The sequence below is a fragment of the Pezoporus wallicus genome, unplaced genomic scaffold (assembly GCF_028554395.1).
Source record: "Pezoporus wallicus isolate ANWC-B61680 ecotype Strahan unplaced genomic scaffold, APGP_CSIRO_Pwel_v1 contig_5958, whole genome shotgun sequence".
Classification (NCBI taxonomy): Eukaryota; Metazoa; Chordata; class Aves; order Psittaciformes; family Psittacidae; genus Pezoporus; species Pezoporus wallicus.
Window position 1 is genome coordinate 929931 of NW_026638491.1, and position 288358 is coordinate 1218288.

Consider the following 288358-nt stretch of genomic DNA (forward strand, 5'->3'; position numbering starts at 1 on the left):
AAGGTAATTATGCACAAACCATGCCAAATTCCTACGAGCACTCCAATGCATCTTCAAGTCCTCCCAGCACAGTACTGTATCTAAGCTCATTTCTGAATTTAGTGAGTCTGTGTGCATTCAAGGCGATGTCGCTTAAATATACAAATTAGCCTGTTGGTCCTGGCAAAAAAAAATATTTTTGGTATTCTGTGTTACCCACTGCTTTGTTGTGTTGTTGTCATTCCCTTTAGGAGTGATTGCATAGGAAAACAAGCCTCATTTCTCACAGGCTGTAAAATTCTGATCACTATGCACACTCCCTTCTCAAGCCGCTGGGACCACATATATTAGTATAGAGCACTGAGTTATCTAGTTATATCTAATTGCAGTAGAACATAAATTAGATTCTCTGGGCAACATAGTAAATGAGAAAGGATGAATGAATATTTTAATTTCATTTCATCAAATGAGAATATACATTTTTAAGGAATTGTTTTGTTTGAATTACACAGATGGATATCCATTCCAACGCTTTGAAGGAGAAACTATTAGGCTCAACAGAAACATTTCTGCTGTGATTAGCACAGCTTCACTTTCTTGCTTATCTAATAATTTCTTCATTAAGATCTGAATATGCTTAAATGAGAACATAAATGTAAACACATATTCTTATAAACATGCAATCAATTAAGTTTCTCAGTCAGAATTGCAAAGTTCTTTAAAATAGAGTTCTAATCTGAGAGCTGGGCAGATGATAACCACTTAGCTTGAAACGCTGAGGGAAATAGATAGTTTATGATCAGGTTTTGTGTTTTAGGCCAGAAGGATGGGGGGGAAAAAGACAATAAAAGGAGGAACATCATATGCAATGGAGGAGAAAATTCTTTAATTCTAGTTGTGATCTCATTGAAGGTGGAAAAACTGCAGTCATTGCTGCTTTGGGAGCACATGCCTTGCAATCTGCTAAGCATGTGGGGAAAAAAATGTCACCAGCATCAGTAACTCTCTCTGCCGGTGTATTCTACACAAATACAGTGAATATGTATGCTTTGAAGTCATGTGGGGAAAAAAATGTCTAAAAATTTATTCTGAACATGGTGGTAAAGTAGGGATCCAGTCGCATACTCTGCAGTGCATAAATAAATACAGTAAATACAGGAGTCAGGAGTCATAAAGACATACTCTTATGTATATCTTTAAAGAAAAGTGGTAGCATTTAAGAGCATTCTTCATTTTAATTTTTATTTACCAAAAAAATAAAAGGGCAACAGACTAGGCAGAAATTTTCCCTGAACTGACATGTTCATTCACCTCTTTTTTGTTCTCTTTTGGCATAATTCTCATTAGTCAAATGAGTAGAACAGAATAAAAAGAAAATGTTCCTCTGTTTAATGAGTGGATGGACAGGTGAACACATCTTGTACTAAGTGTTGTTATGAAAGATGGTAGAGTTGTGTTTCAGAGATTCGGCAGCAGGTAAACATTTTTCTTTCTCTTTGGGAATGTCTTTTTGTTTTGGGCACTCTTAGTTAAACAAAATGAGCAGTCAGTGACAGTTTCTGAGCAGCAGTTAGGAACAATTGAAGCAGCCTGGAGTATGAAATAGACACTTGATGAGCCAGTGGCATGAGCCACTGATGACTGTACAGTGACAGGGGAACTTACCTTTAAGGGGGAATGTGATAGAACATGTCTCTGTATCCAGTATCTTCAACCATGTGCTGTCAGCCAATACAGATTTTCTGAAATTACCACAAGCTTCTTACTGTGTGAATACAGCAGAGAATATGGATAACCCACTCTCAAACACACCTTCCATTTAATGTTTTAAAGAATCTTTCAAAAAGAACTTATAGGGACTCATTTTTTTACTTAATATCCTTCCAGATAAAATCTGGTTTAACAACAGTTTTGTAAAATTTAATTAAAGACTGAGAAAATATGGAATACCTACTTCTTAAAACTAGGTAAGAGTTTTGGGAAATAATTGTGATTGAAGAGGTGAAATTATAGCAGGGGGAAACAGGGCCTTTTGATGACTGTAGAGAGTTCAAATATTAAAATGCTGAGATGTCAGAAGTTTCTTCAGGGAGTTTTTAAGAGGAGACACTGCACAAAGTTGCAGGTTTTAGATCTTACACAGAAGGAAAAAAACAACCCAACAAACATGTGTTAATATTGTTACTGTGGCATTATAGATTCTAGTGAGACAGATATAAAATCTTGAGATACCTGAATCACTGTCACAAATTCAACTCTCTTACTTCCTGGTAAGTGGGCAGGTAAATCTATCTTTTGAAATGTTCACCTGGAATCACATTTTAAGTTTACATTCCTTATTTACAGTTTCTTTTCCTGTTTCATTTAATTGCCAGTTTATTTTGCTCCCTCCAAGCTCAGCTCCCCATCTCTTTGTTCTTACAGTCTATCTGATATTTCCTAAGCAAAACAGGGTGTACTCCATGCCTCCCACAGTGCTAAACACTTTCTTTCTGACGGCAGGGAAATGCAATAATGTGGTGTTATAGAGGAAAACTTATTTTACTGTATTCGAGGCGTTGGCAGAAATAAAGACTTTGTTGTTTGTTCTGGTTTCAGCTGGGATATAGTTAGTTTTCTTGCTATTAGCTGGTGAAGTGCTGTGTTTTGGCTTCAGTTCTGAGAACAATGCTGATAACACACGAATGTTTTAGTTGTTGCTCAGTAACATTCTAATCAAGGACTTTTCAGTCTCTCACGCTCTGCCAGTGAGGAGGGGCATGAGAAGCTGGGAGGGAGCTGGGACAGGATACCTGTCCCAAACTAGTCAAAGGGGTATTCCATACCACGGCACATCATGGCCAGTATATAAACTGGGGGGAGTTACCCGGAATGGACTGATCATTGCTCGGGTCTGGATATTGGTCAGCAGGTGGTGAGCAACTGTATTGTGCATCCCTTGTTTATTCCTTCCTCTCTCTATTTCTAATAATAATCATCATCATCATCATAACAAAAAAATGACTTTTGTTTCAATTATTAAAAATGTTCTTATCTCAACCCATGGGTTTTTACATGTTTTCCCAGTTTTCCTCCCCATTCCACTGTGGAGTGGGTTGTGGAGAAAGAGCAAGTGGCTGTGTGGTGCTTAGTTGCTCACTGGGATTAAATCACAGCACAGTTATAAATACTTATCTATACTTTTGAGCTATACATATCTGAACTAAGCTGAAAGCATGAACTTTTCATTCCATTTACAAAGTGTGAGTAGTCAAAAAATATTTATCTGCTTTGGTCAAGTCAGTCTGCATTTCAAATCATATTCCTGGTCCCCTAAGAATAATTTAGAATTATATAAATCAATTGCAATACATATTGTAATTTCATTTTTTCATGCCTTAAACATGTAGGATCAATGCCTTTTTGCTTGTTCTTCCTTGCAACAAACATTCATGTTTTTCTTAGAGTTGTTTGGGAAAAGAATTGAAGCTGATCCTGCAAAACATCAAAGAAATCGTCTCTTAATTCATAATTTCCTATCTTACATACCAGTCTTCTGTATATTATTAGTTAAAAGTGTGATTTGCCTGGGCAGAATTTAGATTACAAAGTTCAGGGAAAAAACACAGAAAACTCGTTTTGCCATTGCCTCATATCCTAAGTAGGTTAATTTGTGGGATTTAAAGCAGTGTACAGTAAACAGCAAATACAGTGGCAGCAGTTCAAATTAATTTTGCCCAGTTACAAGTAACAAAACCAGAAGAAACTTGGTGTATGATAATGTCTCTGTGTTAATCAGGGATCGGTTAGTGACATGAGCTCTCATTCATCATAAGTCCCATTGAAACCAGTCAGAATCACTGACATAATTTCCAAGGAATGTACTTTTTTAGATTAAATCCAGTGAAGCATTTGAATACCTAATAATTAGGTGTGTCAGCCCTGTGGCTGCCCAAATAGAAGCCAGAACCTCACCCAGAATTCCCTATAGAGTGGACAAGCCAAGTCAAGTATCTCTAAATGGGATCTATAAAGGGCATTTCCTATAGCTATGGCAGGAAATATTGAGAGGAATAAGACTGTTTCTAAAATCTCACATTCATCTGTTCTCAGTTTTCTAAGGAAATATTTCCATTCACACAGCATCAGAGCTCTGAACAACTGCTTGAATGTAGGTAACTAACATCCAAACTATACAGGTAGCTGCCTATGTAAAGCAGTACCTAAAAGAATAAGTTCCTACTCTCCCACACCAAACTGGGACATTCAGGACAAGAGAGCAAACCGGGTAGTTCTCTTTTAAAATACGCTCAGTAGTAGCAGTAGTGACCTTGCACTGGAATTTCCTTTCTCTCTAAAGAGCTGATCAGTTTTAGTACCTACCTTATTTAAACCTGATCAGGATTAAGAATCTCAAGGAAATCACAAAAAATCAGAACCAAATTATTGTGGAGAGATACTGAGAAGTGGTTCCTTGATTTGAGTTAATGCCAGACTTGAATTCTACTGAAGTCCTTCAGGAACTCCCTTTTCATGTAGTCTTGTTGTTTTGTTAAGTCTATGATGTGTGATTCATAAAGTTTCTTGTGTTACTCACATGCACACATATAATATTATAAGTACATACATATGTATATTCACACACACAAGTGTCTTTGGTTGACTACATGCTACTGTGGAGATTTCAGCCTTCATTTTTATGTCAAAATAAAAAGAGATACAAAGAAGTCTGATATCACAACTGTATTTGTTTCCTTCTTTTTGAAAGCATACTCAAGAGAACCGAATGTGCTGGACATTTACAACTAAATCAGAAATTATATTTCTGCTACAGTTCCTCTCCTTAAAAAAAAGAAAAGAAAGTATTTCCATAAAAGCCAACACCATTATTAGTTGCATGGGAATCCAAACAGCAGGGCAACTGTGCAGAAATACAGAGGAATATTTAAACCAAGCAATCCTTGAAGACCGGTTTGGTATTTTCTATAATCTACTTGCATAGCTGAGACCTTTATTTCCCTTAAGAGGATGTTTAGGATTTCTCTAAGTTTAAAATAAATTGTAACTAAAAAAAAAGCCAACCAAAAAAAACCCAAAACCCCAAACAAAACCAAAACCACCAAACACACACACACATACACACACAAACCCACTGTAACAAACTCTGTAACTGTGTTTCCTTTTAATTAAGTTCTGCAGCTTTTCATCTGATGTGCAATTTCTTGACTATTATAGAGAGGCCATTGCCAAATACTTGACACGGTTATTTATGTCTTCGCTCCTCATGTAGCCACATGCAGAAGGAAGAAATGACTGGGCTAAGGTGGATGTTGAGAAATACGTGTTTGTTCATTTGGAAAGTGGAGTTTATTTATAAACCCCCACAGGTGACTTCTGATTCCATTTCAAAAGCTCTTGAAATTAATTAAACAAATGTGTTTGATGCTGAATTAAAAAAGGAATTTAAGAAGTGAATTTCTGTTTATTCAGACTGTGTGTGAGTGGGTGGTGATTACGTGCAAATGATTACTGATTGAGACAACATGGTCTTAATTGCTGGATGGAAATGAGTTCTCTGTATCATGGCTCATGCATCCTTTCTCAAGCTTGTATCTGGTTTGAGATTACAGCTTAAAGTAGGTTTCTGAATTCTCTCCAGGCTCACTTTTTCTATGCTATTTACACCTCTTTTCACCTCAAGCAATCACCAGAGATGCAAATTCTGGTGTGGTTTTGATTCACTAGAGAAGGCAAGCTGGGGTTTATAAAAATTCTTGAGACTTCGATGTTTTCTTTCCCCTCTAAAATCTATTGGGTTTTAGGGTATGCATGGGGAGAGAAGTCAAAATAGTATTTGGCCTAGTGAGGCATATTGGTTTCCTGGAAATAGTCCTACATCTGTAAGCGTTCAGACTTAGAGACAGGTTTTGATTCCTAACCAAAGCTAAACTTTATAACCAAAGTGGGGAAATCAAAGCTTCTTGTATTTTAATTCTTCAAGCATGGAACAGACCAGATTTCTAAGACTTTCTTTATTATTTTCCCATTCTTGTACTGTTAAGTTTGAGGTCACTGAGATACATACCCAAGTGCTATTTGGGTTGTACATTAATTCTTCTGCAGATGGGCTGAACATCTGAATGCACACTTCTTTCCACACAAACTTGCAGACTGGCTGATAGATAGTATTTAGACCTCAAACTGTCAATTGTGCTTGTGTTGGGAAAAGGTATTTTTACGCTTATATGGAAAAGGAATTTCTACTCAGATCAAGAAATCATTCTACGTCTTAAAAGATAACTCCATCTTAGATTTTCTACATTCAGGACAAGGGGTCAAAAGCTGTGTATCAAATCGTGGCTCATGATTCTTGCAGAGCTTCATTCTGGGACTACTTATCAATGGGGAAGACTCTGCTTCGACCAAAGCTTCTGGTGAATTTGAATTGCTGCTTGTAGGAAGGGATGGCTGAGGTCAGTGTTGCTGGATTGACCTGTGTGTCCATCTCAACTCTTCTCCAGACACGAAAAGGAGCCATCATCTTGTGAACCTCTCCTAGAACTCCTCTCTGCTCTCCCAGCTTTCTATAACTTGTCTTGTGTCTCTCACAATTATAAAGATTTTTTAGTGTTGCTTGTATGGCCAGTGTTGCATGACTGAAACCTTGCACAAGAATTACTCTACTACCATATTTATAGGAAAGAGGGCATTATATATTTCATGTTTCTGAGCTGCAGCATAAAAATGATTAATTGACTGCATTAAAATAATGCCAACCAGAAAAGAAAGTGTACTTGCGAAAAGAAAGTGTAAAAGAGAGTGTACTTGACCTAGAAGAACACTGTATGTCTCTTTAGGGGAGCTCTTTAGGTATCAAACCATATGTTTTCTTTTGTTCAATTAAAGCAATTACTGAACCTATGAGGCAGTAGAAATTATTTTAAGATCTTGATCCTGTGAGGCTCTAATTGCATTGCACAATCCCAAACGTGGTGCCATCTATCCATGACAAAAGAACTGAGTGGAGGAAAGTATAAGTTGGTGTTTCTTTTGGACACAAAGTAAAAGACTATTAAGAATGAATCTCATAAATTCATTCTTGGACTCTTCCCCATTTTTCACATAGTAATTGTCTATCTACTGATAATCTTTAATCTGTCAGGGATGGTAAAATGGTCTCTTGAGGAATGTAAAATCCAGGACATCTGTGAGATGGCCATAACATGAGCAGAGATGAAACAGGTTAAATCACAAAAGTTCTTTCCCTTAAAATAATTAACCTGGTTCAAAGAAACAGAGGAAGTTACAAGCTGAGTTTCAGCCTGAAAGCTGTGTGACTGAAAGTATCCCTGGTCTGCAGTAAAGCCTCTGAAGAGTGGAAAATCCCACCATGATGTGATTACTTCCTAATGCTTGTTTCGTTGAGTGTTCAGACATTTCAAGCATAGTACTTGAAACGTGGAATCCTCTTAAGTGAATCACAGACTTTCAGTTAAAAAAGTCTAGTCATCTTACTCATCATTCAGCAAGGATGAGCACGTTCTCAGAAGCTATTCCACTATGTAGCTGCTATCATAGCAGAACCTTCCTAACATTGAGCTTACTGTTTTTCCTGTCTGAATTTTATTGCTTACTCCAGTTCAGTCTCAGGAGGAATTTTTCCTAGTCTTACTTGGCCAGACTTCCTGCTTGGCAAAGAACTTCTTATTTGGCAAGACTAAAATCTGTTACTGAATAGGCTATTGCTTCAGCCTAAATTCATACCAGCAAAATCTGAAATTCTGCAGAGCCTTGCTGAATAAAGAAGGGAGGTGAGGAAAGGACAGGCTGTCCCAGCCTTCAGTAGGAAGATATCCCTTTTCTTATCTGAAAGGCCACAGTGTTACTGGTGACTTATAACTAAATCCCATGATGTGCTATGTTTTATAGGTAAGCATACCTCAAGGGACTAGGGACATGATGTCAGCATACAGAAGGTAGGAGTGGACGAAGAGATGTATCCAGCTGGTTATTTCCACATGATGTAATGCCAAGCTATGAACAGGCATAGAACCACAGAACAGAAGAGACCTTAAAGGTCAGGCAGTTCCAACCCTCTGCCACAGGCAGGGACACCTTCCAGTAGACCAGACTGTTCAAAGCCCCATCCAACCTGGCCTTGAACACTGACAGGGATGGGGCAGCCACAGCTTCTCTGGGCAACCTGTGCCAGGGCCTCACCACCCTCACAGGGAAGAACTTCCTCCTAATGTCTCATTTCAATCTCCCCTCTGTCAGGTTAAAGCCATTCCCCCTTGTCCTGTCACTACAGGCCCTTGTCAAAAGCCTCTCTCCAGATTTCTTGTAGGCCCCCTTAAAATATTGAAAGGTAAAGTACTAGGGCATGAGTTCCTGACAGCCCTAGATCACTATCAGAATGCAGATGGTCCTAGCTGGTTAGGTTTATCTGCAATGCTAATTAGCTCAATGAATGCAATGCCACCCAACTGTGGCTGCAGTGTTTTCAGCTCTGAAGCCAGCTCAGCTGACAGCAGGCTAGATTTCTTTTTTTTTAGCTATGCAGGTGTGCAAATACATGCTAAACTGCCTCCTCCCTGAGGAAATAAAAGGACCTTGATTCACCCAAAGGACTGTCAAGCAAAGCTATTGAGGCATAGGTTCAGCTTCTCTCTTGGGCCTAGTATTTCAATAGCTGACTAAGCACAATGAAGCAACTTCAACAGGAATGCTTGAGATGCACCCGTATCAAGAGGACCAAAATGTCTAGTAGCTAGTGCACGCTCTTGGGAGAGCAGCTGTGTTTGAAATGGTTATATCAGGTAAAGGACTGAAATCTGTCTTCCACATCTCAAGCAAAGAGCCAGTGCAATCAAATACTCTGGTGTTACTCTCTCATAGATGTGTGTTTAGTGTTACAGCCTTGGCTGCATTCTAATTTAAATAATCTTAATATCAATCATCAAGGCTGTAAATTATATTTGCAGTTAGAGAAAAAAATTATTTCTATTCTCTGCATTATATTTATGTGATCATATAGATGAAGTTATCACACTTAACAACACTGTGCAAAAGATCTGCTGTACCTTGTACAAAATGAACCTACTTTTTGGACAAAAATGAGTAATCCCTTGAGAGATGCAATCTGAACCAACTCAGACGTTCAGTAAGAGTTTCTGGCTACATGTGTCTAGCAGCATATGGTGTATTTTTACCTTTTTATTTCTTAGTTTTCTATGAGTGCTTCAATTCTCTAATGGGCTAAGCTAGAAAAAGTGCGAAGTATTCTGGAACTGTAAAGTTCATCAAGGACTGGGCCATGTGAACTGGGTTTCAGATATCTGTGGAGTAATTTGTGATTAAGAAGAGAGGAAAAACTAGCTAGGCTGGGATTGAATAACTGAATTTAAATATGGGAGGCAGAAGTTAAAAAGGAATCTTTAAATAGTTGAGATAAGCTTTAGTATCCTTATATCTTTATTTGAACTACACTGTTGAACATTCATAGCCTGTCTATCTCACATCTATGCCCCTTAAGATATGCCTTGTATAATATATCACTTGGGGAGTAATGCATTTATAAGAGTTGACGCTGATGTAGCTCTACCCTTCCTGGGATAGCTAATACCAAACAGTGACTTTTCTCCTGTATAAGAGAAAGAAGGTTTACAGAAGTGCACTCAACACGTTCCATTTTGTCCCAAGGCACTCAAAAACCTGTTTAGTATGATACTCTTTTTATGGTATTGGCTTGCTAGATAGTGTTGTGCAGAGTCTATTAGACTAACAGGACAGCTTTTTCTTCCTTCTTTTATCTCTGTCTCTCCTACCCGTTCCCCTAGGGAAATCTTTCGTTACCTTCTTGTAGCAATTAAAGAAGGTTTGGTTATAGAAAGCAAACTGGGTGGAGTATGAATCCCAGCTAAATCTTTATGTGTATAAACATCTTTATCTTAATGTGTCTTGCAAAAGATAGGAAGGAAGGGCTTTTTACTGACAGGACTTCCAGGCACAATGGACAGCAGATAACTGCAGACTCTCTTGCTAGTTCTGATATCCATTTGTATAACACTGAGTTTGATCTTGTATCATATCTTTGAAATCTCAGATGACTCAGACATAGAACATTTCTTGCAAATTTAGTGCAAGTTGGCTGAAACGTTAACATCTCAAGGAGTCTTAATAGCTTTCCAGATCTGACTTGTTCAAAGTGCTGTTCAGACATGACCTGCTTGATCCTTCCAACATTTCAATAAAATGTTTATTGTACACAAGTAATGTCTTAGAGGTGAAAAAAATAACTCCTAATACTTTATTTACTGCAAGTTGTATATTTCTGCTAACTAAAAGTTTGTGAACAAATTGCAAATATTGTAGACATGCATTATTCAGAAGAATCTGGTAAGTTCCTGAACAAATATTTTCTTCACCAATGAATCACAAATGACTGAAAAAATAGTAGGCCAGCACCAAAAAAAATGATATGGGGTTGATTAGCAGTGATGATCATGGAGTACTGTGTCATTCACAGCACACAAATCACCAGCATACTGCAAATTTAGTAATTTACAATTGCACGAACTGCTGAATTCCTTTTTTTTCTGTGTAGAATTTCTGTCCACATAATATCTCTTGCTGGTAAATCCTGTCACCTCAAGCATCCCTTAGAAGGCAACCTGAAAGGAGTGCAACTGAATGCAAGCATATTTTCAAAATCAGAACTAAAATAACATTTTTGTCCTTAACTTCAATATGTTATTGCCTCTCAATATTTCTAAACAAAAGACAAAGCAAATAAATGACAAGTAATATCAGCTGTGTCTCAAACACAGCTGTGTTATCCTATGTAATTAAAGAAACTTCAATGCACAGTTGAACTCTTACCAACTATGTAATAATATCCCAAATGAGTGTTTATCTTTCATTTCTAAAATATTGGCTTTCATTGTTACTGTTTCAGTTTTACATTGTTACTTCCAAGTTATTGAATAGGCAATGGATGTGTTGTCTGGTGTGACAGTTTCCAGTTCTAAGACAAGCTTGCTGTGTTGCAATAGCTTTCCCATCCTCTTATCTATTTCTCTACCAGAAATTTAGGAACATGGAAATGTGCAAAACCAGAGCCTCTGTCTCACTAATTTTATGAAATCTATTTCTTTGCCTCTCTTCAAGCCTCCTGCACAGTCACCCAGATTTACCTTCTTTTGCTTACTTACATAGAAAAAGCAATTTCCCTCAGAAGTCGTAGTTAATCTTAATGAGGTTGGTGAGGACCTGGCACAGGTTGCCCAGAGAAGCTGTGGTTGCCCTATCCCTGGCAGTGTTTAAGGCCAGGTTGGACAGGACTTGGAGCAACCTGGTCTAGCAGAAGGTGTCCCTGCCCATGGGATGGGGGTTGGAACTGGATGAGTTTAAGATCCAGTTCAACCCAAACTGTTCCTTGATTTTATGATTCCTGACTATGTTTAACCTGCAGAAGTAACAGGGTTTAAAAATATTTGGGGAGGTACTGGTAGTGGGAAATGATATTGGCTGCTAATGTTTGCACACCCAATAAGGCAAAAGGACTGCCCATTTGAAGAAGATGCTACTGCTGTAGCAATGTGTTGCCCAAAGCCATGTAAGAGGGGCGACCTGCTTGGTGTGTAATTTACCCAGTAAGTTTAGCAGTCCAAAACCTAGCCTTTCAGCCTCCTCATCCTCTTTGTTGCATGATGTGCACACATCTGCACCTTCCCTCCAAACTGGAACCAGCTATTATCTTTGTCTCTGAAAACAAGCATGCTTATTATGGTCCAAAATTAGGATACTTTTCCTTCCCTTCCACCTTTCACAGGGTTCATAAACTGACTAACAGGGAGACTGCTGAAATTCTGTAAGTTTCTCTTTATATACAGACCAGGTCTGGTTTTAGTGCTCTTTTAAATGGAAAAAACAGGCTTAACAATTCATTCCCACACAGCTATGTTTAGGGCACAGCCTAAATGTAGTTATGTTATATATGGCTATGGCAAGACTGGCACAAACAGACTTGGAGTGAACAGAAGTTGTTTCATGAACGAATTCAACTAAAATTTGGTTTTCACTTTCTTTAGATAGGAAAATACTTTTTCAGTGGCTATAAATGTGATATAATACCTCTGTCCTCTCAGATTATATACATATATATCTATATGTATATACACATGGGTAAAAATGTAATGCAGTAGGCAGTGTTATCATAACACAGACACTGGGACTAAACCAAATACTGGTCACAGCTGGGTTGACTCAAAATTCCTCAAAATTAATAGAAAACATCCCTTGACTCTGAACAGCTCTGGTCAGGCCCATAATAGGCATAAGAGCCCCTAAGTATTTATCTATAGGTACAGTTAACAGTTTGCTTATGCAAATATCAAGTGTTTCCTGAGTATGAACTTTTGCATTTTATAAAGTTCTCTTCTCTTCTGGGAATTTAAATGTTTAATTATTCCAACCTGCTGCATAATCAGGAAAGTGTATAAGAAAGGAGGGGGACTAAGAAAGAAGAAATGAGTGGAGATGAGAGAAGAAGTTGAGGTAGAAGTCAAGAAGCAAAATCAGACAAGAATGGAAATGGTTCTGTGGTTGAACGGAAAGACTGTGGGAAGGAGACTGAGGGAGACAAGAGAGCCCATCTTGGAGATAGCCTGCTGCAAGCTTGATTTACCTATTTGTTAGCTGCAAATGAAAGAAAGAAAAGTGTGAATACAGAATGCTTCGCATGAAGATGAAGCATTCATTATGCTCTGGTAGATCAGTTCCCAGGTTCTTGTTGTGTGGGCTGTGCTGGGAGGACCAGCAAGGGGCAGGAATGGGCTGAAAACTCCCACAGAACAAATATCTCACTTTCTCTCCTCAGTTCCCCCTGTACTCCCCCCACCCTTCAGCTCTCTCTGCACAGCTGCTTGTGGTGCAATTAGTCACTAATGTGTTCAGTATGTCTGTGCTGCATGCTTGGACATCTGGTGGCAGCTGCCGTGTGCAGGTTTCCTGCCCCATTTCTGACAGCCATGTAATAACTGACTGGGTACAGTGGTGTGAAAGTTGTCAGTGGGGACTGGTACTGATTTCCTGCCTGTGCTCTGGTGGAAGCCCCAGGAGTCAGCTGGGGATTGAGTACTTTGGGAAGGTGTGAGGAATAAGAAAGTTTGATGGGGCCACATGGTCTGCTGCAGGAGAAACTGCGAAGGGTTTCTTGTGGTCTACTTGAGTGATTCTGGCTGTTAAGATTCTTGCCTGTATCGGATTAGTGAGTTGTTTAGGGATCTGGGGCAAACCAGTAAAACAGGCTGATGAATCCACATGGTAGGTGCCAATCTGGGTTGCTGCTTTTTTCAGAAGTAAACAACTAAGAGCCATTGTTCATCTTCCTAACTCTCTGCAGGACGCAGGCTGTAAATTACATCTAGGAACAAAAGGTTGATGGGAGAAGAACCGGGTGCCCAACTTCCCAAGGGAGTGCTTTGCCCTCCGGCCAAAAGAGTAGCTTTTCTGGCTTAAACCAGCACGGGCTCTTCTTATGCCTTCCGACCAGCACTCAGTGCCCAAGAAAAGTGTGTAGCACAGGATTTGCTACGCTGATTTACTATGGCTGTTTCCATGACATAACCTGGTTTCAGGGTTAATCATGGAAACTAAATCTGGTCTGAAATGCAGGAAACAAGATTGCAGTCTAGGGACACAGGAGGAAATCTTATTAAAAATACTATACCTTAGTGAGATTACAGTTAAATGGCTATAAAATCCTCCCTCCTCCCCCAAATCTGACTTCCAGCCAGTCTCACAGACCAGCTGTAGAACATGCAGAATGCATGCTGCCCTGGCCAGCATTACCTGATGAGATTTGTGCTTTTTATATTAACCAAGACTATTTTCTTCAACTCCCCATAACAAGCTTGAAATTTTCACCAAAATATGTTCAGAAAAGGGTTTTTATATATATATATGGCTTTCTGCTGATAATAGGGGGGGCAAACTTTTCAAATTAAGAGCTTGTTTTTTAAAGTTTCTGTGGTTTGCTTTTTGTTTGTTTGTTTATTTGGGTTTGTTTTTTTTCTTACAATGGAAATGACAGCTAATTTGGCAGAAACAAAATTTCATTCTTCCACCCTTTCAGTTGTTCCCAATTGATAGTGAAACCAACCTCAATTGGTGTCATTTTTTTCATCACAAGTTCAGGTATGCTCACCTTCTGGTCTGTCCACATAACAAATCCAAATACATAAACATTATAGGGAGAGGCAGTCGCAGTGAATTTAGTTACATTTTGGCCTTTAACTTCATCTAGGCCAGATTTTCATCCTCTATGAGGATTCCCCCCAAAACATCTCTTTATATTGCTGTAAGCCATGCATGTTCTTTTTCTAGGGCTCCAACATGTGTACTCCCTAATAGGATTTTTATCAAAATTAATTGGTGCTGGTTACAGTTCATATATGTGATAAAATCACAAGTGAATTATTTTGGTGTTCCTGTATTATGTTACACCATCATAGTTTCAGTATCCGCTATATCAAAGGCTTCACAGAAATTTAAGTGCTGGAGGTTTATCATTTTTAGTTGTCTTTTGAAAGTTTAATATATTTGGTACCATTAATTATTTTACAAATTTCTAGTGCCAGTAATGTAACTGCTTGTTGCCAAGGGAGTGAGCAAATTACAAACTCTCGAACATTTAACTGTGTGATTTGTGTTGTTAACAATCATGTCATGGAAACAAATCCATAATGGGAATAAATGGATAGGCACATTTTAAAGTGTTGCTCTGCTGCATTTTCTCAGCTGAAGATTTGCTTTAGGATTTTTCTGTTCCTATAGACTAAGATTATCCCAAATTAAAGGAAAAGTTATGTATTTCTCACAAGGAAACCTCCAAAACAAACAAACAAATCTTTCTTCAGAGCTGCACATTTCCTTTGACTAGTTTCCTGGGTAGAATCAGGTCTTGCACCCAGACTAAATTTTGACTGCTCTCTACCGCAGGCCAGCATCTTTTAGGGGAGAAATTCCATGTTTGGGTGGGAAAGAAGGAAATACTTTTGTCAGCTTTTTTTATTTATTAATGCCAGCTCTTTGAAGTATTCAGTGTGTTGGAATGCAAGTGTGCATCTGTCCTTGTTTCGGCTGGGATATAGTTAATTTTCTCCCTAGTAGCTGCTGCAGTGCTGTGTTTTGGCTTTAGAATAATGCTGATAACACACCCATGCTTTAATTGTTGCTCAGTAGCACTTACCCTAATCAAGGACTTTCCAGTCTCTCATGCTCTGCCAATGAGGAGGGGCATAAGAAGCTGGGAGGGAGCAGAGACAGGACACCTGACCCAAACTAGCCAAAGGGGTATTCCATACCGCAGCACGTCATGCCCAGTATATGAACTGGGGGGAGTTGGCTGGGGGAGCAGATTGCTGCTCGGGGATGAGCTGGGCACGGTCAGTGGGTAGTGAGCAATTGTACTGTGCATCACTGGTTTCTTGAGGTTTATTCCTCTCTCTTCCCCCCTCCCCCCCTCTCTTTCACTCCTGTTGTTATAGTTTATTTCAAATATTAAACTGTTCTTATCTCAACCCATGTGTTTTACCTTTTTCCAGTTCTCCTCCCATCCTACTGCTGATGGCAACCGAGCTGCTGCATAGTATTTGGTTGCTTGCTGGGGTTAAGCCATGACAAAATCCTAGGCTGGTGTGTAAGCAGGCAGGTGGTATGTGAAATGGACAAACTTACATGTTATATGCATACATTTCACTAATTACTTCCATATTTTATCCCAGGAAATGACCTACCGTAATGAACAATTTTTCTTGTATACATCTGTCTTCCTTTTACATTAGGTACTAGCAATTCCATGCACCTAGTCTAAACATACCTAATCTTAACCCATGTTTATAGGGCAACAAGCAAGAGAGTCTTTCCAAAGTGGAATACCACCCACCCCCACCAAGCATATGCAGAACTACTGAGAAGAAGTATATCAAATAATATTCAGTATTGAGAAAACAGCCTGCTCATAAGCTGGTGTCAGAAGGGCTAGAATTAGAAACTTCAGACCATGAAAAGATTAGGACTTTCCACTCCTGGTAAAATCAAACTTTTGCCTCTGTCATACTTGCCCACACCGCAGAAATGGACATTATCCTTCATTTGCCTGTGCCAAAGAAAACGTATTTGCATTCCATATAATTCAGAACGCAGGACATTCATAGAGAGGGATTTTATGTTCATCGAGGAAATAAGACTCAAATTTTAATGAAATATTCCATTCTTTTGTTTCATCCATAGAGGTGAATTTCATAAGTAATTTAGCAATTGAAGAAAAGGTTATGTTTCTTGAACTTAAAATATGCATTAACTGTGCACCAGCACTTCAAATCTCACTAAATTTCATTCATATATTTCAATGGCAAAATATCTATAGCTATAAGCATACAGGTACTGGCAGAACTATTTCATTTCCACTACTACTAATGTCAAGATGTATAGGAGATGTTTTTTTCCTTTCTTTTAAAGCCATATGTTTCAAAAGAAAAACCAGCATATTCACTAAATAAAACATATTTTATCTGTAACTTCAAAGTTGCTAGCTTCTTAATAAAAAGGAAATATTTTCACTTTAACCATGTCCCATCAGATATCGTAGACTGTAGGAAAAGCCTGTTGGAACCTGTTGGTAAAAATTTGGCTGGTTGAGGAAAGGATAGCCAGCCATCTGTAAGTCAAGAGTCAAAGAAAAGGCAAAGTCCTGAAAACCTCTTTGTGTAAAGTTCTTGTGCCGGTGACTGGAAAGACCTGTCTGTATTTTTCCATTGTTTGTGTTAACAGAGATTAAAAATTAATGAGAAAATTCTTTCAAGTGGGAGGATCAACAAAATGGTAATCTGATATAGAACTACTCATTTCAAATTTGCTGAGGGAAACTGAAATCGGGGCATTACTGGCTGCCAGTCATCACCACATGCTGGTTGTTAAAGGTGAGATGTGCTGGCTTTGGTGATCCTTAACCATTTCGGGGCACACAAACCACTGTCACAACTCTGCAGCTCCGTCGAGAGGCCTGAGTGTGGAGACACCGCGAGAAATGGCTAAGGTACGGAACAGACGTGACTTTTGCTTGCCTAAACAGGTTTTGAGGTTTTCACCACGGATTTCATGTGGCATCTAGAGTCACACAAAACCCCGCACCGCAATGAATGTATGTCCCTTGGGAACTGACACGTTGTTTGAATGTCATACTGCTGTACGTTCTCATCCTGTTTCTCTGTTTTGTGAATTGTGAATCGGAGGAGTAATTCCTTCTGCACCTTATACCATCAATACAATAAAATACCAAGCTTAGTCCTCATTGTCCCTGCTGACACTGGCATTTGTTGGAGCACCCTGTGCAGAGAAGCCAAGGGCGGAATGGGCTGTGGGAGACTGAACTGCCTTGATTTACCTTCTGCAGTTTATCCTCCAGGAAAGGAAGATATACATTTTAAAAAGGTTCATTGCAGAGCAAGCATTTTGCTTGCTCTAAATTAAACAGCAAAAAAGAGAAAACAGTGAGATGGGACAAAATAACCAATATTTTGAGGAAACATCCAGTCAGTTTTAGATGCTTTGTTGGGCTTTAGAAAATCTAGTGCTTTATATTCACCTAGTTTGCAACAATGAGGAGATTGTAAGATGCAAGAGGGGAAGCTTATAAGAAGCAGTGCCTTTCTGAGCTAAGTCACAAGAGATTACACAAACTTTCCTGCAAGTGCAGTGAGTATAACCTCTGACTCTACTTGTGTAAGACGAGGAGGCATAGTGCCTCTTTAAAACTCCAGTGTGGCTGCTTAGTCAGTACTGGCTCCCCTCCTACACCCCCTTCTTCCACTGCTGGATTGAAGTCACACCCATTTTTTTTTTTTGCAATATGGGTGTGACTTTTGATGGAGCTCCCCCTCCCAGTTATGTCATTACTTCAGTTCCTTTGAATCAGAATAAAAAGTGCAGCAAACTTCAGACTCATTGACTGCAGGCTCAGTGAGCGTCGAGGCTTTTCCTTTTTGTGCAGCTTCCAAGGATCTCTGGTTTTTGCAAAACAGCTCTGAGAAAACAATGGCCAGTTTCTCCTTATGGGCAATTTTTGGATTGTGTTTGCTGAAGCTTTGTCTGACAGAAACACGTAAGTTTTTTATGAATTAAAACACTTATGGTTGCTAACAAGTTTATGTTTCTGACAGCAAGAGTTCTGCTAGGTAGCTAACAGCTTTCTTGTTCCTGTATAAAGTTTTATTATTTGTAAGAGTTACAAGAGATGTTTGAGAACTGTAAGCTCAGCTGTGCTGGTCTGTAACAACCTTAGACAGTTATGTATTGCTTGTAAAGGGCAATCCCAGATCTATAAAAAATGAATTTTAGATTGTTAAGTTTAAGGTAAGCACAAAAGTACATCAGTTGATTTTGACCAGTGCTGGTAAACCTCTGTTTGACAGCGTAACTGCTGTTACACACTTAGTTTGCTCCCACAGCCCCATCTCAGGCAGTAGAGAAAAGGGGGGGGGGGGGTGGGGGTGGGGGGTGGGGGGGGGATTGTGATGAATGGGGATGGACACACAGCCTCTGCTTCTCCCCCCTGGCATACAAGAAGTTCATTCTTTAGTTTACATGGACTGAACCAACAGTTAATCTGTACTGCATTTGGGCATAACCTTGCTGAACAGAAGCAAAACTGCAGTGATCTGTGATCGAAATCTGGAGAACTTTTATGCCAAGGCTGCTTGCTTCTGACTTCCTACCGTTTTGTTGGGGTTGACTGATGAGATTTTGGAACAAAGAGGGTTAGTAGTGACTGAAAAATTCAGTTGTTTGTCAATTAACTCTCTGTGGCTTGGTTATTTGCTTCAAACACTTGTATTTGAAAATGAAATATTAATGGGGGGGTGGGGGGAGAAGGGGATGTATGTCCAAAATGACAAAATGCTTTTGAAATTTCACATGGTGCAGTCTCAACCATGCTTGAGGGAAATGGCCATGCTTTTAACAGACTCTCCCTGCGACAGCAACTGCCTTGAGGCATTTTGTGGTTAGGGATAACAATTATCCTTCTACATAATTTTTCTACTCATCGGTGCCAGAAGTCTAACAAAATACATTTTTCATGGCCATTGTCACCCAAGGGCTCTGTGTGCATGTGTACAGTAAATATATTTGAACAGCATTTGTTTGAGCAGCAGTGGATACTTCTGGAATGGTTGCGGCACTGACGGGCTGTGAATGGGTGTGTTGAGCAGTTCCCAGCGCATCAGTGGTAGCTGAAGCATTCTCATTGCTTTTCTTTCTAAAATTGTCTGTCTGTTGTACCAAAATACTCTTGCTAAAATCAGGTATATGCATAAAGCCTTAGAGAAAGGGCAGGGGTAGTGTGGGCTAATAAAGTAAGTCTGAGATGTGTTTAAAACCTTGGCTTGGTCCAAGTCTGTATGCTGTATGAGTATTATAATTATTTGGTTACCGCCTGCTCAACTGATTTCTCCTTTCATGAGCTGCCAGGAACGTCCTAAAGAAGCAGGGTCTACCCTGACTCTGGGAGTAGTGCATTTTTACAGTAAGGCGTAGCAGAAAACCCCATCATCTACTCTTCAGCATAGTTACAAAAAGTATGTCAAACTTCACATATGCCCCACAGGGAAGTTTCTTTAGTGGCTTAGCAAGGTATTAGACTATAGCTACAATATGTTTTGGTTGGTATGCGGTACATTCCAGCATGACTTTGTAGTCAGTAATGACTTCAGAAGAGCATTTTATAGTGGTTTTATTTTCTTTCTTAAGCCAGTGACTTTGCTGTGGAGTAGTGGCTATTGCTGTTGGGAGACAGCTGCCTTGAAGACAAAATTCAGATCTAGTCCTGAATTGGAATTTTGATTCTTTTAGTACAGAATGTTGTAAAATTAGAAAGGACCTGGATTTACTGTTAATGTTATTATTAAAGAAAAGATGAGATATAGACAGCAGTAGAAAAACTTGTTCATTGTGAGTTCTGTACTGTTGTGACCATACCGTCACTGACACACGAGTGAGGTCTACTCATGCTGTTGCTGTGACTTTTGTTGTCTAGGGAGTGAAGATCCAGGAGGACATAAGTACTGACATCTTGGTTAATGATGATTCTGAGGGAGATTTTCTCCTGTGACCATTATGAGTTGTAAAAATATTTCTCTCAAAGTTTTACTTGATTGACTAAAAGTGAATCATAGAATTCTGACCCCCAAACTGGAGAAGCTGGAATAGAAATAGTAGTAAAGATGAAATGAAAAGAGGGAGAATGAGTCCACCAGCAGGAGGGAGGAGCTTAGATATTAGCACTGGAAAGGTTGCCAGAGTCTTGGCACGAGGTAAGACTTTTAAGACAGAGCTACTATAGCTATCAGTAAGTCACAAAGGAAGGGACCTGTCTGCCCCTTGGCTTGTATATTCATCATGAAAACTTGTAAATAAAGCAGTTTGAAGGAGTTTTTTGTTAATTTATTTTCACTTAGTCTTTACAGTGTGTATCTTAGCTGTTTTCCCAAAGCTGCAAAGTAACTAGACTTTAATAAAGTTCACCTGAACTTCCATCATTGTTTAATGGAATGGTTATGTGCCTGCCCTAGAAATACCTTGAATACACAAAGAACCAACAAACCATGGTAGAGGGTTATCTTACAATCTTTGGAGAAATGTGTGTTGATTCTTCAGTTACTGGTGCTCACCACAGTGTAGAACCATTACCTTAAAAACTGGAAGTCAGAGAAAGGCTTAGATACCATCATACAATTGAGAAAGAACTTTAAAAATTAAATGCTTTTGAAACCACTGGTAGCTCTAGCCAAGGTTAAATGAAATGTTCCCTCACATTTGGTGTGTCTCTCTTTCCAGAACATGGAAAGAAAGACAAATGACTTTAATAGGCTAGGACTTGAAGTATTAATTTTGCAGTTATTCGCTCAAGACCTAGCCATGCATGAGGTTCTACTGTAGCCAGAATGTTCCTGCAAGATGAAATGTCCTGAGATGCTCGTAGGCAGGTATGAACAGCAAAGAGAATCATGAGCTAAGTACTGCTAAAATAGTTGTAGAAAAAATTGGTTCTCAAGAATTTCATGAAGGGCTAATAAAATGCTTTCAGTGAAGGACAACAGACATTTCAAATTAAAGAACTTACAGAAGAGAACAGGAAAATATAGTGAGGAAAAATACAGATCTCAAAGGGATGTTCGGTGTACGGCAAGGAGCATGGTGAATTGCAAGAAGCAGTTAAAGTGAGTTATATAGACAGCATGAAGTCTTGAAGAATTTAAGTTAGAGAAGAAATCTGAAATGTATCCAAGCAAGAAACTAGTGTAAACCTCTGCAGACATTTCCACTAATATGGATAGCAACTGTCAGGAATGGGGAAAATAAATAAGGAATAAATAAAATTTAAAAAGATAGTAACAATCAAATCGATGTATAACAATAGTGGAGCCTACAAATGTGTGAAAAATTAGAAAACTTAAAAACTGCATTGCTGACATGACAGAGAAAGAAGCTCTGGTGAGCTCTGTGGGATACGGGTTAATTAAAAAGCAAAGGGCAAACAATGCAAGGTGGCAATGTTCTTGCCAGAGAAGAGATGGCATTCAGAGGGAGTGGCTAGACAGCAGCAGTAATTAGGTTTGAAAATAGGTTGCTAACAGACACTGTTTTTTAAGGACAGATTAGATAAGGACAGACTAGATGAACATCTTTAAAGGACAGTTTGGGTATTAGTGATTATGCTACAATCAGGTTGTCAGACAGAGTAGAAGGCCTTTGCTAACTCTACTTTTTCTTTGATAAAAGGATAATTTCAGTTCTGATTCTACTAGTAGAGAAGAAGGAAAAAAATATGTAGAACTTCTCATATAAGAAGAAAAGGATAAGTTAGCCCAAGATTTTTTTTCAGAACTCTAGAGATGCTATAAGAAAGTGTCTCCATTTGTCTGACCATCTCTGGTCGTCTTGCCTTGCATTTCTGTTCCTGCATTAATGGATAAGTGTTTGAAAATACAGACAACATAGATGATAATTCTCACCATCACATGACATGTATTCCATTATTTACAAAACACTGATAATTTTTTTGAAAGAGAACTCTATGTGAGAGCGAGGGAGAATGTTCTGCCAAACTGTGCCCTTAAGTTGCTTTTTGCAGGACTAAGATTAAACGTATGTAGTTACCTGTGAACTGAAACCTCACAGGATAATTGTGAAACAAACATGACCCACCACAGAAATCCTGTCTGCTTTGAAAACAATCCAACACTGTACTGGAACAATTCATAGTGTTCAAAGTACATGATATTTTAGCATCAGCTTGTAACTGAGAGCATGTCTTATCAAATTTCATTTTTTTCACCACTAAATTGAATTCTTAGACTAGAGAAGTTCAGACTTCCAACTGAAGGCCAGTAGAGTGAGAGGAGCAATACAGAGGCTGAGTTTCATAGAATAACAGAATGGTTTGAATTGGAAGGGACCTTAAAGCTCATCCTGTTCCAACTGCTTGCCAAGGGAAGGGATACTTTCCAGTAGACCAGGTTGCTCTAAGCCCCATCCACCCTGGCCTTGAGCACTGCCAGGCATGGGGCAGTCACAGCTTCTGTGGGCAACCTGTTCCAATGTCATGTCTCTGATATGTATGGTTACTACCATGCTAAACCCAGATCCACAGTCTATTTTGTTCTTTGCCTTTACCTGTAAAGGTTTCATTGTGCTATGTCTGGTGGTTTGGACTGTTCTCCAGTGGGTTGTCAAAAACTGTTGGTGTGAAGCCAGTTTGGAGCAGCTGCTAGTCATTCTCCAGACTAGACCAGAAGCTCATCAGCTGTTAACATGCAGTTGTTTCTCACTCCCTGGGAGGTAATAATCATTTTGAAGCCATCAGGCACTGTAATTATCAGTGACCATTATGGATGCTGCTAATAGTGGCGGCAGAGAAGATTGTGTCAGTTCTGAATGTTTATCAGTTTCCTCCCTGCCAAATCACAGGCCTCCCTACAGTTGCATCAGCAGCAATATCAGTAGCAGCTGACTGTGATTTTCCTCTCTTGCTCAGAGCTCATCCAGCCCAAGAGACGACAGAGTAGCTTGTCATATGAATGAGTTTGCAGGCAGCAATGTGAATGGCAGCTGAAAGAGGGGTTTTCCTTGGAGAATCTTTTCTGCCAGCCTGAAAGTTCAGCTAATTGAGATTTAAAGCTCAAACCTCCATGACTGTTTCCTGCCTAACGAAACCTGCAGTCATATTTGGAGTCTGTGCCTCCAATTAAGAACATAATTGAATTCTCTTTTGTACATTCTGGCTTTGGGACTTTCCAGTTCCTCTGCATGACAGCACTGGCTGCATTATATAATGCAGCAATCTTGTTTCAGTACAATAACCTTCAACCCTCATACTGTGAAACATTAAAAAAAGGAAAAAAAAAAACAAACCCAAAACAACAGAAAGGAGTTGAAGAATAATTCACAATTTTTGCAGTTGCTAACATGGAAAATCAAGCAACCATGTCAATTCAAAGTAAAAATCACAGAGGAGACTTGAATTTTACTTACATTTACAGTCTGAAAAATACATGGCTTCACTTTTCTTTTTTGTTCTGTCAATGACTGAGCCGGGTTCAGTAGCTGGAAGCCCCAAGAGACTCTGTTGTGTCTTTGCAAAGAAAAAGAGAAAAAAAAAGAGGGAAAAAATCAGACACGCAGCAGCTGTGTGTAAAACTTCTGTCTCTGTTTCTACTAATGAATTTGTTCCAAAAGCAATGTGAGATTGTTATAAAAGAGGTTGCCAGGGTACAGGCTGACAGCTGCCTAGGAATACAGCATTAGCCAGCAATCATGTACTGCACAGTTAATGTCTGTTTTATTAAATACCTGCTTTTGTAAATAAGAAGGTGCCTTAGACAGAACATATAATAGTAAAAGAAATTCTGTTGTGACATAGCCCTTGTTGATTATATATGTCTCACAGCGGCAGCGTGTCAGCAAAACAGGTTCTCAGAAGCGTATTTCCCTAGGGGGCTTTTTTATTGTTATTTTTGTTAATGGATAGGTGTCTGTAAAGAAGCAGGGTGTGGTATGTGTGGGTAGATGTAAAGAATAGTTTCTAGCAGTGTTCCCATACAAAAGTGAAAGGCTAACTAGAACTCAGCATACGGTCTATGGCCACCCAGGGCAGATGTAAATGAGCTCTGTCCAGGCAGCAAACAAGCTGCTGTCCAAATCTGGGTCTAAAATTCAACCACCAGTCTTAACTGGCAGCGTCTCTGAGGAAAAGTATCTTGCCATCTTATCAGGGAGGCTTATCAGCTAGGGATTGCTATCACACTTTCTAGAGCAGCATGACTGCAGCCCCCATGCCCACTTAAAACAGACTAAGCAAGCTGGCAGCTGCTCTTTCTATCACATGGAAATGCAATAGTCTGGTGATTGTGATGGTAGTGATTAGTTGTTTATCTGCCTACTCTTTGCCATCAGCCAACTCACATCTTATAGATAAGATGGAGTATCCCTATCACAGAATGAGAAGAGTAAAGCACTGACAGATACAGTACAGTGCTGATAGGGAGAGCCAGGTCTTCCTAACTCCATTCACGGTGCTCTGGTGATGCTTCTACATGAGGAATAGTTAACTGAGCAGGTTCAAGGGAAAGTAATATTGCCAATTATAAAGATGCATGATTCATTAATAATGAAGACACTGAGGGTGAGGCCTGAACTCATCTTAATGTTTTGCTTTCACTCACTTCCTTATTCTTCCTCCTACTGCTTGATTAGGTGTCCTCCATTTATTTACATGTCCTTTCCCTTTTCCATCATTCACTCAGGCATGCAAATGTAGAAAAAACCCACTCGGGCTAACGAGCCTTTATGTTCACAAATGTTTTGTTCTCCTTTCCTATGTATTGCTTACCTGTAAGTTAGACATATAGGAACATTTAGAAGATGTAAGTGAAATAATATGTATTCCGTGCAAATCAATTTCTCCAGTAACTGGAGAAATTTATCTGATAAAAATCAGATAAAACTTTTCTCATTTGCTCTGACCATTTTATCCTGTTTCCTTGTGTGTGTGTTATTTATACACACACTGAAGACTGTCATCTACATTCAGTTCAATAGTGCATGGCTCCTGTTAAACAATAGCGAATATGAAGTAAAGCTTTCTTAAAAAGTTCTTATTCAAGACTTAGCTTTTTATGATGTTTGAAGCTGTTTGGCAAATGAGAACTGACTTAAATCTTTTGTTCTACTTTCAGACTTCAAGAACTTAAAAATTAATGTAATTATAAACTGAAGAATAATGTCTTATGTTTAGTCAAGTTTCTCCTCTGTTTGAAGCAGTACTTTCTAGTGATAATTATCAGCTATCTTCTTGAGATCTTGGAGGTATTTGTAGATAAAGGCTTTATACTCTGAGAAAGCAGAGTGCTGAGAGACATATATTGATCAAGCAAGTCAGAGGAGGAGCTATCGTCTCTATCCTAAAGGTGGTCCACCTGGTCATGATGCCAGAAGGCCAATGGCCAGAACATTGCAAGTCCAGACAAGTTTGAGTGTCGAACCAACTATCTGTAACAAGGTGGTACCCAGCAATATCTTTTAAAAACCCATGCCTTCTTTTGAACAACTTTGTTTCTCACACTTACTCATTGTTTTTGTAGAACCACAGAATGGATTGGGCTGGAAGGGGCACTGAATCTCATCCCGGTGCCCCCCCCCGTCACAGGCAGGGACACCTTCCACTAGACCAGGCTGCTCCAAGCCCCATCCAACCTGGCCTTGAGCACTGCCAGGGATGGGGCAACCACAACTTTTCTGGGCAACCTCTGCCAGCGCCTCACCACCCTCACAGGGAATGAGCGTCTGCCTAATATCTCATCTCAATCTCCCCTCTGTCAGGCTAAAGCCATTCCCCCTTGTCCTGTCACTACAGGTCTTTGTCAAAAGCCCCTCTTCAAGTATCTTATCAGCCCCTTCAGGCACTGGAAGCTGCTCCAGGGTCTCCCTGGAGCCTTCTCTTCTCCAGGCTGAACAAGCCCAGCTCTCTCAGCCTGTCTCCAGAGCAGAGCTGTTCCAGCACTCACAGCATCTCCATGGCCTCCACTGGACTTGTTCCAACAGCTCCACGTCCCTCTTGTGTTGGGGGCTCCAGAGCTGGATGCAGCACTGCAGGGAGAGGTCTCTCTGGGACATCTGGCCAAAGCTGTCAAATAAATCTGATAGACTCTTGTCAGCCTTTACCTGATAGAAGGTTATATTTTACCCAGTAAAACTTCTGCTCACCAGCCTAGTCATTCTTAGATTAAATGAAATGTAGAGACCAAGTTCTTCCAAGAGACAGGCCTCAGAAGATTCTAATGACAAGAAAATTCTCATTAATATTTGTAACGATTTGGTTTTGATTTCAGCCTACTGCGTTGGCAGCTGGCTTATTGTCACTGTGTTCAGCATCGGGTGAATAGGGCAGGAGGATCCAGTGATTTCAGAAGATTGGTATTAAAAGAGTACCATTCTTATATTGCACTCACAAGAGTCACTTTGTGTTCTTGGGAGGAGCAAAAACTCTTAGCACAGAAAGTAAAAATACTTTTCTTGAAATCTCATTCTGAGGTTTAAACTTTCAAACTCTTCTTTTCCACAGTGTAATAAAATCATTCCATAGCCTTCCACCAAAGTGGATACTTGGTGGTTTGAGTTCATCACTGAATGGGCGCAGTACATTTTAGACATGCAGCTCTCCAATTAGTAATACTTGTATTAAGAAGTAATAACAAGCAGACATTGTGACCATGTGAAACAGCTTCCTACAGTGACTGCCTAGAGAGAGTCTCTTTCCTCTTTTTACGGCTTGCCTCAGAAAACATTTAAAGATGTTTGAAGATATAAAAATGATTCCAGCTAGTGAGAAAGAAGTGAACTGTCAAATATGCTCATAGCAGGTTTTTTTTGGTAGTCCTTTGGAATTCAGTGTTATTTAGCCCCACTTCACAGGTAGGGAAACGCAGAGAAAGCAAAAAAAGTCACCCAACAACAGACCTGTAAAAAGAACATGTTCTCCTGAGCCCTAGCCTGGTCTAATCAACAGGATTAGCGCCTCTTTCGGTTCAGTTTCAGAAAGCAGCTGTGATATTACACACAGGGCTATTTCAACTGAAATAAGCATTATTATTATTATTTTTCATGAGAAAAAAAGAAATTCTTGTGCCAGGACTGGTGCAGAAGTGAACAAGAGTGTAGAGGACTGGGAAGTGACAGAAAACTCAGGAAACTCTCTTCAGTTGCTAAATGTTTGGTAATCCATCAGAGACCCTGGCTGTGCAGTCTTTCAGCTGCATAATGCATATAAGAAAATCCACGTAAGAAAAGTTTCCTAATTTTTTAAACACCCTTACAAACCATTGTTCGCAGACCTGCACTGTATTTAGTAACAGTGTTGGTCAAATACCTTATCTGACTATTACTCATAGTGCTCAGGTCATTTCCCATTATCAACACCAGTCACAGTCATATTACTGCTGACTCACAGCAATTGTTAGGCAACTTATTAACACCTTTTTTCCACCCTTGACGTGGTACAAATATATATCCATAATGTTAGCCATAGCAACATGTCGGAATCCTAATACAAGTCTTTCTTTTGCTTTTTAACTCTACTGGTTTGGTCAACAGATTGCTATACTAGGAGATATCCCAGTACCTCCCACCCTTCCAAAGCAAACAGTTTTAAGAGTCAGATGAATTATCAGTGTTTTGGGAATTGATATAGTAATGACTGGTAGCAGATCATCTGGAAAAGTGATTCCACTCTGTGTAAGCTACTTCTGCTGTTCCTAAGAGAAATCTCTGATTTCTTTAAAGAACTTCCCACTTTTATTTTTTTGCAAGCATGTTATGAGATCTTACTTCTGATTTCAGAGTCCTTTACTATCTTGCTTTCTTTTTCAGCTCTGATACAAGCTCACTGATCTCAATTGGTGCTGTGTATACATGGTAATAATGGGACACACAAGACCAGTTTTTGCTTTGTTTGGTGTACTTGACAAGACAACTCAATGAGTTTTGCTTCAAAAATGTAAATAATTTCTTTGGGGGGTGTTTGGGGGGGAATCCTGTGGTGCCTTATTAATGATAAATTATCACCTGTTTAGGATTTTCTTTTTGTTAAGATGACTGAGTCCTGATTTGCTATTTGAATTGACCCTCTCAGAGTGAATCTGACATCGTGATTCTTTCCAATGTCATGAAACTCACCTTCATTGAGGTCTGTCACTGTGTGATCTGCCAAACACCAATTTAGTTCTGTATCCTTTTATAAATACAGTTTTATCTCATTAAAATAGAAGATTACTAGAACCAATGATCATCACAGCAAAAACACTGATTTCACAATGATTCCAGCACTTTTGGGAAACAATGATGCTTCCCTAATTGAGGATGATTATATGCAGACAGTAATGCGTTGCTCTTATGTACCTCCAACACCTAAATATATGTAGGATTTAATACAGTATTTAAATTCACAGACTATTAAGGCACGCTGTCAATGCCTCTTACCCATTCTTCCCTCATGCAAATGTATCTTCACTTCCTCTTGGGAGCTGTTCACTTTAAATAAACTTTTTTTTTTTTTTTTTGATAGGAAAAAATATAATAAACCCAAGACATGTAATTAGTCTCACTACAGTTGAGATAGCAACAGTATTGTGTACTTACTAATGTTAACTGCAAACTCTAGCTATTAAGCATGTCTTTATACTAAGCCAAATAGAAAATATTTGAAACTAAGACTGTAAGAATTATTCAAGAAATTTAACTGAGCATCTAGCTTGGGATGCAGCAAATAAAAAAGAAATGTTCATTTCATGAGTTTAATTTTTTTCAGTAGCGTGTAGTATGATTCCCAATTGCTCCTAAGACCACAATGGTTACCAATCCCTCTATTGAAAATATACTTGTGTCTGAGTACCTCTTTAATTTTTTATGGAGAGGAGCACATTGAGATTAACCCATTTTCCATATCTCAAACTGCAGTAGTTTCTACACACAGCTGAATAAGCAACTTTCATCTTTCGTTATTGCCTGTGAATTAGTCCCTTCAGACACCTTCCATGAGCTGTTCTTCAGAGAATTCTTTCTTCCAAGATTTTTTCCTTACTTTCTCTATCATATCCAGCATTTCTGGTCTCTTCAAAACACACTATTTGTAAGGTGTTGTGGATAACAATGACCAGACAGCACTGCTAGCAGAAGTTGCTTAAAATTCGTTACTCAAAAGCAGGATTTCAGTGTAACATCACAGGAAGAGTCAGATGCTTTTTGCTTAACCATTGATTCCAGTAAGTAACTTTCTCCAGTTTTTGTTTTTGGTTTGATTATTCATTGAGCAATTTTTAGGGCTTAGAACTCTTCCATATAACTCTTCATAATGCAGACGATACTATACCTTGTTCTGCTTTTCTGTGAAAAACACAAATATTCAAAAGTAACGTTTTATCCATGTTTAAAGCTGCAAAATTATGTAAAAAGGTTACAGCTATTTTCTTAATCTAAGAAATGTGAATTTAGTTTAAGCCATTGCGACTTGCATTACATTGGAGGTTTCAGCTCGCCAATCTGATTTGTAGCAGGCCAAATTCAATAGATTATTGGATAATATTTTGATCAATATTCAATTAACAATGATGATCCCTAATTTAAGTGTGAATATTGTGCTACATTCTACATTTCTGTAACGTACCTCTGTGTGAATTCGTGCATATAACTTCTACAAGAAGCTTGGGTTTCATCTCAATTTTTGCAAACAATGGAGAGAGGTTGTGAAAGAAACTGGAAATGAGTTCATCCACATTCTGGGGGAAGCTGAGTTTGGAATAAGTACTGATATGTCTCCTGTTTGGGCAGTCTTCTCCTGCCATTATTTGTTACTAGGAAGTCCACAGGGGTCATTTGTCCTTTGACATGTCTTGCATTGTGAGGCTTGTTCTAAGCAGCCTTCTTTTTAGTCTGTCTGCCATACTAATGTTATCTTTGTTTTAACTGGCTGGGGTTTAGCACTCTTAAAAAGATTCTTGGGGTTCCTTTCTCTGTCGTTTTCTTGTGAAGTGGACTCTTTAAAGTCAATAGATGTTCTACTTATTCAGCATCTTTTTTTTTCTCTTTTTCACTTTTGATCCTTGCTTACTTTTCCTTAATGAATTTATTATACAAAATGAGTTTTAAATCAAAATACCTTAAAAAAGGCTTAAAATTTAAAAACCTTATTAGAGATTTTCCTGTATAACTCAGAGGAAAAGAAGCAATACTAAAAGCATATGTTTTAGTCTAGAAATTGTTTAAAAAAAAAAAAATCAATATCATGTGAAAAACACAGTCAAATCAGAGCTGGTATTATTATTGAGTAGCAAATTAAAATTAAAAAGCTGTCATTTAATTGGACTTAATCATAGGTCTGATTTTGTGTTAATTTCTTATCTAAATAGCCATAGCACTTAAATCAGACTTCACATGACTTGTCAAACTCAGGTGGAAGCTGAATATATAATCTGTAAGAACACAATAAAATAACAAAGAAATAGTTCTTTGCTCTTACAGCATTCTTTATCAGTAAATCTAAAATTGCTTTATTAAGGAAGGTAGCTGCAGACTAAGGAGATAGAGAGAGATGACTTGGCTTATCCAGGTTACATCAGTGGGTAACTGACAGAGGAAGGAATACGCATAAGGCCCTTGGAGCTTCAGGCTGGGGTCTGCCTGCTTAGCAGCACTGTGTCTCACCTGATTTTATCCCAAGTGACTAAACGATTCGATTTCAGTGAATGAAAATCAGCTTCCAACTATTATTCACTAGCTTTGTTTCATGTGTGTTTCTTCACCTGGATTGCATGGAACTGATCCCAACTGATTTGCTTCATAGTCCCTGTTACTCAGCCTTTGGGGTTAGACTACTCATTGTACAGTCTGAAGCTTTCCTGGTATCGACAATGATGATATGTTTTCATCATCTTGAGGAGTACATATCTGATAACTGTCTAATTCCACATCTATGATTTCACTGCCTGCAGTTTTTCCGCTGAGATGCTACACAGCTGTACCATGTTCTAGTGCAGCCTGAAAACTGTCAGCTCATTTATGGATGAAACTATTACAAAAAGAATAATATTAATGTCAGCAGCAAGGAAGTTTATCGTATGTGATGACACTGTATGGGCTCCCTCAGGATGTTTACCAGAGCAACAGTTGCCAAGCAGATAAACTAGGTTTGGAAGATGCATTAGCAGACTTTTTTTTTTTCCTTGCTGCAGCAGCTGCTGAGGAATAAAACATGTTTCTTGTACTTACTTGCATTTCAAGTGACTCTGTGAATGCTTGATTCATTAATGGTGCCACACTCTCTCTTCCCCCCCCCCTACTTTTTAAAATTAGCAGCTAGTAAAGCTACCAGATTAAGAGACTGAACATTTTTGCCCATTGTTAGACACAGAGACAATGGCTTCCATGACCAGTAGCCAGATTTGTTAAGAAGAAAAATTTAGAAGGGAGTCAACAGCTTGAGCTTTGTCTTGCATCCCATTTCCAATGTGCACTTACTGAAATAACACAGAAATGTGAGGAATACTTGTTAACATTTGGTGGAGGAAGGACATCCTACTATAGTGTATCCCTCTCTGGCTGCTGTATATCCCCATCCTACTGCTGTGTATCCTGTTTCCTTTTCATTTCAGAGACTCATTTGAGCCCACTTGAATCACAGGGATAGCATGGCTATGTCACAACTTTTTTTGTAATTAAGAGCATACAGGAGGGTGAGGAAGCTACTATCTTACTTGCCTTTTCAGCCCAAATTACTAGGTACACAAATATAACTGGGTAGTCGGAATGGGTTTGGCACAACTTCAAAGGAAGGTCTGATTTTGTACCTTTAGATCTTTGGAAAGACATCAGTTTTCTTGTCACCACACCCAACTCCTGAGAATATGTTGTCTCTGTTTATAGCAGGCACTCCTTGCAGCAAGCAGGTAAATTCCTTTTAAATTGTTTTTGTATATTTTAAAAAGCTAGGTGTGCAGAGATTTCCCCTATTGCCCTCCTCCTACCCTCCCGCTACCCTGAATATCAGTAATCTAATATGGATATAACTATTGGGCTTTTTCTCTCCCAGGAAAATTTTCAAGACTTAGAACATCTTCCTACGCCAAACTGAAATGAAAATATGAAAACAAAAATAATCTACAGTGAAATTCTGGACTGCGTTCTTTTACAGCCCAATTGTATTGCAACCATGTAAACACACTTAACTTTCTGAAACTGATTTATTTTACTTTGTACAAACTAAGTTTCAAAATGAAAGACAGTTACAAATTGACAAAACCCTTATTTTACTTAAGTATCCACAGGGGATACTCTGAAAGCCAAAAATATACACTTTATTCCCACTAAATCTGGAAATGTATTTCCTAACAATAATTTTGGGTTTCACAACTTGGCAATATCCCAAGCTTGATTCTTGGTGCTTTTTTGTTGTGATGGTAGAGGACTGCAGCCTCATAGGCACATGCTTGCTTAACTCATGTGGATCCTGCAAAGTCTAACTTCTAAATTTTGATCAGTGTGCAGTCATCCCTGTTTAAAGTCCAATTTTCCCAACACAATTTTCCTTTCCCCATCAAGCCCTGAGGGATTCAGTACAGGTGTGTTTTAATGATGTTGACGCGTGTCTATTAGTGACTGTGGCCGGGATTAGTGAATCATTTTACATAACCTAGAAAACGGCTACCCAGTGGTTTTTCATCATGGCTGACCTGGGCTTTAGTCCAACAACTGACATAAAGGTGGAAGCCTTTGTATCCTATTACAGTTGTCTAAGCTGTAAATTGCTTTAGTGAATGGTTCTACTAATAGCCTCTAAAGAAACGGTGCTCAGCAAATAGTAATGCCATCCAGTCCCCTGTGTGCTGTAGGTTATCTGCTAATTACTGGATGATATTTTTGTACATTTGAGTTCTCCCACATGTCAAAATAGTGGAAATTGGGCCATCTTACTACATCTGTTGACAAAAAATATCTTGGATCCTGAAATGTTTCATGAATCCATCCCATATGAAATTTTGTATTCAGAAGGCATTTCCTCTAGTCAGCAGTAAAATATGCACTCTTATTTAGCCGTGAAGTTGTTTTCCTGAGAAACATTTAAAAAAACACCTATATCAACTGGATATAGGCCTGAACTGAGAGTTGTGATCTGACCTGTCCAGACTTCCTCAGACCTTAGGGCTCATATGGCCCAAATTCTAGATTTGCCTGGAGAGGAACCATAGTTACTAGGAGTCTCTTTAAATGGGTGATAATCTGTTTCAATATACAGCTTTTCTCTACTCCATTACTAGCATGCTGTAAAGCAGATGCTAATATTAACAATGTAGATATGACTGCTCCGGTAATGGTTACTCCTGTTTAGAATTGTCAGTACAAGATATTTTATCTGTGATTACAAAGAAACATTTACCTATGTGTATTTGCCTAGAGCTTGAGATCTGTTTAATAAATTTAGAACAAAGTTCTTCCAATAAATGTAATAACTATATTCTATTAAAACAAACAGAGAACAAAAAACTTTCTGCACTGTCAAACCCCTAGTTCTGTTCCTGTTTCAGCCCCAGTTTATCACATCCTGGTGGCCTATCAATCATCTTGAACCACAAACCGAAAAGGAAAATCCCCATGTTAACAGCACACCAACATTTCCTGTTGCCATGCTGCGGTTTTACCAAGAAGTCTGTTAGCAGCCTTGTGTCTAAGTATTCTTCTACAGTTTTCTTGTTTAAGGAGGCAGGATTTTGTAAATCTTTCACTTCCTTTGATGTGTCTCTGCAGTTTTTAGACTAACAGGTTGTTTTTTTTAACATAAGACAGCATCCATCTTGAGAATAAAACCACCAGGTATTGTCTCGAAAGCAATGAAAAGTAGGGAACAGTGCATGAAACATCCATATATTGGATCAAATATCTTTCTGGAAAATCGACTCCGATGGGAAGAGTTAGCATGAGTCATTATGCGTAAGGGCTGCAGAACCAGGGTGGAAATAGAGATTGCACCTGGTCTCTCACTGTGACAGCTTCTAACAAGCCTCTAGTATTAATAATCAGGGTGTAACTCACACTTTCATGAAAGGACAATGCTCTATAGTCTGTTTCAGCTGATTCTATTACACCAGTATGCTCTAGTGTGCAAATTGCTGTGGCACTGGAGTTTGTGATTTTGACTGAAAAGTATTAATAGAGCCTGTTTCAGATCCATGAATAGCAATAGCAGGGAAAGGCTTACATGCAGTTGGTTCAGACAGAGCACCAGAAATCCCAGGGCAGAGAGGGAGAAATGTCCAGTGCAAATGTTAACGTTCTCCATGCTTGTAAAACTCAGCGCAGGCTTAGGGGCATTCCACAGCTGTGGGTTGAGTCACCCAAATCCCATGGTCTGGATGAGAATAATGATGACAGCGCAGGCATGTCTGGTGCTTCTTGCCTTCTTTGAGAGCTATTATTAAACAAGTTTGTCTTTCAGCTCCAGTGAACGATGTGGGTGTCCGGGAAAAATCACAGCTTGTCAGCCCCCCTAAAGCCTAACTAAAGCTGTAAGAGGGGGAAGAAGGAAAGGTTTCAGTGCTGTTTGTGAGTTCACTCTGAATCAGCTCCTCTGAAACTTCAGGAGGGTTGAAGGGATCTGTACACATGGTGTGAGTTTTGCATTGCCTTGTCTCTTGAAACAAACTAAAAAATCCATCTTTTGCATAACTATGTTAAAGCCGGCTAAATAACATCAACATCAAATTAATGGATTTGACCTTCCCGTACGAAGGGAAAAGGTGGAATATGTATTTAGATTTGGATTTGGCAATCATGCTTATTCCTTAACTTAAAATTAGTCTAGAAACCTCAGCATAGAAAAAAAAAGAATTTAAGGTGTTAATTTAGACTTCATCTTCTATTTTTATAAGCTTTGTATTGATATGACTGGAAATATCTTAATTCAGTTAAAGGTCCTCATTTTCTGGATGTTAAAATATGAGACCATAAAGTAAAAACTCCTGGTTCTCTGGCAGATCTGTGCAGTAGGCTCTGCATCTGTATTTTGCCATTTTTAAAATGTGTTAATTGGTTGTCTTCACAGAGGCAATGCTGGGTTTATGCAATTTGCTTAGACTGTGAAATATCATGTGAGTTTTACGTACTGCTGTAGTTCTTTTTCACACTCACTGCTTCACGACCAGCATGTCTATACTGCAGCAATGTTACAAGCATTTTTAGTAGTAGAAGATATAATCAAAGTAAAAACAAAGCATGCTGTCTCAGCTTTAATTTAGGGCAAAGGGCCAACTAATTGGATGGCCTCAAACCCAGTGTTAAGAATTGAATTGCCACATTTTTGCCCAGGTTTTCCTGGACACACATGCGCATGAGCAAAGCTTCCTGTGTATGCACACAGTGAAGTTGATCAGCATATGTGCAATAAGCCTGATACGTCCTAATTCACCCCTGTCCTGGTGTACAGTATGTATGCTGTACAGCCAGGCTGAGCATTTCCATAGAAAATATACGTGCGTGTAACTGTAGCCCACAAGTAGTTCCATGAAGTCTATTTGTATAAATAAGCTTATTTATTTTCAACAATTGGAGTGTAAAGAATTAGGTGCCCAACAGGTGGGATTTGGACTATGACTGGATCTCTGGATGGTCATGTAGAAATGTTGTAGCTTTTAAAACCATGAGTAGGCTGAGGCTTGATGACAGCTGCATCAAATTCACTCAAAAAAGTTAACTTCACTTAATACTTCAGTGTATCTGGAATGAGCTGTGAGATTTGGCTGCAACCCAAAACAAGTGGATGTTGCATTTTCTTCAGAAATTAGCCTAAATTTATTGAAAGTTATGTTGATGTGCCAAACAAATCTAGTCCCAAAAGTCACTGAGCTTGTTACTTTTCATTTATCAAATAGATCTTTGTGCTCTGATCCCAAACTTAATATGAAGTCTTGGGCTTCATGGGGTATGTTTAATTACTAACAAATTGAGGTCTGCCTAGTTCTACAGGGAAGAGAGAATCAAGAAGGGAAAACAGAAGAGAAGCCTTTTTCCTGTCTAGGTCATTTATGTTTAATATAGCTACTGACTGGACACCTTCCAAATAATGTCAGGCTTTGAATATGGAACATTTGGAGCCAAAGTAGAAGTCACTCACATGGCAACTTTAAGAGCAGCTCTATCCCACAGCACTAGTTGCGGGCCATATCCTTCTACGCAGAGTAGCTATTTGTTGTGTTGTCTCAAGAAAACATCTATTGGGATCTTCAACCTCAATGTCTGTTGACTGTACTTGTGACACTGTGTACACGTGGCAATGTTTTTTGGGTATGTGGTGTTGTTCAGTGAGGAGTGTGGCTGCAGAAGGTCTCTAGTCCTTCAGCTGGACCCAAGACCAGTGCTGTGCACGTCTGTGCCTGACACTTGCGGAAACAGCATGACTATTACAGAATTGTGTGTGGGAACTTGCTGAGACTGTCAGTTTGTGTTAATCCACCAGCTTCTCCTCAGACTGTGAAACTCAGACCTGTTGCAAGACATTAAGTCTTTCAGGAAAGAAAAATGTATTTGTTAGCGTCCTCTTGCATATGGGGATGCTAACAAATGAGGTTCCTCATTCTTGCCTTCAAAGCCTCTCATGACATTTCAGAGAAATTTTAATAGAATTATTTTTCCCTGGAAGAGAAGAGCTTTTTCAAATAAAGGCATTTTGAGAAAACATGTTAGTCTTGCATAAATTTTATAAAGCTAAAATTTATGTCCTCTTGACATTTTTTCATACCATGATAATAAAAATGCTAAGAACCGTAATCAAGATGGTTAACCAGCTATGAGATGTATATCAATTTTGTCTACATTAAATGTTTTTGTCAGCCTAAATAATTGGGGAGCAGGTGGGAGAAGAAGTATTTTTTTGGCTTCTTTTTGTAGAAAGGCAATCCAAGTAACCATAATGATCAATTCTGTTGCCCATGATAGAAGTATTTAAGATTGGATGCACAGCTTTTGAGCTCCTTTGGATAAGCAGTCATCAATATTATCAGACTTCTTGTTATGCTGCAAATAATGGTTGTCTTCTCACACACCATACAGTCTGGTATTTTCTGTCCTTGATCGTTTCCTGTTACCTGTAGAAAGGCATGTTCCTTGCAGTTTACACTGAGCAGATATGCTGTAGACTGTATAACCTCAGTTTATCGAAGAACAAAGACAACTGAAGGAAGAGTGTACAACTTGATTGCTGTTACGTGCTTTTATATCTATACTGTAGAAGAAAGTAGGCCATCAAGCAAAAATGGCATTAGGAGAGTTGCTTGTTATTTATATAGAATGTGTCAATGCAGATGTGCATGAATTGCATTTCAAATATTTTAGGAAAACAATTATTATATGGTACCTTTTATTTCAAATAGATGATATAGACACCCCTTTTTAATATTTGGAGAAGACTGGTCTATTTTTTTCCTTTTTTTGCACTTGGAACTTCCATGAAAATTAAGATAAAAATGAGTCATGTTCCTCTTCACTGGGTATAACAGGCTACTGCAATTAAGTGTGCTTTGCACTTGTAATTCTAGTCTGGAGCTGCAACCACTTATTTCTCTTGAGGGAAAGGTGGGGCAGGAGCAAAATTAATTCACATTACTTTGAAGAATCCTGATCTTTCCCTGTTTTCTCCACACGATTGCTAATTTTATTATTATTCACTCTTTCTTAGCTGTTCTTGTTAAAAAAAAATATAAACAAATGTTTACATTTTTTTTCTCTCATTTTACTTAGTCACAGGCGTTCCTTGCATTATATTGTTTTCTCACAGTTGCATTCTGCAGGCAGTATCTTTCCAACTTAAAGATTAATGGAGTGTGATCTCTTCAGAGCTTCTAGCCCTTATGCCTTTCAGTCAGTGTCCATAGTGAATCATATGAGGTACTTCCCTCCTGTAGGCATTGCAGGTACTGCTTGTTAAGGGTTCCCAGGCCGAAGGCCAGAAAACAAATTGCACATTGTAACTATGGAACCTAAAACTTTTCTTTATTCAATAATTTTATCCTTATCCTGCTTACTATTGAAAGTTACTTCTATGTGCAAACCTTTAGAGTATTACTAAATTAAAATTCATCTACTTCAGAATATCTTTGCAACTTGCTTAGTTTTTGTCTCAGGTAGATCATACAACATCAAACCAATGCAAGCTGTCTCCTTTTGTCTAGCTAGTAATGTTGCATGAACTGGTTCTGAAACTGGGGATTGACATATGTATTTATTTAAAAGGATTCATTGTGAAGGGATCATAATAAGATAATTAAAGAACCTTATGAACATAAAGGCTCTGATTATACAACATTTAATCTTTAAAAAATTCTGTAATGAATAAAATATTTTGTTTTCAAATACATTTGAATATTCAGTTAGTTTTACAGTAATGTGGCTGCCAAGACTTTCACGTGTCATTGCATCTTCTGCACTTTATTGTTACTGATATGTTAAAAGTGCTAGATACCTAGCAAAAACATGTTGTGTTGCTAGTTTTGGAAAGGCCTGAAGATTTGGCTTGTATCTCAGCCCAAAGAAGGGGAGCATGAGGAAGGTTGAAGGTGCTAGTGCTCTCTCTGAACAAATCAGTAGCTGCTACTTGTTGCTGGTCTGCATTGAAAGCACTATACTTGAAAATAAATAATTTCCAGGTATTTAGTGAAGTATTGAGTCCAACAATTTGTAATTACTTTTTTCCTTTTCTTTTGATAACAGAGTTCAACGTTAGTTGCAGATATGGAGGAGTTTTTCATGTCGAGAAAAACAGTCGTTACAGTCTCACACGATCTGAAGCAGTTGAACTCTGCAGAGCTCTCAACAGTACCTTATCAACACTAGAGCAGTTGAAGAAAGCTCATGAACTTGGATTTGAAACTTGCAGGTAAAGAAATTCTTGAAAAAGTAGTATGTCATCTCAAGTCCCTCCATCCGTGCTATTGTGTTATAGTTACAGTCGTCTTTATATAGATGTTAGTAATGGCTGCACCAGTCCTCAAGTAAATTATATTCTGCGATGAGCAAAACATCTTTGTGCATGTGTATGTTTGCTCTGGGTCCAGTAATAAGTACATCCTTGATTGCATATACATTTTAACAGTTGTTTTTAAAAACTCATTTAGATTTTTTTCTGTAAGAGGTTAATATATTAATATTAATATATTAATATATTAATATATTAATAACAAAAGATTGACAATATAAAACCAGTTAGGAAATGTTCAGATCACGCTGTATTGCTGAATAATTGATAAGATAAGCATAAATAAAGCATTTATGTTTTTAATGATCCAAAGTAAGGTCAAAGACTGAAGGTGGCATATACAGCATAGGGAAATCTGTCAAGGAATAGTAAAAAGCATTAAGTGGCAATGCGAGGGGTAAGCTGTGGACATCACAGTGAAAAAATGGTCACAGTACTAGTGCATTCTTACAATCCGTGAATGGAGAAGTTTCAGAAGACAGCAATAAAAAACCCAAAACCATATTATGAAGTGACTTGCCCTCTGTAATTAATGATGTATAGGCCAAAAAATATGCATAATACAGACTCTTCAGTTTAGCAAAAAATAACTCCAAGAGACTGGAAGCTACAGAAAATGTTGTGTTACAAAAATTGAGTATGAATACAACAAAATATGTAAGGCTAATAATTATTGGCTGAAACCATTTAAAAGGGCTGTAGCAGAATTCTTTGTCACACCAGATTTCATCAAAATGAAATATTTTCCTCAAGGATGCTCTCTGTTCAAGCATTAATCAGGTCAGGACAGTCCTATAGTTTGTAAATATGTCAAAATAGATAATTATGTGGTCTTGCTTTGCAAAATACGTAGCACATTTATCATGCAAGTCATCTTAAGGGTTCATATGCAACAATGAGATTGATCTCAGCTGCAAATTTGAAGTTTTGTTTGTTATTTGTGGTTTGGTCTTCTGTTGTTTGGGGATTTTTTGTTGTTTTTTTAATCAATAATGAAGATTCATGTTGGCAAACCATTAGACTTGAAAGAAATTTCAGTAGATTTGCAACTTTATTACAGTCCAAAATAAACAGCAAATATAGAGAAATGGAATTTATCTTCTGACTGGAGTGGAAAATTTCAGTGGACATTTCTCCAAGACCTCAAGGCTTCCATCCTAATACCATAAGAAATAGGGCTAGCTTAATACAACTTGTAACTATTTCCCATGAATCATTTCATTCCAGTTCTTTCACATGAATTTTCTCTCTCACTGGCTTACAAGCCCTTGAGAATAGAAAAAAGCTCCTTTCAGATTAATAGTATCTATACAAAGTAATTTTAATCATGGAAAAAATGCATGTGCAGTGCCTTGAAATAATTTTAACACATTTAAATATCATACACATAGCACATTCATTTTCACAAGCATTATGCCCTGCACAGTAGTGAAAGAGGCAGACAAAAGTGCCAAGGAAGAATGGACAGAAAATTATCTGAAGAGTCTCCCATGAGAAGTGGGAATGATATTTAAAATAGCACTACATACAAACTAGAGATGATTCTTTACTCTGAGGGAAAACTGCTGCCTAACACAGCAAGCATGTTCTTTCTCTAACATTAACATATGAACATACTGAATTGTTCAGTGTTACAAAACATGTATAGAATCATAGAATGGTTTGGGTTAGAAGGGACCTTAAAGCTCATCCAGTTCCAACCCACTGGCACAAGGCAGGGACACCTTCCACCCAGTTGCAGACCAGGTTACTCAAAGCCCCATCCAGCCTGGCCTTGAACACTGCCAGGGATGGGGCAGCCACAGCTTCTCTGGGCAACCTCTGCCAGTGTCACACCACCCTCACAGGGAAGAACTTCCTCCTAATGTCTTATCTCAATCTCCCCTCTGTCAGGTTAAAGCCATTCCCCCTTGTCCTGTCACTACAGGCACTTGTCAAAAGCCCCTCTCCGGATTTCCTGATGGCCCCTTTAGGCACTGGAAGCTGCTCTAAGGTCTCCCGGGAGCCATCTCTTCTCCAGACTGAAGAAGCCCAGCTCTCTCAGGCTGTCTCCACAGCAGAGCTGCTCCAGCCCTCGTAGCATCTCCATGGCCTCCACTGGACTCGCTTCAGCAGCTCCACATCCCTCTTGTGTTGCTGCCCTGGAGCGGGATACAGGACTGCAGGGAGGGGGTGTTTCACTAGAGCAGAGTGGAGGGAGAAAATCCCCTCCCTTGATCTGCTGGTCATGCTCCTTCCAATGAAGAGACTATGGATCAAATCCTTACTAGCCTAGGGGTAGAGATTTCTAGTGCTAGCAGTTATAAGTACTCTGCAATGTGGAAAGTCTTTTCTGAAGTTAAAATATAAAGACACTTGAAAGAAGGAGTACAGGGAACTGTTTGGTTTTTTTTTTTTCAGTGAGGAACTGCAGTTTTTGTTAATATTGCAATTCTCCCTAATTCACAGTTTAGCAGAGGACAGATTTAGACACGTAAGACATGGAGATAGGATTTCTTCCTCCCTTCCTTCTGGCCAGCCCTCCCACGCTCTTACTTTCATTTGCTGATCCTGTGCTAGAAGTCCTTGTCAGTAAGGCTAGGCTCATATCAAGCTTGAGTAGATGAGAAAAAATATACTGCATGTAATCATCAAAAGACATGTGGAATGGTGAGTGAATAAGATGAATCAACTGACTATAGCACAAATAAGCAATTAATGGATTATGAAGTGCCAACATCATAGTCTTCCTTGGAAATGTAAAGCAGTTTATAATTCCACCCAGAAGAGTTTCAGAGTTGCATGTTTTTAGACATGTCACTGGAACGGGGCTCACAGATAGAAAACCTGCAAAGCTATGAAGTTTGCTCCTCCCTGATAAATTATGACACTCAAGAAGTCAAACTAAACCCAAAGCAAACTCCAGTTCTTGTTACCATTCTATCACACCTCCCAGCTAAATACATTGGAATTAATCAGGTATTACAGGATTGCGAAATAGTAATAACGCATTGTGCATTATGTAGCTGGGTTAACCGCAGTCTTCACTGAAATATATCAGTTCTGTACACAATAGCTGCATTGTTTGACTGAAAGAAACAGTGGCTAAATGAGTGTTGTATCTGAATATTTTACTAAGCTGTCAGCTTTTGCAGAAAGTGATGTGTCTTTCAAACAATTTCTAAATTTGCTCAGGTAGAATAAATCAAGCCCCCAGCATTTCTGTGTGACATGTCACTGAGCAGTATGTTATGCTCAAAACAATGAAAATGCGACTCCCTGAAAAAAGCACAAAGCCAGTCTTTAGTGTCAGGTAATACAGTTTCAAGTTGTGTAAAAAGTGTACTTGCTTTCCAGTCCTCACTTTCAGTGCCTTGCTCTGGAACTGATCATCCTAGCTAATAAAATGCTCACTCAGTTAAAGTGGGTTTAGCTCTAGAAATTGCATGCAAAATGGTGTTGAGTGATTGTAGTTGTACAACTACATGTATAACTACATGTGAGAAAGGAACACCCTTCATATATAAAAAGTATGAATAAATGCATGCACTTCTAAGAAAAATAATGTAAGATAAAATAACGGCTTCTTCTTCATGTTTGAGATATGTAGAGCACTTCTGCCACCTATTATAATATGTAATATGGTGTATATTCCTCTGCTCTTCACAGGTATGGTTTTGTAGTGGGGTATGTTGTTATCCCACGAATCAATCCCTATCATCTTTGTGCAGCAAATCACACTGGCATTTACAAACTTTCAGCAAACACAAGTGATCGGTATGATGCATACTGTTACAATGCAACAGGTGTGTATATGTTTTTTATGACATATTAGCTAAAACATATAATCTCCTACTTAAGGTCCTGGAATGAGATCTTCTGGGTTAAATATCATCTGGTTTTCAGCTGAGAAGAAATACATTTTGTCTGCCTCTAGAAGAGTGTATCTATAATGCCAGCAGTGCATTTGACCAGTTTTGTCATTAGAGTGTTTTGAACTAAACTATTTTCTACCCCTAGGACTTAACTTAGTAGCTTCAGAATGGTTCATCATAATGGCTTAGTGCAGTGAACCTCTGCAACAGAGAGTCTTAAAGACAAAACTGTTGTAGGCAATGGTGCTCAGCTCTTATGTTCATCCACACTTGAGCTTCTATAGCAACCAAGTTATTTGTGGTAAGGGGTGCTAGGAGTGACTGCCACCTGCAGTAGGTTCATTCAATATTTTCTTTCAGGCAAATATACGTTCAGACATTAGGCAGTTAGATAGCGATGTGAGTCAGAAGCAGATCACTTTCATCTAAGGTTTTGAACTTTTAATAGTTGGGAATATTTCACTATACTATTATGAAAATATAGCTAACCTTGTGACAGCTCCTAAACACTTCAAATATGTGCTCATATTTGAAGACAAAATATGGACTAATTTAAAATGTCTTGAATTTTTGTAGATGATTACATTCACAGTGGAAACATCTTACAGAAAGCTGTAAGCAGATTTCGTTGGTGATTTGGATGGCAGTGACATTTTTTTTATTTTGATCTTGGTGGTCGTATAATTAAAAATAAATTTTTCATTGGCATAACATCAGGTGGGCTGCATCCTCTGTCACCCATGGATGACGCTTTCGCTGCAGCAATGTCCATGCCCACCAAAGCTTTATAACTTTGTCTTAGAGACCTTCATAGAAGGCTTTTAGCCCTCTGGCTAAAATGGATTAGATTAGAGCTGCCACTGATGCCAAGACAGTGGAGCTGTCTGTGTAGAAACTGGGTAATAAGGTTATTTTATGTTGATGGCAATAATTTTCTGGAATGGTTATGGAAATGGAAAACCTTGTTAGCTGACAAAACTATCTTAAAGTGCTCCACCTGGGAAGGGACAAAAAGGGAATGTAGGTAGATCAGTGAATAACGTTTGATTTGGAAAATTGTTTTCAATTTTCCATAGCTGAAGATGATGTTTTGTAATTCTGTACAATTAATATGGGTATACACGACTTTTTTCTCAAATTTCTCAAATTAATATTTTCTATTTTCCTTCCTTTACAGAAACAAGGGAGAAAACATGTGAACCAATTGAAGGACTAGATACTTCTGTCCTTGAGAATCAGGGTGAAATAGGTACTGTATCGATTAGAAAGACTTACCGTATGTTTCATTTTTAGGATCTGTTTATCTTTTTCTACATGAACAATTGAAACTATTAAAAATCAAGCCAAACATAAGAAAAAGAGGTCGAGAGATGTTCAAAGCAATTAGTCATTTGTCTTCCCCTAAATCCTATGGAGCTTGGTTTGTCTTTACACGCTACCAAACATTTTTTACATAGGTATTTGACATTAATTGACACCTCAGAGCTGCTAGTATTTCTTTGACATATAAGATTTTGCTTAAGAAGCAACCTTTCTACATCTCATGTGAGCTGCTGGTTAGAAAAGCAGCTGGAAGTGGAAGAAAACTCTCATAACAAATTATTCCTCCCAATTCTAAACTCTGATTGGCATTGCAGAGGACAAGATTTTATGTTTAAAATCAACTCTCAGATCAATACATTTGACGCAGAATAGGCCCTATATGTTGGACAAATATGTATGTTAGCATATATACAGTAGACATAATTTAACAATGTATGATCTAGACAGATAAGATAGGATGGCAAAAATGGATGAACTGATATTAATCCACAACTGTTTCTTTTTATTTTGTTTTGTTATAGGACTTAAACTGTTTAGCATTACTGAAATACAGCTTTGTAACTCCTTGATATTATTAGCTGCTTCATTTCTTCTTTCCAACAGTGATTGACAATGCAGATGGCTCACGTTATAATGCAGATGGCACACGTCTTAGTGGAGAGTCCTCAACCTCAGGTGCAGATGATGAAAATGTAGGTAGTGGATCAACACATGACACAACTCCCATGGATACCTCCATCAAGAGATCCAGCCCCTCATATTATGGAAGTGCTACTTCAGTCTCACATCTGCCAGATCATTCCTCTGGAGGGGGTGAAAAAGAAAGCCCTAAGAAGGATTCTGGTAAGGATAGTATGTTGCCACTCTTATCTTCTTTAGAATAACTGTGTGAAAGATTACGTTGCTAGTTAAGGGATTTACTGAGGGAATGAGAAGCACTGTCCTAATTTGTATCCTGAAGAAGCAAAAAGAGAATGTGCATCTTTGAAAGAAAACAGAAGCATTCTGATTTCCTAGGACTTTTTTTTTATTTTTTTTTTATTTTTTTATTGCATGGGAATACGAAGCAGCCACACATCAACATATTTTCACATAAACTTTCCCAGGATGTTGAGAATAGATGGCCCTAAGAATCTGGTCTTGTTCTTACTAAAAGTATTTGCTTTGTAAAGTCTCAAAACCATTTCTTGAAGTGAACACAGAGGTTTGTGAGGCTGAGGTTAGGGGTATATAGAGCTAAGGATAACATTCTTATCTCTTCTCTGAAAGGAATTGACTTTTCAACCCTAGCTGTTCTATGACAAGAAGGAGTTTGGAGTACAAGTGATTTCTCTTCATACAATATGGGTTGGGGGGTTAGGACATCTTCTAAGTATTACAGAATGCACAGAGAGTTAAAAATGTCAAATTAAAATGTTATTAATATCTTCCTTTTGGTGGTAAAACCAAATTCTATTTTTACGGAGCCCTACCAGATATAAATGCCATAGGGTGTCCTGCAGAGTAACAAATTAATGAATTAGAGTGACTTTCCTTTATCTTGATTTCTTGTGAGAGGAGCATGTATTTTATTTTATTTCATTTCATTTCATTTCATTTCATTTCATTTCATTTCATTTCATTTCATTTCATTTCATCTTTCAGAGGTCTAAAAGATTACCTCTAATTACAGGCTTTTTATTAAATAGCCAGTAATTTACCAGTGAAGGATACCAGTAGTTTGCATCATTATTTTCAATAAATACTGGAATTTAAAACAAACAAAAAAAATGATCAGAAGCATTAGGATTGTAAAACCACTTTTCACTGGTGGGTATGCGCTTGACATGTTATGCTTGTTTTTCCATATAGTTAGTGTAGAATCACAGAATGGTTTGGGTTGGAAAGGACCTTTATGTCCATCTAGTTCCAATTGCTGTCATGGGCAGAGACACCTTCCACTAGACCAGGTTGCATCATTAAAAGTAAATTCTATCATCCTCTTCCTAATGAACCAGAATTAGAGCCGTTCCCTATGGTATATGCCATGTATTTCAATTGCTTGCCATGACAACTGTTGTCAATTTCGCTTGCATGCAGAGCTAAGGGTTTTGAACTAAATCTCAGAATATACCTGAGTAAAGAGTGGAATAGAAATAACTTCACTTCTTGCTCTAGGATCCCTGTCCCTGGTATTCAAGCACTGTCCGAGCTTGTATCACATGAACAGATCATTGTCTGCATATTTGTTATTACTCTAATACACGTTCATCTTGAAATAATCTGTTTTGTTGATATTCTTACTATGGGATTGAATTATATGAAGAACCTAGTTTATATCTTCTCGCTTGGACCAATAAATGAAGGGATGAAGCTTGCAGTAGAGAATAATTGAAGTAGTTGTGAGTTGCAACTTAGCTAAGGAAATAGTAATGATTCATCCGTCACCATACAGATAATGAAGTTTCTTCGGTATCACCTGACATCTCTTTGGTGACAACAGCTGATGATTTCCCTGAAAAAGGTGGTGGACACTATCCTGCAAGTACTAGTAAGATTTATACATTATAATAAAGACATCAAATATAGATTGCATTAAAACTGCTTTCTTTTTCCAGCATGGCATTCTGGTAAGTGGTGAAGTATACATCATCTCCAGTTTTGGAAAGACATTGAAAGACAGTATTTTCCAGACTGGTTAAATCAGAAACAAACTTCACTCTTTGTAACAAGGGGAGCAAAAATATTTACTGTATGTTTACGTCAATGCTTATACATGAGGTCAGAATGATTGTTGTGTGTTTCCTACTTTTTTTTTTTATCATGTGTTTAATCTCTGAGGCACAAATTAGTGTAACTGGTTATTACTTGAAGTCAATTTATTTCTGAGGTAGAAAAAGACATTTTTGTCAATTTGTGATGAAAATGTCTGTATATTATTTTAATATGCTTATGGTTGTGAATGTGGGTAATCCATGTCAAAATCATGGCCTTGCTTGTCAAAGTAGTGCTTTAACTGGCAGTTCCAATTGCCAAACCACTTGTGCGCTGCAAAAACTAGTTTTGTCCTTGTTGGCAATATGCATGAGAAAAAAATAGCTCCAAAGGCTCTGAGGGCTCAAAAGAACAGGAGCCATTTTCTCTGCTTTGTCCCTAAGTAGCTGTGCTCAGTTGGAAAAAGTTTCTTCCTGCTGACATTTTTTTTCCCTAACATTGAAGCCTGTGATAGTGAGGAATTTGCTTAATTGTTTGTTGGTTGCTGATAGATGGTCAAATGGTCTATGTGACTTAAAGGAACTGTGCCCTCATTACTCTATTTAGAAATCCCAGAATGAAGTGAGAATGATTATACGTCTTTCACAGTTAGGAAAAGCTTTATTGAAAGACAGAAATCATTCAGCCAATCATCTTTTCTTAGGGGACGTGAAGACTAACACCTTATAAATATGTGCCCATGGCAGGGGGTTTGGAACTAGATGATCTTAAGGTACTTTCCAACCCTAGTTATTCTGTGATTCTATGTGGATGGAAAAAAAGAAGGATCAGGTTGATTTTCTCCCAGACCTTGAAAGCAAGTAGCGAATTTTCTAGTGCTTGTTCCAGGTGAAAGGCTTTGCTACAAAGCATTGTCTCTAAGGGATGGAATCATAGGATTGAATCCTAGAACAGTTAGGGTTGGAAAGGACTTTAAGATCATCTAGTTCCAACCCACCTGCCATGGGCAGGGACACCTCACACTAAACCATGCCACCCAAGGCTCTGTCCAACCCAGCCTTGAATGCCGCCAGGGATGGAGCATTCACAGCTTCCTTGGACAACCCATTCCAGTGCCTCACCACCCTCACAGTAAAAAATTTCTTCATTATGTCCAATCTAAACTTCTCCAGTTTAAGTTTTAACCCGTTACCGCTTGTCCTATCACTACAGTCTCTAATGAAGAGTCCCTCCCCAGCATCGCTATAGCCCCCCTTCAGATACTGGAAGGCTGCTATGAGATCTAAACGCAACCTTCTCTTCTCCAGGCTGAACCGCCCCAACTTCCTCAGCCTGTCTTCATACAGGAGGTGCTCCAGTCCTCTGATCATCCTCGTGGCCCTCCTCTGGACTTGTTCCAACAGTTCCATGTCCTTATTATGTTGAGGACACCAGAACTGCACACAATACTCCAGGTGAGGTCTCACAAGAGCAGAGTAGAGGGGCAGGATCACCTCCTTTGACCTGTTGGTCACGCTCCTTTTGATGCAGCCCAGGATACATTTGGCTTTCTGGGCTGTGAACGCACACTGAAGCCGGCTCATGTTCATTTTCTCATCAACCAACACCCCTAAGCTGTTCTCTGCAGGGCTGCTCTGAATCTCTTCTCTGCCCAACCTGGAGCTGTGCCTGGGATTGCTCCAACCCAGGTGTAGGACCTTGCACTTGTCATGGTTAAACTTCATAAGGTTGGCATCAGCCCCCCTCACAAGCGTGTCAAGGTCCCTCTGGATGGCATTCCTTCCCTCCAGCGTATCAGCTGAACCACACAGCTTGGGGTCATCGGCAAACTTGCTGAGGGCGCACTCAATCCCACTGTCCATGTCACTGACAAAGATGTTGAACAAGACCAGTCCCACCACTGATCCCTGAGGGACACCACTCGTTACTGGTCTCCAGACAGACATTGAGCCATTGACCACAAGACTTTGCGTGCAGCCATCCAGCCAGGTCTTTATCCACTAAATGGTCCACCTATCAAGTTGATGTCTCTCCAATTTAGAGACAAGGATGTCATGTGGGACAGTGTCGAACGCTTTACACAAGTCCAGGTAGATGACATCAACTGCTCTACCCCTGTCCATCAGTTCTGTAGCCCCATCATAGAAGGCCACCAAATAGGTCAGGCAGGATTTCCCCTTAGTGAAGCCATGCTGGCTGTCACCAAGCACCTTGTTGATTTTCATGTGCCTTAGCATGCCTTCCAGGAGAATCTGCTCCAAGATTTTGCCAGGCACAGAGGTGAGACTGACTGGTCTGTAATCCCCCGGTCATCCATTTTTCCCCTTCTTCAAAATGGGGGTTATATTTCTCTTTTTGCAGTCATCAGGAACTTCATCTGACTGACATAATTTTTCAAATATGATGGACAGTGGCTTAGCAGCTTCACTCACCAGCTCCTTCAGGACCCATGGATGGATTTCATCAGGTCCCATGCGTTCAGGTTCTTACAATGGTCTGGAACCAGTTCCTCTCCTACAGTGGTCCCAAGGTCTTCATTCTCACAGTCCCTGCATCTGCCTTCCAAGACTTGGGTGGTGTGGTCAGAGCCTTTGCCAGTGAAGACTGAGGCAAAGAAGTCATCGAGAACCTCAGCTTTCTCCAAGTCCAGGTAGTCAGTTCTCATGATTGCTTCCAGAGAGGGCCCACATTGTCCCTAGTCTGTTTTTTATTTGCAATGTGCCTATAGAATCCCTTACTGTTATCTTTCACATCCCTAGCCAAGTTTAATTCTAACTGGGCCTTAGCTTTCCTAAGCTGGTCCCTAGCTTCCAAGACAACGTCCCTGTGTTCTTCCCAGGCCACCTGTCCTTGCTTCCACCTTTTATAAGCCTCTTTTTTCCTTCAAATTTTCCTCAGTAGCTCCTTATCCATCCAAGGAGGTCTCCTGGCCCTCCTGCTGCAGTTTCTTCTAGTTGGGATGCAACACTCCTGAGCTTGCAGCAGGTGATCCTTGAATATCAACCAACAGTCTTGGGCCCCCCTGCCCTCTAGGGCTATATCCCATGGAACCTTACTAAGCAGGTTCCTGAAGAGGATAGGGGGGAAATCCCACTCAGTAACAGTGAGAACTTTGGTTGAGTCTGGTAATGATTTTTCCTTCATATTTATTTACTTTTGTATTCATGTGTGACTCAGTGCTTCTATGTACAGATGTTTCTGTTCCCATTGCAAAAAAAAACTGTGAGTTGTTTCTAGGCAGGAAAGCTTTGAGGTTTTATTTTGCTACTTGATTAACAAATGCATTGAAACTCAATTGGTATGTTCCTTCCTATTGTTAACAATTCTTTCTCATGGGCATGACTATTTTGCAGAGGGAAATCTATAGGTATTTAAGATTTTCAAAGATCAAAATAACTATAAAGTTATGTAATAAAAGATGTCAATACTGATAGATGTATATCACAGAAGTGATAGCATTGATGATTGCTTGTTGGCTTAGGGTTCATAAATTGATTCTCTGGAAAAAAGGATTATGAAGGTACTGCACCTGTGCTTTTCTCAAAGCTTTAGTTATTACTCAGCAACATCACTTTAAAGCCAGTCAGACCCACTTCATTTGATTTTACTTCATTAGAAATAAATCAGTAATTTAGCACTCCTATCAGAAGTTAAATATAAGATACAAATCTCCATGAGAAGCAATCAAACATTCACTAGCATAGGAGAAAGTTGCATGGAGAACAAACAAAAAAGAAGGTAAAGCCATGCTCCAGTGTCTGCTATTTACATTGAGCAACAGTGCAAGCTCATGGGAATATCCTGGTCACAATCTAATTTGCCACAAAAAAGTCACAGACAGGAACATAGAAAATTCAGAATTAAGTAAGGAAAACTATTAGATACATTTCTAGATAGGTGGCTAAAAATGTATCTATCTAATTCTATACTGTGTGAAGGTGAGAGACAAAACCAGTGGCTATGCTACACACCATTTGTAAATTTAAATTTGGTGAAAAGTTCTCTAGCTTGGTCAAATTTCTTCTTTGCTATGGGTTTGAAGCGGGCAATTACTACAGCTCCTTGTTCTACAGATGATCCCCTTTCATTATTAGTCTGGCTTTGGATGTTATTGTTGATGTTCTCCACCAAGTTCACGGTCCAGATTACTACATTGCCATCACTTTACCACTGACTTTCTCCCCTGGCTGTAACAAGTTTTTCTTTTTGTTATTAGGAAGTTATGATTCCTCTGTAGATGTGCCATAGATCAAATGTCATAAAATTCTGTTGATGATCAATGAGATACTTTCCTAAGTTATTAAGTAGTTACTCAAACATTAACTGTGACTGTGATGAATTGTGTTCATCCATATGTATATACACATTTTGATATTCCAAAAGGATTTTCCTTTTACTGGGTCCAGAACATTCCCTGAAAAATGTCTCATCAATGAAAAATGTCTTATTTCCATACTTTGGCTGTTCTGACAGGAAAGCATCTGCATTGGTATTTTTAACATGCAAGGAAGTCATGAATGCATGTTGATCACTTAAGAAAACGAGCTCCTAAGGCTTGTTGTGGAAAGCAGAAAGAGGTGATAATTTTGCTGTGATTACAGCAAGTCAGGTGTCAATTATTTACTTATTCAGTTGTTTTCTTATTAATAATTTTTTTAGGCATTATCATTTTGTTCATAGTCCCATCCCAAAGCCCCAAATCTGAGACCACCTGGGTTTTGATATCACTCAGATCAGATTTTGAATGTCCAGATTTCTCATTTTCTGACACCAGTGACAAATAGTACAAGTTGTATTAAGTTTAGGAGCAATTAGTGACTATGAGAAAAGACAGTATTTATTCAGTTAAGGACAGCTTTTCAGAAAGACTAAATCTGTTAGGTTTCGCTGAAAAAAATAGCTATACCTTAAAGTTCAGTTCTGATTTCAATTCCATACACCTTGTACACTTTGCACAATTTGCACACTTTGCACACTTTGCGGTTTACAGATAAGTGGAACATGAGTACTGAAGAACATGAGTTTATCCTCTGATCATTAGAACTTTGGTTCCTAAGTCTTGCATTTTCCAGTGCTTTCATATATTTCATGAAAATTGGTCAAAACTAGTGTCCTTCATGTGAGTCAAGGAATATTTCAAAATTAATTATTTAAAGGCTCTATTTGGAATTAAAAGAGTATATTATATCTTTTCTTCCTCTTCAAGTATAGAGGTATGATAGTCTAAATGCTATTTGAAAATATTGCTTGTGAGGAATTGCATAAAAAAAAAATCCAGAGGAACATTTTTAAGTAAATTATGTTTACAATTGGTGAATATCTGTATGACTTGAAGGCCAGTTCTTCTTCCAAACTCTGCTTCTCAGTCTACTGATGAATAACTTAGCAGAGAGAAAGTTTAAAATATCATCTGGCTTGCCTGAGGGATTTCTAAGGTGTGCATGCTTCTATTAGAATAGAATGCATTTTGTCAAATTACTGGAGTGTATTTCACAGACAGTATATATTTTGAGTGTAACTGAAAAATGCTTTGCAGAATTTATTCACTTTGCTGGACTTTCTAACTTCCCTTATGATAAAACATTGGATATACTTGCTGGTGGATGAATAAATTGATACCACGGGTTCATACATTCACCTTACACACAGTCTCAGTGGGATGAGCATGCTTAAGGTGCTGGTGGACTTGACTTTTCTGGATGAAAAGTGCTTCTCAAGAAGTAATAACAAGATCATGATTGCATGACCCGTGTCCTAACAGCTCCAGAACCTCATCATGACAACCTGGAGAAAGCCACCACCCAAGCTCAGTGGAATCCACTCTCAAACCACTGGTGGTGGTGGTCAAATCCTGGAGAGAAGACACAGGAACCCACACAAGCAACCAAGGGTAAAGAGCATTGTGCTAAGAGAGTGCTTTGAGTAGGGCCTGAATAACCAGAGCACAAGAGCAGCAAGCTCTGGAGGAGTTAAGTGGAGGGGTGTTGAATGTGTGCTCTATGTCATCGCTTTTCATTATCACATGTTTGAAGTGGGAAAGGCCAAGTACTAGGATTTGTATCACTGGTTTTACTTTTGGTGGTGAGCAAGCAGTTGTCCACATTGTTCGGTACTGTGGAGGTACTTCTGCATGTCTGAAAGGGATGAGTGTGTGAGTCATTTTACAAGGGATACAGATGGGTTTTCTCTTTTCCTGATTGGAAGCAATTTAGAAGTTGACTCTTCCAATGAGAAGGACGTGTGGGAGAAAGGAAGGAAATATTTTCAAGCCAATGCATTATGCTGTCTCTGCTAGCAGAAGGCAGGGTTTGGTTAGTGCTGCGACCATGCAAAAAATACTTATGAGCTACTTTGGGGCAGGCTTGGTGGGAGAATTGAGAGGAGATGTGCACCAATGGAAATATGGTGCTGGTCACTCTTCTCTGTGATTGTAAGGACTGCATGTAGGAGGCAGAAGGGAAAGTGCAGCTGTGCTCATCATAAGACCCTGTGGGTTCGGGCTTCATGGCAGATTTAACATATCACAGCAGATGTGACCTCAAGTGGCAATGGTTCAGATGACGAAGACTCTTCAGAGATGATTTACCCAACAGTGTTTCCAGGCTGGGACGGAAGTGTGGCCACCGACGAGTATGCTCCAAGTACTAGTAAGGAAATAGCTTTCACTTGGGATGCCCGCTTTCTTTTTTTCTGTTCTCTACATGATATTTCTCCTCCTTTTCCACACATATATTATGTGGAAATTGGATGCTTTCCCCGTCAGCTCTTGTTTCAACAACCTCTCCCATGTCTCATGAAAAACTTTCTAGATCTTATGGGGTTGGTACCCTTAGAAGTACCTTCTTCCAGTGGTTCTAGAAGTAATGTGCCATATTGATTCATATTGGATCTGTGGGTTTCCCTCGTGGCATTTTTTGTCTAAAGGGATAGTTCCTCTTTGGAGAGTTTCCAGCCGCTATGTGAGTGTCACAATTAATACTGTTTTTGTGCCAGTAATTATTTGGCTTGCCTGGCACTGCATACAGAAAGGCTGTAAATTCCTGTAACTTTTCTATAATGAAAAAAAAATCTCCCTGTCCATCATTATATGGCTCTCACAAACTCATAGGAACTTTACTGTTTGAGATGCAATGTTTCTAGTAGATATTTTGTGTTTGTATTAGGATAGGGGTAAACTTCCATCTCCCTCTGTGTGTACGCTGACACCTAACTGGGAAGTGTTTCTGGTGCAGGCTTTGTTGACAGCATCAAGGCAAAGGGAGCGTGTGTGTCTTTTGCATGGAATGGCCCTAGTTCTGAGCCCCAGGTCCTTGGCAGCATTAACTTCCTGGGGTTGTCACTAATGGGTGTGCTTACCTCTGGGTGTCCTTTTGACCTGTCACGGATACTTCTTTCACCTTTTTTACATCATGGTATGCCATCTTGGTGGATGTTCCTTACTCTGGAATCTATCTCATTCTATCTGCTCTCTGCTGTTGGCAACGCCTGTGAGGAACATATTAACCTTGTACCATATGAAGCACAAGCAAAGACCCACAGGGCTCTCTACTGTTTCTTCTCAAGGAACTAGGTTCTTTCTTGGGACTGCCACTAGTGCTTGCATGTGGCTAGGTGTCTGAGGAATGTAATGATACCACGGGTTCATACATTCTCCTTGCACTCACGTCAGTCTCAGTGGGATGAGCATGCTCAAGGTGCTGGTGGACTTGACTTTTCTGGATGAAAAGTGCTTCTCAAGAAGTAATAACAAGATCATGATTGCATGACCCGTGTCCTAACAGCTCCAGGACCTCATCATGACAACCTGGAGAAAGCCACCACCCAAGCTCAGTGGAATCCACTCTCAAACCACTGGTGGTGGTGGTCAAGTCCTGGAGAGAAGACACAGGAACCCACACAAGCAACCAAGGGTAAAGAGCATTGTGCTAAGAGAGTGCTTTGAGTAGGGCCTGAATAACCAGAGCACAAGGGCAGCAAGCTCTGGAGGAGTTAAGTGGAGGGGTGTTGAACGTGTGCTCTATGTCACCGCTTTTCATTATCACATGTTTGAAGTGGGAAAGGCCAAGTACTAGGATTTGTATCACTGGTTTTACTTTTGGTGGTGAGCAAGCAGTTGTCCACATTGTTCGGTACTGTGGAGGTACTTCTGCATGTCTGAAAGGGATGAGTGTGTGAGTCATTTTACAAGGGATACAGATGGGTTTTCTCTTTTCCTTATTGGAAGCAATTTAGAAGTTGACTCTTCCAATGAGAAGGACGTGTGGGAGAAAGGAAGGAAATATTTTCAAGCCAGTGCACTATGCTCATTCTGCTAGTACAGTGACCTTCGGGTGTGAGCATGCACAGAGCACCAAACACAGCCCACAACTACACTGGGGTAGCTTCAGCAGGGAGATGGCAGAGTGATGATTCATTTCTTCGGGGAAGAACAAGGGCGAGGTATGGACTGTGGGAAACATGGTGCTGGCCACTCTTCTCTGTGATTGTAAGGACTGCATGTAGGGGGCAGATGGAAAAGTGTAGCTGTCGTCATCATAAGACCTTGTGGGTTCGGGCTTCATGGCAGATTTAACATCATCACAGCAGATGTGACCTCAAGTGGCAAAGGTTCAGATGATGAAGACTCTTCAGAGGTGATTTACCCAACAGTGTTTCCAGGCTGGGACGGAAGTGTGGCCACCGACGAGTACGCTCCAATTGCTAGTAAGGAAATAGCTTTCACCTGGGATGCTTGCTTTCTTCTTTTCTATTCCCTACATGATGTTTCTCCTCCTTTTCCACACATATATTTTGTGAAATTTGTTGCCCTCTCCATCAGCTCTTGTTTCAAATACCTCTCCCATGCCTCACAAAAAAAATTTAGATGTTGTGGGGTTGGTATTCTTAGAAGTGCGTTCTTCCAGTGCCTCTGGAATTGGTCTCTTCTATTGTTTAATGTCTGATTTTGAGTTTCCCTCGGCTATTGTGTCTCAATGGACAGGTTCTCATTGGAGAATTTCCAGCGTCTTTGTACATGTCACAATTAATACTTGTTTTCATGCCAATACCTGTTTTGCTCACCTGGCACAGCAGACAAAAAACCTGAAAATTCCTGTAATTTTTCTATAAAGAAAAATGTCTCTCTTTTTCTATCCATGAATTCCTGACACACACCTATAGGAACATTACTGTTTGAAGTGAGATGTTAGTAATATTGTGCATTGGTATTAGGATAGGGGTAAAGCTGCTCCTCGCTCTCTGTGTATGCTGACACCTAACCAGGAAGTGTTTCTGGTGCAGGCTTTGCTGATAGCATAAGGCCAACGGGAGTGTGTGTGTCTTATATCAGGGTGTCCTTTTGACCTGTCACGGATACTTCTTTCACCTTTTTTACATCATGGTATGCCATCTTGGTGGATGTTCCTTACTCTGGAATCTATCTCATTCTATCTGCTCTCTGCTGTTGGCAACGCCTGTGAGGAACATATTAACCTTGTACCATATGAAGCACAAGCAAAGACCCACAGGGCTCTCTACTGTTTCTTCTCAAGGAACTAGGTTCTTTCTTGGGACTGCCACTAGTGCTTGCATGTGGCTAGGTGTCTGAGGAATGTAATGATACCACGGGTTCATACATTCTCCTTGCACTCACGTCAGTCTCAGTGGGATGAGCATGCTCAAGGTGCTGGTGGACTTGACTTTTCTGGATGAAAAGTGCTTCTCAAGAAGTAATAACAAGATCCTGATTGCATGACCCGTGTCCTAACAGCTCCAGGACCTCATCATGACAACCTGGAGAAAGCCACCACCCAAGCTCAGTGGAATCCACTCTCAAACCACTGGTGGTGGTGGTCAAGTCCTGGAGAGAAGACACAGGAACCCACACAAGCAACCAAGGGTAAAGAGCATTGTGCTAAGAGAGTGCTTTGAGTAGGGCCTGAATAACCAGAGCACAAGGGCAGCAAGCTCTGGAGGAGTTAAGTGGAGGGGTGTTGAATGTGTGCTCTATGTCATCGCTTTTCATTATCACATGTTTGAAGTGGGAAAGGCCAAGTACTAGGATTTGTATCACTGGTTTTGCTTTTGGTGGTGAGCAAGCAGTTGTCCACATTGTTCGGTACTGTGGAGGTACTTCTGCATGTCTGAAAGGGATGAGTGTGTGAGTCATTTTACAAGGGATACAGATGGGTTTTCTCTTTTCCTGATTGGAAGCAATTTAGAAGTTGACTCTTCCAATGAGAAGGACGTGTGGGAGAAAGGAAGGAAATATTTTCAAGCCAATGCATTATGCTGTCTCTGCTAGCAGAAGGCAGGGTTTGGTTAGTGCTGTGACCATGCAAAAAATACTTATGAGCTACTTTGGGGCAGGCTTGGTGGGAGAAATGAGAGGAGATGTGCACCAATGGAAATATGGTGCTGGTCACTCTTCTCTGTGATTGTAAGGACTGCATGTAGGAGGCAGATGGGAAAGTGCAGCTGTGCTCATCATAAGACCCTGTGGGTTCGGGCTTCATGGCAGATTTAACATATCACAGCAGATGTGACCTCAAGTGGCAATGGTTCAGATGACGAAGACTCTTCAGAGATGATTTACCCAACAGTGTTTCCAGGCTGGGACGGAAGTGTGGCCACCGGCGAGTACGCTCCAAGTACTAGTAAGGAAATAGCTTTCACTTGGGATGCCCGCTTTCTTTTCTTTTTCTTCTTTTTTCATGGTGTTCCTCCTCTTTTTCCACACATGTATTGTGTCGAATATTGGATGCTCTTCTCATTTCCTTTAGAAATGTCTTTGTAATTGCAAGAGTTTGATTTTCCAACAAAGGAATATTTGTTTCCCCAATTTTTTTTTTTTTGATATAAAGTTTTAAAACAAATCCAGTTCGTTTTATAATCTACGTCTATGCGCTTGTAACTTCCTGTCTGTGGAAGATGATGTTCAGGCATGCTCTCAGGTGGCTGAACCCCAAGTGTCCTTTTCTTTGGGGAATGTCAACAAAATGGCCTCACAGCTGTTACCTTCCATTTTTACCATGCACTGTTCTAACACAGTGTCATGTTTTGTGACCTCAGATGTTTAGGCACAATTCAATAATAGAAGTCCGATATTTTAATACTTAGTCTGATTTTCCTTATATGAATAATTGCACTGTCATCATCCAATAGCTCTTTTTAACCAGAAACCTATCCATATCTTAAATGATTTTATCTTGAAACTTGAAAACCACCATGTATGAGGATCAAATCCAAATGCTGTGTTTCATTGAAGCACACAGTCTGCTACTTGGCCTTATGACCAGGGAATGGCATCCAGCCGTGGGTTGGTTTTATTTTCAGTAAAGGTGCTGCCATTACTGACTATACCCTAACGCTCTTATTTGTAGAAAGATAACAATCTATTCCCTTTTTGTAATGCAGTTTGACATAATTTGAGCATGGTTTTGTGTCTTTTGCCTGTGCACTTATTTACTCAGTAATGTTTATAAATCAGTGTTCATAAGCTTTTTTTTTTTTTTTTTTTAAATTTCCCTGAATATTGTAGAGTATTTCTGGGGCTGTTTTCAGCAGTGGTCTTTGTTTTTAGAAGAAAATAGAAAATGAGCAAGTCATCTCACTTTGGGATTTTTTATTCTTTTCCCTAATTTGGGGGCATTTCTGGTGTTTGTTTATTTTGGGGATTCTGCACTGGTGACTTGCTCCTCATGGCATATTGCAATCCAACTACCTTCTATGACTTTGTGGTTTCTGCATGCTCCATGGGTGAAAACGTATAGAGTCTCTGTTCATAGGCTCTTACGGAAGTTTTATTTTATCTGTTTAAGTGTATTGCAACTTTCTTGACTAAAATTGGCTTCCTGGTGGCTGTGCTTTGGGGTTTTTTGCTGACCATAGCTTTTGAGCTTAGTGGTGAGTATTCTAACGTGAATTTGAGCGCTTCTTGAGTGCTCAGTATCTATTCAGATATCTATCGTATCTGTAGGTGTAGCGTTATTCTTCAAACTTGAGTTTGAAAGTTTGCATTACTTCTGGCATACGTTTTTCTTCTACTGCTTATTTTCCCCATTCTTCTTGAGAAACTTTGCATCTGTCCAATGCAAAGAGAAGAACAACTGGTTTGATGTAAAGGGATTTGATAAAAAAATACTATAGTTAAGCTGTGCATGAATTTCTGTTCTCCATCATCTTTATGGCACACACTAACAGTAGAGTAATAGAGGTAGATGTGGACCATGATTAGTATTGAATACCTCACTGTCCTAACAGCTACAGACTCACAACATGAAACACTTCTGGAAATCTCCACACAAGATCACTGGAACCCTGCTCATACAGATGAAGAAGAGCAATATCCTCGCTCTGCTGGCAGGGGTAAAGCAATTAAGCATTTCAAATAATATTTAGATTTGTGAAATAATTCAGTGAAGTATAACATTGTTGTGATGCAGCTGGTTGCAATTTCCATGCCATTAACCTCAGTTAGTATATTTATACTTCCTAGTTATTTATACTAGAACCCTGAGAGGTAGCATCTATAACATTTATCTGTCATTCCAAGCCTATCTTTGCTCTACCTCTCTATAAAACCAAACATTTTCTGTGGATTTAGACATTCTTTGGATTTCTACAATTTGCCTTCAGCCACTAGATACCTGTCCTTCTGTTTTGAACAGTGAAAGTTTACACAATTGGCATCAGAACAGGTGATACAGTCACTTATCAGCCAGAAATAATTTTTGTGATAACTTTCATTTACTTCTGAAGTATTGTTAATCAGTGGTATTTATATATTAGTTAAAATTAACTTTGCTTTTTTTACAAGAAAATCTGCAAGTAATTGATTTAATTGCAAAAATGATGAGTAATATTTGCATGAGTGCCCTCTTTATGAACATTTCATTGCCTGAATGTGAACAAAGCCTTCAGCTTTGTTCTCTTTGGGAAACAAAAGTTTCTCTAGCTGGTGACATGTCATATGTACTAGGTCCAGCTTATTCTTTGTTCTTTGTATGCTCTGCTTAAAGACCTTTGCTTTGTCGTTAATATATTGCTCATGAAAACATCTGATACCTCAGGAAAATGTAATTCAAACTGAGTTCTAATGCTCATTTTAATGTTATAGGTATCTTTTTTTTTTTCTTTTTACTGCATCTTTTATAAGTCTTTTCATATTTATTAGAAAATCTCTTATGGTGGTGGTACTTCAGGTGATTTCTGACTGCGCCTTCTGCTATGTAAACATTGATAAATCTATCATAAGAGCTTTAGTTATTACTGAGTTCAAAACAAGTATGCTTTTCAATTTTGAATAGATAAACATACTTATTTCACTCATCCAGTCCCAGAAGAAATAACAATTTCACTGGAGCCAGCCTTGTGACTCAAAAGAGAAAGTGCATCATCTTTTTTACTTTTAAAAACACAGAATACACAGACTCAACAGTTAAGTTAGTATTAATAATTACAAACTAGAGGTGCAAGTTCTTCTTTATTTGTATTCTTCCACTGCTTCTCCTATAGCTTTTCTCTGCCACTGGTCATTGGGATAATTTCTAGCACACTTCAGTCTTCTTCTTATCCTGGTGATGCTTTTGTGTGATAGGGTTTATGAAGGACTTCCCTTTCCTTTCATCTTTTATTTCACATTGAATGTAGCACTGGAAGGAAAAAGACAAAATACAAAATCCAAGCGTCCTTCCTGTATAGATGATGAAAGTGACAATAATAGGACTGGTGTTGGCTATTTTGATCATTACTGATTTAATCGTCATCTTATCAACACTAGTTACAAGTGAAAATGAAAATCATCAAGGACCAACCCAACATCCACTATTGCACAGTGCTCGTTCTGGATGGATCAGTCAAGAACAAAATCCTGCAAATATCACTGGGAGTATTAAACAATATGAAATTACTGTTACAGTTGAAAATTATGTTGAAAAGGAATCTTCACATACAGGTAATATTACAGGTCACATTTTAGTAAACTATGAGGGTTTATTAAAGGTTAGGCTTAGGATTTTATTTTTTACTAACAATTTTGCATTCTGAGGCCATATGGAGGTTCTGTGAATAAACCTGAGCAATTCTGATGTTTGGGATTTTTGTTTAATTATTCTACAGACCCTTTCCTGAGGTTTGCTTTCTCTTCTACTTGGATTGTGTGTCAAGACCTATCGTAAATTAATTCTGTAACTGTCTCTTATGTTTTGCATTGTGTTATGCAGGCACAATGTTTTAATAGGCTATCTACCGGGATTGTATCTGTAGGAAACAGTGAATGTTTAAACAGAGAAAGAATAATGTCTGCTCTATTTTCACTTATTTGGGAGATGTGTTAACTCCCTTCTTGCAAGTTATTATTGGACCTGTGGGGGTTTTTGCTCAGTTTTTGTTAATACAGCAATTATATCTATAACTTATCTAAAATGAGATAAGTTATTTAGCTGAGTTATTTCAATTTAATCTTATCTTACCTAAAACATCTACTCACTCTGCTTTTGAGCTATGACAAGATGATACTGGTGATGAAGAGAAAACAAAGCATAGTGTAAAATAAAAGAGAGGCTTCTCTCTTCTACTGATTGAAGCAATTGAAATGTAAAAGATCAAATTATACTATAAAGATAGTAACTTAAAATTGGTGTGTATCAGTTTCTGTTCCTGCGAGCGTACTAAGATTACTAGTTAATGACTGATGTGACTAAGTACTGCCAACAGTGAATTTAACACAGTCAGCATCAGCTCTTGCACATTATCAAACATGGGTCACTGAAAACAAGCATAACATAAATATTATTTGAGATGATGTATAACATGGATTTATTCCTTCAACTGAACGTAACCTTGTTAGCAAAAGTTTTGCGTAGACCACTGCATTAATTGACCCTAAGTCCACATTCCTCTAAGATATCAACCCCAGTTGTTTCATCAACATCCTTTAAAAATCTGGTGATGCAGTACAGTGTAATACTGATATATGAAAATACTATACCGTATTACTATAGCAATATAATTTGACATATATGCAATTAAAATTTTGACATACTGAGGCAATTTTCTTGGGTTTTTGAGTTGGGGGGGTAAGGAAAGTAATGCTCCTTATACAATTTGGATACTCTTTTGCTGTGACTGTCTAATAAAAGCTATAGAGTGGTTGATAAGGATATCATAATATTTTTCAAAATAACTGCAATATCAACTATTCTCTGGTTGAATGCTGTCTTGTTATGTGCAGCATTTGCAAATTTGCAGCATGTGCTAGCTTTACCCTCTGTCAGACTCCTTTGTCTATTTTCCTAGAGATAATGAAGCTAATAAAATATGAAATTCTGAGAGGAAAAAATTGTATATAATCAATACACTCAAATTCTGTGATTAAAATCTTACTGATGGGTCAAATTCTTCCAGTTATTTCTGCCTTTGCTGCTCTTAATTCTGCATCAGTTTATTCTGGTTTGATATTCAACAACACAAAGCCATCAGCATGATTTGGGGAAATACTTTTGAAAAACAATGAGATATCTTCTTTCTGAAAAGCGTATGTTCAAGGAGTCAGTCTTATTGGTGACAGCAAGCAGCTTTTCTAAACATAAACTAGAATGAGAAGCAAATCTGCTTTACTTCTCTTTGCCATTAAATGTAGTAGAAATGTGAGCAAGGCCTGTCATAGAGACAAGAACCGAAGAGGAGAATAATATGAGAAATGGATCTTTATATACTCGGTTCATAATTGCTTCACCATCATCATAACAGCTATGCCCTCAAACCATGGGGCCAAACAGAACAACTCAGTGGAAGACCCAATGGTGTATCCAGGCTGGGACAAGGGAGAGAATTACACCACACAAGCTGCTGTAATGGATAGAATTATTCCTTCCAGAAAGAATAGTAATGAAAAAGACTCACCCTCTACAGGTACTAGTCAATCAGGTATATTTCATAACTTCTGACTTTCAGATGGTCTGTCTTGGAAAGATACTGGACAAACTTGTAGTGAGGAGTAACTTAAGACAGTGTTATAAATTATAGAGTTATTAATTTTCTCTGTGCTCTGCTTGGGTGGTGATGAGATAGAAGCTTTCAATTTTAGCTCTATATACAATGTTTATTATTTTTAGTTACGGAGACCATTTTCAGTACTTCCTGTTCCTTAGCAAAGCCTGACTGTATTGAATTTGGAATTGCGTGTATCTCATTACATACGTTACGTTATTTGGTGTAACGCAACCTTCTTTACTATACATATTTATGCATATTTGTACATCTACAGGTTAATGCTTTTAATTTGTGAATATTAATCCAGGGAAAGAATGTTCTTTTCATGCATTTTGTTGAAACATTTGTCCCTCTGGTGCATAGGATTATGCAAGTAATTTATAAAACTGGCATGACACAATATCATGATGCAGTCTTATATAACGCATGCCATCTAGGACATCAAAATAATGTTCTAAAAACATGATATGAGAAACACGACTTACTCCTGAAATAAGAGGAAAGGTAATTTAATTATTTCAGTAGATGAGAATAGCAAATAAAAATGTCTGATAGATAAACTGGGAGAGAAGCAGTAATGTATGGGAGGACAGAAGGTCTCCCTTGCTTTGTGGTGAGGAAAGGGTAGCTGTGGTTTAAAGTGAACAGGAGACTAGGACTTGATGGGAATGGGAGGGCACAGAAGTACACATATGTAATTCACAGCTGACAAAATTACCCTGATCACAGCTGTTGTCTATCCTGATGGTGCCCACCACGAAGACCAAACTCATTCACCTCAGCCCTCAGATAATGAACCAGAACAGGGCACCGAAGGCATCACACATCCCACAGATGTCCCTGGGGATAAGGTCCTCCACAGGACCACAGCTAGTATGAACAAAGCTGGTGATGACGCTCCTCTGACTGGTACCAGTAAGAATAATGGATCATACTCATTTCTCATGCCTGGTGTGAAATGAGGCATTATTTCTTCTGAAATTGGCTTCTTTCCCTATCTTTCTCATCCTGGGCTTCTACATTCTTGCTGTGGACTTACAGTGCAAAAATCATTTTTATGATTTTGTTGCATGTGAACATCTCAACAAGAATTTCTACTTGCTTAAGGATTTTCTTTATTCCCCTGGGTGTCCTGTTTCTTATGTCCCCCAGCTATTCTCACGTTTATTTTTAGTAGAACATGATACTGAGAAAGCAATTGCTTTGTGGCAATGGCTGGTGCTGTAAGTGATTCATAGACATAAAAACAGTTTTTCATGTCTAATTTTTCCTGATCTTGGTGTTGCCACAGATTCTCTTATTACTTTGAACTCTGGCATAACTTACAGCAGTTTGTGCATGTAGTTCAGCATGGTTCTAACCCTGATTCCCAAGCTTTGCATGTTATCCAATTAAAATTTTCCCAAATCAAAATATTGCTTTTTTATTCTAATACTTTTATTATTTAATAATGAATTTTAATGACATTTTAGTACTTTGGAACTTTTTGCATCTTTCTTGCATTTTCTAAAAAAAAAAAAAGGAATCTAAAGGAAAATTAGTATTTATGCTTTCCCTTTTCTTCTTCAAAATCCAGTTTTATCAGGATTATTTAATTTGCAACATTTAGGGTTTGCTGAAGAGCTATAAAAACCAAAAGCTGTGTGGTTTGAAATATAGCTCTTTACTCCCTACTCCTGTTTTCTAAGTGTGGAAGAGATCCTGCAAAGCTTCGCACTTAATTTTCCTCAGTCCTGCAAGTTTTATGTCACTTGACAGACCAATTGTAAATATGAAAACCCAGCTACAATTTTGCAATTAATTCAAATATTTTCCATCAATTTGAATCTTATTCCTATGTAATGATGGGAATCCTTATACTCATTTTATTCTGAAAATCATATTATTTTTTTCTCTCTCATCTAAATAGTGATTAGTAGGTATTTTCAACTAACACTTTAGGCCACTGTTTGGAAACGCATCTTTTGGTTTGCTTATTAATGTTAACTTTTGGTGGTGTAATTTTAAATAAATATTAACCTTTATTATTCAGTTAATATTTTTGAACACTTGGAAATTCTGACAATGCATTTAATTAAGTTATTCCAACTTCTTAGCCTGCTTTTGTGACATGCTTACTTTTTTGCATTGGTAGCAGTCTTAGCACTGCCAGAATGATGTGTGAAAGATGTCCATTAAATAATTCCAGGTCCTAATTTTCTATTTGAATAAGTTTTCAGTTCTTCTCCTGGGAGACCAGCACATATTTTTATGATCATCTCATGGGAAAAGAGAGATGCTTAACTAAACTTAAAATATCCCATTTTTTAACATGGCAGTATTTTCAAGGTCAAATAGTTGAAGTTGCTGCTATCTCTTTTTGCTTTATATGCTTAATCCACACTGAAACTTAAGAAATGAATAAGCAACTATTATATTAATGTGACCAGTAGGGTATTAATGAAGGAAGAGACACCCAAAAATAATGTGACATATATAGATGATCTCGTTTACTTGTGGCTTTTTTGTTGTTTGCTGTTTGGTTTTGGGGTGGTTTTTGGTTGGTTGGTTTGGAGTATTTTTTATGTATATTTTACATTGGCTAACTAATTAAAAGTAGAGTTTGCTAGATAAAATAGAGAGGGAAAAGTACATAAGGTGAGGTTTTATAAATGTCTTTGAAGTTAACTTAGCCATCATTGCAACAGTCACAGCCTCCATGGGTGTTCTGAAACCGGAAGATATAACCCAAGAAGTCTGGGCACCTCACATTGTGGTAACAGCTACAGCCTCTCCTGATGGTGCCCACCACGAAGACCAAACTCATTCACCTCTGCCCTCAGATAATGAACCAGAACAGGGCACCGAAGGCATCACACATCCCACAGACGTCCCTGGGGATGAGGTCCTCCACAGGACCACAGCTAGTACGAACAAAGCTGGTGATGACGCTCCTCTGACTGGTACCAGTAAGAATAATGGATCATACTCATTTCTCATGCCTGGCATGAAATGAGTCATTATTTCTTCTGAAATTGGTTCCTTTCCCTGTCTTTCTTATCCTGGGGGTCTGCATTCTTGCTGTGGACTTACAGTGCAAAAATCAGTGGTGGGATCTATGCTGTTGATAGAATGATCTTCTTGCTGGTACACTTGGTGGTTTATGTCTTTTGCTGAAGCATGTTTCACTTTGTGCTTTGGTGGTCTGAATCCCCAGTCCCATCTTTCTTTTTTGCACATCAGTGGGTTCAGGCTTGATATGCTTTGGCACCATCTTTGGTGTGGTGGAGGTGCTATGGTGGGTTAAGCAGATGCCTTGCTCCTGTGGCTCAGCAGCAGTACCATCATTGAGGAGTCCCGGTGGTGAGGGCAAGGCAATCACAGAAGAATTATGTCCCATAAATTCTGCCATCAATTCTTTACTCCTCCTCACCAGTAGATTGCCAGGCAAGATGACCACACATCTGGCTACAGTATGGCTGCTCACTCCTGAGTCACAGGGTCAGGTTTTGCTGCTGGTCACTTCTTCTGAAGGTCTTCCCTCTCTGTCTGTCACTGGAATCTGTATGTGTAGTCAACATCTCCCTCCAATGTGGTGAGCATGTATATGGTGTTTGAGGGTCTTTCAGAAGCCAGTGACTGTTGAAGAAGGGGAGGTCTTCATGTCTTCTCTCCTTCGGTGCTTTGAATAAGGAGGATGGACATGCTTTCTGGCTCACTGTGGTACAGGAAAGGGAAATAACATGGGTGGTGGTTTTGTGAGTGCTCACTTTTAAAGCTGATCATGCCATCATCATGGCAGTCACACAGTCCATGGATGATGTTCAACAAGAAAAAACAACCAAGGAGCCACTGGTACCTGGGTCTCCACCTGGAAGTGACAATGAACAAGCAAACACCACACATGGTTCCCATGTCAGTTGGATACCTGGAGTTTTCCCAGACATTGAAGATCATCTTAATGAATTACAGACCCCTCTTCCTACTAGTAAGAACTATAAATTACAAGTATTTTCATTTATCAGTCATTTAGTTGTTATTTTGGACAGTGGCAATTGTCGAAAAAAATGTGTACTAACTATAATTGTGAATTGTTATAATATTATTTCCTTTTTTGGTGCCTTGTTTTTTTTGTTTGTTTTCATTTTTCACTACAGCCATATTGTAAGATGGCTTTAAAGGGAATCTCTTTCTTTACAAAGCAGAGGTTATTTACTAACCCCTTTAAAATAGTGGTTTGCATACAACTTTTTCTTATTCAGTTCTCTGTATGTGTTAACGTAACTATTATAGCGAGAAAGTGTAAATTTTCTCCTCATTCCCATACCTGTGTGATTGCAGTTTGTCTTTCTTTTCTGACGAGCACAAATGGTAACTATGTTAAAATTAAATTAACTGTCTGTCACTTTTTCCCCATTTGTATTCCCTCTGCATTAACTGAACATGTATCCAAAAAAAAAAAAAAAGTAATTATCTGTGAAACCTTTTCTTTTTTTCTTTTTTCTTTTTTTTTCTCCTAGGTGCATTTGCTGTTGGTATCTTGCCAGTGATTATAATTATAGTGGTGTTACTGGGCTGTAACTGACGTTTTATTTGGGAACAACTCCTTTTTCTTTAAAGGGTTATTTTCTTCAGGTAGTTAGTGTTGTCAACAGTAACAGTGTTTACTGATTCTACTACATACAATATTTCTTTCTTTGTGTGTGTTGTCACATGTTAATAAGTACAGAAAATGAAGGGACTTATTCCCAAATGCAGCTTCCATCCAAATAATCATCTTCAGATAGCTTTTTTCAAAATGCTACTTCTCATGCACAATAATCTAAATACTATTCTCATGCACGTTCAAGAAAGTCAGTGGAAGGATCTCAGGGTAGATTTTGGCCAATGGTCTGTGCACATTCTTTGCCCATAAGCAAGGTTAGGTACTTATATTTTTTCAAGATAATTCTTTTATTAATTAATTAACGTTAATTCATAGTCAGAATTTGACTTTTTTTTCAGAATCTTATATAAACCCAGTAAAACCAACCCTATCAAAATTGCCTGAGTTACAGTACTTTGACGTAGGTACAGCAATATAAACGCAAAGCATGTATTTGATAGAATTTTATTGGAAAGATGAATGTAATTTTGGTTTCCCATTACAACAAACTCAGTTCTTGTCTTTTGCATCCCTGTTCACTTAATGAATAAAAGGTACCTCAATTTTATTTGCTGACATTATATGCTATGAAAAAAATATTTCTAGCTTTCTGTTCTGAGCACTTAAAACCTGTAAGAATACTTTGGAAGATAATTTTCTAAGTCCATGTCTGTGTGAAATCTTTACACTATCAGTGTCCTGGCAAAGGCTCATAAGGCCATATTGCTTTTCATTTATCATCTACTGTTGCTTTCAAAAGCACAATACAGGGGAATTACTTGGACACTACCATCCTCAGAAAAGAGTTTATTTACTGAAGGGCTCACTCATTTGTAATGCTGTCCCATATATCTGTAATGGAACGGAAAAGATTCATGAATGTATCAGCAGATGTATTGTTAAAGGCCTTCTCTGAACAAATGAATGGCTTGAAGTGCTATGATACTTTCTTTCACTTGCTTTTTCTCTACAGCAAAGTTTAAGCTGTGGTCTGACATCACACTAATGACTGATATGTTGTCCAAGTGTCCATGGAATAACAAATCAACCCACTGAAGAAAACAAAAAGAATTACTGTTAAAAAGAAAAAAATCTAGTATGTCATCAGAATGAAATGCAGAAAGCCTTTGAGGATCCCTCCCTTCCACTTGCAAGCACCTCCCTGAAGCCAGAACAGCAGGAGACATGACTGAATCCTGCTTCTTTTCAGTGCTCAGGGGAGGGGTGAAGTAGCAGGTTTCTATTAATAAATAGCTGAGTGCTTTTCTAAGGGGCTTTATGATAGAAAAGCTCTGTCCTTTCTCAAAGTTGATATAAAGTACCTTAAAACAAAATCTGCTGAGGTGTGGCATAGACAAGTACGTTCTTCTTGGTCGGCTTTCCTGGGGGCTAGATCCGGACCCTTAGTTGCTGAATTTGTGCTCTGTCCTTTGTGGTGAGATTGCACAAAACAACTCACCAGTCAAGAAGTTTTTTGTTAATAAAAATAATGAGAACATCTGGAAGATTCATGAACTGGCTAAACTTAACAGGGAAAAAAAAATGTACTTTTCAGTTTTGTGTTTGCCAACTGCTATTAGGAAATGAGATCAGAAATGTATTGCAATATGTGTTACAGAAAAAGAACTTTACAGCTGATTAGAATAACTGCATAATTTGCTCTGTTACAGTCTGGAAGAAATCAGAGAGGTGGAGATCTGTAATATCTTTTTTTGTAGCAATAATGAAGTAGTTGTCCCAGATGAAATCCCAATATCTGTAACTGCTCATAGTTTTAGACTTGGGATAGCCATACAGTAACGGCATGGGCCAGAAATGCAATTGCATAGCAAATGCTTGAAACTGGAAATACACATTTTGATTCAAATGTCTTAGAAGCAAATTACACAACTTACTAGAAAGGATAAGGGGATCCACCTCCAACTTTCAAGAGAGCATTTTTTTTTCTATCAGAAAAAATAGTTTAAATTTTTAAGGTCCCACTCTCTATGTATCTATCAAATTTAAACCCATTCAGAAAACTAACCTTCTGTTTTATGAAATTGTTTTATCCTGTGTAGGAATAAAATCCAAAGTTTAAAAATTTCTCAATAGTGGTCATTTTAGGTTTAAATAAAAAAGTAAAGTTCTTTTCCGGTCTCTCTTCGTTCTCATTCTTTTTTTTTTTCCATAGAACAAGCAAGATATTTGACTTATATGACAAAAGCCTCTTCAAAAAGTTGCCAACATTCACATCTTTACATTTTCTTAAGAACATTTCCAGGCAATTCTAATTACATTTTGGCTCACAAAATGGCATAACCAAAACGGATACGTATGAGAGAGACAAAAGGGAAAACCCATGAGTTTTGTTATTCAAAATACTGAAACTAGCCTTATTTCAGATGATTACAATGTATGCAACAGTTTTCGGTATAAATACTTTTTAATTACCTCATCATGAACTTTCTAGAATATCTATTTTTAATTGTGAAAGTCATAGTCTTTGTGCCTCGCTGTTAGATATACACTAAGCATATTTGGCCTAATGGGTGGTCTCATTCTTTAGGTTCTACCCCTAGTATATATGGTAATCAAGGACCACACAAGGGACATTATGAATCCACTACTTTCCCTGCAGAGATCACAACAACAAAAATATCTCCACAGCCAAGGTCGGCCCAGGTACCAGGTGGGTTTTTGAAGTCACATGTTTTAATAGTTTACAGAATTATATTAATATGAACTGAAGTAGGAGATGAATATGTAGGTCAATTACAGTTGTTCAGGCTTTATTCTCAACCAGGTGATATTCAGCATTCTCACTAGTAGTCTAAAAAATGGAGCTTATTGTAATTCGTATAATTTTCCAGCAATACAGGATGAGAGGAATCAAGCATTTGGAGAATGGGATTAATATCCAAATAAACTTTATAAATTGATATAAAATCAGGCAAAATTCAGTAAAGATATAAGCAAAGAAGCCAAAACCATGATACAACTGCAAAAGAATGCAAATATGTTCTGGAACATTAACAATTTTTAAAACAGAGAAAGTAATTATCCCACTCTACTTAGGCCTAAAATATCCAGAGCTGAAGCTCTGTGTTCAGTTCAAGGCATTACATTAATCACATATTAAAAAAAAGAACCCAAAACCTGAAGAAGATCACAAAGAAAATTTTGAAAAGGGAACCCTTGAAGCACCTTTGGAAGAACTCATTATTTTCAGTGAAAGTCGAAGGAAGATTTGAGAATAGTATGCTGCACAAAGAATGGTTATTAGTTTTTCCCTGTGGAGTAATCATACTTAGCTACCTAGAAGTAGTAATTTGCTTCAAATGAAATGTAGGAGACTTGTTAAACAATAGAGATTTATTTCAATCAAACAGAACAGCTCTTAGGAGACGATCTTTATAACCATAGTACAGCAAAAAGAACAGGCTACAGCAGAGGTGGTGAAATCCCCTTTACTAAAAAGGAAATCTACTTTACTTCTTACTGACCCAGTTTCACTGCAGTTAAATGTAGCTGATACGCTCTCTTAGGTTCCCTCCTAATTTTGTATTTAGAAATATTTTTATATATAATAATAATATTTTCTTCTAGAATTTACCTCATAGTTACCCCTTAAAGTAAGATTTTATTTGGGGGGGGGGGGGGAGGGGGGTGGGTGAGGAGGAGGTAAGAGAAATGAACATTTCACTCTACACAAAAGCCATCCTGCTTTTGTGCCTGGGATTGAAGGTGTATCATTGCTAAGCCTTTTCTTTTGCTCTTGGAGTAAATCTGTGATACGGCTTATCTTCACCTATGCTCACTGAAGTACAGTGCTTGTAGGTGTTAATAGTGAAGGGGTATATCATCTGAGTTGGCATCATAGATGAATGATGAAAATATATTGGATTTGCACAGAAGCAGTTTGTCAAATGAACAAATGTTCATGCAAGCTAGGGGAAAAAGGCTGAAGTTTAAAGAACATAACAAAAGCTTGTGTTACAGATCCACAGAATGGTTTGGGTCAGAAGGGACCTTAAAGATTATATATATCAAACCCTGTGCCATGAGCAGTTCTTGCCATGGGTGGTTCTTGCAGTTCTGCAAAATGGCAAAACGGCAAAACTACATGAGATACTAACACGCTCTCCTTCTCTCCCTCAACTCTGCCCACAGAATGGCTGATTGTAGTTGCTTCCCTTGTGGCACTTGCATTGATTCTTGCAGTGTGTATTGCTGTCAACAGTCGGAGAAGGTAAGGTAGCCCCTTTACTTTTTCAGAACACACTGCCTTCCTGTTTTCTTCATTGAGAGGCTTCAAACCTTCACAAAAGAGCCAAGTAGCATAAAGCAGGAAATAGCTTCTTCTGCAAAGCTCTGTGACTTAGGGTGTGAGGGCCCAGGCCACTGTGTATCTCACAGGTCACACATCATCCTTCACACTTAGGTGGAACCACACAAAGTCAGTACCTGTGTAAAACACTTGGTCTTTACCTGTAGATGGAAACTAACTGTATATAGATCACAGAGAATTAATTATTCTCTAGTCATTACTTCTTAATAGGAAAATCCCATCCACTGAGAGTGAAAACTGTGAGACAGACACAGCAGCAACCACAGGATAAGCAGAGTATAATCCTCCACCATTAGCAGTGTTGTCTATGTACAAAGCGAAGGGCTGCATTAGACAATAGCTGTCACAGGATTAAATTGTTCCTTCCAAACAAAAGGCAGTATCACAGCTGGCAGTCACAGAGACATAAAGCAGAGCACTCGATAGCTTTACAGATTTATTTCACTTTACAGGTGAAAAAACTGAGGAATAGAAAGTTACAATGACCTGTGCAAAGTTAGCCATGAAGTTTGAAAATACTCGGAAGGATAAGCTCTAATGTTTGTCACTCACTCTTCTCTGGGGGCTGTTCTGAGGTTACTTCTCAATTATCCTGAACAGGTTTTTTTGCATCTTGAATGTTAAAGTTGAACCCTTTAACAGAGTATCTGTTTTCTATTTGAATGCAGAATTTGAACTAATGAATAGTATGTATATTATGTACTGCATAATATGTGGAGGTATTTGCTCAGGAAGCAGTGAGCAAATTTATTCCTAGTCTGCTCGTTGCAGGAAAGCACATGTTCATGCTTCTGTAACAGTGTCAAGGTCCTCCAAAGCGTGACATGGGAGCTCGAATAAATCACTGCCATTGTGGTGAGGGAGCAACCCAGGCAGTCCCTGCTCATAATGCAGAAGGCTTCTATGAGACAAAATATTGCAAACAAAATGCCAAATTGTCAGACAGAGAAAACTGATTATAGTTTTGCTGAAGCCAGTACTGAGATGCCACCTGCTATGTTTGGCACATGACTGTTATCTATGATATCAGTGCTTCTCTGACAGTATTATTAAAGACCTGTTGAAATGAGAAAGCTGTCAAGCATATAGGGAGACAGAAAACTCTACAACTTTCTTTCAGTGAAGTGATTTTGGAGTTACATGGACTGAACTGCATGGCTTATTGATTTATATGTTACTCTGTTGTGCCTTTAAAAGTGGAGACTGCCATTGTTTTCTGCCTTTTAACCCAGAATCACCATAGGAGCAAACAGGGCCACTATAGCTAATTACAGATTGCATCTGACAAGAAATTAAACAATCTCAGCGCTGTAAATTATGCCCTATGCACTGTTAATGGAAAACATATCTTTTACTTAGAGCTTCCATGCAGCTGACAATGAGTTGCAAAGAGAAAAAGTGGAGTGGATGTGTTCACATGTATGCATATGAATGCATGAATTAGACCCTAGTAATAGGTATTAATCAGTGTGAGGAAATATTTGAAGCTAGAGTGTAATCTGGTATGAAAAAAGGGTTTTGTTTTGTTTGTTTTTTTTTTTTCTTCCCAATTCTAGTAGGATCCAAATGCTAACATGAACAAGTCAAGAATCCTTTCCATATGCTCTCTGGTAATGCATTTCAAATTCATAGACGGGTAGTTACTGCGCCATCAGTGTACTGCACATGAATGCCAGCTAATCCGAAACACATGAGTGCGTGTGTGTGTGTTTATTCAAAGCGACATACCAAGTTTATTGGGCAGCTCTGTAGCAAGTGTAACTTTAAAAGTGCAGTAGTTATTTCTTACCTTAATTTCATAAAGAACTACGCTGTTGATAGCAGTAAGAGTGGTAATCTCTATTTCCTTGCTGTTGACAAGCTTCCAGGCCTGACATGTTAATACAAAGAAGGGAAAAGTTACCTTGTATAGTGAGAGCTTAATCCAAATTTATGGCTATCTCAAGAACTTGAGCATTTTCAAAGGTGTGGTCTGAAGTCTAGATTTAGAATGACCCCGTGGGTCATTCTTATAGTGGGGTATATACGAAGTTCATAAATGTGGATATGTCTAAAGGATAGAAAATCTTTTCTAATTGCCAGTAATGAATGTTATTCCTATCTGTAGTAATGGTAGATACAAATCAAATAAGTTAGCTCCTGCCAAATTTTTTGCATATCATGGTGGATGCTTTCAAAAATGAAATATGCAATATGGAGGAACTTTACACTTAGTATTGTGTTCAGTCCACACTGACAGACACAGGTTTCATTTCCAAACATCTTCTCATAAATACTGACTTTCATTTTTTAACTTATTTCTGTTAATCTCCATTAAGAGTACTTCTTTTTATTTCTTTCTAGATGTGGGCAGAAGAAAAAGCTGGTGATTAACAATGGCAAAGGGGCAGTGGAGGACAGGAAGACAAGTGGATTAAATGGAGATGCCAGCAAATTACAAGAAATGGTGCACTTGGTTCATAAAGAACAGTCAAATGACCAAACAGGAGCATGTGATGAATTCCTGACGGTTAATGAAACACAAAATCACCAGGAGCTTGACATGAACAGTGGTGTGTAATGGTACCAAGTTGCTGAGTAGATCAGAGCTGGGGAAATTACAATTGATCACATGGAACTTGGACATGAATTCAGAGATGCACTGTGCTACTGATTGATGTGTTTTGAACATAATTAAGTTTTATTCATTTTTAATCAGTTTAAAATTGTCTGAGTTAAAAAAATTACATTTGCTTCCTGAAAAAAGCCCCCAAGATTTTTCAGTTCCCAGTTCCTGCACAGAGTTTATGTCATTGTTCCCCAGATGGAGGGTCTTCACTGTGCAGAGGTACACAAGTGTCCAGTCCCTCCATCTTACAGGCATTTAAAGTTACTAAACTTGCCATGGTACAAGAGTAAGTAAAGAACAAATGTTAACAGCAAAAATCAAGTTTTATACCAAAAAGTCCTTCTATACAATGTCTAAACCATAGGAATCCTTCAGAAATGCCTTCCAGCCAGGAAGAGCAGTGGGCGCATTCAGAACATAAACAAAAAGTGACATTTTATGATGATTTATGGCTGGGTCTGCAATGAGGAAAACCCAGAAGGACAGAATCTATTTATCTCTCTTCTAAATGTCTATGGCCATAGAGCAAGTGCTCTCAGGAGGTGGAATACGCAGATGAAAACATGAGAGAATACATAATAAACTTTTGTATTTTATTATCCTAACAATCTGTACAGTTATCCTTGAGTTTTTCAAGGATTCATTGATCTTCTTCCTCCCTTCTTCATTGGTCACAGTTTGTGCATGTTTTCAATGAGTCTGTTAGGACAATGAATAAAACAGAATGACCCCAGCTCTATCACACATGCACAAATCAAGCTATTGAAGATCGTTAGGGAAGATGACAGTATTTATTCCTGAAGAATAGGTCTACATCTTCTTCTGCTGTTTTACTTAGGAGATGCTGAGCCTTGTAAAACTTGTTTCCCCTGTAACTATTATGTTACACTAGTTTGCTGGGATTTTAAAAGTTGCCTTTTTATGATCTTGCTCAGTTTGTCTGAATTCTATTTCATCCATGGTTTTCCCTCTGCTTTTTAAAGATACCAAAAGAAACATTACTTGCTTATTGGTACCAGAAGTTCAAATTCAACAGAAAACATCAAAGAAAATAAAAGGAAACTCTCCTAGCCATGTAATATAGTTAAGTAACTGCAGCTGCATTGTTATATGCTTTTGTTTGTCCTTATGTGTCTGTTATGTAAAGTATTTGTATTAAGCTATGATGCTGTGCATTATATTTGTATGAGTTGTCAGAAAGAAAATTATTTACTGCCAGTAAATAAGAATAAAACAAGTACCATTTTTAAGAAAGTGTATTGGAACAGAGGGAGAATGATAACTTCTAATAGGGCTGCCTCTAGAAAATGCAAGTAAAAACCGTCCACGGTAATTGCAACCAGCGGTCTGTGTCGGTTTTAGCAGGGCTGGTCAGATGTTCCTGTTCCCTGACCACAGTATCTGTCTTCGAAAATGTTCTGCTAAGGCATGTTATTTTATGTTCTCTGTCTAAAGCAATTTAGAAGGCAAGCATTCAGCTGGCTAAATACTAGCGTTAGCTAGCAATTATCTTTACTAGAATATAAAGCACAAGACTGTTGATCATATTCCTCACTCACATCTCTCCAGCATTTTCCCATGCGTTTCATTGAGTTGCTCAGTGCCTTAGTATCTGCAGGCAGATCTCAGGGGCAGTTTATGCCTGAGCAAACATCCCAAGACAACGTGTGACTTTAAAGTACACATAGGATGGTTTTGGACTTTATGTAGGTCAACATATTTCACCTACGTACAGTCACACAGCTCATGGTCCAAGCTAATGGGGTCAATGTGATTTTACATCAGTACTTGTGGTCCACTGTAAAACTTCTCAGTTCTTTCACATGTTTTCATACTGAATTGTGTAGTGGGAAGTTTGTTGACTCTGTGCATTGATTTCTTTTTATTTCCTGAAATGTTTTTAAGCAAGCTTTTCTATTTGTCATTATAAGTCAAAATGATCTTTCGAAGGCTGTGTTTAAACTGGTGTTAGGTACTCATTTCACTAAGTATGGAGATCCAGAATAAGAATTATTCCTTTCTTTAAATCCTAATTGAATATAGGTCTCAATCAAAAGGAGAGATTTCATTGTCTTGAAGGCTATCTTTTTCTTTATAAAAGAGAAAAGAAAGATGTGGCATGTATTTTGTCTCCCTGTTCAGATGTTTAATGGTGAAATCCACAAACTCCTTTCTAATTTATCTAACGTTCATTGGCTATAAATACATGGACAACACTGGTTGGCTTCTTTTTATATTTTTAAATAGGAGATGCTCAAGTTGTCTTTACAGAGGCAATGCCGTTATTCTATATATGCTGATTCTTTTTAGATTATCATCTGATTCATGTGTAAATCTTTCATTATAGTTTCAAAACTAGATGTGTAAAATAGTACCTATTTTTATTAATCTTGGTTTTATTATTTGAGGGGTTGTTTGTTGTGTGTATGTGTTTTTTTTTATAGAGAGCACTTGATATGTTTGCATATTTATTTAATAGATTAATCAGAATGAAAGAAATATCTTCTCTAAATTGTAACTAGAAATAGTATTGCTAAAACCACATTGAACTGTAAAATAAGCTTCCAAAAATAAACTTGATTCCACATTGAGGGTAAAAGGTAAGACTGGAGTTATTAGTGGGAGAGACCAGGCTGCACCCAGAATGGACACTGTGATCAACTTGTGTTACTCCTTTGTCTTGAACAGTTTTGAACAAATATAATCCAGACCACCCTTCACTGAAATACTGTCTAAAGCAGTAAGCAGAATAAAAAGTGGGATTGTATCTATCATGAGAATGTAATATTTTCATCTAACAACACAGGGTGTGTTTTTCACCTGCATTTTGTTGATGATCTTACAAGGAATGTTTGATTAAAGCAAAGAAAGGACATGCAGCTGTCATGTCTACCTGTGTGGTTGTTTTAAACCCTTTCCACAACATCAGTTCCACAACTTATATTTCTGCACAATGTTTTACATGGGATAGGAATGGATAGGAAGGATGACTTTATGTGTCCTTTGGCAACTACAGCAACATCTTCTGTTTTACGTAGTTTGAAGCAAGTTGCCTGGAATATTATTAGGAGTCAATTGCCAAGCGTCTCTTTAGAACACAGAAACAACGCTCGGCAGGTACAGAGGTCAGTAAATCATTCTGGTTAGGGCTGGTCCTAATTACTTTTTCCATGGAATTCAAGAAAAAATTAAATCCTCGGACAACTGTGTTCTGCCTCAGCATACACAGACACCAGAATATTTTGTAAGCAGATAGTTAATCTGTTTATTTTATATACTATATTAGGCCACTAGCCAATAGTTATTTCTTAGCCTTATTAAACAGTCCAAGGTTCTGAGTTCCCTGGTTGCAAGAGATTTCATTAGCCAAATACAAACCCTTTCGATAAACACAGGTGCTGACTAGTTTTCCTCCACAGAGCAGAAAAGGACAAAAAGGTGGGCAGGAAAAGCACAGTGCTGGGCTGTTACTTTGGGTGCAGTTTCAGCTGTGTGGGAGTGGTTACAAAGGGGAGATTTAGATTATATATAGGAAGAAATTGTTCCCCGTGTGGGTGGTGAGGGCCTGGCAGAGGTTGCCCAAAGAAGCTGTGGCTGCCCCATCCCTGGCAGTGTTCAAGGCCAGGTTGGACGGGGCTTGGAGCAACCTGGTCTGGTGGATGGTGTCTTTGCCCATGGAAGAACTGGATGAGCTTAAAGGTGCCTTTCAACTCAAGCTGTTCTGTGATCCTGTGATTCTGTGAAAACTCTTGTTCCTTATGGGGGAGCAAGAATTGTGCAAAGGTGTTTTGGAGGTGGGAGCTCCAGAGGACTGGGGGCAGAGGGAGGACAGAGATGCTGAGAGAACAAGTAAAGGGAAAGTGAAATTTCTGTGCTATTACTGGGAAAGTCCCTTCAACACCCCCAGGACTTTGGTACTTGAAAGTTTCACAGCTCTGAGAAGGAAAAAAGAATTGGCCTTTTCCTGTGAACTCCCCCACCTCCAAGTCTACATTCCCCCGCCTCTACATTGCCCACCTCATTTTGAACCATTTTCCCATGGTAGCTTATTTCTCATTATTACTATGCTGTGCTGCATGTGGCATCCACCAACACCACGCTGAGGGCAAGTAGCTGTGACGATGAGAAATAGGAGGCAAAGAGCAAATCTAGCAAAGATGAGTAACAGTGTCTTTTGTACAGCACACTGTACTTTTTGTCTTCCCCATCTCACCCATTTGGAGTAAGGTTAGCAGCGTCAAGGTTTCAAGAATATTTATCTTCTTGCTCATCTTCCTGTTTTTAAAGGACCAGACTGACATGGATCTTCACATAGGTCAAACATGTGGCTGCACAGTGTTTTTGCAAAGTTTGAATTGAAGAAATGAACCCATCATCAAGGAACCTTTCCTGACCTCAAAGGACCTGATTTTTGTTAGAGTGCAAGTAAAGCAGAGGCAGTGGAAGCTTTATGTATGCCTTACACACATCCTTCTTTCAATTTTGTCTGCATGCTTCCAGCAAGCGTTACAAAGGTTTTGCCAGACTGACAGCTTCAAGAAGCATCAAACATTTTATTAAACCTTCTTACTCGACAGAAAGAGGGATTTGGATGAACAAGTGGATGGATAAAATCCATTTTCATATATTCTCTACCAGACAAATTTGTGCATTGAACGCTGATGAGAATGTCACTAGTTTGGTGTTTTCCTTGAGGAGAAAAAAAGAAAAATAATGATCTTTGGATCAAAACAAGTCCACAAATGAGAAGATGGCCATTTATGTTTTCAGAAATAGGCATAGTTTAAGCTAGTTTTAATATCCCAAACAGGAGATCTAACCATGTAAAACTACTTTTTGGTGGGGGGGGGGAAGATTCACCATGCACAGTTCATGTTATAACCTGCCCTTTATACTAAAATGAAATACTTAAAAAAATTTATTTCCCATTGGCAAAAAATGTCTGTAAATTTACAGTAAAACAGGATTTGTCAAGTCAAATAGAACCTGGCATAAATTTAAGTGCATCTATTGGAAAACCCCCAAGCATTTTTTAGAATATTAGGGAAAAGTCTCAGTTGGCTGCCTTGTAAGTGATGCCAAAGGCACAGCTGAAGTTAAGGCTGTGTAGGCTGGCAGTGGGAAATCAGCATATGGCTCATAGGCAGTGGAGGCTCTGTACATCAAACAGGTTCCAGGTCTGCTAAGTTTGGGCCTGAAGTCCTTCAGACTCTCAGAGCAACCCAGGACAGAGGAGGATGCAACAAGTCATATTCCACCTCTTTCCCAGAGCCTGTAAGTTTTGTAACTGAAAGCCTTGCCTCAGGCAATTGTGTTAGGGTGAGGACAGCTTTAGTGCCCATATGCTAGTTCTGTGTTGCAGCGTATAAATGGTATGGTTACAGCAGAATTTTAGCTTTAAATCTAAATTTACTTGCAGTCAGCGGCTTTTGGCACCATGTACTGAAAAGGCTTTTTTTTTATGTTTGGTGTTTTTTATTTCCCCTGGGTTAATCTGGTGGAAAAAAAGTTTAGATCATTTTCAGTGACCACATTTCATCACACGAATCAGGACCCCACGCTTTCATCTTACCCAGAGCAGACAGTAACAAACTGGGTATGTTCTGCAGTGATTGGGTGTTAAGTGTGAGTTTCTATTCATCACTTTTTATCAACTTACTTTTTTTATAATAAGCATCTGTTTCGGGGCTGCTGCTGCTGCAGATTGCTGGCAGCACCCTCACCAGAGCCAGCTCAGAGAGACTGCTTTCAGCATCTTTCAGCCTGAGCCTGTAAGATCAATTTTCTAGGCTGAGCTGAGCCCTGCATCCAAGGCAGAATGATCTCAGCTGACAACAGCACAGCAAGGGAGAGAAAAGTCTTCAGGTGGGTTCTCTGGACTACAGCTGTCAATGATACAAGCCTCACAGCAAAAAGTATGTTGGGTTCATTTCACTTTTTGGATCTACAAATGATTCACTGTTTTGGCTTTGTTTAGGCACTGTCAATGTATGTCTAAATGCTGCCTGTCTAGCTGTACCCTAGTGTGCCAGTACGTGGGGTTTGTTTTACTGTAAAACTGTCTTATAGTCATCCAGCCAATTAAGGATGTTTTGTTTTGCAGCAGTAGGTCATTAGACTCACCAGTGGATACAAGTTTATAGTTACTGGGTACTTCCCTGAAGCTCCCTTGTGGTTCATTTTCTAGTTAATGTTTCTTTCATTCATCAAAAGAAAGTCTGAAATGAACTCTAAGTAAGGATGCTTGTTTGTTCAGCAAGGGACTTAGAAACCAAACTTAACTTTCGTTCAAAAGGGTGACTCACCTGTGTGCAGAGGGCAGGTCTAAAGCCTACATCCCAGTAAAAAATGGGAGAAGCCAGGTGCAGAGATGGGCCAGAGGGTCAGCCTGCTGCTGATTAACTGCAAAGGTATGGATCCTCCTCAGGGAGCCTTTTTTAAAGCAATCTTCACTCGTATGGAGTACTGCCTTCAAAAAACATTGTTGAAAAGTAAGCTAATAAAGCCTACCTCATCCTCACTTGAATTTAGATAATACTGGTGAGTTGGGTGAAAGTGGGATAACTTTAGAATGAATTTCCTACCCCAGTTCCTCTTCTTTCCCCTTCACAGAGTTGGGAGTCACTTGTCTTTCTCACTTGCATGTCTCCACATCAGTATTTCACAAGACACCTCTTGTGATGGAATCATGATGCACCTTTGGGCACCCCCGTAAAGCGCCACCTAAACAGAGGTAGATCAGTCTGACGAATCAGTATGGCAAACATATTTTTTGTTCAGTCACAAGTGACGGTGAATAGCATTACACTGTGAAAGACAGACCCTAGGTTGCTTTTCTAAATACTAGTCCTTGTATTACAGAGGCACCACAGACAGCGTGTAGGCTCATTCCTCTGGATCCCATCACTGTGAGATGCAGTGGGTTTGTAATTTATCTGTCTACGCAGACACATTCTGCTTATTGCCACAGAACCTGCCTGCCTTTCTAACTGCCACAACCGCAAGAACTGATCTTGCATGCAATCTTGTTTCCTTCCTGGCCTGCTGCAGCAGAACAGCACTTCTGTTGCGTGCTACCCATGTGAGACAGCAGACAGCGTAAGGATTTGCTGCAAATTACTGGGTGTCATTTTTAATGTTTTCCTTCTAAAGCAGTGTAAGTTGGGGCCACCTGTTTCTTTCATGTCCTTGTCCTGTTTACATTTACTATCTAATACAAAGGAGAAGACTGTTTAAGGTTTAGCAGCCCTGAAGTGTCCTCTTAGGTTTTTTTTTTCATGCCTGAGAAGGGCTATAGAAATATCTTTTAAGATGGGTCAGTGATTCATGACTCAGTGTCATTTATAGAACCTTCTAGCAGGTGCTATAAGATTGCCAGGTTGGACGGGGCTTAGAGCAACGTGGTATAGTAAAGGGTGTCCCTGCCTGTGGCAGGGGGTTGGAACTGGGTGAGCCTTAAGGTCCCTTCCAACCCAAACCATTTGTGATTCTATGCTTTCCTGTAGGGAGGGATGCACTCCATATACGAAGACACTCCTGAAATCATCTTTTTTCCTAAGGCTGAGGACATGATAAAACAGGGACATATGAGGGACTTGCAAGAGTTTAGAGAATCAGTCTTTGGTGTGTGTATTTCCAAACGGGACAACGTGATATAATTGCAGAATTGGCTTCTGCATGGATTGGGGGTTTTCTTAGGTCACTGCAGAAATATTGATTAAAAAAAGAAATAAACATAAGTCACAGCGTTGAGCCTTTCATTTCAAAGTTTTTGACATGATGTGTGGCAAAAGAATAGCCACCTTTTAAGGAGGGAATTTGAATGTAAAACACGAGTGATGTGGAATCCTAAGCGCAACCAACTTCATCAGGGAATTTTACGTCAGCAGTGTGCATTTATCAGCAATACTTGTTGATGAGGCCAGATGAGGATGTTTCCGGGGTCTCAGGTTTATCTTTAGCCCAAAGATCTTCCTAGGACTTGGTCTGTTACTGACTCAGAGGGCAGATCGCCAGCTGAAGCGCTGCCAAAGCCACTTCCTGCCGCGCCTGCATTTTCTTTGGAAACTACTGAAGCGGTGCTGGCTTTGGTTAGATTAGTAAGAACTAAGCCCAGGGCTGTGCAGACTGTTAAACCTCACAGCCCGGGTTTCAGTTATGTGTCTTGATCACACAACGGTAGATATGCTATTTCCATCTGAGCATAAATGTCAGAGCTTCCTCTCCATACTTACCAACTGCCAGTGCTGTGGACCATGGTTCACTCCATGAGCATCTCTAAATGCATGTATTAAATAAGAATTGAATTCTCTACAAAGTGCTCCAGGGGTTCAGCTACAGGTTTTATTTTTAATTTTTTTTTTTTTAAAGGCTATGAGATTTATTTTTTTAGCATCCAGGGTAGGGAAGTAAGTTTCTAAAGCAACAGCAGCCATGGCATTGTATCATCCTACTCTTCTAACATCTCTTCCCACTTCTCTAGACTTCATCGCCAAGAACTGTAGTTAGTGCATCCTGGCCTTTGTGGTAAATGATCTCAGTTGCAGCCAGCACCCTGGACTATTTAGAGGATACAGTGGTGAGGGGTGAGATTTCTGACACTTTGGCAGTCAGACACATCCTCCACCCTGCCTGTAGCTTTCAGAACTAGCAGCCTCTCACATTGGACTGCTTTATCTAAACCCAAAGCACGCCCATACTGAGGCCAGGCTGACACTAAAACTCACAGATATAAAAGCCATGAAAATTATGAATCGACATTTATTGATATGTACAGAAGAGGTACAACACTTAGTGAAATATTATATTCATGACTATTTCCAGTATAGCAAGAATGTCTAGTTTGTTTTATACATGTAAGTTACAGAAATCAGTTCACACCATAAGAAAGCATTAAAAGCAAATGACTACCAATTGTTGAACTAAAAAAATCAGACTCAGTCTATGAGGCATTCGAGCTACAATTTACAAGAACAGAGCCCAGAGTTGGGAGAAATTTTATCATCTGTGTTCAAGATTCTGTGATTCAATACAGATTTCATCCTTCGGTGACAAGTTTCAGTTTCTGGTTGTTCAAAGAATGGCAAATACAGAGTTTCTGGAAGAGCAGGAACGAAAATCAAGTGCTATATTTCTGTCGCTATATTAATTATCAGAATGATAGAGTTCCTGCAGAAAAGACTGTTTTTAGAAAATAGTGTACTTCTGTAGTGGTGAGAGGAAAGAAAAGCTGATAAAAACCATGTAACTGCTTTCAAGATCTTCTAGTATTAGTTGCAAATGATTACTGGTAGTGGCTTTATCTCCAATTGTCTTCCACTACTTAAACACTATAATAATACTACTATCAAAATGAAATTCATATGCGTAGGTATGTGGGCATCTTACAGTAAGTTTTCAAAATTTCAGTACTTTTTCCACCTTTTTCTTTGTGAAAATGTCCTTGATAAAAGCTGCTTATAGCAGCTAGTCAAAACTATGGTATCTTACCAAATCAAATAACTTACACTCAAAAGAAGGATGATTTTGTTTTTCCTCTTACACTGACAGAAAATGTAAGGGGTTTCATTGTTGTAAATAGAGAATATCAATGCAAATGAGAACATAACTGGTACTAAAACATCTGAATGATTTGTATGGATGCTAAATACAATCAAGACAATTTTTGTGCTGCGTAATAGCTTAGGAAAAGATATTATGCTGAAATTATCTTTGTTCATTTTTTCTAAATTCAGTGTTTTCTTTGTAATAACAACATCATCTTGTTATTAACAGCTAGCAAAATAGCAATTTTCCCCTACAGTAAAAGAATTGAAACATAGGCTTTAACTATTATCACCTTACTCATACTCCCTGTGCCTTTTATTTCCTGTGATGTAAAGAAGTTGTGCAATGGTTGGACTTGATGATCTTAAGGGTCTTTTCCAACCTAAATAACTCTTATGATAATTTTAAAATAAACTCCACTGTAGATAGTGTACAGCATGCAATTTCAATGGGGAACTTTTTGAGTGTAAGGAAAAGACCAACCTTACTGTTTTTCCTTTTCATTCTTTTGACATGAAACACCAGAAAACATTCCAGCTCATAACTGGTCACTTTTAAGAGGGGACAAGGGATAATGAATAGGCAGTACATAGTATGGCAGTGTATTATTCATACTGAAGCACCGTAATGTGATGGTTCATCAAGCGGGATGCTTCAACAAGCAGGATGCTTCCTGTGCTTTGGGGCCTAATTTTATCTCTTTCCACTCACAGAGGATGATTATGAGATTGAGGCCCAGGATATCTAGGGATGAACCAGCTTCTTCTTGCTGTCCCAAGCTCTTTCAGAACCACCAGAAAAGTCTTGTTTTTTCTCACATATCTGAACTGTAGCCCTGATTTCAGAAATTTTTTGCCACAGACTATATCCTTCATATGTCTGTTTTATGATCAGACATACTTTTTGTGACTAGCAAACAGGCCTGTACAACAATCACAGTAACTTGAGAAGCATTTAACTTTGCATTTCATTTCCAAATAATTATTAATACACTTTTTATCAATGAGAGAAACAGTGCACTTTTTGTCTACAAGTGTATCCATCTTTCACAGAGGGTGCTCCTGCCAAGGGAATGAAGCAGAGGTTCCTACTCTGACCCCTCAGGCACTCTGGAGAGAACAGGCAGCCCCATGCAGCCTTTTCCTGTCCCAGCCAGGTGACTGCACTTGATTTCCTGGCATGTGTAGGCAAGGAGGACCTGGAAGCGACTCAGAGGGATCCTGTGATGCCATGATGTGACTAAGGGCTGAACAGCGCACAGAGTCAAAAGCAGCCAGGGCATCCTGCAGGAATGTAGTTAATTTGATTTCCCCTTATTCACTGTGCCAATTTAAACAGTGACTTACTTAACTTATGGTGATAAAGAGTCCCTACATTTCAAGCAAACAAGAATAAAACAAAACAAAAACTAATCATTCTAGGTAAACACTAATTCTTACTGATGTCATAACAACTACATTCACAAGGCAGTAAATCTATGCTGCGAACACTTTCACTCACTGCCAGGGAACTACACGCATGCAGATACTAACACGTACCACACTGGTTAGATAGCTGAAAACTAAAAATAACATTTTTACCGTAAGTTGGCTGCATACATGATTCTGAATGTTATCAGAACAGGATACTCCATAATAGACAGATAAAGCAGTCACTAAGCAGTGGAAACTAATTAACTGAATGGCCAAAAGGAAACAAACACAGATATAAATGCCAAACAGAAAGTAGAACAGGATTTTAAAAGACAGTCTAATTTTCTACTATGACTCAACACACAGAAACCAATTACATGAAATTAGAGCACTGCTATACATACTGTATACACCATTTCACTGAAATTACATGTCGATAGCTACATTATCTACACTAAGTGCAGAGAGGCACTGGACATCATGCTTCAACAAAATGTCAAAACTGGTATCAATAAAGTTTTACAACTATTAGTAACTCAGAACTATTCTACCTGCAGTTCCTATTAAGATAATACCTGGTACATCTGATTCAAAGTACAAGAAAGAGAGTAAAACACAAGGATATATCAACACACTTCCTACATATATATCTACTATGAATTTAGACTCCAAAACCTCAGCAGAATAACATGGCCCCAGGGATTTCTGAATAGTTGAAGACATACCCAGTATAAGTCACACTGGGGCAGCAGTAATTTCTATTCGATGTTTGCTTTGTTTTAAATGACAGTCAAGGAGCTAGTAGGCCATAAAAGATTTTTAGTGATATAATTGTTATGAATATTTATATTAATTTATTTTATTCATCTAAACCCAGTTCTTTTTTAATTAATTAGAAATTATTATAGACACAGCCTTAATGTCAGCAGGTATTTGCCTAATGGGAACAGGTGACCATAATAGAGAAGCAACTGCCACTTGCCCTGGCCAAAAGATATAGTGGTTGTTCTCTTTAAAATACATGAGAAAGCAGGAGGTATTTGCTCAGATGCTACCCAGTTAAACTGGTCCCAAAGTGGTGATGTTGGTCCTTTTCAAGAAGGCAAAGGTTGGTGGCCAAATCATGAGCTCTTTCCACAGGCTGAACTCATATACAATGTACTGTAGCAAGATAGACTGGGTACCTGATAACATATTTTTTGTTTATGCAGATCTCCAGTTTTCTTTAGCTGTATTCTGAGTCAGCCAATTATATGTGATCACCTCCTAAGAAGGAATTGCAAGATTTGGCAAAGGTAACACCAGGAAAAATGACAAAAATGAGGGATGATTGCCCAAAACAGTTAATCTAGAAGATTGTTCAGATTACTACAACATTGTTCTGTAATGAACTGCAGCATTAAAGGACATCTTAGGCTGACAGCTGGGCTTGCTCAGCCTGGAAAAGAGAAGGCTCTGGGGAGACCTTAGCGCAGCTCCCAGTGCCTAAGAGAATCAGGAAAGCTGGAGGGGCGCTTTTTACAGGGGCCTGTAGTGACAGGACAAGGGGGAATGGCTTTAACCTGACATTTAAAGGAGACATTTAGATGAGATCTTAGGCAGCTGTTCTTCCCTGTGAGGGTGGTGAGGCCCTGGCACAGGTTGCCCAGAGCAGCTGTGGCTGCCCCATCCCTGGCAGTGTTCAAGGCCAGGTTGGACGGGGCTTGGAGCAACCTGGTCTAGTGGAAGGTGTCCCTGCCCGTGGCAGGGGGTTGGAACTGGATGAGCTTTAAAGTCCCTTCCAACCCAAACCAGTCTGTGATTGTATGATTCTATGATCTTGAAATTCCTATTTGCTTTTTGCATTTTGTGCTTTGTTTATAATTCATTACTAAACATAACACAAAAACATTTCACCCATCCTAAATGTTATAAGAAAACTGTTTTTTCTCCTAAAGTACAAATTGCCTATAAAGGATTATCCCTTACCTTATATGGGTATATAGAAAATCTTCTAAGAAAATATTAGTGTGTCTGTAAAGTACAGATACTAAGTAATTTAGTTCAGTCTACACTGTAGTTTCCAGAGAACAAGTACAAACTCCTAAAACCTGTATTAATAACTAGATCAATATTGAGCATATCATATTTAACAATATAAATATATACGCAGCTTTTTCCGATGCATTCTACAAGTGAGAGTTCACACCAGATCCTAGGAATTGTGACATATTTAAGAAAGAAGCAAGATATGTTGGATGGAAGTGTATGCAATTGTCTTTAAGAAGGAAGGTCAACCTGTAGTCCTCATGAACTCACAAGCCCATACAAACATCAAAATGGAAATGCTACAATCTACAGTACTGACTGCAAAATCAATTTGTAAACACAGTTTGCATCCAGTCTTTGAAAAACTGTAGGACAAAAAAAAATATAAAAGAATGATATAAAAATCCCTGTGAAATATCCTATTTATGTACAAAGCAATATACAGGCACCTGACAATCCAGGTTGTGTGATGCTGCCTATAATGGTTTCCCTTCATGTAATGCTGTGTGCCACAGAGCATCATTAATAACAATTTAAGGACTCCCAAATTTTGGTGATTCATACTAGAGGGATTGGACACTCTGGCATTGATTGGCATCAGCTCCACAGCAGATGCAGTTGGATGTGAAAGGGGATCAAATTTGAGTGAAATGAGAAATCTCGCAAGTCTTTTTGCCTCCCCAAATCCTGCACTTACTTAGCCTGTTGGTTATCTCCATCCTGAACTAGTAGAGACTGAACTAGTAGTTCAGTGGCTCAATCACGTGTTCTCGTTTTTTCAGTGTTTGAAGCCTGGGTTTTCCACAAAACTCATAATTGCAAGTGCACAAACACCTTCTCCATTAAGATTTGTGTCAATCCCACATTGAAGTCACTAGATCTCACCCAGGCAGGTGAAAATGTCTCTGGAAAGGTGGGCACATGCAAGGGATGTTTCCTCAGAGCCTTGTGCCAGGGAGCTCGCTCAAACAAGATGTAAAAGAATTATCATCACCTGGGCATCAGCAGTGGTTTGACTCATTCATAGCAGCAGATTTCAATTTAACTTCCAACATGATCAGGAGGAAAAAATGAGGAAGACACCCATTGTACAGACAGTACTCAGTCTGGGGGACCACAGAGAGACAAGCCCTAGTGCCTATGTGGGGAGAAAGGTCATCAATATGATTGGAGGGAAGAAAATAACTCATCTTCCCAAGAGTGCAGGAAAAGGAGTTTCTACATAGTCATATATGGTGAATTATTGCCAAGGCGAATTGTCCCAGTGGACTATACACCTATCATAATAACTACTATGAAAAATACCTTAAACGTGGCCTTTGAAGTAACAGTAAAAAAATCAAGGATAGTCCTCTGGCTCATAACAGGATAATATTACAGTACAGTTTTATAAAGTGCCCTTCCTTATCCTTCTGTAAATTAATTCAAATGCATCAATAAAAATAGATAATGGAACTTCATGAAATGAGAGATAGTTACATCTTTATATTTCCACAAAAGGATTTTTTTGAGCCCAGTACTAAAGATAAAGCCGATTGCAGAAGTGTATGTCAGAGGTGAGGTTTAATACTGCCTATGGTTTGGGGGATTTGTGCGATTGCTGCTTTGTTGCCACAACGGGGCTGCAACAACACAAGCAAAAGCAAGGAAACAAGAAAATCCAGGCAGTTGTCAGAATAAATCTGTTCAAACACTGTCACTGCAGTTTCTCGACAAGCAGTCTGCTCTTCTGAGTATCTATTGCTGGGAGACTTGAGTCTAGGAGTGATGGAAAACAAATCAGAAATCTATACTATATTCTTTAAAGTGGCACAAAGTTTGGAATTCCATGTGCTTTGAGAAAGAAACGGAGATCCACTGTATCTCCCGGAAGAAATGCAAAAACCCTTTATTTTTGTGCTGAGTTTTAAACTCATTGCTGGACTTGTAGCATAGAAACAATTAGACAAAAAAGCAGCATCTTGACAGAAATCTTTTGGATGTGATAATCAACATGATTATAAATAGCAGACAAAGACTATTCCCTGGGATGGGATTGTGAAATGTCTTATAACTTAACGGAGCCAGGAAGTGACTTGACCTTTCCTGGAAGCCCATGACTCCCATAGATTTCAGTGGGGTTTTCATGTAGTAAGAGCATTGAAGACACAGGTTTTACTTCAACAAACACAGTTTTTCAAAGACATACCGAGTTTCTATGCCAATTCAGACGGAAAGAGCACGTCCCATAATATGGTTCAAATGGCTTATCTTTAACTATTTGAAGCGTCTTCATCTTTCTTACAATGCTGGTGCAGCCTTTGTCTTTTAAGGGAAGCAATGGAGAAATAAATTCACGAACAAAGTGCTCCATCACTTTCATAGTTTCAATGTTCAGTGTGCTTTAGTTTCAGCGGACAGATGCCAACTTAGCTCCCGCAGTAAATGCAGACAGCAAATGCATAAGCATGTACTTAATTAAGCATGCAATTAACTGAGTCTTTGCCTAGTCTAGACTTATCCATACGCCAGTGTGCTGTCAGCAAGCCAAAGGGCAAAGGATATTGCAGTTGCACAGACAACAGGGGAGGGGAGGAAAGGGGGCAGAGCAGCAAACGAGACGAATGTGCGAAGAAATGTATATCTGTTTAGGAACTACACAGAAAACAGGTCACTATCCATCCACTGTGCTTTTCCTTTAACTTTGCTAGCACTGTGAACAAATGCAAAAGGTTTTCCAGATCCAAATTAGTGCATCCACACTCCTAGCGAAGGTAAAAAGAGACTGGCCAGTAACCAGCATGGTCTGCTGGAATGTGAGCCTTGTATTAGCTGAGGTGGCCAGCCCCTGTGTTATTTTCTGTTTGTTTAGTTAAGTAGCAACCCGGCCCCTTGTGGAATGAGCAAATCAAGAAATGCAAGCCAAGAGTGAGTTACATTTTCCCAGAGAAATGGATAGCTTTTTGATGGTTAAATACAGTGCTGAACCAGAGTAACACTATATTAATCATTCCATCAGGCTAAAAGCAGAAGAGTATACCAAAACCAACATTTCTTATTCTCCCACATCCACATTTAAATAGAGAAATACCATCACAATTATCTTTTGAAACATCCCTGAGTTCCTGTATCTACAGAGTTACTATTTTAAAATCACAGTCAGCTATTCTAGTCCTATCAAAAGACCCAGATTTATTCTCCCTTATGTGGGTGGGGTCTCTCTAATATCGTGACTTCCTCCCCTAGTCTCCATCCAAAGAAGCGTTCTTCAAAGGACAATCTGTCCCAAGTGGATAAGTGTAAGCATATTCTAAGTCTTTCTTCATATGCAATTTTGTGGAGCTGCCGAGTCACATGTTGCTGGCATTCCTGTTTGTTTCCAACTGCTAAACAGTTTCAAATGACAGCTAAAAGTATATGGGCCAGTTTTCTAAAGCTACTTGCAAGGCAAGAAATCAGAGTCACTGCTCCTAAGAAACTGCTTCAGTGAAGAGGATGGAAACTCATCTCTTAATGGGAAGCCGTGCTGTGAAACCTCTCAAGAATACTGGATATAAACCGGAGTAAACACTGTGTGTTATTCTTGAATATAACTATGACTCAAGCCACAGCAAATTTCACTTGATGTGAGCCAGCACCCTCAGAGTAGGTAACATTTTAGAGCACCTACGCACCATCCCAGGCACATTTCTGGCACATAACACAATAGTAAAAATGTCTTTTAATGCAAATTGTGAGAAGCAGCAGCATCCAGCTCTATAGGTTAACTCTGGATATGCCAATACTAAGGAGTGCAGAAATGAGAAGGCAACCTGCCTACCAGTTCTCTGAATATCCTACAATTTTATCCCTCACAAAAAAAAAAAAAAAGAAAAAGCTTAAGATGCTTCAGGAGGCCCCTGGAAAAGGTCTCCACATCTAATGCGTGTTGAAGACCTAGAGAATTCACAGTGGTTCAATATTTGTGAAATTATATAGGCCATTTTGCTTAGGATTGTACCTCTGCCATGCAGATGAGGACAAAATACAATGGCAAGAAAAATACTTCACAACAACAAGTGCTTAAATGAGGGATACTCTGGAAATGGACTTGATCTTGCACATCATTAATCAATCATACGAGTAGCCTGGGCTGGCTAAGGTCTGTGTGCATTTTTGGGGATACTTATATGAATGCAGATGAGCAAAAAGCATATTATGTTTATATTTTAATAGCTTCTACATAGCCAAATACCGCTCTACAGTTAAAGATATTATTCCTGTTTAAACCCATGACAGGTCTGAGCATAGACACTGAATGGCCTATTTCCGTAAACGTTTCAACTGTGTTTTCTACCATTTTTAAGTTCACGCTCATGTTTTGATTCTTTTTGAGAACCTCTGAGAGCTTTCCCCAAAACTGCACAAAAACTTGTTCTGTGGGTGGAGCCCCCCAAGGCCACATGGCTCAGCTTTGCTATAGAACATAGTGTAATGGCATTCATCAGTGTCTAAAAATTGCTGAGTATTAACAAGCACCTTTAAAAACATTTCACAGGGTGATTATTGTGACTGTAATTTCTTCTGACCAGATGAATCAGCTATACTATGCTGACAAACACCACCTCGTTAATTCAAATGCCGTGTGCTCTAAAAACATTTCTCTGACATTAGAGAGTTACATGAACTGTTACTCTGAAAAAGAGAGAGATGTCTATTCAGTGTACTGGACTAATCCTGAAATTCTGCTTTATTCTTCATTCAGTCCTAACTCTGGCCAAATTCTATTAAACACATATGGAATTTGCCTTAGCAATGAATTCAGGATTTAGCCATTCTCTGAAATACGACATATATTTGAAAGATGGCTTTCAATTCATCCTAGATGTCACTGATGATCACATTCAAAACCTCCCAGTTTCTTAGAGTAATGGATCCAGAATTTGCTTATAGCTCATTATCAAGCACCCAATCATGACATCCACGAGCAGTCTTAGTAGTACCTTACTTGACTAGTCCTGTCCACATGAGGAATCCCTCTGACATCAGTGGAGTAGGCTGAATAGTAAGGTGCTACCTGCTTTGATTAAAAATGGAATAACTGAGCCCATGGTATTCTGGATTTTGTACATCAGGCATAGATTTAGTAAAGGAACTACTACCCCTCCAATAATACTGCCTTGTATTGCATGATGCATTGTGGTCAAAAGGCAGCACAGCCCCATCATAAAATAAAGGCTGCACCTGCCCTGGGACAGCTGATAAAAAAAAACCATCACGTGCACATACAAATCTAAGGTCTTGTCTTGATGCTAAGTATTAGCTATACAGATCTAACAAAATGTCTGTGATACTTTACTGACTTCTATACACTAATCTTGCCCCTGGATCTAGGTTCAGTTTAAAGTACAACTAGACATAAAAATACAGTGCTTGTTGTTATTAAAACAAACAGAAATCTTTATGAAGATTTTCAAAAGATATTTTAGCCATACTGTGCTAAATAGATCAGGTATGCCACAAGAGTCACCAAAACACTTGAAGGCTTATGTGGTGTTATGTTTCTCCTGTATGTGTGACCCTGAGTCCCTATAGTGAACTGTACTGGCACTTTGATCTTCCCATTTTGCAGCATTGACATTCTCCGTGTCTTGAATGAAAGGGGAGGCGGGTGAGAGCACATTGCATTGCATGGAGTGTTCTCCAGCTGCATCATCCAAACAGTAACCCAAGGGAGACAGATGGTTATGGATCATTGCTTGGCAAAGACACTACAATGACCTGATGAGATCTTTCCTAAGTTTCAGTTAAGAAATTAAGTAAGCTGAAACTGTAGATGTTAAATAGAAAAAAAAAAAGAGAAATCTTCTTGGTTCATGGTATCTTTTGTCAGAAGACAGCTTCAGGGCTTATTAAAGATGGAGCTAGAAATCTCTTCCTTCAGTTTTCACGCTTCCAAGGCTCTTCTTCGACAATACTGAAGTCTGCAGATTTGCCATTGGTTGCCAGTGTTACCTGCAAGTAATTATCATCAACAACTGACTTAAAAGCCAAGGCACTTTGACAAGTCATGAGTTTTACATGGAAGATCACGATATTTACAGTAATTACATACACCATGACTTATTAGATATGTAAAATGTATTTATTCAGAATTCACAATACTCCCAAAGAGTGAAACTCCTGTTCATTTATCACACTGACTAGAAAACATTAGTAGTAGGAAAGAAGTTCCACATTTTCTTAGCCTTTGCTGTAAGAATTTGTTTGGTTTTTGGTTTTGGTGTGGTTTTTTTGTTTGTTTTGCTTTTTTTTTTTTCAATAAGTGCTTCAGATTCTACACCTTGCTATCTCCTTTAGTTTTCTCTAGATTATTTCAAAAACAGATCAATTTTTTCCTTTTTTTTTTTTAAGGTAGAAATCCATATTTTTTTCAGTGGAATTTGTTAGCAAAGCAGAATAGCTGATGCAGGGACATGAAAAATACTCAAGGCCAGAATAATCATAGAAACTCACCTATAATTATGTCACCTTTAAAGAAATTCAGGAAAAGATATGTTGTAAAAGCACTGTTCATCATACCATTCTTTCTAACAATGTAATGAAAGATTTTACATGTAGTCAGGCCACAAATTCAGAGTAATGCTATGCTTGTCTCACCCAAAATACAGCAAAACATCACTCTTGCTGTGAAGATATCCGCCATTTTTTTTAGGTTTTAAGTATGGTAGAAAACCTATAGTGATCTACCAACTTACAGTATACACTGGCCAATATGTCCCAGAAATGACTACAAATAAATCCATGCTTCAAGAAAGACAGATCCAGCCAAATGGCTTTAAAAATTCTAATAAGCTAAAACGTCAATTTAGTTTTACAAAAGTGATCTAGATCTTTATAACTGTGAAAGAACCTTTCATTTAATTCCAAATGGATGGCTCACTCTTTCCTAACTTACCTTTGTAAGTTAACATCCTCAGCTTCAAATGAAAACTTAAAGACAGAGCTGAAATTCCCCATGCTGGATAAACTGGATGCATGGAAGCATGGGGACATGGAAACATGACAAAATGCACTGATTTTTGAAGCAAAGTCAAGCTTTTCTTATATAATTGAAAGGGGGGGAGCATGCAAATACAGGAATGAACAGCTTATTCAGAAATGAAAATCACATAGAGTCATGTGAAATATGGTAATAAAAAAATACAAAAATATCGTGCAATAACAACCACTCTACCCCCATATAAACTACTTATTAATAATATACATTGACCATGCAAAATTATAAACTACTAGAGTTATACGTGGAATATATTACAGAAAGTAAATAGAAACGGCATGCTAGTAGATTAGCTTTCCCAAATTCTGACCAGAGTTGCAGTAAGCTTTTCAACCCACCAGTGCATTTGACAGGATGAAGAGATGTCCCTTCAGATTTAACAGCTGGCTGTTTTGAAGCACCAAATCCTACACTCTGTTGCCTTTGCTCCTTTAACCCTTGGGAGCTGTGACCTCTCCAACATGATCCAAATGCTTTGCAAATGCCAGCATATATTCTACTCATAGCTTATAAAGTAGACCATAACATCACATGCTTTTGGCAGTTTGCAGACAGACACACAGACAAGACTAATGATCTCCTGAAAGTCAGTCTTGTGCCCAATCCAGTAAACCCTGGCTCTTTTCATGAGTTTTAAAGTGCAAAAGATACCACACTCAGAGCAAATCTAAAACAATGAAAAAGGACAAATACCTTCAGGTAATAAATCACTGGTCCTAAATTTTAATTAAAGGGTGTGCTTAGGAGGATGACCTACCACACCATTAATTCAAGTTTTTGAGGTAAGCTACTACCTCAACTGATGGAAATGATGGAAATGAGAAACTGAAGGAGGAAAGAAAGTGCAGCAAGTATTGCATCAACAGGCTACTACTTTCTAGCTTACTTTTATCTCTGTGCAAATCTGAGTGGAAGGAGATAAAATTATCTGTATTCAGTTCCATGAACCTGATTCAGGTAGAATAGCTCAATTTGTATTAAACTCACTGAAGTTAGCATAGTCTATTTCACCAAAAAACAGTTTTCCAAAAGTTCCAAAAGACATTATCCAAAAAGTGTGTGTATGCATGCTTATTTTAATGAAAAAAATCTTTAATCAAATGAGATCTTTCTTTTCAGTGAGTTTCTTTTTTCCTTCAAATTTTTCTCTTTTGTGCCCTTTTCTCTTTTGTGGACATTATTTTTTAAGTTTTTGTATCATGTATTCTCTTTCCATTTCAAAATTCTTTTTCTTCGTTTTATTTTTCTCATGGAAAAAGAGTGGGTGACGAGGAAGGGAGAGCCATATCAGATCAAAATGTTTGTTTTAATTTTAAAAACTAATTTTATTAAAAACTCAGAAGATTCAGGGGAAAAAATAAGGATAAGATGAAAGGGATTTATGTCCTGAATTCAGTATTAAATTTCCCCATGAATATTCAGGTTTGGCCTGATATTATCTCAAAGTAAGCATTAGGAAAAAATATTCTGAAAAATATTTCCATCCAGGTTGGAGACAGGTCAAAGTGATAGAACAGGAATTACGTTTCCAATACCTATGGTGATCTTCTAATGGACTTAGTGTAGGCATTTATAGTTAGATACTGGCTCAGTTGTGGCAATTGGAAGACACAAGAGAATCTGTCTGAATAAATGGCTGAGGTAGGTTCACTGGCAAATTCACCACATTGAAGACAGTGTACAGGACCAGATCAAGGTATCAATAAATAATAGGAAAAAAAAAAACCTATGAAGTCAGAATTTCCACTTTTTTCTACTCTCTTTCTCCCCCTTTTCAAAAACTCTCTTGATTTTAAACTGTCCTGTCCTAATGGTGGGTGCTTCGTAAATTTTAAACCACTAACCTCCCCAGTTGTTTTCTCATTCAACTGGTGGGGTTTCTCAAGCTCACTTTCCTCTGATCAAGATGTTATTATTACTACTAGTAATCCATGTTAGTTACAGCAAGGATTAGAGAGAGAATACAACATTTGTGACTTAATGACTCAGGAATGATGATGAAAGCAAAGTGTAAGCATGCTGTAGGAGTGCAGGAGCATTCTGACGCTAAAGTGCATTCAACATGTCCATCTCTGAATAGCATATCATCAAGGCAGTCAGCAAATGCAAACACCTGTATCTGAATTGCAGCTATCCTTCATTTGGGTTGGCAATTAAGTTCTCTGTTGCCATAGAAAATTAAGTAAATGTCCATAGAAGGTGATGCCATATTCTCTGTGTGTTGGCATATTCCATAATACGTTGCATCTTGCCTTTTGATATGTAAACAATGTACATGATTTTTTCCCCTCAAACAACAACTTTTAAGAAGAGTGCAAAAACCATCTTTTAAACTGCTCAAATTCATTCAAAATGTCGAGTTCATGGACCTTGTTGTCACATTGTTATTTGCAGAACAATTTGAAAAATACATGCAGGTTAAAAAAATAAGATAAAGCATGCAGTGCTATATACATGTCTCAATATCCATAAATGTGAAAGGTACCTTGCACTCATCTACTATGACTGAGTTGTGAGCTGCAAAAACACATTGGTTTGAGTTGTTTTCCCTATGATTTTTCATGTCGTCATAGATTGACTGAGTCTTGGTCATTTCAATGTCTTCATGACCTTTATGGTGGGAATCAATGTTGTCAAGTTCTGCCTTGGAAAGGTGGTAGACAATGCCAGCACCAAAAGAATCCCCCACTACATTGACTGACGTTCTCATCCGGTCCCTACAAAAGAAGCAAAAGGCAGAGACTGAATAGCATGAAAGGAAGAAAAAGTAGGGCATGGCAGCCCTGTTCATGTTACAGTTACTGTATTTATTCCAGGAAGTTCAAGGCATCTTTAGAAGAGAAAGATGGGAGTTTTTGAAGCCTGTTTTCTCAGGGGACTTTTTCAGATGGAGGATGTGCAAACTCCCATGTCCCAGCTGCTCATACTCATGGATTTTGGCAAAGAACTTGTGCTAGGGACACAGCCAAACTGCAGAGTTGTGCTTGACAAATTTCTCCAGCTTCTGGAGCTGAAGTTTTCAATGTCAGGCTGCCAGGCTCACATCACTGCCCTCGGTTTAATGAGAACTTATCAGAGCACTGAAATTAATGTAGACAAGGGGAAAGGATTTTGGACCCTGAAGACTTCATCAAAGTGTTCTCATTTCTGGGACAGATTAACAAATGGCCTCTCCCTTTATTCTCAGTGAACCAACTACAGGTTAAAAAATGCCTGAAATATCTCCATGAAGCTCAGGCCATCAAAGCTCCTCTCCCGGCACCATCTTTGCAGATGGTCATCTGGTAGCGTGGCACCATGCCCACTCACACTACCATATGCCAGACCTTGGCATATGAGATGACCAAAGTGGCCTACAAAATGATGAGCCTGTGACAAGTAACTAGTCCCCTTTGTTGTAGGAGGATGACAACAGAGGTTCCCAAGCTTCATTACAAAGAGATATATTTGTTGGCACTTCCTATACAGGATGCCATTGGACAGACATACCATCTTTCTCCTGTCTTCTTTTTAGAGTGCGGCTCAATCTGTCAGCAGTGAACCCATTGCTGTGGATTCTCCCTGATCTCACAATTCTGCCCCAAACCTGCCCCAAATTCTGCAAAAAATGAAGATCCTACGGAGCACTGCAGGACTATGGGCTCCTGCTATCTTTCCTACTGACCATGTATTGCACATATTGAAATCATTTACAATCTAATTTGCCTCTTCATATCTGAACTAAACAAGACTCCTAAAAACCTTCTGACTGAATTTTGAGCTACTGCAACTACTAAAACTACTCCAACAACTATGTCTAGCTTTTTCAAATAGGTCAGGGAAGTGATTACACTGATTAATTCTCACAAGTATATCCACAAAGACTCATTTACACAAATGGCAGGTTGAACAGTGTGGACATTTGCCAGTGTCAGAAAACCCAGAATTTAGGACCTCATTTCCCAAGACAGTGACTAATTAGTAAACACCCTTTCTAATATTTTTGGTATTAGATTTGTGTGACATCTCATTTTCCTGTAGAACACCAAGGGAAAAGACCAAAATATATAACACCCAAACTGAAAAACATTAGTTACACATGCCTGTTTATGGCCATACAAGATTTTGAGCCCTTTTTAACATTCTTTCTCTCAGTATCTGTAAAACTGCTTTTGCCAGCTGTGGAACTGCATTTCCTTTTAAGTTTCTCCTTTCCCTCTCTACATTATCATGCTTATGTGTTTGAAGTTCATGGTATAATATCTTAGTTGAAACAGCTCTTTTATATGTTTTTGTCATCAAAAGAATACCTCGGAGGAAAAAACTCCTCCAATAACTCTCCCCAAAACCAAACAAACCAACAACCCATAGGAGGAAATCATCCTTCTAGTTTGGCTTCACACAGATGAAATGTGTGAACCACTTCTGTTCCATGCCTGTGAAGGATGCTTTAAACCTGGTCAGAGCGGCAGAAGAGGAGAAGATGAATTTTTGAGTGTAATTTTGAGTTAAGACAATCAACACCGGAGCGGGAGAGAGATCAGCGTCCAGGAGCCTCAGCTCTGAGAGACAAGAGCCACCGAGGGAGCCTCAAGTCCTCGACAGGACCTGCCCAGGAGCCGGCAGCTCAGCTGACGAGAGCGAGCAGCTGACTCACACGGGGCGGAGCCTGAAGCAGCGGCACCAGCGCTGACTGGGAGAAAACCTGCCCCAGGGAGCGCGGGCGAGCAGGAGTGCGGTGAGGCAGTTTGTGCGGGCAGGAGGGCGGGGTGGTGAGCACTCGTCGTGTGACCAGGGCCCGGTCCGGGAGCTCTGCTCTGGCTGTCCCGGCGGTGGCAGCGTAGGCACCCAGACAGAGCCGGTGAGAGGGGAGGCTGCAGGGCAGAGCTCGGGGTGCAGAGAGGGCCTGCACTGGTCTGGTGAGTGAAGGGTGCACAATGGGCAGGGCTGCACTCGGTGCTCCCTGGTGGAGGTCCTCCTGCAGCAGGGGCTGAGCTGCGGGATGCTGTTAATAGACTGCGAGATGTCAGGGAAGCTGAGAGGAAGCAGGAATGCTTGCTCCCGGCCCAAACTGTGCAGGGGCCTCGAGCTTCACCTCTACCTCATGAAAGAAGGAGGCCATTAACCTGGGAAGCTGGGAATTAGTGACAAAAAAAAAAAAAACCCACAAGAAAAAAAAGAAGGAAAAGGACAACCAAAAGCGAGGGGCTTCCCCCTAAATCCCCTGTCCCCACGCAGAACCGCTTTGCTGTCCTGCAGGGGGCTAATGAGGAAACGCACTCGAGCCAGAAACAGCCGGCTGATGCACTGCTAAAGATCTCTACTGGTGCTGCTAGGAAAACGCGGCGGGTCGTAGTAGTAGGGGACTCTACACTGAAAGGGACAGAAGCACTCGTCTGCCGGCCAGACCCCGTCTCAAGGGAGGTGTGTTGCCTACCGGGGACACGGATCAGGGATGTGGCAGAGAGGCTGCCTGCTCTAGTAAGTCCCACGGGCTATTACCCACTCCTGGTGATACATGTGGGTGCTAGGGATATAGATAGCAGTAGCCTGGGGAACATAAAGAAGGACTACAGAGCCCTGGGGGAGGTGGTTAGGGGCTCTGGAGCTCAGGTGGTCTTTTCATCAATTCTCCAGGGTACAGGGGAGGACCTAAAAAAAGCTAGGAGGATTGGCCAGGTTAATAACTGGTTAAAAGGGTGGTGTCATAGTCAGGGATTTGGGTGTCCTGAACACAGGACCCAAGCTTGTAGGCCAGGTCTACTGGGGGCTGATGGAGCTGCTCTAAAGAGCAGTTTTGGTAGGAGGCTTGCCAGACTGGTCAAGGAGGCTTTAAACTAGATGTGTTGGGGGAGGGGGGCATCATTCCATTCCAACACACCCAGTCAGTTGCCAGAACCTATAATAAATGCTTGGAGCAATGTAGAGATACCCAGCTGCTCCAGCCAATGAGCCGGCTTCATTTGGAGCTCGGCTCAGATGCCTCTATACAAATGCCTGTAGCATGGGGAACAAACAAGAGGAATTAGAGATGTGGGCACATCTATGGGGGTATGATATAATAGGGATCACAGAAACATGGTGGGATGGCTCCTACAACTGGAGTGTTGGAATGGAAGGTTTCAGGCTCTTTAGAAAAGACAGGCCAGGCAGGCGGGGAGGGGGAGTTGCCCTTTACGTTAGGGATAGGCTGGAGAGTATGGAACTCTGTCTGGGGATAGGTGAGCAGTCCACAGAGAGTTTGTGGGTCAGGGTTAAAGGGAATATAGCTATGGGAGACATTACTGTGGGCATCTGTTACAGACCGCCTGATCAAGGAGAACCTGCGGATGAAGCACTCCATAGACAGATAGGAAAAGCCTCACGCTCGCAGGCCCTTGTCCTCATGGGGGACTTCAACCACTCAGACATCTGTTGGAAGGACAGTACGGCCCGGCACAAGCAATCCAGGAGGTTCCTCGATTGTGTAGAAGACAACTTCCTTCTGCAAATAATAGAGGAGCCGACAAGGAGAGGTGCCATGCTTGACCTCATGCTCACCAACAGGGAAAGGCTCGTTAGAAATGTGACTCTCCAGGGCAGCCTTGGATGCAGCGATCACGAGATGCTCGAATTTGAGATCCTCATGACAGTGAGAAGAGCATGCAGCAAGCTCACTGCCCTGGACTTCAAAAGAGCAGACTTTGGCCTCTTCAGGAACCTGCTTCGGAAGGTTCCATGGGATACAGCCCTAGAGGGCAGAGGGGCCCAAGAATGTTGGTTGATATTCAAGGATCACCTGCTGCAAGCTCAGGAGTGTTGCATCCCAACCAGAAGGAAGTGCAGCAGGAGGGCCAGGAGACCTCCTTGGATGGATAAGGAGCTCCTGAGGAAAATTTGAAGGAAAAAAGAGGCTTATAAAAGGTGGAAGCAAGGACAGGTGGCATGGGAAGAGTACAGGGATATTGTCCGAGAAGCTAGGGACCAGGTTAGGAAAGCTAAGGCTCAGTTAGAATTAAACTTAGCTAGAGGTATTAAAGATAACAGGAAGGGATTCTACGTACGTAGCAAATCAAAAACAGACTAGGGAGAATGTAGGCCCCCTCAGGAAGCTCTCAGGAGAACTGACTACACAGGATTTGGAGAAGGCTGAGGTTCTGAATGACTTCTTTGCCTCAGTCTTCACTGGCAAAGTCTCTGGCTGCACCACCCAAGTCTTGGAAGGCAGACGCAGGGACTGTGAGAATGAAGACCTTGTGCCCACTGTAGGAGAGGAACTGGTTTGAGAACATCTTAAAAATCTGAACGTGCACAAGTCCATGGGTCCTGATGAGATCCACCCGCGGGTCCTGAAGGAGCTGGTGAATGAAGCTGCTAAGCCACTGTCCGTCATATTTGAAAAATCATGGCAGTCAGGTGAAGTTCCCAATGACTGGAAAAAGGGAAATATAACCCCCATTTTCAAGAAGGGGAAAATGGATGACATGGGGAATTACAGACCAGTCAGTCTCACCTCTGTGCCTGGTGAAATCTTGGAGCAGATTCTCCTGGAAGGCATGCTAAGGCACATGAAAATCAACAAGGTGCTTGGTGACAGCCAGCATGGCTTCACTAAGGGGAAATCCTGCCTGACCAATTTGGTGGCCTTCTCTGAGGGGGCTACAGAACTGATGGACAGGGGTAGAGCAGTTGATGTCATCTACCTGGACTTGTGTAAAGCATCTGACACTGTCCCACACGACATCCTTGTCTCTAAATTGGAGCGACATCAATTTGATGGATGGACCACTCGGTGGATAAAGACCTGGCTGGATGGCTGCACACAGAGAGTTGTGGTCAATGGCTCAATGTCCAGCTGGAGACCAGTAACGAGTGGTGTCCCTCAGGGATCGGTGTTGGGACCGGTCTTGTTTAACATCTTCGTCGCTGACATGGACAGTGGGATTGAGTGCGCCCTCAGCAAGTTTGCTGAAGACCCCAAGCTGTGTGGTTCGGTTGATACGCTGGAGGGAAGGAATGCCATCCAGAGGGACCTTGACACCCTTGTGAGGTGGGCTGATGCCAACCTTATGAGGTTTAACCATGACAAGTGCAAGGTCCTACACCTGGGTTGGAGCAATCCCAGGCACAGCTCCAGGTTGGGCAGAGAAGAGATTCAGAGCAGCCCTGTGGAGAAGGACTTGGGGGTGTTGGTTGATGAGAAAATGAACATGGGCTGGCAGTGTGCGCTTGCAGCCCAGAAAGCCAACCGTATCCTGGGCTGCATCAAAAGGAGCGTGACCAGCAGGTCGAAGGAGGCGATCCTGCCCCTCTACTCTGCTCTTGTGAGACCTCACCTGGAGTATTGTGTGCAGTTCTGGTGTCCTCAACATAATAAGGACATGGAACTGTTGGAACAAGTCCAGAGGAGGGCCACGAGGATGATCAGGGGACTGGAGCACCTCCCATACGAAGACAGGCTGAGGAAGTTGGGGCTGTTCAGCCTGGAGAAGAGAAGGCTGCGTGGAGACCTCATAGCAGCCTTCCAGTATCTGAAGGGGGGCTATAGGGATGCTGGAGAGGGACTCTTCATTAGAGACTGTAGTGACAGGACAAGGGGTAATGGGTTCAAACTTAAACAGGGGAAGTCTAGATTGGATATAAGGAGGAAATTCTTTCCTGTTAGGGTGGTGAGGCACTGGAATGGGTTGCCCAGGGAGGTTGTGAATGCTCCATCCCTGGCAGTGTTCAAGACCAGGTTGGACGAGGCCTTGGGTGATATGATTTCGCATAAGGTGTCCGTGCCCATGTCAGGTGGGTTGGAACTAGATGATCTTAAGGTCCTTTCCAACCCTAACTATTCTATGATTCTAAATATACTGAACCTAGCAATACAGTTCCACAAAAAGAAAACTTGCTTAATATTTGGTTTTGTATGCATGGCGTTAAATGTTGAAAGGACTCACAGATGCCACATGATTGAGGGATAGTACAGGATGTCAAAAAAACTAAGGTGAACAGAATATATAACTGAAGCATGATACAAATTCTAAAAGGGTCATTTGAGGAGATGCTCCAGCCCCTATGCATGTACTACTAGCCAAGTGGTTCAGTGCTACAAGCTGCCCACTCTACAGAACATGCCATACTTTGTGAAGGAAAGCACATAAGTTCCTTACAGAACAGAAAGGACAAAGTCCTGGCTGTCAGGCATCAATAGCAAAGTGTCATTGACCTCTTTAGGGGCCAAAGAACACCCTAAGAAGAACAAAGAAGATTGTATGTACTCTTCTGTTAAAAAAGCCCAACCAGCTAATTCCAGTTATGCTGGAACACTGTAAACAAAGTCAATATAGGAAAGTTGTAGTCTAGTAAATGACTTGCTTCAACATAGCTACATCTGCATTGTCCATAGTAGCTTCTGAGAGAAAGAATGGGACTGAAAGTCAAAGTTCTCTCTCAAAAGCCAACTCAGTATCTGGTAAGAATGTGTTTTGGAATAATGTTTAAATCTCGGTAAGATTTAATACCCAATTTCCTTAAACTGGCATAAATCAGAAGAACTGGAAGCTTAACAACGTAGAAGAAAGAGATAAAAATGAGAACTGAATCAAGCTACCTTGTTACTAATGTTATAGTGCCTATACAGCATGCTAGTATGCAAAAAAGTTACTCCTGTTCCTGAAAAGCTTGAAAACCCAGTAAATTAACCTTACTAGATTTTAGCAAAGAGATAAAATCTCAGCTAATTCAAAGACCAGGTGGCATGTTTAACTTGCCTTACTTCTGATTGTAGGAAAGAGCTCCTGTTTTCTATAGTTTAATTCAATTCATACAAGGCCCTGTCTATAACATCCACATGTCAACTGTTTCTGAATATTCTGAATTTAGATCTAAGCTAAGGAACAGTCAGAAGTCAAGCAGTCTATTTCTGAGATACCGAATGAAGGTTTAAACAGTGGATCAGCCATTCAAGCCCATTTTCTCTAATTCCTCTCCTCACTGCAAAATCCCACTGTATCTGAGTTTGTGCTATGATGTTTTCTGAGCTTGTCAGTCTTACAGCTGGAAAGTAGCCAACTTCTGGCTAGAGCAAAAGAAGCTGGTTTTATTCCAGCTTTTGGCATGTCTTTACAGCCCTATCAAAAGTCACTGCTGTGTGATGCTTAGTTTTAAACTGAGAAACTATGAGAATTGTGAAATCTTGGGAAACTTGCCTGGTGAAAGAGCTCACACTGTGCATGTATGCATGGGAAGGGGAAAGGTTGAGCAACTTAACCCCCAGATATTGGAGTGACTTGAGAGAAATTGATACGAAAACTTTTTGGCTCAAATTTGAAGGACAGAATGCCAAGTTTAAGGACAATCAATAGTCAGCTTTGTGTTACACCATGACCAAATCATGCAAAATTGGTTTTGGTAAGACCACAGTTTCAGGTGATGGTAGCACTGTAAAATCACTTGATGTTCTGACGTTTTCTTTCATCAGAAATATTGAAAAAACTCATAGAATAGGACATTTTTTAAAAGCTTTCATTATCTGGAACTCAAATGTTATATAAGATTTCTACGTGGCTGTTTGCATTTGCACACTAGTTCCAGAAAAGTGGCTGAAATTGGTAAGTTTCTCTTCTACATTCTGTTAGAAATACTGCTGTAATGTTATCTGATATCTACAGAACTGAAAGAAGACAATGTTTGTAAGTATAGAAAATATCTTTTTATACCCTTTCACTTCAGATTATTTTAGGTCTGGTTTATGTGCCCAAAAGCTTGCTCAAAAGTTGGCTTGCCTTTTCTTAACATAGGGAAGTCAGTAACATTGTTTTCCGTATCTCATTAGATTATTGTGGCTACCACACAATCATTAGAAGATGGAAAATAAAACTATTAGCTGTTGAACATATGCTAATTGGCACAACACATTCACCAACAAACTCTGTCTTGACTTCGGAGCACTAGTGGCATGACACAGAACCTGTGATCTCCTTTTTCATATCTTTTCCTTTTTCCCTACACCTTTCAGTTATAAATCATGCTGCAATTGCACTGCCAATCATTAGGTCAGAAGGACCAACCATTTGTGCTGAAAGATTCTTCCTATACTTAAGATTCATCACTGCTGCAGCTCCACAGCCTTGTCCTGGGCTGTATCACCAGCAGCGTGATCAGCAGCACGAGGGAGTGGATTCTCCCCCTCTACTCCAATTTGGTGGGACCTGCACTGCAGTCCTGCATCCAGCTGTGGAGCAACAACACAAGAGGGATGTGGAGCTGTTGGAGCAAGTCCAGAGGAGACCATGAAGATGCTCTAAGGGCTGGAGCAGCTCTGCTCTGGAGACAGGCTGAGAGAGCTGGGCTTGTTCATCCTGGAGAAGAGAAGGCTCTTTAAGGGGAGACCTTAGAGCAGCTTCCAGTGCCTAAAGGGGTTGACAAGAAATCTGGAGAGGGGCTTTGACAAGGGCCTGTAGTGACAAGACAAGGGGGAATGGCTTTGAACTTTCAGAGGGGAGACTGAGATGAGATATCCAGAGGAAGCTCTTTACTGTGAGAGTGGTGAGGTGCTGGCACAGGTTGCCCAGAGAAGCTGTGGCTGCCCCATCCCTGGAAGTGGTCAAGACCAGGTTGGACGGGGCTTGGAGCAACCTGGTCTAGCGGAAGGTGCCCCTGCCCGTGGCAGGGGGGTTGCAACTGGATGAGCTTTAAGGTCCCTTCCAACCCAGACCATTCTATAATTCTATGAGGGTTAGATGAGTCAGTGGTAACAATGCTGCTGAAGCTGAGCCTGAAATGCAACACCTACTAGTGGATCAGGACTGCTGGTAAACTTACATCTCTGAGGTTTGCTAGTGTGGGCAGAGCTTCTCAGTCTCCAGAAATATTTTTAAATGACATTTCCCTAAAAAAACCAAACAAGTCACATGCTCCTTTTGCACATCCTCCTACCAGCTGCAGAAACCTACCTATTTATCCTTAACTTTGAGAGCCCGTGAAACATATATTTAAAGTGAGTGTGCACCTCCTACTCCCAGCTGCAGATACCTATGCCACTTTCCCATTTTCAACTATGACCTCATAAATATAGTCACAGAATATCACATTTTTCCCTATGCCAGCTGTACTCTGACTGCTGAACCCTTCCTCATTTCACCATTCTGAGTCATGATATCTTGATATTCAGTTATATATAAAATATGTAAGTCATCTTTTCCCTCTCTCTTCCCAAGCAGTAAACTCCTCTTTCATTTTTCCCTGAAGCAGAATTGGAGCTTTGTGCTATTCTTAACTCTTAGTGACAAATAGGTAATAACAGAGTACAGAAGTAGCTCCAAAAACCAAGTCAGAGAATTGATCAGGATCTTAAATTCTTCTTGCTACATCGAAGAGATGACAGAAAATTAATTTTCTATTTTACCTTCACATTCTCAACTCTGCTATTCCTTCTTGCATAATTTTAGTAGTGTATCTTGGACTGGAAGCTATCACAGGTTGGCAGCTGAGGCTACTGGTGCAGGAGGAAATGCACAAATAGTACATAGTACTTACATCTCCCCTTCCAGGCACCACAGCTGGCACAACAGAAACATCTGTCTTTACTGCATAAAAGAGTATTAGGGCAAGATGGCTGTTGACCAGAATATACTGTGCTGCAGCAGTACAGAACAATATAAAAGCCTCTAGAGGCTGATACAACTTGAAGGACTACTATGTCCTGTCAGCTCTGCACAGATGACAGAAAGACATCCAGGTTGCCAAATGACAACGTGGGAAATCTTGTGGCTTGGCGTATGCTCTACATTTACTGCTTCTGTATTGAACTATGGAAGAACAAAAGCCTTGGGAAACTCTCAGAGGACCTGGAATGACACTGAAGGACTTCAGCCTCACATCTCTGAAAATGAAAGTCAGTCTTTCCAGTTTGAGGGATGTGTCAGTAAAATCAAATTAGGAAACGACCTCTCTCTTTCAGTTTTCTTTCTTACTTGTCTTTGGTTTATATCCTGCTCGAGAACAGTTTCTTTTTAAAAGTATTTAACCTCTTATGTAAAAAAAAATAAAAAAATTCCTACGGAAATATTTGATTCTACAAATGCCCAAATCACCCTGTAACTTCCTGACAACATCCTGATGGAACCTGCATTTTCAGCATTCGTCCGTGTTTTTAGACCACAGCTATAAGAAACAGAAATATGAAAGCAAAGTTTGGAAAACTGCTCTTGAGCTATGTCTGTGATGGAGAGGCATCATTAGGAAGAAGAAAATACGTAAGCATGAGCCCAAGGGTCTTACAAGAAGATCCTTGTCTCATAGAAACTGACTTTGGTAGCAATCTGAAACAATTTGCACCAGCTGAGAAGCTGCTTTTCATGTCATCAAATAGCCTATTTTCTCCTTTGCTTTAACTGTAGAGAAGAATCTTATTGTTTTATAAGAATTACAGCTGAAAAGTGCTATGGATAAGCATTACTTCACTACTTTTTCTGCTTCAAGCAGTAGAGTCATCATAACTTACAAAAGCCAGTCAACAGCAACAAGCAAACTGATGTCCTGGGTAGGGAGACCCACTGCAGTAAGGATCAGCAGCATAGTGACAAGTCCCGCGCTGGGAATACTGGCAGCTCCAACACTTGCAAGGGTGGCAGTCAAACTGCAAAAACAAAAATCAAATGTGGGTAGCAGGAAGAGGAATATAAACTTTCATTGCATGCTTATGTGATCATTAGGAAGCTCTTATTTTTAATGAGTTCCCCCAAAAACTAATGACTATATGAGAGACCATGGTAATGTCAGGCCCCAGTTTTCATGCTTCTATTTCTCAGAAAATATTTATTTGGGAAGGCCAGATCTATGGGGTTTATTCTGAGACTTGTAAGAGAGTTGTCTGAGGTTGAACTCTGTAAGTTGGTTATGATATTCAAATCTTTTGCCTGACAGAAGGCTGGGGCTGACCCAGACAATCCAGGTTGTGGTGTGTTTCTCAGGTGTCTGGGTTAGAGTACAGCCTGGCCTACTGAACACCTGGGTAGGTCCAGCAGATATACAGGCAGGATAGTTTGCTCGGTGGTCAGGCTTCACAGATGGTGCCAGCTCCTCCGGCACTTCCAGCTTGAACTGGTAAGGGATTGCTTTTGCTGTCCCACAGCAGCACTTAAAGACCTGCAGTGGAATGAAGGCCTTTAGACCTCTGTTAAGGTCTAACCATGCTGGCTTAGCTACCATTTCCAGTGTCATCCTCTCCCAAAGGAGAGGAAATCAGAGGATCTACATGACAAATATGAAGTACCTAGGACTAGTTTAAAGGCTAGTTAAGTCTTTGTGAGTCTGTGTCTGGGTGATGTGAATATCCTCAGTACCACAGACTGGATTTGACAGAAAAAACATAACAACCTTTCATTCATTTGTATTTCCACCTCAAGAGACAGCTATTGTGATACTGTTGTAGCAAAAACGGTATAGAGCATAAAGAGGAGAACCAATTGTTTTCTTACAGTTAGCCCAAAGTTGCCACCTGCTCAGTAAATATGAGTCCCAAAGCTGGCTACACCAGCCTTGAAATGGTTGATCAGGAAGAGCTAACAGGTCAGTCCCTCAGAGGAGGGTGTTGAGGCCCTGGCACAGGTTGCCCAGAGAAGCTGTGGCTGCCCCATCCCTGGCAGTGTTCAAGGCAAGGTTGGACAGGGCTTTGAGCAACCTGGTCTAGTGGAAAGTGTCCCTGCCCATGGCATGGGATTGGAACTGGATGAGCTCTAAGGTCCCTTCCAACCCAAACCATTCCAGGATTCTATGAAGAGAAGTAACTTGGGCTCAAGCCTACCAAATTTCCTGGACAACAGCCGATTCCTGACTTGAATTTCTATAGTCTAATTTAGCTTGATATGTGGCAACTCTGAAATGACTGTTTTCAGTCTTAGCAACAAATACATAACACACAGGCCTCACATCTGCCTTCATTAGAAGAAGCCCAGAACCCTTCACAAACCTTGGCTTTACTATTTCAGGGGTTGGGGTAAGAAGTGAAAAAAAAAGGAAAATGTGGAACTAATACAGCTGTGCAAGAAACATGGAATTAGACATACCTTTGTAGGAGTTTCTTTAGTGTTAAATAGTTTCTTTAGTGTTCTTTAATAAAAGAAAGGTGGGTGGGTGAAAACTGCAGGAAGAAGACAAACTTGGCAGCTTTTACTTGTGGTTTCCCTTGTAACTATTCAAAACGTTAGGCCTGGTGTCTTCATCAAGTTTTCCACAGTAAATTAACTTTAGCTGTAGCAGTCATAACTTTGCCATTGTTTTTTATTAGTCACTCTACCTAATAGGTCTTAAAATTGCATTACAGTAAACAGTCTTCAAGAAATTCTTTCCTGTTAGGGTGGTGAGGCACTGGAATGGGTTGCCCAGGGAGGTTGTGAATGCTCCATCCCTGGCAGTGTTCAAGACCAGGTTGGAAGAGGCCTTGGGTGATATGATTTAGCGTAAGGTGTTCCTGCCCACGGCAGGGGGGGTTGGAACTAGATGATCTTAAGGTCCTTTCCAACCCTAACGATTCTATGATTCTATGATTTATCCATTTTCAATGGTTACATTCCTTTGTCCTTTCAGATATTCAGCTGACTTAGATATGACAATTCGATACAAAAAAGACTAGAACTAGCACTTGCTGGGAGTATCCAGACCACACTGCAGACATTCTCAACCTCAGACTGGGCTATTCTCAGCCAGTTTGTTTGCTGTTCACCAAAGTCACAGTAAAAGTACAGGCAAACATAAATATATGGGTACATTTTTAGGTATACTTTTTCCTTTGACTGGATATAAACAGATACAGTCTAGAATGTTAATGCCCCATTTATCACTTGTAGCATTCCTCTGCACTAAAAAAGGCACTGCACTGGAGAGAGAATTAAGTATTTCCCATTGTATCGTCAACTGCAAGACTCTGTAGAACACCACCAGCATGGACTAAGCTTGCAGATGATAGAAGAAGCGTGTCACCAGAGAGCCAGGACCTATGTATATGACATTCCTTTGCATATATTATTAGAAATCCATGGATTTCAAAGTGAATATCACAGCTACTGAGAAGACGTCCAGCCCAAAGCTTCACATTTTACAGTCTGTGGAGACAAAGCCTACGAGTATTTTGAACTGACCTCACAGTAACTATCTGGCCTCCATCCAGCTCAATTCCATTCATCTGTGCTATGAAGATTGCAGCCACAGCTTCATAAAGGGCAGTTCCATCCATGTTAATAGTTGCTCCAACCGGAAGAACAAACCTTGTTACACGCTTATCAATGCCTAGATTTTCTTCAAGGCACCGGAATGTGACAGGTAATGTTCCAGCACTGAAGGACAGAAAGCAAGAGTAGAGAAGGCATAATTACAGTATAACATAAGGGAGGAAAGTCAGATATTCTGCTATCATTGTCTACACTTTCTACTTCCACTTTCTGCTGTGATTCAAGTGATTTTTAGCCAATTTTTAAATTAAGCCTTCATTTAGCTGGAGGTGGGCCAACACATGAACATGACTTGAAGTAGGGATGAGAGCTTGAGAGAGTGTAGATGAACTTTTCATACACATTTATGGATTATTCCTTGTATTTTGTTCAAAAGGACAAGTTCCAGATGTTTTCTGATGGACAGAACTATAAGCATAGGGACAAATACTAAATTTCTTTGAATGTGAATTTGCTCTGACTGGAGAAAACAGTGTTGCATTAAGGAATGAAAAAGCTAGGCAAAAAGATACAACCCATCAAGTTCCCAGACCCTGGAGGACAGGAAGGATATAAAACACAGCTGGAGGACAGGAAAAGATGTGAAAGACGGCTGGAAGACAGGAACAGCTCCTTGTACAGATCCACAGTGCCTTGCTGGATTTAAAATGAAAGAGGGAAGATTAAGGTTCAACATAAGAAAGAAGTTCTTCACTATGAGGGTAGTGAGCTACTGGCACAGGTTGCCCAGAGAAGCTGTGGCTGCCTCATCCCTGGCAGTGCTCAAGGCCAGGCTGGACAGGCCTTGGAGCAGCCTGATCTAGTGGAAGGTGTCCCTGCCTGTGACAGGGGGTTGGAACTGGATAAGCTTTCAGGTCCCTTCCAACCCAAACCAGTATGTCATTCAATGAACAGTTCAGGCTATTAAATGCACTTCCTCAAAAATTCACTTTCATCAAAAATTACTGCTGAAAACAAACATATTCTTTTTTCCTGTAGATTCAAATATCTCCTACTTTCTTCACTATCAGGTCTGCCTGTCTCAGGCAAAGGACTTGCTGCAACAAGCATGAAACTCAACACAGGAACATGTTTTGGTTTCTTACTTTTTTGTATTCTCTCTCCACTTGGTGGAGCAAATCTATTGTGGTTGATTTGCTTCAGTGGGCAGAATTTCTCAAAGGTCTTCACTACTGTATCCCACTCATTCTGGTGCCATTGCCCCTATAAAAATACTAATTTGCTCATAGAAGAGTAAAGGACTAGACTCACCATATTTTCTCACATAAATACTTACAACATATTCTTGCTAGTGCCTTGCAACTTCAGGGTCTTTCCAACTCATTCATTCATCCACTACAATAGAGATGCTAATTGGGTACAAAAAAATGCAATCTTTCCATTTTACAGATAATTAAACCATGGAAAAGGGAGATTAAGGAATGATTGAGATACCTAACTATATATAACTTTATAGTGTTATATTAAACGTCCTAGGTTATCAGGTAGAATCACATGAGGCTGACCTATCTCACATGGGACCTATGGAAAACTCAAACTGTTCTGGACTGGCAGATGCCCAAATCACTCCTCTTGTCCCACATCTATGGAAACATGAGTTAGAAGATATAAACTTCTAGATCCCCGTCTTGTGCTCAAATGATTGGACCATTCTCTGTTCACAGACATGATTTTTTTAACAGACTTCGATAAGCCAGATACACGGTACCAAACACTTGCGTTTTAGCATTTTTACAAATATATTTGTATTTCTTTACTGTGGATTTAATCATAGATAATCCATGTTTAATATTCTGTGCATTTAGCTAAATCAGAGAGAATTCATACTTTCTAAAACCACGTAATATATTCTCTCATGAGATACTCTAGCACCTATATTTGTAGCAGATAGCAGAAAATACCTAGTGAGTCATTAATCAATAATTAGTAGGCAGTTTTCAAGTCAGTTCCAGGATCACCTTGCCTCCTACAGAAAAGATATTCTGATATTTTACCAACAGAAAAATAGAATAGGAAATGTAGTTCACGGACACACACTGAAACTCAGCCAGATACAGTTCTTTTTCTTCGGAAGTGTAAGTTCTGTCTTACATTTACTGTCACAAATCAGATCATCAGTACAAAATGCGTACCAGCCATGGCCTACTGTTGTTGCAATGAACCCCAGCTGGCTCAGGAAAGCAGGGACTATACAAATATCTTTCCCCTTCAGTTCTGCCACCATAAGCAAGGACAGGTGAGCAGGCCATGGAGACAAGGTTTCTTTATTGGAAGAGCAAATTGTAGATGCCTTCCACAACTCCTCAGCCTGGCCAAAGAGCTTTAACAGGTTGCTGAAAAGGAACTATCTGCAACTTCCAGAGGTGCCAGGTTAGACCATATGATGGTTATAATTGTCCTGTGATCACATGTCTGTGGTGCTATGTCCACATCTGTTTAGCCAGTAATTCAGATCTGGATAGCAGTCAGGTGGTAAAGGTAGTGTCCAGGAAAATCAATATGCTGGAAACACTTAGAATCTCTTATATCTTTCCACTTTGGTGCTCCAGCAGGAAAACATTACTTCATGCTAATAAACCCCCATGAATGTTGTGTATGGACACTGTAAATCTGGTAATGAAAATCTAAGTGGAAACTCAAACACTTCAATGAACAAAAGCCTTAGGGAAATTGTGGTTTAGCGAAACTCCTGGCCAGACTATATCTCCTATAATCTGCATTGTTTATCACAGAGCCACAGAATTATTGAAGTTGGAAGGCACCTCTGGAGGTCACCTATTCCAACCACTTTACTTAAGGCAGGGGTAGCTAGGACAGGTTACAGAAGGCCATGACCAGACAGGTTTTGTGTATCTCCAGGGACAAAGACTCCATGACTGCTGTGGGCAACCTGTGCCAGCATTCAACCAGTCACAGTAAATCACAGTAAAGAGATTATTCTTGTATTCAGATGGAATTTTTGTATGTTTCAATTTGTGCCTACTGCCTCTCGTCCTGTTGCTGTGCATCACTGAAGAGTCTTGCTTCATCTTCTCTACACTGTCCCATCGGATATTTACGCACGTAAGATCCCCTCAGAGCCTCTTGTTCATCAGGGCAGAAGTCATGCAGTAGAGCGATTTGGGTTGGCCAAAAGAGGCAGATGAATTATAATTCTTTCAAGGCATTCCTGAAATCATAATGCTACTTTTCTGATGGTCAGTTTTGAACTAGGCTTTTTTGTCTTCAACTTTTTGATTAAAATCGAAGATTATATTTTCTTCACAAATAAAACATTTATTGAAGAAAAACACTTTAAAACATGGTATTTAACTGAAAAAATATTTTTAACACAAATTTACTGACTGCTTCAGTGCAAAATATCAACATATTACTGACAGGTAAGTTGCCTACATACTTTGTTGAGTCTGTTCTGTTCATTAGCAATGAGTCTAAAAGTGCTCATCTCTAAAGTCCCCTTACTCTGCTAAAACAGATAAAAGAATGAGGGTTTTTTTTTATTTCTTCTTGAAACCTAGCACTGTTTATATTTTTCCCCCAATGCAATGAGACTGGTATTAACATGCTTTCAAAACAAATAGAATTATCACTGTTTCCTAGGCGAGGTACAAGTACAGGGTAAAACAATTTGCACAAGTCATTTGGTCAATGCCAGAATGGAAAATAAAAAGTGTGTCTCTCAACTGTCTGCAGATGGCTGTACAACCTCTCTATAAAATCCTGATGCTGTGTGGTTATTTTTGTTTATTTCAACATGCTGGATTAAAAACAGTTTTTATTCAACAGCATAAGATGATTTTGCAGCAAAGACCAGAACAGCATATGTGCTACCTCTAAACAGCAGCTAAGAATCTGCTAAAAAATAAAGCAAGACATTATTTCCCAGTTGTACCTGGAAGCTGTGCCTAGCGCTGTGATCCATGCCTGGAAAATCCCAGCAAGGAAGGAAAATGGGCTTTTCCTTGTTATCACAAAGTAGAGCAGAGGCAGGAAGATCCCTCCATGAATGAGAAGACCCACAATCACAGTGACCATGTACATGCCAAGTTGTCTAGCAACTACTTCTAAGTCCTTGATTGCAATGATTTTTCCACAAATGAGGCAAGCAATGCCCAAAGGGGAGTACCTGGAGAAAGAGAACAAGCATAAACAAGAACCAGTCTTTGCCTTGTAGTCATAAAAATTGTCCTCAACAGAATAGAGACTGGAGGAAGGGTAGGAGGCTCTCAGGCTCAACACTGAGATGCAGTTCAGGAATTGATGGAAATTCAATGGATAGCTTTCACATCTTTTAAAAAATAATGGCTATCTCCAGCAAATGCCCCATCTACTCCATTTTATTCCATCCCATTGAGTGGAATATGCATTTCCTGAAAAGTCTTCGTTCCTGGAATAACACTGTACAAAAATACTATAATGTTACGCAGGCTTGGATCATTATGAAGATTGGTTTAGTACTTGTTTTTAATACATAACTTTTACAACCCATTGCTTATCTGGTTTCAGAGAGTTGCATTATTTTCTTCAGTTAAATTATTTGTTGAAATGAATCACTTATCCTGAAGGCTGCAACTGTTTCTGTTATGTTCTTTAAATAATTTGGACAAATGTTTCTTAGTTCATGGATTCTTCATTAATTATGTGCTTTCCTTACTTAGGGCAGGGTTTTTGTCACCTCAGTCATGTTACTCCCCAACGGCATAAACAGAACTTTTAAACAGGGTGATAATAGTAGCATAGATTGATAGTAAAAAGATTTGAAATTAATGGATATTCTTTAAAAAATTTAATAGTGAGAAATGCCTGAAAGTGCATGGATAGACCATTTATACATACACTGATAAAGATTACTACCTTATATAATTTTAAATGACATTCCCTGTATCTGTTTCATAAAATGTAAGCGGAAAGTAAAGTGTGTAACAGTGGAGAAACTTTACGGTTTGGTTCTCTGAAAATAAATGGTAATGCATCTTTTCAAAAGGAATTAGTGATTTGGATGCTTAATTAAAAACCATAGAAAGGAAACTGACTTTCAAAATAAAGGTGCTTCATGTTTTATGTAAGAAACATCTGAAGAAACATCTCATGGTCTCTCAAGCAATGTGCCCCAAACCTTGAAAGCACACTTGAAATGCAAGGCCAGCTGTTACAGCAGTTATCATAAAAGCCACGTTTCAATGAACTTGACAAAACATATATCTTATAAAGAATTACATGGTGTCAGAGCCAGATGTCTGCTTTATGTTCATGTAGCAATGCCACGCTCCTGAGAGTCTGGAGTTGCCACAGGGGTTACAGTTCTCTGTGCAGAGAAATCATAAATGAAACAGAACATAACCCTGCATAAAGAAGTGCATTTGTCTTTATAAACACACATTTAAAAAACTGCTTTTGGTCACAACAGTTCTTTAAAAATTCTAGACACAGATGAACAAGTGGAATTCTCAACATCGGCCTCCTTTCTCAAGAGGAGTAAAAAGCACATCAGTAAAAAAACCAGTGAATATCTTGAATCTTGCATGATTTCCTGCTATTGCAACACTACTAGAGACAATTTATACTGTAGGCAAGGTATTGTGTCTTGGGTGTACCAATTGGTGCTAAGTAAGAATAAATTCTAGCCCTTGAAGTGTTACGAGAGTATAGTCACTGTCTCTCTACAGACTTGAGAACAGCAAAGTTTTGTAAATAAAACCAACTGCATTTTTATGCAGCAAGATTGCTTACAGAAAAGCAGAAACACAAGAAGAATAAAAGTAATTGCTTCATGTTCTTTCTTTTGTTCTAGACATTTCCACATCACTGTCACTATCTGCATCACTCTTGCAAAACAGTGTCCCTTTGAAACACTGATGATGCTGGATACTTGCACCTTAGGCACCCTGCTTCCTTTTCTACCAACTGTGTCCATCTGGAGCCTCAGAGAAGAGGCATACTGCAGGCCTGTAACTCAGGAAACACCTTCCAGGGCCACCAGGGAATCATGGGGAGCAACGAGCCATGATACACATGTTGTAATAGAGTACCTATTTCTGCTCTCAAAGACCTGGGAGATACGAAACACAGTGGTATAATGCTTTTTTATGTTCTGAAAAACTGGATTTGTGCGATATGGCCACACTTGGCACGGTGCACAAAGAGCTCTGGGGAAGCCCTTGGAAGAAAAACCTCAAGAAAAGGAAAAAAAAAAAATAGAGAATCCCCTTCCAGAAATGTGAACAAGGGCTCAGTCCTAATTGGGTAAAATCACCCCCCTGAAGGCAAGCAAAGCCCCATTATTACAAACGGGTGTACTTCCAGTGACCCCATTGTGGCAAGGCTGTAAGACACAGATTCTGCAGAAACCATGGGTGGAGGGACTACGCATCACTGAAAATTGCTGGAATTTTATTTGGTGGTAAAGTATTTTTACTACAGAAGGTAGTGAATAAAGGGTGTCTCCAGGCTTCTTTGTAATCGTACCTCCTAGCTAATAGCCTGCTAGCCTCCCAGGAAGATTTGGATATTCCGATGTGGGGTGTTCTTGCTTGCTTATGTGTCTTTCTGTGTAATGAACTTCCACAATCAATGTGGTATTTGAAGGCCTTTGATGGTACCTGCATGCCTTGGATTTAATTAATAATAATTCAGAAATTTTTCAAATCGAGTCCTAAATAATCCTCACCCACTAGAAATAATGCTGCTATGGTTCTAACACACCTGTTAAGGCTTTAAAAAATGAACTACTTAATTACATTGTTTACTAACAAATTGTGGTCACTATATGCTATATCAAGGGTTAATAAAGTTGTTTCAAATATTTTTTTGTTCTAGAAGTTAAAACTTCAAACTTACCACATGATCATAGTTACCAACTTCATTACAATCTCATTCAGGATGTTGAAGAAATCCACCATCATCTTAGCCTGTTCTCCCATTTTCCCCATAGCAATGCCAAAAGCAATAAAGAATCCTATCAAACCTATTGGAAAAAAAAAACACAGGACAAAAAAAAAGCACAAATAAATCCATAGATTTTAGGAAGGTTTTGAACCTGGTCAATGCCTTGATACTACTTGCTAATACAGTTTTCAGAACTATAAAGTATTACACACCTCTTGGGAGTTTTTACAATGAAGTCACTCTCCCCTTGCATGATCATAATCAAAATATCTTTTATTCTTCAATATTTTACTAACTTCCAATTTCACAGGCCAACTATGCGGTGTTCTTTTTTTCTTTTTTCCTGAACTGATCCGATCACCAAAGATATACTTATACCCTAATCTTCTCAGTGCCATGCAACTGTTAGAAACCTCATAGCCCCTGGCAGATGGGAGAGGCAATACAGTGCTGTACCGTGGCTCTTCATTGTTGTTAAAACAGTCACTAGAGACCAAGAGTGTTTTCCTCAACCTTTACAAAAGCTTCTTGACAGTATCAACCTACAGACTAGATAATCAGTCTTAGAGTACAGGGAAAGGCAAAAGCAGCCCTGGAACATAAATTTCACAGGCCAGGAGCATTCCAGTTAAATGAAGAAAGTGGCTGTGGGAGGAGAAGGTGGGAGAACGGACAGCAACTTTTGACAAGAGCATGAAGTGACAGGACAAGGGGAAATGGCTTTAAACTGACAGAGGGGAGATTGAGATTAGTTAGTAGGAAGAAGTTCTTCCGACTGATTCAGAGAAATCTCCAGGAATGCGCCAACAAAGTTTTGACAAGCAGGTATTCTTTATTGCGGCACCAGGACCTTGGCTTGTTCAGCCTGGAGAAGAGAAGGCTCCTTAAGAGGAGACCTTAGAGAGGCTTCCTGTGCCTAAAGGGGCTGACAAGAAATCTGGAGTGGGGCTCTTGACAAGGGCCTGTAGTGACAGGACAAGGGGGAATGGCTTTAACCTGACATTTAAAGGAGACATTTAGATTAGATATTAGGCAGGAGTTCTTTCCTGTGAGGGTGGTGAGGCGCTGCCTCTGGTTGCCCAGAGAAGCTGTGGCTGCCCCATCCCTGGAAGTGCTCAAGGCCAGGTTGGATGGCGCTTGGAGCAACCTGGTCTAGTGGAAGGTGCCCCTGCCTGTGGCAGGGGGTTGGAACTGGATGAGCTTTAAGGTCCTTTCCAACCCAAACTGTTCCAGGATTCTAAGATTCTTTGATTTTACTTTAAGCTAAACCACAGAACTCCCATTAAGCAGATTAATCTCACTGAAACCAGCTATCAGGGGATACATGATCACAGAATTCAGTAAGAGCAACATTTGGCTCCTAAATTTAAATGCTTAGGTGTGAAAGTCTGGAGCATTGGATTATCAGTGTGAAAAACCGAGTGCATCTGTCATGTATTACTTTGGAGCTGTATCTCCAATGCTAACCTTTAACATCCAGCAATTTTCAGTGGGATTAGTAACTGATACTGAAACAGTTTGAATCTTCAGCCACCCTTTGAGGCTAGTCTGTCATAATATGATTTCAGCATTTAAAATATGTGTGAACTCAACTGGGAAATTCCTAAGGAAAAACCCATCAGGACACAAAAGTATTCAAGAGAAGGGAATTTCAGCTACTGGCACTCTGGGAAAAGACAAGCTGTCCCATATCCTCACATTGGGTTTAGCAACCAGATTTTTTTCTTCTTCTCTTTTAATCCAATCTCCTGGATATGAAGTAATTTCTTAGCACTAAGCTACCTTTGTTGAGTCACTTGAATTAAGGAAGTGAAGTGTATGCTTGTGTGCTGTGGAGCGCAGAGAAATTATTAAAAGCTTTTCAGTCAAAGACCAAGTAACTTCCTGGAATTCAGACACTGCACCAGAATATGTTAGTAGGTGGTTTTGTTCGTTAATTCCAAATGAGCTGCTGTATTAGTCATGAGAGTCAAGTTGGTTCATATTTGCAGGAATTTGCCTGGCTTGTACAGTTTATGCAAGCTGGCTGGCAATTCCCCAATTTTCACTTCTTCATTCAAAACCAAACAAAACTCTGGAACATTTGAGTCATTGGTCAAAATACTACAGCAAATCCCACACCTAAACTGTGTATTTCCTTTATGTGGGAATTGTATTCAGCCTTCTATCTCTTTTCTTATCCATAACAGTTCCTGCACAGAAAAGTCCAGCACTAAATGCAATGCATCTCTCACATGAGAAATACTGTCTCATTTTAATGCATAAGCTCTGGAAAATTAAAAAAGCAGGTGAGGATAACAGCATGAGTAATGATCTGTTGCCTCATGCAGGGTGCAATTTGCAGCTTTGAAAAAAAGCAGCTCCTCTGCCCACAGACACTGAATGGAAGGAGGAGCTGCGGAGGTGGCTGAAACAGTGGCTCTTGTAAAGCCAGCTTCTTCACAGAGAAACAAGTAATCTCTGATCAGCTCTTGACAAGGGCCTGTAGTGACAGGACAAGGGGGAATGGCTTTAACCTGACAGAGGGAAGACTGAGAATAGATATTGGGCAGAAGTTCTTCCCTGTGAGGGTGGTGAGGCCCTGGCACAGGTTGCCCAGAGAAGCTGTGGCTGCCCCATCCCTGGGAGTGTTCAAGGCCAGGTTGGATGGGGCTTGGAGCAACCTGGTCTAGTGGAAGGTGTCCCTGCTCGTGGCAGGGGGTTGGAAGTGGATGAGCTTTGAGGTCACTTCCAATCCAAACCATCCTATGGTTCTATGAGCTTGTTGGTGCTGTTTCTCCTGTGACAAAACAAAGCAGCTGCTGTCAACTGTCTCGCCAACACCTGGAGAAGCTCTGCAGGCACAACAGCCACAGTGTCAGCAGGAGCAGCACATCAGCTGCAAGGAATCTGTAAGGGGCCATTTATTTGCCCCTAAAAAGTGATGGCCCAGCAGTGAGATTAAGCAGTGGCTGAGATACTGCCACACACTGTTCCACTTTGAGGATGACTCTATAAACACAGGTGTCAGCCTGTGGGCATGCTGCCACGGAGCTTGTGTATCTTTAAGTGTAGACATGCCAATGAGGCTACAAACTGGGGGGTAATTTGTGTCTGAGATCACCCACATCCATAAGGTAAGAAGGGGAATGAGGAGCACTCCTTTCTGGGCTGACAAAACAGGGAGTCTACACACAGGAGAAAACAGAAATGGTGTGGTGGCTCTTCGTTCCTGTGTGCCCCTTCCCCAGCTCAAACAGATACCTCGGGAAGGGATGGGAAATGGCAAAGCCTTCATATCACCCCACTTGCTGGCTCGTCTAGCCAAGATGGCACAATGTCAGTTGCTCATCATTTGCAGCTGGTAAAGGTCAGCAGGCGAGATGAAAGGAGGGAGCTGTGACTCAGAGACATATCAAGCCTCCCTGGATTTTTTGGGGTGGTGTGGTTCACACCCCACCTCTCATTGCAGGCTTTGCCTCAAGCCAAGTTCTAGCTCAGTGTGCCAGAGACACCTACTGGAAACAGCTGAGCTCAAATTCAGCGGGTGGATAGAGGTGGCTCTGGAACCTCTCTCCCATACTGTTCAGCCAGTAAGTCTTAGTTTTAGTCTAGGTAGGCTACTTCTAGGATGAAAGGATACCTCCTGCATACTTCTCCACTGTACTCCAGTTAACACCTGCAAAGCTATGGGATAATTCACTTGCTTGTTTCTGTAACACAGTCATATTTCTCAGAAGACCGTTAGATTTTCATCTCAGAGATCAGTGAGCAGCCCAGTAGGTGGTAATATTTGCTGATTAGTTGGGGAGATTAAACTTGCACTGAAGAGGAAATCAGAAAACACTGGTTACCCAGTCACAGCCAAAAGCTGTGTCATACAATATGATGTACATATTTGACAGGCAAGAAGTTTTCCTACCCAGGACATTCATGCCATCCTTAAATTCAAGGCCCTTCTTAATGACCATCTGGGCTTCTGGTGGTGCTTCACGCACTGTCTCATTCATCAGAGCAAAAGCAGAGTCAGTGACATTAGGTGTTTCTTCTATGGGTGGTGGCACCAGCACCTTCTTGGTGACAGTTTGGATCTGAAGACAATAAAAAGGGAGGATGAGAATGGAAACAGACTGAATGCAATCCATATGGGAGATAGGGAAAAAATAATCAAACCAGTCTTCACTTGAAATTCCAATGAACTATATTTTTTAAGGATTAGACATGCATTCCACAACCTCTTACCCCTCTTCCAAAAATAAGTTTGTTTTTCAATCGTTCCAAGTGTCACAAAGTCCTGGGAGTCTTCCTCATGACTTTAGTGTGAAAAGTATGGCAAATACTTGTTCCTTACCCCTACATTGTAATCTTTTACAGCTAGTTAGCCCCTTTGTCCCAATGGCTCACAAATGGTGCTTCACAGATTGTATGTTACACATTGATACCATTTATTTAGAACCAAAAGACAGGCTCCTCTAAGATCAGTCACAGGAGCAACTCTGCAGCAAGGCTTGTTATTCAGTTTGGTCTGCCCAGCTAAAGTTATCATAGTTTGATTGTTAAGTCAAAACAAAAACTTAGGCCATTTCCAGCGCTTGACTTGGTGATTGCAGGAGCTCAGAATGGAATATACAGTCCCCTTAGCTCTCAAATTAAAATACTGTGAGTGACAGATAAAAGACAAATTATCAAAGCTGCCAGATACCTATTAAATCAAATCTGACCACCTCAAAGAGAGATGACATCAGCATCTGAATGGATCTGCAACCTTCCAGGCACATGAAAGACAGAGTCAAGGGAAAGCTACAAAGGAATGGTAGGGGAGAAATGGGCTTGAGTTTACAGCTAGGAAAAAAGGTAGAAGAAGTGGAAAAAAAGAGAGATCTGTGACTTGCTGTTTTTAGAAGGGTTATTTTCCTCCTGCTTCACACCTTGAGCCTTTCCTGTCACTTCATGGCTTTGGGACCAGCAAAATGGCTAGAAAGCTATGACCGGTTTGCCATGGTTTCCCATCTGCTCCCTACTTCCCTTGTTCCTAGAAACACGTTTGAGCAAGGCATCAGAAATGGTACATTAGCTTTTCAAAGAACATGTGCACCTCTTTCCTCTTGAGTTCGACATTTTAGTTCTAAGGATGATGATCCAGATTTAATCCATGTATTTTAAAACCTTACGGTTGTTTGGTTTTTTGCTTTTTTGTATTCCTTTAGTTTTTGTTATTAAAAAAAAAGTTTTTAAAAACCTTGTGGTTTAAAAACCTGATAGTTTTTAAAATACCTTACATCCCTCCTTTCAAACCCTGCTGTCTAAATCTAGAAAGACGGATATAGACAGAAATTCTACACAGCTTTGTATGAGAAACTCTACAGTTGTCTTGAAACAACCCAACATTCCTGCATGCTTATGATTTTTCAGAGTTAAATTTTATCTGAGGGATGTTGTCAACATATTTTTTTTTATGTGAGGTATCCAGAACGTAAGAATAGAGTCCCAGAAATTAAACTTAAAACATCAAGCTCTACACACTCACAAATTCCACAACAGTCAAAGGTCTTCAGCCCTTCTTTGAACAAGGCCAGTCACTAAAAATGCTGAGCTAAACATGAAATATGGATTCTGACAACAACGTCTGATGCCAGAAAACCATTTAAATGCCACAGTCATATTTATAGATGATAGTCCCATTCTCTTTCATGGCACATAAGATCTTAAGTCTTTGATGGAACAGCCCTTTGCATTATAATTAAGATTTTCTTGTGGATCAGACAAAAATTCAAGAGATATTGAAAAGCCATGATGGTCCAGAGTGCAGTTTGCAAATGAATGGTCTCAAAATTGCAAGCGAATCCCTTCATTGCTTTCTACCTGGCTGCAAGGAAAGGCGTCTAAAACTCTCCCACAAACAACAGATACATAGTACTATTGCTGTGCACTCCTCAAGATCATTTTTCACAGGATTTCTGCAACAAATGGCTTCCTCCTAAGGCAACCTGGTAACACTGGGTGCTCATGGAGAGACACTGTATACGTGTAGATAGAGAACACATATGCTGACACCATTAAAAGCAGTTAATTATCCTCCTAAATAAAGAGAGAGAGAAGTAGAGCCTAATGCCTTAAGAAGAAGTTAAGGCTAATAGAAGGCACAAGTTCCATGTGGAAAAGAGTGTGACTTTGCAAACTAAATGTGGCTTTGCGGCAGAGGCTTTCACTGGCAATTAGACTGGAATAAGATAAAATTAAAGACTGGAAAGCCAAAAAAGTTCAGCAGCTTTTTTGACTAAGTTTGAAAACCTGAAATGGACTTGGTGATCCATAACCGGTGAAATGACCTGGACATTGGCATTACACACCCTGAAAAAGCAATAATAAGGATCCAAGGAAACTATCGGACACAGGTAGCTTAGTTGTTCTTTCTCCTGCTTTTAGTCGCTTTGTTGAGATAATTGACCACTTTCAACTGACCAGAAATATAATTCTCCTCTCTTCCACAGTTCAAAAGAGGAAAAGGAAGAAAAAAACCCATAAACACCCTGCTCTCCCCTCACTTAATTTTTCAAAAATATATTTGACGTTACATGTGATGTTTAGCCACCGACAGTTTGACCACATAACTGACATTCCAATTATGATTTGGAAATATTGAGAATGTTCTGTCTTTAAACCCCCAAGGACTATGTGTTTTTATGTGGAAGCCCAAAGAAGTGAAGCAATCCAAGCCCTTTTGGCAGCTTAGGTTGCCCTCAATTCTTCCATCCCCCAAGGCCTCTTCTCCCATCCCCTCTTCACTTTATTCTTCGGCCATAACCACAGCTCCAGCTATCATGCCATTTCACATAGGAACACTTAAGAGCAGGTTTGGCAACAAACCCTGTTCCACCAAAAAAAAAAAAAAAAGAAAAAGAAAATAAGTCTGCATTATTGCGAAACAAATTAGTTGTAGGAAAAAACAGCTTACATAGAAGAAATATGCATAAGCAGAAATTAGGAATCAGGCATTGATCATTTATTTTACCCCTTGAATTGAAGCTGTTCTGATTAAGTATTGGTGAAAACCTTTTTGACAAAATTATCCACCCTCAGAGCAAGCAGTACATGCTGCAAGCATCCTTCTTCTGAGGCATCCCAGATGGCTCAAACCTGGCCTGATGGAGCCACCTGTAGGTGGGTCAAACACTTCACTGGATGATCCCCCCCGGTCTGTACTCTAATACAGCAGTAGAAGTTATGAGAGGTTGAGGTTTGGGGTACATTTCCACTGGCAATGAGCTGAAATAAGGATCATTCATATATTAAAAATAGGGCATTGCAAAACCATCAGCTCTGTAACTAACAACCAAGATCAAATCAACCTGGGTTAAAGATCTCATAATGCATCAGCTGTTCATTAAGCCAGAATTCATGATCATATATATTGTAAAAAGTGAGGGGAAAAAAATTAAGTTTACTTAATAACAAACTTAAAATCATCTTCTTAAAAAAATCCATGAATTTAAATAAAAAACAAAGCAGCTATAAATAACATTCTTTCATTTACCTGCTCAAGAATTAAGACCTGTATATCTGTTTGCTTCACCGTTTCTGTCATTTACCTAAACAATAACATAGACAACCCTGGTGAGTAAAAGGTGTAAAAAAACATTACCAAGGATTAGAAAGATTTACCTGCTGAAAGCATGCTTGGACTAAATTTTCAGGGAACAGGTTTCGGATCAGATCCAAGAAAGCATCCAGACTAGACACTTCATCGTTCTTCTTCCCTTGACCAAGCTGCTTCCTGAGTTTTGGATTCCCTGGATGGATGGCTAAAACCAAAATCACACCCAGCACAGCAGCAATAATAGTGGTGGACATGTAGTAGACCATGGCTCTTGTACCCAATCGGCCACTCGCTTTAGCATCTAAACCAGACAGTCCTGCAGGTGTTTTATTTTAAGAAACAAACAAATATATTGAGGCTCAATATCCAACTCAATAATCATCAAATAAAATCTGTTATACTTTGCAAAGTTTAATGACCGCCTACAGGTGCCTACTTTTGTCATTGTAGAATTCTCACCACTAGATAGATTCTCCCTCCAGTTCTTCTGTGAACGTCTGCTGCTACTAATTTGAAGAAAACCATTTAAGAGGAGACATTGATAAATAAAGAAGATATCCTACTATCTTTGCCCTTGATTGCCCTTGATTGCTGCAAAATTAAAGCTGACACCACACCTTTAAGAAGGCTAGGCTTGTTAGTGTCATGACATCTTCTTTGTAAGATCCAACCCAGGTATTAGGTGAAACAGCATATTAAGAAATTTCTGATGTTCAAGAAGGTAGTGTACGTGTACATGTGCTCAAAAAATAAATTCACTGGAGCGTCTATGCATTAAGGCAAATGAAGTTAATTAGAAAGTAACTCTGAAATAACACACTTCAACTGTAAAATCCCTGACAGGATCACACTATTACTCTTCTTACACTGGAAAAAGCAAACCAGGTGGTATCTGTAGCAAGCATCTTAAAGTATTTATGGCTAATAGATCTTACCTGTGATTAAACTGGAGATAATTAAAGGGAGGATCAGCATTTTTAGCATCCTCATAAGTATATCTCCTGGGAAGGCTATTAACATGATGATGTCAGGGTCAATAGGAGTTGCTAGACGAAGAAGACCCCCACAGACTGCACCCAGGATAACACCTAGAAGAAGAGTAAAAGAGAGCAGCTAGGTAACATAAATATACCTGAACATACATAAATTACTTTTAAGAATAGCCTGGAAGAAAAAAGGCTACATGAGGCAGTAATGAGGAAGATTTTTGGTACAGACACAGATTTTGGAAGGCTTATCCCCCTGATTAATACGAAGTTGTAACACGCTTATCATGTATCTTATGATTAAAGAGAAGTTGTTTTGATGTAGAATCTTCTGCCAGCTGAGCTTACACCTGATGCACTATCCTGCAATACAAATTTGCTGCAAGCCACAGTGTTAACTGAGGTTTATTAATACTGTGTAGGCCTTGCAATATATTGAGGGATAGTCACAGATAATTCATATCATTGTTCTACAGGCACCAAGATGTGATTTCTGTAAGGCTATAGAGAATTGATAAGAAAGCAGGCTTAGGACCCAGCTCTTCAGAGTATGACATCTAGCTTTCAATATAAGAATAGTACCACCTGAAAACAAGGTCAGTGTGAGTAGTTATTTTACAGACTAAGAAAAACCCTGCAGGAAAGATTGTCTTGTGCAGGAAATAGTCCTGTGAGGGAAACAGATTCAAGTTTCACTTGGGTGGTTTTAGAAGGGAGTGCCTGATCTGGAATAACTTGAAGAAAACTTATCATAGTATCACAGAATGGTTTTGGTTGGAAGGGACTTTCGAAGGTCATCTAGTCCAATCCCCCTGCAAGGAGGAGAGACATCTTCAGTTAGATCTGGTTGTACAGAACCACATCCAGCCTTGCACTGAATGTCTTCAGGGCTGGGGCATCCATCACCTCTCTGGGAATCCTGTACCAGTATTTTACCCTTGTAAAAAATTTCTTCCTCTTGATTCTTAGTGCTCATTTATTACTTCTTCCCTTTAATGGTCTGCATCCTTTTCCTTGTGCTCACATTCTCAAAACACAAACAATCCCTTCATCACTTAGGTGTTATCACTGAAGATCTAAAGCCCTCTCTCCAGATTGAAAATGTTGAAGAATAGCCTATAGGAACAAAAAGGCCATGTTCACGTCTGTAACATGGTCTTTGTGAATAGATATTTTATGTTTACATCCAGAATGCCTTTATTTTCCTGGTCCCAAGCCAAATTCTCAAGTGTAATAAAACTTGACAGCAAAGCCTGAATTATGATTTGCAGCAACTATGACTCTTTGAAGAATCAGTTTGATACAGTGGAAAATATATACGTATTTGAAATATTTTCTCGAACCGCATCAGGCACCTTCTAAAAATGATTCAATGCAAATACAGTCTAAACATTTCAGTGGTATGAGTTTCAAAGGCTAAAAATTATGGATGTGAAATTTGCAGCTCAAGACCAGCTGCAGCTGGTCTTTAAAACAATAACAAAATAGCCTATGTGTATGAATTTGCTGCATTTGGCTGTTAGTCTTTCAGTGAAAAAGAAACAGGCAAAGAGCCAGTAAAACACAGTAAAATGTCACACTGTTCCATATTTGGAAGCTGCTAAAGCCAGAGGCAACATTCAGGATGAGATCATGGAGCGCTGACTTACAAATATGAGGAGGGGACAAACCTTAAAAGCAGCAGAGGATGAACTGTGAGATAAAAGATGACGGGAAGAAAATTTGAAGAGTTTTGTCTTCCCCCCCAAACTCCCCAAATAGCTTAGAAAAAAAAAATGTGTAGTGCATTTAGTTCTACTGAACGACATTGATCTGACCAGCCTTGGGACTTAGATCACAATCCATTCAATACCAGATGCAGAAGGTATTGCAGTGGCATGGGTTTGCTCCATGTTGTGTCAGTAACACTCTGCACACCTGAATTAAAGGGGCAGTGGAGAATCCTTGAGGGAGAAGGCTGCAGGGAGGCTTTAGAGCAACTACCAGTGCCTAAAGGGGCCAACAAAAACTCTGGAGAGGGGCTTTTGACAAGGGCCTGTAGGGACAGAACAAGAGGGAATGGCTTTAACCTGACATTTAGAGGAAACATTTAGATTAGATCTTAGGCAGAAGTTCTTCCCTGTGAGCTTGCTGAGGCCCTGGCACAGGTTGCCCAGGGAAGCTGTGGCTGCCCCATTCCTGGCAGTGGTCAAGGCTGGGTTGGATGGGGCTTGGAGCAACCTGGTCTGTTGGAAGGTGTCCCTGCCTGTGAGAGGGGGCTGGAACTGGATGAGCTTTAAAGTCCCTTCTAACTCAAACCAGTCGGTGATTCTACGATAATGCTTGTGGGCATCCTATCCACTCTCTGGCTGTTCAGCTGTTCCAGCTGGGGCTGTGGGACTACATAGACAAATACAGATGCATACTGCATATTCAGACCAGCAGAAGTAGCTTACCAAAGACAGTTAGAGTCAGGAGCAGATTCCTATGGAGTGACTGGCAGAACTGAACACATATGTTCCTGGATCTGTGCTCCACGGGACTTAAATGACTTTCATGCATCCGCACTTCTACTTGCTTAGGCATATTGTTGGCACTAGAATAAAAAACGGAAGTTAAGCAAAAGTTATAGCACAAGATGACAGAAGTGAGAGGAAAGTCTGGATTACTTCCACCACATATAACTGAGGAACCTGATGCATGTTCCATTGCTTTCCACATTTCACAAACACTATATATTAACTGCTATGGAGAAGTCTTTGAAATGGCAACGGCTTGTCCCTCTAAAGGTGTAGCTTTTAATGTCTTTTTTTGTCGTTGTCTCTGAAAGGGTGGGGATGTAAACAGAACTAATTCAGTGGACACATCATTCCAAGTCTTTCATGGACTCAACTATTGGTTTTGAGCTGGAAAATTCACTTTCTCCCAAAATAATGGCTGTCTACTTAAAGTAGGAGAGATGGCTGGAGAACAAAGTTTCTATTAGCAGGAAAATGCAGATTTTAATACATTGTGTAATCCTAATGCAGGAAAAGAGTTTTAAAATGAGGATTTATTTGTAAAATAATGCATTCCATAATTTTGCTTCATCTTCCCAAAATGTTCCATTTCAGTATTAACATTTTATTGTACTATAATCAGAATGATCTCGAAGGAATCTTTTTCAACTTGTTCTAATCTTTTTTCAACTTGTTCAACTTTTTCAACCCCTACTGAATATTAGTCAAAAAACAACACATTTCCCAAGAAATCCTTTGGTTTTTTTAATTGTAAGGGCGAGAGAAAAAGGTTTTTGACTAACACCGGTATATGTTTGAGTAAGTGATATGGACATGAGTGCATGACTTCAAAAGCCATGCCTCTAACTTTCTCAACACCTGAGAAATCATTAGCAAGACTCCCCTTTTATATACAAGATATTAAAATGCACTACTACAAATAAAACATAGAGTTTCCCTACAAGTTAAGACTGTCTCCGTCAATATGAGAAGTTGGTAAAGAACAAATTCTTTCATTATCAAGTAAATATACATTTTACACTCTTATATTATGCCAGATTAGGATGAGATTTTAGAAAAAAAGAAACCAAATCTTTCTCTACAACAGTAGAATGAGGTCTACAGACCTAAACCAGACCTAAACAGGTCTGAAAGTTACATAAAGTTTCAAATAAAACCACTTTCACGAATCAAAACATTTTTTGTTATATATAGTTGTCCTCATAAAGTTTCTCAACAGAAAGTTTTTAGTAGACCTGTAATAAGAATTCAGCCATTCTGATGCAAATAGTTTCATGATTTCCCTTTCAAAGTGAAATAGCATTTCTTTCCAATATTAAAAAAGTAGCACCAGCAGAAAATGCATTAGAGATTATGTTTTGGTTTCAGGGGGTTTGTTTGGGGTTTTTTTTTAGGGCAAAAAATTCCTCTAAGTCTTGTAATTTTTATTTTGTGCCTTTTAAAATATTTTACAGTGGTGGTTGCAATGAAATGTCCTCCTTTTGGTGGAATAACAAGCAAGAATATCAGCGCGCCTTCTGACAACTTAAATGTGAGGCATGTCTGCTTCTTGAAGACTTATGAATGCAAGTGGAAGAGATACATGAGGATTAGCCAGGGGATAATATGCATAGCAGTTATCCGAGGAATTATGAGAAAGATGAGGCAAAGTCCGCAGTATTCCTACTACGCAGGCTACAAAGCCGTGAAATCACCTGTGGAAGTGTGCCACAAAATCAAGGAACTTGGGAACCCAACTTTGCAACTAGGGAATACATCTAGTTTCTCTTGCACTGTGAACACAAATGTATAACTTCTTTAGACCTACAGGTTTATTCTATATGCTACTGAAACTCTGAAATATGGACAGCTGAAAGTAATTGAGAAGTAAACCTTAGAGGCTCCTCTGTTAGCAATTAATCAGACTAATTAATTAATGGAATGGATCAGTAAACAGAAGCAGCTGATGATGTTATATGTCTTTCGAGGCTGTTGCTTTGTGCTAGGTTTAGTCTGGTTTCCTGGACCCTTTCCCACCTGACACCATGCCAAATGAAAGCCACCTCACATGTATCTGCTTTCTAAGCAGTGGGTCTTTTCTATAACTCACAGACAACAGAAACATATCGTTCCCCTGGCACCACTGCTGAAATAAGTCCTTCCATGCATAAGCAAGCCTCTGGTCCTGCTCTTGTACTCAAGCCTTATTTCTATTCCCAACCATTTCTATGTGACAGCATAGTTTGCTGGCCACATACCCCTTCCACTCCAAGTCTGGTCAGCATACAAACCCGGGTTCATGAAGGGAGGAGATGGTGCACCTATTTGTACAGCTGCAGGGACTACTTCAGGATTATACCCCAAAGTGTAGACAGTGGTCAAACAACACAGACCTTCTATATGATAGCAACAATCTTCTTCAAAAGTTCAGCCACGTAACCTCTGAGAAGATAAGGAAATAACACAAAGCTCTTCAAGGACATTCCTAAATTTCCAGGAACTTAATACTGTATTGTGTGCTTCCCTCAAGTGCAAAATAAGGGCTTTACACTCTCCAGCTCTTTTGTAAATGAACCTTCAGCATGGACTGACATTCTGATTAGCATGAGGTTTTTAAAGAAAAAAAGACCCATAACTAAAACATGACAACCATGCGGATCTGTTACAAAAAGTGTTGACATATGAATATCATCACATTAAAAAATGGTACCACAAAGGATAATAATTCAGTTAACACTGCTCTTCAAAATGAGATTTTTATCACCACACCAGAGACAAAGTATTGTTCCAGCCTTTTGAGTAAATTGCAGAGGGAGAGGAGGGGAAATAACAGAGAAATAAAAACCTTCTTCAAAGGATAATAGAAGCTTCTTGTATAGCGCTTGATAAATCCAGATTTTCCCCCAGAAATTATCCATCCAATGACTAGAAGATGAAAATCTGTTTGACCTCTGAATCATGCAAATGAACTGTTGTCTTATGGACATGGTATGCACAAGGTACAAGAAAAAAACAAAAATCTGTCCATCAGCATTTGATTTTAGTTTATCTAAATATTTACAGCTAGTTTTGCATGTAAGATATACAGTGCTATATGAAACAATATTAAACTGCAAATTTCAAGCTGTAGTTTCTTTCTCTCGTTGGCTGCTACGCATAATGGTGTCAAAACGCAGGAATACACTTTCTTAAAACACCAAGTTCTCTGAGATTCTTTGTTCCTATTTCCTCCAAGCATTTCTCTTAGGTTTTATTTTACCTCCCCCTGCGACACTCTGCTGTTCTATTGCTTTTCAACTGCTTCTTTCTCATTTTCCCACTGACATTTCTAGGTCTAAAATGTCAGAAAAAACATTTGCTTCTTTTCCTTGACTATCAAATATAGAGACCGTGTTTAATCTGTATAAGGTATCTTAGATGTGTCAACCAAGCAGGTAATTCTCAGTATAAAATTCTGCTTTTCATAATACTGCTGGGAGGTTAATTTGTCTCGTCAGGTTTGGGAGTTAGCAAGCTGTTTAGAGGAGGAGCAGTTGTTAGCAAACCAAATGGCTATTTTGGAGTAGGACAACAGAATGAGGATAATGGTATTTTTGGGACCTGGCAAAATAGCTCTTAGGTGTTTATTAAGGGTTATTTAGTAGAGACTCAGGGTTTCAGCAAAATAGGAAGGATTTTGGGAAATAGAATTTTCTTCCTTGAATAAAGTGCCAGTTTATGTTATGAAGCAATTACTTCAATCTAGGCAGCAAAAGTTATTCTTGAGAAAACAAACTCAAACTGGCTTAAGTTCCAGTTAAGGGTCTAAACCATCTCTTGAGCTAGATGTTTGCTGTCAAACCAAACACTGTTCTCTTCCAAAGCAATAAGTAAACAGCAAGTGTAAATGCCAGTACTTCATAGAATCACGGAGTGATTTGGGTTGGAAGGGACCTGAAAGCTCATCCAGTTCCAACCCCCTGCCACTGGCAGAGACACCTTCCACTAGACCGGGTTGCTCCAAGCCGCGTCCAACCTGGCCTTGAGCACTGGCAGGGATGGGGCAGCCACAGCTTTGCTGGGCAACCTCTGCCAGTGCCTCACTACCCTCACAGGGAAAAAATTCTGCCCAATGTCTAATCTCAGTCTACCCACTTTCAATTTAAAGCCCATTACAACTTGCGCAGTTTTTCCTAGGAAGTCTGGCCTTCTTAAGGAGAAGGGAAAAATAAACCAAGATGGGGTATCATGAAGTTTGGTGCATAGTAATCTTGGACAGAGCTTGTCCTAGCAATCAGTGCAATTGCATGGGAGTAAATGAGAGTTTAACCTGCCCTTAAGAATATCTGTTAAGCAGCTAGGCTTGGAGCGGGGTTGTATCTCTTCCCCTTTCCCTGGAGAGACAGTGTAACACTGATGATTTTGGATCACATGCTGTGTTCGTGACATGGAGAGGGAGTCTGGCTCTCCTCCACCCCACATGATCAGCTTATTCCTATCTCATATGAAAGGGATAGGGTCTATTCTGGTTGCTAGATAAAAGATGAGCAATGGGAAAGAACATATGGAACACCACCAGGACAAAAGGGAATTCACAAGCAGGATGTGAGGACTCCAGACTGTCTGTCACAACTCTTGTGGAACTAGCGCTCAAGCAAGCATCAGCTTACCAAGAAACTTCCAGTTTGAGCTGGAATAACTGGCTGCTGCTTAAGTTAGTTACATCAAGACAAGAATTAATTACACCAAGACAACATCTGTTCAGCTTCTTCTGGGAGACCGTCTGGGACTATATTGTTTCACTGTGCCATGGCATGCACTGTAGTGTGTGGGGGGTATTTTCCTGGATTAGATGTATTTTTCAAACCACAGTGGAGCTGATAAAGTTCACCACAAACAGCGACAACATAACAGGCCATGCAAGGGAAACAGCTAAAATACATAGAGCACTCCTGCTCTATGATGTCCCGTTCTTAAATGTTGCATTTTATATCAATAAAACATTCTGGTCAGGTCTCATCCTCTTTAAATAAATAACCTCTTCAGACAGTTTGCAATGTGTAGATCAAGCTTCTTCCTGGGCTAAATTTTTCCTATAAACTTGCAACTTAGATTTTATATTGCATTTTATGGCATACTATATGGAAAAGAAAATGAGTTCCTATGGAGAGCTTGTGAACAAAACTTCAGTTTTAATGGAATCCTGCACAATAAACTCCATAAAGCCAACAGGTCACACTGAATCACGCTGGTTCTGTTAGAAAAAAGATTGTATTGTAATTGTATTTTGTATTGTATTGTATTTTACAAAAGGCCTAGAAATGCCTCAGGAGTGTCAGATAGGCAGGGGAGAAGCAATTGGGACAACTCCTACGTGTTTGAAAGGGAGCCATAGGAATTTCTGCAGTGAGTTGCAAAAATGAGATCTGTAACAACTGTCCGCCCACCAGCGGGTGCATTTGATGGTAGGGTAGCTACAGGAAGACTTACAGGTATCCTTCCACCAGGCAGCCACAGACCCACCAGCTGCCAGACCCCAAAAACAGTGCCTTCAGGCACCTCTTACCTAGTCATACGAAAACCTGATTTTAACACCTCAAAGAGATTATGTGTCGGAGTGTCTGTGTGGGCATGTTAGTGAGTTAACTAACTCTCTAATTCTGTGGCATGACGAAGCCTGACAGAAGGAGATTAAGTTACAGTTCCTAAGAACAAAGCCAAGGTAGTTATCCAAACCTCACGCAAGACAGGTGTCGCATGAACTTCCATGGTCCTTGGTGATGAAGATCCCCAAGACTTTACTGGGACAAAAGTTTTAGTGACTGGAAATCCACTCCTGGCAGAAACATCTGAAAAACCCAAAGGTGCTTCTTGTGTCTGCATGTGCTGACCAGTCTACAAAGTGGAGTGAGTGGCCAAAGACTTGTGTTATGCTCCTCTCCTCGTGAGCATCTCCAGGGTGAAATAACCCTGTCTTGGAAGAGATTAGCTGTTGTTTGTAGGAAGATAGAGTTTGTAATGTAGCTCACATTTTAGCAAACAAAGAAAAACCTTCTGTAATTCTTCCTATTTGCCAAGTTCTCTGATTCACACCAGCTGAGGACCTGGACATGAACTTTTTTTTTTAAGAAGCCTAAATTTGGCACTGCCATGTTTATGTGGAGCTCTGGCTCTGTATCTTTATACATGTATATCCTGAATTTCAAGTCTCATCAACCTAAATCCTACTACGCCATATTAAAGATTCAGATTTACTCTAAATTCCAGAACTTTTTTGTGGAGGAGGGCTGCTGGTTTATTTTGTGCTTGGAACCAACAAGGTGCATTTCTATCTACAGGGATTGTATTCTATCCGTCATTCTGAGTCTAAAGTAAAAAAGTGTGTTTTAAACCATACAGTATAATGCCTATCATAAAGTTTATAATTTGTTTATGTAATGATGTACATGCCGAATATCATTTTTTAGCTGTCAGATTTCTGATAGGGCTTTATAGTGGTGTAATAATCTGGGAACTGTCATGCTTCGTTACCCCAGAATTATGTACTGAGGCTAAAAGATGAAAAGTAATAGAATTAAGGATGAATCACATTATTATGGCAAAGGATATAATAATGGTGTGCTTTGTGCAAAAAAATTCTCCACATACATGCTCAGAAACTCAGAGACAAGTAAAATCATGATCTTGTGTTTCCTTCTATTCTGCGTGCGCCAGGTAGCACACAGAAAAAGGCTATGAAATGATTGGGGATTAACGTAGTTTCCAAGGGCACTGAGCAAAGATTAAGCCAGTGAGAATGTGAGAAGATCAGAAATGCAGCAGATCCTAGACATGCTGGCTAGGGACAAAAAGGAGTAGAAATGTGTGGGTGGTGTTCTTTATATAATTCAGAGCAGTTCACAGAAAGGCACACTGAACAAGTCTGTGATTGAGATAGTAAGAACGAATCTTATCATGGCAACGGGAAACAAAATGCAAGTTCTCCTGTGAATGTACTTCTTGAATGATGGCTCCTGAAATGCTTTTTTGTTGGTAAATTCTCAATGGTTTGTCACTGAAAGCAGCTGTACAGTGATTTTAGACCACATCACCTGTACAGAAGAAATTTCTAGTGGCTATGGCTGAATTGGTGCATCAGAGATCTACAGCTGAGTCTTAATTAAATATGAACACAATTATTAGCATAATCTAGGCACTTTTAGGCATAAAAAGACCCAAACTTATTTGATTAATAATTTCTTACCAAATCTGTATATTAACCATTCATTAACAAATGTATGATATGTGACAGTGAGCTAAAAGAATACAAAAGTGATGAAAACTTACCTGTCCTTTAATGACTACTGCTCTTGGTATCCACTTTGAAAATTCCCTATAGCTTTGATAGAGGCATGGAAGTACCCATCAAACATATTAGGAGTCTTACTAATGATGTGCTGTAATGATGTGCTGAAAACTTCTAGGTGATTTCAAGAAATACAGTTTCAAAGTGTCTTTCAACCAAAACCAGTCACTACAGATGATACCGCTTTAACCTGCAAACAGAAGTGTCCTCTCATCTTTGTTTTTGAGTATACTCTAGAAACTATATATCCAACCAGTTGCTTCTCCAAGGACTGAGAAAAAAACTTTAGTTTGTAAACATTTTTGGAGAAGTGGCTGGATCACAGAATCACAGAATGGTTTGGGTTGGGAAGGCACCTTAAAGCTCATCCAGTTTCAACCCCCTGCCACGGGCAGGAACACCTTCCACTAAACCAGGTTTCTCCAAGCCCCATCCAGCCTGGCCTTGAACACTGCCAGGGATGGGGCAGCCACAGCTTCTCTGGACAGCCTGTGCCAGGGCCTCACCACCCTCACAGAGAAGAACTTCTGCCCAATATCTATTCTCAGCCTCCCCTCTGTCAGGTGAAAGCCATTCCCCCTTCTCCTGTCACTACAGGCCCTTGTCAAAAGCCCCTCTCCAGATTTCTTGTCAACCCCTTTAGGCACTGGAAGCTGCTCTAAGGTCTCCCTGGAGCCTTCTCTTCTCCAGGCTGAACAAGCCCAGCTCTCTCAGCCTGTCTCCATAGCAGAGGTGCTCCAGCCGTCAAAGCATCTTCATGGCCTCCTTTGGACTTGCTCCAACAGCTCCACACCCCTCTTGTGTTGAGGGCCCCAGAGCTGGACACAGCACTGCTGGGGGGGTCTCACCAGAGCAGAGCAGAGTGTGAGAATCCCCTCCCTTGACCTGCTGGTCACACTGCTGGTGATGCAGCCCAGGACACGGGTTGTTCCTGGACTGCAAGCACACACTGCTGGGTCATGGGGAGCTTCTCGTCACCCAACAGTGCTAGACAGTGCTGGATAGTGCCAGGTTTGCTGTACACATTCAGCCACAAACTAGAAAACTGAAAAAGTAAAAAAAAAAAAAAAAAAATTAAAAATCAGAGCTGCTCTCTGACTTCTATTGGCTAAAGTGTGAGACAGCTGATTCTTCACATTTTCAATATTTCCCTCTAAACCCTGCAAAGGGCACAGAGAGATCCAAGTTTGGTTAGACTTCACATAATCTTAATAAAAAGCAACCAGTTCACTAAAAAATGCATTCATTTCCATGGGATGTGTGGCAATGAGCCAGCACACAGCACTGATCCAGACCTAATTTTGTTCTAAAACTTATCTCAGTGCTTCCTGTGGGGGAAATCTCTCTTCCAGGAAGTATTGTGGGTAGAGTCAGAAACCATTTCCACAAAGAGCAACTATTAAGGAGCCTACAAGAAAACAGTTGAATTCCTATGCAGAAAATGTCAGAATTTGGATTAGTGTATGGAAACTGCAAGCCCCAATTCACTCCTATGTATCCTAAGAGATGTTAACTCTGCTTCGATTATAGATAATCATATTTTCCAGCTGTTTGCCAAAACCTGAATTACAAGGACATTTTAAACAACTGGAAAGCTAATTTACCACTGCAGTCTCTGACTGAAAAACCTCTATGAAAGTGCAGAGGTATCATAGCATAACATTATAAATTGACTATACTTGTTCATCAGTACAATGTTATCTGACAAGCTGAAAACCAAAAAAGACATTTTAAGCTTTTTTCCTCTCACCATATGTCATATTCTATATATCTTAAAATGCATCCTGTTCAAGAAACTTCTAGTCATTCTTTTCTCTTACTCATTTTGTTGTTGTCTATTTTCTGCTTCTCTTTTTATGCCAATACACTTTTATTATGCTAGACATTCAGATTGCTTTATTTGCAACTACAGATCCAACAAAATTGCTCTGTTCAAACTTTGCTTATCTTCCTTGAAAACAGTCTCAAAAAAAAAAATTACTTGGGCTGGGCCCTGAAAAAGCAAAGAAACTTTGTTTTGAAGACATGCTAACTTCCTGTAGCATGTTAAAGAGATTATAGAAATCAAGCATAGCATAATAGAATCACTTGTGATAACATTCACTCAGCTGTACAGTTCAGTGTGCTCTTTGGAGAAGTATTTATGGTCACACAGAGCAAGCTTTGAGGAGTGCATGCCATCTGCTGGAACCAAATAGTCTTCTTACAGGGGGAAATCCTAAGAGGCAGCAACAATTTTGACCCAGTGTAAAGCATCTTCTTCAATGTCTCGTGTGCTTTTGTAATTAGGGTTTGGAGCCTTTTTTCATATTGTGCTTTGAAAACAAATGAAAAATGGTAGCAAAGACACTGCAACCACCTTACTGGGGAAGTAGCCTATTCATATGGTCTAGGAATTTATTCAAGTAGCTGTATGAAATGGAATGCACGTTCAGCTAAAAAAGTTGCTCAGGCGATCTGTTTATATTATTCCCTCTTTACCAACATATCTGTCTGCTGGGAAATTACACCCAGAAAACAACAGTATTAAGATGGAGCTCATAAATACAAAATAACTTTCACAAAGAAGTGTATATTTAGGATTACGGGCCTGAAGATGGATAATTGGGTTGGTTCCTACCTTCTATATTCTACATATGGCACGTGTCACTCTGCCAAAGGATCTGCCTCTGCCTCCCCCAAGTCTGCTTACACTGGATGCAAAAGAACTAAGAGAATTTCAGTGCTGGCAGGAACAAGGTTATTTTTGGCATTCCTTAAGCCTCTATCTGAGCAAGGCATTTTCTTGAACATTTTATTTGGGCTGCTTATTTAGTATTGTCCGCTTGACTGTAGTATAACACCTTAGGTAGCCTTGGCTGAACTACTTCAGTTCAGCCTTGTGGTTCCTCCCTCAGGAGACGCTTCAAGACCGAGCAGCACAGTTACTAGACAACTGTTGAAGACAAATCTTTATATCTGAAAGTCGTGAGGCTCAACAGCATGATGCATTACCCTGAGATGCAGCAGTTGTTTTTCTGTATGGTACACTGCATTGGGACACAATAGCTTCTGTGAAAACTAGGATGGATTTTCTAACCTTGGCCAAATTCAACCACGAAAACTTAACTTTTTCAAAGTTAGTGGAAAAATGAAAAGGTTAATTTTCCAAATTATTCTGTGCTCCTCATCCTAGTGAATTTCACATGAAGACAAAAGCAGGTCAAACTAAAAGGCTCATTTAGCCCAGTTTGAAATCTGTGACAGTTACCAGCTCTAGATACCCAGGACATGACTGTAAGATGAGCATGTAGCACGGTATTTACCAAAGAATCGTCATGGCATTCATCAGCCTGTGGACCATGGATTTCAAGAGTTACCTGCACATAAACTGTAAGACTCTTTCAAGACAAAGTTAGAAAAAGAAAGCACAAGCACACGCTACAAGCAATTTTTTCCATTCTTCCTTGTGAGACTTGTAATCCAGATTGCTTAAGTAGAGCCCAAGCCCCAGCTGGCATTGGGAACCTTTGTAAAACATGCTGTACAAGTAGAAAGCTTGCAGAGTCTTAATATTTTGTATACAGATTTAAGTGGGAAATTTTGAAACTTTCTTTTGCTTAACAAACCCAATTGAAGAAGCATCCTCTTCAAATGCTCTTTAAAAGTCTGCTGCCTTTTCCATGTATCATGCTGTATGTTAAACACCAAAGGACAAAGTTTGTACCACAGACATACTTGAAAAGCCTAGGAATGAAAAATCTGTGACCATGCATTTGTGGCTTTCCTCAGGCATCACAGAGTCACTGACTTGAACTTACCATGGTTTTTTGTTCAGTTTTCTTCCCCACTCTCTTTCTGCCCAGCTCAAGTCTCATACACTAACCTTGCTACTTTCTGATTACTTAAAACTAGTTTTTCATGTAACACAATTAAACAGGCCAGTCTTGCCACTCTTGAAAGACTTAGTCAGTTTCTTCTGCTATTAATGCTTCTTTAGGCTGTTTCTGCAGCTCAAGTATCACCTCTTTGCTCTGAGAGTGGCCAGATGTTCTTACCCAAGCCAGTATCTGTGACCATATGCTTGTCAGTCACACAGGTAAAAGTCACTCTCTAGGAGTGCTTGAGGGCAACATTCGGTAAATTACAAGCCAGAACCAATGCATCACTCCTTTCACAATAATTATTACATCTGTTATATTTCTTGATGGGTTCACTTGACCTTTCCATTGGCAACAATACTGTCTTCAGCTCTCCTGGCATATGAAGTTTTACTACTAGCAGTCTTAGAAGGGTTTTGCCTGGCAATGATGGCACCACCTACAAAGAGAAAGATCTCTTCTCCCTCTGGCTACACAGTAGAAATCTGTTGCAGATGAATGGGTACACCTTTTGCTGGCAGAAAATTATGGGCTTTCCTAAAACAAGTATCTCCTTTATTTATATACAGTGCCAGAAAGCAAACTGGGCTAAACCAAAGCCTAGTTTCTTAAGGACTGCATGGAACTCAAATTTTGGCTCAGAATAATGTGAATTCAGTGACACTCAGGATTTCCTCATTTTTTTTTTTTTTTTTAAATCTTTTTTCCAGTTCTGGGCTTTAATTGCCATGTGACAATTAAATCATTTTGTAATTGGATTTATTCCTATTCTGCCTCCTTCTTCCTTCTTCTGCTTTAAACTCTCCAGCCTTCACAAAACAGGCAGCTAGTGAGAAGAATAATGAACCACCTCTGCATTTTTGCCTCCAGCTCTCAGTTTCAGCAATTTGATCGTTTTCATACCAAAGACTAAAGCAAAGGATTTTTATACGCTCAACATTTTCCATGCATTTCAATACTGCCTTGCTTGAAAATTTATTAGTAGCACAAATAATGACTCACAGGTGTTTTGCAAGTGATTATTTATAACAGGAAGCATAGGCGGTAGGCCAGAAAATGTGAACGTTCTTCACCTACACTTAAATAAGAGGAAAGGTGAACAATACAGATGAACACACATGCTATAGGCAAATAATTGGGAAAGTATACAACAGCATAGAAAAGTTAGAAAACAGGGCCTTAAGCTGCTGTATTTATAGATGAAATCCCATCTTTGAATGACAACGTAGGACCTTTGCAATTTAACTGTATATTTTTATTAAATAAAATGCTTCTCAGCTTTCCCTTCTTTCAGCTGTTCATCTCTAGAAACATGGAGCTTGACTATCTACTGTACTAGAACAGTTTAGCACTAATGATGGAAAAGTCAAAGGCCACAGGATGGTTACCCACAACCCACTCTATTAAACAAGATCACTGGAGTACCTCAGGCTCCTCTTTAGCCCTGACGTATCTGGGGCAATTCCCCAGGCTCTCCCTGATCTCTCTTTGGGCTTCAGATTGAGAACCACTAAGGTCTTTCCAGGGCACAAAATGTTATGTTGGGAGCACAAGCCAGCCCTATGCCAGATGAGGATAGACCATGCCCTATGATGGGACCACAGTGTTGGTGGATAAGGAAAGAGTAACTGACATCATCTATCTGTACCTTTGCAAAGCATCTGACACTGTCCCACACAACAACCTTGTCTCTAAACTGAAGAGGCATGGATCTGATGGATGGATTACTCGATGGATAAGGAATTGGCTGGATGGTCGCACTGAAATAGTTATGGTCAATGGCTTGATGTCCAGGTGGAGAACAGTGACGAGTGGTGTTCCTCAGGGGTTGGTGTTAGGACTGGCACTGTTCAACATACTTGGTGGTAACATGAACAATGGGATCAAGCACAGCCTCAGAAATTTCACTGATGACACCAAGCTGTATGGTGCAATTGACACACCAGAGGGAAGGAATGGGATCCAGAGGGACCTGGACAGGCTGGAGAGGTGGGGCCATGTGAGTCTCAGGGATTTCAACAAGACCAGGTGCAAGGTCCTGCACCTGGTTTGGGGCAGTCCCAAGCACAAATACAGGCTGGGTGGAGAATGGATGGAGAGCAGCCCGGAGGAGGACTTGGGGGTGTTGGATGACAAGAAGCTCACTATGATACTGCAGCATGTGCTTGCAGCTCAGCTCTGCCAGGAGACTGCTCAGAGATTTCATAAAGGTGGCTTATCCTCACCTTGTTGAAAGTCTGGCCATGCTTCCTCAGAAGTACTTTGTACTGCTACTTACCAGGAAACAAAGGAAAGGAGAGGAAACTATGGCAACCTAAGCCCCTGCCAGCTATCTTTGATGCCAACAGGTTCTGCCCTGATTTTACACTAATTTCTATTAAAATCTTTACAGAAGTTTGGGCAGGAAGTAGATCCCAGAATCTGCTTTTTATTCAACCTGCTTTATCAAGTTCTGCTAAACAGCAGAACCAGACAGCATTAGAGAGACACCTCACAGAAGTACAAAAGTTTTAATGGTAATTCTTACACTTGATATTGCTGGGTCTTTCACCTCTGACCTTCCTAACAGACAACATTTTCTAATATTATTTTCCATGTTTTACATGTTCCAGACCCCTCTTGTCACAATACTAGGGGTCCAGATTTCAGTATTGGGTTTACTAAGTGCCACTGCAGCAATCAGCAAGACAAATCAGCAATCAGCAAAACAAAAGCAAAAACAAAGCAATCAGCAATCAGCAAAATCTGCCTGAAGCAGGAGCTGCTGTTTTGAACAAACTAGGCATGGGCAGACCATGTAGTATTTTTCTTGTGAAGGTTACCTGGGCTTCTTCCCCAATAAGCATTTGTACAACACAGGGTCCATTAGGCACCAAAAGAGTTGAGCTGAATTCCAGTATTTCATGGGATCAGAATGTGCCCTAATACAATTTTAAGTACTCCAGTCTCAGAGAATCTCCTTAGTGTTAAGTACAATTGAAACTGTCTTTGGCCATTTTCTAAATCCTTTCTTTCCTCTCTATTATGTGTGATAGGGCTACATGTAATTTTGTAATGAACCAGAAGGCTCTTCATTGAAAGCACAAAGGATTCTCAAAAGATAACAGAGATGAAGGATTTCTTACATAAAAGGAAGCATCTGTCCTACCTGGAAAACAAAATGCTGACTACAGAGAGCCCCCTTTTGTTTAATTTGTAAATGGCTGTTGTGTCTAGTTCAATTACTTGCAATACACTGGTATTGGAAGAGATTTTGTACACTCATATTAGTACTAGTGAACTGAGTTTATCAACAGTAAAAATAAGAAAAGCATCTGTTAAATAGCAGAAGCTGATGTATGCGTAGAAAGATTGTAAGTCCAGCACACACTTGTCTTCAACAGTAATCCAATAGATTTCATTTTTTCCAAAGGCCAATTCCCACACACTCTGTGGCCTGAGCACTTGTTCCCTAGGCAGTTTCCCTACATGATTGATAAGATCTACTACAAGTTGTTTACACTGCATCAGTTGAAGATGAAAGGCACTGTAAATCAAAGGTCTTCATCTAGGCACAAGATAACTGTGTAACCAAAAAGCCACTGCAAGTCATCTTAAACAAAATGCTTCAAGTATCTTCCAGACTGCATGTAGCCAATACAAATTAGTCATGATCACCCATTCTTCTATATATCAGCTACCAACAAACCCACCAAAGAGGGTAGGTTGTTACACCTCTCTGCTGGTACTACAATTGGGTCACTGCCTCAAAGACTGAAAATCCCTCTACAACAGCAAATTCTTCACAATGGATTTTATAGCTTGTGGCATAACCTCATTCTCTCAGTATAAACCAGTCCTCTACCACACATTTCAATGCCCCTGGTAACATCTATTTGGTTATTTCTTCTTGTTTCCAGTTCTACATATAACAGAAATAAGTGTTACTGTCATGAAGATTTTGTAAGATGGACAGTGTCTAATTAAAAGAAGTCCTTTACTTCATCCATGTCTATGTCAAAGATCCCTTTGCTCTTACCTTGGAATATATAAAAGGTTGCTCTTCCACACTTCCCAAAGAGAAGCTTTTCTGCTTAGGAGTCTAAGAACAAAATTATTCACAGGTTTTCCACAAAGTCACTGGACTGGAAGTCTGCAGTCTAGACCCACTTATTTCTACTAGAAATAATACATTCTGTATAGTAATGTCCCTGACTGTTAATAGGCATCACCTAAAAGAAAGCCCACCTTCAAGCTGAATCCTGAACCATGTTTTTCCCCCTTTATTAATTAGCTTTTCCAAGTTAACCAAGGTCAGTACATCTCTTTTTTGTCTCTCACTTGCCTGCCTCTTTAATCTCCTTATGTTTAATTTCTTTTCTGAGCTGCCATCTCTCACACACTGAGACATATAGTTTATACAATTATTTTTTTGTTTTAAGTCATCATCCCACTAATGAATTGTCTTGTTTTTTTCTTTGTTGGATTTTTTTCATGTCACTTCTACAGAGGAAGAGATTCTTCTCTTGGTTGTATAGATGTGTATGGGAAGGAAAGACCTGGCTCTATGACTGACCAAAATTAGGAGTACATAAAGCTCAGCAATTATCTTTTTCCCCAAATGCAAAGGAATTTATCAGATGGGACTTTACCATGTCTCTCAATTGAGTCCCTAATTACTCCTAATTCAGGGCTTAGCCAAAATTCAGGGCTTGAGAAAAAAACAGTGAGAGAAAGTTCAGAACATATTCCCAGCACAAAATACTTCAGATATGCTAAAATGAAGGCCTCTCCTTACCTCAGGTACATATATTTTTATCTGTGTAAGGGACATTAACATGATTCACTCTTCCCATCCAAACACATAAGATGACCTTTAGCCCATTAGCTTCCTATTATGAAGAATCGGAAACCATCTGGGTACCCAAATTACAATTGCCATGGGAAGACAACAGCAGACCACATTGTGAGTTTGAAAATTCACCCAATGTAATTCTGACCCAAGTTTAGTTTGAAGTGGTTAGATTTCCATAGTAGGAAAAGAAAGCATGCCTCAAGATCTCTGTCTACACATTCCACCCTCACACAGACTCTCCAGGCAGTTTAAACATCTGCTATAAAATCAGATTCACAAAATTACCCTGATTTTCTAAAACACCCTTAATTCCTGGGCCGTATCTCTCTGACAAAAGAGATGAAAAAGCCTAGAATTCTGCAAACCCTATGCTTTAGTTTACTTGTGACTTACAACATTATTGATGCAATATCATGCTTTTCTCTTAGAATCGTAACCACGTCAGTTGTCTAATACTGATAAAGAAAGATATGCCCTTCATGTGCTCTTTGCATAAAATATAAGCAAGAAAAATTCTGGGAGGTATACCAAAATGCAAACATGCAAAACCTAAACGAACATATGACCATCACCACTTGCCAGGAGACACATTCGTAATACCACACCTCAGCGAACATCCTCAGTAAGAAGTTAAATTAACAGTTGATTTACAATTTCTACTCTTCAAATTCCTGACTAGGAGTCACATGAATTATAGTGGTGGTCAAAGTGTAGTGGATCTTCATAATGAAGCAAAAATACCCCGAAAAAAAACAGCTGCTGTCTCTTTCTTAATATATATATATAATATATATATGGTTTATATATATAAAAAATACATAATATATATTATGTGCAACCATCGGTATGGTGGCACATCCAATCTAGGAAAATCTCTTTCTCCTCAAAAGCAAAATATACAAGCAATTAAGAATAAAGTTAACAGCCTTAAGAGTTACTGTCACGATTGGTCAGGATTAATATTAGCATTCAAAACAAGAGGGACGTGGAGCTGCTGGAGAAAGGCCAGAGGAGGCCACAAAGATGCTCTGAGGGCTGGAGCAGCTCTGCTATGGAGACAGGCTGAGAGAGCTGGGCTTGCTCATCCTGGAGAAGAGAAGGCTGTAGAGCAGCTTCCAGTGCCTAAAGGGGCTGACAAGAAATGTGGAGAGGGGCTTTTGACAAGGGCCTGTAGTGACAGGACAAGGGGGAATGGCTTTAACCTGACAGAGGGGAGACTGAGAATAGATATTAGGCAGAAGTTCTTCCCTGTGAGGTTGGTGAGGCCCTGGCACAGGTTGCCCAGAGAAGCTGTGGCTGCCCCATCCCTGGCAGTGCACAAGGCCAGGTTGGATGGGGCTTGGAGCAACCTGGTTTAGTGGAAGGTGTCCCTGTCCATGGAAGGGTGTTGGAACTGGATGAGTTTTAAGGTCCCTTCCAACACAAACCAGTCTGTGACGATTCTGTGAATAGATTCAGATTATGCCATCCTGGGCTCGTATTAAACTCCTGCCCTCTAAGGCGTATCATGCTGCTGCTGCATGACCCAGTCAGTGGTTTTCTCTTCTGTCAGCTGCATGACAACTATTATATTACAGTTTAGTGAAAAATACAAAGCTCAAGTTACACAAGGCGAGTTCTTTGCAAGCAGTAACTTCTCCAAAGGAAGCAGAAATGGACTTGAGTGAAGGCCCCCAGTATTCCATGCCAACCAACCGAGATGACCAGATGCAGAAGGCAGCACACCATGCACTCCTTCATGTGTCAAGCAGAGCACATTTCCCTTGGGTGCAGTTCTCCAGAACTGCACATTCACCTAGAGCCGCAGGGCTCTAACAGGAGTGACTTGCTGAAGATTAGACAATTTGAGACAGAACCTTGATCTCTCTTCTTCTAAGATTCCACACTTCTGAACCTGAACCAAACCATACTAAAGTTAATGGAGGATACCTATTTCTTTTTGTGATTTTCAGAGGAAGTACTGAAACCTCAGGGATACCTTATGGAAGAGGATGTGAGCTCCTTGCTCTCTGAAAAAAATTGAGCTGTATGCCAGGAAAGAGATTTACCTGAGTAGGAAGGAGCTATCCCATTCTTACTTTTGTAGATACAAACCTCACTCACTCATTGCTGAGTGTATGCATAATGTTTCCTCATTTGCTCAAGCAAAACAATGCAGCCAGCAATATATGTTGGTTTATATCTTGCTTGGAAAATAAAAACAACCTGGATGCAAGCACATCTGGAGAGCATGCCATCCTCCCTCTGGACATAAAAGAATGACAGTGATGGGGGGAAAACTGCTCAGAGGTTTGGCTGTGCCCCACTGGGCATTTTGTTATACACAGTGATTGGGTTGTTTTGGAGAAAGCTATATAGGACAGTAAATGTAGTATCTTAGCATTTGAAATGAAAAACATGACACCTAGAGCTGAGTGTACACAGGACAAAGAAGCCTCCACCTCATTTCTTGCACTCACCTTAAATACCGTGTAACAATTGCATTTAGTGTACATCTGTGCCTTAACACTCCCTTACACACAATGAGGAATATGAATGTGGAAAAAAAAACAATTTCTTCATCCCCTTCACATGTTACTGGCTTCAATACATAAAGCTCTGTCCAAAAAGTCAGACTAGTGAAATTAAGAGCAGTGATTCTGTTTCTGTTCAGTGTGGAAGTGGTTCCCTATAATCTCACCCATACTAATCCATTCTTCCCCTCTGTGCAAAACCTCTTCCAAAGAATTACTCCCAACTCAGTTTTCTCTCGCTCAGTTACGAAGCTTTCAAGTAGCAATAAGAACAATATAAATATTCTCTGTTGATAGACTGTACAGGGGAGCTTTGAACCTTTCTGTCACCAATTAGGGCCTGCAATGCCATCAAAGAATACTCCCATCTCCAAGCTTTTGTTACTGGAGCATGGAAGTAATTGGCCATACAAGCTCCTTCTAGGGGTACTGAGGACAGATGTGTAATATCTTGGGGAAAAAAAGGTTCCATACAACAGCGTCAAATACATACTTAATTGCTTCCTTAAGCAGAGCACCTTCTGACTTTTGGGGAGTGTATAGATTAATGCAAGTAAAAGAAGATATTTAGTCTTAAAGCATGCGCTATTATTAGCATGAGACAGTCCCCTTGTTTCAGGGAACAAGAGGTGCCCACATGATTTACTACCAGGCCAGATGTGCTGAGAGGATCTTACTCAGTTTTACACATGCAGTGTGCAGGTTATTCAAAACATTTGCCTTTAGAAACATTTCTCATCACAGCTTTTTGCTGATATGTTCCTTCTTTCTAGACTTCCCAGTCTGGATTTGAAACCAACCAGGATCTCTGCATCTGTTTACTTCTTTTTCATTGAAAAAAAAATACAAAGTTCATGAGAATCTGACAAAAAAAAAATAAAATATTCAAAATAGGTATAGCTGTCAGTTTGAAAGAAACATTAAAACAATCACTCCAAGAAAAAGCTAAATTCCGTGTCCTACGCGGACATATTTTAAATGCAGAACTACAATGGCTATAGGAAAACACATTCCTGATCATATCCTTTTTCCTCGAAGGTTAGTGGAAGCTTTGCCCATAGGCCTAGCATTTAAAAATCAGGGCAAGAAAAAAAAAAAAAGACAACCCAAAACCCCACAACTGATGAACGCTGGAAAAAAAGAGTCAACCAGCCAGAAAGATGATGTGTGGCAGATCTGACAGAATGATCCAGGACCAGAAACTTAGGCAGGAATTTTATGATACCTGGCAACTATTTCAAAGGCTTAACTCTAGACAGTTCATTGCAGCCATCACCAAATGCTTTTGAGGAAACAAGACAGCTGCTGAAAGATGATGATACACACTCCAGTTCTTTCATCAGTGCTTTTTTTCTACTGTGAATTTGAATCAGGCTATGAAATATAATGGCAACCATTAGGACAATTTGGCATTTCTAAGGGAAAACTTAGGAGTGGAATAAGCCATCTCAGCTTTATTGACACTAGCAGAGATAAGGTAGTTAATGACGAATTCGTTCACTAGCATTTTTTGGAGTTATAATTCTTTTAGATTTGTCCATGGAACTGTCATGGGTTCACTGTTACTTTGGTGATCTGCTAAAATTCTCCATGCCCCTCTTCACCTGCCAGCAGAGTAAATGTAATGCTGCCTACAAAAGCCTTGTTAAAATGCAGAAACATGTTTGAAGACCACTACAGAAATACAGTAGGTTTATTGCCGGTTTATTTCAGCTTCAATAAGGACATCTGATTGAAGAGGTGCAGGGGAAGTTGCTCCCAGGCAGAGGAGGCCAGCAGAGGGGAAAGCACGCCTCAAGGCTTCTTCCACTACAATCTTATAGCCAATCTCCTGTGCCTGGAAATCACACAAATAACTGCCTCAGAACAGAGACCCAGGAGAAAGCCTCACAGCTCAGCAGCACAGTGTTTATCTTGGGCTGGTGGTAATAGCCAAGGTACCTGTTTCGGAGTCCAGAGCTCTCTGCAGATTGGCTTCCAATGAAAGCAAACACTGGCCATTACTGTATTCAAGGTCCTTGCATAGCATCCCTGAATGATTCTACACGTATAAACTAAAACCAGTGTGTTCACTTGTTTACCCTCAACTTCCTTCTGTGAGTCTTCTAGAGACCAAATCAGTTTGTAGTGCACCTTGCTCATTTCAGTCACAGATATGAGCCCTGCAACCTTGCATTGAAGGTTGCTATCCACCTTTTACTTTGGGAAGAAAAACAGATTGTAAAGGCCTGTATGGAAAATGCTAAGACATCATTATGAGCTGTTGAGAATTTCTGATGTTTCTCAATAATGTCTCTGTGTTTCATGACCTTCTTCTGGCTCAACCTACTCCCTTGACATTAACATCACTTCTAGACAGCATTTATTTTACAAAGTTAAAATTAGGACTCACATTCCTCATATCTCAAAGATCATCAACACGGGAAGGTCATGCAAGGTAAGTGAGTATGCGATGTCAATACGCCCTTTGTATAACTGCCTGTGTAGATGTAAGCTACTCTAGGTACTGTCTTACCAAGCAGGGTCCTGTACATTACACAGAGAAGCTACTGCAAATCTCAGTGCACTTCTTAGTAACTTTATTTCATAACAGCCCATCCTGTGATTCCTGTTTCAGAATGCTAGATCCCAGTGACCCCAATGAAAATCGGAAACGGTTCCCAGGAACTCTGTTACAATGATAATAATAAAGAAAGTTGCTAACTAAAAAACTAAAACTGACCTACACTTTCCTGTCTGCTCAATTAGTTTACTTAACTGCCAACAGAAAATCATCTAAACATTTTCCTCTCATGCTTTACTGCTGACCTAATACACCATTGCACTTTTATTCCCAGATTCTAGGACAAATTTTATCACAAAACACGGTGCTTTAATCAAGACGACATCCTAAACTCTTATTTTCTTCTAATTACACTTCCCAAATGGTGTCTTTAGAGAGGTAAAACAAAGAGGAAGCTAAGATAGCCTAACAAATTATACCCCATTTGTGGCTAAGCATAATAACAACAATTAAATGAGTTATTAGAAAAGCAACTATGCCACCTAAATCTGTAACAAGCTTATATTGAGCTGTCACCCTTATTCCCAATGAGGATTATCAGGTTTCAACCCAAGACTCTACTCAAAATGCAGCCAGTAATACAACGTAGAAGAAGAAATAAAAGAAAACAAATGTGGAAAAATAAGATAAGACAGCACTGCCATTCCTGTCCTAATGACAATACTCCCATAGGTGAACACTGCAGTATGATGATTGATTCCAGCTTGCAAAATTCTTCACTTTTCATTTTTCTATATCCAGAAGACAGTCTGTGATTTTGAGAACATTTTGCACTGAGGTGTAAAGGACAGACTGTCACTGTATTTAGACTAAAGTGCCAGACACATAAACACCATAATACGGCAAAACGAGGCTCGTTGCCAAAGATGTCTTCCTGATATTAGAATCAAAGAATCCCAGACTGGTTTGGGTTGGAAGGGACCTTAAACATCATCCAGTTCTAACCCCCTACCATGGGCAGGGACACCTTCCACTAGATCAGTTTGCGCCAAGCCCCGTTCAACCTGACCTTGAACACTGCCAGGGATGGGGCAGCCACAGCTTCTCTGGGCAACCTGTGCCAGGGCCTCACCACCCTCACAGGGAAGAATTTCATAGTGAAGACATCCGTCACTGAAGAATGAAGACGTGGTTGGTTGATTGCATTTAACCTCTCACTCATTAGCAGTCTGCCTCAGCCAGTGAACGTGTTTTTACAGTTTGTGCTGGGCAGAGGAGTCGCGCTGCTCTCTGTGAACCAGGTTTGATGTGCTAAATCGATTTTCCAAATACCAAGGCATTTTTAGGCACCAAGGATTTCAGTGATGCTCATTAGTGGGAAGATTCCCACTGACATGTCTGCATGTATGCTTGTTTAATAACATGATGTCATTTAACCATCAAAAATAACAGAATTTCTGTTTCCTTCAAAAACACAAGGCACCACCACACTCCATCTAGTACTAAAATTCATATTTTACACATCCTAAAACAAAAGAGGTGCTTACCCATTCCTGCATTGTGATTCCATGCTGTTCTAAGCCCTGGTGTCTATTTGTAGTTCTTGCACCTATTCGTGGCTAAAGGCATGACAGTTTATTTTTAGTGGACTTTTTTTCCAAAGAGTTTTATTTTAAAGCCTGACTAATCTTTGCTGCACCACCGACTAGGCTGACCTCTTGACAAATCTTAGCTTAGGTTGGTGGTGTGCTGTGAAAAGACACCAAAAGCTTTTTCAATTAATCCTCTTTTATATCTATCCTTACAAGAGGGTAAGGAAGGCACAGAACAGAGCCAGAAGGCATGCAGCATTTCCCTTGGATCCGAGGGTAGCCTGGAATAGGTGGGGGAGCCACAGACATTGAGATGTGTTTCTTCCCATGGTATTTTTAGCAGCTCTACTACGCATGAATTTATCTGAAATTCAGCGCACCTCAAAGGGACAGGAAACCGTGCATTAGATTTACTTGCTCAGATTGTCTTGCTTTTATCTTAGACTCTCTAATTAGGATGTTGAAATAAAAAAGGGATGAGGGAGAAACATATTTCAATTTACAGAGCAGTGCAATTTTCACAGAATCACAGAATGGTTTGAGTTGGAAGGGACCCTAAAGCTCATCCAGTTCCAACCTCTTGCCACAGGGGGGACAGCTTCCACATGACCAGGCTGCTCCAAGCCCTGTCCAATTTGACCTTAGATACCTATTACTATTAAATTTTAATACATAACGAAAACAGTCCCAAAACCATCAAGAGTCTTTGAACCCTGTGCTTGGTAATTCCACAGCCTGAACCTATGAGACAGAGACAGAGGGAGACAGACAGACAGCCTTTTCTGTTCACAGCCTTGCAGTTGCTAATCCTGAGTGCCCTCTTCCCTTGTACAAGGAAACACAGTGGTATGATTATTGCAGGTAGCATAAAGGCAAAGGGCACTTGGCCATCATGCAATAATCCTGAGGGATTTTTCCACTGGGAGGAATGTTACAGAGGCAGAAATCCACACATGTGCACAGTAGGCATACAGGAACAGGAAAGGCCGTTCCACACACAGTAGAGTTGTGAGGAGGACAAATAGCTGACCCCATCTGCTCTGAATGACAGCCTAGACCTTGGATTACTCCCAGCTGGATATTTTCCTAATCTGCACTGGAGTCGTGGCCACGTGGGAAATGGGGAGCTCTGGCAAGCACCACACCATTTCACCACATCTCAGGCACAGACCTTAGTCTGATTTTCTTCAGTAAGAAAAAAAACCCTTGGCTTTAGCTTCCTGATGTGCTCTGCAGACAGGAAGAATGCAGCCTTTATTCTTCCAAGTAACCTCACAGCGACTGCTTATGAGAGCAGGCATTGCAAAACCAGCTTGAACTCTTCCGCCCCATGCTTAAGTAATCCTCCTTTCCTCCTCTCCATTTCAGGGAGGGAACTAAGAAGGTACAAGTACAAATAATTTACATATTTGGTGAAATGACACCTAGATGCACTATTCAGCTTGAGATATTTATTGAATTTGGGGCAATGGAATGCCTGAGAAGTGCAAGTAAATGTCTTTAATAAGATTTTCCTAGATCTTATGAATGAGACTAACTGTAGCATTTTGCCCTGGAGGCTGAATGGCAATCACAGAGCAGGCAAGCAACACATATGATCCCCAAGCCTTGTGGGATTTTATGAACACTTATTGATCTTTATTTTTTTCATTTTCTTCGGCTTTACCTTGTTCTTTCTTTTTCTTTCCCTTCTTTCTTTTTCTTTACTTTTTCTTCTTATTTTCTTTGCTTTTTGCCATCTGAATTGTAATGTTTCCTTTTTCAGCCACAAGCCAGAGGGAGTTGCCTTCAATGTTCCTGAATCATGATTCTCTCTGGATTTACTGAACAACTAAAATATCTGCTAAGACAACCCCACTGCTAATGCTATGGCCCTGCACATTCCCCACAGGCATATCTCTTCTTCCCTGATGTCTAGTTTTCTGTAGATTACGTATCAGGAGCACTCCTTCGCTTAAGTATATAGATCATTTTCTACTATGGACTGCACACTACATAGTGAAGGAATATTTTCTGTCCTGCTAAAAGACAGCTTTTGGACTGTAGTGCAGATGCTGCAGTGATAAAGAAGTGTTCCATTAGTGCTTTTGGACCTTTCTCCTCTCAAATAAAGATCTAAATCAGATATTTAGTAGGTCATCTGGGTACTTTCTAGACAATTTAGGTGGTGTGCCCTGTGATATATTAGGGTGATTTGTCCAGCCTGCTAATTAAAGTTTTAATGAGCTTATCTTCCACTATTTCCCCTGAGAGACTCCCAAACTGTCTAATGAATCTCGTAATGAACACATAAATAGAATCATAGAATCACAAACTGGTTTGTATTGGAAGGGACCTTAAAGCTCATCCAGTTCCAGCTGCCTGCCATGGACAGGGGACACTTTCCACTAGACCAGGTTACTCCAAGCCCCATTCAACCTGGCCTTGAGCACTGCCAGGGATGGGGCAGCCACAGCTTCTCTGGGCAACCTGTGCCAGGGCCTCATCACCCTCATAGTGAAGAGCTTCTTCCTAAGATCTTATCTCAATATCCCCTCTGTCCATTCCCCCTTCTCCTGTCACTACGTTCCTTTGTAAAAAGTCCCTCTCCAGATTCCTTGTGTACATTTGGGTTAGGGTTTGGGGTTTTTTTTCAGTAAATTCAAGCTCATTTTTCCCTTGTTCTTTTCCATCTGAATATCCACAATTATCTCATAAGGACCAAGCAAATTAATTTTATTCCTTTCTTGCTGGTACAAATGCTTGTCTCAACCTCAAGCACTACATCTCAGTTTAGAGGCTCAGCAGGAAAATGTCCTCAGGCAAGCACCAGCAATTTAAAACTTCCACTAAAATCTCTGTTTCTCCTTTCCATGGCAATAACAGTAAAGGCCAGCTCTGCTTCTGCCTTGAATTTCGGCAGCCTACCACAGAAAAACTACTTCTAACAAAAACCTGACAAAAAGCAAGAGTCTGCGCTTTGAACTCTGAGTCTCTCCAAGAAGCCTGCTGTGCTGCCACTCATCTGAGGTCAGCTGCTTGGCCTGGTCTGCTCCCAGCTTCACTGTATTGCTGGTGTCTCCCTTTTCCTCTGAAATGGGATCACACATTTACCTCTATAAAGCTGCAGTGAAGCATGATCTGGCTTAAACAGTTGGCAAAGAAAAAGCTGCCTGCTCTTCAGCTTATTGTTTTTCCTAGAAATGATCAATGCCACCTGCCAGGTGTCTCAGCAAAGTGATTTCCTGGTTTTAGTTTTTTTCCAAAAGAAATTTACAGCTCTGATTTCCTCGTTTTAGCTTTTTTTTCCAAAGGACTCATTAAGGGCCTATGATGTACAGCCAGGCCAATACAGCTCTTGTCTGTTTGACTGATGAGGTTATACTATCTGTCCTAAACCACTAGCTTTGTATTCCAAACCCTGCACACAAAACCAGTCTTTGGTCTCATTGCTGCACATCAAAACCTAGCTGGAAGGGGAAGAGAGGAAGAGAACAGCTGGGAAAAAATCTGCACTAATGAAGGTTGCAACAATAATTACCACCCTACAGTGACACAGGAAAGATGCAGAAAAAAAGTCTATAATGATGTAGGAAATAAAGTCAAGAAATCTGGAAAGGGACTTTTTACAAGGGCATGTAGAGCCCTCATCAGCTGCCCATTTGGGAAGGAAGCAGCACCCTAGGGAAAGACCTACATACAACCCATCCAGAACTAACATGAAAACTTACCTGTCTAGTACAGACTATTTGGGAAGCATATTAGTCTTAGGTGGAAAAAATATGTGATTGATATTTACTCAATTATCTTGTTGTTTCAACAAACAATTTTAGGATCATAACAACAATTTTTAGGCATAACTACATCAACCAAATTTCCTCCTTAGCGCATCTGTTAAACTTGTGTATTTTCCTAGAACCCATTCAGATTGGAGGCTAATACCTATGTGTTTCTTAAATTGCATTTTAAAGACTTTCTACCTTTTTTGTAACAAATACTCAACATCACCAGAAATGTAATTCTTATCTCGAATCATCTATCAAAACCCTTAATGAGAAAAGACTAAGAATAAAGACAATCTGAATAACCACAGACAATTGATTATACATACATGAGAAAAATTGATAGGCAGGATCTCATCTTTAAGTAGTTTTAAAGCTGTAATGTAAAGTCCAACAACACAAAGCACTGACCTTAGTATTATAGATGGAAAAAATTCTGCTCTCAATGGCATGTTTCATTTCATGCCCTCTTATCCCCATGATGCTTTTCATATTAAGCCCTAAAAAGATTTTCCAGAAAATTTTATAAAAGAAAATAAAATGTTTGAAATATGCTGGGGAGGCAGATCTGAGCAAGGAAAACGCATCACAAACATTGTTAATAAACAGTGCAAAACCAGAACTTCAGAGCTCATCAATTTAGTTTCCATTTTCTTAAAAGTTAGAATACTACAGCCCTACTTTACATATGCATGGTCAGAGAAAAAGCTTGTGGATTACTGAATGTATTGAAAAACCCTTAAAATCTTCTGCAATACATTTACAACCATGCTATTCCTGCATAGAAAAGCTGTATCAAAACCAAACAGGTATAAGACACATTTTCCCCCTAAATTTTGATTTTTATAGTTATTCTATTTTAAATTTAAATTCTAATTTAAAATAGTAACTTATGAAATGTCAGGAGTTGTCATTTTCTTTACAAAAATTAAAACAAGTGAGTTTTGCATTGGAATTTTGAAGCATGGAGAAAGAGATTCCCTTTTAAACGTAACCCATTGTGCCTGTCTGTTAACAGTTAGAGAAATGGCTTAAAGCGTGAGAGCAGATGACAAAGCTCCAGGAAAAAAATACAAAGAAAGAATAAAGATCTCATAGCTCACATAATGTACTTTGAAATAACAGTGCTACAAAAGTCTGGTGCTATTTTCTCAATAAAACACATACCACCACAGTCACAGCCATCAGACACAGGATTTAACATTTTCTGCTGCTGAACACTATTAATAATTTACTCCTGGCTTTAGGTTGCCATAGTAATGCCTGAGCTCTCTATTCATAAAAACAGATTTAGGCTGCTTTGAACATGAGCAGTGCAAGTCATGATAAAGGGTGGATGTGTATACGCTAGAGCTGAAGTTGCCCCATCAAACACACATTCTACAACTGACTGAATGATGGGTGTCTGTATAAATTTCAGATGAGCAGAAGGTCACCTCCCTGCTGATGTAAACTGACAGAACTGGGTTGAAGTCAGCAGGGTGATGACCAATGAACAGAAAATAAATCTCACTGCCTCTGAGGTCCCCTTGCTGAGGGGAAGTAACAATAAATACTCTTAGTTTCCATTATTTTTCTCACTGCACTTTCTGGAAAATATTTGCTGGGTTTCATGTTCATATTATAATAGAACAATAGAATCATGGAATCACAGAATGGTTTGGGTTGGAAGGGACCTTAAAGATCATAAAATTCCACCCCCCTGCAGGGACACCTTCCACTAGACAAGGTTACTCCAAGCCCCATCCAACCTGGCCTTGAACACTGCCAGGGACGGGGCAGCCACAGCTTCTCTGGGCAACCTGTGCCAGTGCCCCACCACCCTCACAGGGAAGAGCTTCTTCCTAATATTTAATCTAGGATCTATTTCTCCTAATGGAGCACAAGTTGCATGGGGGCATACACACACACATACAACCTCCCTCAGCGTGGAGTGAGAACAGCTCAAGTTGGTGTCCTTTGGCCATAAAAGTCTGTCTCCCGTTTTTGCACAGCTCCCTAGAGCATGAAGATATGTTAGGAAGAGTACTGGCGAATGCACAGGATGCTTTGTGGTGCTGCCCATGATTCCAGAAGGACGGTCTTGTAACTATTAGCCATTTTTACCAGCTCAATGTAATTATTAACAACATATAATTCAGTACTGCATGAGGTGCACACATGCAGTCAGTCTTGCTTCTCTATAGTAGGGCTACCTTTCTGTAACAGCTGTAGCAACAGCAAGGTGTAATATCATAAGGACTTTTATTCTGGGAGAGGCAGAGTGAGTTTTATGTAGGGTGTTGCTGTTGCAAGTGAGTGGAACTGGATGCCTAAGGGAGGGGAGCTGGGTTCATATCTGGACCGAGTCCAGCCTGGCTTGGCCGTGAACAAAACGCACAACCACAAATGACAGTTTTGTGATACATGATAAATGAGTGATTTCAGTTCCTAGGGAGTCCTCCCACAAACCACAAAAACATTATTTGTGGTAGACACAGCAAGGAGAAGCCAAAGGATAAATGGTCTGTTGGGATGAGATTCACTCCCTGCAAGAGACAGTATGAGATTTTTTCAAACATACACAGATCAGATGGTTGAAGGCTTCTCGGGAAACAGCCTGAAACAGCACTGAGACCTTACTACCCATGGACAAAGACCCACTGAAATCTATTCTACCGGGTGGCTCATTTAGCATCGTTCATAAAAAATGAATTCAGAGCACAGGCGGAACAACCTCAGTGCAGCAAGGGTTTGGAAGATCTGCACCTTCAGACAGAGAGTATGAGGAAGCACTACAAAAAGTACAGCTTTCTAAGTCCATTTCTGACCAAGCCTAGCTCTGTCTGTACCTCAAGCATTCACCCGCCTGTTCCGGTCTTTTACCAGCATGTTACTCTATGTTACTCCTTATAGTAGCCTTCCAGTACCCTTATATCAGCCTTCCAGTGCCTAGAGGGCCTACAGGATACTTCAAAAGGTTCTTTTGACAAGGACAAGTAGTGACAGGACAAGGGGGAGTGGGTTTATGTTGACAGAGGGGCGACTGAGATACAAGGAAGTTCTTCCCTGTGAGGGTGGTGAGGCCCTGGCACAGGTTGCCCAGAGAAGCTGTGGCTGCCCCATCCCTGGCAGTGTTCAAGACCAGGTTGGACGGGGCTTGGAGCAACCTGGTCTAGTGGAAGGTGTCCCTGCCCATGGCAGGGGGTTGGAATTGGATGAGCTTTAAGGTTCCTTCCAACCCAAACAGTTCTATGGTTCTATGATTCTAGGAAATCCAGATACAGCAGCATTAAGCAAATAGGGAGGAGCAGAGACTGATCTTTCTTCACTTCTTAAAAATTGGTGTTTAGCTGGGTTTGAATGGTATGAACCACCATTTCCTTTCTTTTCTGCTTTGGGGCACACCCAAAGAAAATCAGATGTAGTTTTCAAAACACATCATATTGTGCATTATAAAGCAAATCTGAGTATTATGAATTCTGTGTTTCTATACACTGAATCTTTGCTGTCCATCTGCTAGCAGAATTGAATTTCAGGTCTGTATTTTTCTAAGACAGGAAAAAAGTCACTCCACAACTCCAAGTTGGAAATGGTGTAGTCAGTGTATCCCTAAACACAGCTTCATTAGCCTATTTATGGTAATTTTTCATTAAAAAAAAAAAAAAGTCCACTTGCCATCTGTGAGTGCTTTCCCTACAGCCTCATTAGGGAAGCAGCTACTTCGTTTGCTTTGGTTCGGTCAGGTCATGTGTTTTTAGTGCTAATTACAGCCTCCCATAAAGTCTGTGTCCTTGTGGTTATACATTACTGCATAGCAGAATTTACTGTTAACAAATGCCCCGTGAAGGCAGAACTGAGAAAGTTAGCTCTTTACCCCCATTTCTGTATATCACATAAGTTTTTCCGAGCATTACCTGTCGGGCTTTTTTCCAAAGAGCCACAAGTAATTGCACGCTATTTGTTTGCACAAGTGTCCTGCTCCTTTTACTCCCACAGCACAAGGGAACAAGGCAAAGGTTGCAGCAAGCAAAGGCCTGTTCTGACACAGCTGCATTGTATTTCTAAGACAAGCAAGTATGAGTCAAATTCATGTTGTGCATAAAATCCAGCGGTTTCATTAGCAGCCAGGCTCCAACTTGCCCAGCGGCTCACGCAGTGCTAGCTGGTAGTCAGAAAGGAGCAGAGTCAAAACCAATTCTTTAACCCCATCTTCTGGCCTTACCTGGGCAGTCACATTCAGAACCCAGCTAAAGAAAACGAAGCTCCTGAAACTCACAGTGGATTGAAAGAAGATGGGATTTTTTTCGAGGATGACAAACCCTTTGCAACTCTGAGGCTTGTTCGCACCGGGAATCTAAGGCAGAACAGGCAAAGGTACCGTGCTGGCTATCCTACACCTTCAAGGTACAGCCAGCTACTCCACTTTTGATTTGGCTAAGTACATGAGGAATTAGTGCAGAGTAGCTGCACAGCTAAGAAAAACTAAGCAAAGAGCTTGCTTCCCGGTAGGCGACTCAATACATTTCCACAGGGAGCACTAGCATGTCTGTGAGTAGCTGTGGAGGACTTCTGAAGAGACTTTCAGATTAGCAGGTAACCCAGCACAGCAGCAGAATTCGCACGACATGTATCATGTATTCTATCACAGTCTGGCCTTCAGCAGAAAGTCCAGCATATTCCACTGACACTGATTTCTTCTTGCCAGCCACACGGGCAATAGCCTCACTGAAGGAAGAGTAAACCCAGAAAAATTTTCCTCTAACTGATGAGAAGTTAACACAGCAGTCTGTACTGGCAAACCCAAATAAACTATGCACAGTTGGCATAATCACATTCGTTTGTGATTAATTTTTATTCATTCTTGGAATGAGTAAAGATTTTAAAAATAACAAATGGGAGAATACCTACTTTTCACTTATTAAAAGTAGTATTTGGGTAGCACTGTGAAAATCCTACAGTGCTCTTTTTTCCTCACTTCCTTTTCAGTAAAACCCTGACATCTGCATCATGAATTAGTTCTAGCAATTACCAAGCCTGATTCTAGTTCAGGTGGCAAACAATTGCCAATAGTCTGAGGAAAAAATATGATACAGAGGCTTTTAGTGTAAACAGAACAGAGCAGGTAGCCAGAACTATTTCAGTTTTTGGCAGGGGGCCACTATTTGTTCAGAGAACTGAGAGTAAAAAATTTTCAGATCTAAGGCATGCTAGAACATATTGGCAAACTTGTGGGACACTGCACGTGAACACTGGTGTCAACATGAACGTGTTTGTACTCATGGTCATCATGAATACACACTCGCACAAGACAGTACTTGCAGGAACCATCAAGGAGTGCAGAGCACACATGGTTTTCAGTACAAGCTCTATTCATAGAGGCATGAAACAAGTGTAGGAAATTCCCACTACATATGTGGATGACTGAACAGGGAAAAAAAGAAACAAACATGTCTAAGCTATAGCTGAGAGAGCTGGGCTGCTTCAGCCTGGAGAAGGCTCCGGGGAGATCTTAGAGCAGCTCCTGGTGTTTAAAAGGGGCTAAAAAACAAATCTGTAGAGGGGCTTTTGACAAGGGCCTGTAGTGACAGGACAAGGGGGAATGGCTGTAACCTGACAGAGGGGAGACTGAGAACAGATATTAGGCAGAAGTTCTTCCCTGTGATGGTGGTGAGGTACTAGCACAGGTTGCCCAGAGAAGCTGTGGCTGCCCCATCCCTGGCAGTGTTCAAGGTCAGGTTGGATGGGGCTTGGAGCAACCTGGTCCAGTGGAAGGTGTCCTTGCCTGTGGCAGGAATTTGGAACTGGATGAACATTAAAGTCTCTTCCAATCCAAACCAGTTGGTGATTCTATGATTCTGTGATGTATGGTCACCTTATAATCCAGTGTAATAAGATGCATTAACACACGGGTACAAGACAGTGACTAATTTGTCCACCATTTTCAGTCCTCAGTCTTGAGGCCAAGTCTGACCTCCAGGCACCACCCACTGTTTCTTCAGCTCTCATTCAATGTGTATATCCAACCCATGCCCCATTCTGGCAGGTTTCTCTCATCAGCTCTGACCATTTGAAAGTGATGACTTCCAGTGCTTCTGCATATGTAGAGCCAGCAGCTTTAATGTGAGAGCCCCTTTCTTATCACCGCCACCTCAGTGGCTGTCAGGAGCAGCCTTGTGATCTCAGACATGTACTGACTCTTGAGATCCTCCTGTATTTGTACAAAGAGAAGGGATACGATGGCTGCTATGCTCATTGAGGTATCACAATAATGTACTATCTTCAACAGAGAGACTGAAAATATTATGAAATGTAACCACCCAGTAGAATTAAACTGTCACTTAACACTTTTTCAAGTCAATTACATCAATCCCACTCTGTCTTACATGACTTTGTTAAGGAGTCTAAGCAATGAAAAAGTTTCATGTGCATGTTGAACAGCATAACACACAGTAGAAAATTCTTGTACTTACCAAAGCAAATGGCAAATCTAGATTGAGTGATTTCAACTTCACTGGTGAAATATTATTATTCTTCATTATTTTATTGTTAAGGGCTACATATGTGGGCTCCACAGGATATTTTGGGGGCAGCCCAATGTTCAAAACAAACACAAATAAAGATACTGGTATTTGAGCCTTTCTATAACTACATCGCTACAGTTCCCTCAATATAGGAAAATACATTCTTTTCTCCTGATTTGGACAATACACCCAGAAGAACTAACGTCATTGCTATGTTGAATTAGAAGTGTTTCTCTGTAGGTTAGTGAATAAATAAAACCTACAAATCGAGCTGGTTTTGGACTCCACCTTACTCCTGCTCTTGCATGGAGGCCATAACAACCAATGGTGTCTTTTTTGTTAGCTAGAGAAATGCAGAAGTTGTGGTAGTAAGACCAAAGCAGGCAACTGTCTGTCTGTCCACTCTGAACGTATGTAACAGCTAATGTACATCTGGGCTCCAATCCCCAGCCCAGGCTTTTGGACACCGCCACCAGAATGATGAATAGCAAGATCTCAAGCAGATTGATCTCTGGAGCTGCAGAGGCTTCCAAAGCATGCACAAATGCAAAACTGAGGTACCTACAACCAACAGCCTATCTCGTCGTGGGAAGGCAAAACAGCAGAACTATTTAAGAACCCTGGGTAACACAATACCCCCGTCTAAGTCAGGAACCTGGCGAGAATCCAAGTGGCCAGAACGGGATTCCTTCAGTCTGAATTTAGCCACATATATTCTTGCTCTGTGTTTTGCAAGCGTTACTGATAGTAACATCCCATTGCTAAATATTACCAAGGGGAAGAAAGTATCTTTAATGGCAAAAATAGCCAGCTGTGATAAATACCAACCAACATAATGGGATTTTACTCTGCACTATGATTTTGCCAGGTTACCTGAAAAACATGGGGCTTACACAACCACAACACCCTTTTGGATTATATGTTTCCCACTGCCCAGTAAGTCTTTCCACCTAGTCACTGATTTCAAGCCAGATACAACCAGGGGAACAGCCTCTGAAAGACATTCAAGTTACTGGGTGAGGGTGAAGACCTCCCTGAGAAAGCTGCAGCTGGAGTTTGGGCTTTATTTGGTTTGCAAGGGTGCCACCATGTGACACAAACCCATTCCCAGAAAATCGAGACAGGAATGTCCTCCTGAAAGCCCTCAAGCAATTTGCTTGAGGAGACGGTGACTGCTATGGGGCCATTCTGCCCTAAACTTTGAGCTCAGTGCCATGCCTTTCAGGGGGTCCTCCAGGTCCCCCACAGAAATGGCTGTTGAGAACTCCCTTCAACACACCACCAGGGAACATATGCTTGCAAATGGGAAAGATGTATGTCTAAGGAAAGAAAGCAAGAAGGAAGGCAACAGCTAATCCTGGAAGCAGCGGGAGGCTTCCTACTGAGGTGCTTTGGTATTACAGTGAGACAGGTTTTGTAATGCTCTTGGCCTACATAACTGTGAAGCTTCCTGGGGCACTTTTTGTATTAATAGGGATAGTATTTCCTACCAGTTTCCAGAATGGGACATTGCCTTATGCCTAGTCCCCCTAAACTGTTCGGTGAGGGATTCTGATCTGTTTTTCACTTCGTGCCCTAGATTGCTGTGATATAAATAGCAACCAGGTGTTAATTAATTCCCATATGCGTGCATGTGTGGGGATGACATGTGTTTAGATACATGTATGCTTTTAAGGGCAATCTCTTACCAGTTACTATAGCAAGAGTAGTTCTTACACAAATAAGAACCAGACGCTCAATTAATGAGACAGCTTTCTGCCTCAGAGGAAGTGTCCTACAAACGTAGATAGATTTACAGAATCACAGCCTAGTTTGAGTTGGAAGGGACCTTAAAGCTCATCTAGTTCTGAAGCCCTGCCACAGGCAGGGACATCTTCTACTAGACCAGGTTGCTCCAAGCCCCATCCAACCTGATTTTGAACACTGCCAGGGATGGGGCAGCCACAGCTTCTCTGGGCAACCTGTGCTGGTATCTCATCACCCTCACAGGGAAGAACTTCTGCCTAGTGTCTATTCACAATCTCCCCTTTGTCAGGTTAAAGCCATTCCCCCTTGTCCTGTCACGACAGGCCCTTGTCAAAAGCCCCTCTCCAGATTTCTTGTCAACCCCTCTAGGCACTGGAAGCTGCTCTAAGGTCTCCCCAGGGCCTTCTCTTCTCCAGGCTGAACCAACCCAGCTCTCTCAGCCTGTCAAGGGTACATATAGATATACTCAATATGCTACTCCTGCCACTGTATGGGGCCAAGAGCTGCACATTTGGCATGAATTTGCAACAGAAGCCTCCACATGCTGTATGACTGGAGACTATGTTTTACCTCCAGTCATGCTTTGCCCTATCTGTGCTTCTCAGGACAAGCAGGCCATGTACCGTTCACTAGCAAAAGTCTCAGCAGGCCAAGGCAGCATCTCAGCTTGTGGCTGCACTGCTGCTATGCACATGAGTATCCAGAAGACGACAAGAATCTTCCAGGAACCTGCCCAGTGGAGATCACTTACCTGAGGGTGAACTTGTATTAGCAATTTAGTCTGAATAAGGAGCAAGCTTCTGGAGTGAACTTCCTGATGAAGCCCATCTGCTACACTACCTTGCACAGCTGTGTTGGGGCAGATGCACTGAATGACTTTTGGGTTCAGCTACACCAGGAAATGCACTCTATGAGCATACCCAAGGCTCTTCACATACTAACCAGTGTTGTGCGGACTTAACAGGACAACTGTTCCTTTAGGGCTGGACTACTATTCATGTATACAAAGCCTGATGCCAATCTCATGAAAAATAAGTACCATGGACATGGTGTAGTATAGAATGATGTGTCAGCTACGCATAGCATCGCAGCAATACCCAAGAACTAAGATGGAAGACACTGCACTGGGACAGCTACACACTGTGTATTTGTGGTATACAGAATCTCAGAACATTTAAGGTTGCAAGTGACCTCTGGAGAGCTTCTAGTCCATTCTCATATTCCCAGTTACATGTTACATATAGAAAGGTTTGAGTTGGAAGGAACCTTGGAGATCATCTAGCTCCAGCACCCTGACGGAACTAGAGTGGTGCCTAAAATTATGCAAACACTTCACTTAGAGAATGACAGGACAAGGGGGGGATGGCTTTAACCTGACAGAGGGTAGACTGAGATGAGATCTTAGGAAGAGGTTCTTCCCTGTGGAGGAGGTTGCCCAGAGAAGCTGTGGCTGCCCAATCTCTGGCAGTGTTCAAGGCCAGGTTGGACAGGGCTTGGAGCAACCTGGTCTAGTGGAAGGTGTCCCCACCCATGGCAGGGGGTTGGAACTGGATGAGCTTTAAGGTCCCTTCCAACCCAAAACAATTTGTAATTCTGCGATTATATTTAATGCTACAGGAATAGCCCAGAGTTTAAGTCATGTTGAGAGAATAGTAAAAATGGCTACAGATCTGAAAGCAGCCTGGAAAAAAATACTAATTTTTAAATTGGTGGTTTGTTGTTTTTTTTTTAAGACAAGAAATAGATCAGTAGCTGTCCCACTAAAAAAGATATGTTCTAAGTTTGTCAGCAAAACTTAAAACAAAACACAAAAAAAGGCAAATATTTTTTTAGTCAACCAAAATGTGTCCTGAATACACAGTGTTTTCCTTTGTATCGGAGCACCTACTTCATTTTAGTATTCCTTTTTTCATTAGCCTTTTTTCAGTTGTAAATAAAATAGGCTTGAAATAAAAATGTTTGGGCTGAAACTAAGCATTTTTTTTAGAAGTATAAATTATATATTTCTCCTTTTTTTAATTCTCCCTCTGCCTTCTTTTCTTTAAAACACTTCAATTAATTTGATTTCTCAGACATGTCAGTGACCGTTAAATACTGTATTAGTGTGAATTTCATACCATCCTTACAAAGATGCCTATAATTAGCTGGGGTGTGCCTTAATTCTTTTATGCCTTGGTTGTTTTCTTCCTGGTAAGGATCCCCAGCTTGGAATTGCCTACACAGGATCAAATATGTTCTGGATAAAAGTTAGAAAATACAATCACTTTTGAACCTAGTCTGTTATCTCACCCAAGCACCAAGACCTATGTTGCAGCAAATTGTCTTAAAACTTTATATACACTGAGAGGCTTTGACATTAAATAGAAGTAGGATTAAATATATAAAATCACACTTACTTTTATTGCTTGCCTGCCTCTGGAAACAGCATTTTAAACTAATAAGCCAGAGGCTAAAAGCGTGAAATATTGTACTGACTTGGCAAGAAAGGAGATTTCATTAGCAGATAGACAATAACCGAGACAATGGATTTGACAGATCTAGTCAGTGTTTTCAAGAACTCATGCAATTAATTGCTCTAAATAGCAGGCATTGCAACAGATTGGGCTGGGGAAAGGAAGCCTGTAGATCAAGGGGAAACAGGAAGATCAAGGAGAAAAATTACACACAGTAATTTGCTAGTACAGTACTGCTTTGTACGCTGCGCTCTATGCGCACTTGTACATGCATATCTGCATGTACGCCCATGCAGGAGAGTGTACATATGTGCTTATCTGGGCAACGTGCTCTAGTGGAAGGCGTCCCTGCCCATGGCAGGGGGTTGGAACTAGATGAAACTAGATGATCTTAAGGTCCTTTTCAAACTAAACCAGTCTGTGATTCTCTGATTTATCTCACAGTAAAGCAAGACTTTTGAAAACATTAGCCATTTTTTAAGGAAGCACTATCCTCTTTCAGACTTTATCTATCAGCAGCAGTTGCTCTGGAAGGTCAGACTTAAAAAAAAATTCAATTAGTTTCAGATAGACTTCACCAAACCTCATACAAAAAAAAAGAAGAAACAAGTCCTAGGAAACTGGTATATTGGAGTCCAGAGGTCTATGAGCCAAGGAAATTCAGCATTGCCAAGACAATGCTAATAATTCTGAGTAGAGAAATATCAGCAACATGAGAAAAACATTGGCCAACAAAGAGATTTAGAATATGTGAAGTATATTAACTGGACACAGAAAGAAACTAATGCTGTAAGAATTAAAAGCACCATTACATATGCACCTGCTGGCCAGCTGTAGTGTTAAATGGGGGCAATTACTTTGCTGGGATGATCTGCAGGACCTCACTAAAATGACAATGCTTATTAGAGACCCACAGTATTGCTGTGAGACACCACAATGCCACTGTGGTCAAAGAACGACCACAGTACAGGACAAGCAGTGTGCAAACAAAATGAAAAATGTACTTCTCATCAGGACCATTCTGAGCCAGACACTTCAGCTTTCAACCTCAGGAGTTGTGTTGCTGCAGTCTGCATTAGAGAAGGGGATAACTGTATTTTCAGAGTTAGAACACTCAATGATATATTTCCTAATCTCTCTTATTAGGCTCTATAGTTTCTCCTCTGATTTTATATTGGTGTTCATTCACTGTTTATAATGCTTTGACAGAGTGGGGAGAAAGAACCTCTCCTCCAAGAAAAAGGATGGAGGTTAGAAAGAGAAGAGGAGACTCCAGGGAGACCTTAGAGCAGCTTCCAGTGCCTAAAGGGGCCAACAAGAAATCTGGAGAGGGACTTCTGACAAGGGCCTGTAGTGACAGGACAAGGGGGAATGGCTTTAACCTGACAGAGGGGAGATTGAGATGAGATTTTAGGAAGAAGCACAAACCATTCTGTGATTCTAATCCAATATGCTTTTTCCAGAAAGTTCAGAATTACCAAACCCCTATAGACTTTCTAAGGAGTATTTTATTCCTTGTGCATCTACATAAGAATCTGGATATGTAGAAAAATCAAGTTAATGCACTTTCCTTTTGAAAGTGCAAAGTTTTCAAGGCCAAACTGAAGTTTGGGGCTGTGAGAACTATTATGTCACCAGATGCATTCTAAGGAACATAAATTATCTTCTGTAGAGCTTAAATTCTATTTTATTGAAATCAGAGAGGGATTTGCAATGGACAACAATGAAATGAGGTCACAGCCCCAGCTGATATGTCTAATTAATAGGCTACATCCACTCCATCTGTCCCACAAAACGCTGAAGAAAGAGCATAGAATAAAACATCTCCATCCCAAGTCGGTGCTGCATAAAAGTAACAAATCCTGCATAAAAGTAACAGCAATTAGAGGATTTCATCCTCTGAAGTATCTAAACATTTGCACCAGCATATTTCATCAGATTTCTATTTAGGGGAATTTTGTGAGTAAATTACAGAGTAAGAACTCAGATTACAAGAAATCTGTTCTTATTGTACATATTGTGGCAGATCCTGAAAGCCCACTCTCCTATGTAGGTGCCTGAACCCTCCCATGAAATGCTAAGCTAGCCTTTCTGATTCACCTAGGTGTGTCCTGCTGTCTCTGGGCTAGGCATATAATACATGCTGCCAATCTCCCTTCCAGGATTTGTTTTGACGATGCAGCTTTTGGCTTGGCAAATGGCTTTAGGACTCCTGCTCCAAGATCTAAACCCACCACAGCCACATGACTAAAACACTAATCCTGTATAATAAATTAATTCTTAAGGTTCAACTTTGTTAAAGAAATGTTGACAGGTCAACTTCACATCCACAGGGCTGGATGCCAAGTAAAGTATGTATTATTTGTGCCTCCTGCATAAACTTTAAGTTTAATTGACTGATAATCATCTTTCCACAGCCAGTATAAAACCTGTGCACATTCCACACCACATGCTCTGTCTAATTTTAGAGAAATCAAATCATAGGCTCCCTGATGTGGACAAAACTCGTTTGCTGATTAGGTAGTACAGACAAACCATACCCATGATATATAGCGTCAGAGACAGTGAAACTTAGGATGAAGAGAGAGAGTACCTACAGAATGTAGGAACAATCGAGTTTGGAAAGGAGGAATGGACCACAGCATTGTTTGTTTGTTTCTTGTTAATGAGATACTGATAAAGTCAAATATGCAGACAGGAATCTCTGTAGCTTCCTAACAATGCCTGTGAACTGGAAGAAGGCTACCTGGCCAAAGCCATGGTGGGACTGCTCCAGGCTCACCTGCAGGCAGAGGGTTGAGCTCCTGGCTCAGACACACCTGCTCTGCCTGTGTTTAATTTACTGCTAAAAATGCAGTGATAGTGTCTCCTAGTGGCTATATTCTTTAAGGAACAGACCCAAACCCAAACATCACACCTGAAATTCCCACTCTTCAATAGTATACAAAATATAAACACCACCTGTAGACTTTTAGAGCACCTCAATCAGCATCACTCAAACAGGTAAAATCACATAAATAATTTAAATACTCAAGGTTTTAATATCTGAGTTACAAAGTCACATTCTGTTTTCACATGTAAAACCTATCTCTAGGTTATACAAAAATGGGTTGTTTGGTAGGTTTTTAACAGTAGCAAGGTGTTTCATCCTTTCTCTTTTGGAACAGTGACATTAAAGAGAGATGAGTGCCATAACAAACCATGTGAAGCAAGGTGTTCAGGACTTAACTCAAAGCCTGAAGCCAAGCATGGGCATAGATTGGATCAGAGTCCACCTCATTTGACCTTTAGGTCCTCTCAGACCCCATAAAAGCAAAGGAAATGTTAAAATGCTCCGCTATGGTAAGTCTCCACAGGTTGAACCTACCGCATACTGAGAACTACACCAGCACCACAATCCGTGATTATGAACTGATGTCACTGCATGTTAGAACCAAGTTAAGGACTCAGGAAAAGCAATGCTAGCATAGATCAGAAGGCCACTTCTCCTAGCAGCACCACAGTGCCTGCAGTCATGGCCAGCAGAGGACGTTTAAACAGAGTACATAAAACCAAGCAACCCTCAACAGTGTCAATACCCAGCTCTAGTCCTTCCTCCTTGAACCAGCTGTTTTCTGTTTCCAGCACCAGTTAACCACCAAAAATCCATCTTGGTAATGAGATCTGTATCCAGGGATTTTGATAAGGGAAGACTTAACAGTCAAGATACAATGTATTCAACAGTAAGCCAAAGCCCCACTAGCTGGAACTATGGCAAGGTAGACCCAGAAGACACATGGGTCTGATTTTGCCATGTTGGGGACATTTCTTTTCTAATTATCAACCAATTGAAGCTTCCTGTTGTCCACCATCCTCTTGGAACAGAAAGATTTGGGCAGCAAATTTCCATACATGGATAAGCTTCACCAAACAAGACACTGAAATTTTAAAAAAAAAAAAAAAACAACACTGCAGAGGTGCAGACAAGGAAATCTTTCCTAGCAAATTCTGGCTCTAAGTGACCACTGCTTCTTTACCATGGCATATGGATTTGCCTCCCTCTATGTACACATCAGGGCCTTCTGCTGTTTGCCAGGTATCCTGTCACATCCCAACATCCCCACTTTAGGGATTTTATGTAAGCTCCCCTGTTAGAAGAGAAATAACACACTTCAAAAGTGGCTGGAGTAGTTCTATCACAACAAAATAAAGCCTCTATATACTCTGGATCCCTGCTAACGGGGAGTAACCTTGAACAGCCTAACAGCCACTAGAGATAAACCTGGAGTGAGACCGCTGTGTTCCCACCTCCAGCAGGTCTTTCTCCATGTACCTGTGTCTGTCTGAGATATACTGCCCTGCTTGCAGCAGCGGGCACTTTCTGCTACCTCTTTTCCATTGTGCCAGTGCTGGTGGAAAGCCTTTCTGGAACAGGTCTGGTCAGTATCACTTTCCCTGAGGATCCATATAGTGCCTGAGTTTGCTGACCTTTAGGACAGAGTGTGAAGCTTATCTCCATCCTCAGCATTTTACCTGAGGGGAAGGAAAGATAACAGTTCAGTTTTGGAAGAGGCTGTCACTGGCAAAAAGGGACTGGCAAGTGAAAAGCTTCCCACTCAACTTCTCCACACCTCCTTCAGCTATCGCTGAGCACTAGTTGAATCATACCAAATAAATAGTTTCAGCTTGTCTTAGACTCCATAAGTTTCCTAAAAAGTTTGAAAGCAAAGCCTAAACTTATTGTTTCTTTTCTCATCCTGACAATTTAGCTCTGTCCATTAAGGAAAGGAAAGGTGTACATCTGCGGAAGCCCTTGTTTTTTAGCCCACCTGTTCAGCCTGTTTCATTTACAACAACCTCTCTTTCTACAACCATTTAAAACTTCTTTTCATCCAAAGCTGACAATCCCACAAACACAGCCACCTCTCGTCATATCTCCTCTTATTAAACCCCTGCACAACAGGTGCCACATTTCCCCACTGGTCTGAAACAAGCAGAGACATCTACAGCCACCTTCTGTGACCAGAGCACCAGTGGGGAGTGAAAATCAGGGTAGCCCAAGGATACAGCAGGGACAGAGAAGACTGAGCTGCAACCCTATGGATGCAGGCCGGTTCCTCCATCTCCGAGCTTCTTCTTTGTGGCTGTCAGTATTTGTTGACTGTACCTAGTTAAGTGATTTTTGCTGTGAGAGGAAATGCTACAGGGCAGATTAAACTGCTAGGCTGCTATTAAACAAGGGTGTACAGACTTGGAGCAGAAATTCCCACAAAGACAAAGCAGCAGCAGCAAACAATAAGCTGGTTCCCTTTATCCCAGCCCTCTGAAGAGCCAGAAGGGCCCCACAGATCTGCCCTCTGCCACACCTGGGCATTGTCCTTCTCCTTAGCAGCCAGAGCTTACACTTCACAGCCTTCCACTCCTGCCAAGCCAACTGCTCAACAGCCTCTCCGCAGAGAGCCAGCTCCTTCCTTAGTCCAGGTAATGGGACACTTGCGCACACCCTCACAGACACATGCCAGGTTCTTTAAATCAGCTCAGCAAGTCTTTCAGCGCAAGAGACAGAGAAGCAACATAAACAGAGCTTCCTTCTGCCCTCTGCCCTCAGAGAGTCCTATCCAGAGCAGATCATGCTGATACAACCTGACAACATCCAGGGATAAGGCGGAGGCTCACACCAAACGCACTCTAATACTAGCAAGTATTATAAGAGGGCAGCCAGAGATCAAAGAAACATTTCCTTTTCTTTCTTACTCCCAGTAAACTGAAAAAGCCCCCAGCCCCATCAAAGTGACCAAGTGACTGATCTTGTCATGGGTAGGGAGAAGGGTTTCCTTCTCAGGGACGTTACCAGGGCTTGAACTGTGTTTGCTTTTCTTTAAAGCCTCTTGTATAACCCTTCACCCTTCACAGCAGTTCTCTTGCTAGCACTGTAATGCATTTGGCACAAAACTGCAAAATTGCAAAACTCCTTGAGAAGTTGGATTTGTTTGTTGCCGGCTTGAGGGGCGGGTGGGGGAACAGCTCCCCAGTTCTTCCTGAACTATGTATTATTATTATTATTATACTTAGGAGGCTACTTCCGCCTCCACCTGAGTTAACCATTCACTTGTCTTCTTCCAGGCAGGTGGTATAAGCTTGATCTGCCCTCCAGGGGTTAAATAAAGAAGTGGTGCGAGGAAAAACAGAACCTTTCGAGTTGCTCATATTTGAAATTCTTTTTTTTCCCTCTCTTTCTCCCTCTCCTGAATGGGGTTAGTTCGCTTCTCTTTCCCTCTCGCTCCTTGAATTATTCCGTTAGGGAATGACGAGGACTAACAATGAAGCAGATGCCTGGAAACTGTTATCCAAAGCACAATGCCGGACCACCCTCCACCCTCGCGTTACCTCCCTCCCCGCAGACAGTCGCCCTCACCCTTCCGTCGATGCCATGGTCCAGAAAGCCCCCCTGTCTTCTCGGGAGTCCGAGGGGTTATTTTCGGCAGGAGGAGGTTGGCTCTCTGGGATAACCTTAGCTCGCGGCTGCGAAGGAGCACGCAATTCCTTGTAATCCTTGGGGGCTCCGCAGGGCGAGGATCCGGCAGCTCCGCTCCCCGCCGCTCCCCCGCCCCGCAGCGGGCTCGCCGTGCCCCGGAGACCAGCAGTGCCCGCCGGCCAGAGGAGGAGGAGGAGGAAGAGGAGGAAAAGGAGGAGGAGCGGGCACCTGGGCTGCGGTCCCCGGCGCCCTCCCCTCGCCGCGGGGTGTGTGTCTGTCCGTGTGTCTGTGTGTGCGAGCGGTGGGGGCGTCTTCACACCGGCGCGGCGCTGGCGGAGGCAGGATTGGAAGGTTTTAGCCCTCGAGCCGTGGATTTGCAGTCAATCCCTCTCTATTTTAGGCGCGGGCTGACATCACGAGCGCTGTTACTCCTATACATGCCCCCAACCGCTCCTTGCCAGCAGCGGGCAGGGGGTGGAGCGGAGGGACCCCCTCGCAGGGGGAGGGTCGGGTGCTGCCCACCGCGACCTGCCCCACTCGCTGCCGACCGCCACCGCCTCCCCGGGGCAGGCCCGGCCCCCCGCGATGGGACTCGGGGCAGCCGGCCGAGAGCGGCGGGGAGGAGCGTGTCCAATACACACACACCCCCGGGGGGGTCCGGTTGCGGCCGCATTTCCTCTGCCGAGTGCGCGGGTCGGCACTCCGCGATCCCGCAGCCGAGGCACCTGCCCCGTCACGCCGCGGCGGCAGCAGCCTCCCGAGGCCGGTTCAGCCCTTCGCGAGAGCCATGCTGTCTCGACGGCCCGGTGCTGTGTGCTGACCGCGGCAGCAGCACCCGGGGGCCGTGGCGAGGGGAGAGCGGGACTACACCGAGAGCTATGGGCCCCTGCCCTGCCCGGCCCGGCCCGGCGCGGCCCTGCGTCTCCGGGCGGTGCTGCCCCCTGCCGGGAAGGCGCCTCCGCGGTGGCCCCACCTGCTGGGTCCAGGCCGGAGCAGCGAGGCCCCGAGGAGACTCGGCTGTGATTGCAGCGTGGGGTGGAACGTCGTCGTTTCAGTAGCTGCGCTCCGGTGCTGTGGCACGGGTCGCTCGTGGCGTGTCAGGACACTGCCGTGAACCTCGGCTTCAGTTTCCCGCAGCTGAGGCTCCTCTTGACAACCTCGGTGCTGTCTATCTGGGGACAACACAAGAGGGACATGGATCTATTGGAGAAAGGCCAGAGGAGACCACAAAGATGCTCAAAGCCCTCAAAGGGCTGGAGCAGTTCTGCCGTGGAGACAGGCTGAGAGAGCTGGGCTTGTTCAGCCTGGAGAAGAGAGGCTCCGGGATGACCTTAGAGCAACTTCCAGTGCCTAAAGGGGCTGACAAGAAATGTGGAGAGGGGCTTTTGACAAGGGCCTGTAGTGACAGGACAAGGGGGGAATGGCTTTAACCTGACAGAGGGGAGATTGAGATGAGATATTAGACAGAAGTGTTTCCCTGTGAGGGTGCTGAGGCACTGGCACAGGTTGCCAAGAGAAGCTGTGGCTGCCCCATCCCCAGCAGTGTTCAAGGTCAGGTTGGATAGGGCTCGGAGCAACCTGGTCTAGTGGAAAGTGTCCCTGCCCGTGTCAGGTTGAGCTTTAAAGTCCCTTCCAACCCAAAGCAGACTATGATTCTCTGAACCTGATGTCCTGTTTCACAGGGAGCCAACATTTCTGCCATAGCCTGTTCTCTCTGTCCCAAGGATGCAGCACAAAGCCAACAGCCATGCAGGAATCCCTCTTTCACAATACAGAGCCACAAGGCTGCAGGAGATGCACCATGGAGCAAAGGCTGCCTGACCCTGCCCACTGCTCCCACTCCCCTAGGATGCCTTTCCTGCAACCATGCTGATCCTGTCCTTACAAATGGCAGGATGCAGCTTAGCATGCATTCCCTCATCCTAATCAAATACATTTTTTTTCCTGTGATCTTACCATGGACTTAGGTTTTCAAGGGAAACAAGTTTCCTGGGCAATTCCATTAGAGGCACGGAGGTATGCGTGGTAAGAGCATGTATTCAGTATGTCTGTTGCCTTACAGTCTTATTTTTCAGCTAAGCACCCTGGCTTTTGGAAGGAATTTAATGCACCCCCAGCCCCAAATACATACAAAGAGAGAAGTATAGATCCATTTGAGAGGGTAAGAATGCAGAAAGTGGTTTGGCTGTCTTTTGGTTTTCTTTCATAGCAACATCTTTAGTGCCTTTCCAGAATGCACAGCTCTTCCTCAGAGGGAAGATGTGTTGCTATCCAAGTTGTGCTGTTTCACACCCTTCTCCCAACAGATGGCCTAGATCCTCACCTGTTTAGAAAGAGATGTTTGAAATAGCTTTGCATTTCAAAAGCAGACCCTAGCTATCAAAGGGATTAGTGATTCCTTCTCACAGATTGGGTTTTTCCAAACATTCATCCCTATTTTGAGCAACCTGGTCTAGTGGAAGGTGTTCCTGCCCATGGCAGGGGTGTGGAATTGGATGAACTTTAAGGTCCCTTCCAACCCAAGCCATTCTATGATTCTATGATAGGTCATACAACAACAGAGATAAAACCATTGTTTGAATTTAGAGATTAGCCAGAATTGAATCTAGCATTCCAATGTCATTGAGGCTCAGAAGTAGAACCAAATGCTACAGGTAATTCATCTTTCTATAAAAGACTATACTGAAATCTGAATCCCAGGGTTGAAGATAGCCTGACCACTTCTTGCTTCTGTTTTCTTGAAGAGTATCATGACTGTAAAAAGAAGAGCACACACAGCTGTCACAAGCTCCTGTGATTTTCACTCCCTTAATTCCTGCAAGTTTCTCTTCAAGAGCATACTTTCATTTTATACACAACCAGTGATCAGCTGTATTGTTGCCCAGAAACTTTCAGCTATTCCTTGCCAGATCTGTGAGTGGTTTGAAGCCAAATGGGGATGTGATTCAATACCAAGGAGGAGTTAAGAGGATCAATAACCCTAGGCATGGCTGATTTTTAGTGAAAGGAAAAGAGTGAGGGCTAAAGCTAGAATTAAGACAGACTTTTGCAGATTGGTGTGGACTGCCAAGTTCTCTGATGGGTAAATCTGAGAGAAAACAAAAAAACAAACCCACATCTAGGGCTTCTTCTCTCAGTTGTAGTAGTGAAGAGTAATGTTATGGAGAGCAGTGCACTCATGGAGTCAAGACTGAGAGAAGAACCAGCCCACAGATCTTTATGATTTCTGTTTTAGAAGATAATTTCTCTTACTATTAGAGTGTGGAGACTCTGATTTAATGTCATCACAGAAGATCTCTGACTGGGCAAGCCAGACTCCAGCAAACAATTCTATTCCTTTCTCAATCTATTCATTGATACTGTTGGAGGAAACGCATGTTGACTTTCTGCAAATCTGCTCTTGCCAAAACTGTCACCTAATTTCCTTTAACCCCTTCTGTCAGCAGGGGAGTACCACACGTTCACTGGCACATGTTCCTCTCAGCAGAGGAATGAAACATGTCTTATTTTTCACATTTAATTATGAATTTTTGGTGCTCTTGTTGCCACGCAGTTTGACAGCCAAGCATAATCTCCTGGCAGGAGGAGGCTGGGAAACAAGATAAAGATAAACAATATACTTTAGTTGTAGCCTTTACATTTTTGGATTCAAGCAACATCATCCCGGGTCCTGTTGCCAGTGAAAATAAGAAAAGTGCAAAACCATAATGCATTAAATCTTTCTGCCCAGGAAAGCAAAAAAATAAATTACATGGAGTGACATCGAGTAGTAATTGTCCTTTTAGCAGCAATTTTCAGGTTCAAAAGTAGGTGGAAACTACTGAATGCTGAGAAACTCTTCACAAGATTTCACAGCATCAGAGAATTGCAGCTGAAATCAGAGTTGTTATCTTACAATTGCCATAGCAGTGCAGTAGGCTACAACACATCTTCAGGGGCTGAGTCCTTCTTAGTGAGAGTACTAAATACTTTCATCAGAGCCCCAACCGTGACATGCAACTATTGCTGTGAGCTGTTTTGGGCACTGTAATAATTTGGAGGTGTTACGAACACCATGGTGTCAGAGATGCCTTATCCAGGAGTCATTACTTATGGAAGATATTCCCCGTCCCTACTCCCCAACTTTTACTAGGGCTCATCTCTAATCTTTAGCTACAACTGAATGGAGAACGATTTAATGAAAAGGAGAAGTGATTAAGGACCACGAGGACACCAAAATCTCTCTACTGCACTACACGCCCAATGGGAGAATCTTATACTTCAATGTCAAACAGTCTGGTAAAGAAAAGCCTCTGCTAAATGTGAGGAAGGACATTGTTCTTCACCCTGAAGAGCTACAGAAGAGCTGTTTTGCCACAACAGTATATGAATCAGAAGTTCTTCTGAGCTTTTCGTAGGTCTTCCTTTGAAATAATCTACATGGAAAAATGTTTTTAAAAGTATGTTTTAGGATTTCATCCATTCAAGATACAAGTGGGAGAGAACTCCCCTGTATATTTCATTGCAATGGATCATGTACAACAATAGTAGCACTGGATGTATTAGGGTTAAAAAAAAAAAAAAATATTGAAAAAAAAGTTGTTATTCACGTAGTAATTGAATTTTGTGCTAATTCTGCATTTCAGTGTGCCTGAAGAGTCCCAGGTGAGAGTCACGTGCAAACAGACAAGGGCAGTAGAGCGTCTCTCGAGTGTGACACAGATAAAGCAACAAGGAATCTGCATAATGTCAGACATAGATATGTAGGTTAAAAAAAAACAAACAATGGTTTATTTAAATGTGTAAAGTACTTGGGAGGGAAAAAGATTACATTGTATTATGGCAATACAGAGAGCACACCCCATAACAAGCTCATCTATCGAATGAATTCAGGCTACTCTTTTCCAGCTTCTCAATCCGTTCACATGGATCCTTGGGAGAGGCTTGCTGTTGCTTTCTCTAGGGGACTCCACACTACAGATGAGTTTCAGTCAGAATTTGCTGTCCTGTTTCTGTGTGTCAGACTTTTCTGTGTGTCAGACTAAGGAGCAGAGCATCATCCTCCCACCAGGGGAGACAGGCAAAATACGGCAAAAACTTCTCATGCACTAAGACCCTTTGTCATGGGTTGAATAAAAGTAACCTGATGGAACATCTGATCCTAGGACAAATTACCAGGCTGTCTGCCTTAACCTTATCCCACATGTGATTCATGACTGGGATAAGAAGCCTAATGCAGCAGAGACTGAGAGAGATATTACGATAGCTGTAAAATGCCATTTCCAGGCATGGCTTTTTATTTCAGATTCTTCTCAATCCAGTCTTTGAAAGGAAGAGCTTTGGTATAGCCACTGTAGAGTTCTAGGCTGCAAGATTTATCATAACCCCAGCTCACTAATCCCATCAGGTGCCACCTTAGCTCAGAAGATGCTTTTCCGGGCAAAGTTATAGCTGCAATCCCACCAGTCTCTGCAGGGCAGATATTAGAAAAGGTGGTGTGGTCTCGTTTGGCACAGAACATGCTGTCGGTGATGCTGACTTGTATCCCATTATCCTCATACTGTTGCTCACACAACAGTGAATCCACCATCCGAACAGCTCCCATGCGGATTGTGTCATTCTTGTATCCAGGATCTTTAATATCGGCCAATACTCTCCAGCCAGTAACCGTTATTTTTAAATCCTCTGTGGATGAAGTCAAGTCATGAGAAGATGACAAGCAAATGGGTTGAACACGACTGCTGATTCTGGCTTTGTCCAAGAGTTTTATGATAGCTATGTCAGAGTCAAGTAATATAGGGTCATAATTGGGATGCACTATAATGGCAGAAATCTGGGGAGCAGGAAAAATCATAAAGTTAACAGCAGTGGCAAGGCAACAGCACTCTTTCCACAGTACTATAATACATGTTAGTTCATTTTGCATACTTCTCCTTGACCCTCCAATCCCAATCTGTTTTTTCACCATAGTGTTCACTCAAATGAGAAGCATAAAAAGAGATGAAGCATCTTCTATTTTATTTTTTTTTATCTTGGGTTTCAATACAGTTTTTATGGCCTGAAACTCTTCCTAATGATGAGAAGTCAAGTTATTCTCATCAAAATAGGGAGTTAATGTTCAGTTCAAGTTTTTCCAGTTTGCTAAAAATATTTAAACTGCCATGTTCTCTTCAGCCTGGAGAATTTGAAGCGGGGGGGGGGGGGGGGGGGGGGGGGGGGGGGCAGTGTTTTTGAATTGAAATGTTATTTTCTAATTGAAATTCAACCATCTTCCCACTAGGGAAGAATACATTTTATGTACTGGGGCTGAAGCTTTACTGCTATTATGTTGGGGCTAAAGCTTTACTGCTAGTTACCTCGATGAAAACACTACAAGAACAGATAGTATTCCTATAAGGAAATATTGTAAATAATATGCATTTCTCAAAAGGAAAAGTCTGAAAAAGCTGGAATTAGAGAAAGAAACTAAAAATGGGGGAGAGGGGGAAAGAATCAAATTAACTCTGATTTCTTGGATAAAATCCACTAACTCACTCAATACCCCGCCACTCCAGAAAAAGACACACACAGCCAAAGTTGCTGTATTTCTCCTCATTTTGACTCCAGCCTTTCAGTTCTACTTGAAAAACACAGTTGGTGAGCCTGAGGTACTATTTTTGGAGCTAGAGTCAGACATGAACTTCTTCTGAGTTTAGAGCTGTACAGCCTTGGGGCTGAGATGTGAAATGTGCTCATGGTATCAAACCAGGATCTATAGCACAAGTGTTTCCCTCATAAATAATGGTGATCACTTTTGACAGTAGCTGGCATCTTTTCTACTTTTTTTTTTTCTGGCAATATCACTCAAGACTTTATGACCCATGGAACCTGAGCTATTTTCTTAGTGATCTGTGTTAGGGGGTGAACATAGGAGTTGAACAGTGTCAGGGGAATTTAATGAAATGCAGCATATGCCCTCCTTGTGCCTTGTTCTGTCCTCTGAGTCTCTAGGTATACATTTGAAATAACCATGTGTAAACCAATATATTGCTCTAAGGACAACCTTCTTCTCCCTCTGTAAGACATATGGGATCAGCATCTGCTTGTACTTATCATTTTCCACTCCCAGCAGACTTACCCGCAGGTTCTGGATAGTCTTTTCATCCCTGTCATCATCTCTATAGAATTTCCCCAGAACCACCTTAAGCTCTGCTGCCTTGAGCACAATGGTCTTGCCCAGGTCAGTGACACAGTGAGCTGCCACCACCACAGTGCGCTCGTTCACCAGAGCCCCACTGCAGATGAGGATCCAGGCCCCTTTCCGGAGACTGTTCTCCTTCATGCCGTTGGCTGTCCGATAGATTGCTGCTTGCCAGGGCCACCTCATAGAGGTCACTGTCTTCTGAAGGGTGATGTTTTCTGCTTTTCCACAGACTGAGGAAACATGAACCAAGAATGAGGTAACACCTTTTCCCCACCACAAAATCTGAATGTCACTCTTGATTTCTGCTTGGGATGTGCCAAAAGAAACCAAATTGCAATGGTTAGCATGAGGGATAGCTCTCTAATTAACCTTTGTCTCCAACCTGTGAAATTATAATATAAGAGTATTTTATATAGTTTAAAAAAATAAACTTACAATTTTCCCCTTATTGTCTGAATTCCTGGATGAAGTAGGAATGTGGACTTAGCTCAGGTGAATTTTCATGACAACCTTATCAAGCTGCACTATAATGAGACAACTGCATAAAGAAATGGAAAGAGTATCCCTGATTGACATATCCTCCAAGCTTTGCTGCTCCTATCTCCCCATCTGGAAGCAGAGGCAACCTGCACAGCTGAGACTCCCTTATTTTCTAAGATGAATATACATCCTGTTCTCCCATCCCTACAGAGATGTGTGCATTCTTTCTGTCTTGGAGACTCACTTGGAATACACACAGGGGCTCTCCCACTCCATTTTCCTGTCTTCAGACAAGTCCTCCTGCTGCTGCCCAGGCGGCGGTAGAAAGGAGAAATGCACTCATACTGAAGCTGGGTGTGCAGATGCTGGTACCCTGGGGGTAGATCTCCAAATGGTGGTGCTGGCTTTTTGGTGGGATAGATGTCAAGCTTTTGCTTGCTGAATGCAGATGAGTAAAGTTGATGTAAAGGTGTTTCCCTGTTTCAAGGCACAAAGAACACAAGGTAATAATAATGATGATAATGATTATGATGATATAATAATAATTATGATTATGATAATAATAATGATGATGAAGAAGAAGAAGAAGAATAGTGATCATTACCATATCTTTATGACCAGCTGTGTTAAGTATCATTTAAAAGCATATCAAGTTTGCTTGTAAAAGAACAAGACAAAAATACCAATCCAACATGGATTAGCAGTACTCCCATTTACATCCCAGCTATTTTATTTACATATAAATATGTATATAAATATCCATTTGAATTTAAAAAGCACATATGTTGATAAATTTTCTACTTGTGTCCTTTTTTCTTTTTTTTAAATTTTACAGTTTCTCTATTGCAACCAGTTGCCTCTGAATGTGGAACAGCTTTTGCCATTCGCAACAGAACTGAGAGACCACATTTTTAGACAAAGAAATTACACTGGAGTTGGCATTACCATAATTAGCTCTAACTAGAGAAGAGATGGGCACATCTTTTCTCTAGTGAACATTTTAATAGGCAGCATTAGGAATTGATTCAGATTAAATCATGTTGATAAAGTTGCTTGATTTACCAGTTAGCAGAGATAATTGTCTCACCACAGAGATTTCATGACTGCAGTAGTTACTAAGCTTCTATTTAGAAATTGTACTGATTAGCTGAAACATGACACATAATTAAAAAAAATAGATATATGCACCAGCCTAGATATAGACCATAAGCTTGACTACAGTCAAATGTTCATCACTTAGAATGTGTCCCTTACTCTAATGCTTAAAAGTACATTTCTACAGAAAAAAACCAAACCACCCCACTCCCCCCCCAAAAAAAAAAAAAAAATTTATGACTGAAAATTTCAGCAAGAAATTAACTTCCCTTGAGAATTCTGGTACTGTTGCATCCAGAAAAGCCATAAGAATGTGGTTTTTTCAAGTGGCAATTCCATTTTTTATCACAGAGAGACACAGCCTGCTTCTATCAGATAGAATCTGTGAGGCAGTACAAGACAGCACTCAAGTAAAGAAAGAACAAGCAGAATGACAATTTTCTTATATTTTGGACAAAGGATGAGAGCTGCTGTGGTCATGCTTAGACTGCCAGGGTCCCATTCCCTACTTGCATGTGACCTTGCAGTAGTGTTTAGTCAACACTTCTCCTCACTATTAAGCTATGAAATGGAGATCCTACTTCAAGGGGTAAGAGTCAATACACATGAGGTGCTGCGATGATGCTATGGAGGTGGGGGCATGTATGCCGTTTCATACAGCTCTTGTTAATATCTGAAACATTTAGCAGAGAAAGACCTGTGTTGAAAAGTCAATTAAGAAATTTAAGTAAGAAGAATCCCCTGATGACTAGTAAAGCCTCCTGATGGCTTCTCAGGGCCACCTCTACAATCATGCATCACACAGCTGGAGAGTGGGAGAGTATTTGGGAGGTATGTGCTTGCCTCGTTCCTAAAGTCTCTAGGCAACTGCTACTAGTCATTGCCAGCAGCAGGATATGGCTTGAGCCGGACCTTTATTCTGACCTGGTATGGTCATTCCTAAAACCAAAGATGAGGCCAGTTCTTGGTTCTTGCACTGCATCTAAAAATAAATGAATCGTGTACTGGGAAAAAAAGAAAAAAAATCTTGAAATGAGAAATCACTACTTAGACAAAAATGAACCTGGACATTGCAGCATCACTAATTCAGATTGGTCCTATTTCTGGAAATCAGCAAAAGGATAAGCTCAGACAGGGTATGATATTTCATTCTTTACTCCCTCCTGTCCTACTTCCTCTTCTCTCCCCCATGCCCACCTCAACACAATTTTATATCAATTGTGCTGTTCTGCTTTGGGTGGTGAAGCTTGATGGGAGCAGATTACATTGCTATACCCCCTTCTCTTCTTGTGTTCTCCCCACTCATTTCTTCATTAAGACAGCACATGTTCATGTTTTAAGTCACCTCATTAGCTTCAAGGAACTGCTCTCAGACTGTTCTCATAGCCAGCCACAAGTTTGCAATCCTAATTCCAGCATCATCCAGTAGTTTGCACATCTCTAACCATGCATTTCTTCCTGGCTGCCTCCAGCAGCTTCTAAACCTGCACTTAACCAGCCATCCCCTCCCAGCAGCTCTCATTGCTCCATTGTCAGTGGAGGCTAAACACACAGGGTGGAAAGGAGTCACATTTGCTCTTTAAACTGTAGTTGAGATATTGCATTCTCACCTTGACTGGACCTGCATTGGAAGCACTTTCTGTCTCACCAGGTCAGAGATCTTTGGCTCTCTGCAGGCTAGAAAAAATATAATGTTGCACAGTACTTTTCCACATTCACAGCTCAAGAGTTACGGTTCATGCACATTTCCATTCTTTCCTCTTACTAGCTATAGTGGACTGGGTTAAGAAAAGAGGCAGTAAGTTACATGTATTAAAATGAAGATAGGCCCTAAAAACTAAAGCATTGGAAAAAATACTTCCCCACACATCGCCATATCTATCCCATTTACAACAGTGGAAGCAACTGAGCGCCTTCTGCACTGGCACTTCCAGCCATGAAGGAAGATTTGCCCATCAATGTGTCTGAATGCCAGGTTTATACCACTAAGGCTGATGATTTGGAATCTGAGTAAACTTTCACAATAATGGAATTAGACAAAAAAATATTTAATTTCCATCGTGTAGCCACACAAAGTTTATCCCAGTGACTCAGCATACAGAGAAAGTCTGTGAAATGTCACAAAGTGTCTGTTTGCTTGTGTACCAGAAGGAGCTGGAGACTGTGATTCAAAGGAACTCCTCAGTTACCTGACTATGCCCAAAATAACAGAAGGGATATCTAGGATTTCTGATTTTGTTTCTTTGCTTTAAAAGCCGGATAAAATATTCAGGTTTATCAGTTCAAATAACTGCCAGGATCATCTTCCTGCTGCTCACAGTGGAAGGAAAGGAATCTTGCAGGATTGATTTTATCTGTATGAGTACTTACGCTCTGTGAGATTTAACAATGCCCAGGTCTTTATGATTCCTGTATATGTTAACCTTTATGTCACTTTATTCCTATCAATAAGGATATTTTCCATAAATGGTCATCATCCATAAAGATGCTTTCTACAAATGATTATATGTTACAGGGAGAGAGTATTTCCATCTAAAATAACAGAATAAAGCAAATTCCCCAGTGGACAGACATATTTCCTTATTTATCATTATTACCGATTAAAAAAAAAATCCATTAAAATGTGTCAAACAATTGCTTTGGGAAAATTAATCTGGCAGCTCCTTAGCTAAATTCACTCATCCATTCAGGGTTTCCGACACACTTAGAGTAGCTCCAGGTGAACAGCATCATTCCTTTTCTAGCAAAGGATTTAAAGATGTGGTTTGTTGTTTTGATAAGCACATATAGTTTAAGCATGTCCTCAGGTGGTTTTCTAAAACAAACCTACAAGGGTGCAATCTACAGGCTTGTTTGTCCCATGACTGGGACTGAAAAGGATTGTGAGAGGAGAATTGGGCCCTATGAGAGCAATTATTTCCTTCTATTTCCATTTGCTCCTGATCTTTTATTTTGGTCTTACACAGGTCTGATTCTAGGAGGGGGGTAATAAAGGTCTCAGGGAACATTCCTTTACATGTTTAAAGATGGAAACCTCTTTTGGAATCGCTGGCATCTTATCTGGCTGAGTTTAGCGGCCAGTGAAGCTGGCAAACTACCAAACTCAGTATGAGGTGTCAGTGAGATGGGTTATTCTTAGCAAAAATGACTGTTCAGTAAGTGTAAATTATATAAAACAAACTCCAGTAAAAACATAGCAGCTTTTGTGAATTGTGGTAAGAAAAGATTGTAAACTACCTTTTATGCAGATTGGCTGCTTCCCTGACCATTCTCCGTCCTCTTGGCAGGTCCTCTGTTCATTCCCACTAAGAACATACGAGTTGTTACAAAAGAAAGCAATGACTGTGCCAATTTTTGCATAGCGTCCATTCAAGGCCCCAGTGTCTTCTACTACTCTTCTGTAGCCATTGAGAGGGCCACCAGGATCTGAGCAGTTTTTTTCATCTAGAACTAATGATAGGGGGAAAAAAATAGTAACCATTTTATCAGGTTCACTACATTACTTTTACCTATGAGATTGCTTGGCATTTCATTCAGGTTACACTTCAGTCTACACTTTAGCAAAGCTGCCTTTTCAAGACCTATCTGGGATCTGTCTTCTGAAAGATCAAAGAGTAAAGAAGAAATTATAATATACAGATGTCTGCTTATATACACACCTTAGCGTCTTTAGTGTAAATGTAAGATTCTTTTACACTTTAGTGTAAGATGCTCAAATTGTTAAAGGCCTTAAAACATAGTTGACCATCCTGAAAAAGAACCTGGATTGTGTATGAAGTTAATTTCCCATCAACAGGGCTACTTCAAGGTCATCAAAAGATGGACTATTTGCAGAAAACAGGTCCTTGGCATTCTTTTCCCTTTCCTGTATTTTCAGTACTGCACTGGACTTGGATAATAAAACTAAACTACTTATTTTTTACTTTTATGCTTGGTTGCATTTTGGTTTCTTGGCACAGAAAGAGAGATCTCAGGAACTCAGGGAAATATGGGAATTGAAAGAGAACATATATATATACACATATATATATACAGATACTAAAAATTTAATATGGAAAGCTTAAGCATGCTAGGTTCTACCTATAAAATCACTTTTATTTCCTCCTTCCCAAGATTTTCCCCTTTCTTCTTGAGTTTTGTTTTGTTTTTTTTTTTCATCTAAGTAAACTTTTACTTTTCCCTAATTCTGGATGACAGTATTCCCTACGTGATGCTAATAAATGCTTTCATCTATATTTTAACTTCTCCACTTTTTCTATTTAGCTGCTAAAAAGGTATTTCTGTTTTTAGCTTCAGATTTCACCTCAGTTTGCTTGTCAGGTTGACAGTAACATGCAACTGTTTAATTCCCCTGTCTGATGTCTCAGTGCATGATAACCAGTGAACATCTAGGCTAGACAGCTAGTGTTGGTACAGCTCTGTTTATGGAGGGCTGAGAAGAGAAGGCTCCAGCAAGATCTTAGAGCAGTTTCCAGTGGCTAAATGGGGCCGACAAGAAATCTGGAGAGGGGTTTTTGACAAGGGTCTGTAGTGACAGGACAAGAGGGAATGGCTTTAAACTTACAGAGGGGAGATTTTGATGAGATATTAGGCAGAAGTTCTTCCCCCCTGTTGAGGGTGGTGAGGCACTGGCACAGGTTGCCCAGAGAAGCTGTGACTGCCCCATCCCTGGCAGTGCTCAAGGCCAGGTTGGATGGGGCTTGAAGCAACCTGGTCTAGTAGAAGGTTTCCCTGGCTATGGCAGGGGGTTACAACTATGAACTTTGAGGTCCCTTCCAATTCAAACCAGTCTGTGATTCTATGATTCTATGATATCAATTGACCAGAAATGACTTCTTCATGTCCTTGCTTCAGACTCAGCTGCCTGCTGAGCCTCATTTCACAACAGAACCAACTTATAACAAAGCACTTAAGCTTTATTTAAATCCCCGTGAATCAGCACAGTAACAGCATGCAGGTATGGCCCTGTCCTATTCCTTTATCCTCATGTCACCAGCTCAGCAATGCATGGAACCACATAGCTAACCAAAGTAGTACAAGCTCAATGAAGAGCCTATGCTCTTAGCATTGAGTATGTAATTCAAGCTAAGCATATATTTTGGTGCTTTCTTTAACAACACTGGATTTTAACATATGCTGATGGTTATATGTGTACTTAAATATTTTTCACATGAGTCATATTCAGCAAAGAAAGAAAACATCTCAACCTCTTCTTAAGCAGGAGGAAGGGAGAAGTAAAGCCCTGTCTCCTTTCAGTTTGGCTCCTCTGTACTTCACAGGCTCTCTCACCTGTGAACCACAACTGATTGATAACTTGAGAGCAGCTAAAGACTACAGGGAATCATCCACAATATAATGCTTTATTTGCAAACTGCTCCCTGTCCAGAGGCATCATCTGTTGAGTGGAGTGCATGTTCTAAAGTGTACCTAAACTTGACCAAGTAAGTCAATGAAGGCCTTGTCTTATTTCATCCTATGTCTATCAGTAACTTGAACTTCCCTAAACTCAGGGTTATCACATTTTTTATGAGTTAAATACAAAGAGAAAACATCTGGGAAGGAGAGACCGAAATTTCATCTTCTAGCATTGCAACAGCCAAGTTCAGAGATAAATCTTTCAATAGGTCTTTAGCCAGGGACATCATGAAGCAGGAACTTAAGCAGCTAACTGCAACTGGAGATGTTCTCTCTAGATAGTAGAATGACCATAGGTTGCTCTTTCAGATGAACTTATATACAGCCATTTCACAACACTCCCCCCAGATTTACACTGTTTGCCACAACACACTTGTAAAAGCACTTTTCCAATTGATACAATATTGGAATATGGAAATAAAATTATGCAAAACAAAGGAAAATTAAAAGTCCCTTTGGATGATAAGAAGGGGCTTTGAATTTCACAGCTGAATGATAGGAATGTTGGCTTGCCCAGTCAGGATGAATGGAGGTTTCTCTTTTATCAGTTTTTATCTAGGGTGGGAATTCTGTTAAAAAAATGATCTAGTCTTCAAGCAGTAGCCCCTGATCACCTCCACAGAGTGCACAGGACTTGTGCAGAGAAGGTTTCACAGGTACATAGTAATGGGAGTAGATATTAATTGTTGTACAATGTCCCTCACTAGGTTTTAGTCTAAGAGATTTTCAGACTGTGTGTAAGAAGGGCATGTGCCTAAAGTCTTTGAGGAAATTATTTTTCAGTCATTTGATGTTTCAGTCAGACCTTTATATAAGCAAGTCTTGCAGGCTTGGGCTCCATCAGAGTGAAAAAGAATCACTACTGCTTGTTAAAGGTAGACATACATAAGAACATGTTAAGCCACAGTTCTACCAAATTTCAAGCAAAATTTGGATATTCAAGTTTCATGAGAATACATTGGCCAAAACATTTTATAAGAATGTTAAAGTGACCTTACCACATTCAGGATGATGTGTTGACCAAATCCCATCAAGCTGACAGTAGGCAACACGGCTGCCTTTTAAGCTGTAACCTGCGTTGCATATGAAGTAAATCTGGGCCCCGTATTTAAAGTCATCTCCTTCCACAATACCATGAGCAGGAGCACCTGGAGTCCTACACATCACCACTGACAGTTCAGATATTTCAAAAAAATCCACTTTATTACAAAAACAGGACTGTGTTAGGATTCTTTATTTAGCACATTGAAAAATCAATTAAAAAAGGCACACGAGTCAAAATTACAAGACAGGTATATGATGATCTTTAGAAAGTTGTTCAGATGTCAGTTCTACACACACTTACATATACGCCACTTTTAAAAACATATCTGGATCCATTCAGTTCAGTGAGGTTATTCAGAGTGTGATCATGTGCAGAAGTGTTTGTATCATTAGGGCTAATTTGCTCAAAATGCTCATCTTAACAGGGCTTTTGAACAAACTACCATGCTTGACCAAGAAAAGATTTAGATCTTTAAAAGTCTTATATTGAAATTCTTTCAAATTCCTATTTCCATTTTTATATAGTTTTTCAGATAACCTCACTGAAATATTGAAGCATATTTCTGTGGATCAATTATCAGAATGACACTAAAAAACCTTGATATTTACCAAACTGTGATATTTACCCTTTCCACAGGGTTTGCTCTATTGGGAAAATACTTACAGACAATGGTCTGTTTAACTACTGCAAGGAGTAAATATCAGATTAAATAGTGCAAGCAAGATTTCTCTGAGAGCATCAAAGCAGTCATACTAAATCAGAACAGAGGTCTGCCTGGCATAGAAACCTGTCTTCAATAGTGGTAAATAGTAGATTTGCTGGAAGAATATAAAAACAGAGCAAGCATATAGAATACTTTCCTAGCAGATTCTGTCAGCAGTCAGCAATCTGGGGCTGAAGGACTACCTGAACTACAATGGCATTTTTGCTATAACATACCCTGGTGATATTTCTCTTTTAACATTAATTTGTCTGAGTATTTTTTAAACTCACCTACACACTTGGTGAGAACAATGTGCTGTCGCAATGAGTTCTACAGCTAAGTGTGGTGTGAAACATATACTGCCTTCCTTGGTTTGGTTTCTAGCCTGCCATCTGATAATTTCATTTAATTCTCTACTTTTCTGTCATGAAAGACAGAGAATGTCCATACCCTTATTCACCTTCTCCAAGGTGATTCTGAAAAACGATTTTCTGTATGTAGAAATTCTATGTATTCTGTATTTAGAAATTACAACAAAGTCGAAAACACAGGTTTTAGTACCTACGTAGTTATCCATCTCTCTGTGTGTCTCTGGCTTTGCCTGGCCATTCATTGTGGAAAATTGCACAGGAAAGGACCCAGTGCAAGATTTAAATAAGCCTATGGATTTTTTACCAGGGACCTGGGGTGCTCCACTGAAGATGAGTACTAAAGAGATCATCCATACTTTATGCTTTGTAGAATTTGACTTCTTCTGTCTTGCCTCATAGCTAGTTGCTTACTAACCTATAGACAAATTTTGATCCTTATGTTTCCAGATGAAAAACTTTTCTAAGGCCTCAGCCTTGTAATCCTTACATAGAAGATACATGAGCACATCTATTTACATGGATTGTGGACCATCCAATTATTCCTATAAGAAAGAGATTATTGAGTAACAGTTCTAAAGCAGCAACATTTTCAAGAACAGAAATTTCCCTTAGTTTACAGATTACTACAACCATCAAACAGTGAGTTGGCAGAATCCTTTGTGCACTAGCAAGCACAATTCTTGGAAGGAAAAACTAACATTGAAGCATTAGAGAAGGACCCAGACTCACTGCTCCAAATCAAAACACATCAAGTTAGGGGAGCTCGACATTTCCTCTTGGTTGCAAGTATTCTGCATCAGTGCCATCTTTAGCAAAAGAATAATGGTAAAAATGCAACAAAATTAATTCCTAGCCCTTGATGTTTCTCGTGTGAAATATAGGCACATATACATATACATGCATATATAGATGCAGATGTGTATACACAAGCACAAGCATAAAGGAAATTGAAATAAGGACAGCATAGATTTTCTACATGTTTTAAATTCTCAGAGCACTTGTCTTTGCAGTCATGATCTATTCCCAGTCGCTCCCTCCAAATCTTCCTCAGAACTGAAATTTTGGGAGAAATTTTTGTAGAAATTCTTTTCACTACATTCATATTTCTGTCTTTCAATGTAAAGTCACACTCAGCTTGTCAAATGAGAAAATAAGATGATTAGAAACATCTGGGCACCACTCAGACTTCTCCCTTTTATCATAAATACAGGTTTTCTGGTGTGCCTGTGATCCAGTCCAGCTCTGCAGAGCAAATGTTTTAGTGCTTTTTTGTTCTAGGTTCACCCTGGAAAAAAAGTCACCAGGCTACACATCTTTCTTTTTTTCCACAAACTGTAAGTATTTGTTCTTGGTCAGTCTCCTGTGTGATTAAGATATTTCATTTCTAGTCTTTTTGATTTGGTCTGGTTGGCAGACTTCCTTGAGATTCTATGACAGTGTGACCCAGCTGGAACAACTCTGGGTTTATTTATAATTTAGTTGCGTGCAGTGTTTTGGACACAGATTCATTTAGGACTGGAAGTATGGCCTAGAGTAGAGGAGATGGAAGCAGAAGGTCATGAGATACAATCATAGCTATAAAACTGTGGCCATGGATAAGTTGCTTCGTCTGCTGTATCTAGCAAATGAGAGCACCCCTTTCCTCACAGGGATGTTACAAGCTTAAGCTCATACTCACTTGTGTCACAGGGTCACTGTGGGGCTTCTCTGATGGTGAAACAGCTAAGTATTATTAATAGACATGTCCTTTTTGTTACCCATGCCTTTATCTCCTGGCTGTCTGTTCTCCTGTAACACAGGATCTTCCTTCATGGTTTGTGACGTTCTTTGAACTTTGCCCCTGGAGGCACAGCCATTCATTGTACTCTTTTCTTTGGATCATTTTGTAAGTCCATTCTCTCTATAAATTAAATATGGGTTTGAATCTTGAGATGTTCCGTGCATCTCAGTACCACAGCTGAACTCTGGTTTTAGCTGTATTATCTAGCCTGAAAGTCACATAGTTACTCCAGTACTGGCCTCTAGTTCTTTGGTTTGAGGTCTGTAGCATTTTCCCCTCTTCAGTTTGACTTTCATTTCATCCCTTACACCTGATATGTTTCAGGCAGCTCTTGTACACCTTTTCCCTTTACTCATGAACTCTTCAGTCAATGGAGTTTTAAACAATTATTGTGAAGGGAATCCTAGCCCCCATGTGCTTCATCCAGTTCTCTTATCTTCTTTTTTTGTAGACAGCTTCCCATCAAGAGTGTGAATTTGATTCATTCTTACATCTTTCATAATGTGCAGTATATTCCACTGAATTTTAGGGCAGCCTCCTTTGTTTGAGATATTTTACTGAAGTCTTTCAACATTGTCTTCTGGTCTAAAACTACATCAAACTCCCCAACAGATCTTTCTCATAAGTCAGAAAGAATATAAAATAACATTTTGTAAATATGATTCACACCTAGCTCTGACGTTACCCTCTGGGTACACATACTAGACATAAAATCCAACCACCTGAGCTGACCCCATTCTCTTCAGTCTTTAAGCTAAGACTTTTGATATGATTTCAGGTTGGCTTGCCTAGGCAGGATGGGCCTGATCCTGCCATAGAATCATGGTAATCGTGGAATGGTTTGGATTGGAAGGGACTGTGAAGCACGCCCAGTTCCAACCCCCTGCAACAGGCAGGGACACCCTCCACTAGACCAGGTAGCTCCAAGCCCCATGCAACCTGGCTGCAAACACTGCCCAGCTTCTCTGGGCAACCTGTGCCAGCGTCTCACCACCCTCACAGGGAAAAACTTCTGCCTGAGATCTCATCTCAATCTCCCTTCTGTCACTTTAAAGCCATTTCCCTTTGTCCTGTCACTCCATAGGTCTTATCATACTTAAGAGGCCTTATCAACATTTCCCTAGTGCTGGTGCAACGCCCTCTGCAATTCCCAGTTTTCACAAGGTTAATACCTTACCTTTTCTCTAAAAGTGCACTTTGCAAAGCAGACAGAAGTAGAAGCAAAAAACAAAGAAAGCTTCAGAATTATCTTTGAAATGTACTGTGAAGTCTACAATACTCACCCCAAACTGTAGGGTTTGAGAGAACCCTGCCAACATGGAACTAAGAATGTCAGGATTTCAGGTTGCAGCACTCAGTCTCTGCACCTCTCTCTGTCCACAAACAGAAGACAAAAGCCACGAGGAACCCAGAAAATGAACTAGGTGGCTGCAAAATTCTACTATGAGATGGCAATAGACAGCCAAATATAAAAAGCATTCATTCAAGGTCTGCCAAAGAAAGGCTGGGTATCTCAGCTACTCCAAGAGGGTCAAGCTAATCCTATTCTTCATGCCATGGTGTCATCAGACCTATAAAGATTGTGGTGAATTTATACCTAGAAAACAATAGAAAAACTGGAGAGGTTTCAGGGAAAGGTGAAACTAATGTCACAGAAATACAATTTTGAGAGTGACTAAGAGCTAAAAATGACTACCCTGGTCATGCAAAAGTTAAAAAATACAACAATCTGAAAGCTAAAACCAGACAGGATACAGTAAAATGATCTAAGGAAGACAAAAATGCATATTCAGGCAGGATACAGTTAAGAACAGGAGAATTCTTACTCTAGGAAAATGCTAGATATAGTCTCATTGACAAATGTTTGAAAGGCATAGCAGGATAGAAGTCTAATCTGAAAATTGAAACCCCACCTAAAAAAAAAGCCTGGAATGGACTTTGGAGGGAACAGGGCTGCACTAGCAACTCATTATGAGCTGGAGAAATATTTTTGTTTCAATTTTTCTGTATGTTGCTACACAAAATTTTTCCTGGGACATTCCACAATTAATCTTTCAAGGCATATATGGTCCAAGTTAGTTTTGGCCTGATACACCTCTGTAGAGATCATAAGAAAGCAAAGTAGGAATGTATAAGACAAGGTGGCAACAGGCACCTCTGACAGGAATGCTCAACTGTGACAGCCCAGTTGTTAGAATAAACCCCAGAGATGCCTCAAGTCTCTAAATAACAAACTCACAGAGTCCTGATAAAACTTACTACCCTTCTGGCCTCTTACTTTGTTGCCTGGAAAAAAGAAACCAATATTTCTGTCTCATATGAAATATTAAAATAGCTCCACATTTCATAGACAACTTTCCAGAACTACAGGAACATGAAGTTCGTGAAATTTTAAGTAAAATGTTCCATTATTAATAATAACACTATGAATTTCTCTCTGTTTTAAATTATGTGTCATTCCTCAGATCCAAATTAGCTGCCATTTAGAAATAGTTTTCATGCTCATTTTATCACTACTGATATAAATTAGATGATCTTTTCAGCTACACTTTTCAATGTTCTTCGAATCCTGTCTTGATGGAGTTAGCATTTGCTTTTGTCCCAGGGTCCCTTCACTAAATGAACATCATTTTTTCCTTCTGCCTTCCTCTCATCCATTTCCTCATTAAATAATATATACCCCCTCACACATAATATATATTATCTCTAAATTCTGCACAACCTTTCAATAATACATCAGGTGTCTGAAATAAATCTCATTTCTCATTGCTGGTACTAATAAAAGGTTTACATTTCAGTTTTTGTCCCCGCTGAAATACTAGGTGCAAGAACTTGTAATTGTATGGAGCTTTGTTCTTAATTTGCTTACAGCATTTTTTAATACTGCTGCTGCTAAAGAAATTTATCTTGTTGCATATTCCCAAGTCAGAGTTTGGCTTTCAGGCTGACCCATGCTAATGTATATAGCACATTTTTGACTATTTTAACAGGTTGTTTAGCCTGGAGAAGAGAAGGCTCAGGGAGACCTTGGAGCAGCTTCCAGTGCCTAAAGAGGCCAACAAGAAACCTGGAGAGGGGCTTTTGACAAGGGCTGTAATGACAGGACAAGAGGGAATGGCTTTAAACTGAGCTTTAAGGTCCCTTCCAACCCAAACCATTCTGTTATTCTATGATTTTGGATCCTAAACTTTGGGGTTTCCCGGCTCCATGGCAGTGGCTGGAGCCAGAGAACCTAGAAGCCCTAGAAATCACAGCTCCAAGATGCTGTAGCTGGAAGGAGTATAACATGCAGAGTATGTGGAAGTGATCTTACTTTTTTCTCTTTCTGGTTAAGAAAATAATAATAATTTTTAAAATGCAGCAGTATATATCTATTTTTTAAAAAAAATTACTGCTATGAAACTGTTCTGACAGAAAACTCCCAGCCAGCTCTACCTACATGCACTTCAGGCAGCTCAATGGTATTCGCAGTTGCTGCCCATGGCCAAGCCAGCTTAAGTCAATCTTGGTATATCCCATCAGGTTTGACTTTTTACTCACAAGTCTCCATTCTTATCAAATTCTCTTTCTTGGTTTAACTTTCATTTTGAGGGAAAGTCTGATTCCATGACTACCTGAGTACCATTATGTAAATATATCAGACAAGGGAACAGCTCTTAAAGGTTATAATCTCTGTATTTCACTTTTTTTTTCTTTCTAAATTCAGTGTCTGTCTGAATTTTACTGCTGGGAAAGCTATAGCATGGAGATATCAAGTATTTTACCTGAAGGCAAACAGTGAGTGAGTGCAGCAGAGCTAGAAACAGTTCTATTACCTCCTGCTATTCTTAATATGTTTACATTTAAACTGACCCAGCTTTGTGCAGAAATCAACATTAAATAAATCAGAAAATAAATCAGAATTATGAAATCCATGCAGTATTCTCAGCAGCAGTTTTACACAAAGGTGATGGAGCCATATGGGAGCAGATGGTCCAGTGTATCTGAACGCAAAGCACAGGAGTTAAAGAGAGAACAGCCACAAACAGTTACTGCTGTGTACTGTGATGCCCTTTGCAAATGAGTAAAGAGTTTTTCTGAATTCAGACTTACAGAATTTGTTGTCTTCACTCATAACAGAGCTTATTTTCTAACCTCGGCCCATGAGCTCTGTCAGTCCATGTAAATCTCTGGTATCATTTATTCCTATGCTTATCCCTTCTCTCCCCAGCCTGTGTCCACAAAGTGAAGATGCCTCAGGCTCTCACAGGGTTTGTTGGCAGAAAAGAGCTGACACGGGGGAGGACTCAGATGGCTGTCCTGAGACATCATCCCTTTGCAGCTTGGTGCAGCAGCCCAGAGACAGTTAATGGCTGACACATAAGCCCACAGAGGCTAACTTTAGCCAAAAGCATAAGGACATTGGCTGTCAAAATGTTTTTGGAAGGATTGTGTCCACAACAAGGGAATGAAGTGAGGGATTTCTGGAGGCCATGGCTCAGAGAACTCAGGAGAACTGCTTTTGTATTCCTTCTTATAAGCAGTGAGAAGGGCTGTCAATAAGGTATGAGTATGGCAACAGATTAAGTGATCTCTACAGCATTAGGAGGCATGAGTCCATCCTGCCATCCTGAGGCACTTGCCTCTGTGTAGGGCTGCCAGACCTGGATGTATCAGCTCATACACACTATGAGGCAGGAGCTCTGACTCCAGACTTATGCTCTGGGAGTCCCAGTGTTCTTGTCTGGCTCCTGTCTGCCTTCAGGGATCTCCACATGCAGGGATCATGGGCATATCATAAGTCTGCTGATAGCAACACTGGATTCATGGGGTCCTGCAGTGCCTCACAGAGCAAGCTGTGGTGGGAATGTCCTTCTGTCTGTGACACCTCTTACACTTTCCCTGAGCCTGCCATCATTTCAGCACGGGCTTTGTTCCTACTAGGAACTCAATTCATTTACACTCAGGAAAGAGCCTGGCATCTTCTGATATTGTCCTCAAGCTCTCCTGAATAAATGGCAGGAAATACTGTGGGATCCACCATAAGGACATTGACCTTCTCGCCACCACCTCCCTGAACCTCCTACCTCTCCTACACTGGAGAGCACTCCTGACTAGGAAGCCACATGCTGACAAGCAGCTCAGCTGCTCTCCTCCAGAACCTGGCAAGAGCTGGATGTGGCTCGAAGGCTTAGCTTTGTGATGTGATCATCATTCATCCCCACTTCAGGAATAGACTGATGGGAGCTGAACTGCTTTGGAGTATGAGTGGTCTTGATCAGGATTCTCCGAAGCAAATGCATGGACCGTATCTGAGGGAGATGATGATGTTTAGCATGCTTGCTTGTCTTCTTTGTTACCCCTCAGAACCTTTGCTTCCTGGAGCTGGCTGGTTTTAGGTGAAAAAGAATGTGGTTGCAATTTCTACAACCAGAAATCAGAATCAGGTGAACAAGGAAAGCCAGGCATACTAGGGTTTGGGTTTTAAACTACTCTTTTTAAAAGCAAGGCTTTCAAGGCAAAGAATACATGCAAACAATGCAGCAGATCTTGTACAGGAAAGGGCAAGAAAACCTCTGGTAGGAAGGTGGTCACAGTGATGGTAGTGTTTTATGGAATAAGGAAGCTCTTGGACTGCGAAGAACAAGGACGCTCTGAACAGCTACAGCCACACACCCAAGCAGCACTGCTCTGCTCGGTTATGCCTGTCACCACAGATGCAGCAACAAGTGCATGAGGTTTTACGAGAGGATCTCAGAAGTACCTTCAACCTCCTGTTATCATTAGCCAACAAGGCTAAGATGCTAACAGCCAGCTCCACAAAGGTGCCCGTGTCACAGTGATTTCAGTAGCTAAAGGAGAAAACAGGTACCTAAATGTCACTTGGGAACTTGCCTTCAGTATAAAAGTCCTGGTAGAGTAACAAGGGTTATTCCTCAAAAGTGCCCCGCTGCATTGCAGTAGCTCCCAATCAGGTTGATAGTAAGAGAGGATTCTGGATGAAGTATCTCTGACCTCACTCACTGGTGTTTCAAAAGAGAGGAAAGTCTCTACCCTGTTTCATGCCACTTGTGATGCCCCAGGACACATTCTCCCAGCTCCATGCCCAACTCCAACCACAGCTCATGCAAAAATGCCAGGACAGACAATTCACCACAAAGATTTTTTGCCTTAATTTATCCCCCGTGAAAGAGTCCTGGAAGTTCAAATCTTCTCTCATGTTTGCATTTTGCCAGTCCTCACATTAATCCTGGAAATGTCAAAGGAGGTCATAACAAGAGCAGCCAGCCCCAAGTACCAGTGATAGCAGATTTCCAGTCCTGCTCTCTGGGCCTCTTCGCTTTTGCAGTGGTTCCACCAGCTAGAAATAATTACACAAAACTATGACATAATCCCTACTGAAATCCAAATCTTTTCATTCCCTTCCAGCCAATTGAAACTCACCCCTGATGTTTTCCAGCTCTCTGCTCCTGTGAATGAGACCGTATCCATGTGAAAATATGCTTGGATCACCCACTGTGATTTATTCATCCGGAGGCAATTTTGGAGGTTGTTGCTTACAATTAGCCACTTGATCTTTATCAGCATTGTTCTCAGCCCTTAAAAGGCTGTGTCTCTGGATGCAACCTTTCCGGTACTTGGATGGCCTATTTAATTATACAACTGGACTTGTACTTGCATGGGATACCGGAGGGAGTGACATCCTAATGATGCGCAACATTCATGTTCTCTATCAGTGGCAAGAACTAATATTTAGAGTAAGTCCCACAATGTGTCCCTTAGAAAACATCACAATATAGCACTGGAGGAGAGCACAGTCTGCTCAGGTGGAAGATTTTAGGGCTTCTCTTTTTAAGAGAAGCTGATGCGCTCATTATTCTACCAAATTACAAAGGTGAGTAAATCATATTGAGGTACTTCATTTTGGAGATGTCAGCTTTCCAGCTAAACAGGGAAAAGTCCAGGCAATTCTGGGTGAGAAAAACAGCCTAAAGAAATGCATATTTCTTTGACACAATGTTTGTGAAAGTGCATTAACTGTAAAGGGAAAGCACCATTTAATAACATAGACTCCCTCTAGCCTGGCTGACAGAGTAGTTTATTCATCCTTTTGCAGGTATGTGAGCTGGACTTCAGACAGAAAGGAAGATCTGGCATTGCCTGGAAAATTACCAAGTGCTGAGATGAGAGTGTAGGGAAAAAGGAATGGAACTAAAAGGCAGGGGAGTACTCAGGAAGTAGCAGGGCAATTTGGTTGGCTGTGAAATGCAGTTCCTGAGCTCTGGAAGCAACCAAGGAGTATGGGAGCCATAAGAAAGAGCAAGTGGGATATTGCCTCATTGTGTCAGCATTCCCACTGCCTGGGGCCATTCTTTTTGGCAGTGTTTGTATCAGCTGCAAACAGCGAGTAAGAAACTGTCAGCTTTTAAGGTTGCTGGTTATTCCAGCAAACTTTCAAAGTAGTTTAAAGTTACCCCAAAGTACTGCAAGAGCATGCAGTCTTCATGCTCGTACCCCAGAAGCTACTAACGGTGTATCAGTATTCTTCAGAGTGGACAAGGAGTGGTTACTCCTTGTTACTCCTCTACTGCACTCTGGTGAGATCAATCCTGCAGTCCCGTGTCCAGCTGGGGGGGGGGGGGGGGGGGGGCAACAACACAAGAGGGACGTGGAGCTGTTGGAGCAAGGCCAGAGGAGGCCACAAAGATGCTCCAAGGGGTGGAGCAGCTCTGCTATGAAGACAGGCTGAGAGAGCTGGGCTTTCTCAGCCTGGAGAAGAGAAGGCTCTGGGGAGACCTTAGAGCAGCTTCGAGTGCCTGAAGGGGCCAACAAGAAATGTGGAGAGGGGCTTTTGACAAGGGCCTGTAGGGACAGGACAAGGGGGAATGGCTTTAACCTGACAGAGGGGAGACTGAAATGAGACATTAGGAAGAAGTTCTCCCGTGAGGGTGGTGAGGCCCTGGCACAGGCTACCCAGAGAAGCTGTGGCTGCCCCATCCCCGGCAGTGTTCAAGGCCAGGTGGGACAGGGCTTGGAGCAACCTGGTCTAGTGGAAGGTGTCCCTGCCTGTGGCAGGGGGTTGAAACTGCATAACCTTTAGTCTCTTCCAATCCAAACCATTCTGTTATTCTATGATGATTCTACGATTCTATGATTTTCAGAGGCCTGCTGGAACATATTACCCTAGCAAAATCAAAGGCAACAGCAAGGAGTTCATTTATTCAGCTTAGTCAGTTGGATTAGACCCTTCATTAGGATGCAGAACAAACCTCTTCTTCTTGGCAGACAGGAACGAGAAACAGAATAAAAATGGAAATCGGATCTCAGCCCTGAATTCCCCATTCAGCACAAGTTCCTCTTATTTGCATAGGAACTCTAGTTCGCCTGGCTTTGTTTGAAATAAAGGTAACAGGAAATTTCAGAGCAGGAAGAGGTCAAGGTCACTTGCTTTGGGGCAGCAAGCCCTGGGAGGACTCTTGAGCCAGAACACCCCGTCCTAGGAGGAGGACAAGCAGAGAGGGAGAGCATTTGCCATGGGGTACCAGCAGTGCCATCTCTCCACAGCTGCATCTTCAGCAGGCAAACTCAACACTGAGACTTTGGAAAAAACCTTTCTTAGTCGGAGTTGAAAAAGGAGTTGTCACACTGTACAGTTATTGACAGTCTGATACTTGAGTGGATGTTTTTTAGCATGCAGAGCACCATGATGATGCCACTAGGTACTTTTTCCCTAATGTGCATCTTCTGAGGAAGTTGCTACTCTCTTTCAGGGCATCTCAGGCCAAGGAACAAGATTTTGGTTTAGGTTTAAATTAGTTTGATTGTAGGATTATTTCCACTAAAATCCAAAAAGCTCAAACAGAAAAGCCTGAGTTTGACCTCCAACATGTTAGCATGGCTAAGGGGTCACTGTGATGGGTAACCAGGTATACTGCAAATTCAGTTTAAGATCAGAAAGAAGCCTAAGATCTCATTCTTTTGGTTAGCATTTGTTTTACAATTTCACATAGGTTTGCTGTTGTCTTTTTTTTTTTAAATACAGTCTCTGAAGTGAAATCAGACATATTTAAATAGAATATTTTTTGCCCTGAAACAGGACTGATTGAAATATTAACAGCTGTTAGAAAGATACATGCCTGCATTTCACTTCATGCTGATGAAACCTTTAAATCACTACTATATAGTAAACTAAAAGATCATTTCCTGGATGCCATAGTAGAAGAGAAAAGAGACTGCTAGTTATAAGTAGTCTGTGCCTTTAATTATTTTATTAATATTGCAAATTGTAACTGACAGAGCAATTAGGGTTGAATACTGCTCCAGGAAAGCAGCTTGACCAGTGTTGATTATCCTGTTAAACAGGTGGAATGTAGTTTAACAGAGGGAAAACCTTGTGCTTTATCTCATTAAGGTGATTTCTGTAATTCCAATAGTGATTCCCACATCTTTAAAACTAAACTTGGTAATGGACAAAAAGACACAGCTGCACTGGGATGGTGAGGGACTTGGAAAATGTCTGATTCTGTCATCAAATATCCATTGCTGAATTTGTTTAATTTGTCCTGAACGTATTCCTCAGTGAGAAAATCCCACAGTCTCCCTTCCTCTGAAGTATGGCCCTCAGATGTCTTCACAACCCTTGTATCTCTTCGGGCAACTTCTGTCACACCACCTCAAATCTCCTATATGAACTTAACATTAAGGGGCTCTAATTTTCTACTCTCTTACACTTATATTTCATCAACATAAATCTAATGACTTTTATGGGATTGCACCTGACTTGCTCCAAGAAAACCAGACTGAAAGAATCAGCCTTACAGTGTCTGAAGTCAGAATTGCAAAAGTGACCATTTTATGATTGTTTTCAGCAAAAATATATTTATTTCCCTTGGCTCCACTTCACAAGACAGTACTGTTGCTGCAAGACCCGACAGACAGATTCTGAGCATGACAGGATCTCCCTTTAGCATTTAAACTGCAGTGCTGTTCAGGAAACCACATGACTAATTTTTAAAGAATTATAGCCACGGTTATTTTTTTTCAGTTCTTCCTTTTGCTCTTAAAAAACAAATCAAACTTGAATTTTCTGCCTTTTTCCCCCCATATGCTGGAAAATACTTCAGATACATTTTGGCAAAACTGAAGGAAATATCTTAAGAAAAAAACTGTGAAGCCAGAAAGAACAGAGATTTGCCGTGATGTTTTCCCACTGTGAGGTTTGCTACCCACATATAAGAAAAAAGCCACTGAACCCTTATCTATACGCTATGGAAGGCTGTTATATAGGTGCTGGAAAAAATATTTCCTAATGTAAGCAAAAGACAAGAATACAGCCACAAACATCATAAAGTAACAGTGTTTTATCCATCTGAACTGTTCTTTCACAAATCAAACTACAGGATTCCTGTCAAGTTAAAAATATCACTGTATGTATTTTTAAGTGTCTCCTCCCTTTTATTGTTATTACCTATACCCTCATGAAGTCTCAGACTATTGTTTTTCAACTACCTCCTCTGTTGTTTGCTGCCTGTGATGCATGGGTGAAGTTTCTATTCTGGAATTACAAAAGAAAACTAGTAAAAGAATATGAGCTTCATTTCTTGCCTTGACTGTGGTGCAGAGCCTGCCAAAACTAGGGTTGAGGTTTGCTGGGAATTTAATTAATTTTAAATTTAGTTGGTTCTGAACCAGAAAGGAGAGTTTTCATTTTTTTAACTCTCTCCTAAAGACAGGAATTAATCTCACTGAGCAGTTGCAAAGAGCTGGGGAGTTTCCAGTCCCTAAATGACCTGCTAAACAACTTCTCACAGAGAAGAGGCTGTTAGCAGAAACACCTGCATCAGTCCCTCCATTTTCAGCAGCTCCTTCCCTAGAAAGCACATGAGGAATCTGCAATCTGGCAACGTGGCATGGCTGTTCAGAACCAGAACTTTTTCAGGCTTGTAGAATATGTGAAACTACCTCTCCTCTGGTTTGCTGGGAGAAAAGTCAAGTCTTATGAGCTACTCTGGATCTGTAGAAAGCAAAAGGTCTTTTATCTCAAAATGCCCCATACAAGGAGGTATCATATCACTATGATTTAACGCCCGACAACATGAAAGGAATTACAGGAGAGAAATCCATGCCTGACAATGGCATGTGTGGATAAAATATTTTGAAGCAGTGAGGTTTGGTGCATACTGGCTGCTCAGACATGGAATTGAAAACTCTGCAAGCTGTCAAGGTATTGTGTGACTTACAGCCAGAGTAATGCCACAGCAGGGTACAGTAAGCCATGCTTTCTGTCTTGGGCCAGATATGATCCCAAGTGGATTTCACTAGCATCACAGAAATCCTCCAGAGTCAGCTGGAGGATTTATATATATGACTTTATATATGGCACAAGGCTCCTTTCAGCTAGTTGAGATGGCATAGCCTTTATCATGGCATATATTGCACAATTCTTACTCCTTGCTCTTTCAAACCCTGTTAGATGAAGACATTTGCTTAAGCATGAGGAATTAAATCACTAGAACAGACAATTGATTTGAACTCATTTGCATGCAGTTATTTTACAACATGCTTGGCAGGACGAAACGAAGTTTACGACTGTACAGACAGTGAGAACCACCAATGCAGAGATAATCTACCCTTTTTCATTTATTTTGGTCCCAAATCTGTTATTCATGGTGCCCGAATTCTACCTCTCAGGTGACTGTGAGGGAAGCTGAACTCCCTAGGATTGGCTCTGGCTAGAGCATTCAGCACAGGGCTCAACCAGGGTCAACAGCTGATCCACACAGTGGAAATTAGCATGCAGATATATCTGTCTGATAATGCTAGTCCATTACAAGATTTCTTGTGTGTTGTTTCCCAGTTCCAATTCTGGTTTACCTTTTTACACAGCTATAAAGCTCCAAAACTATTCAGTGGAAACCTTCATGAATTACAAGCAAAATGTCTCAAAAAATGCCACAAGCAGCTCAGTGCATTCTCTGGTACTGTGACTGACCTAATCTACACATTAGTGAAACTCCTAACAACGAATAGCCTGCATCAGTAACAACTGTGGATACTGGTCATACGCATAGAGCCTGTACTCACAGTTTTCACAGCGAGACCCCGTATAGCCTGCCAGACAGGCACATTTGTAGGTACCACTTTTGTCTAGAATGCATGTTCCATCATGAAGACAAGGAGAGGAAGAGCAGGCTATAAAAGAAAAAGCAAGAACATTCATGGTCTCTCATACGATGTGGGCCCTACCTATTTTTTCTCATGATGGTTATGTCTTGGAGTAAATGACACATTCTCACTAAAAGCTACAAAGACACAGTAAAGGGTGTTCATGAATATCAAAAAAACTCTGCTTTTTCTGGATATCAGAGCCAGCAGGTTTGCTTGCAAAGACTTCACTTGAAGAACAGTCTTTCAGTCTGTTATATCCAGATGCTAAGAGACAAAAAATATATAGATGCCACATATGGGTGGTGATAGAACAGAAATTTGTACCTGAGTGGGCAATGAATTCCTTCCAGGGCTCATTGAAGACTAAGCTCTGACTAAGGACAGTAATTCATTCCTTAAAAGGAATATATATGTGGCAGTTGTACTGTATCCAACTAACCTAAAATATCCCTGAGAAAGGGAAGGAGAAGCAGAAGAGCCTGTACAGACTGATATTTTGTAGTTACTGTTCTGAAGCCAGTGAACTTTCAGCTTTGTCCTTCTCCCAGCTTCATCTCGTAATTCAGTAAAAGTAGACACGTTACTTTTGACATGTCACCCTTGTCAGCTGCTGTCAGATACTGTCCTTCAAAATGCCCGATACTCAAGAGCACTTAATATTTTTCTTTTTTAAAGGAGTCTTGATTTCCTGGCAAACAGCATGGGATATTACTACAAAAGGTTAGAGCCCCTGTGTTGTGTCAGAGATCACTAGTTGAGGGTATAGAAGGGAAAGCGTTACTGACATTCAATAACAGGCTTTTATCTAACTAGACCCACCATATGTCTAATCCCCAAGAGATCCTGATGACTCCCCATCTGGTCTCCCATCCTCATTTGAAGTCTGTTGGATGAATTTTAGTCACTCATGCCAATTACTGGTTCCCATTTGACACTTGGCATGGGATGGGACCTAACCCCTGCTTCCAGACCAGGCAGTGCAGCAGGTTGTGTGGGTTTATCCTTTAGCAACTACAAATGCAGTGACCTTTCCTGAAGGCGATTTAGGCTTTTCAGCTTATTCTATCAATCAATACCTTTCTGGCAGTTGAACCAGTGACCTCTGTGCTGCCAGTGCCACTGCTTCAGAAAGCTGTTACTTACTAGCCAGCACAGAGGAAGGGAAGACAGAAAGGGAAGAAATTCAGTTCTGACAGCAAAAGGTGCTTTTTCAGTCCTCTTTGTCACATCACTAAGGTGCTGGGAACATCAGATAACCTCCACAGCCTCGTCCTCATCTCATAAGCACATATGCTGCTGCTGCTTTCACCTGCAGCACAGGAATTGCTCTAGCAAGCTCTTTGCAACCTGTTTCAGGGACCTTGGTTTTTCCACAATGAGAAATTTAATGGGAAAGGTTTCGATTTGCAGTGTGCTGCCAGAGCTTTCAATTCTGTCCTGTCCCTGCTTTCAACTCCCCACTGCCCTGTGCACGCTGTATTCTTCCCCTAAACTGTCCTGCTGGCCAGGTTAATACTTCACATAAAAAGATACTGGGAGTGTTTCAAAAACCTTTCATGGCAGCTACACATTAGGCCAGAAGAGCCTTATAATAAAGTGCACAGCAAGACCTCCTCACGAACTCTAAGCCACCCTTTGCAACGTGCCTTGTGTGGATTACCACACTTGCAGCAACCCAGCCTCAGAATAATTACCACTAAAAATGGGGCGGAAATAAAGTGCTCAACAGTATTGGAATACCAAGTGTTCCCTGCTGTGCAGAGAAAACAGAATCCATTCAGCTCGCACCATATGGATAATGGTAGTTCCTTGAGTGTAGGCAGCCCTTATGCAGGAGCCCACACAACATTCATTTGTTCTGTATCACCTCTCTTGTTGTACTATTGAGCTATGAGTAGCTAACTGCTCCTGCTACGTTCCTGACAGGTAATAACAGTAACACTAGAAGAACAGGGCAGGCTAAGAAATGGCACATTCTGGATTGCTTGTCACATACCCCTGATCATTGCTATATGCTGATCCACTCTAGGTTTGTGTATTTATATCGAGATTATATAAACTAACTAAACCTCTCAAGGCAGATATAACCTGCATGGATGACCTCATGAAGCATGGGGCACCAGGTTGTGTGGAAAGCAAGTTATGGTGAGTCATGGATCCTGCAGGGTTTATCTGTGTGGAAGCAGCATGCTCTGATTAGCCTTCTGTGCCAGGAGTGTTGTGGACAGATTTGACCAAAATTCCCTATGCAGCTGAATAAGGAAGATGCAGGAAGTGCACAGAGGCTGCTTCACTGGCTACGCTTCCAATGTTATTTTGCAGCCAAAAAGAAATGATGGAAAGGAGTGTGGGGGATGCAAGCACTGAGCTCTAACAAAACCACAGTAATTCTGGAGCCCTGCTTCTGTCATTCTTAATACTAAATTCATCACACTACAGAAAATGCCTCTGTTTTCTTTTCCTTCAAGAAAATAATCTGTCCTTTGTACACACTTTTTTTTTAAGCTCTAATGGCATGACACATGAGCCAACACAAGTCATGTTAGGGTATTTTTGCTGAGCTAATTATGAGGCTTTGCATCAGGTTTTTGCTAATTGATACAGTGACTCCACTCCTGTCCACAGCATTGAGCAATTCTGCAATTGCAGATGCATATGCCCCTTTCTCCATTTCCTTCTGTGCTCTTAAAGCTCAGATTCAAACAGAAAAGTTTCACAAAACAGCAGCTTTTCTATGCTGGCTGATGTGTTTGTTCTTCTCACAGGTAGAAGGAATTTAGTCTTTGTTAGAAAAGCCTCACATTCATATGCCATCTAATGGCTTTCAAACCTTCCCTGCACTGACTTTGTATAAGTTACTGTTGGCAACACAGCATGAAAGTTTTTAATGAAGCAAAACAGGGAGATTAGTGCAGTTGAATTAATAAGAAAGAGTGGCATGTTCCACTTTTGGATTACTTTACCTGTAATTTCCTCAAAGACAGCATGAAATCCATCAAAGTTCTTGGATCCATCAGACTGGAAGAGGACATGGAGTGAAGACCCAGTGCTTCGGATGGGAGGTGGCCTCTCATTTCCACAGAATTTCTTAATTATTTGGCTGTCCAAATTGTCCCCATCACGGACCTCCACATAGTCGTACTGGCACATATAGTCAAACTCCACGCTCAGCATGGAAAATCTTGGGGTACAAGGATGCACAGTCAGACTGCATACTCTCACCTGTGCACCCTGGCTCTGATTTATTTGGATATTCAGTTATGTTTGTGCTACCCCCCTTCAATGTATAAACAAGTCTCTAATCACATGAAGTCCCCCTTCATCTCAATTTTTGCATCAGGATCCTTGGAAGCCAATTGCTCCATGAGAATATTTAAGTGCAAAACAGTGAAATCTAAATTGAAGCCATACAGTCTGTTTACACGTATCTGGTCCCTAAACATGTTACAATGGTAGAAATTTCATCTAGGGTCAGACACTGCAGGAGGGCATATTTCTATATGGCTATTTGCTAAAAATTGTTCTATTTCCCCTAAACAAGGATCTAAGTATCAAAAGTGACAGTATCAAAGACCAAGGCTCAAAAGCTATTTACATTGTGATGTTCAGAAGTCAGCAATTAGGGACACAAGGAAAGCTTGGGGATGTGACAGGAGCAGAAACAGGCAGAGAAAGGGAATCCGAAACACTACAGCATGTTTTGCATCAGAAAGCAAAATGGTAGTAAATTCCCAATATCTGGCACTTGCCCTTCTTCTGAGGGCAGAAATAAGGGACAGGAGTTAGTGAAAAAGGGAAATATTTAAAGACCTTTCCCACAATGTGTGTCTTTCCTAGCTTTAATCCAGCCACTGCACAAGACTCCTGTTCATTAACAGCAGTGTCATATACTGCCATTTGGATTTGGTGGGGCACAGAGCCAAAGCATCCCACTGGAATATGAATGAGAAAGAGCGGGAGAAACACCAAGTGCCTCTGGAGAATAAGCAATGGCCAGAGGCGTGGGGCCCTGCCTTGGTACAGCAGATAGGAATGCAAAGATGTGGGCCTGGAGAGGCCATGCTGCTGACTGTTCAGCAGAATACAGAATAAATTAAACTTGTTGTGTGTTTAGTTTTCCTGGGAACTCCTAATGCTGCAGACAAATGTGTTTAGGATTAGGTAAAGTCTCTCACACTGCCTATTCCAATGTGGGCCTAGTGATTTGCAAAGAGCTCGTTTTCACACCAATGAGGTGAGACAAATTTTGGACGTGCTGCTGGATCACAGAGTCTTAAAGAGGCAAGAGAGTACTGGACCCTATTTCCTGCTATTCTCTCCTTGGGACTCAGGCCCTATGCAAAGGAGGCCCCCATATTATGTTAAATGACCTTTCTTTGACAACCCAAGAGCTGACTTAAGAGGTTTCTTCATTCAGTCACCCTTGTTAAGGTCATATGGCTGGTTTTAGAGCATCAGGAGTACACTACATGCAGAGAAATGAATGAGCAGTTGCAGGAAGCTACATCAATGGAGCAGAGCCCCAGCAATGGAGGAGAGCACCTCATCTGGTGGAATGTAGAGTAAAAATAAAAATGGCATCTGCTTTATAGATGCATTAGAGAGACATTAATTCAATTTAGCTTTGCATAAAATGCATTCGTTGAATTCTAGTTCTGTCAGGTTTGCCAGAGGCATCCTCACAGGCATCAGGTTATACACTACACCTTAAAAACATTCTTTCAATGGCAGATCATACCCCAGGTATCTACCCTTATGGAAACTACAGGGATATACAAATTAACCTGTTCATCCTTGTCACACTTAGGTTACAGTTTATCCTAACTCAATCCTAAAAATATTTACTGGTTCCGCAAACTGGTACATTTCTGCTTAAAATTAAGTATTATGTGTGGGAAGGCCACCCTGTGATGGGAGCAGCATTATCTATAGATGTAAAGGTAAAACTGCCCAGCAGTGAGTTCCTGACCAAAGAATATCAAGAGATTCTCACACAGAGTGAAAGCAGAGAATGAAGGAACCATACACAAAATACTGCTTTAATTGTTTGCTTTCTCTGCTTAAAAATTTATGAAGACAAAGTGGAAGGTGTGAAAATCATAGGGGGTCTGATTTGTGTTCTATTTAGCTTAGCATAGAAGCAGATACACTGTACCAATAGAATCTCAGACTCATAACTGTTAGGTCAGGAAACCTGCCAAAGCTTTTCAAAACCTCTTGGCTACAGCTCAGTTGATGGGATCCTTTACAGACCACGAGGTCTATTGCTGTTTAAATCACAGGTACAGGCAATGTTATTAACCTCAGTTCCTTCACCTGTGAAACTGTAGCTATAGTATAATTCTCTTGGATATTATGAAACTAATTTAGTGCTACAGTTCATCAGATACAAAATGAAATGCAAAGTATTGTCTTGGTTTCATGTTTGTTGTGGTTTCTGCAGTGTGAGTACATTCACCAACCCCTCTGAGGAAAGCTTCTAGCAAATGGAAAATATGTAAAACTGCATCTCTGCTGAGGCATTAAAGAAAATGATTGAAAGTTGTGAGCTACTGCTACTGTGGTATGACATACCTGAGATGGCTCGGGCTGAGGGAGCGTATACATCATAACCCACAGAAAAACAAGGCTGGAAAAAAAAGGAGAGAACACAAACCCCCACCACAATCTGGGCACCATTTATCAAACCAGCTCTGCTTAGCCAACCCCCAAAGGACCTTGTGGCACAGCTTGAAACAAGGGAAGATTTATCTGTGCTCCTGAGAGTTTTGCTCTCCCTGCCCTGTATGAAGAGACAAACCACTTTGTTACTCTTCTGTATCTTGCTGTCCTCACCCCTGCCTTTGCGAGCCATCAGAGTGGCAGCAAACAGGATTTGTACGCAGAGAGAATGAAGAAAGGAGTTCCTTTGTTAGCAGTTGTGCTTACTCAGCACAACGCTGGCTGTGCACTACAGCTCTAAGCAGAGTTAGCAACCACAGAGGGAACCAACACCTTTATATGAACATGCAGTGAAGGGAATAATTCAGCACGGATGGCAGACCCAGGAGGAAGACTAGTAGCATGCTTAGTTGTGTGCAGTGGAAGGTGTCCCTGTCCATGGCAGGGGACTGGAACCAGATGAGCTTTAAGATCCCTTCCAATCCAAACGAGTCTGCAACTCTGTGATTCTATAATTGCAGCTACTCATAACTCCATAAAAGGCTTGCATTTTTAATCTGAAAAAAGCTGTTAGTGTGGGAATGCTACAAGCTCTTCTATTAAATTGATTTCCTCTAATTAAATATTAAGTCTCTCTTTAAACATATAGAAAGAAAGCATCATTCTTTTGCCTGGGGCCCAAAGCTGGTGAGATATTGATGTGAAGGCTTTAGCTACTGTTTTTATTGTATTAGTTAGTGGGTTTTGAATACAATCCGCTGCCAAGGTTCCTTCTGCATGTGTGAGCTCCCTGCTACACACACATAAAACCAGTATTAATTACCCCAAATAGAGAGTGTCCTGCACTAGGCAGGATACCCCACCAAGAAGTGTGAGATTGAGTCAGCAGCAGTGGGCTAACAGGTCAGAGAACCAATCATATACTCCATAGGAATGGTAAGAGGAGTAACTGAGGGTGATAGAGGACAGGGCTGGTAAAATGAGTGAAAGAAATAAGAGTGAAAATGTAGGCTAAATGTAAGGCAGGTCCCATGGACAACTCTCCTAGCATGAGACATCATATCAAACTGTTCCTATAGGTTTTCTTCAAAGAATGTCTTAGTTCAGCCTGGTACACTCTTCAGAAAACACTGGGTGTCTTGGTGTCAAGGTCTTGAACAGACCTCGAGAGATACATTGTGCGCAGTATCTATCTAAGAAACTTTCCTCAGCATCCAGCTGTCCTAATCGGAATTGAAGGCACAGCAATGTTGATTCACACAGTGGATGATTTGTGCCCATCACAAGCTAGACCAGGAAAAAGAGCTGAGGTACCAAATGCAAAGTGGTGGCGGTATCTTCATTGCCCCAAGGCTCCCAGCTGTTGGCCACCATTGACTTTTGGTGCTCCACATGTCCCAAGGTCCAACTGAAACCAGTGCTGGCTGTAAGTCAGTATGACCTACCTTAATTCAATGTTAAATCCAGCTTGAACATGAATAGTCCATTCACATCGTGCATTCAGTGGGTAACCCTCCAGCAAAATCTGACCTCTAGAAGCTCGAAGAACCTGCCCACACCCTGGGGAGCAAAGGAATAAAAAAAAATATCTGTGTAAAGGACCTTTAAGAGGCATTTGAAGAAAATATGTGTAGAAACAACACCGGAATGAGAAGAGAGGGTGGTTTAGCCAGATAAATGCTTTCTTACCAGGCAGTATATAAAATAAAGGCACAGCCATAAAATGGCTATAAAGACTTCTGACTCTAATTAGAGTATTGCCTAGGCTAAGAGTACCCCTAGAAAAGTTTTAGTTGATGCTTCTTCCTGGTTTGCAATGCAGCCCCATGAAGCCATTCCTTACAGCTTTTGCCCCACTCTTGATTAGCCCACCCACCCAGCAGGTTGACCCTCCAGCTCAGAAGAGTTGTAACGGATCTCATGTTGAGCTGCGTAAAACCTGAAGCTGAGGAAGTTGGTGGAAAAATGCCAAAGGACAATGAACACTTGAATTAGCTCAAGTGAGAGAAACAGTGAGAGGAGAAGCTGTTGCACGCAACATCATAGTTTCAAATCCTTCATAAGGAGACCTTTGGAAGAAAACCAGCTGATCTATTCCTAGAGGATATGTCTGTTTGTCCTCAGGATTCACCACACCTTCCTTATGTGTTAATGCCACCATGCCAGTGGAGACACATAACCACCACAGCTCCTCCGCCAGTGACTTAGTGTAACACATACATGTTATACAGCCCTTACCCCTTCTCTCAGGTACATTCCTACACTTCTGCTCCTGTCCCATCCTGCCTTTGTCACTCTCAGCTTTTCACAGTACTATAAAATGCACTTCAGTCCCCAGCATGAACAGGATAAGATGAACAACTCCGGTGGCCACTCTGAGAAAACCACTAGAGGACAAGGACCTGAACAAGCAGCAGACAAGGTCGCACACTGAGGAAGCAATCTTTCCACAGCTACCCTGCAGCTGTCCCTAGGCAGCTGTCCAGGGATAGCTGTCCTATTTCCTCATCTTGGATGCTGAACATTTTTAGCCCAGAGTTCTCTCACCTTCGGTAACCTCTGCCTTTACCCAAGCAATAAAATATGGCTAATGGTATTTTTACTGTGGAAGGATAGTTGTTTAGTGACTTTTATAGAGTCTTCTGTGATCTAGAAATGCAAGTGTCAGCAAAACATAGTTATAACATTACACACCAAACAGAGCTAATTTCTCAGTTTCTACTTTTCTGACTACATCTTTCCAGATGGAGTCTTGCACATGGCTATATTCCCTGGTAAGCCTTCTGGTACTTTGCTGGGGGATGAGGCTCTATCCATAAGTCATAAATTCCAATTGAGTCTAACAGCATCGCCAAACCAGGGAACTCTGATAGGCTGCATAACATGAATAATGAGGATAAGTGAAAAGACAAGTAACACAAAAGACCTCCACAGCAACTCTCTCACTTCATTTTACCTCTTTAGTCCAACAGAAATCCCTGCTGCTTCCATTTGTTTCCCAAGGGGAACCCTAAACTTTTAACCAGTAACACAGGGTGAATGCTTCCTACTGAAATGAGTTTTAAAAATTGCCTCAGGACCCTTCTTTCCTTTGGGAAAAGAGGGTGACAGTGACCTGTTTTGGTAAAGAACCAAGCCTCTGCGGTTCCAATTGATCTTAGTGGCTGGAAATCAGTCTTGCTGCTGGTCTATGGGGAAAAGTGAAAACTGCAGGTCAATTACTCCTCTTTCTTCTTAAGAAAGTGTTGCTCAAATGAAATACCCTTTGTTCATTTACCCTTGGTTACCCTTAATTAAGCAGGACCCAAGGAAACAGAAATGCTGCTCAGAAGAGTTCCTCAGAAGTGCTTCATCCTTCTCTGGGGCTCACTTAGTTCCCTCTGTAAAAGACAAGGCTAATGACTGTGCTCAGCAACCACATTAGGATTCAGTAAGTACAGAAAGATCTGCTGTGGTTCACATGATAATGCTCCTTCCCACAGCAAGAAACAGGATCTTGTGCTGCTGTTGGCTCCTGCCTCAAAAACAACCTGAGACAAAGCTGCTAGAAATCTTCAGATGGTTTGACAAAGGGCTTGGACCACCTCAAAGAAAGTTTCTCTTTCATCCTGAAGGGCTTTTGAGTTGCTGATGCCTTTAAGAAAGAAAAGCCAAAGAACTGGTGCAGAAATACTTGTACGCACAGCATACTAAATACACTTCTCTGTTTGCAGTGGTACAGCCTGAACTCTCTGAACACTGGTGCCAAGGAAGTAGGTTTGGCCAGCAAAGCAGGTGGTCCAGAGGCTAAAGAGGAGCCATTCAGCGACCGTCTCCAAAAGAATGTTCTCAGATTTGCTACCGCCCTTCTCTGCATGAAGCACCTCTGCGATCACATCAGATCTGTGCTCTTGTATCTCCAGCCTTTCTAGCAGAAGTTAGGCTGACTCCCTATTCAATCATCTGTTGATCAAAAGGAGTCTTTTCTCTTCCCATTCAGAATCTGCGGGAGACCTGGAAAGTTCTGAAAAATAATTTACATCCTAAACACAAATGCTGGCAAATTCTGCCTCATTTACAAAAAAATAATCCACTTTGGCAGTGTCAACATCCTTGTTCCTTTCCTGTTTCTGAATAAAAGGCAGCTTTCGGGACCGCAGTAAGATTTCCTCTAAGGCTTGTTACTAATAGAAAACAAAACAATTCAGAAGACCTCTACATTGTAGCCCACGGAGACCCATGGGTCAGCAGAGGGAGAGGTCCTCAGGAGACCTCCGGTAAGAACTCATTATCTGCTGTTCAAGTGCTACAGCATTGATGTGGGGCTCCTTCACAGGTCAACAGGACTGAATCGAGGAGAATGAGAGTAGAAGAGTTACTGGTATTCATAAATGGGATGATATGGGAAAGGAGATGTCCCTCATCATGCCTTGTTGCTACCTGTCGCTTGTTAGTCACCAATATTATGTGAAACATCGATGCTTGCAAAGTCTCTAAAACTACCAGCACTGTTGTTCATCACAAGGACCACATCCAGACAAGAAGGCTGAGGACAGCTGTTAGATAACACCACCTTGTCTCCTGCTTTGATGTGTTCTCAAGTGACTTGATAATTGGAGATTGACAAAGGCAGCTGAAATGCAAGGTACAGAAGCAAGGGTCCTGCAGGTTCTTCTGGGTTTAGATTCTGATGTGCATTTTAGAGCATGATAATCCTATCCAATAAACAGTGCTATTAGGAAATGTCCCAGTAGGAAACTATTATAGAATCACAGAACAGTTTGTGTTGGAAGGGACCTTAAAGCTTACCCAGTTCCAACCCCCTGCCATGGACAGGGACACCTTCCACTAGACCAGGTTGCTCCAAGCTCCGTCTAGCCTGGCCTTGAACACTGACAGGGATGGGGCAGCCACAGCTTCTCTGGGCAACCTGTGCCAGGGCCTCACTACCCTCACAGGGAAGAACTTCTTCCTCAGATCTCATCTCAATCTCCCCTCTGTCAGGTTACAGCCCTTCCCCCTTGTCCTGCCACTACAGGCCCTTGTCAAAAGCCCCTCTCCAGATTTCTTGTCAGCCCCTTTAGGCACTGAAAGCTCTCTAATATTCTCCCTGGAACCTTCTAGCATTCTTCCAATGTACTCTATTTGGTGCAGGTGTTTTTTCTGTACTAACATTCCCTTGGACTACCCTATACAATTTCTTTTTACCAAATGATCTGCCATCCTTTGGCTGTTCTTCAGCCACGTCCATGTATTCAGCTCTGCCAGCAGACAGTACAAACCAGACTGCTTCACAGGCCAGCCCATGCTGCTTCTTCCTGGTCTAGTGGAAGGTGTCCCTGCACATAGCAGGGAGTTAGAACTACATGAGCTGTAAGGTCCCTTCCAACTCAAACCAGTCTGTGATTCCCCACCACAGCCCTCCAAGCATATGACCACTTTTGCTGTCAGTGTCCAGAAACCTCACCCTGCCCTACGCCATTGCGCACAGCCCCTTGGCTGCTGCCCTGCGGCTGAGGCAGTGCCACCAGCCCATGGAGCTGGATGTGGCACCCCAGGGCCATACGGCTGCTCCCCTTGTGCTAACCAGCCCCTGCCCCACAGCTGCCTCACACACACACCAGTGCGGTGTTAAATAGGCATTAATCCTGCCCACAGTCTACACTGTTGCTGGCACTGAATCCCACTCATCCCCTTACCCCTTGAAGTGCGGACACCGCCACTTCCACCTGACCGGAACCGGCCTGGGGCCTCTCGTCCTCCTCCAGGGCCCCCGGCTGACACCTAGCGGCGGCGGTGCCGTGGCACCGGGAGCCCGAGGGAAATGGTGCAGCGGGAGGGGAGGCGCTGCGGAGGCTGAGCCCGGGAGCGGGGAGTCCCAGACGGGCTGGGCAGGACCGGGGCGGGCCGTACCCTGCGCGGCTTCCAAGGACGGTCCGGTAGTGAAAGGGTGGAGCCGGAGGGGTACTGCTCGGTTACAGCGGAGCCCGCCCGAGCAGCTCGCTATCTTTGCCGGCCCGGGGAGCAAGAGTCCGGGGCTGGGAGCGGTGTTCCGAGGCAACGCCTCCCTCGGCTCGCGAGAGGGAGACAAACCCCAGCGGTCTCCGGGCAGCGGCGGCGGGTTCACCCGGAGCCCCGTCGGGTGCCCGGGACGTGCTTATCCGTCCCTCCGGCTCGTACCTCCTCCCCGGTTGTCCCTCAGTGCCAGGGGCAAGGTAGAGGCGGGCGTCGCTTGGCAAGGGGTGGTAACGTTCAGGGAAGAAGGTTCAGCTGGGGAAGCCCTGTCAAGAGGAGCAATCCCTGTTTGCCATAGGTGCCGAGCTGGTGCGGGGCAAAGCTTTGTGTGTGGACTGTAGATTGACCGGCTGGGCAGGGGGTTGGAACTGGATGAGCTTTAAGGTGCCTTCCAACCCATACTAGTCTGTGACTTACAAAGGTGCCCAGGGCAGGCTGCAAAATTCCAGATGTGATCCTATGTGCAGGTACCAAAGAGAAATACCTCCTCCTTTGCTCTCCAAAATGTGATGTTAGCAGATCCACTGCTCCAGCAGCTCGTGCACGCTGCCCTTCAGCGGGTACTTGCTGGCCAGCCTCCAGACCAAAAGCCACATAGCCTGCAGGCCTGCACCCAGCATGGTCACAGACTGCTTTCTGGACAAGCAATCTCTGCATGCCTGAGCCTACCACCAGGGCTAAAAGTGAGACAGACGTAAGAGGCAGAACAGGGGACCTCAGAAGTGTGCTGAGGTCACAAGTGCCCCCTGTGCTCCTCTTTTAAGAGTGGAAAAGTTCTGCCCATCCTAACCTGCCTCTGAAGTACCACAGACCCGCACAAAACAGACCATGTCCTCAGTGTCACACTGCTTCCCTCAAAAGAGCAAGTAGGAAGGAAAGCACTATAGAGCAAAGCTCTTCAAATATCAGTATTGCAAAAGTGCCCAGACAGGCTGCAGTGAGGAGGTATGTTTGCTTTAAAACACAAGTAGGCAGAACAGGCTGAAATATACTGTGGGCAGCTGACCTACTGAGACAGGGAGAGGAAGGGTTAGTTGAGCTAATGATTCTTTCTCAGCTCTGCTCTTGTAAAAAGTGCCAGGGGAGCATTGACCCAGAGCAAACAGGACTTTAAAGTGCTATCAGAAATCACACCATCAACAGCAAGGGACTCAGTTTATCAACTCCAGAAGCACCAAGGTTGGGTTAGTCCTGTTGCTGAAACATGTTGATTCCCCATATTCTGCTGTTTGAAGCAATGATTTTATTTTGTTTGCTTTCACCTCCTGAATGGCCGTGGGCTGTGCTGGGAAAGGAGGCTCAGTTATTGCTTTAAAATCAGTGACTAAAAGGAGGTTAAGTTAAGATACGAAAAAAAAATGGACAGAGCAGAGCAGGAAAAGGAGGCTCTGCTTTCATCTTTCAGTGAAAGGTGAACAGAGAGACAATCTATACAAATGGTGGAAAACTGGTAAAAGAAATACTAAAACTGTATCAAGTTAGTTTATGGAATCCACTACTGAAAGACAGCATTGGAATCAACAGCTTAGCAAAATCCAAAGCAGGAGTTCTTGTATGCTGTTGTGAACAAAACCTTCAGGTATTGCTACCAGAGCCTGCAACACTCCTGGTCCATCATAGCACTGTTAGCAGTTGCAAGATACTGTTTTCCAGAGCTTCCTTAGAGTGTGGAGCTGTTCGAAGGACGGAGGGAGCACTGAGTCTTGCCTGGGGCTGGTTCTGCAGCCCAGGGGTTGAAGGAGGACAGAGGAGAAGTTCTTTGATCTAGCTGATGCCCTTGTAAATGTTTAAGCTTTGCTGAAGGCCACTGGGGAATCAGTTATACTGAAGAATGTCAAAGAAAAGCAGACAACAGAAGATTTCCAGAGTCACAGTAGTTAAAGTTTTAAAATAAACCTAAACAAACCAGAAGTTTAGTAGGGTTGCAGCCTCCTGTGGTTTGGGGCCAAGGCCAATTCTGTGAGCACTGGGAGAAAAGTTCTCCCCTCTGTAGTTCTGCTCACTGCCTGCTTGTGCTTGCCCTCTCCTGTCTGTGCCCGTTAAAAAGTCACCATTCAGGGATAACTGGAAAGGCACAGCATGGCTCTGGCCCCATCCCACCCCTCCCTGGCCCTGCCATGCCTCCCTGCCCATGTAGGACACTTACTCATGCAGTCCCCTCCGTACCAGCCAGCTCTGCATGCTGCACAGTAGATCCCTTTGATATAGAAGTCATCGAGCGTCCCTCCCCAGGAGCCATTGCGGCAGGACTTGCAGTTCTCAAAAATGGTGCAGCCTGAAAGGAGAGCCGCAGTGTTAGATGACGGCCGAGGTAGATTGTGCTGCAGGAAGAGGAGCAGTCTTTCCTTCTTGTCTGCAGAGAATGCTGGTTATGTTAATGACTGCTGTGGTGCTGACAGCTTCCCTGCTGTGAACTGCACCCAGCCTCCACCTCCAAACGCTAAGCAGCTCAGACTCTGAGATTTGGAACCAAACTCCCAGTCTGACTTGTCCAAACATCTAAATCTCATTGCTCTGACTGTAAATGTCTCTCTCAGAAGTCTCAATGTGGCTGCTGGTGCCACTTGGGCCCAGCCCAAGTGATTTTGATGTCTTCTAACCTGGTCCTGTCTCCTCCTGCCCTCACCTTTCACTTCACCCTTTCTACTTTGGTAGCCAGACTTCCAAGTCATAGAGCTATAGACTGGTTTGGACCTTAAAGATCATCTAATTCCAACCTCCTGCCATAGGCAGACTGTTATAAAGTGTCCCCTGAGCTTTCTCTTCTTCAGGCTGAACAAGACCACTCTCTAGTCATCTCTCCCTTCTTGCTCTGGGCACACAAACCATCCCAGAGCACCTACATAAAGCTCCTGCTGTGAAGCCAGCTGCAGCATTGCCCTTTGGCAGCTCCCCAGCTTGCCCAGGATGCCCAGAGGATAACACTGCCAGTGGAAAGTGTGGTGGGTTTTTTTCTAGCAACAACACTACCTGCTCCGCAGGACCTTGCCATGTGTCCTGCTGCTGTCAGCGGAGTAGCTGAAGAAGCTCCTGAGGAGATCTGGGACAATCCCACACCCCAGTGAGATTTGCCTTCCCTTACTACTCCCCTCCCAAGCAGCTACTCTTATGTGCTGGTGCTTTGGCCAAAGTTCCAGTGCAAATGCAGTGTGGCCCAAAACATACCTGGATGGATTAAGCAGGAGTCACACTCGTTGTCCTCATTCCTGCAACAGGGAATGGTGTAGCCCACTCTTTCCTTCTGTCCTGGGCAGATGCACTCAATTTGGTCATATTCACAGCACTCCCGACACATGATATTCCACTCAGCGCCTGGGCAGTTTTCATTGATCACTGTGTACTCTGCTAGAGGGGAACAGAGAAGTGAACACAAGGATATAATCTATTATCTGCCATGGATTGGCAGGATCAGAAGTGGACTGCCACAGTAACTGCAGATCCCATTTCTCCACCGGCACACTAAGTTCTATAATGAGTGCATGGTGCTGTCAGCATGTCTCCTCACCAGCTGACAGGCCTGATGACTATTTTCATGGAGTTTGGTGGTAAAAAGAGAGAGAGCAGACTAGAAAGATGAGACTTGAAGGAAACGTAATGAGGCTATCTCTTTCTTCTGTTTCCCTCTCTCCTCCCCTTTTTTATTTTTTCTTTTTTTTTAATTCATTGTGGTTAGGTAACATCCTTTTTTCTATTGTTTTAAACTCTGAGTAATGGGGCTCCCTTGTTATTGCGACAAGCCATACATATCTAAGGTATAGCATATCTAGCCATGCCTGTACACGGCTCACTGCTCACACAGATGTTTTGATCCTCTGAGGCCTGGAGCACCCCTGCTATGGAGACAGGCTGAGAGAGCTGGGCTTGTTCAGCCTGGAGAAGAGAAGGCTCCGGGGAGACCTTAGAGCAGCTTCCAGTGCCTAAAGGGGTTGACAAGAAATCTGGAGTAGGTTGGTTTTTTTTAGAAGGGCCTGTAGGGACAGGACAAGGGGAATGGCTTTCACCTGACAGAAGGGAGATTGAGATGAGATCTGAGGAAGTTCTTCCCTGTGAGGGTGGTGAGGCACTGGCACAGGTTGCCCAGAGAAGCTGTGGCTGCCCCATCCCTGGCAGTGTTCAAGGCCAGGTTGGATGGGGCTTGGAGAAACCTGGTCTAGTGGAAGGTGTCCTGTCCATGGCAGGGGGTTGGAACTGGATGAGCTTTAAGGTCCCTTCCAACCCAAACCATTCTGTGATACTATGATATGCATATATATTTTCATATGTAGAGCTTGTGCATTCAATAGGGTCAAAAAGCAGATGTTACTTGGTGAAACAAATGTGTGTATTTATAGTGTAGGGGAGTTGAATTAACTTGGCCCTTAAAGAATTGTAAAAATAAATCTACTGCCACCTAGAAATGCTGTTTGATCACTTCTTGCCCTTATCTCAACTGAAACAATAAAAATAGTCTGTCTTTGATTTACTGACAATTTTGGGGTAACATATGTAGCCTTGACAAGGAAATTGGTGGATTTGAGGGTTTTTTGAAGTGATGCTCTGGAGGATTTTCTTCACATATATCATTAAATCTTCTGAAGTTTTGTAGAAGCTATTTTTTAAAGACATTAGTGTGAAGACTCTGCACCTTTTTTATAATGGCAGGATCCCTTTTGTTTGCATAAATAACTCTAGACTACTGAGCAAAAAGCAAAGGAAGCCTTTCCCTCTGAAATTTAAGAGGGAGATGCACAGAGCCACTCATGTGTGTAATAAATGTTTGTTTCAGTTGCTGTGCTCATCCTGGGCTCCAGGGAGGAAGAGGCACAACCCTGCTCCCCATGCCCACACTTGGCCAGTATTACCCTAAACCAGAAGAGAATGAGGCAGGGAAGTGTGAGGGGAGATTTATTGACAGAGTAGAATTCTGGAAGGCAGGCCTTGGCCAAATGGGGCAGAGATAATTGTGGGGTGCTTTGTGGCCCTGACTTTGATAATCTTCCAAAGCAGGCAGCCTGACTCGCAGGCAGTGGCTGTGTCTCCTAGCATCAAACACAATCCAGAAAGTGGCTTGACCTTTCTTTGGGAGAAGCAGGAAGAAGCTGCTTGACAACCCATGCAAAATATTTAGCTGAAAAGAACAAACAAGTCTCTGGACAGGCAAATAAACAGTGGATTAATTTATGGGATTTTAAGGACAGAAGAAAAGCTCAGTAAATCCAGGCATAAACAGCACACATGGAAGCAGCTCAAGACCACAGAAACTAAGCAAAAAATGGCTGTGTTGGGAAAGCACATGAACCTCCAGGGCAGGTGTCAGAGGGAAGACCTGCTTGTCTTCAGCACAAAAACAATTTTTCAGCCAACACTTTGAGCCCACTCTGAGGGGCAAGTGAGATGGCAGATAAGCACTGAGGCATATGCAGGGTGGCTGGTCATTTTCATGTGTTTCCAGGTTCAGATGGCAACACACTCATGCTTTTCACTGACGCCTGCGTCTAGTGAGACCAACTGAGACCACCTAGTCCCTATAGCACATTTCAGAGGCTAAGGCTGTCAGCAATGGATTTTGTAAAGCAGTAGGAGGGGACTGGATTTGATGGATGGACCACTTAGTGGATAGATGAGGAGCTGGCTGGAAGGTAACACTCAGAGAATTTCCATCAGTGACTCTGTGTCCAAGTGGAGACCAGTGACAGTGGTGTCCTCAGGGATCACCCGTCAGTGACAAAGATGTTGAGCAGCCTGGAAAAACTAACTGTGAAAGCCCAGAAACATGTGACAGAACAAGGGGGAATGGCTTTAACCTGACAGAGGGGAGATTTAGATGAGGTATGAAGAAGAAGTTCTTCATCTCCTGTGAGGGTGGTGAGGCCCTGGCACAGGTTGCCCAGAGAAGCTGTGGCTACCCCATCCCTGGCAGTGCTCAAGGCCAGGTTGGACGGGGCTTGGATCAACCTGGTCTAGTGGAAGGTGTCCCTGCCCATGGCAGGGTTGGAGTTGAAGGACCTTTACGCTCCCTTCCAACCCAATTCTGTGATTCTCTGATGTTCCCAGTCAGTGTCTGAGGGCTGAGCTACAGTGATGGCAATTCTTCACAGTGATGATGCCACCTCCCTTTGTCCCTGGTGCTGAGCTAAGGCTTTGTAGGAGCCAAAGGCTCCTCACTTTGGGGAACCCTCCCTGCTAACAGCTGGGACCTGAACTTCCTCTGTGCAAAGCTGAGAGTGGGTGATGAACTACAGCCTCTGTACCATGAACCCACAGAATCCAGTGAAGGGAAGGAGTGGAAGGAGGTCACTCCTGGTGCTGCAGTAGATTGAAGGGTGAATAGTTTTAACCTGCTGGACTACTGAGCTACCGGAAATTCAGCTCTAATCTGACTTGCCAGGTTCACACACATTCCTCACTTTCTCTGGTCCAGAATTCCTTTTTTTCACTTCTTATTTTTGCTTCACCTTTTCAAAACATGCCAGTTTCCTAGGCCAAGATGTGCTTGGGCAGGCTGGTGTGCCACAGAGGAGCTTGAGCAGTCAGCAATGTAGTCATTGTCTCCCTGACACAAGTGTGTCTGTTTTTCCTATCACCCTCATGGCTGGGCACACGTAAGACTCAGCCATCTCTGTCCTCTTTAAACCTGAAATACTATCTTGTTCCAAACTGCAGGACTTCAGAAGAGGTTGTAACAACTACACAAGAAATTCTTTTATTAGTACTTGGAAGGGTTGTGGTGGAGGTTTGACAAAAATATTGTTTGAAACTGAGTGAAAATGCAGCCTTCCAAATGGGCAGTTTTTACTGCACCATTCTGAAAAGCCCAAAAGTCTCCTTGCAGGGTAAGTGAAGGCTCCATTAGTACTCACCCTGAAGTCTGAAGATATATTACTTACTCTTATGCCAATGAGTTCAAAGAGGTTGCCCCAATAATAAACAAAAAAAAATAGCTGCAAGAATAAGACCGTCTTAAACACTGCTTCTATTCAATACAAGGACTGCTGCATACAATAATGACAAATCCTGTGGGATATACAGTAAGTCCAGTCAAATCTCTCATTCGGGTATGGAAAAAAGTCTGACCATCAAAACAAGCTATTTCTTAGAGCTCAGCTTAAAAGCCAAGCTGAATTTGACCTTGCAAAGGAAATTAAAATAATAGCAAAAGGTTCTTCAGGCATTTAAAAAACAAAGAAATAAGGAAAGAGGAAGAGAAACTTGTGGGATGGTGGTGTGGATGAAATATAAGTCCATGGGTGGAGAATGTAGTGAGTTATTAGCTTTCATCTTCAGGGAGGTTGTTTATGGGGAGCAAGGGTTTCAGGCTGTGGAAAAGAACAGTATGATGCATGTATTAGTAAGCTTATAACCAACTGCAGTTTGCACCTTGGGATATTCAAGTAAATCAGTTTTGGTTTATCTTACTAGGTCAGGCTTAACACTTTAGTGATTGCTGCTTGAGAAGTGGGTCAGGCAGCTCATCAGAGTAAAATTGCAACTTCAGCAAACTTGTCTTTTGCCATGGCAGATTTGTCAGACATGGTCACCTTGCTCAATAGAAAGGGAATTTCTCTTCCAGAAGACTGAGAGCTGGCAAAATTATATGCCTAAGAACTGAGGTGATTTGAAGCAAGCCAAATTACACCAATTAACTCTTGGGTCTTCCACTTCCTTGGAAGAAAGACTTTTTTAGGCTGCAGTGACTTTAAGCTGATATAAGCCCATGCTGCTGCTGAGATGGGATGCTTTCCTCCCTTCTCTTCCTGACTTTCCATCTTCTCATTCCCACTCCCTATCTTTGTGCTTGTATTAGCTGCTATGAGGAGGGATCAGCTGACCAAGCCAGCAGAAAAACAGTTTGCCATCTCCATCCATCCTTGGCGGGAAGGGGGAAGAAAAGTTTACAACCTAAATGTGCTCTACACTCCTCCAAAAGAGAGAGCACCTTAGGACCCTGCCAGATATATATATTTGTCAGAACTCCTGAAAGATGGAAGAAAGTACTCGATGCAGATATCCATATCTTGGTCTGAACTAATGGAACTTCCCATCCTACTAGTCCATTCTTTTATCCTGAAAAGATGAATTCTCATTTTATGCCTCAATTTATCCATGAGCATATTGGTAAAATGCTACTTAGGCTCAAAGAAATACTATTTTAAATTGCTTTGAAAAGTGCCATATGAATTAAGAGCACATTGTAGATACAAATGGATATATCTCTAAAATTGGAAGTCATCTGTAGAGGATGACTTTTGCAAAGTGTTTGTTCAACCAGTTCATGTTCCATGAGGGAACAGGCCCCTTTTTATTTGATTATATTTTAATTTTTCAACATGATGCTCAAAGCCAATTACTGCCTTCTGCAGAAGAAATGAAGTTTGCAGGAGCAATTTCCTAAGGCTTTTATTAGGGAATGCTTGGCCATGAAATAATTGTGAAATGAAGCTCTCTCATTTAAAAGAAAAAATAGCTCCAACAGAGGTGAAACCTAGGTGAAACAGGTATCCTTTTTTTTTTCATTTTTTTTTTTCACATGTCTCAGTTTTATTCTTGTTTTATAGAATCACAGAATCACAGACTGGTTCGGGTTGGAAGGGACCTTCAAGCTTATCCAGCCCCACTACACACCTTCCACTAGACCACGTTGCTCCAAGGCCCATACAACCTGGTCTGAACACTGTCAGGGATGGGGCAGCCACAGCTTCTCTGGGCATCCTGTGCCAGGGCCTCACCACCCTCATCTCTACTGTCATTGCACAGATGGGCAAGCTGGGCCCAACCCCGTAAGTATGATGCCTGCAGACAATAACAACAAGAAGAGCTCTGAGCGCACAGGAGGTAGAGAACTTGTCAGCTGGAAATGAGAAACATATTGGGTGAAACCCTGCCTCCACTGTGATGAATAGCAAAACTCTCCATTTGATCTAAGTTAAGGCCAAGACCTTGGAAGGGAAGAGAGATGTTCCCTTTAAGAGGCTTTTATTGGGTCTTTTTGAAAACAGTGTACCCCAAATCATTAATAATGAAGGAAAGTGCAGGTCTTTATTCTTAATCTCTTTTTTCCTCAGATAACCTATTGTGCAAAACGATGCTTGGTTTCCTAATAGATGTATTAAAAGGATGAAAGAGATAATGCTGTCACTAAAAACCCTTGTTTCTCTTTAGAAATTATATACCTGTTACTCTTTTTAGCAGCTGGGATAATAAAAAGAGGAGATAAAATACATTCCTGTTTTAGTTTTACTCACTGTGTTTAGCTTACGGGTCACAGACCTTTGTTGAAAAATTAGACTGCATCTCCTGTAGAGCCAGTGAGGATCATGTATTGGGCATTGGCGTGTGCTTTCACACAGCAGTGAGAGTAGGGAGGGGGGAAAAGAAAGGATTTCTATTTGAAAAAATCAAAGCCAGTGGGTGAACACAGAAGGAAATCATAGAATTATAGAATGGTTAGGGTTGGAAGGGAGCTTAAAGATCATCTAGTAAATTTAGTATGCTAAGCTGAATTTGTCCTCTTAATAAATGTGCATTAACTTGACAGTCTTTTTAAGTCCCAAATGCACAATTGTGTTCAAAGCAGACTAAACTACTAATGCATATTCTCTCTTAAGAAAAGCACTGAAAACCTGTCTAGTGCATGTACAAATGTGTTCTGCTGGATGAGACTACTTGTCTTAAACTCGGCCTTTTTAACAATTCAGATCATGTTTCACATAGAAAATAAAGGAGAATGTACATTCTGTTTTGGTTCAGGAATTGGGGTCTGCCTAATATTTTCAAATAGGAGGGTCTCTATTCCAGGTTTTCTGTTGTCATATAGTGTTTAGTAGATATAAATTCAGATATAAATAGTCCTGAGGGTGTTCCTGATAGGCCATAGGTTTACTTCATTGTGCTCCTGCAGTTGTGCCCTTTCTACATTTGTAAGCTTCTATTCTTAACTAGGCTATAACAAACAAACTGTAAACTCCCAACACTTCTCCTCCAAGGAGAATTTTTAGTTCAATTAAAAAAAAATTATATTTGAGGTCTCTATCAGGTCCTTAACAGGATTCCCCATGTGACTTCTAAAGCTTGTATCTCTCTCCACACTGCCTTATTTTGCTTTGTCGAAAAGGAAAGCCAAATAAAATTGTTCCTATTTGTGAGATCCATACTTTGCCCATCTAAGCAATGTAATGGTGGGTTAATGCAAAAACCGCATTAACACAAATAGCTCTTGGGTTTTCTGTTTCCAGTCTTAACTGAAAACAGGACTGTTAATTCAGTGTTTCTACATGTTAAAGCCTTCTTAATCCCACTACCCCTCAGCCAACATCACCTCAGGTGTGATTCCCACCATTTTTCTCTTTCAATAAACCTCCATGTCCTGCAGCCCCTCCTGTTGCCTGGTCTAACCACTGCTGCAGAGATGATTGACGGCTCTTGAATAAGATGCTCGTTCCTATAGGAAATTTCCTGTTCCCTTTCTTTCTACATTTCAGCAGCCCTTGTTCCCAGAAGCTAAGCTGTAATATGCAAAATAAAGCCATACTCCACACCTCCTGAGTCAAAACTTTGCTGTTTTCCCCATTTTCTTGTACCATACCCTCATATCCTCTCCTTTCTATTTAGAATCATAGACTCGTTTGGATTGGAAGGAACCTTAATACTCATCTAGTTCCAATGCCCTGATATGGGCAGGGACACCTTTACTCTATCTTTTTTGTCATAGTTGGATTTAAATCACCAGCCACCTATGCCACTAGCCAGGATGGTTTTAGCATCTAAAGCAACCTGAAGTCTGCCGTAAACCTCCTCCTCCTTCAGTTTTGTCTCTGTAATTGTCAGCTGGCATTTGTAATTTTATTACAGGTGCTGGCTTCATCCAAGAAGGGCCATGACAGGCTAAAATAGCCAGGGTAAAGGCTAAAACACAGAGGCTGCCTCATTACCCTTCAGACCTTGATTTTCTTCTGGGATAAAGGAGCTTATTCTGGCCACAAAAGTTATACTACTGGGATCAGGAAGAGATTTTGTGCTGCAAGACAAGGAACGGGAACAGGTAACAAATGAGTTAGTGACAGCATTGATGAAATTAGAGAGCCCAGCCTCTAATATATGTGTGTTTGTATATGGGGTCTGGGGGACAAAGCCAGGATTCTGCAATAGGGGAGAATATTTGGGAATCTGTGGAGAAGAAGCAGCTGCCATATTGAAATTCATTACTACATTACATGAGAATGTGCTTGTGTTATAAACATGGAGGAGTGGTGCTGGACCTGTCTTGAGCTCTTGCTTGCTGTAGTGCTGTGAGACCTGGAGCATGCTGGCAGTTTACTTGAAGTTAATGTTACCCAGATAGAAATAATCCACACAGACAGCAGCAAACCCCCTCCATCTCAAATTTTACTCCTTACAGGGGCGTGTAGTCGAGCCCTAACCAAGGACTGCAGATGTCCCCATCTATTCCCAGTGACAGATTGCCTCCCTGCCCTATGGCCTCCCTCCCCATTTGCACCACATCTCTGGTCTTGCAGGACAGAGAGGGGCATCCACATTCCCAAGGGAGCACGTGCTGCTGGAAGCACCCGCGGGGCTCTGTGGTAGTGAGGATTCCTGGTGGGCCAATGGAGACCCAAATGCTGGCCAGCAGCAGCCTTGCAGGGACCCCTGGGAGCCCCTTGCAATGGCCTTGGGTACGAGAGTAAGTAACCCCAGCTTTTCTCCAAAACAAAAAGCAAGTCACTTTGTCCATGCTAGAAACCTAAACATGTGAACTGAAGTAACCCATCTGCTAAGATTGAATGCATCTGGATGCATCTGAGTGCATCTGGCCTCCACTTCTCTAGACAGAGGCTGGAGGGGGAGGGGAAGAGAGGTTGAGAAGGGTTTAGATAGGCAGAAACAAACACACATATATTTTTAAGGAAATATGAGTCACTTGCACTTCAAGTTTATTCCAAAAATCAATTCCCAGACCTCGCCGGCTCCTGCCCATAGCTCCTGAGGCAGGCCCTGTGCAACTGGGTGTGATAGATAGGGATAAAAATTGGATACATCTGTGGGGAGGAGGCAAAATGCTCTTTTCCAACCTTCCCTGACATGCTAAGGCCACCACTGCACTCTTGAATTGCTCCCCTGTCTCTGAGTGCCTCTCGCACTGCTGCCGGAGGGGAGCTCCTGGCCCCCTCCTCTTGTCAGTAGCTGTGGGCATGTGCCCACTCCACCAGCAGCAGGGCAGGGGAGGCACAGCCAGGAAGGAGATGGGGCAAGAGGGACAGCTGGCTCTCCTCCATGTGCCCAACAGGACCTTCTTGCACTGCTCCTGGAGTGTGAGGAGCCGGTGTCAGGGAGCCAGCACCCGCCCTCCCAAGCTTGAAGTCTGACAGCCCTCATCTCCTTACCCTTCATTGTCCTGTCTCCCCTTGTTACCAGCAGCACAGTGCCTGCCCCCTCAGCAAGCCAACTTCACACCATGACTGAGACATACTGCTCTGGCAGGAGGAGAGATCTGTCACCCACCTTGCTGCTTTGACAGCTGTAGCCCATGCCTAGGGCTGCTCTGCCGCTATTTCTGTGCCACTCCAGCGTGTGCCACGGAGCTACCTCTCCTGGTCAGTGTGCAAGGTGGCATGGGGCAGAGGGTGGCAGCATCAAGTCAGTGCATGTGGAATGGAGGTGTGGAGAAGCTCTCTGTGCTTATGCCACAGGAGAACTTTGGCAGGAGGTCATGCTGCAGGCACCAGTGGGCAGACATCGCTGACCACTGCCTGTCACCTTCATCCTAGCCTCAGAGGCAATGGCAGAGTGTGGCAGAGGCAGACCCTTTTCTGCAGCCCCAGGTCAGGTGGGCTCTGAAGCACCATCCTTGACACAGATGATTGATAGCCACCCCAGTCGCAGTGCCTGCATACCTGACAGCTCCCCCAATAACAGGCAGTTACCCTACCAGGTTCACCACGGTCTGCAGCAGCTTGAAGGGTGGGTGACATGAGGGCACATCAACTCCCAGTCCTTAGGGCAGCAGCTCCTGAGGAGCAGCCAGCAGTGCTAACAGCAAGATGCTGCCAGCAGCTCCTGCCACCTCCACGTGTAAATAACAACAGCAAATCTGCACTCAGCAGTAACTGCTTTTCGCTTAACCTTATCAAGAAGAAACCATACATGCTGGTTCAGCAGAAACTGGGGTGAGGCTTGAATATAAAAAAGATCATTCTGCTTTAACGAGGCTTCCTCTTCGAAAGAATAATATTGGCAGAACTAAAGCCCAGATCGGAAACAATGTGTGGCTTTTGTTTTCTTTTATTCTTTCACTTTTTTCCTCCCTTGCCTTCATTCTCAGTGTTGGGGCTGGAGAGGGAAGTCTTCGTCTTGCCAAACTAAACAAATTACGCTTTACAATTCAGAGACTTAAATGCCTCTTTTTATCATAATTTCCTTTGCTCAGTGTTGAGAAAATAAAGCAGTAGTAAGCAGAGTGATTGCATACCCTTTTCCTTATGGCCATTGGCAAACAAATACAGACAGTTGTTTCTCTTTAAGTCCATTAAGTTTGCCTGGAAATCATCCCTGGACAAACCTCCCCCCACACCCACTCCATGCTGGAAAGAAAAAAAAATAAATAAAGCCGAGCCCCTTCTTTCTGTTATTACCATCCCTGCAGATGTCCCTACTTCCCATGACAGCACATGAGATCAAACCTCTCTGAAGGAAAGGGACTCATTCGGCTGTGCCGGGAACGTACACGCTCACTTACGGTACCTCTTGGCAAGCAGGAGATGAGCAGGAGCTGGAGCAGAGTGAGTCCTACATGTGTCCAGGGGGCTTGCTCCATAGTGCCCGGGCCAGTGCAGCGGTGTGACTGCTCAGGAAGGGAAAGCAGGCAAACAGCTTTTACTGGGACCTCACCAGCTCCGGGCTGCGAGGGATCTCGGATTTCAGACCTCCGCTCTCTCCCATCCTCACCAGAGGGGAACTACCTTCAAGAGACTTCTCAGGCATCCAGAAGCACGACGTCACCCCAAACCTCTCCAACTGCTGCCTTAACCCTTTCTGGACTCTGGCAGCCGATCCCTTTTGTGATGGGTTTATTGACACAGCTCTCAGCTCTGAGGTAGCAATTTTCGTTTTGGAAAGAAAGATATTGCAAAAGGGGAGGAAACAGAAATGTGAATATCTATTTGTGTGAGTCATCCCAGTTGCTGTGGGTGAGCTGAAATTATGGACGTCTCCAGAGGGAGGCACTTTGGATATCCCCCTCCTTGGGATTCCAGGCATTGATGCACCCCAGGGTGCTGCCCCTGATATTGGGTGGGTGCAGATTGGGGTTCCTGGCCCATGCTCCAGTGACCAGGCAGCCTGGCCAAATGACATGTTCCACTTTACAATGTGCTTAAAATAGCCATGTATTTTTATGGTGGGGCAGATGAATGAATGAGGCTCACTAAAAGTTCACTCCACAGCAGATGAAAACCACAGAACATGAAAGGAATCACTTGGCATATGAGGGCTTGAGCTAGTCAAAACCTTTTTACAGAGTACATTTCTGCCAGGAAATGCAATTTTGGCAAAATTGAGATGTTTGGCCAGAACATGTTGATATTGGGGAAATGTTCAATCCAAACAAAGGATGCTGTTTAATTTGGATTTTATCTTTGGCCATATTTTTTTCTGCCTTTTCTATTAACACGATACTGATTTTATCTGGTCTTCAGTCTGTAGTTCATAGCAGTATACTTTATTTTATCTAATATATTTCCTGCACAGTTTTTTAATACCATCCAAAGGACGTATTTCATAGCTCTAAATCTGACTTTTTCAATTTTATTTCAGTTGCAAGGGGTTTTATTTACATATATTATGAGAGGGAAAATTTGAAACACTGGCGTTTGCTTTGGAGTAGAAACTCTAGTATCTCAAAAAAGTCTAACAAATACCTACAGCTGTTTGTAAAGCTCTAGGCATGTTGAGCAACCTCAAAAATTTGAGAGCAGTAGCCAGTGGAAACCTTGAGTAGTTTACTGTGGTGGAAAATCCATTATAGCTTCAGGTGGTCTGTCATGGGGTGAATTCCTCTATCCAGACCTTTGTCTAGGTTATACATGACTAGTGTTTGTTCACCTTCGAAATAAAACAGTACCAATGTATTCATGATTGGTTTTTTTTTTCTCCAAATCTCGTAATACTGATGTAAACCCACCATTAAAAATACTAATATAAGAAGACCTGAGATAGATGCCAAGTTTGTAACCATTTAGCACATAGTGCTGCTCAGAACATGTCAACGTGACATGGCACTTGTAGGACATTTTGCACTTAGCTGCCATTTGACTTTCTACATGGCTCCCAACAATGGAACACATGTTCTTTCCTAATTCCAAGTTTGGGTTCCTTTAGCAAGCCTTTTAGTGGCAGGAATAAAAAAAAAATAAGGAACAAACTGAAGCCCCACCAAACCAGATGAAAACAGTGAAAATGAGGAGCTCTTACCTCTTCACAAAGAAACACAAAACTATTTCAAGGCCAGGTTGGACGGGGCTTTGAGCAACCTGGTCTAGTGAAAGCTGTCCCTGCCTGTGGCAGGGGGTTGGAATTGGATGATTTTTAAGGTCCCTTCCAACCCAAACCATTCTGTGATTCTGTGATTCTAATGTCTGTGGAATCATGATTAGTTTATTTCGTAGCCCTCATTTCTAGTAAGCAATTAAATTACTTAATCTAGTAAGTCCTTTTAGTTGCTTACAGATATCTGAGGCTTAGATGTCTCTGAGGAGGAGTCTTATGAGGATGTAAGACAAAATCTGGTTTTGGTGTGTGATGTGAAGGGAAATCCCAGAGCACTGAATGAGGCTGAACACAGGGAAAGAGAGTGTTAAGGCCAGACACAGAGGACCTAACACTTGGTTTCCTCATAAAGGCCAGAACCACTTGGGAACACATGCCTGCAAGGGCCACAGCTGTTTGTTTCTTTGGGCCAGTTCCTGTGGCAAGATGTTCAACACAGTAGAAAAAGAGCAGGTGAAGCTGTGTCTTGGACCTGCAGATGGAGCAGAGCTGCAGGGACACCTTCAGTTTTAGGGTGGAAAAGTGGCCTTTCTGCTTGATGGATGAATGGGCTAAAGGGGAAAGCTGGTAGATCTGTGGCATCTTTTTGGTTTTCTTTTCTCTGAGGGAAGGTAATTATGCTACCAGGAAATCTAGTTGCACTCAGCATTACTCTACAGTGCTTAACTTAGCTTAGCACCATGCGGTGGATCCACTGCCTCCTCAGAGAATGGCTCAGCAGCCAAATAAGTGAACTCAGCCATGATCACATGATCACACAGATTTGCACATGGCCTGTTTGCATGGGTTGTCTAGTAGGATGTCACTACAGCACCAGGAATGACTCTGGGCAACTTACACAGTGCTCCTGAATGCACTTTTTGCATTCCTATTAAGAGGCAGAGACCAAACCAGGCACATCGCCCTGGCCAAATATTTCTGGCTATATGTAATCCTCCCTGAAAGAAAGCTAAAAGCTCTTAACCATGTGTCTGTACTGCTGAGGAATCTTGCTGTAGCATTTGGCTGCAATGTTTGTATCTGCCCTGTTGCTGAACATACTTAGAGTACAGGTTTGAAAATTATGTTCCACTGAAACTGGATTGTAAAAATGGATAGAGATACCGTACTTTAATAGCCATTTCAAAGCAGCTAGCAATCCCTCTCAACCTAGAATAAAAAAAGCCCTTTGATAATTATAATTGACCACTGAGTGAATAATTAATGTGTAATTAATACCACTAACTTGTACTTCTAATAATCTGCCAGCAAATCTGAGACATGAAAACACTGTGTGGTCCAGTCTGCAAGAACAGAAAGAATGCCACTGTTTTATCTTGGTGAAAAACTGACATGCAGGGAGATGGCCTAAGGTTCATATCCTGCAGTGGCAGGTCATGAAAGGTACACAGTAACTTCACCCCAGTTCTGTACTCGAAGCTCTGGACTGTCCTGCTTGAGAGGAATCAGTGCAGAATAATTAGGGATGAATGTACAGTTGTGGATAAAAATAACTTGGACTTTAAATAAAACCACTGTCTCAGAGCCAGACAGACTTTTTGCAGTGTTTGAAAATTTAGTGAGCTTGCCCCCTTCCGCACCCCCCCAAGCCTATTTTCACAAACTACTGAAATCTCTTGTTTCTGTTACTGGAACATTGCCAGAAAACTTTCTTCTTTTGTGACTTCTGCTTGGATGATTCAATCCCAAATGGCCCTGATTATGTTCCAAATCTCCAGAGCTTCTGCTGAAGGAAATCTGTGATTTTCAATGTTATTCATTTACACTACTACAGATTGGATGTCTTCACAGGACATCCTTCTTACAAGAACATTTGGACCCCATTTCTCTCCTCACAGACAAAATTCCCACTGAAATTAGTGTAGTCTTCTGCCAAAGAAAGAGTTTGAATCATCTGAGCTCAAACATGCTCCCAGCAGGGCTGGTGGAGTTATGTCTTGAACTTTAGTGACTGGCCAGTAATACCCACCCCACTCAAACAAAACCTGAAAAAACTATTTGAAAGACATTGTAAAAGAAAATGGGCCCACTTAGAGGCTGGAAAGGGCTTGTATCTCAGAGGGAAAATAAAGTTCAAATGAAAATCAGTTCTGGAGCTTTAAGAGTAGCAGAAAAAGCAGTTAATGAATGATTTGCACTAATGTTTTATTCCTTCCCTCAGAGCATTATTTTTGGATAATCTCCTTTTAGAGGAGAGATTGCAAAGTGTTTGCCTTTAAAACGCATCTTTTAGAAGGACTCCCAGACCTCACTGTAACATCTGAGGAACATTTTATCAGTTTCTAGCAGTACTGAGAGTAAGTATACTTTGCCCTTTGGGCTTCAAGTTTGCCAAACGTGTGCAATGCAATATCTAGCGTTTATGAACCACAGTAGAATTGTGTCAGCCTACCTACACAGGCGTCCATAGGCAAGGGCACTTTGCGCAGCTTTTCGTGACCTGAGCTCCATAAACTTTGCATCACTATGTGGGATGTTAATCTTCAGTGACTGAGGCATCACAGTCCAAGAAAGCTAAATGGGTGAGAACGGGAGAAGCCAAAAAGAGCTGGGAGCTGTAGTGCCAGCACACATTACAGACCCCAATCCAATAGGACTGGTAATGATGATGGTAATGATTGTCTTTCTTAAAAAGATTTTTTTTACAGGAAAATGGAGGTAGTTTAAAAAGTATGATCCAAATACATTTCTGGGCAAGTGATCAGGAAAATATGGCCAGAAGAACATGACTGCTTAATGTCACCTGACCAGCAATATGCTTTTTCTTTTTTTTCAGTTATTATTTCATCTTTTAATTTGTTTGGATGGTTTTTACAGTGATCCTTCTGTGTTTGACTTCTGCGTACAGTCTGTGATGATCTTCACCATAGCACTGTGTAAGAAAAGAAACAGGTGAAAGATTTGGTTTGAAATTAAAACTAGCCCATAGACAAGCCTAGTAATCACTCAGTAAGCTATTATAGTCTACGTCTGCTAGTCTGATATTATAGTCTATTATAGTCTGATATTATAGTCTAAGGGGATAGCAACACATTATGTATTTCGTTACATGGAAATGAATAACCTGCAGATTCAGTCATTCTTGTGGTATACATTCTTGCTTTGTAGTTTAATAAATAAGATTTCCTAGGTTAATGAATAAAACTTTTAGTCTGTATAGCAACTTCAAACTGATCACCAAAACAGTAGACATAGAAATTTAGCAACTGTTTTGGGTTTTATTTAAGTTGGGTTTATGTCTTATGGTCATGAGTACATATGAGTCAGTGTGGAAGCCAAGAAGAGAATATGATTTTGAGACAGAAACTTAACCATGCTTCACCTTGAAGGCTAGCCTAGCACTGCAGCATGAAGTCCAGACAGATGAACATGTGCATGAAATAAGGGTCAGAAAAATGTGTGTTGCAAGTAATTTGTGGAAGGTCTGCTTTTCAGAAGTGACGAATGTCTGATTTTCCAAACTGGAAATGTAGAAGTATAGTGCTTCTGGAAGTAGGATTCACACAATCTGATACTGCATTGCAGTTAGATAATGGAGTGATATAAGACTTGAGCAGTGCTGTCTAACAAAAAGAGCTTAGTTTGAAGTACAGTTTTTTTGGTGATCTCCTTTTGTCCTTTCATTGATGCCCATAAAAACTGAAATTAAGGCTTACTTTCTCTGTCCCTCTAGGTCAAATTTACCAGTGTCCTTATGAATGAACTGTGAAAAAGCCTAGTTAGGAACAACTGTGAAATTCTAACTACAAGAAGTAATGAAATCATTCACTTTTTATACAGTTGTCTTGCATGTCATACAAGTAAATAATCAGGAAATGTACAATAACACACCATGTATCTTTCCAATGCATCTTTGGGAGTTCTGACATCCATCATTTAACATCCAGTTAAATAATTTCCCAGTTTTTCTGTCCGTCTCCCTTGATTGACTTGACTGACCTTGACCAAAAGCGGGGGAGGGGGGGGGAATAATTAGACAAAGACAGTAAAAATATAATGATTCAGAGAGAGAAAAAAAAACCTAATAGATGAAGCGGATGAGATCTTTCAGAACAGTAGTCCATTCTGAGAACAATTGGACAAGGTCACCAGGGCATTGCAAAATTTGATCTCATCATATAAAGAGATACACTGATCAAAATCTCACACCAATATGCAGCCATCTCTTCAATTTTATTAAAAATAAACAACCAAAAAAAAAACCAAATAACAAAAAAAAAAAATCCCCAAACTCCATCAGCATCTTCAGCTAGTGCAAAACTAGGTGCTGAAAAACAAGCTGCTCAAAAGTAACATCTTGTCTTCCATCCCTGTCAGACACTGGTGTGGTAGTTGACAGTCCCAATGATCCTGCTTCCACATATTTATTCTCTATGTCATCCTTGTCATCTTCAAACTCTGGCATGCCAGACCACTACTGATGTTTCACTTAAAACCTTGGGAAAAATGAATGAAAATGTTTCACAATGATTTTTCTTTTATTGTTTTTTAGGCAGTGATGTCATGATCTGTTTGCACCAGGAAATCACCTGTGTATCTAATGCTACAAAAAAAATGCCTCTTGGTATAAATCTGTTATTTACAGCTACATATGCTGGGGAGATTTAGAAGATTTATAAACTCTTAATCAAGCAAAAAGACTATATACAAAAAAAAAAAACAAACCACAAACTAAAAGGTTCATTCAGGTTAAAGGAAGACCTTGTATAGCTCATCAGATCTCTGTTTAAAATATCCGCAAAGATACTACATTGTAATGATTGCAATGGATTTTCAGCTCTGACCTAGCAAATACTTAGGCATCTACTTAACTTTGTTTAAGCCAGTAATCCAACTGAATTCAGTGGGTCTAAATGTCACTTTTTAAAGTTTTTGAAGCCTAGAGGTATAAGTGCATAGTCATAACTAAAACTCTGAAAAGTGGCAACATCAGAAGTCACACAGAAAGTTTCTAACCTGAGTCCTGGGCTGGCTGGTCTTTCCACACTTCCAGAGATGTGGAGCACTGCTATCATTCCTGCAGTTGCTGCCCTCAGCAGCAAAGAGGAATGAGGTTCTCATTTTTCAGTGTGCTGCCTGCTTTGTACAAGAAATAAAAAGAAATAGATTCCATCAGACCAGATTTCCCACTGGGATTACCAACAAACCAGCACTAGACCAGTGCTTCAGAGATACTGAAAGAGTGACAGGAGTTTCTACTTAAGACAGCCTTCAACATTCATTGTTAATTGGTGTATCAGAGTTTTAAATAAATGTTTATGTAGCAGCCTCCAGGATTGGAAATCAAGACTGCTGCTTCCCTTTAAAGATTGGGAAAAACTCAGCTGAAGCAAAGTAAAAGCTTTTACCATGCTGTTGTTGCTTCCCTTGACTGTTAGCAGTCAGTGGCGTGCAAGCTGACAGAGAGGGTATTGATTTTTGCTACTTTTAACATTTCTTTGTAGAAGAGGAGCAGCAAAAAGGAATAGAAAAGAAGTAATAGCAATTCTTGTTTTCTCCAGCAGGGCTTCAATGTTACAAGTTTAAGCAGCAAAAGAAAGGAATAATCTATTCCATTGCACTCTCTCCTGCTAGAAAATCCACATTTGTCCATCCTTGTTATTATTTCTCGATCTTGAAACTACAGTGAGAGCATGTACCTCATGACAGCATAGCTTTAAGCTTCTGCTATCTATTCATGGCACCTTGAAACCTTCCCAACTTCCATTGCACTATAACACACAAAATCATGCAAGGAAAGTCTATGCAGAGAAGTCTACTTCAAGTAGTCTAAACTGATTCAGAAAGAACCTCAGAAGAGCCAGTCTTGGATCCAGTAGAGAATTTTTAGTTTGTGCTGAAAGAGTACTGAATATTGTGGGGTTTTTCCCTATATATTTGGTTCTGTTCATAATTCCATTGCTTGTGTTCAGTCATTGTCTGATATGTGAAGAAACTCTTGGCCCTTAACATTATTTTAGATTTCTCTTCATGCATTTGATCCAAAGCCACTGAGGTGAACGGAAAGACTGAGTTCAGTGGCCTTCAGAGCAAGCCCGTAAGGAGCGCGGCGAACAGAGCGGGCGAACAGAGCGCGGCGAACAGAGCGGGTCGAGGCAGTTTGCGCTGCGGTTCGCGCGGGCAGGGGAGCGGGATGGTGAGCACTCGTCGTATGATCAGGGCCCGGTCCGGGGGCTCTGCTCTGGCTGCCCCGGCGGTGGCCAGCGTAGTCACCCAGACAGAGCCGGTGAGAGGGGAGGCTGCAGGGCAGAGCTCGGGGTGCAGAGAGTGCCTGCACTGGTCTGGTGAGGGGAGGGTGCACAATGGGCAGGGCTGCACTCGGTGCTCCCTGGTGGAGGTCCTCCTGCAGCAGGGGCTGAGCTGCGGGATGCTGTTAATAGACTGCGAGATGTCAGGGAAGCTGAGAGGAAGCAGGAATGCTTGCTCCCGGCACAAACTGTGCAGGGGCCTCGAGCTTCACCTCTACCTCATGAAGGAAAGAAGGAGGCCGTTAACCTGGGAAGCTGGGAATTAGTGACAAAAAAAAAAAACAACAAAAAAAAGAAGGAAAAGGACAACCAAAAGCGAGGGGCTTCCCCCTAAATCCCCTGTCCCCACGCAGAACCGCTTTGCTGTCCTGCAGGGGGCTAATGAGGAAACGCACTCGAGCCAGAAACAGCCGGCTGATGCACTGCTAAAGATCTCTACTGGTGCTGCTAGGAAAACGCGGCGGGTCGTAGTAGTAGGGGACTCTACACTGAAAGGGACAGAAGCACTCGTCTGCCGGCCAGACCCCGTCTCAAGGGAGGTGTGTTGCCTACGGGGGGCACGGATCAGGGATGTGGCAGAGAGGCTGCCTGCTCTAGTAAGTCCCACGGGCTATTACCCACTCCTGGTGATACATGTGGGTGCTAGGGATATAGATAGCAGTAGCCTGGGGAACATAAAGAAGGACTACAGAGCCCTGGGGGAGGTGGTTAGGGGCTCTGGAGCTCAGGTGGTCTTTTCATCAATTCTCCAGGGTACAGGGGAGGACCCAAAAAAAGCTAGGAGGATTGGCCAGGTTAATAACTGGTTAAAAGGGTGGTGTCATAGTCAGGGGGTTGGGCGTCTTGAAGACGGGACCCAAGCTTGTAGGCCAGGTCTACTGGGGAGCAGTTTTGGTAGGCTTGCCAGACTGGTCAAGGAGGCTTTAAACTAGATGTGTTGGGGGAGGGGGGCATCATTCCATTCCAACACACCCAGTCAGTTGCCAGAACCTATAATAAATGCCTGGAGCAACATAGCAATATCCCAGCTGCTCCAGCCAATGAGCCGGCTTCATTTGGAGCTCGGCTCAGATGCCTCTATACAAATGCCTGTAGCATGGGGAACAAACAAGAGGAATTAGAGGTGTGGGCACATCTATGGGTGTATGATATAACAGGCATCACAGAAACATGGTGGGATGGCTCCTATGACTGGAGTGTTGGAATGGAAGGTTACAGGCTCTTTAGGAAGGACAGGCCTGGCAGGCGGGGAGGGGGAGTTGCCCTTTATGTTAGGGATAGGCTGGAGAGTATGGAACTCTGTCTGGGGACAGGTGAGCAGTCCACAGAGAGTTTGTGGATCAGGGTTAAAGGGAATATAGCTATGGGAGACATTAAAGGGAATATAGCTATGGGTCCAGATGGGATGCACCCGCGGGTGCTGAGGGAACTGGCGGAAGTCATTGCTAGACCACTCTCCATCATCTTTACCAAGTCTTGGGAAACGGGAGAGGTGCCTGAGGACTGGAGGAAAGCAAATGTCACTCCAGTCTTCAAAAAGGGCAAGAAGGAGGACCCGGGTAACTACAGACCGGTCAGCCTCACCTCCATCCCTGGGAAAGTGATGGAACACCTTATCCTTGGTACCATCTTAAGGCATATCAAGGATAAGAAGGTTATGAGGGGCAGTCAACATGGCTTCACCAAGGGGAAATCATGTTTGACCAATCTCTTAGCCTTTTATGAGGAAATAACACGGTGGATGGATGATGGCAGAGCGGTGGATGTGGTCTACCTTGACCTGAGCAAAGCATTTGACACAGTCTCCCACAGCATCCTCACGGCTAAAATGAGGAAGCGTGGACTGGATGATCAGGTAGTGAGGTGGACTGTGAAGTGGCTGAAGGAGAGAAGCCAGAGAGTTGTAGTCTATGGGCCTGAGTCTAGTTGGAGGCCTGTAACTAGTGGAGTGCCTCAAGGGTCAGTACTGGGACCGGTATTATTTAATATATTCATCAATGATTTGGATGAGGGAATTGAGTGTACTATCAGCAAGTTTGCTGATGACACTAAGCTGGGAGGAGTGGCTGATACGCCAGAAGGCTGTGCTGCCATCCAGCGAGACCTGGATAGGCTGGAGAGTTGGGCAGGGAGTAACTTGATGAAATATAACAAGGGAAAGTGTAGAGTCCTGCATCTGGGCAGGAACAACCCCAGGTTCCAGTATAGGTTGGGGAACGACCTGTTAGAGAGCAGTGTAGGGGAGAGGGACCTGGGGGTCCTAGTGGACAACAGGATGACCATGAGCCAACACTGTGCCCTTGTGGCTAAGAAGGCCAATGGCATCCTGGGGTGTATTAGAAGGGCGGTGGTTAGTAGGTCGAGAGAGGTCCTCCTTCCCCTCTACTCTGCCCTGGTGAGACTGCATCTGGAGTACTGTGTCCAGTTCTGGGCCCCTCAGTTCAAGAAGGACAGGGAGCTGCTGGAGAGAGTCCAGCGCAGGGCAACGAAGATGATTAAGGGAGTGGAACATCTCCCTTATGAGGAAAGACTGAGGGAGCTGGGTCTCTATAGTTTGGAGAAGAGGAGACTGAGGGGTGACCTTATCAGTGTCTATAAATATATAAAGGGGGAGTGTCACGAGGACGGAGCCAGGCTCTACTCAGTGGCAAACAATGATAGGACAAGGGGTAATGGGTACAAACTGGAACACAAGAGGTTCCACTTAAACTTGAGAAGAAACTTCTTCTCAGTGAGGGTGACGGAACACTGGAACAGGCTGCCCAGGGAGGTTGTGGAGTCTCCTTCCCTGGAGACATTCAAAACCCGCCTGGACACGTTCCTGTGTAACATTATCTAGGTGTTCCTGCTCCGGCAGGGGGATTGGACTAGATGATCTTTCGAGGTCCCTTCCAATCTCTAACATACTGTGATACTGTGATACTGTGATACTGTGATACTGTGGGCATCTGTTACAGACCGCCTGATCAAGGAGAACTTGTGGATGAAGCACTCCATAGACAGATAGGAAAAGCCTCACGCTCGCAGGCCCTTGTTCTCATGAGTGACTTCAACCACCCTGACATCTGTTGGAAGGACGGTACGGCCCAGCACAAGCAATCCAGGAGGTTCCTCGATTGTGTAGAAGACAACTTCCTTCTGCAAGTAATAGAGGAGCCGACAAGGAGAGGTGCCATGCTTGACCTCGTGCTCACCAACAGGGAAGGGCTCATTGGAAATGTGATGCTCCAGGGCAGCCTTGGATGCAGCAATCATGAGATGCTCGAATTTGAGATCCTCAGGACAGTGAGAAGAGCATGCAGCAAGCTCACTGCCCTGGACTTCAAAAGAGCAGACTTCAGAAACCTGCTTCGGAAGGTTCCATGGGATACAGCCCTAGAGGGCAGAGGGGCCCAAGACTGTTGGTTGATATTCAAGGATCACCTGCTGCAAGCTCAGGAGTGTTGCATCCCAACCAGAAGGAAGTGCAGCAGAAGGGCCAGGAGACCTCCTTGGATGGATAAGGAGCTCCTGAGGAAAATTTGAAGGAAAAAAGAGGCTTATAATAAGTGGAAGCAAGGACAGGTGGCATGGGAAGAGTACAGGGATGTTGTCCGAGAAGCTAGGGACCAGGTTAGGAAAGCTAAGGCTCAGTTAGAATTAAACTTACCTAGAGGTATTAAAGATAACAGGAAGGGATTCTACAGGTACATAGCAAATAAAAGACAGACTAGGGAGAATGCAGGCCCCCTCAGGAAGCTCTCAGGAGAACTGGCTACCCTGGATTTGGAGAAGGCTGAGGTTCAGAATGACTTCTTTGCCTCAGTCTTCACTGGCAAAGGCTCTGACTGCACCACCCAAGTCTTGGAAGGCAGATGCAGGGACTGTGAGAATGAAGACCTTGCGCCCACTGTAGGAGAGGAACTGGTTCGAGACCATCTTAAAAATCTGAACGTGCACAAGTCCATGGATCCTGATGAGATCCATCCGCTGGTCCTCAAGGAGCTGCTAATGTTGCTAATGAATGAAGTTGCTAAGCCACTGTCCATCATATTTGAGAAATCGTGGCAGTCAGGGGAAGTTCTCGATGACTGGAAAAAGGGAAATATAACCCCCATTTTCAAGAAGGGGAAAATGGATGACCCAGGGAATTACAGGCCAGTCAGTCTCACCTCTGTGCCTGGTGAAATCTTGGAGCAGATTCCCCTGGAAGGCATGCTAAGGCACATGAAAATCAACAAGGTGCTTGGTGACAGCCAGCATGGCTTCACTAAGGGGAAATCCTACCTGACCAATTTGGTGGCCTTCTATGATGGGGCTACAGAACTGATGGACAGGGGTAGAGCATCTACCCTGGTTGATGTCATCTACCTGGACTTGTGCAAAGCGTTCAACACTGTCCCACACGACATCCTTGTCTCTAAATTGGAGCGACATCAATTTGATGGATGGACCACTTGGTGGATGAAGACCTGGCTGGATGGCCGCACAATGGCTCAATGTCCAGCTGGAGACCAGTAACGAGTGGTGTCCCTCAGGGATTGGTGTTGGGACCGAACTTGTTTAACATCTTTGTCGCTGACATGGACAGTGGGATTGAGTGCGCCCTCAGCAAGTTTGCCGATGACACCAAGCTGTGTGGTTTGGTTGATACCCTGGAGGGAAGGAATGCCATCCAGAGGGACCTTGACACGTTTGTGAGGTGGGCTGATGCCAACCTCATGAGGTTTAACCATGCCAAGTGCAAGGTCCTACACCTGGGTCGGAGCAATCCCAGGCACAGATACAGGTTGGGCAGAGAAGAGATTCAGAGCAGCCCTGCAGAGAAGGACTTGGGAGTGTTGGTTGATGACAAAATGAACATGAGCCGGCTTCAGTGTGCGCTTGCAGCCCAGAAAGCCAACTGTATCCTGGGCTGCATCAAAAGAAGCGTGACCAGCAGGTCGAAGGAGGTGATCCTGCCCTTCTACTCTGCTCTCGTGAGACCTCACCTGGAGTATTGTGTGCAGTTCTGGTGTCCTCAACATAAAAAGGACATGGAACTGTTGGAACAAGTCCAGAGGAGGGCCACGAGGATGATCAGGGAACTGGAGCACCTCCTGTATGAAGACAGGCTGAGGAAGTTGGGGCTGTTCAGCCTGGAGAAGAGAAGGCTGCATGGAGACCTCATAGCAGCCTTCCAGTATCTGAAGGGGGCCTATAGCAATGCTGGAGAGGGACTCTTCATTAGGGACTGTAGTGACAGGACAAGGGGTAATGGGTTAAAACTTAGGGGAAGTTTAGGTTGGCTATAAGAAGGAAATTCTTTCCTGTTAGGGTGGTGAGGCACTGGAATGGGTTGCCCAGGGAGACTGTGAATGCTCCATCCCTGGCAGTGTTCAAGGCCAGGTTGGACGAGGCCTTGGGTGAGATGATTTAGCGGTAGGTGTCCCTGCCGACGGCAGAGGGGTTGGAACTAGATGATCTTAAGGTCCTTTCCAACCCTAACGATTCTATGATTCTATGATCCTGAAGATTAGCCAGTAGAGATTTTTCTGAAATTAAAGGCTGTGCCTCTGGCTCATCCTATGGCAGATAGGCAATTCATCTCCTGGGGCAGTCATGGGACCACCTTTTCCAGGCACTGTAGGCATAGTTAATGTACACCACTTCAAATAACTTCATCATGTAGATCTATGTGACTACATGCAAAACTGTAAATTAAATATAATATTTCTTCCTGCATTAAATGTGCTCATGAAGAAGAATTTTCCCAAACACTGTCCAAACAAACATTAAGAAGGAATTTCTTGTACAGCCTATTTATGTCATAACTAACTAAAGCTTTTCTGTGCCTTCAGAAGTTGCTACTGTCAAAGACAGAAGCACAACTGAGTTCATCCATTTATTTGACCTCTGAGGGAAATTCTTTTCTTGTTGATGTCCTCAGCTGTATTTCCCAAATGTTTTGGCATGTTGAAATCCATAAACTCTGCATCTTTCCTTAGTCACATAGTAAACATTGCCTTTTAGACAATTAGCTGGTAACAGTAGAATCTCCAGGCTGAAGCCAATACTAACACTTTGAAATGTTTAATTAGTTTTCACATGCAGGCCTTATCTCTCTGCTTTAAAGATACAACTGTCCTAGAGGTGATTATGAGTAAGAGATCTTAGGCAGAAGACTACAATAGCAACTCAATGACCAACTTAATGGAACTGTTATGTATGGTGGAATATTACACTGCATAACTGAAGCATACAGTAGTCACTTTCCTTTTCATAGTACATGGCATTTTTGCTCTTACAACAGGAGTCAGTCAGTGAAGATTCGTTCTCCTACCTCATCTTCTATTCCTGATCTAAGGTCTAATGCAACTGACATGTCCCGTCCTGGCCTCGAGCCTTTTGTACTCTTCCATGAGTCTTTCATTTCAGACATGAAAATAGCATCCATCTCATCAAATGTTAGATGATAACAGACAGATATCTGAGTTAGTGTTTTAGGTGCTCTTCATTATAAATGCAGAGATCTAGAAAACTCTGGTACGTGATTTATTGGCTCTCTTTTAAAAATCAGCATCAGGATGAGTATTCTGTTCTTCTCCATGCACTAGACAGGGGTTTTAGCTGACTGCTTTGATGTAAACACTGACATTTGGACGTCTGATGTAAGATAAAGTGAACCCAAAAGCAGTCCAGTGAACTGCTGAAGACTGCATGCCATATAAAAAAATATAATAATATTGATTTAATCTGCAAATCTGCATTTCATGGGACAGATTGCCTGGGTCTGGGTTGCCATTCATCATGAAGCAAAATATTTTCTGCTTCTGTAGAGTACATCTGCCAGAAGGGTGGCAGATAAGTACCACATGAAGAACTGCCTTTCAGTGCCAGCTCTTCTCTGCTTTTTAGCAGGGTAAAGCCCTACTGACCAGAGCTGCTTTAAATGTTTAATGATTTTCTCAAGCAGAAGAAGCCACGTGGGCCACAATGTAAACAAATGGGAACAAAAAGATGCAGATGACAGAGGTCTCCCTATTCCTGGTTATGTGGAGTGTATTTCATAGAATCATAGAATGGTTTGGGTTGGAAGGGACCTTGAAGATCACCTGCCATGGGCAGGGACACCTTTCACTAGATCAGGTTGCCCCAAGCCCCATCCAATCTGGCCTTGAACACTGACAGGAATGGGGCAGCCACAGCTTCTCTGGGCAACCTCTGCCAGTGCCTCACCACCCTCACAGGGAACAACTTCTTCCTAAGATCTCATCTCAGTCTCCCCTCTGTCAGGTTAAAGCCATTCCCCCTTGTCCTGTCACTACAGGCCCTATCAAAAGCCCCTCTCCATGTTTCTTGTCAGTCCCTTTATGCCCTGGAAGCTGGTCTAAGATCTCCCCAGAGCCTTCTCTTATCCAGTCTCAACAAGCCCAGCTCTCTCAGCCTGTCTCCATAGCAGAGGTGCTCCAGCCTTTGGAGCATCTTAGTATTTACTGTTATATCATCCCCTTCTTCCATGTGACCACAACTAAGATGGAAGCACTGCTTTCTCTTGCAGCCTTTTCCTTTGAAGTATGACATACCAACTGCAAGAAGAGGATAGATACAAACATGAATCAGGATGCCTTAATACATGGTACTTAAAAATAAGTTGGTGAGACCTTTTTTTTTCCCTCAGTACATAGGCACAGAGTAAACACGTTAATCAGTATAAGAATCTTTCATAAGGTCACAGTGCTCAGTATGATTAACTGGAGATGAAGTTTGGCAGGCAATACATTCATAATATGATCTAATCGTGTTTGGTAGTGTGAGGAGGGAAATAAAGAAGTTGGCTGCGAGGATTGCTTAAAAATTGGCAACCTTGCAAGTACTGTGACTTCTTTAGAGAAATCTCATCGGACTGATGAGCCAGCCAGCTTTGCTGAGCCTGTCCAGAATCTTTCCTTTCAAAATATTTGTGCCTGAGTGATAATGGATGGCTTCTATTATTGAATGACTCTTACAGTGCACTTCAGGGCTGACCTGAAGTATCCCCTGCTATTTCACTATTGGACTAAAAACTGCTCTACCCAAAAGCCTCACTCCTCAATCCCTCCTTTTCTTTCAGGCATAGGGTTCATAGATCTTTGGGATGTTGTCACACAAGCACAGTCAGGTCAGACAAGATTGAGTTTCCTCCTTGTATAGGGTTCTGCCTGCAGAAACGAGCAGGACTATATATTTCAACAGTTACAGACTTACTGGCATTATCTGTTCCAGCTCAGTTTTATCCTGTTCTCCACTAACAAAGATTAATTCAACTTCTAAAGTGTTTATAATTTAGCAATTATACTCCTTAGCTCTTGCTATCTATACGTATGTTTAATTCACCTTTCAAACTTGCTAAGGTTTTGCTCCCAGAGGTATGCTGTGGAAACGATCAACTATCTAACTCCGTGTTGTACCAGGAATCATTTCTCTTCCCATTATTTACAATGTGTATCTCACTGACAAATGTACATGCAGTCCTATTTGGTATGAGCAATCTATGTGAGCATTGACTAGTTTTTCCACAGGAATGATTTTTTTTATAATACTTCATGCACTTTTTTCTTGTATGCTCAAATATGCAGGCATTGGGCCCCATTGCAATATCTCTACGAGGTGCCTGAAAAATTTGGACCAAAAAAAAAAGCTTATGTTACAAGTGAGAAATAATAGCACTATTGTCACTATAGAATGATTTATCATTCTGTAAACCTTTGGCAATGTGACAAAGGGCAAATGTTCAGGAAAAGAGAATATTTTCCCAGTGTTAGTAAAATGTTCAACAAAATAAACATGAACTCCCTGGAGTTCATAAGCAATGAACTTCTAATTTCAGCCTCCACAGAAAATTATTTCTTTTATTCTTTGCAGTTCCCCAGAATAAGAAATATATTTATGGAAGATTAATTTCTATTAGACAGTGGGTTTCCCATGAAAGTCATTTACTTTTTTTGTACTATTTTTTTGACTCTTCAGAGGCTAACACATAGGTGCTCTGAGAATTAATTGCCAAGCAGTTATTTGGTCTGGGCTGCAGCCTTGGGCACACTATTGGAGAGATTCTTTAAGCATCCCCAAATGCTTTTGCTTTACTCAACTGTTGTATAAAATAACTCCTCATTTATTAACACAGAACTAAATAATCACTGGGCCAATTTGACAGCCAACTCCATAGCACATTCTGTGAGTACCTTTACTCAAGGCAGAAACCTTGCTTTGGAGCAGGTGCTTCAGTCCCAAGCACAAACACTGGTCAACCTGTGCCAGTGCCTCACCGCTCTCACAGGGGATGAAGAACTTCTTCCTGATATCTCATCTCAGTCTCCCCTCTGTCAGGTTAAAGCCATTCCCCCTTGTTCTGTCACTACAGCCTTTTGTCAAAAGCCCCTCTCCAGATTTCTTGTCAGCCCCTTTAGGCACTGGAAGCTGCTCTAATATTCTCCCCGGAGCCTTCTCTTCTCCAGGCTGAACAAGCCCAGCTGTCTCAGCCTGTCTCCAGAGCAGAGCTGCTCCAGACTTTGGAGCATCTTTGTGGCCTCCTCTGGCCTTGCTCAAGTAGCTCCACACCCCTCTTATGGTGTGGGCTCCTGAGCTGTACTCCTGGTGGGGTCTCATTTGTTACAATAAAGATTATTATGATATATAGGGTTAAGTGTAAGATCACAAATGCAGAGTCACACATGCACAGCAGTGGGAGGAGGTGGAAGGAAGAGTAATGCATAGGCAAGAGATCAGAAAAGAATGAAAAATAATACCTGGTCCTTTACAGAGATGTTTAAGTCCCCAAGGAAGACAAGCAACCAATATTTTAATGAAGAATGATCAAGCTCCTACCTGGATAGAAAAGAAACTCGTTTTGGGGAGAGGGATGATACCTGCATCCCTGGAAGGCTTCAAAGAGAGACCAGTCTTGAGAGCCATCATGATGTGACCGGCTGAGTCCTCCTGCAGGTTAAGGCTCAAATGAAAGGCATGTAGATAGAGACTACCTCAGCCAGGTGAGTGTGGGGAAAGGCTGCAATGAACTGCTGGGAGAAGGGCAAGAGGGAGTCTCTCTCTGTTGAATCCTGAATGTTTTTTCCCTTCCATTGCTTCCCCTTTACCTTTTAGAAATTTTGTGACAACGTTCTCTAATTTGGATCTCATGAGTAAGTACTTTTATTAGTAGCTGATCTTATCCTGGATTGAATTCAGAGCAATATCAAGGCACTTTTCACCCAAGGATATGCCAATTCATAAAGTGGGATGCTAGGGACACTTCAGTGGTCTCCCTTGCTCCCAGTGCATTCTCCACACTGTACACCCAGAGGATCCATACAAGCCAGTTCATGGAAAGAAGAAATAGCTGCTGTTACACTTAATGATATGGCTGGAAAAAACTGACAAGATTCTGGGCTTGCTCATGCTTGTGTGCTTGAAAGCTTGTCTGTTTTTTCCAGCTATATCTCTTGGCCTAATCAATAATTTTCCTCCTCCTGCAAGCGGTGCCATATTATTATCCATATGATTTTAATCATGCCTTTTCCCTGTGTGACACAAGGATAAAGAGGCTGAGTTAGGACAGAAAAAGCAAAGGATAAGAAAAAAACAGTGGCTAATCCCTTGTGCCAGGAATATAAGGTAATTACACTTCTGGAGACATCTGTAAATTTTGTAACCCTCACATTTGATAGGTCAATTTAAACATGATTATGATCTTGATATAAAAGTCCTTCCCCTGAGGACAGTGCAACTACTGTGGCTGGTGAAGGCATTTTAGTGCATCCCCAGTCAAGAAAGCATTAAAGGACTCAGAGAAGCTGTGGCTGCCCCATCCCTGGCAGTGTTCAAGGCCAGGTTGGACGGGGCTTGGAGCAACCTGGTCTAGTGGAAGGTGTCCCTGCCCATGGCAGGGGTTTGGAACTGGATGAGCTTTAAGGTCCCTTCCAGTCCAAACCAATCTGTGGATCTTTGAGTCTACGATACCAAAATCTCAGTGGAATAACTGTATGCATCTCCTGACTGTTTTGTCACTGAAATCAGGCATGAGGTGATTAACCTCTTTATGGCAATGGTGGATTTAGGGTTGTTGACATGAATATCTTTCTTCTAAACATACTTGTCTCATGCCTCATAACAATTAATGAATGCTGTCTCACAGTTCTGAGCAAGGAGGTGATGACGTATCTAATTTTTCACTTGAGGGGCTGAGACAGATGGGCTGACAGATTAAGCTCCCTAGTGTATTTGTTTCTGTGGCTGAAAATGAGTTGCTTAGACAGGGAGGTGTTTTTGTTTCTTTGTTTGTTTGCTTATAAATTCAATTGTTTCTTCAAACAGCATCAGAGCAGACTCCTATTGGCTTTGTTACTGCTGCCAGTGCCCACTCTCCTGCTGATCAAATCTTGGTGTGGGAAGTGAGGAACCTGGAAAAATCAAATGGAAATAACTGAAAAGCTTATCTTAAGGAATGAGGTGTTCAGGTCTTCTATGCCACTCTGTAACACAACTGTGGATAAAATCTGCAGGATTATGCTTCTTTTAGCAGAAGGCACCCTCTTTTTCTTGTATTCACTGATTTAATTTTCCACAACACAGCTAATTTCTGCAGGATGCAAGGAGAGGTGGGACTACTTCCCACCCCTGGTAAAACACCATAAGGCAACACCTGGCAGAGTTTTCCCTTTGCGCCATTTTGTACAAGATATGCAAAGCAATGGGTAGAAATGGCTGTTTGGATGATGCTCAGGACTTTCAGTGCTCCAAGAAAATCTTGCCATCTGAGCAACCACTGTCATGTTTTTGTTTCATTACTTTCAACATTCTGGGATATTTCAAGTCCAGAATCAGTTGCAAGGTCAGCTTCTCAAGGCTGAAGGAGAGACACACAGCTGGGCTACTTGCTACTTGGTGACTCCCCAGCCAGAAACTTCTGCCTTGACCACAGCTCTTTTCTGATATTTCCCAAGCTATAAGGAGAAGCAGGAAGGTGAAATGGCAAAAGGAAGTGCAAGAGGAGTCTGTGTTGTTCCTTTTTGAGACATAAAAAAAGTCCTGAAAAGTGGGACTTTTTCTCCCTCTAGAGAAGTCTCCATTCTCATCTTGGTTTTAACCTTTGAAGCATCAAAAAGGTCAAAACTCATCTTCACTACTTTTTCTCATGAAACCACATGGATATCTGTGATACCAGCTATACAGAGCAGACTGAGATCAATCTTTAGCAGACTGTTATTTTTTCTCCAGATATCTACAGAGGGGATGCATTAAACATGTACTAACAAACCCCTGCATTTCAAACAAATACCCTAATTAAAATCTACTTTCTTTCTCAGGTATTTGTGCTATACCTTTATCATAGTTATCATAATCCTGTCAGTTCTCCAGCTGTTCAGAGAGTTTATCAGGAAAAACAGTAAAGACATGATCCAATTTTTTTCATATATAAAGTATCTGCTGAAACACTCCCTCAAAATATCTATAAAATAAAAGCGCTTTCAAGCTTTCTTTACAACTAGAAAAGGAAAGAAAAGACATGGACCCATTTGTTCCTCTCCTGAGATCATCTCCAAAAGCTGGGAAAAGATCTGAATTTAATACAAATTAACTCAACTTAGCTCTTACCAGGATGCCATGGCTCAGTCTGGCCTGACAGTCCATGGCCACCAGTTTCAAATTCTGACACCAATGATAGCTCACTCAGAGCAGCTCAAGAGTACCAGCAAGGCAAAGTTCTGGGTCCTGCACTTCTGCCGCAACAACCCCACACAATGCACCAGGCTTAGGGAAGAGTGGCTGGAAAGCTGCTTGGTGGAAAAGGACCTGGGGGTGCCCAGGTGCCCAACCTGACTGATGGCTGCTGAACATGATCCAGCTTGTGTCCAGGCAGCCAAGAAGGCCAACAGCATCTTGGCCTGTATCAGAAATAGCGTGGCCAGCAGGGCCAGAGCAGTTATCATCCCCCTGTACTGGGAACTAGTGAGGCTGCACCTCGAGTCCTGTGTTGAGTTCTGGGCCCCTCACTACAACAGGGACATTGAGGTGCTGGAGCGGGTTCAAAAAAGGGCAGTGGAGCTGGTGAAGGATCTGGAGCACAAGTCTGATGAGGAACAGCTGAGGGAACTGAGGTGTTTAGTCTGGAGAAGAGAAGGCTCAGGGGGACCGTACAACTCTCTACAACTACCTGAAAGGAGGATGGAGTGAGGAGGTGGCTGGTCTCCTCTCACAGGTAACAAGTGATAGGACAAAAGGAAACAGCCTGAAGTAGAGCCAAAGAGGTACAGGTTGTATACTAGGAAAAATTTCTTCATCAAAAGGGTGGTCAGGCATTGGAACAGGATGTCCTGGAAAGTGGTGGAGTCACCGTCCCTGGAGGTACTTAAAAGACATGTAGACATGGAGCTCAGGGACATAATTTAGTGGTGGAGTTGGCAGTGTTAGGTTTACAGTTGGACTCAATGACCTCAAGGGTCTTTTTCACCCTGAACAATTCTATGATTCTAAGAGTTTGCTGATTTCTCCTGCTCTTTGTCTGTAGGCTGCTTTCCAGATACAAGAGGCACACAGCTGACGCAGCGAAAAACGAAAGCCTTTCAGCCTTAAAAAATGCTTATCTGAACAGTAAGACTTCTGATCCCACTGCCTAGTATTTCAAAAATGTTGGGTTCTGCTTCCACCCAAAATGTATCAGCATTGCAACAGGAAAGAGTGTCACAGAGATTCCCATTGCATCTTCAACAGTACTGCACCAGTGCTGAATAGAGACAGAAGCTGTTCAGGTGTGTGCAGTCAAGGCAGGAGAGTGAGCCTGAAAGCACTGGCACTGTGTTGTCACCTAGGAGCTAGCTTAAAATCAGAGCCATAGTCCTGAAAAGAGCTCTGTGAGCTGTGCTCAGCTGAAATGCAATATCGCATGGAATGAATGTAACGCACTTGACACCGAGCTGTATGGTCAGAAATGATCCCTTCGTCTGGAATGTACCTGGCCCCAATTCTGAGGAAACTTGGATGAAATCATGAAAACCATAAACTTTTTTTTTTTTTTAATTGCTGAAACTTGTGGCACACAAATCCACTGAGACAGCAGCCACAGAAAAAAGTTATCACTATTCTCATTATTATTCTTATTCACCCTTGTACCTACTTCTTCACGTTGCCTTGCCAGGACACACACCGGGAAGTTTAACAAGTATTTGAATGAAGGAACACAAATGTCTTTCTTGCTGTACAATGAAAGCAGATATATTTCAGTGTGGCACCAGGGAGAGTTGTTCAACAGTTATGTTCTTTGTGCAAATCAGACTTTATCCAAGAGGAATATGGCTGTGACACTGATAAAACTTTTTATCTATAACTTCTAAATGACATTTTTCCTCCTTGGATATCAAAGGATTCCACAAAGGAGGGCATTCTTATCCTGACATTTAAGAAAAGGGAATTTATACAAGAAATGAAGGAATTAATCCAAGAACAAATGGTAGACTGGGGGGAGAGAGAAATTATCACTGTCCTGTGCCTGTCTGCTATGATCAACCTACTCTGTGAAGCATGCTGAAGGTGAGAATGGCTTCATTCAGACTCAGAGAAGCAGCAGCTGCCCTATCCCTGGCAGTGTTCAAGACCAGGCTGGAAGGGGCTTGGAGCAACCTGGTCTAGTGGAAGGTGTCCCTGCCTGTGCCAGGGGGTTGGAAGTGGATGAGCTTTAAGGTCCCTTCCAACCCAAGCCATTCTGTGACTTCATGAAATCCAGGTACTGAGCTTTGCAACATGATGTGCCCTGCAGGAGCAGCTTGCACCCACATTCACCCAGCGGTTATATATGGAAGCAGCTTCACAAAGTCTTAGCTTGGGCTGAAGCATCGTTATGGTGGATGCTGTACATGCACACGGGAGAGATTACTTACCCAGGTAGATTGTGGTCTCTGTAACACAGACACTTCAGAGCTTGAAGGGGTAGTGAAAGGAGATTCCTTTCAATCAAGGATCTCAAAGGCAGTTTGTGGCAGAAGTGCAAACACGGTAAATTTGTGTCTGCTGAGCTAAAGCCCACGTCGTGAATTCAAAAGCCCCTGCCTTCCACTGAGCACTCTCAGACTACTTTTTACCAGCCAGTCCTCCAGGTGTTAACTGGAAACTACTGTGCCGTGATGGTTAGAGATTTAGAAACACAAAGGAAATAAAGGACACAAGAAAAGCTTCTTTGGGCTACTCTTCATAGAAGTCAGCAGGTTTACATATGGCAATTCTGTTTACAAGGGATTCAGGGGTTGAAGGGAGACCTGTGAAGTGTTCAGGATAAACTGAGACAAAACCCAGCATAGCCTGAACACATACATCGTTTTCAACAGAGAGCTGTCAATTAGCACAAGGCAAGTCAGATGTCACCGGAGAAAAATCTCTGCTCTTGGGGAAGGGAGGAATGTCTCCGTGACTCAAGAGTGGATGGTTTGGCAGCAGCAGCTCAGCCAACTCCTATCACTGGATTGACAAATTACACAGATATGCTGCCTCCTTTTTATTTACAGCACCTGACTGGAAAGGAGGCTCAGGAAAAGGGATAATGTGAGAAGAGCTCAGTTTCCACATGTAAGGTCAGCTGAGTGGCCAGAAGGGATTCTGATGAAAGCCAGCAGCCTGCATCAGGACACTGCCTGTCTGTCTGCCTCTGGCACATCTACCTTGCTGTTTAAGGGCATAGGATCCCATCCCCTCATCCCAGATAAAACACAGCATTATAAACTACTGATTTCCCTCTCTCTAATTCCCAGTGCTTAAATTAATGCTGAGCCTGTGTATTTAAGCCCTGTTTGTTGCTCCTCTTGTTGCCATAGCATTTAGTGTTCCCATGTTGGAGATTTCCTTTCCTTTTTTTTTTTCCAGACATTACCCCATCACCACAGTTCCAGACCTGGGATTCCAGCCACTTCTGGCTACAGGGGAACTCATTTTTGTTGCTGTATCAAGCCATGTAAATGCCTGTGGCTCAGATCTAGGTCCGTGTATCTAGGAAGAGCAGCACAGCTGAGAGTGAATGAGAGGAGAGGAAGAAGCAAACAGCTCTCTCTGCATCTTGTCTCATTCCTCTGAGTTAAACTGTCATCTCAATGGCAGGGAGAAGAAAGGCCTTTGCCATCATCTGGTTCAGTAGCGATCTCTACAGCTTCTTTGGTATGAAGGATGCTTGCCTTCAGGTTGCACCTGTAAGAGGGGTAGCCAAGGCCAGCATGACCCATCTCAGGTGGTGACCCATAGATAATGGCCTGGTCTGAGCCATAGCTGAGAGAAGGTGACACTCACTTAAGAATATAATGACTCAAAGAGAAAAGAAATTGCTCAGTTTGGGCCTGATCCCAAGTGCAAGGCAGTAGAAACTCAGCCAGCCCTTTAAGAAGTGCTGGTCCATGGTTAAACCCAGCTTGTCCCTAAGGTCTTTGATGGCATGCAATGGATGTGGGGGGTAGGATGACACCAGAGGCACCACCTTTGCTACATGCTACCTTGGCAGCCTGCGTAAAATGAGTCATCTGCTCACTGCATTCAGGGATGAGCAAGACTAAGGGTCCCTCAAAAGAGTAGAAGTGGCCAGTGTAAAAGGAGAGATAAGCTGAGCCCTCTGAAGTGAACTGTTTGATACTGAATATCAGAGTATTCAGAGGGAAATTTTGTCTGGGTAGAGCATAAGTGCTGTCTTGCTTCTTGTTATGGACTCCAGCAACATCTGCAAATCCCTAGAAAACAACAGTTTGGAAAAGACACAGCAGTACCCACAAAATGCAGATCCCAGATATTAACGCTGCCCTGAAATCATGGAATCCAAGCCTGGTTTGGGTTGGAAGGGACTTTAAAGCTCATCTAGTTCCAACCCCTCCTGCCACAGGCAGGGACACCTTCCACTAGACCAGGTTGCTCCAAGCCCCTGTTCAGCCTGGCCTTGAACACTGCCAGGGATGGGGCAGCCACAGCTTCTCTGGGCAACCTGTGCCAGGGCCTCACCACCCTCACAGGGAAGAACTTCTGCCTAGTGTCTAACCTAAATTTCCCCTCTGTCATCCAGTCTTCACCAGCCTGTATCTGTGCTTGGGGTTGCACTGGTCCGTGCCTCTGGTTGCCTATCTGGAGAAAAGAAGTAATGAGTGGATATTTAATTATCTTAGTATCTTATTATCCTAGTGTCTGCTGATATAGGCATGTGTCCTGGGTTCAGCAGTAGCAGTCATGTTTTTCCTTTGTGTTAACTGGTGCAGTGCTGTGTTTTGACTTCTAGTTTGAGAGCAGCGTTGGTGAAGCCGATGTTTTCGGTTGTTGCTAAGTGATGTTTACCTTGACCAAGGACTCTGTGAGGCTCATGCTCTGCCAGGGAGGAGGGGAAGCTGTGAGGAGGCAGAGACGGGGCGCCTGACCCGGGCTAGCCGGGGAGGTATTCCATACCACAGCACGTCATGCCCGGGGTGGGGGGTAACTGGGAGTTACCCGGAAGGACAGGGGCTTCCGGGTGGAACTCGTTTTCTTGGCCGGTGGTATCGTATTCTCTTCCCTTGTTATTTTCCCTTATCATTGTTTTAGCTGATAGTAGCGGTGGTGATTTGTTGCTGGACTGTTCTTGTCTCAACCCGTGGGAGTTGCACTCTCTCGATCCTCCTCCCCGTTCCTCCGGGAGCGGGGAAGGGGAGAGCCCCGGTGCAGGGAGGGGGGGGAGACGAGCACGGACCTTGATTGTTGTCAGCTCGGCGCCACTCACTGGGAGTGAGTGAACGGGTTGCCTGACTGGGTTTAAACCACGACAGTTCTTTTTGGCGCCCAACGTGGGGCACGAAGGGGTTGAGATAAGAACAGATCTGACTGGATTGATAGTCACTCGTCACAATGCTGATTTATTGGCTCTCAAGGTTTTTCCTCTTGATCTCACAGTTTCAGTATACCATATCTTACGTCCATCCGGTATTGGCTGTATTAGTGTTTTTCAAGTGTGGGGCTTGGGCTAAGGTTTTTATCCCATTGTACTTTATGGTAATGACTTGTAATACAATAGAATCGTTGATCATGAAACTGATCTGGTTTATGTTCCCAGTGTGGTCACCACCTTTATACTTTGGGAGGTATATGATGGAGGTGCTTAGCAATTACACATCTTTTTTCTCCTTCTCAGGTGCTCAACCTGTGAAGGAGACATCCTTTTACCCTCCCAGTCGTCCCCCCAGACCATTTACATTTGAGAGTTTTGAATTTTTTAAATGGCCTTTTAATGCTCTTGAGACTTGTTTACTGATGGTGATGGGAATCACCATGCTAACACGCATACAGAGTGTGTTTTGCCCACTACTGATTTCAAGAATTAAGCAGATTCAGGTTTGGGTCTTGTCTGGGGTCAAACGACGATGTAGGAGGACCGAGAGATTTTCCCAGAGGCTGGACAGCCATGAGTGGCAGGGTGTGTGGGATAGTATGGGCAAGTATCTAGGTCAGTGGGCCCCTCCAGTATTTTGGAATTTCACTACCGAACAACTGCAAAATCCAGAAGAATTAGTAAAACACTTAAATGAGGTGTGTGGTCATTCTGGCCATACCAGAGATGGACAAATCACGGCAACGTGCTGGGGCTTGGCCTATGCTTACAGGGCCTTGTTCAACACTATCCAGCACCTTCAAAAGGAAAAGAATGTCGGCGGATTTGAGGGCAAAGTGACAGTCGCTACTCAAACTTTGGCTGCAATGAACTGCGCAGCTACCCCAGTGGCAAGTACAGCAGCTGCTCAAACTTCAACTGCAACAGACAGCGCGGTTACCCCAGCTCCAAGCACAGTAGCTACACCACCCCCAGCAACAAGTACAGTCGCCACTCAAACCACAGTGATAATCACTGCAGCCAAACCAGAGGACCAATTCGTACCAATATCAGTTGCCCCTGTACGCAAGAGAACAAGCAAAAAGGAGGCAAAAAGGGTGAAGCGAGATGAAGAACCAATGAATTCACCACCCGGTCCAGAATCTGATCAGGAGTCATCCTCACATGACGAAGAAGAAGAAGAAGAGGTAACTTCTCGACCTCGGACCTCAACCGAGCTGCGGAATATGCGAAAAGATTTTACCCGTCAACCAGGGGAGCACATCATCACCTGGTTACTCCGATGCTGGGACAATGGGGCCGATGGTCACGAACTAGAAGGTACAGAAGCCAAGCAGCTGGGATCACTTGCTAGAGAAGGGGGAATTGACAAAGCAATTGCAAGAGAGAAAAAGTCCCTCAGCCTTTGGAGGAGGCTCTTGGCAGCTGTGAAAGAAAGGTTTCCGTACAAGGACGATGTTACGAGTCGTTCGGCCAAGTGGACTACTATAGACAAAGGCATCCAGTCTCTGAGGGAATCGGCCATCGTAGAGATGATCTATCACATCAAGCCGAATAACGGGGATACACCTATAGATCCAGATGAAGTTGAATGTACACGACCCATGTGGCGAAAACTTACACGGAATGCACCGTCATCATATGCCCATTCATTGGCAACAGTGACCTGGAATGACATAGTACCACTAACAGTGGATGAAATGGTTCATAAACTCCGAGAGTTCGAAGACAATCTCACTCCTTCCATCATCTCAGCTGTGAAAAAACTGTCCCAGGACCTCGACAAATTGAGGGACGATGTATCTGATTTATCCAGCTCCTCACGTGTACCAACACGCGTCTCAGCTATTAACAAAAGACGTCCTATTGTTCAAGAGAGGAGATACAGAAGGTATACGCCACGGGGTACCCTATGGTTTTACCTGCTGGATCACGGAGAAGACATGACAAAGTGGGATGGAAAACCTACTTCAGCTTTGGAGGAACGGGTGAGTGAACTGAAGAGGGGAGCAAGGGCCAAGACTGATCGTCCCATGAGAGCTACGGCTTCAGTCTCTGGTGAGCAGTTTCCCAGATGGAGTGGAAGAGCTGATTTTACTCCAGCTCCTGTGATAAGGAAGAATAATCCCTTTCAACACGACTTAAGTGTCCAATGCTGTGACGACCATTAGAGGGGCCCTGCCTCCAGCCAGGTGGAGGTAGGGGACAATCGGATTTACTGGACTGTGTGGATCAGATGGCCTGGCACATCAGTCCCACAGAAGTATAAGGCTCTAGTAGATACCGGTGCACAGTGTACCCTGATGCCATCAAGCTGTCAAGGGGTGGAACCCATCTATATTTCTGGAGTAACAGGAGGATCCCAAGAGTTGACTGTGCTGGAGGCTGAAATCAGCCTGACTGGGAGGGAGTGGCAAAAGCACCCTATTGTGACTGGTCCAGAGGCTCCATGCATCCTCGGCATAGACTACCTCAAGAGAGGGTACTTCAAAGACCCAAAAGGGTACCGGTGGGCTTTTGGTATTGCTGCTTTGGAGACTGAGGAAATTGAGCAGCTGTCCACCTTGCCTGGTCTCTCAGAAGATCCCTCTGCTGTGGGGTTGCTGAAAGTTGAAGAACAACAAGTGCCAATTGCGACCACAACAGTGCACCGGCGGCAATATCGCACCAACCGAGACTCCCTGATTCCCATCCATCAGCTGATCCGTAGACTGGAGAGTCAGGGGGTGATCAGCAGGACCCGCTCACCCTTCAATAGCCCCATATGGCCAGTGCGAAAGTCTAATGGAGAATGGAGACTAACAGTAGACTATCGTGGCCTGAATGAAGTCACACCACCATTGAGTGCTGCCGTACCGGACATGCTAGAACTTCAGTATGAACTAGAGTCAAAGGCAGCCAAGTGGTATGCCACGATTGATATTGCCAATGCATTTTTCTCCATTCCTTTGGCAGCAGAGTGCAGGCCACAGTTTGCTTTACTTGGAGGGGTGTCCAGTTCACTTGGAACCGACTGCCCCAGGGGTGGAAACACAGCCCTACCATTTGCCATGGACTGATCCAGACTGCACTGGAACAGGGGCAAGCTCCAGAACACCTGCAATACATTGATGACATTATTGTGTGGGGCGATACAGCGGAAGAAGTCTTTGAGAAAGGGAGGAAAATAATCCAAATCCTGCTGAAAGCCGGTTTTGCCATAAAACGGAGTAAGGTCAAGGGACCTGCACAGGAGATTCAATTTTTGGGAATAAAATGGCAAGATGGACGTAGACAGATCCCCACAGATGTGATCAACAAGATAACAGCAATGTCTCCACCAACTAATAAGAAAGAAACGCAAGCTTTCTTGGGTGCAGTGGGGTTCTGGAGAATGCACATCCCAAATTACAGTTCGATTGTAAGCCCTCTCTATCATGTGACCCGGAAGAAGAATGATTTTAAATGGGGCCCTGAGCAGCAACAAGCCTTTGAGCAAATTAAACGCGAGATAGTTCATGCAGTAGCCCTTGGACCTGTCCGGACCGGGCCAGATGTAAAAAATGTGCTGTACACTGCAGCTGGGGAGAACGGTCCTACCTGGAGCCTCTGGCAGAAAGCTCCAGGGGAGACTCGAGGTCGACCCCTCGGCTTTTGGAGTCGGGGATACAAAGGATCTGAGGCCAGCTATACCCCAACTGAGAAAGAGATACTGGCAGCCTATGAAGGGGTTCGAGCTGCTTCGGAAGTGATTGGCACTGAAGCACAGCTCCTCCTGGCACCCCGGCTGCCCGTGCTGGGCTGGATGTTCAAAGGCAGGGTCTCCTCTACACATCATGCAACTGATGCTACATGGAGTAAATGGGCTGCACTAATTACACAACGAACTCGAATAGGAAATCCCAGTCGTCCAGGCATTCTAGAAGTCATCATGGACTGGCCAGAGGGCAAAGATTTCGGAATGTCACCAGAGGAGGAGGTGGTGCGTGCTGAAGAGGCCCCACCATATAATAAACTGTCAGAAAGTGAAAAGCAGTATGCCTTGTTTACTGATGGCTCTTGCCGTATTGTGGGAAAGCATCGGAGATGGAAGGCAGCTGTATGGAGTCCTGGACGACAAGTTGCAGAAACTGCTGAAGGAGAGGGTGAATCGAGTCAATTTGCCGAGGTGAAAGCCATCCAGCTGGCCCTGGACATTGCTGAACGAGAAAAGTGGCCAGTACTTTATCTCTATACTGACTCATGGATGGTGGCAAATGCCCTGTGGGGGTGGTTGAAGCAATGGAAGCAGAGCAACTGGCAACGCAGAGGTAAACCCATCTGGGCTGCTGCACTGTGGAAAGATATTGCTGCCCGGGTGCAGAACCTGGTGGTGAAGGTACGTCATGTAGATGCCCATGTACCCAAGAGTCGGGCCACTGAGGAACACCAGAACAACCAACAAGTGGATAAAGCGGCTAAGATTGAAGTGGCTCAGATGGACTTAGATTGGCAACATAAAGGTGAATTATTTCTGGCCCGGTGGGCCCATGACACTTCAGGCCATCAGGGCAGAGATGCAACATACAGATGGGCCCGTGACCGAGGGGTGGACTTAACAATGGACACTATTGCCCAGGTTATTCATGAGTGTGAAACATGTGCTGCAATTAAACAAGCCAAGCGGTTAAAGCCTCTTTGGTATGGAGGACGATGGTTGAAGTATAAATATGGGGAGGCCTGGCAGATTGACTATATCACACTGCCACCAACCCGCCAAGGCAAGCGCCATGTGCTTACCATGGTGGAAGCAACCACCGGGTGGCTGGAAACATACGCTGTGCCCCATGCCACTGCCCGGAACACTATCCTGGGCCTTGAGAAACAGATTTTGTGGCGACACGGCACCCCAGAGAGAATTGAATCAGACAATGGGACTCATTTCCGGAATAACCTTATAGATATTTGGGCCAAAGAGCATGGCATTGAGTGGGTATATCACATCCCCTACCATGCACCAGCCTCTGGGAAAATCGAACGGTACAATGGGCTGTTAAAAACTACACTGAGAGCGATGGGTGGGGGAACTTTCAAGCATTGGGATACACATTTACCAAAGGCCACCTGGTTGGTCAACACCAGAGGATCTGCCAACAGGGCTGGCCCAGCCCAGTCAGAACTTTTACATATTGTAGAGGGGGACAAAGTTCCTGTGGTGCATATGAAGAATTTGCTGGGGAAGACAGTCTGGGTTATTCCTGCTTCAGGTAAAGGCAAACCCACTCGTGGGATTGCTTTTGCTCAGGGACCTGGATATACTTGGTGGGTAATGCGGGAAGATGGGGAAGTCCGATGTATACCTCAAGGGGATTTGATTTTAGGGGAAAACAGCCAGTGAACTCAATTGTATACTGTTGCCTGCTGTGTAATGCTTTTATAGCCCATCAACTAGATGTCTCCAGGTCACCAGCGACTGGCCCTGACTTCCTTCCAGCCATCATCCCAACAGAGAATGAACTTGGAACATCATGGACCGAATGGACTCGGCAGCATTATAGGGATTGGTCCATGCACTAAGAAAATGATTTTTTTTCCTCTTGGTCTGTATGTATATGGATGTATATATGTGGGAGAGCGATGGTGTATTGAAAATGTGGGATCTGAGCACGACGTGAATGGTATGGAATAAGGGGTGGATAATGTCCTGGGTTCAGCAGTAGCAGTCATGTTTTTCCTTTGTGTTAACTGGTGCAGTGCTGTGTTTTGACTTCTAGTTTGAGAGCAGCGTTGGTGAAGCCGATGTTTTCGGTTGTTGCTAAGTGATGTTTACCTTGACCAAGGACTCTGTGAGGCTCATGCTCTGCCAGGGAGGAGGGGAAGCTGTGAGGAGGCAGAGACGGGGCGCCTGACCCGGGCTAGCCGGGGAGGTATTCCATACCACAGCACGTCATGCCCGGGGTGGGGGGTAACTGGGAGTTACCCGGAAGGACAGGGGCTTCCGGGTGGAACTCGTTTTCTTGGCCGGTGGTATCGTATTCTCTTCCCTTGTTATTTTCCCTTATCATTGTTTTAGCTGATAGTAGCGGTGGTGATTTGTTGCTGGACTGTTCTTGTCTCAACCCGTGGGAGTTGCACTCTCTCGATCCTCCTCCCCGTTCCTCCGGGAGCGGGGAAGGGGAGAGCCCCGGTGCAGGGAGGGGGGGAGACGAGCACGGACCATAAAATACTCTAGGGAATATGGCATGAAGTTTTAACTAGCTCTAAGTAACAGCTATTGCTGATTATTAACATTACACATTTCAGTAAATTACATTAAAATAATAAAACATTTCAGCAACTGTATTATGTCACATTGTAATATACCAGAAGCAACAGTGCATGCTAGTAATGCACCCAGAAACTACTTTTAAAAATGCAAATAATTTTAAAAGTGGGCCAAATGGAATTAAATTTGAAGGAAAATTATGATGCAAACCCAAGTATTTCCTGCGATGCTTTTTTTAAAAATTGGAACACTTTTTTTTCATTCAAATTCTATTTGTGAACCTCATGGATTTTAAGGAGAAGCAAATCCAAGATCATTCCTGGAACTTTTCAGGAGACTAGAATAGGAAGTGTAGTGCCAAATTCAAACAGTTTTTCCTGCCCACTTGTGTTTTCTTGTGGTTTTGGATGAATACTTCCTGCCTGATACTCCTGGATTATGTTGCTGTACAGGGAAAACTCCTGAAAGGAAGGAAATTCAATAAAAAGCTTGTTGGCCATACTGCCGTGATTTATTTTTATTGCCATTAGATGTAGTAATTCTTTTTTTCTCTTTTTTTTTTTTTTTTTTACTTTGCACATAAAAGATAAAATGTGTTTCTGGCAAAGGGGAAACCAATAAAATCCTTTCTTTAAAGCCCAGGAGAAAAGAGGGCTAATGGCAGCAGCAAGACTGAGGGAGCTGGATAAATCATGGTTAAAGAATTAGAAAATGCTGATCAACCGCTGCATTCCTAGCAAGTGGGAAGCCCCAAGCCTTGCTACCAGAGCACTGTGTAACCATGCAGAAACTTGCTGCTGCAGCAGCAGTGAAGAGCCTCCGCTCCAAAAAAGCAAATGCAAGTGTTCAGTCTTCCCTTTGGAAACTCTTCAGTTGAGGCTGATGAGCTCTGGCATAGCACAGAGCAGGTCTCCTCTGCAGCAGTGCAAGGATTACAGGTACATTTGTTGAGCAGCACAGAGAAATGACAAAATGAAATGACACACCTGTGTCCTAGGTTGCATCACCAGCAGTGTGAGCAGCAGGTCAAGGGAGGGGTTTCTCCTCCTCTGCTCTGGTGAGATCTCCCTGCAGATCTGGGGCAACAACACAAGAGAGACATGGAGCAAGGCCAGAGGAGGCCACAAAGATGCTCCAAGGGCTGGTGCTGCTCTGCGGTGGAGACAGGCTGAGAGAGCTGGGCTTGTTCAGCCTGGAGAAGTGAAGGCTCTGGGGAGACCTCAGAGCAGCTTCCAGTGCCTAAAGGGGCTGACAAGGAATCTGGAGAGGGGCTTTTGACAAGGGCCTGTAGTGACAGGACAAGGGGGAATGGCTTTAACCTGACAGAGGGCAGATTGAGATGGGATATTAGGAAGAAGTGAGGGTGGTGAAGCCCTGGCACAGGCTGCCCAGAGAAGCTGTGGCTGCCCCATCCCTGTCAGTGTTCAAGGCCAGGTTAGACGGGACTTGGAGCAACCTGGTCTAGTGGAAGGTGTCCCCTGCCTGTGGTAGGGGGGTGGAACTGGATGAGCTTTGAGATCCTTTCTAACCCAAACCAGTCTGGGATTCTCTGATTCTGCAATGGGGATCCAAAGAAGGGTGCTGGTGGGTCCTAGTGATCTGAGCAGGAGGGCTGACCGAGCACACATGCCCATGCAGCTGCTTTCCCGGACTGGAGATATTCAGGACCAGCTCAGCTCCTCCACATTACTACTTGCCATTTCTTGCAGGTCAGATTACATTAAGCTGCATCTATAGTGCCACTATGTATTTGAGGAAGTTCTGTTCAAATCGATCTCAAAACTTAAAAAAATATAAATGCATATTTTCTTCTCAATGTCTTTGTTTGTGTTGTCTCCTGTTATCTCCCTGGGTTGCTCTTCTGTGACTCAGTGGAAAACCAGCTCCTGTGATGGCTAACAAAGAGGAGGAGGAAGAGCGAGCTCACTTCAGTAACTCATGACTGTGTTTATTTTTCTCTTCTTTGGGGGATGTATTTTATGACTCTCACTAAACTGTTTACAGAAATTCCAACAGCTAGGCATAAAGTCACTTGTAAGGAAACTGGGCTAAATTAAAACAAAAATGTTGGTCATTTTCCAGAGGAAAAATAGCTCTTTTCTGTGATGTCTGTGCTGCTCTACCCCTCCACCCACATATGGGGGAAGTCAAAATGTGATAATGAGGAGTTGGGTAGGGACAAAGACTGGAAGAACTGTAGCTGTTCTGGAAGATAGGGAAGCTCATTTATCAGTCCATTATTATCAGTCATTTATCCAGAATCATTCTTGAATCACAGAATGGTTTGGGTTGGAGCTGGAAACTGCTTTAAGGTCTCCTTGGAGGCTTCCCTCCTCCAGACCAAACAACTCCAGTTTTCTCAGCTTGTCTCCATAGATCCAACATAGAACACATGTACCTGTAATCCTCACTCTGCTTTTTTTCTGGTCTTTAGTTTGAGATCACTGAGGACACAGTCCTACACAAATCAGGATTTACATGAAATGACAGTGTACAGCAACAACAAAACCAATAAAATTCTACTGTGTTGGCTTTCCTGAGTGTCCAGCAGCTCCTCCCAGCTCTCAAGAACTCAAAGACATCTTTAGACATCATCAAATAACTTATTTTCACAGCTTCTTGTTCTTCAAGTGGAGAAACTGAGGCACAGGCAAGCCAAGTGGCTCACTCGATATCACAGAGGGGAAATGGAGTAGGGCCAGCTGTAGAAACTAAAACACCTGTATTACCTGTCTTGCCAAATCACTGGATCCAAGAAAGGCTGATGGAGAGACTCACTCTGAGGCTTTTGTATTTCATCATTCGTACAAGACACTCTTTGTGCAGCATGTGGTAATCACATCATGAAGCCTGTTAAACTGCTCTTTAATCAGCTGTTTATGGTGCTTAGAGAGGGGGCAGACTCAGTTCCCCACTGCAGGCCTTCACCTCTGAAGGGTACTTTGCCATTTCCTTTTACATCACATGCAGGAACTATCGCTTGTTTATGAGTCTTTATTCATTCTTTCAGGGAATGCTAGTTAAACACCAGGTAAGTAAATACATTATCAATGAGATTATTAAATGTTAATGCTGTGTTTCCTAAGGCTTACAAATTTAAATGGGTCACATTACAATGTAGAGGGTGCAGCAAGGAAACTTCTCAATACCACCAACCCAATAATAATAAAAAGTCATGACTTTCAAACGTGGGACTCCTTTGTGAGTCATATGGGGGTGTCTTTTGTTTTCTGCTTCTCACCCCATCAGCGAGAGGGCTCCTGACAGGGAACATCTCAGCTGCAGGATGGATAGTGGTGTGGGAATCACTGCAGTTGCACAGACACAAACTGGTATGTCCACGAGTCTTCATTTATCTAGTCATGGAAGTATAGAAGTATTTCTGGACTAATAACCTGAACCCAAGCTCCAGAGCTCAGATGGGGAGTTGGCTAATGCAGTTAGATCCCATCCAGGCCCAGCTGGTTTACCTTCAGACAGTTTGGCTGTCCTTACATGCATCAGGGTAGACCCCATTTATTTTCTTTAGTGAAGACTGAGAGTGTTAGTCAATATCTTGATTTCAACAGCTGGAATGTGTAGAAAAATTATGACAATTGGAACTGTAGCCACAGACAATGCTCTCAGCGGAGATGTCTGCTGGATAAAGCTAGGATGGGTGGAAAACTCATCATTTGAGTCACAACTGGACAACATGAAACCCTAGAGAATGCAGAGGAGGAAGAGTCTCCCACAAACGAGGAGAGAGCCTCAGTGTGGCCTGATGCAAAAGACTATACTTTCACCTGGGGACCATACAGGTCCTCAGCAGTAGACTTGTTCCCCATATGTGGCTGAAGGTCACATCCCAGAGCCTGCAGGATGCTGTGGATCCTGATGTGTACACTGCTGGTTGGGCATGCTATTGCACACCTCTAACATGACTGAATGTCAGACAAGGGATGCCCCTATGGGCAAGTTACAGGCTTCCAGGAGTACCTGATGTGGGTAAGAGAAGGACAGAGCCGAGAAACCATTTTACTAAATGTACCTAAAAGGCATACAAAACCTCTGGAAAGGGGCTTTTTACAAAGGCATGAAGTTACAGGACAAGGGGGAATGGATTTAACCTGACAGAAGGGAGATTGAGATGAGCTCTTAGGCAGAAGTTCTTCCCTGTGAGGGTGCTGAGGCGCTGGCAGAGGTTGCCCAGAGAAGCTGTGGCTGCCCCATGTTCAAGTCAGGTTGCAGTGTTCAAGGTCAGGTTGGACGGGGCTTGGAGCAACCTGGTCTAGCGGGAAGGTGTCCCTGGCCACGGTAGGGGGTTAGAACTGGATGAGCTTTGAGGTCCTTCCAACCCAAACCAGTCTGGGATTCTATGATAACTGAGCACTATGCAGGCACATTGTTGAGGGGACCTCCTCTGGCAGGACACATGCTTCAAAGGAGAAGACTGGGACATTGCTCCCCATTTCTCACCACCTCATCTCACAGCTTCATGCAGGGGCAGAGGGTGCCTTCAAGCAGGGGAGAGGCTGGGGTAAGAAAAGCAAAGGTCCAGGGAATTCATATGTTTCTTTCTTTTGTGTCTTCCCCCTACAGCACTCTTGGCAGCCAGAGGGGCTCCTCTGTCCTTGGAAAGAATCCAGCTGCCTCTCTAGGCAACGCAACAGAGAGGAGATATTAGAGACCTGGAAACTGGTTTCACTATTTAAGCTGGTCCTTTTCTCTGCTTCGCTCAGAGAGAACTGCACAGCTGGCTTTCCACTGGCGCAGCCAGGGGTTTTACCTTAAGTCTAATTAGAACAATTTCCCTGGCAGTGCAAAAGCTGCACTTTTTTAGGACTTGCTGAAAAGTTTAAGATGTCTCGTGGATATTTGTTTTTAGTAGCAGATAAATTTCACTTTTTTTTTTTTTTCCTTCCGGTAACAATAGTAACCCTACCTTTAGCCTGGCCTTATTTTCCTAGTCAAGCCTGATCCATCCCACTTTTTAACTGGGCCCATCCCAGCACTAAGTGCCTGGAGAACACATTAAAGTGAGGATATTTTTAACAGTGAAGGTATTGAACCCATGGCCCAGATTACCAGAAGGTGATGAAGACTCTCTACCTAAGGGCAGTATCTTTCCAAATCATACATACTTCAAGTACAATTTCATGGCCTGGCAGGATGGCTCAGAAGGAAAGAAAGTCTATGGGAGAAGAGGAGGTGATTTGTCCTTCTCTCTTCTGGAGAGACACCGAGTTTGGGTTTCCACTCTCTTCTGTTGTGGTACACCAGGGCAGGTTCCTGGAGTTACTGTGAATGGAATTGAACAATATTATTCACTCACCAGAGTGAAGAATATTTTGGCAGCCAGAAGATGGAGAGTTATCAGTATATACGACATGAATATTGTAGGCCATGGGATGTGGCCCTTCAGAAAACCCTACCTGAAAGCAGAGGCACCATTTATCCTTTCATGTGGTAATTGCATTTTGTCTCCCTAAATCACCTCGGCAGTTTCACTTGAAGAGTTTTCTTGAACCTATTTAACTTCTGCCTAAAAAAATGTGTACTTTTTTGTAATGAATACAAATGCTACCCAGATTCCCTCAGGAACAGGCTGCATTCAGGGTGAGCAGGGAGCAGTGGTCTCCCAGAACTGTTCTAATGTGGATGCTATAAGTAGCAGCAACCTGCTCACCACCAGGCAGCTTTGCCAGTTAGAATCAGCCAAGGATCTCACCCCAAGACATGAAAAGCATAGAATCATAGAATCATAGAATAGTTAGGGCTGGAAAGGACCTCAAGATCATCTAGTTCCAACCCACCTGCCATGGGCAGGGACACCTCACACTAAACCATGCCACCCAAGACTTTGTCCAACCTGGTCTTGAACACTGCCAGGGATGGAGTGTTCACAACCTCCCTGGGCAACCCATTCCAGTGCCTCACCACCCTCACAGTAAAGAACTTCTTCCTTATAGCCAATCTAAACTTCCCCTGTTTAAGTTTGAACCCGTTACCCCTTGTCCTGTCACGACAGTCCCTAATGAAGAGTCCCTCCCCAGCAGCCTTATAGCCCCCCTTCAGGTACTGGAAGGCTGCTATGAGGTCTCCATGCAGCCTTCTCTTCTCCAGGCTGAACAGCCCCAACTTCCTCAGCCTGCCTTTATACAGGAGGTGCTCCAGTCCCCTGATCATCCTCGTGGCCCTCCTCTGGACTTGTTCCAACAGTTCCATGTCCTTTTTATGTTGAGGACACCAGAACTGCACACAATACTCCAGGTGAGGTCTCACGAGAGCAGAGTAGAAGGGCAGGACCACCTCCTTCAACCTGCTGGTCACACTCCTTTTGATGCAGCCCAGGATACGGTTGGCTTTCTGGGCTGCAAGCGCACACTGAAGCCGGCTCATGTTCATTTTGTCATCAACCAACACCCCCAAGTCCTTCTCCGCAGGGCTGCTCTGAATCTCTTCTCTGCCCAACCTGGAGCTGTGCCTGGGATTGCTCCGGCCCAGGTGTAGGACCTTGCACTTGGCATGGTTAAACTTCATGAGGTTGGCATCAGCTCACCTCATAAGTGTGTTGAGGTCCCTCTGGATGGCATTCCTTCCCTCCAGCGTATCAACCAAACCACACAGCTTGGGGTCATCGGCAAACTTGCTGAGGGCGCGCTCAATCCCACTGTCCATGTCAGCGACAGAGATGTTAAACAAGATCGGTCCCAACACCGATCCCTGAGGGACACCACTCGTTACTGGTCTCCAGCTGGACATTGAGCCATTGACCACAACTCTTTGTGTGCAGCCATCCAGCCAGGTCTTTATCCACCGAGTGGTCCACCTACCGAATTGATGTCTCTCCAATTTAGAGACAAGGATGTCGTGTGGGACAGTGTTGAACACTTCGCATATCCTGCCAGCTGAATTATCAGAACCCACCAGAGGCTGGGTTGTATTTGTATAACTGGTGCTGCTGACCTATCAGTTTTCTTTTATGCCTGTCTGCAGAGCCAGCTTGTCAGGGGCCCTGAGAACATCAGTCTCAGCATAACACAGATTCCTTCCCGTCTTTGCAGTTTACTTTTCATAGGGATGAAAACAAATCCCTAAACTGACTGAGCATTGCCAGGCACCTGACCAGTCTTCTGAATACTTTCAAGAGCCAGGCACAAAATCTGAAATGCTTATTAATGTATTGCTTTGATATTAAAAGCAGAGAGTCACAGATATTAAAAACAGAAAGTCACAGAGTACAGGGGAGATAGGATCCATTCTGTGTGTGGAAATTGCCCAGCTTCATGTTCTACATTGCACTCCAGATTACAAAAACAAAATCCCTGTAGAGTCCCACCAGCCTGGGATCCTTTTTGTGAAACCAACTGTGGTATCAAAGCAATAGGAGAGCTTCCAGATTTCTCTGTTCCAGGCTGAGACAGAAAATTGCCAACATGCCTGCAAGGCAAGGCCCCTGATGTTCCCCTCCCTGCTATGAAATGCAGAGCACCTTAACTTCTTCAGCCCTCCCGCAGACACAGCCAGCTATAAATCCTGCTCTTGGTTGCTAGACTATATCTCATCATGATGGATGCTTTTTTTTTTTTTTGGTTGAGGAATACAAATCCAACTTGACAGAGCCATAGTCAGTCACACACATGGGCTGTGTCACTGATATATGCATACAAAGCATTCCTAGTGTGGAAATAAAGTGACATGGGCAGGGACACAGGAACAGGGTGTTGCTGCCCCACAGCTGGATGCAGCGCTGCAGTGGGGGTCTCACCAGAGCAGAGCAGAGGGAAAGAATCCCCTCCCTTGACCTGCTGCTCACTCTGCTGGTGATGCAGCCCACGACACAGGTGGTTTCTGCAAAGCCAGGATGGTGACTATTTCTCACTATTATGTCAGCAAGTCTGTATGTGCTTGAGGCACCCAACAGCACTGATGCTCCCAGTTAGAACAGTTGCAATCAGATGTCTTGTTAGAAAAGACATTGGCCACAACTGACACATGCCGGCTGTCCCATTTCTTGTGCAGAGACACCGGCCCCCTAGGCCCTCAAAGGGCTTCCTACAATCTGGTGTCCGCGGCCTGGACCCCACTTGGATGCGAGGGTGAGGACGGCAGAGTAAGGCTCTGTTTCCCACCACCGATCCAGTCAGGGGCGGCTGCAGAGCAGCGGCGAGGCCGGCGGGAGGAGCTGGTGCGACACGGCCATGGGCTCCCGACGGGGTTTGTGAAGGTGAATGAGGCGAGTTTGAACGTTTTTAACAAAATCCTGGGAGAAAAAAAAAAAAAAAGAGATAATTCCTTTTTCCTTATATTAGTAGAAAATAAACTGCATTCCATCCAACCTGGAAGACTGTGGAGTGGCTGGAAAACTGGGAGTTGTGGTGATACCACAAAAGAGCAGGAAGGGTTGAGGAGATGAGATGGAGAAAAAGGGATTTTTGCTTTTGCAGTGCTGAACATTCTGCATGAGGTGGGTTTCCTTCGCTAAGCCAATTCCAATAACCACTTTGGAGGATAGATTGAAGCAAGAAGTGTTTAATCTGATTTCTCACAAACATGTTTTTCCCAAGAGAGGTCTCCAGTAAAAGGTACAAGAAGAAACAGCCTCAAGCTGTACCAGGGGAGGTTTAGTGGGTATTAGGAAAGATTTCTTCCCCCAAAGGGTGCTCAGGCATTGGAAGAGGGAATCACCATCCCTGGAAGTGCTGAGAGACCGTGTAGATGAGGCTTTTAGTGACATGGCTTAGTGGTGGACTTGGCAATGCTGGGATGAACCTTGGACTTGATGATCTTTGAAGGTCTTTTCCAACCTGGTTCATTCTATGATTCTAAAATACAGGAAGAGCAGAGCGAAGCTTCCTTGCCTTGGGAAGGCAGGAAACTGGGAAAGGGGAATGGGGTGACACAGAGAAGTAGATGGTCTTCGGATTTGCCACTGTACACCCTAAACACCTCAACAGGACAAAATTTGAACAGGAGGGCTGGCTGCCGTTTCCTCGGGTGAGAAATCCCGCGCCCTGCATCGACTCTGCAGGCTTCAAACTTCCTGCCTGGGGAGTTCAAACGCCCGGAAAAGCTGGTCCCACACCGGGGACCTGCGACACTCGTGATGGGCGAGCACGCCGCTCACACCGCTGTGTAAGGACTGTGAACTGTGCTCCCCCGCGTGCAGACACCGGCTGTTCCCTGCCGCCGCCAAGGCGGGAGGAGGCGGAGGAGGAGGCGATGATGCTCTGTGGGGGTATCACGACCGCGGCCACCGGGCTGCCCCTTTGTGCAACCACCTGCCAGCTCCCGGTACCCGGCCCCCCAGCGCCAATCCGCCGGTGACCGCGACGCGACCCCGCCGTGCACCAGCGCGGGGGGCGGCCCCACGAGCGGGCGCGCCGCCTTCCCCCTCCTTTCTTCCTTCCTTCCCTCCCTCCCTCCCTCCCTCCCTGTGTCTGCGAGCTCCTTTGTGCTGTGCAGCGGCGAGGAGGAAGCGGCGGTCCGGACTCTCCCGTCCCGCTGGTGGGGGTCTGGCTGGGCCACCCTCCGCCCCTTCGACGGGGCATCGCCGCTTTAAGCGGAGGCCCCACGCCGGTAGACGGGGCGGTCCGGGCGCACCCCCCGCTCCCCCCACGTGGTGCGGTGCCCGTGTCTCCGGGCCGCGGCGGGGCTGGGCGCACATAGCGCTGGGCTGACGGCGGGGCTCTGCTGCTCCCCGGGCGGCTGGTGCAGCACGCCCCGGCCGGCCCACGGCCATGCGGCAGTGGCGTGAAGCGACGGGAGTATGAAGCGGGCGAGGCCGAGCCCGCTGCCCGCGCTGGGGCTGCTCCTGCTGGGCACCCTGCCGGCGCTCTGGACGGTGCTGCTGCGGCGGGAAGCGGCAGCGGAGACTGAGGCACCGGAGCCGCGGGACTGGGGCCGCTCCCCGGAGGCGCGGGGCGAGCCCGGCGGCGGGAGGCAGAAAACTTTCCGGGCGCTGCTGGCGGCGAGCCGGGAGGAGCGGGACGAGCCGGCCGCGGGGTCGCCGGTGGAGCGGGGCATCTTCTGGAGCCGTGAGCTGGAGGAGCAGGTGCCACGGGGCTTCGCGGCGGAGGAGGCGGCGGCGTGGCTGTCTGCCGCCCGCACCGCACGCGTGTCCTCGCTGGAGCGGGGCGGCTGCGGGCGTAGCTCCAACCGGCTGGCGCGGCTGTCGGACGGGAGCCGCGCCTGCGTCCGGTACGGCATCAACCCGGAGCAGATCCAGGGCGAGGCGCTGTCCTACCACCTGGCCGGGGTCCTGGGCATGCAGGAGAGACTGCCGCCCATGGCCCTCGCCCTGGTGGAGGCCCGCGGGCGGCGCTGGGAGCCGGTGCGGGAGGAGCTGCGCGGGTCGCCCTGGGCCGAGGGGGCCGTGGTCAGCCTGACGCGCTGGGTGGACAACCTGACCGCTGTGGTGGCCCCAGCGCCCTGGGGTTCCGAGGCGAGCGCCGGGCGGCGGCTGCAGCCGCTGTCGGCGGGGGAGCTGGGCGGGCTGCCGCGGTCGCAGCTGGTGGAGCTGGTGCAGTGGAGCGACCTGATCCTCTTTGACTACCTAACGGCCAACTTCGACCGCCTGGTCAGCAACCTCTTCAGCCTGCAGTGGGACCCAAGGGTCATGCGTCGCGCCACCAGCAACCTGCTCCGCGCCCCCGACGGCGGGCTCGTCTTCATGGACAACGAGGCGGGGCTGGTGCACGGCTACCGCCTCCTCTCCATGTGGGACCCCTACAACGAGCCGCTGCTCCGCTCCGTCTGCGTCTTCCGCGAAGGCACGGCGCGGCGGGTGGCCGAGCTGCATCGCCGCCGGAGCGCCGCCGCCGAGCTGCGCCGCCGGTATCGGGCGCGGGAACCGCTCTGGGCGCGCCTCGGCTTCCTCTCGGAGCGGCAGGCCGAGTTGCTGCAGGCACGGGTCGACTTCGTGCACCGGCACATTTCCCACTGCCGCGCGCAGGCAGCTGTGCTCTAACCGGCCCGGGGCCGGCTGCCCGCACCGCCCGCTTCCGGCCCTCTCCGAGGGAACGGGACGCTCGCCACGGGTGGATGCTACTCCGGGCTCGGTGCCGCGTAACCGCCGGGACGACCGGGTGTGACACTGCCGGGGCTGGGGCTGGGGGGAGCGGGTGCTCGCGCTCGGGTGCCTATAGTAACGGGATCCCTGTCTGCTGGGGCAATTCATCCGTGTTTGTCAAGCCCTCTGAGGGTGCACGGTGCTATCGGTATGAGTGTAGCGGAGTAAAGCTTCGGGGCTCTGCTCACAGAGCCTGAAACAGAGGGTTAGCGTCCTTCACGCTTTCAGTGCATTCGCCTTCTTAAGAGACCCTGACAGAAAGCTGTCTTCTTTGGATCGGAGTCAACTACCTGTTTCTTCCAAAGGAGGCAGGCGGAAACGTCTTTTTTATATGTTATCCCTTTTGCAACAGCATATTTAAGTATGAATGTTGATATTCATAGACCAAGATTGCACAATAGAGGAGTCCCTAACTAGCAAAACTGCCCTATTTATGAAGCTTGTTTCTTACCGATTTTCTTTAATGAGAGTTAAATCTAGTTGAGAAGTGTATAGAAAGTCCATATTCCATTAGTTCTTAGTCTTTGTTGTGGATGCATCTGGTTGAACTTCATAGAATCATACAGTCACAGACTGGTTTGGGTTGGAAGGAACCTTAAAGCTCATCCAGTTCCAACCCCCTGCCACGGGCAGAAACACTTTCCACTAGACCAGGTTGCACCAAGCCCCATCCAGCCTGGCCCTAAACTGTTAAACTGTGTCGATTCTTAAACACTCCTTTGTTGTCGTCATCATCATCGTTTCATCTGAACAGTGAAGTAACTGACCCATGGGTGACCCAAGAGGATCTCCCAGGTTTTATAAACATTGCTGTGTGATAAGACTTTGATGCAATAGTTAAAATGGAGGAAAACCTGTTTCATGCACTTTACTTTGGCTTTTTAATTTTTTTTATAAAAGAAGACCCTTTTATTTTACAAAGTCTGCCTTTTATGTACATTCTATACGTTCATAAGCTTTTCTGTAACATACTAAAGAAACTGATATTTCAGTAAAGTGTGCTAATGTTTTGCCTTCCTTGTCCTGAATGCTTGCCCAGGCTTTGCCTGGGAAGCGTGCACCTCCTTGGTCTGCCCTGATGTGACTGTTGTGTACTTCAGCTGAATAGACTTCTGTTTGTTTCTTAAAGCCTGAAATGAACCACCTTGACTAGCACTGAGGTAACCAGAGCAAATACTTTCAGCAAACTGATAGAGATGGTGTGAGCTTAGCCATGATCAGCGTCTTTGGTGCTGGGATGGGTACCAACCTCCTAATACAGGTCACATAAACTGTTACTATACCAGAAACAACTCTGGAGGTGGCAAATGCTATCAGTGGGTGTTTATATATGTTCTCAGTCATAGAATCATGGAATGGTTTGGATTGGAAGGAACATTAAAGCCCATCCAATTCCAGCCCCTGCCATGGGCAGGAATACCTCCCGCTAGACCAGGTTGCTCCAAGCCCTGTCCAACCTGGCCTTGAACACTGCCAGGAATGGGGCAACCACAGCTTCTCTGGGCAGCCTGTGCCAGGGCCTCACCACCCTCACAGGGAGGAACTTCTTCCTAAGGTCTCATCTCAATCTCCCCTGTCAGTTTAAAGCCATTCCCCCTTGTCCTGTCACTACAGGCCCTTGTCAAAAGTCCTCTCAGTGGGTGTTAGAGCAGTTCTCAGTCCTCTCCTCCCACTGTTACCTTTGTGATGGGGGTTGAGGCAGAACTGAAGAGTAGGAAAGCTTTACAATCTTGCTGAAATGGTGGTGGGGTTTTTTCCTTACAAAAGTTTTACTCTAGGTGGGGTGAAGAGGTAATAGTGGGTGTAGAAAATGAGTTCATCTCTTGTTTGCTTTTTTACATATACCAGTGTTCACAGAAGAGGCCATTGTATGGCTCAAAATACAGCCAGAATAATAATAAAGGATAAACCCCAAATACTAATGTATGTCCTGCTATAATCAAACAGAAGCATAATCTCTTCTGCATGTGGAGAGATGCCTCTTAATGAGGGCAGCACCCCACTCAGTGGTTGCTGTGCAAGTAGGGGCTGTCTTCAGTATGTCAAGTGCTAACATTCCCCGGAACTCAGAGAGGGCTGTGCATTGATACCTGCAAGAGGTCTTTGGTCTGTTAATAATCATTTAAACTTCACTTAACAATTTGCTTTGGCCATTAAACTGTTTTCCTTTTATATTTCTTTTTTTCAATAGGACAACAGTTTTACAAACAACTCAAAGTTAATGGTTACTGAGCTGTATGAGATACTGCAACTGAATGTGTGAGTATTTATTTTAAAACATACCAGCAGCCTCCAAGAGTAGCTTCCATTCAATTGCTTAACTGACATGGGGCTCTATTGAACTCATCTTTATAGTTCACTGCATTTATCTCTCTGAACAATACACAGAATCCCATGTGACATTCCTTTGTCATTTACATGACAATACACAACTTAACTGTAATTCTTAATTCTTCCTTAGTGTTGCTGTGCAACTTGAATGCAGCAGCTCTGTCGCATTCACCTAATGAAAATCCATTTAAATAATGAAGTGCTGGCATAAATTTTAAACCACTGTGAAGAGCAAACCGCTGTGTCACAAACATCTCAGCTGTCATTACAGCACAACTGTAGGTTTTGATGGCTAATAGAAAATAAATCTCCTTTGCAGTGTCTTTAGAGCCACAGCCTAGATAATTACACCTTTTGAGAAGGAACATGGGTTTCTCTTTGGTGTTTGGTGACTACCTCAAGTTGTATGTAGGTTGCATGTTCAGAAATGGAGTTATAGATAGGTTGCATGTTCAAAAATGGCATATTTGTAGGTTGGTGTGAAACCAGAGATGCTATGCTAGGGAAGCTGTGCCCTCCTGGAAAATGGGTTTATTAAAAGAGGATGGAGAAAACTAGCATGGATGGGTGACGATACTTCACTTAGTTGATGCATTTTACTCTTCTGGTGCAGATCATCAGCTTTTATGCCAGAGACATCTTTGAATTACCGTCACATTAAGGAAAACTTACTTTCTCCCATGCAATTTCTTTAAGGCAAACTGCCTTGTAAATCAGTGTTCTGGTACATTTTTTGCGTGCCATTTTCGCTGTATATGCTGCCTGATACGTGATTATCTTCCTTTGGAACCAAGGGATGAAACTCTGTAATACTAAGTAATACTTAGTATAATTCCAGCGGTGCTTACTTAAGTCGCCTTTCTTCCAGTGGAGTGTCCTTTGAGTTACAGTAATCAGAAAGGCAAGGAAGAACATTGCTTATTTGAGAAAAACTGGAGACCGTTGTTGAGTGGTGTTCCTCAGGGGCTGGTGCTGGGACTGGCACTATTCAGCATCTTTGTCAGCAACATGGACAATGGGATCAAGTGCACCCACAACAAGTTTGCTGATGACACCAAACTGTGTGATGTGGTCAGCATACTGAAGGGAAGGGATGGGATCCAGAGGCACCTGGACAGGCTGGGAAGGTGGGACTGTGCAAACCTCATAGACTTCAACAAGACTGAGTGCAAGGTCCTGCACCTGGGTTGGGGTGTCCCAAGCACAACTGCAAGTTGAGTGAGATTGGATTGAGAGCAACCATGAGAAGGGCTTGGGGGTGCTGGGTGATGAGAAGCTCCCCATGACCCAGCAGTGTGCTCTCGCAGCCCAGAAACCACCCATGTGCGGGGCTGCGTCACCAGCAGCGTGTTCAGCAGGTCAAGGGAGGGGATTCTCCCCCTCTGCTCTGCTCTGGTGAGACCCCCCCAAGCAGTATTGAGTCCAGCTCTGGGACCCCCAACATAAGAGGGATGAGGAGCTGTTGGAGTGAGTCCACAGGAGACCACAAAGATGCTGCGAGGCCGGAGCAGCTCTGCTCTGGAGACAGGCTGAGAGCTGGGCTTGTTCAGCCTGGAGAAGGCTCCAGGGAGACCTCGCAGCAGCTTCCAGTGCCTAAAGGGGTTGACAAGAATTCTGGAGAGGGGCTTTTGACAAAAGCCTGTAGTGACAGGACAAGGGGGAATGGCTTTAACCTGACAGAGGGGAGATTGAGATATCAGGAAGAAGTTCTTCCCTGTGAGGGTGGTGAGGCCCTGGCACAGGTTGCCCAGAGAAGCTGTGGCTGCCCCATCCCTGGCAGTGTTCAAGGTCAGGTTGGACGGGGCTTGGAGCAACCTGGTCTAGTGGAAGGTGTCCCTGCCTGTGACAGGGGGCTGGAACTGGATGAGTTTTAACGTCCTTTCCAACCCAAACCATTTGGTGATTCTGTGATGACTTTAGGACCTGGAAGTTGTGATTACAATGTTGTTCTTGATAGCAGGATCAGCTGTTTCTGGCTGTGCATTGCAGGCAGCTCAGCACTGCCTTACCTGAGGCTCAGGGAATCAGTTGCACAACTTGTATCAGGAAGGGGCTGTAGGGTTCTAGGCCTCACTGAGCAGATAACTTAAGGTTGCACTTAACTCCCCACCTCGTTTCACAGGCTTCCAGTGAAGTATGTGCTTACAGCTTGACTGCACTGGTTCCTTAGTCAGATGTGGGCTGTTGCACAGACCTGAGAAGAGTCCTGACAAGGTTGTGGGGAAGGAGGGGCGTTGGCAGCATGCTGTGCTGTCTCTCCTAGGTGTGAGACAGGTCTGGTTTTCAGCTCTGTGGAGTCTCACGTACTTAACTGATAACGTTAGCTTCAGAAGAAAGGGAATAAAAAAGGAAGAAATACCTGGAGGATGTTGTAATTTGAATGCACTTAATTCAGCCCCATATTCCTTCATGCTTCCCTGGTTACACTCAGAATGCCTCCCACAAATTTTTTCTTTCACTGGAATCTAAGGAGGCGTGCAGGATAAGGGTTTATTGCTGCTCCCAGCTTGAGTTCGTAGTCCCTGGGATGACTATGACCTCCAAACCCTACTAGTGTGAAGGAAGAACTGAGTTCACTGTTTCTGAGAACTACCTAAGGGGCATCAAAATGGTGCCTGCAGTGGCTAAAATGCATAAAACATCTCATCCCTGCACCCCCAGGAAGCCCTGGAGAGCAGGGTCTGTGTATTCAGTGGGTTTTCCGCTTACTGAGAAAAGCAAGTCTGGCCTTTGCAGCATAATTCTCCTTTGCTTTTGTTTGCTTGTATCTGAAGTAATTTGCAATCCGAATTTATTTTCCTTGTGTGTTTCCCTTTCGGAATTTCCCTCGCTGCTTGGGAGGTTCTTCCCAGGCACAGAGTCCGTTTGCCTCTCACACAAAAGCAGCTGCCATGGGGTTGGAGCTGGCTCCACACTTCCCTCCTGGCTGAGGCCATGTCACCCAGTCAAAGACGTGAAATACTCTGGCCCAGTGCAAGGCAGTGAAAATAGTTAGTTACATTTGACTTACCGGGCATACAGCATGCTTTCCACATCACCAGCATAGTTTTTGTTGTTTGCTTTCCCCTTTGAAGTTGGGTACATTTTTTAATGGTAATAATACTTCGAATTATCTCACTGACATAACTAAGTGGTCCTGGCTTGGATATGAGCTCCTATTAACACTTGATCCCATTCTGCATGTTATTCCTACTTTGCTACCACAGCATAAAATTTAATCAGTGCTCCAGAGCTGTGCTCCCTGGGTTTAACATGGCGAAGGTCCCATGAGGATAGGAAGCGGCACGGTAAGAACTGTCTGATGGAGCCTACACCCCCTGCGACTCCCAGTGACCTAGAAAACCTTTTATCTTGCTGTCTCAGGTCTAATGTAGCTGTCGCCACTGAAGTAGTAGCAGAAGTTACTTCCCAGCACAGTGACTTATGTCCACAAAGAGTAATTTGTTGTGAATCATCCGGTGGTGTAACAAACATTACCAGTCCCTGTTTAACTCAGTGTACTTTGCATATGAGGCAGGAACAAGGTGTTATACCTGTAGCACCTTAACCCTCTCTCGTACTGTGGCTGTACTAGTTCAAGGCACAGGATGAGCTTATGGAAAAGAAGCACTCACACTGGCCCACATGAACTGGGAGTGCTGCTATGTGCAGGCCAGAAAGGGGCTGTGCAGATGAAGGAGAGTAATCCCATCTGAAAGCAAGCCAGTGCTGCACTCAAGGAAACGAGCTCTGGACGCGTTATTGGGGAATGTATGACAACAGTAAGACAACAAAGAGGGTCTGATGCTGCAATTGGACTGTCTGTTTTTGACTGATCCTGCTATTCATAGAATCACAGAACCACAGAGTGGTTTGGGTTGGAAGGGACTTTAAAGCTCATCAACTTCCAACCCCTTGCTGTGAGCAGGGACACCTTCCACTAGACCAGGTTGCTCCAAGCCCCATCCATCCTGGTCTTGAACACTGCCAGGGATGGGGCAGCCACAGCTTCCCTGGGCAACCTCTGCCAGGGCCTCACCACCCTCACAGGAAAGAGTTTTTTTCAAATAATATCTGTATGTACATTTTTTCCTAATTCACAGAGGGTTTGGGGTCGGTGTGTTTCTGGGTGAGGAGCATGGCTGGGAAGGACCCCCTCTCTGCTCCCACTCACTGCTACCTGTGTTCCCCAAGAGCACATGTGAAAGTTAATAGTACTGTCTGTCTGAACTTAGCCAAAGCTGATTTTCCTCTTTTAACTGAGAAGTAGCTGAAGGGCTTTTTTCCTGAAGGTATCTCACAGAAAGCCAAAGGCAGCTGTTAAAGAGTGCATATCTGTTCAACCACCCCTCTCCTCAACCTCATCTTCTGCCAAAGCCTTCTCCCCTCATGGCTGGGATCTTAAATAATGCCTTCCCAAAAGGACAGACAGGAATTTACCTCAAGTGATCCTAGAACACAATTGTAACCCAATAGGGAGGTGAGGAACAACCACTTTTTATACCAGCATCTCCCACTCCAGCACAGAAGAGGGGTATTTCTGCACATCATATGTTTCAGTCACAGGAGTCATAATTTTTTAATGTTCCTGCCTTGCCGGTTTCCTTTTTGTGTCCTGCTGTGGGGAAAAGGGCATTAATAAACTATGGTTTAAGGTTGTCACTGTGATTTTTTTCTATCCATAGATGATTTCTTCTAGACAAGCTATGAGTCTGCTTGCAGAATTTATTTGTTCAAGTGACTGCAGTTCGTTAATTGGCTTTGGTTTAGCTGGGTCCCCTTCATTATCCCCAAAGGTTTCCATATACTTTATTATGTTCAAGCTAAGGAAAAGTAATTGCTTCCTTTGTTTTGTTAAAGACATACAGGATTTGCTCATCTGACGAGTTATTTTCTATTTTTTAACGGTGCAGTGCAAAATCAGGTGGCATACATTATGGATGAACCTGGATGCAAGGATCTGGAGCATACAAATAGTATTATTTTCTTTCACACCAGCTACCCAGCAAGGCAACTGCTCAGTGGAGATATTCCTGGTTTGATAGCCACCAGAGGTCCAAACTAGCCCTCGGTATGCAATTTATTAAATGCAAGTAACAGGCTAAATTCTGGGCTTGTTACCTGCAGGGGTAAGAGCATGACTTTGCCTGCAATTTGGATGCAAAAGCTGGTAATGTGTACATCCGTGAGGAGTATTATGTAAGATACGCTTTGTCCTGCTTTTAGGGTGGGTGAAATTGGTGCTTCCTGTTCCTGTCTTTGCCAGCTGAGAGAGAGGACTGCTGGAAACCTGGCTAACCAGAGCCTGCTGCGAGGGTCAGGGTGGCAGGAGGTTTTATGAGCTCCTCTATCAAGGGATATTTGAAGTTGAGCCAGAAATAAGGCAGTCGTCTCCTGGCTCATAAAAACCATTACCTGTGTAGAGATTCATCAAAAGTAGCAGCGAAGAATTGAAAAAAATGTTCAAACTGGGAATGTCATACCAGGTCCAGCTGTGTTACTTTAGAGGCTCATGGAAGTGATTAGTAGGTGGCATTGAGCCCTTCCCTCCCCAACAGCCTGGCGCAGTGGAGAGGGAGACAGAAACATCCTGGAGACCAGCACAACGCACTGTAACATGCTATCATTGACAAATGCTAAGGCTCCTGAAACCCCAAACGACAGAGGCCAGTGCAGTTTTTTACACCTCCATCCAAGCCAAAGCAGAGGAGCTGCTAACCAGGCTCTTCAGGTGCCTGTCAGCTGTGAACAAAGGATCACAACCAATGGATGATTGACAGTTTTCTTACCAGTCAGTCATTTATTACAGAGCTGATGTGTGTCTGACTTTCTGAGGTTAAGTGGTTGGAGCTGATACAGGTCAGTTGAGTTCTCCTGTTTTTCTTTAAGAAGAAAACCAAGCCATTTCCCTTTCTTATGTTTTGATTAGTGCTTCAGATGATTAAACCTGTTAGAAATCTAATTTACTTGTCAGTGAATAGTCTAGGTGGTTATTTTGCTTGTATTTTGCTCCTCCTAGTCAAGGCATATAAATGAGGCGCTTTTTGTCAGTAATGAGCCTCCAGGCAGTTTCATTTTCTAGACCTCTCCTACATAATCAGGACACAGCAGTAACTGTACTGTAGACCCTACAATTGGCATTCCTTGTAATTAAGCTATTCCCATAAAAATCAGTAAAATTATTTCTTCGTATATTTTGTAAAAGGGAATATTTAGGATTTTCTCCATGTGAATCTTAACAAACCGGGCTACAATTTTTTTCCTCTCAAAATGTCAGGTTTAGCTCCTTTATGCCAAGGGGAGAACAGACAAGTACTTCATGCAGCAGCAGCTATCTCCTACAACACAGCACAGCAATGCCATCTGTCTTAACAGTGCTCTTGGTGACATCAGGAAAGCTGTCTCTGATCAAAGAGGCATACCACAGGTAGGCTACACACTGAATTATGGATCTAAAGCTTGGTTGCTTCATGGGTGATGTACTTTCTCTCTGTTAAGGTATGGGCAGTTTGGGATAGTACGTAGATCGTGGATGTATATGCGGATGCAGCAATTGATGTGAATCAGGACACTGGTGAGTGCAAGTGCTAGAGAGGCTTTGTCTCTGGAAGAAGACAAATCTCAGGGGCCTTAGAGCAGCTTTGAGTACCTGGAGGGGCAGACAAGAAATCAGGAGGGGGGCTTTTGACAAGGGCCTGCAGTGACAGGAAAAGGGGAAATGGCTTTAACCTGACAGAGGGGAGACTGAGATGAGACATTAGGAAGAAGTTCTTCCCTGTGAGGGTGGTGAGGCCCTGGCAGAGGTTGCCCAGAGAAGCTGTGGCTGCCCCATCCCTGGCAGTGTTCAAGGCCAGGTTCGATGGGGCTGGGAGCAACCTGGTCTAGTGGAAGGTGTCCCTGCCTGTGACGGGGGTGGGAACCAGATGAGCTTTAAGGTCCCTTCCAACTCAAACCAGTCTGTGATTGTATGATTATCTCCAGCACAACCATCTCCCTTCTGCCTCCTTCTCCTCCCACCCCCTTCAGTTGAAAATAGATCTTAAAGCCACAGAGCAACCCAAAGCATCTTCAGGGAGGATCAAAACAGATGGTCTGGGAAGCTGTAAGGTCTGTGCTAACCCCACGTGTAACTCTCATCTGGCAGCTGGTGCAGGGGATGGAGCTCAGCTCCTCCACCATGTCTGCACCATGCCACAGCTCTGCGCTCTGGCTGCATGCATGGAGCATAGCTTCATGCTCACCGTGTTGCTGGCTGTGCTTGTGACCAGGAGCCAGGACAGCACAGCTCTTGTCTGACACAAGTGGGAAGCCCAATGCACAGTTTCTAGCAAGTACTGAGTGGCAAAAAACTTGTGTCTGTTTGCTAATGAAAGGTATTGCCTTGCTCCAGACTTGGTGCTTCCCCCTGCCAGGATCATCCTCAGCACTTCAGCAGCTAAAGTTGCTCTTGAGACAGTGTCATGGTTTAAACCCAGTCAGACAGCTTGTTCACTCACTACCCCCCCTTCTTTCCCTCCCCCTACTCCCAGAGGGACAGACAGGAGAATCGAAAAGAATGCAACTCCCACGGGTTGAGATAAGAACAGTTTAGTAACTAAGGTATAACACAGATCACTACTGCTACCACCAATAATAATAATGATAAAGGAAATAACAAGGGAAGAGAATACAACACGTCACCACCAGCCGACTGATAACTCGCCCCCCCCCCCCCTCAGCCCGACCAAGCTCTGACCGATACCTCCTCCAACCCCGCAGTCCCAGCCCTTCTGGGTAACTCTCCATTACATCCTGAGCATGATGTGCTGTGGTATGGAATAGCTCTTTGGTCAGTTTGGGTAAGGTGTCCTGTCTCTGCTTCCTCCCAGCTTCCCCTCCTCCCTGGCAGAGCATGAGGCTCACAAAGTCCTTGGCCAAACCAAAACATCCTTGTTATCAGCTCTGTTCCCGAGCTGAAAGTCAAAACACTGCACTGCACCAGCTACCAAGAAGGAGAAACATGACTGCTACTGCTGAACCCAGGACAGGCGGAGGGTTTCAGACTTCAGAGCTGGGGAGCGAAAGCAGAAGGATTCATCGGGAAGCAGGGAGAGGCTGCAGCTGTGTGCTGCTGCCCAGCCTTGGCTGCTTTGTTGTCCCTGCTGGTGGAAAGGCTGGGACAGAGGCACTGCCAAAACGTGTGGTGAGATGGCTGCTTCCACCAGGGACTCAGGAGAGTCCAGCCTGCAGGAAGGAACATGCTCCAGTGAGCTCATCTGTTCCAGTGGCACTTAAAATGCTTAAATCTTTATTTATGACAGCATGGCACGTTTGAGTGCCTTGCCACAGGCCATATGGTCACTAGCAAATACCACATCTGGAAAGAGAACGTGAGCATATTGACCCCTCGCCCTCTTCAAACTGTTCAGCTCCTTTTCTATGTCATCTAGACTATGTTTTCCTACCCTCCCCTTGCTGCAGGTTCTCAGACACCACAGATACTTGCACATGCTGGCACACATTATACCATACACAAGATAAGCATGAGGCACACCACCTCCTCTTTGCTACTCTGGGCGAGGAAGACCTAGCCATGCTTACACATAGAACCCCAGCAACACCAGATAGGCTGGTAAGGAACACATGACATGCTATTTTGTGATGAAATGCAAATAAGTGTTTTCTTCATTGTAATTTTTCAAACTGGTGTCAGTTTAATGATATCCATCCTTTCAACTATCGGTATGTTCACAGTCATCAAGAGAATTTCTTCTCAGAAAGAAAAGTGTACTCACTGAACAACTTTAAAAATTACCTGGCCTGATACGCATTACTCACAAAGCTCATTAACATTTCAGTTCTCAGTTTGCATAATAGCTGAAAAATATAGGTCTGCCAGATGGAGTCTTTTGTGCATTAGAAATGACAGGATTTTGACTTCTAACATTTCAGATGTGCATAAATCTTCCTGAAATTGTTGTTAAAGGGCAAATATAAGAAAAGCATTTATAACATCTCTGTACAACTGTCGAGGAGCTGAGATATAGCATGGGTAGATAATAAATTATAATCATAGAATCATGGACAGGTTTGGGTTGGAAGGGACCTTAAAGCTCATCAACTTCCAACCCCTTGCTGTGAGCAGGGACACCTTCCACTAGACCAGGTTGCTCCAAGCCCCATCCAACCTGGCCTTGAACACTGCCAGGGATGGGGCAGCCACAGCTTCTCTGGGCAGCCTGTGCCAGCGCCTCACCACCCTCACAGGGAAGAACTGCTGCCTAAGATCTCAATCTGCCCTCTGTCAGGTTACAGCCATTCCCCCTTGTCCTGTCACTACAGGACCTTGTCAAAAGCCCATCTTCAGCTTTCTTGTCCACTCCTTTAGGCACTAGAAGCTGCTCTAAGGTCTCCCAGGAGCCTTCTGTTCTCTAGGCTAAAGAAGCCCAGCCCTCTCAGCATCAATCTTTAGATCTCAGGATCCCAGAAGACAACAGATGTAGGCATGTGAGCTATTGATGCCATGTTTGTGAAGAACAGAATGATATAGTATAAATATGTGGAAAAGGATGTAATTCATCTGGACACTGAGGAGTGCCTGTAGTTGGGTTATTCCATTAAATCCACATTGCTGCTCTTTGAGGCATGTGGCACACCAGAACTGTGGGAGAAATATGAGATGCCCCACCCCTGGCACTGTTCAAGGCGAGGTTGGACAAGGCTTGGAGCAACCTGGTCTAGTGGAAGGTGTCCCTGCCCATGGCAAGGGGTTGGAACTGGATGAGCTTTAAGGTGCCTTCCAACCCAAACCGGTCCACCATTCTATGATGTACGATTCTACGCCAAATATGTCACATTAAAACGAAGTTATAATCATATCACAGCTTCCATTTTTTTCCAGTTATGCCCGAGTCTCACACTTCTAACCCCAGGACTGTGGTACCTTTACACTGAAGCCTGTCTGGCGCTGTTGGAAACCAAGGTGAGCTCTGCAGCATGGCTGTGCTGCTCCTGCATGCTCAGGAACCTGTCCCCAGGCAGAGGCACAGGGGAAGCCAGGCAGCAGGAGCGAGAAGCGCACAGGCAGTGTGAGCCGCCAGCTGCCAGCTCAGGGGAAGCTGGTCCCCTGGGGTCACAAACACGAGCCCTCCTGCCCATGGCAGATGGCTCCTGCCAGCCCAAAGCATCCAGAACACCTCTGAGGTGAAAGCACGCTGCTCCCTGCACAGCATGGCAAGCAGAGGAAAACCTGTGCCCATGTCTTGGCAGCTCTGGTGTAAGGTTCACCTCAGCTCACCTTCACCTTCTATGCAATATTTGCTAGGGATCACCCATCACTGGCCTTGCTTTCCTGCCAACTTAGGTGCACTGGCTCTGTCAATACTATGCAATGTGTCCTTGGCTTCTATGTTCTTTTTTTCCTTTCTGTAATATGAGGACAATAAAGGACTTGCTACAAGCCCATCAACTTGTCTGCAACACAAGGCCATATTCTCATCCTCTGCCATGGAGGAGCTGAAATGCCAAATTTATACTTTTGAGAGAAATGGAGGTGAGATTGCAGTCAAATTACCTGTTACTGCCGTCACACAGTGTGGGGGAGCAGCCACTCCCTCACTTTGGTGTATTTATTACCTGTAAATGAGAGTTAAAGAGAGTTTCGGTGAGGCACCCCATGGGCTGTGGGTCTTGTGCAAAGGCAGAACAGAACCGTGAAACATTCCCATCACTCCCTCTTCCACCCAGCTGAGGCAGCATTAGGGGCCACCAGGCCTCCACCTGCAGACCTAATCACCCCCATCAGCAGCCCATCATACCTACCAGTGTGTTGCAGCTAGCACACCTCTACCTTGTTAATCTCGTCACTGTATATCTCAGCTTCATTTCTGCAGTGTCTTGCTGCCTTGGCTAGTCATCAGCTGCAGCATCTTTGGGTACATTATCACCAAGTAACCAGAAAGAAGCTCTGTGCTGCTGAAGCTTTTTAGGCCAAGCTCCTGCTCTTTAGGTACCATTTACTCAAGAGTGCCAGGCTTGCAATGTGCAGGTATCAGTCTGCACAGTAGTTACTCTGATGGGAAGCACCAGCCCTTCTTGGGTTGTCTCTGGACTTGTTCATAGCAAGTAGTGCCCCCTCCCACTCTGTGGCTGGCCTGACCCCTCATGTGGGCTCTCCTTCCCTTAGCAGGAGTACACACAGGCTCACAAAGTGCCTGGTTCAAAGTCCTCCCTGAAGAGCAGAGCTTTAAAATTGAAACTTGAAACTGCTGGAGTGAAGGAGTCAGTGCCTTGCTGTATATTAGCGTAGGTATGTGCGCTTGCTGGGGCCACAGTAATGAATTGGAAAGATTTGGGATTTCAGTGCTGGTTTTCATTGTGGATACACGTGCAGCTGGGAAATTATTTTTTCACTGCTTTGCTGCTGGGGTAGGAGCTGCGATTTTAAAAACGTGGTTCATAATGATTGTAAAATTAAACCATGTGAGAGATGTTTTATGCATTTTACTCACTCTGTGATTGTGTAAATAAACCCCTGAGGACGCAGGAGAAGAAAATCAGGTCATTTTATGCTGTTAACTACCTAATTTAATTACTGTTCAACCCAACTCCAGAATAATTGGGTTTCAATAAAAGGAAATAAGTATACTTTTGTTAAAATAGAACTGAAATCTTTCTGCATAGGTGAGGTTTCTTAAGTGCATTGCATTAAGGATTCCGTATGACAGATTTGCACCCGGAGGCAAAGCCAGTTTCCTCCCCTCCCCTCTTTCCCTGAAACCCCAAGTCTTTTCACATCAAGTATTTAATTTTCCTTTGTGCAGGATAATCTGATATGTAAAGTATGTGTTGCCATGGATGCAAAACTGAAAGCCTATTGATCCTCCCCTTATCCAGGTAGATTTCAAGCAAGATATTTAACATCAGAGGGCACTATGGCATGTATGGCAAGACAGAGACAGATTGAGGCAGGGAGAAACAACTTCAAAATTGAAGTTCCTGTAGTTTGAAAACGTCTCATTGAAATAAAGCAAATCTTGTGCCCCCTGGGGAGTTGCTGGACTTGTTCTCCATGTGCTCAACAGCATTCCTCTGATAGCACTTAGTTTTCTTCTTCCCCTCCTCCATGTGCCTTCCACCATGCAAACAGAATGGAGCATTCCCATTTCCCACCCATCCCCACTCAGATTTGACCTATGGTCTGGATAAGTAATATTTTGAGAATGCCCCAGATTAAGGAGCAATGGCGTTTTAAATACCATAGGAGAGTGGTGTGAAAAATCAATGCCTAAGAGTGCTGCTGGAGGATCCCCTGCTGCTGAATGACCCAGCGGGGTCAAACTGCTCATCCATCTAGAGCAAGAAGGTAGGAAGAGACACACAGCTGCTCAAGGGTTGGGCATTTCTGGAGATGACACCTCTGCCTTCATGTTTTCCTCTTGCAGCAGGTGAGGCCACGCACCAAGTTTTCATGTACAGCACACAGGGTAGAGCCTAGAACTGCAGACCAGTAACAATCACAGAATCACAGAATGGTTTGGGTTGGAAGGGATCTCAAAGCTCATCCAGTTCCAGCCCCCTGCCATGTGCACGGACACCTCCCACTAGAGCAGGTTGCTCCAAGCCCTGTCCAACCTGGCCTTGAACACTGCCAGGGATGGGGCAACCGCTGCTTCTCTGGGCAACCTGTGCCAGGGCCTCACTACCCAGTCATCTTGCAAGAGTGTGATAGTGCTGGAGAGGGACACAGGAGGTGTGTGTTACAAACAATATGCTTCAAAAGCAGCTTACAATGTTCTCCTGGCTTAATTTCAACCTTGGTTTTTAGTAAATATTTGCCATCATTTTGTATCCTTTCCTTTCAGCAGCAGTGTCTTTATATCAGAGCATTGATTTGCCACTGAATTACATTGGACAGTGGTCTCTACAGAACTATACTAGAATTCTTTCATTTAATTTTTTTCTAAGGAGTGTAGCATTGCCTCCATAGAGTTACAGCAGATTTGGCTCATTTTGCTTTGGGTTATCTTTTTCCACATAGGATTGCATTGTTATGTCCTGTGTTTGCTGCTCGCTGCCAAAGCCCATGCTTTAGTCTGAGTCATGAGTTAAATGCCTTTTTAGGGGTTTCTATGTTTTTCTTTGGGGTGAGCTCTGCATTGTGTTGGCTCCACCAGAGACCTGCTCCACGGTGCCTGCTGCAGGGCAATTCAGGGAGCACAAAGCTGAAACTAACTTACTGTTCAGGCAGCTCCTTACCTCTCTTACCGGGCTGCGGGGAAGGTGAGGGCATCTGCAAAAGTACTGGGGCCCTTTCCTTCCCTTGCTTCCAACAATCACCCCATTGTAAATTCCTTGCTGCTTTGTCTCTTATAAGAGCTACCACAGCAGAAAGGCACTGTCTCTTTATTCTAACTGAAATGGGCTTTAATAAAGCTATTGTATTTGATCACTGGCTAAGGAAACAATAATTTAGCATAATAGGAAATGATCATTAATGTTCAATGAACCTAACAGTCTGCTCCACTTTTTGCTGCCCTAGAGAGATGGAGTAAACTCTTCTTCCTTAATTGAAGACTAAATAGAGTAAATTTCATTTTTAATTCCCAACACTTTTTCCAATAGGCTTGTGATGTTCGCTAGTGCATGCTGAAAGGGGAGGGCTGCCTGTGGCAGGGTGAAAAATGGGTGGGAGGGTTTACAGCACATCAAAACTCACTTTTCATCAGACGGCTCTCCAGGGCCTTCAACTTCTTTCTTGATGAACGTCATTTCAAAAGCCCCCAAAGGCCATGCCAAGGAGATGTGGTGGTCTGTTACGTTACGAAAGAGAGAGGAGCAAATAACAACGCTCACCTCCTCTTTCCCCCAGCCACCCCTCCCCGGCGCACCTACAGCAGGGAGCTGCACTGCTGATTGCTCTACCAAGGGATTCCTTGGGCAAAGAGGGGTTTTCTGAGCTGCCAGATTGAGTGGCTTTACTCCTGCCATGGTCAGATGGAGGAGTAAGAGCTAAAATTGGTGTCTGGATGGCATTTTCACTGCAGCTGTAATGAAACAAAGCATCTCCAGAGAAAAGCTGGGACTCAGCTAATAGCATCACATTAGCCTCCATTTAGTGTGATAAAAAAGGGCACCATTAACGACCACTTTTCCCTGAGAGTTTTGCTTGATGGATTTTGCCATTGGAGAATACACTGTCCTCATCCCCTGCTGTGCAAGAATGAAACTATAGAGGACACAACAGCCAGGAATAGGAAATTAGAAGGAAATGGGTTGCAGTACTGCTGCAGGAACTTACCCCAAGTAAGTAATGAAAGACTTACCGCACACAGAGGGAGGCCATGGAGGTGCTCCAAGGGCTGGAGCAGTTCTGCTCTGGAGACAGGCTGAGAGAGCTGGGCTTGAGAGCAGCCTGGAGTAGAGGAGGCTTCAGAGACACCTTAGAGCAGCTTCCAGTGCCGAAAGGGGCCAACAAGAAATCTGGAGAGGGGCTTTTGACAAGGGCCTGTAGTGACAGGACAAGGGGGAATGGCTTTAACCTGACAGAGGGGAGATCGAGATGAGATACCAGAAAGAAGTTCTTCTCTGTAAGGGTGGTGAGGCCCTGGCAGAGGTTGCCCAGAGAAGCTGTGGCTGCCCCATCCCTGGCACTGTTCAAGGCCAGGTTGGATGGGGCTTGAAGCAACCTGGTTCTTGGTAACTCACAAGCTGATTGCTCAAGAGATAATTGTGCTGTCCAAATAAAATGGATGAGCATTTGAGCATACTTCAAACTGTTTGCTTTACTCATACTGCAAAAGCTTTAATGGCCAACATTTTTATCACTGGGATAGATCTCATTGCCTGTGATGTGCATGTACAAGCCTAAAGGATTCATCTCCTGCCCCTGCAAAAATCCCCTGTGTGTTGCCAATGTGCCTGCTTATCAGTTTATTGCTTCCTTTGGAGAGAGCAACAATACAAACCAGTTGGGCAGTACTCTTATCCTGCACAAGAGCCATATAGCAAGGGAAACTGAAATTGCAGATACTGCCCAGCAGTGATCAGTGGTCAGAGCTGGGGAGCTGCCAAAGTGAAGCCAGGCTGAAGCTGGGGTCAAGTGGAACTTGAATATAAATCTCTCTGATTTCACGTTCAGTGTCTCTTAATAGAGGAATAAAAATGTTCTTGTGTTCTGTCTCTATCAGTCACTTCAGGGGGGTGTTATTGGGCTATTGGGATGCT

The 288358-nt window shown here is 42.2% G+C and overlaps 5 protein-coding genes across 13 annotated transcripts; 3 read left to right on the forward strand and 2 right to left on the reverse strand.

Moving 5' to 3' along the window:
- The first annotated feature begins 17914 nt into the window (after positions 1 to 17914).
- CD44 (CD44 molecule (Indian blood group)) lies at positions 17915 to 77092 on the forward strand. Of its 7 annotated transcripts, none has more exons than XM_057410925.1 (12): positions 17915 to 18124; positions 38824 to 38989; positions 42737 to 42873; positions 44120 to 44191; positions 44869 to 45117; positions 46700 to 46795; positions 63661 to 63846; positions 65619 to 65879; positions 66713 to 66898; positions 70104 to 70226; positions 71708 to 71786; positions 74229 to 77092. In XM_057410925.1, exons 1-12 carry the CDS (start codon positions 18058 to 18060, stop codon positions 74443 to 74445), a joined length of 1839 nt encoding a protein of 612 aa, XP_057266908.1. In that variant the 5' UTR covers positions 17915 to 18057; the 3' UTR covers positions 74446 to 77092. The 7 variants fall into 7 exon arrangements, with proteins under 7 accessions (XP_057266908.1, XP_057266909.1, XP_057266910.1 ...); XM_057410926.1 differs by having other exon boundaries at positions 17916 to 18124; positions 44869 to 45108; XM_057410927.1 differs by lacking the exon at positions 63661 to 63846 and having other exon boundaries at positions 17916 to 18124.
- A 15684-nt stretch (positions 77093 to 92776) lies between these two features.
- On the reverse strand, positions 92777 to 172681 carry SLC1A2 (solute carrier family 1 member 2). The gene is made up of 11 exons (XM_057410936.1): positions 172080 to 172681; positions 128555 to 128694; positions 126069 to 126221; positions 125199 to 125449; positions 121459 to 121627; positions 117510 to 117636; positions 114565 to 114798; positions 110583 to 110777; positions 107948 to 108082; positions 96983 to 97214; positions 92777 to 93452 (listed from the first exon to the last, which is right to left on the reverse strand). Exons 1-11 carry the CDS (start codon positions 172094 to 172096, stop codon positions 93378 to 93380), a joined length of 1728 nt encoding a protein of 575 aa, XP_057266919.1. The 5' UTR covers positions 172097 to 172681; the 3' UTR covers positions 92777 to 93377.
- LOC130600047 (serine/arginine repetitive matrix protein 1-like) lies at positions 172095 to 172959 on the forward strand. Its single transcript, XM_057411017.1, has 3 exons — positions 172095 to 172155; positions 172233 to 172405; positions 172540 to 172959. The coding sequence occupies exons 1-3, from the start codon at positions 172095 to 172097 to the stop codon at positions 172957 to 172959; spliced, it is 654 nt and encodes a 217-aa protein (XP_057267000.1).
- Positions 172960 to 177149: 4190 nt separating this feature from the next.
- Positions 177150 to 228199, reverse strand: PAMR1 (peptidase domain containing associated with muscle regeneration 1). Of its 3 annotated transcripts, none has more exons than XM_057411014.1 (12): positions 227709 to 228199; positions 217158 to 217334; positions 216139 to 216267; positions 209444 to 209558; positions 205301 to 205518; positions 202254 to 202361; positions 187290 to 187460; positions 184114 to 184326; positions 182487 to 182553; positions 180026 to 180258; positions 179236 to 179531; positions 177150 to 177951 (listed from the first exon to the last, which is right to left on the reverse strand). In XM_057411014.1, exons 1-12 carry the CDS (start codon positions 227779 to 227781, stop codon positions 177415 to 177417), a joined length of 2337 nt encoding a protein of 778 aa, XP_057266997.1. In that variant the 5' UTR covers positions 227782 to 228199; the 3' UTR covers positions 177150 to 177414. The 3 variants fall into 3 exon arrangements, with proteins under 3 accessions (XP_057266997.1, XP_057266996.1, XP_057266998.1); XM_057411013.1 differs by having other exon boundaries at positions 217158 to 217337; XM_057411015.1 differs by lacking the exon at positions 187290 to 187460 and having other exon boundaries at positions 217158 to 217337; positions 227709 to 228198.
- A 41199-nt stretch (positions 228200 to 269398) lies between these two features.
- FJX1 (four-jointed box kinase 1) lies at positions 269399 to 271854 on the forward strand. The gene has a single exon (XM_057411016.1). The coding sequence runs from the start codon at positions 269543 to 269545 to the stop codon at positions 270740 to 270742; it is 1200 nt and encodes a 399-aa protein (XP_057266999.1). The 5' UTR covers positions 269399 to 269542; the 3' UTR covers positions 270743 to 271854.
- The last annotated feature ends 16504 nt before the right edge of the window (positions 271855 to 288358 follow it).

What these genes read in the sequence shown, in the direction of transcription:
- PAMR1 (XM_057411013.1), bottom strand. Translation starts at nt 227,781, where the DNA reads ATGGAGCAAGCCCCCTGGACACATGTAGGACTCACTCTGCTCCAGCTC. An exon ending in GTACGGAGGGGACTGCATGA is followed by an intron (nt 209,559 to 216,138) that starts GTAAGTGTCCTA and finishes TTTGCTCCCCAG; the next exon opens with GGTGTGGGCAGGTTCTTCGA. An exon ending in GCAGCCAATCTGCATAAAAG is followed by an intron (nt 182,554 to 184,113) that starts GTAGTTTACAAT and finishes TATTTTTTCTAG; the next exon opens with CCTGCAGAGAGCCAAAGATC.
- FJX1 (XM_057411016.1), top strand. Translation starts at nt 269,543, where the DNA reads ATGAAGCGGGCGAGGCCGAGCCCGCTGCCCGCGCTGGGGCTGCTCCTG.
- CD44 (XM_057410925.1), top strand. Translation starts at nt 18,058, where the DNA reads ATGGCCAGTTTCTCCTTATGGGCAATTTTTGGATTGTGTTTGCTGAAG. An exon ending in GCTTTGTCTGACAGAAACAC is followed by an intron (nt 18,125 to 38,823) that starts GTAAGTTTTTTA and finishes TTTTGATAACAG; the next exon opens with AGTTCAACGTTAGTTGCAGA. An exon ending in TGAGAATCAGGGTGAAATAG is followed by an intron (nt 44,192 to 44,868) that starts GTACTGTATCGA and finishes TCTTTCCAACAG; the next exon opens with TGATTGACAATGCAGATGGC.
- SLC1A2 (XM_057410936.1), bottom strand. An exon ending in TCCAAGCATGCTTTCAGCAG is followed by an intron (nt 121,628 to 125,198) that starts GTAAATCTTTCT and finishes TATTGTCTTCAG; the next exon opens with ATCCAAACTGTCACCAAGAA. An exon ending in TCATAGTAGATGAGTGCAAG is followed by an intron (nt 93,453 to 96,982) that starts GTACCTTTCACA and finishes AATTACTTGCAG; the next exon opens with GTAACACTGGCAACCAATGG.
- LOC130600047 (XM_057411017.1), top strand. Translation starts at nt 172,095, where the DNA reads ATGGTCCAGAAAGCCCCCCTGTCTTCTCGGGAGTCCGAGGGGTTATTT. An exon ending in GTTATTTTCGGCAGGAGGAG is followed by an intron (nt 172,156 to 172,232) that starts GTTGGCTCTCTG and finishes GGGGCTCCGCAG; the next exon opens with GGCGAGGATCCGGCAGCTCC. An exon ending in CGCCCTCCCCTCGCCGCGGG is followed by an intron (nt 172,406 to 172,539) that starts GTGTGTGTCTGT and finishes TCTCTATTTTAG; the next exon opens with GCGCGGGCTGACATCACGAG.